This window comes from Capra hircus, chromosome 11, assembly GCF_001704415.2.
Source record: "Capra hircus breed San Clemente chromosome 11, ASM170441v1, whole genome shotgun sequence".
Taxonomy (NCBI): Eukaryota; Metazoa; Chordata; class Mammalia; order Artiodactyla; family Bovidae; genus Capra; species Capra hircus.
Window position 1 is genome coordinate 89,475,416 of NC_030818.1, and position 288,358 is coordinate 89,763,773.

A 288,358-nucleotide genomic window follows, 5' to 3' on the forward strand; every position below is an offset into this window, starting at 1 on the left:
CTGAGCCACTAGGGAAGCCCTATCATTTAAAGCACGTGAACACTAAGAAAGGTTTTCAAATGACCCAGGAGCTTATGAGTCACGATAAAGTTCTCTCTCATCCATCTTATTGCCTGTTTTCTCCTTTCACGAGGGAGCCCTCAGCCACTCGTCCCTAGTTCTTCATCAGTTTTCCAGAGTCACCCTGTGGATCTGGGGTGCTCCTGCCTGGGCAGGGCTGCACTGACCTGTGCTCCAGGGCGTGCACGGGGAGCAGGTGGCCTCAGACTTAGGGGGACGGCACCTCTGCCAGCCGGCCTTGCCTCTTCCCTCTCACTTTGGTCCATGTGGCCTCCTAGCCTGTATCCAGACTGCTCATGAGGTCATGAACCAAACCCCACCCCCCTTGCCGCCAAAACCCTGCACAGTGTCTGGGCTCCTGGTAAAAACCTGGCTTCACAATGTTTACCAGAGCTCACAGTTTCCCCAGGTGGGTTCTCTCACCTGCCCTTCATGCTTTCAACTCTCTTTAGCTCACCTAGCCTCCCACCCCAGTGGACTCTGATCCTTACAACTACAGACAGCCTGGACAGTCCATCTGCCCATCTGGTCTGGCTTCTCTGAACTCTGCCATCTTAGATCACTTCCCTTGACTAGACCATCAAAGCAGAGACCCAGCATCACCCACACAGACTCCAGCTCCCGTCTACGCTCCTCTGGCCTGGCCAGCAGTCAGGGAAGCCTGACTCTGTGAAAGACCATGGCTGTTCCAGAAACCAGCAGGCTTCTCATCCAAGCCAGCTCCAAGTACACAAACTGCTCACCCCTCATCTTCAGTATGATAGCCATTGCACTGTGCGTGTGCGTGTGTGTGTGTGTGTGTGTGCGTGCATGTGACTGTGTACACACACCTGTGCCAATGTCTATGTGAAATGAAAGCTGTTCAACTCTTGATCCTTCAAAATGCCAGTGCTCTGTCTGGTTCTTGTCAGCTCCAGGTTCATCATCTTTTCTCTGGTGCTCAATCCTTATCTCTCCTAACAGAACACCTAAGGGGAAATGGGAACATTTCCAAAACACCAAAAATGCAGGCCTATGGTCACTCCCTTTTTATAGCTGTGGACCTTGCAGGGTACAGACCGTGATCCTCACTGTAATCAGAACATTGCTTGAGTGTTTACTGTAAGCACGCGCTGTTTCAAACACCTTTGCCTGCCTGCCTGTTCTCTTTGAACAAACACCAGTGATGGACATTCAGAGAGGGCCTGAGGGTGCCAGGGCAGCTGGGTAGGAGGGATCCCACCGGGCCTGGAGGGCCTAACTTGTGCATAACATCACATCCCGCCACGGAAGGGCGCAGACTTGAGAACACTTCTATCCTGCTGCTTGGAAGGCCTGGGGAACTTTTAATTTTTTCATTATTTTTTAAAATTGAAGTTTAGTTGAATTACAATGTTGTGCCAATTTCTGCTGTATTGCAAAGTGACTCAGTTATACATGCATATATATACATTCTTTTATCTTCTTTTCATTAGGTTTATCACAAGATATTGAGTACAGTCCCCTGTGCTATAGAGTAAGACCTTGTTACTTCTCCATTCTATATATCACAGCTTGCATTCAGGAGGTTTTTTAAGCGCATCTTTCCCTGAGATGCAACAGGCTTGTCTGTGACCTCAGAACTTCCAGCCCCAGTGAAATCCCCACGGGATTCTTTCTTCCAGAAAACCCTCATCCTGCCGTGTGGGCTGCTCTCCTGGGAACCTCGACAGCAGCACTCTTCCTGGCCTCATTAGGAGATAATAAACCTTGAGACCTAAGCTAGATTATTATATCTACGGGCACATGCATTTAGTTTGGAAGGAGAAGAAACGCTGGAAATGTGAGTTTCTCCATCTAAAGGGCAAAGTGACACATTGTGTCCCCTGAGCATCTTCTTTCTCTCCAGGAACAGCATAGAATCGATGTGGTTCCAGAATCAACCTACGACTAAATGTGGAAACTGAAGCACTGGGCCCTGTGCTCTTACACACACGCACACACACACATACACACACACAACAAATACACACACACCACATACACACACAACACACAGATAACACATACAGACACACCACACACACACCACATACACACACAACACACACACATAACACCTACACACACAACACACACACAACACATACACACAAAACATACACAACACATACATACACCACATACACACACAATTCATACACATAACACATACACAACACACACACAACACATACACACACAGCACACACCACATACACACACAACTCACACGCATAACACATACACACACAACACACACACAACACATACACACACCACACACCACATACACACAACACACACACAACACATACACACACAGCACACACACAACACATACACACACAAAACACAGCACACACACAACACACACAACACATACACACACAACACGTACATTCACAATACATATGCACACCACATGGACACACACAACACATACACACACATGACACACACACACAGGGCTGAGTCTTTCTGGGACGAATGAAGACAGAAGCCAGGACTTCGGAAATTCCCAGGTAACCTCTCAGGGCTCAGCGTCTTTGCAGAGCATCGTCTCATCTGAATCTCAGGGTGACTCTCTGAGGGGACCTGGAACAAGGTGGCACCGCATCTGTCAGGTGGAGAACCCTACTCAGACGGTGAGCGAGCTGCTCCGGATCTGTGGCCAAACTAGAATCACGCCTTCACCTCTGGCTTCTAGTCCCGGAGGTTCTTTTACACTAAGATGCTCTGACATCGTTGAAATTCCCAAGCAGCGGTCGAGGTGGAAGAAACGGCGCAGCAGTAACTCCGGGAGAAGCAGCTGCACTGGCAGCGACGCACAGCGGAAGCAGCAGAGGGCGAATCAGCGAAACACCGAAATCCTGCAGCCTAGGTGTGAGCAGCGGCGCCAGGCGCGTAGGAGCTAGCAGTGCTGCGAGAGCAGCGGCGTGAGCGCAGTGTGAGTCACACTGACAGTCGCCTTTGTACGGAAGTGTTTACATGAACAACTTCCAAAGAACTGGAGAAAGCACTGGAAAACTGTGTCACCATCACACCTTCGTGAGTAAAGCTGCTCATTATGCTTGTTAAGCCCCTGAGGAGGCTTTACAAACAGCTGAGAAAGAAGAGAAGCGGAAGACAAGGGAGAAAGGGAAAGATACACGCAACTGGACGCAGAGTTCCAGAGAAGGGCAAGGAGAGAAAAGAAAGCCTTTTTAAGTGAACAACACCAAGAAATAGAAGAAAATAATATCATGGGAAAGACTAGAGATCTCTTCAAGAAAGTCAGAGCTATCAAGGGAATGTTTCATGAAAAGATGGGCATGATAAAGGACAAAAATGGCAAGGACCCAACAGAAGCAGAAGAGATTAAGAAGAGGTGGTAAGAATACACAAAAGAACTGTACAAAAAAAAGTCCTAATGACCTGGATAACTGCAATGGTGTGGTCACTCATCTAGAGCCGGACATCCTGGAGTGTGAAGTCAAGTGGGCCTTAGGAAACATCACTATGAACAAAGCTAGTGGAGGTAATGGAATTCCAGTTGAGCTATTTCATATCCTAAAAGAAGATGCTGTTAAAGTGCTGCACTCAATGTGCCAGCAAATTTGGAAAAATCAGCAGTGGCCACAGGACTGGAAAAAGTCAATTTTCATTCCAATCCCATAGAAAGGAAATGACAAAGAATGTTCGAACTACCATACAATTGCGCTCATTTCACATGCTAGCAGAGTAATGCTCAAAATCCTTCAAGCTACGCTTCAGCAGTATGTGAACTGAGAACTTCCAGCTGTACAAGCTGGATTTAGAAAATGCAGAGGAACCAGAAATCAAATGGCCAACATTTGTTGGATCATAGAGAAAGCAAGGCAATTTCAGAAAACGTCTACTTCTGCTTCATTGACTACGCTAAAGCCTTTTACTGTGTGGATCACAACTGTGGAAAATTCTTAAAGAGATGGGAATATTCAGAACACCTTATCTGTCTCCTGAGAAACCTGTATGTGAGTTAAGAAGCAACAGCTAGAACGAGACATACAATAACAGACTAGTTCCAAACTGGGAAAGGAGTATGACAAGGCTACATATTGTCACCTTGTTTATTAACTTATATACAGAGTACATTGTGCGAAATGCCTGGCTGGGTGACTCACAAACTGGAATTAAGATTGCTGGGAGAAATATCAACAACCTCAGATAAGCAGATGATACCACTCTAATGACAGAAAGTGAAGAGGAACTAAAGAGCCTCTTGATGGGGGTGAAAGAGGAAAGTGAAAATGCTGGCTTAAAGCTCAATATTCAAAGAACTAGGATTGTGGTAACTGGTCCCATCACTTTATGGCAAATAGATGGGGGAAAAGCAGAAACAGTGACATATTTTATTTTCTTGGGCTCCAAAGTCACTTTGGACAGTGACTGCAGTCAGGAAATTACAAGACTCTTGTTCCTTGGAAGGAAAGCTATGACAATCTTGACAATGTATTGTCTGGATGCCAACAAAGGTCCGTAGAGTCAAAGCTAAGGTTTTCCCAGTAGTCATGTACAGATGTGAGAGTTGGACAATAAAGAATGCTGAGCAGAAAATAATTGATGCTTTTAATCTGTGGTGCTGGAAAAGACTCTTAAGATTCCCCTGAACCTCAAGATCAAGCCAGTCAATCCTAAAGGAAGTCAACCTTGAATATTCATTGTAAAGACTGATGCTGAAATTCCAATACTTTGGCCACCTAATGCCAAGAGCTGACTCATTGGGAAAAACCCTGATGCTGGGAAAGTTTGAGGGTAGATGGGAAAGGGGTGACAGAGGATGAGATGGTTGGATGGCATCACCAACTCAATGGACATGAATTTGAGCAAACTCCGGGAGATAGTGAAGGACAGGGGAATCTGGCGTGCTGCAGTCCATGGGGTCACAAAGAGTCGGACACGACTGAGTGACTTAACAATAACAGCCATACAATCTTCCGTTTAAATAGACCAAAGGGAAAAAAAAAATGCTTATTATCTTTTCTATAAGTTTAGAAGAGCTTTTGATAAAATTAAAATTCCATTCTTGACTTAAAATTCCTAATGAAATAAGACTGCAAGAGTGTAAAACTTTTTTCCACTTACAAGCTTAAGACCTTTCTGAGACTGGATGAAAGTTATGTTCTAGGACAAAATTCCCTCCCCTCTGCTGGATGTTGCAGGTGTGGGTGTGGTGAGGTGCTCAGACTTGAAGTGCTTTATAAATGTATAACAAACCTCACTGGGCTTCATAAATGCAAGAAAGGTGAGTTTCCAAGGTAGTGATACAAAAACAGTCATAATTATGATGCGGGGGGAAGAAAAGGTAACTCAAAATGAAATTGGGAGAAAAATTGGCAAATTTGTGCATACAGATAGAAGGAAAACATAAATCGGGGATGATTCTTAAAAATGAAGAAGGGACAATACCTGTATTAAAGATGTCTTGAGACTTCCCTGGCAGTACATTGGTTAAGACTCTGGGCTTTCAATGCAGGAGGCATGGATTCAATCCCTGGTGGGGGAACTTAGATCCCACGTGTTTCATGGCATGGCAAAAGAGTAAAAACCAAACAAACAAACATGAAAGATACCTAGTCAGTGGACAACAACTAGGAAACATTAATAGCACTGACTTTATATATGTTCTAGCCTGCTGTATGTCAGAAGAGGGCCAGGAATGTTCCCAAAGTTGAAAAACCACAAATAATTTCATGGGTTCAGCACTCTTTCAAATCAGTACAACACTGAGTTAAAAATAGGGAAAACACTCACTTCATTAGCTAGAAAGAAGTTCACAGCAATACTCATTGAGATTTTCAAGGCAAATAAACCTACTTATTTAGAAAAACGAAGCCCAGAGAAGGTCATCAATAAGCTTTTTTTTTTTTTTTTTTTTTTAAGCTTTAAAATGAAATCACACTCCTGTTTGGTGGAATTACCTTTGGGAAATGGAACTTTAATCCTTGCCCAGTCATTTTTTTTTTAATAAATAAATAAATGGTCTTCAAATTTTTCAAGTTCAAGGGGCTCCACAGAAGTGGCTTGAGGGAGGAAAACACACCTTGTCCACTCCTAAGGCTCCATCTCAGGCTGTTTCCTGCCAGGCACACTGGCACACGACCAGGATACAAAGGTTCTCAACAGGCTGAACATTAAATGGCCCACTCTTAGCAGCTCCAGCTACAGAGCTCGCTGTAGTTTTAGATGTATTCTCAAAATCCCCCATCTCTGTTTGGTCTTCTCAACAGCCTTCAGAGGTGTTTTATGAAGGGATAGCCTTGATTCCAAGTGAGGAAATGGTGGCCAAAGTCATGAAGTGAGGTCCCAGACACAGTGGGTCAATGGTATCGACGCAGCAGCGGGACGTAGGGTCTTCTGACTTTCTCCTGCTAATATCCTGCTGGCAATAAGCCAACACACTGCGTCTGCACCCAGAGGCTTGACACAGCCCTTCAGAATGAGCGAGGGAGACCTGGAATCACTCTCCTGGCTACGCAAGGAGGTCTTTTAACTTGTGAAACAAAGAGCTTGTGCCACAACTCAAACATCATCCTTAAGACTGGTGAGCCAATGTTTCTGATGCCATATTAAGAGTAGGTTCTAGCAGTAGAATGAAAAATCTTAGGTCCCTTCATTAAAGTTTTAAATAGATCTCCTTGTCGCCCAGGCAGGTGAGTAATCAGGCGAGATCCCAAGACACAAGGCTGATCACTGCAATAACTAAACCCGGTTAATATTTACATGTTTATTTCAATGAATGGAACCCTTAGGGGGGTTGTACTCTTGTTCACACTTGGCTGATGAAGAACAGAGGTGGAACCTGAAGTTCAGAGACAGAACATAGGGTGTCCAAAGCATTAAGGGGCAGAGAAGATGGGCTGGCAAAGCCTACTTCGAAGGGTTAAATGTGGTTGAAAACCTTTTCAAAGGGAGACAGCAAAGCCTGTTGCATTTTGCTCTTATCCTCACGTCTTTGGGGGAGAGGGCACACTGAGGATGAGGGGGGTTGAGTGACTTGCCCAAGACGACTGGCCGACCAGGGGTGAGACCCCGCTGAGTGGCTGTGTCTTTGGGGTCCCTCTCAGTCTCTTAAGGAAGAAGGGGGGTCTATGGGGAGAAGTCATTGTCGGGGTTAAGAACAAACCTCTTGCCTGAAGATCTCAGAGAGAAAGTGACTGCCAGAGAACTCCCCAGGAGAAGGTTGATTTTTATATCGTCTTGAAAGGAGACCTCATCAAACAGGTGTGTCCACCTGGGATGCAGGATGAGGAAGGCCATGTGCATGGGGTAGGGGTACCTGTCCATCACCAGTCTCTGGACCCTGGGATTCCACCTACCTGAGGTCTCTCCTGCCAGCAGGATGACCCCCAGGGACCAGGCAGAGCAGTGGCCACAGACGCCAGGTCCCCATCAAGCATGGGTCTGATCAGCGGCTCCCAATACCACCCTGTCCTTCCTGAACCTATCACTTGCTTACTCTTTCCTTGCAGCCCTTCTTATTTTGATTAATTTCGGAGGAAAAAAAGAAAAGTATCCTAAAATAAGTTGAAAAGAAGGTAGGCGGGTACAGGTTGTTCAAGAACAGAAAGTGAAAATGAAAGTCGCTCAGTCGTGTCCGTGACTCTTTGCGACCCTTTGGACTAGACAGTCCATGGGATTCTCCAGGCAAGAATACTGGAGTGCAGACACAAAATCACACACACACATGGCAAACAAAACACCAAAATAAAACATAACAGAAGACCTCAAAACACAGACCTCGGCGGAACCTGGATAAATGAAGCGCTGCACCGCCACCTCCTGGCTGTCCCTTGGCACTGCATGCTGGTGGGCTTGGAAATCAGTGACTCAAACCCCAGTTCCAGCAGCTGTGAGCTCCACGCTCTCTGCCACATTTTCTTTCCCCTTACAAATTTCTGTCGTCCTCGGTGGTTCACGCTCTTCAGATTTATCTTGTGTTTCCCTCCATCCAGTCCAGACCCTGCACCAGGTAAGTCCCGCGAGTGTGTACATGCGTGCACACATTTCACTTTCTGCAAACACTTTGAGAAGTTAATTAATAGCCCAGAAATGAGCACATCGAGGAGATGCCCTGGGACCACGTCCTTGCTTCTCTCTGCTCTTTCTGCTTCCACGTCTCTGGCAAAAACTAGCCACTCTTCTCCAGGCCTCTGGGGTTGGGGACAGCCAAGTCTGATCTTCAGCTTCTACCTTAAATAGGTTCATCATAGACAATTTTTCTAAAAAAATGTAGCAATGCTCCACAGAGAAGGAGTCTCCTGAAAGTGTTTGATCCTTGTTATTCCACTTCATAACCAGAAAGGGCCTCAATGTCCCAGTGCAGGAAGCTCCCTAGGACCAGACTCCCCTGCAAATTTGGGTCTCATCCCTTCCATCTTCTCCTCTATTTTCCACGGGTTGGTCCTTCTATCCCATCTCCCCAGCCCTCTCTCTGCTTCTCAGGTGGGGATACCCAAGTCTATCTGGCCATGTGAGCATTAGTATGGCATGGGACTTCCTTGAGATTCTTAATGGCCTGCCATGGGTTCCTGCCCACTGCACGTATTTTTTAAGTGGACAGGAGGATGTGGAATGTCTTACTGATACAAGATGCTGGCCACGCTCTGCAGCCCTGGAGAGGCCCTTGGCCTCACGTAGATGCTTGGAAAGTCTTCTGCGCTATATCCTCACAGGGGCTCCTGTGGTCAGTCCCTCTTCCTCCCTCCCACTCACCCGTGCACTCAGAGCCAGGGAATAAGTAACCAACAAGTAAAGACAAGTTCCTGCCACTATCCCCAAATGCTCACACTGTTTGGAATCCAGTCTGAGAGCATGGACCACACACCTTCTAATCCAACTGGCCCTACTCGCTCTTTACAAACTCTGCAAACCAGAATAAAATACACTCATTCTAAGGCAGCTCTGCAAACCAGAATAAATACACTCATTTTAAGGCATGGTCATGTAAGCAAACAAAATGTTCATACTCAGGGCTGGGGCTATGATTTGAGAATCAGTTCAGTTCAGTTCAGTTGCTCAGTTATGTCCAACTCTTTGAGACCCCACGGACTGCAGCATGCCAGGCCTCCCTGTCCATCATCAACTCCCAGAGTTTACTCAGACTCATGTCCACTGAGTCGGATTTGAGAATAGATCTGGGAATTAGAGACATAAAGCTTTCTCTTGAAAAATCTCCACCCATATCTGTGTCTAAATCTTTCAAAAGCTGTGCTGGAGCAAAGCTCTTGGCAATAGTCATTAATATATATGTTGCTTTCTTCAAAAGGATTGCATCTTTGCCTCAGCTGACTTAATCATGAGGAGAAGTCTTTCTGTTAGGAGAAAGATGTGGTCAGTATGTTTAATTTTAGCTTTTCTAATGGGTATGTGATCATATTCCCTTGTGGGTTTAGTTTGCAATTTCCTGATGGCTAGAGATGCTGAACACCTTTTCATGAGATTGTTAACTAATCACGTATTTTCTTTGGCGACATGGCTATAGAGGTCTGTGTTCATCTTTTAAAACTGAGTTTTAAAACTGAAAACTGAGTCTTTCATTATTTTCCCCTTTCGTTATTGATTTAAAGGAGTTCTTTCTATAGTTTGGATTTAAGTTCTTTGTTAGATACTATATCACAATTATTTTCTCCCAACATGTGGCTTGTCTTTTCATTTTCTTCATAGCTTCCTCACCTGAGCTTTAGTTGCAATAAAAACCAATCTATCCATCTTATTCTCTTACAATGAAATTTTTGCGTCCTCTCGAAAAAAGAAAATGTATTTGCTTACCCCAAAGCCATTAAGATATGTGCCTCTGTTTTCTTCCAATAACTGTAATGTTAAATCTGTGATAAACTTCAAGTCATTTTTGTGCAGATTGTGGGGTAGGTACTGAGGCTCAGGGCTTCCATGTGGAGTCGGTCAGGAAACTCACCATCAAATTGCCTGGGCACTCTTAGTAAAAGCCAGTGTATTAACCTAGTTAGGGCTTCCCTGGTGGCTCAGTGGTGAAGAATCCACCTGCAATGCAGGAGACGCAGGTTTGATCCCTGGGTCAGGAAGATCCCTTGGAGGAGGAAATGGCAACCCACTCCAGTATTCTCGTCTGGAGAATTCCATGGGCAGAGTTGCCTGGCGGGTTACAGTCCATAGAGGTAGCAAAGAGTTTTATGTGACTTAGCAACTGAGCAACCACAACAGTCTGGAGGCTCTCTATTGCATTCTTCTGATCTCTTTGTCCAAAGACGAATAAATTTATCCTGTAAAGGGCCAGCCAGGGAATATTTTAGGTTTTGCTGGCCACGTGGTCTCGATTGCAAAGACTCACGTCCCTCCATGTGGTGTAGAGTATGGCTGTGTTCTGAAACTTCCGTAATGGACACAGAAAGGTGAATTTCATGTCGTTTCTGTGTGTCACAATATACCATTCTTCTTTTGATTTTGTCAAACTTTTAAAAATGTGAAAGTCTCTCTTGTAACTGTACAACAGCAGGCGGCAGGCTGTTTTTGGCTCACAGCTGTGGTTTGTCAGCCCATTTTGATCCGGCCTTATTCCCAAACCACAGGGTCTTGATTACTGTAGTTTTATAAGAAATTTTGAAATCATGATGTGAGTAGTCCAACTTTGCTTTTTCTTTTTCAAGATTGTTTTGGCTATTCTAGGTTCTTTGCATTCCAGTATAAATTTTTGAACCAACTTTCAATTTCTATATAAAACATCTGATGGGACTTTGAGAACACACTGAATCTATGGAGCAATTTGGGGAGAATTGACATCATAGCGCTGCTGAGTCCCCTAATTCACAAACACTGCACATCTCCATCTCATTCAAGTCTCCTTCCACTTCTCTTACCAATGAGTTAAGGTTTTCAGAGCCAAGTGTCTTATATAGATTTTGAGAAATATATTTCTAAGTATTTTGTATTTTTGCTGCTGTTAAAATGGATTTCTAAATTAATGTCTCAAGTGTTTTCTGTGAGCTTAATGAAATACAATAAAAACCCAGGTTTGTGTTCTCAAGTCCCCTATGAGTATTCACTCCAGATAGAAATGCCCTTCCTAAACTACAAAGCTTATCAGGCCTCTCTCCTGCTTACAACTTAATCATAGAATAAATGTCAAACATTTTCAGCTTTTCTATCTGCTTAGCACTTGAACTACAAATCATTCCAACTGAATTTTTTTCATTGTTATTTTTTTAATATTATTAGTATATTGGGCATCTCTGGTGACTCAGCTGGTAAAGAATCTGCCTGCAATGCCGGAGACCTCGGTTCGATCCTTGGGTTGGGGAGATTCCCCTGGAGAAGGGAACTGCAACCCACTCTAGTATTCTGGCCTGGAAAATTCCATGGACTGTATAGTCTATAGGATGGCAAACAGTCGGACACAACTGAGGCAACTTTCACTTTCCTTAGTATATATTTTTGCCAGCCCCCAAAGAAGAATTTCTAAACAAAGGAGGGGATTCATAACACACACAAGGACCTACCAGAAACTATCCCATCCCTATCACGACCTCTTTGATAGGTGGCGGGATCAGAAACACCATATCTGAGCTGATTTGGGATTGAGGAGGCTGTTGACAGGGTTTCACCATGATCAGTCCTTCGGCCAGAGGACAGGGTTTGCCTCCAGGTTAGTGGAGATCCAGACCAAGAAAGTGGGTGTGCGCCTCTCCTCCCTCCTCCGGTCCATCTCACTGCACACCATGCAGGCTGACATCATGGTGAGTATGACTTCGTCTTTCTTTGTTTATCTCACTCTTTGCCTGAGTTGTCTGTAATCAACTTGTTTGAACTTGAGACCATAATGTCCTTCCTACCACAGAGGCAATGCCTTTCGTGGCCTTTCTTCCTTAAAAGTGAAAGCACCTTGCTAATCTCTTTTTTTGTTGAGTTTCCCATGTCATCAACTAAGAACACATCTGTGGCTGATTACACAGGGGCTGCCCCCTGATCCCCCTCTGCAATGTGATTTTACAGCCACTGACATCAGGAAGCAGAAAGTATTTCCCTACTTTTTAACTCTGGAACATTTTTGAGATTTGCCCTGGCAAAAAAGAAAAAGGAAAAAAAAAAAAAACAATACCAAAAATATGTAGCAGAATTAAGGTGAAACTCTTTCAAGCCTAGACCTCCAGACACCCTGCCTGTTTCTTCTCTTTGCTCAACCTCTGTTCAGGTCGGCCTGAGGACAAGACTTGCCGAACTTGCCAGAAATGGGAAGATGGCATGAGGCACAGCCAAGCTGGTGGTCGACCAGCAGAACCTTGTACCAGAGTGACCCAAGCCAATCACGGTGCTTGACTGAGCTCTGGGGAGACAGGAAGAAGAGCCTCCTGCGTGACCACTAGACTCACAACAAAGATGAATGTTCCTTGTTTTAAACCACTGAATTCAGGAATGATTATCAATAGCAAACAGATACAGTATCTCTTTTTTATGTTACACAGTCAAATGGAGAAAAAGCCTATTGTTTAATATGTACTTGATAGGTTGTTCTCATTGTTCAGTCACTCAGTCGTGTCTGACTCTTTGTGACCCCATGGACTGCAGCACACCAGGCTTTCCTGTCCTACACCATCTCCTGGAGCTTGCTCAGACTCATGTCCATTGAGTCTGTGATGGCATCCAACCATCTCATCCTCTGCCATCCCCTTTTCCTTTTGCCTTCAATCTTCCCCAGCATCAGGATAATGCCTGTCAAATGCTCAAAAGCCTCTTGATGAAAGTGAAAGAGGAGAGTGAAAAAGTTGGCTTAAAGCTCAACATTCAGAAAACGAAGATCATGGCATCTGGTCCCATCACTTCATGGGAAATAGATGGGGAAACAGTGGAAACAGTGTCAGACTTTATTTTTGGGGGCTCCAAAATCACTGCAGATGGTGACTGCAGCCATGAAATTAAAAGACACTTACTCCTTGGAAGGAAAGCTATGATCAACCTAGATAGCATATTCAAAAGCAGAGACATTACTTTGCCGACTAAGGTTCATCTAGTCAAGGCTATGGTTTTTCCTGTGGTCATGTATGGATGTGAGAGTTGGACTGTGAAGAAGGCTGAGAGCCGAAGAATTGATGATTTTGAACTGTGGTGTTGGAGAAGACTCTTGAGAGTGCCTTGGACTGCAGGGAGATCCAACCAGTATATTCTGAAGGAGATCAACCCTGGGATTTCTTTGGAAAGAATGATGCTAAAGCTGAAACTCCAGTACTTTGGCCACCTCATGCAAAGAGTTGACTCATTTGAAAAGATTCTGATGCTTGGAGGGATTGGGGGCAGGAGAAGAAGGGGTCAACAGAGGATGAGATGCCTGGATGGCATCACTGACTCAATGGATGTGAGTCGTGCTGCAATTCATGGGGTCGCAAAGAGTCGGACACGACTGAGCGACTGAACTGAACTGAACTGAATGCACAAAGTGGGAACTCCCCCATATCAACCTTTGAAACTTTATAAACGGTTCTAATTTTGGGGTTGGGTGAGGTATGAAGAGCTATAACAGCCTTACCAGAAATAAGTGTGAGATACAAGTCTAGGATCAGCATTTGACCTAAATCATGAACTCCAAAGTGCTCAGTTTTATCTGACTCTTTGGGATCCCAGACTGTAGCCCACCAGGCTCCTCTGTCCATGGCATTCTCCAGCCAAGAATACTGGAGTGGGTTGCCATTTCCTCCTCCAGGGGATCTTCCTGACCCAGGGATCAAACCCAGGTCTCCTGCATCGCAGGCAGATTCTTTACCATCTGAGCCACGTGGGAAATCATAGGTGGCGCTCGTGGTAAAGAATCCTCCTGCCAATGCAGGAAACATGAGAGCCGGGTACGACCCCTGGGTTGAGAAGATCCCCTGGAGGAGGATATGGCAGCCCACTCTAGTATTCTTGCCTGGAGAATCCCATGGACAGAGGAACCTGGCGGGCTACAGTCCATGGGGTCAAAATATGTCACACACGACTGAAGTGACTTAGCACACACATGAACTCCAGAGAGCAGGCTCACAAAATCCACAGCAGAACACTCACACCTAAACTCCCTTCTTCAGCTGACTGAGTGGTCATGGATTCCCACCTTGGCCCACGGAAATGGGTGCAGATTCATACAGGAGATAAGCAACTTGGGGAGAAAACTTTGGCTGAGGTTATTACTTTGCTCATCTGGGGAGGAAAAGCCATCGTAAACCTCACCATGGAACTTGGCTCCTGCATTTTCCCTCAGAATATGATTAATTACTCTCTAAACAATAAAAGCCTTCCAGGAACAATAGAAGGCAGCTACTACAGAATAGTCATAAATATTCAACTGAAGCCTGGTGGGAATGTTATACTCCCACCAGGGCTCTGTGCTGACATTGGAAGTCAGACCCCCAACTCAGAGACATTAAACTGTGCAGAAAAATATTTACATAAGTGAACCTGGTATGACTTGTCAGAGTGCCATGCTCTGCTTTTGCCTGGACATTGGGAATTAATTTGGACCTGATGATGAAACTGAGGTCTGAAATGCTGGCAGCCTCTTTATTTCTGTGACCAGCTCACATGGATATCAAGGGTGAATAGAACAGGGCTACTCAGGCCACTATGTTAGTAGAGCCCAGGTCAACAAAATATTATTTTATTTGTCTTTGGGTTCTTTCTTTTGCAGCCACTCTTTTAAAAATCACTTGGTGCCCACATACTAGACATTAGGAAAAACAAAATGTAAACTCAGGCCCTGAGTTCTCCCGTGGAAACTACATCCCAGAAAGGAATCTTCATTCAGGCCAAACAGGCCATTGCAATGCATCTTAAGTGCCATCTTGAAATATAAGGGACGGGGACATGGAGGGGCTCCAGGTGCTGGTCAGGGGTGTGGGAATGGGCTGGTAGCTGGATTGACAGAAAGCCTTTATATAGCATGGGACATCTGAGTACGGTCACCAGAGGAGGTCAACAGTTCTTCCAGGTGAGAAGACAGAGCAGAAGATTCCTGGCATAGCCGGTGTGGCTTGAGAAACAGTGAAGGACAGTGAGGTTGTGGTTAGAGAGCGAGAGCTGGAAAAATCAGAGCTAAATCTGTAGCACTCATTTGGAGTCCCAGAAAAACGCTGTGAGCTTTCTCCCTCTGTCTCACTGTTGGTTTATTCTGGCTGAAGTTTCTGCACAAGGGAAAGGCTCTAGAGGGTCTTGGAGTATTTGTCTGGCCAAATCCTTTGTAATTTGTGGAGAACAAAAGAGTCATCCAGCACCCTTGGTTACCGTGGGCTTTGAGAATGACTGAAGGTCCTATAAAGAAAGCTAAGCACTGAAGAATTGATGCTTTTGAACTGAGGTGTTGGAGAAGACACTTGAGAGTCCCTTGGACTGCAAGGAGATCCAACCAATCCATCCTAAAGGAAATCAGTCCTGAATATTCATTGGAAGGACTGATGTTGAAGCAGAAACTCCAATACTTTGGCCACCTGATGCGAAGAACAGACTCATTTGAAAAGACCCTGATGCTGGGAAAGATTGAGGGCAGGAGGAGAAGGGGACAACAAAGGATGAGATTTTTGGATGGCATCACTGACTCAATGGACTTGAGTTTGAGTTAACTCCAGAAATTGGTGATGGACAAGGAAGCCTGGGATGCTGCAGTCCATGGGGTTGCAAAGACTCAGACAAGACTTAGCGACTGAACTGAAGGACCTACAGACCCTGCATCCACTGGGGACACCACCAAGCTTCCTTTGTGAAGCTCTTTCAGGGACAGACCTGTCTCTGGGAAAGCAGAATGGAGACTGCATGGACTGAGTGGTCACTGGTGACTTCAGCAAGAGATGTTTGGATGGAGCAGTGGGTGTTGGAAAAAAGCAGAAAAAAAATCAGAGACATTACTTTGCTGATAAAGGTCCATCTAGTCAAAGCTATGGTTTTTCCAGTAATCATGTATGGATATGAGAGTTGGACCATAAAGAAAGCTGAGTGCCAAAGAATTGATGCTTTTCAGCTGTGGTGTTGGAGAAGACTCTTGAGAGTCCCTTGGACATCAAGGAGATCAAACCAGTAAATCCTAAAGGAAATCAACCCTGAATATTCATTGGAAGGACTGATGCTGAAGCTGAAGCTCCAGTACTTTGGCCATCTAATGTGAAGAGCCAACTCCTTGGAAAAGACCCTGATGCTGGTAAAGACTGAAGGCAGGAGAAGAGGATAATAGAGGATGAGATGGTTGGATGATATCACTGATTCAATGGACATGAGTTTGAGCAAGCTCTGGGAGATGGTAATGGACAGGGAGGCCTGGTGTGCTGCGGTCCATGGGGTTGCAAAGAGTTGGACAGAACTAAGTGACTGAACAACAAGTGGGTGCAGAAGCTGGTGAGTGTGGTGTGAAAGCAGATGAGAGGATTGGAAACCCAGCTCTGTCACTTATGAAGCGCTTCAGGTGCCAAGCTTTAGGTCCTTGCATCTGTGAGAGTGTGGTCACAGATGAGATCTGATCATTGCTTCTCAAGTTTCTGTTTACGTGGAAGAAAGACCCTAGGGTCGTACTCATGCTCACACCCTGTATAATTCAACACCTGGAACTTGCTTCTAACCAAGGCAAGGACGTCACTCCTATGATTAATCTACACACTCACACACAGTCGCACACACATATACATATTTATACACATATACTGTTGTTTAGTCACTCAATCATGTCCAAATCTTCGCGACCCCATGGACTGTAGTCCATCAGGCTCCTCTGTCCATGGGATTTCCCAGGCGAGAATGCTGGGTGGATTGCCATTCCCTTCTCCAGGGGATCTTCCCAACTCAGAGATGGAACCTGCATCTCCTGCATTGCAGGTGGATTATTTACCTGCCTAAAGAGTCACCTAGAAATCGCCCTGAAATCTAGATCCTAACTCAGTAGATCTGGGGTGAGGCCTGAGATTTTGTTTCTAGCAGTTCTCAAGCACCTTTCATGCCTCTGGTCTGAAAAACCACCTTTTCAGTGTAAAGGAGATAGACATCTAGTGAGATTCCTTCCAACTCCAGGAATATACCAGCTGGAGGGAATCACATGGGCATCAAAGAAAAGAAGTTATCACCGTTTGCAAATATCTAAACTGACTTTTGCAATTTCACTAAACATTGAAAAAGTATGTTGAACAAGTTTAAAGGCATATGGAATTATTTCACAGAAGTCATTTTCAAGAAATTCTTAAGGCCCTACAGGAGAAATGAAAAGACTAATGAAATAAATGTTGGAAAGAGAAGATTACAGAAAAGTGCTAGCTCTAACTAGATATTCCATACACAATGGTACACGTGGGTCCTTATGCAGGACGTTACCTGTTTCAGCAGAAACCTGCTTCTGTGGCTCTGATCACCGTGGGGATGGGAGGATGCTCTTCTCTTCCTGTCTGTGCTGACCCCCCCTGTCCCCCCACAATCCCATCTCTTCCAGGAGTTTGCTCAAGCAGAAAGCTGCTCCTCTCTGCTCTCACTGAGCTTCGGGGCAGGTGTAACCTTCACATCTCTGCACCCTGTGGCTGCAATCCCTGAGGAGAGAAACCTGCTCATGTGCTCTGGTCTGTGTGCAGAATTCAGGTGCTGAGGAGAGAGAGAGATCTGCTGAGAAGATGCTGCAGGCTGGGAGTGTCTCCCCTGGCCACCCCCCACCCTAGGGATTCCCCCCATGAGGTCGGAGGAGTCAAGAATCTGTTAGTCCTTCAAAGGCAAGTTCTTCTGTCTCTTCCTAAAGCTACACCAGAGAACCCACACTCCTGGGAGATGATAATGTCTTACAATTTTAAAAGCATAAATAAGGAGCAGTGTGGGAGGGCTGGGGTCAAAATCTAACTCTTAAGAAATTAAAAATCCAAAAAAAAAGTAGAAAGGATAGTGTAATGAACACCCATGCACTTTTCAGCTATATTAAAAATAAAAATAAAACCTGAATGCTATAGAGCTCAGTTATATATCTAGTGTGTGAAATAAACATTACAGGTGGGGCTGAGGCATCTCCAAAGGGTGTCCCCTTCCTTCCCTCGCCCTGCCCTGCACTTTCCTAGAAAGTAACTGACTTTGTTTCTAACACTTTTACCACATATATTATAATAGACTATGCAGTGTGATTTATGGTAATATATTTGCATAATGTTACAATACACAACATATACATGATACTTTCGTTTAGAGTGGATCAAGAAAGGAAAGATACGAAAATGGTGTGATGGGCAACACATGAGTCCAGCAGGCCAGACCCGTCCCCCACCGGCTGCCATGTCCTACGGGATGGCCAGTTCTCCCAGAGCCCCTTTCTCACTGCGCTGTGGGGATCACAGTCCTGGCAGACTTGGGAGCACTCGAATCAACACCTGCATGGAGAGAGCAAACTGCCTGGCCTATTCATCACCCAAGGGGCCTGATTCCTAACACATCTAGGGTGAGACTTCCGCCTCTAGACGGTCTGTCCATCTCCAGTTCAAACTTAATGGCTGATTTAACTGAGTGACCCAAGCAACTGACACTCCTCCAATAAACACACACACACACACACAGGGCAATTTATTCCTCCATTTGACAAGCTCCTAACAGTCTCTACTACGTCAGACTTGATGCAAACAAGAAAAAAACCTGTATTTACAATATTAATGTCCTAAATCCCTGGATAAAAGTAACAATTGAGTCTACTTTTCTGAAACTTTAAAAACTGATTTCTTTTGTATAAAAATTTTGAATAAATAAATACTGAAAAAAGCAAGATAAAAATTCCTGGATAAAACAATTGAGTCTACTTTCCCGAAACTTCCCAAACTGATTTCTTTTGTATAAAAATCTTAAATAAAGACATATTTAAAAAAGCAAGATAAAAAAGTCCTGTGAAGGATTTTAACCCTCCCTTTCAAATGAAGAAAAGGATGCCCTGGTAAGACACAGGCCTAAGAATTCACCCACCGGAGACTGGAGCCCAGGGCGCCCTGCGGGCCGCGGCCACACTCCTGACCATGATGCTCAGCCTCCCACTGGACGTCGGCCTCACCCCTAAACACGCGGCTGCGTAATGCCAGAAAGGGAGTGGGTTGTGAAAGCTCCAGTAATGAGCGGGAATGGCCATTTTTAAATGACAGAGCATTTGACACTGTCTGGGGTCTGGCCACATCAACAGCTATGCTCTCCCCCAGGACCCGGGCACAGCAACCTTCCACACACACACACACACACACACACACACAAGCCTGCGGTCAGTACCCACACCTGCCCACTCCCCGTAATTTGAGTCCCCTAAGAGTCTGTGATGTGCGCGAGTGCAGGCACAGAGAAGAGCATTCTTTGTGGGGAGAACAAGTCCATGCACCAGCGTGCACACACACAGACACACACGCACACCATGTACACACACACACACGCAGATATATTTTGCTTAAAAGCAGTTGCTCCTCAGCAGAGTGTCCTCTGGGGCGATTCCCAACTTCCAGGTCAGCTTGAAGACCTGAGGTCCAACTGGAGTGGGGCAGGGCTGTTTTGGGGTTGGGGAAGCTTGGCAACCCCCTGCCTTTGACTCTTGTCTGCCTTCTCGGGTTGGCCTCTACTTGGGCAGGGTCGTCCCACCCACGGACCATGCTCCCTGTCACGGGCTGAGCAGTTGTGCCAAAACATGCTGGAATCCCCATCCCTAGTGCCCGTGACTGTGATCTCATCTGGAAACAGGGCCTTTGACGATGGTCAGCTTGAGGTCACCCTGGACTTGGGGAGGGGGCTAATCCAATGGCTGGGGTCTTCACAGAAGCAAATGTGGACACAGAGACGGAGAGGCACACAGGAGAAAGAGCATGAGAAGGTGAAACCAGGGGGTGGCCCGCACAAGCCTGGGGCTGCCCGAGATGCTGGCAAAGCCCAGCTGGGAGGGAGGCTGGCATGGGTCCACGCTCCGGGTTCTCAGGAGCCACCCTGCTTCCTGCGGACCATGGGCCCCTGGCCTCTAGAAGCAAGGGAGAAGACATTCCTGTTGTTTCAGCCCTGTTTGTGGGGCTCTGTCGTGGCAGCCCTAGAAAGCTGACGCGTCCCCCCCAACACACAGCTTTAGAATGAAGCCCTGGAGCTTTGCCAGCTGTGCCTCCCGAGCGGGGACCCCTGAGTGGCCATCCAGCCCCAGCGTGCCCATCAAAGTCCTTATACTTGCTGGACTGGGCCACTCCCTCATTTCTGCTTGGCCGATGCTTCCTCACCTGCTAGACCCAGTGCACACACCTCACCCTCCCCACAGCCCTCCCTGACCACCCATCCTGGCTGCAGTACCACGGGGCAGCCACCAGGGCCCTGGCCACACCTTGCCCCGATCTCTGACCCACAGATCGGCCTCCCTCCAGACGAGGAGCCCCCATAAGCAGGGACACCGTGTCTTCAATGCCAGCAACGGGTCACCCGCTCACAGAATACTCCTGCCTGCACCCGCATCTCCAGAGTCTAAGGATGGCTAATATTTACTTTTTAATTACTTAGTTTTGGTCATGCTGGGTCTTCGTTGCCGTGTGGGCTTTTATCTGGCAGCGGCAAGTGGGGAACACTGACTCGCTGCGGTGGAAGGGCTGCTCATCGTGGTGGCTTCTCTTGTTGTGGAACATGGGCTCCCGGGCGCCTGGGTTCATCCATTGTCTCTCCTCGGCTCAGAGTTCGGGCTCTGCAGTGGTGTCTCAGATGCTCCGCGACACGTGGATCTACTCGGACCAGGGGTCGAACCCGCATCTCCTGCATTGGCGGCGGATTCTTTATCACTGAGGCAACCAGGGAAGCCGAGATGGGTTTTAAACAGTAGCCACAGGACAGGTAACTAACTGCCCTTTCCTAGCCTTTCATTTTATGTTAATAAGTGAAGTATATATATTCTTCCAGGAAAATCAAGGTGGAATACTCAAGAGTTGCTAATTTTTTCTCCTATGAAACACAGCACCCACGTTTACTCTCTTTTTCTAGCAATGACAGGATGATCACTGATTCTTACGACACTCCCATAAACTTTGGTAGTTTTCTAAGTACTTGTCTCCATGGATGGAGGCCGAGAACCGAGGCTGAAGCGCTTTCTAATGTCATTTTCCTGGAGAAGGCACAAGTGTGGGGCTTACTTACCCAGCACCCCACATGATTTTGGCTTCGAGAGAGTTGAGGACCTTCCCAAGACAGAAAACCTTGGCGTATACAGATGTGCCTGAAGGGTATCACGCTAAGTGAAATGAGTCATAGACATTGAGACCCAAAGACTGTGTGATTTCACTTACTCGTGAAATCTACAAAACAAAGGCAATGGGCAAAGGAGACAAAGCAGAAATAGACTCATAGTTACATACAACAATTGTGGTTGCCAGAGGGAGGGGGCTGGGGGGTAGATAAAACATGTGAAGGAGATGAAGAGGCACACACTTCCAGCTGTAAGGCAAGTTCTGGGATGTAATGTAACATAGAGAATATAGTCAGTAAGACTGAAACACCTTTATACAGTCACAGGTACCATGTGACAAATGGTTGCTGGTGTTACTGTTGGTGATCATTTCATAATGTATAAAAATACTGAACCACAATGCAGTACACCCATAACATTATCCTACTGCATGTTAATTATAACTCAATTTTTTTTAAAGCTGTGTTCCCAGTGGCATAAGGACCCTCTCCCGTCCACCTCCAATCCTCACAATATTTTCAATCTTCAAGCCAGCAGTCAACCAAGAGTGTTAAGAAAGATGGAGCCAGACAGGATTTACAAAAGTAACCTGTATTCCAGCCAAAATATCTTTAAAAAGAAATCCCTTCTAAAGGGGTGGGGGACAAACTACATAAGACACAATACACTTAAAATATGTATTGAAATTACAAATCAAACTTGTCTACACGATTCCAAAGTACAAAACACGACATTAAAAGGCGTTCAAACAGCTCTTTTATACATCACAGTGTGAGTGGCAGAAAATGTATGGACATTTCGAAAACACAAACCAAACTTGTTTTGGTTTTTTTTGTTGTTTGTTTGTCTTTACCACCACTTGTCAAATACACAGCGTATACATGTGCATGACCCATTCATGCATGCTTTTACACAAGAGGAGAACACACCCACGGCAAAATGAGTGCGAGATGAGGGAAAGGTCGGGTACCTACCCCTCCCTGAAGGCTGCTGGAATCTCGGAAGACAGGACTGTGCAAACTAAAGAGGGGTGAGCATGGGCTTGGTGCCCCCAAACAGCAGGCTCTCTGGGTCGGGACGCATCAGTCATTCTGCTTTCATGCACCCCCTTCTTTCCAGCTGGCATTTTTGACAACACCAGTCACAGCTCTTCATTTTGTTTACTTTCATAAGGGCTTGGGTTAATGATAAGGAATAAACAAGCTTTGGTATTTTTGAGAGACCTTCAGGAAGCTTTATACATGCAAAATGTTTTCCCTTGATGATTTCACTGCGATTTATATATACATAGACAGGTATTTATTAATCAATGAGAAGGTGAGAAATAGACCAAAAACAAAACAAAACAAACAAAAAAACCCACCCTGGTTCTTTCCAGAACTCTCATTTTTAAAGACAACCAAGGGAAAACACTCTCTTCTAATTTGCAAAACAACTTGTAACTTTTGGAACACAGGTGAAAAAGATAAAATCATCTTGGAGTAATTTCTGCATATCTGATAAGCCCCTTTCCCTGGGTCCTATGTGCTAATCAGGAATTGGTCTGGTTCTTAAACTGGTTTTAAGAAACAGTATGTTGTAAAGAGAATCTGTTCCCCTTTAAAAAGATGCCAGAGGGAGCAGACGTTGTTTCTTAGCTCCTCCCGGGGGGTGGAGGAAACACTGATGGGCCAGCATTCGGGCCTTAAAAGGTTCTCTTTATGCTCAGGTCCTGGGTTGGTCTCTGCTGAGTGACCATCTACAACGATGCCCCTGAAGGCACTGGTCCCCGGTGCTGATGGTGAAGCTGGGCTGGCCAGGCTACAGGACGCAGGGTGGAGCCTCGCTCAGAGCCCAGGCATGGCCAGTGAAACCTCACTGCGCCGTCCGTTCCCAAAGGACTCAGATCACCACACCCTCCGTCGCCCCCACCTGGCCAGGGGCACTCAGCCACGGTCCATCTCCATGTTCTTCTTCCCCTCCCCACCCCCTTCAGAATTAAAGGCCTCTAAATGCATCAACGGATGTGTGCTTGCAGAGGGCCAGTGTGAACACCACCTGTCAAAGGTCATCTTCAATTAAAGCCACATCCACACTGTCAAACACCCAGGCTTTCCTGGGAGTGACGGCAAGGTCAGAACCCACAACGCGGGCCATCTTCCCACGTCCCGTGTACACCTGACGTCAGGCCCGGGCCGTCCTGCGTCCCCACGAACAACAGGGACGGCATTCCTCACTCAGAGGAGAGGAGTCGGATGGTGATGCTGCACATCTCCGAACGGATCTCAAGGCGACCCTGCCAGTGTCTTTCTAGGGAACGGACAGCTTTATTCTTTCTTTTCCTAAATCACACCGAGCACTCTCAGGCAGGCTTGATGTAAAAACTCAGAGCAAGCAGATGTGACTCAGACCCCGGGTGACCCCAGAATCCCGGTGTGTCCTACCTGGGTCGCACCATGTGTGGCGAAGTGTCAGAGCTAAAGGCTCAGGGCTGGCAGGGGCTCTGCATGTGCAGGGTCTACCCATGGACTCCCCCAGGAGAACAGGCGGCCCAGCCTGCTCGGAACAAAAGGACCTGAGCTCTGGCCCAGGGAAGGCAGTGTTTCCAACAGCTCTGGTCCCCACCTTGAAGGAAGGGGCACTACTGCCTGGACCCCTGGGCGCGACGGGCAGCAGCAAGTACAGACAGGATGATCTGGGATGGGAAGCTCTGCCCCGTGGACCACTGGACACAGGCCGCGAGCCTGCTGTCTTCCATGAGGACTTTAAAGGGCATTCGCAAATCGCAGTAAGCTCTCAAGCCTGGGCCACCCAGCTCATCTTCAGGCCCCAGGGCGCTGTCACTCTCTCCAGAAAAGCCATTCCCCACCCCCAGGCCTGACCCTGATGGCAGCACCTCCAGCTACAGAGACTCAGTGCCCAGGCTTCATCCAGGCAGATGGCCCTGGGCATGTTTTTATTGTTAGTGAGTTTTCAAACTGCAATTATATGGAGGCTGTTCTGCACATAATTTTGACACAGACTGGCTCCCTAAAATGGCTTCAGTTTTAAAAAGAAAATAAATCCTAGAGGGAAAGAGTGATCCTATTTCTCCTAAGCTGATTAAATGTTAAGAAATAAAAGTCATTGCTCTACGAGAAGGTAATCGAGGACCTGAGATGGATACACAAACGCAGAAGTCAAGGATACAAACCACCACGCTGTACAAATATGCCTGACATAAGCAAACAGCAGAGATAAAAGACTTCATTTTCATTTTACTCTTTCGTGGAATGCTTAATAAGTTTTAAAAAGTTCCACCGTGATAAATCCACAACAATCGCCCACTATGTTTAGAAGTCCTAAGCTGGATGAAATCAGTGTGCTCTTTAAAAGCCACAGTAAAGTCAACAGTCTGTAAAGCACACATAACCCAAAGTTAACCTGTGGAGCCCGGTATGTGTTATTGATCCGGGCATCCGCCTGCCCTGGTCACGGTCACACGCAGCTGTAAAAGTCCAAGTGGGAATGCCGCCTCAATCAGAGCAACTAAGTGAAGCAGAAGATTTTTTTTCAGCAGGGGCAAAAGGGTAAGCAGCGGGACTTGGAACTGTGTAAGAGAGATGATTTCTCCAGAATAACTCAGTCATTTCAAAAACTGAACATCCAGAAGCTTGTCCCCCCAGCCCCCTGCCAGGAAGCTCTTCCCCCAGAATTCAGGGTCACTATTTGATTGGTTTTGTCTGCTTGAGGGCACTGACGCTGCAGCCAAACCACAGGGATTCTCGACAAAACTATTACCAAGTAAAACATTTGGTTTCTGAAGACATGAAAAAATATTTGCTGATCCTTGGGTGAACAGAGAGGAGCCCTGTGAGCGGACCTGAATCACCAGAGAGAGGAAAACAAAAGGCGAACCTAGGGTGGAGATGTTCCTTTAAATGCATCAGTATGTTTAAAGAAACGCAACTGTTTAAAGATACAGGAAACGCGCTGATAACAGTACACAGCGTACAGCAATCCAAAAAGTCTCCACGAGCGTCAAGAAAAGACAAAAAGAGCACGCAAGGCTTCCTAAATCTCCTGCAAAGTGGCCAAGCCAGAAAGGCCATTTAACCATAAATTCTTAAAACTGCACATCTCAAGAGAAGGCATACAATGGTTTCGATGCACCGTGTTGATTTTTCACTACTCGGTTGTGGGTGGGGTGGGGGGGGTGGGAAACGCCTTCTAAAAAGGATTTTACTAAATGTCATTAGTAATAAAAAGAGTTGTCATAAACAGAGTGCTTTTCTCAAGTCAGAACACTCGGATTCTGTCTGAAGTGGAGCACGATCCTCAAAGGACTTCTCTCAGCCACGAGGAGGCGCCAGCTCGAAGCCAGGGAGGAGACAGACTGCACTCTGCATGAGGAAGTCCCCTCAGCAACATGGAGGGTCCCGGTCCAGCGGGACAGGGAGAACGTCGCCGGGGTGGGGGGCGCTCTGCACAGCACCTCCCTCGGCGAGTCTGCAGAGACCCACCCTGTGCGACACGCCCCACCCACGCCGGCCTTGCCTCCCATGCCGGGGGTGACTGCACCTGGGGCCTCAGCCGACGACCTGACATCAGTCCCTGGAATCACGGCGTCCTGGTGTGACACTGTGAAGCTCAATGGGGCACATAAGGCAAGAGAGATGTTTAGTGAGAGGGGGACAGCGGGGTGGGGTGGGGGAACCACGCTTCCCGCAGGCGGGGGTCCTGCTCCAGCATTGCGCCGCTCTCTAGGTGGGCAGAGGGTCATCGTCACCTTTACTGCACTTGCACTTGCAGCAAAGCACAAACGGAGTGGCCAGGAGCAGGAAAGGGGAGGCCACCAGGAGCAGGAGCCCGAAGCCAGCGAAGATGCCCACGACCTGCAAGGCGGAGACAGGAGCAGAGGGTGAGGGGGCTGGCCCGCAGGCTGCACAGGCATGAGCCACACAGCCACCCACTCAGCCACCATCCACCCACCCAGCCCTCCATCCACCTGCCCACCTATATCCACCTATATCCATTCATCTATCTGCCCATCCATCCACCCGCCTCCATCCACCCATCCACCTATATCCATTCGTCTATCCACCCATCCATCCACCCGCCTCTATCCACCCATCCACCCATATCCATTCGTCTATCCACCCATCCACCCATCCACCTCTATCCACCCATATCCATTCATCTATCCGTCCATCCATCCACCCACCTCTATCCATCCATCCACCCATATCCATTCATCTATCCGTCTATCCATCCACCCATCCATCCATACATGCATACATTCACCTATACCCACCCATCTAACTATCATCCACCCACGTATATCCACCATCTATCCAGCCATCCATCCACCCGCCTCTATCCACCCATCCACCCATATCCATTCATCTATCCGCCCATCCACCCATCCACCTCTATCCACCTATATCCATTCATCTATCCGTCCATCCATCCACCCATCCATCCACACATGCATACATTCACCTATACCCACCCATCTATCCATCATCCACCCACGTATATCCACCATCTATCCAGCCATCCATCCATGCACCCACTCATCTGCCCATCCAACCAGCCATCCATTATACACACAACATCCATCCATCTTTCCATACGTCCATCATCTCTCCTTCCACTTGTCCATCCATCTATCCATCTATCTACAACCTGTATCATCCATTCATTCATCCATCAACCCATTTATTCACCCACTCATCATCCACCCACCATCCATCTATCCATCATTCACTCACCCATCCATCCATCTGCCCATAGTTCTTTCCCTTCACTTCCTTCCTTTCATTCTCCCTCTCTTTCCCCCTTTCTTCTTCCTTTCCCTTTCCCTCCTTTCATCAAAGTAACCAAACATCCATTCAATTACAGATTCAGTTAGCCATCAAGCATCCTCTGAGCCCAACACTGTATTAGATGCTGAAAACACAGAGGCACATAAGACCTTGGCTCTCGGCTACCACCCAGTCTGGTAGAAAGACAGCATGATTACAGCTGATAATAATACAGTTTACAAAAACTGTTATCAGGTTCCAGGCGTAAAGGAAACCCGCAGCCGGACACATACATGAGCCATGGGCAGAAGAGTGTGCAACAGGAAACGGCTGAGATTATAAGGCTTACGAGGAGACAGGTGGTAAACTGGAACGACTGGGAGAAGGCACTCCATGTGGGAGAGCAGAAAGGTATACCCCAGTGCATTAGGGAGTGACCAGAAATGATGTGGCATGAGTTTGAGCAAACTCCAGGAGATAGTGAAGGACAGGGGAGCCTGGCATGCGGCAGTCCATGGGGTCACCAAGAGTCAAACATGACTGAGTGACTGAACAATAAGACCTGTGTTATTCCTGGAGTTTAAAGTCTAATATGTACTGTTACAAATGCTGATTTGGTTTAAAACATGCGTTTACCCCTAGGGATGAGTACGTACCAAAGGAAATAAGCCTCAAGTGTACACAGGCTGTCATTCAAATCAGGGAGGGAAGCTGGACAGAGAAGCTGGGAGGTTGCCCTTTACCTGGCTCCCTCCATCAGCTGCTACAGCAGAAATCTGAACTGAAGATGGAGTTCATCTGCCACCTAGTGTTCAGAGCGGTAAATACGCAAACCCAGGGGCTCATGGTTCCAATTCTGACTCAGTGTGTTCACCTCTCTGGGCTTCGTGCTAAGTCACTTCAGTCATGTCGGACTCTTTGCGACCCCATGGACTGGAGCCCGCGAGACTCCTCTGTCCATGGAGATTCTCCAGGCAAGAATACTGGAGTGGGCTGCCATTTCCTTCTTCCGGGGGATCTTCCCTAGCCAGGAATTGAACCCGTGTCTCTTCTGTCTCCGGCCTTGGCAGGCAGGTTCTATACCACTAGCGCCACCTAGGAAGCAGTTTTCTCAATGATAAACAAATGAAGTAAAACATCTCTGAGGGTTAGTATTAGCTCTGAAATATGATAATATGCTACAGTGCTACAGCATCACAGCGAGGTGAACGAAAGTGTCCCTTGACTTCTGATTTTACCTGAAAACTATCACAGGCACATGCACACACCTGCACACACACACGTGCACGCACACACACACATACACACATCACATGGTGTTTATAAATTAGACTGTGCTCATGATAACGGTCCATGCTTTCTGAAGAGCTAGCTAAGTCCATTTGTCTGAATTTAACGTCAGTAGTGCAATTGTGATGTCTGAATTCAGATCACACTCTGATAAAATCACACACATGTCTATTTCAGAATACGTAAAACACACAAGAAGGCATCGCTGATCTGCAGGGCACTTTGAACCACCTCAGCCACTGGGAACACACACTCTCATTCTCCAGGGAGCCAGGGACTCTTGCATCAAAAACAGACCAAAACCCTTGACCAGATGCTCACATCCTTGGTCAATAAGACACCCCTGCTTTCACTCCGTCTACCTTGCCTCTTTCTCGGGGTGCTATCGAACCAGCTAGGTTACCCAGTCATTCCCAATTGGTCACAGTGAAACAAAGCAGGACCCTGAAGGTCCTCGCCCCAGCCCTACATCCTCTGTCTGCCTTTTGTTTGTGGAAATATGTTAGCCAAAGAACACGTTTGATCAGAGAAGTGAGACTACGCAGAAACAAAGGGAAACAATCAAAGAAAACCAAACAACAACAGTTTAAGGCATTAAGCAAAGTCAAGGACCTTCAGTTCCTCCTCAAGGGCTAGAGATAATATTCGGAGCCGTGTCCTGTGAGCTGTCTTGTAGATACTGAACCCCCCACCTGGTGGAGGAGTTAATTACATGATGACTGGACTGCAGTCATGACCTGAGCTGCCACAGTTCTGACAACTGTCCTCAAGGAGATGGGAACCAACCAACCTTGGAACTAAAGATTAACTGTACTTAGAACAATCAAGATGACGCTGGTCAGACCACCGATGACCAACGTGAAGGTGACAGATAGAGCTGACTGTGCTGTTTCTGCCCCCTCCTTCTGTGTATAAAAGCTCGTGTCCCCTGATTGCTGAGGGTGGGGGGAAAGCCAGCTTTTGGACAGGTGTCCACCCTTCGCCCTCCCACCCCACCCTATTGCCAACTTCCAAAATAAAGCAAACTTTATTTCCAATCAACCTGGCCTCTTTATCGGCTTTTGAGTGGCGAACAGCCAGGACCCACTTCCATTATAAAAGGAGGAAACAGGTATAGTCAGAAGGAAGTCAGCCAACAGAAAAGAATCGGACAGGAAGCAAATATCTCACAACAAAAATCATCACTTAGCATTTTATAAACATGTCAGACAGAAATGATACACTGTGGGGACAGAGGATAAAGAGGGAATCACGTGAAACAAGGACCCTTCACCCCGGGCAAACCCTGATTTAAAGGAGTGGTTAATCAGACTGTTTCTCAAGGCACCCACTCATCAGGGCAGAGCCTGATCTGTGTGACCATCACCAGCCCCCAAGCAGAGCCCAGAGTCTCTGCCTTCACAAATGTCCAATGTGTGAGTATGGGACGAACCGGTCCAGTGGAGTCCGGGAGGTTCTGAGTCCTCTCCCCTAGAGAGAGTTCTTCAACGCAGCTCCAGGGCTTGGTAGCGGTAAGCCAAGTCAAAGCGAGGGTAGAACAATCAGAACACATTACGTTCATTGAAACTGGGCCCTGAACGCGGCGTGAGTGTCGGCCGCACCATGGCCCGATGCTCGGAGGCCAGGTCAGAGAGGCTGTGTCTGGGGATACAGGGGGCTGCTCCCATGCCTCTTCCCAGCTCTCCATGCAATGGCATCACCCTGGCAGCTTGAAACGGCTATCCCAGGAGAGTTGACACCGCAAAAGAGACCAAAACTACAATGGAGCCTGCCCCCAGCCCCCGCCCCACGGCCCGCTGATAATTCTCAGAACACTGGCCGCGCGTGTGTGTGTTTCAAGGCAGGGGGTGGATGAGTTCAGAGGGCTGGCAGCCTGCCTGCTTTACACTGAAGGTGCCTCTGCTCAATTTCACCAGCCCTGAGAGGAGCCTGAGATCAGGGGCGTGTCCCTCATCCACGTGGCTCCAGGGGTTGCTCAGAGCTGGCGCTGAGTATTTGCCCCTAGAAGGTGCTGACCGATGAGGTCAAGAGGAGCTGGTGGGAGGTGTCCACAGGCTTCTTCCTCAATAATGATGGAGGCCGGGAAGCCCTGTCCATGTTTCTGCATTTCTTCAGGGCCTGTTCTCCAAGTGCCTATTTTCAGCTCCGCTCACAACCCCAGAAACACGAGACTCATTCCTGAGAATTAACAGGCATGAGGGCTGAGGTGTTACCACACAGCCCAGCCTTGTAATCAGACAGGGTGACAATCTCCACCGGCACTCAGGCACTCCTGGGAAGCTCGCTGTGGCTCCAGCCATGGGGAGAGACGGGAAGGAGAGAAAACAGCTCCTGGTTCGGAAACAGGGTCTTTACGGAGATTGCTGTTGTTCAGTCTGACTCTTTGTGACCCTGAACTGCAGTACACTAGGCTTTCCTGTCCATCACCAACACCTGGAGCTTGCTCAAACTCATGTCTGTAGAGTCAGTGATGCCATCCAACCATCTCATCCTCTGTCGTCCCCTTCTCCTCCTCCCTGCAATCTTTCCTAGCATCAGGGTCTTTTAAAATGAGTCAGCTCTTCACATCAGGTGGCCAAAGTATTGGGGCTTCAGCATCAGTCCTTCCAATGAATATTCAGGGTTGATTAGGATTGACTGGCTGGATCTCCTTTCTGTCCAAGAGTCTCTAAAGTGATTTTGGAGCCCAAGAAAATAAAATCTATCACTGTTTCCACTTTCTCCCCATCTATTTGCCATGAAGAGAGGGGACCGGATGCCATGATCTTAGTTTTTTGACTGTTGAATTTTAAGCCAGCTTTTTCACTCCCCTCTTCCACTTGCATCAAGAGGCTCTTCAATTCTTTACAGAGGGAATCAGGTTAAGATGACATTCCCAGGACGGACCCTAATCCATTACAACTGGTGTCTTCACCAAGAGGGACGTCTGGACACAGAGACAAGGTGAAGTGCCGGAGGGACACACCTGGGATCGCAGGGCCCCACCTGGAGCTGGAAGAGGCAGGGGGACCCTCCTACAGGTTCCAAGGGAGAGAGGCCCTGCCCACACCTCGATTTCAGCCTCCTGGCCTCTAGAACTGCGTGAGAGTCTATTTCTGTTGTTCGGTGTCTTATTCCAGTGTAGAGAGGGCGGGGGAGCCCTGGAGCTGGCCGTGCTGGCCCGGAAGGCAAAATACAATGCAGCTCAAATCCACTCTCACACTGAGGTCAACAGACTGGCCCTCGGGCCAGATGGAGTTCACAGTCCATTGTGCTTTGTTTTGTTCTTACAACTTTATGGAGCTATAACTTACATACCTTACAACTCAGCCACTTAATGCCCAGTTTATGGGTTTTAGTGCACTCAGAACTGCCCAGCTTGCATCCCAGTCAACGCCAGCCCCTGCTTTTTAAAAGCGATTTCCTGGAATGCAGCCACGGGCCTTTATTGACACACTGTCTGCAGCACCCGCCTCTCTACCAGGCGGAGAGGACAGGTACAAAGCCGGACTGTCTACCATCGGCCGGCCAAAGACCCGTTGGCCCTGCCAGGGGGTCTACAGTGGAGATCACGGGAGAAGCACAGTTACAGGCAGCCCGTCTCTGTTTCTAGGAAACCGCCTGAGACTCGGTTTCTGCGACTCCCAGATGGCCTGCCTCGGGGCTGTGCTGAGACTTGCCGGGAACAAGGCTGGAGCCCAACTGAAGCTCTTCCCTACCCCAGGAGCTGGCCTGCACTGACACCTGCCTGCTGGTCCCCTCAGGGGCTTCCCTCCACGCCTGCAGCATACCTGAACATCATACCGTGGCCTGCAATGCCCATGGGGTCCACCCTGATCATCTCTGACCACTGCTACCTCCTCCTGCTCTGTCCGCACGGACCTCCATGCCACACTTCCGCCCTTCAGCCCAACTCTATCCCCTCTGCCTAGACTGTCCCCCTGTATGAACTGTCCCTCCTCTGGCTGGACAGTCCCCTCTGCCCTGTCCCACCTACTCCCACCACCAGCTCCCCATCACTCAGTCCCTGGCCATAGGCACCACCTCCAAGAAGCCTTCCGGGCCGCACCATCTAAAGACCCCTCCCAATCGCCCCTTCCCTACATCTGAATTCACACCATATGCTGCTCCTGGCTCACTGTCCCTACAGAAGATGTGCGGCCATAAGGGAAAGCTCCACTGATCTCCTTCACTAGAGTTTCCAACTCTTAGAACAGCGCCAGGCACACAGGAGGAAGTAAACATCTGCTGAAAGTATGAGTAACCCCACCGACCAGCTGCACAGACATCACGGTGCGGGGACCTTTCCATCCCTTCCCTCTCATCCTTCCCTGTGACTAACGTGCTCACCCGGGGCCTCTATGGGAAGCTCTACAGTAAGAGCCAGCAAGGACGGACCATGCACAGTAGGTCATGAGCAAGGCCAGGAGTAGGCACAAGCAATCGGATGGCTGATGTTGAAGACCCACCGCGTGCTAAAACATGGGGCGTATTCATGTTAGGTAAAGAATCTGCCTGCAATGCAGGAGACCTGGATTCGATTCCTTGGTCAGCAACATCCCCTAGAGAAGGAAATGGCAACCCACTCCGGTATTCCTGCCTGGAGAATCCTATGAACAGAAGAGCCTGGAAGGCTATAGTCCATAGATCGCAAGAGGTGGACATGACTTAGCGACTAAACCACCACCACCACCATTCATGTTAGAAAGGCCTACCAAAAGCATAATCTCGGTCCAGGAAAAACTCTGGCAGCTACTGCATTTACTAGCTGTTTTTCTATATGGGAGATCTTTGTCCAGCTGGCAAGTCTTCTGGAAATGACACACACAAGTCCTGTTTCTCTCTCTCTCTCTCTCTCTCTCTCTGTGTCTCTGTCCCCGAGATCAAAACCCCAGGCGTGCCGCCTCCTACCTGTGTCCGATGCCAGATGACAGACGCCCTGGAGTGGCCCAGCTTGTTCCTGCAGGGCCCTTTATCATAATGGATCAGGAGGAAGTCGTCCTGCAGAGGGAGAGAAAGAACAGAGGTGGATGGGATGGCACGTTCCACTCAGCGCGTCCTGCCTGCTCCTGAAGTTTGCAGCAGGCTGTCATATTCCCTCTCTTTCCTAATATTTAGAACTAGAGTTCCTATCTCACGTATCTGATTGAGAGGAAAGAAAACTGACTGACTGATTCTGGCTGGCCATTCCAGACTCCTCTCTACTGAGTACTCCAGAGTCTGAGTTCAAGTGCGGTGAGAATTCTTTACAGGAAAGAAGCTGCTTATCTTTTTGAATTAATACAAAGACTAATTAATACAATAATGAATACAAAAAATTACTTAATACAAAAATGAATACAAAAAACTAATTAATACAAAAATACAAAAAATAATTAATACAAAGATTACACGTTTTCAATAAATGGTAAAGAACATTTTGTTTATACCTGTGCATTCCCCAGAATAAAAATATAGAATTATTAAAACAAAGAACTAATTAATACAAAAACTAATACAAAAAACTAATTAATACAAAAATTACTACAAAGACTACACCTTTTCAATAAATGGTGAAGACCGTGTTGTCTATACCTGTGCATTCCCCAGAATAAAAATGTAGAATTATTAAAGAAAGTTATTTCAAATAATGAAGGAGGAAATGGCAACCCACTCCAGTATTCTTGCCTGGAGAATCCCAGGGACAGAGCATCCTGGTGGGCTGCGGTCTATGGGGTTGCACAGAGTCGGACATGACTGAAGTGACTTAGCAGCAGCAGCAGCATTCCAAATAAACCTTATTTTGAAATGAAAAAAAAGAAAAGAAAAGAAAAAAAACACTGGAAACAAAGGAACACAGACAACAGCATAGGAAGCGAGTTCTCGGGAAAGGGCTGCGGTCAACCCAGCCTCCTGGGCCCCCTCCCTCCTCCATGACCGAATGCTCACAGGCCACGAGAGGGAGCCCTGCTCCCACTTCGGCCCCCATCCAAGCCTGGCTCCGGCTCCAGGAATCCGCGCTGATGCAGGGCTTCTGAAGAAGTAGGTCAGAGGCTGGCCACTCTGGGAGCCGTTAGCAGCCCTGGGGCTGAGCTTTCTTCCCCGGAGTCCCTGCCTTCCCGGCTTCCTGCCACCCTGTCAGAATTACTCCCAGATGAGATGATTTCCGGTGTGTGTACGGTCCATCCTCGGCCTCTAGCACCAGCCTTCTTGCCCGAAAAGTGCTTCTTCTCTGCTCAGACCAGAAAACATTCTCACGGCTCAAGAGCTGGCTGGAGACCAGTCTTCCGTCCACAGTTCACCCCACTGTCTAGAACTGAGAGGCGACTCCCTTCCGATTTGGCGGAAACGTCCTGCCCACCCACCACACCCCCCCCCACCACACCCCCACCTCCACCTCCACCTCCAATCACCTGGGAGTCTTCACCTGACCGGCAGGGGCTCCTGGAGTCGGGCCCCTGAAGCAATGTCAGCCTCCTTAACTACATCGCCAAGCAAGCAGGAACCGAGGTGCAGGAGGGCATCTTCTGTACAAACAGGTCTGCTCCTCCATTAACAGGAGCACCAGCAAAGAGCACAGAAGGGAGGCCCATGCTGCTTCCTCATGTAACCGAGAGCGTGAGCAGAGCCTCTTTCTGAGAGAAGAGCAATAAGCCCGGCCCAGCGTGTCTGAGACAGGAGGGCATTCCTCTTGGAGTTGGGCAGAGCTGGTCACAGTGGTGTCCCTTAGCATCCCCGTGGGTGATTTGCCCAGGAGCCCTCCTCTGGTCCTGGGAACCGTCGGCCTCCAGTCTGATGACCTCACAGGTGAGCCTCCTGGAGCCTGAATGGGTCCTGGAGCAGTAGGAAATTCTGGTTTTGGGGGGTGGTAGTGAGATGCCTTCCAGGGAGGTGGGCCACCTCCCACCTCACCCCCGGGTCCCAGCCCCTCAGCTGTCCAGGAGAACATGGGCAGAGATGAACACACAGCTCGGCCGGCTGGGTATGTCTTCTCAAAGCCGTTTCTGATGACTTGTGTCCACTGGGCACTCTCTCTTCCTTGAACTCCTCATTCTCTTTTCTTTCACTCACATACCATGGAAGTTAACTTTTCATCTGCTCTTCTCATTTTGCCAGTCTTGCTCCGGAGGCTCTCGGATATTCTCTAGATTTGTCTTCTGAAACACAAGGCGAACTGTGCTGTCTCGCCCAGCTGTGAAGTCTGCAGGGATCTCCTCTGGAAAAGCTGCACAAACCCTGTTACTTGTTACAGTCACTGGGAGCCTTTGGGGACTGCAGCTCCTGACTCGGGGTCCAGACGCCCCGCGTGACCTTCATCAACCTGCCGTGGACCAGTGCTTGGGGGCCATGAGCCCCTGTGATGGAGGTCAACCTCCATCTCGGCCCAGAGACCCCGGTCACGGCCCCCACCTCGGCCAGGCCCAGGCCATGTACAGCTCACGTTCTTCCTCACCACATCCTGTTCTCTGGAGGCAGCCCGCCTCCCACACTCTGCCCTCTGCCTGGTAGGTGAACTCTCCATCAGCTATGCCTACACCCTTGATGCCCCTGGACCCAGGGACCAGCCTCCCACCCCTGGAGGGGCTGCCGGAGGCCCCACACGCACCGGCTTGTGGCACCGCCCACAGGGACCTAGTGCTACCGGGGGCTTCTCGATTGGGGGGTCACCAGCTCCTCGGGGTCACAGACTCTGCCGGCCTCAACTTGGCAGTCCCCCCCACCCCCTTCATGCAGAGCGGAGCTGTTGACACTCATGGCACGTTTCCTGAACAAAACGAAAGCTTTCCCCCTGACAAAAGTGCTGGAAGATGCTTTCACAATGTAACAGTGATTTCATTGTGACCTTAAGTTCCTGAATGAAGGCCTGGGGAATAACCACCGCAGGGCCTGCCAGGAACCCAGGTGGACGGTGAGGGTGAACATTTCCTTCACATTGTTCAGAGGAGCCACATCAAGCCCCTGGGTGGATGCAGAAACAATGGAGCTGGCCACAGAGCTCAGGCAGCCAGATGCTCAGAGATGGATGAATGAACTCAGAGCAGCCCCACCACGGAAGGCCTGAGACTTCCTGTCCCACTCTGAGTCGGGTCTGCCTGACAGAGGCTGGTCTAACCCACGTGGTGGGGTTTGGAGTCTGAAAGACCCGAGAATGGATGCTGGGTCTGTTCCTCACTCCTTTGGGGCTTTGGGAAAAGATCCCTAACCTCGTGGGCTTCTTAAAAATGAAATAATCATTCTACCTGTCATGCCAGAATCTGATGCCTGATGATCTAAGGGGGAGCTGATGCAATAATCATAAAATGCATGATAAATGTAATGCCCTTGAATCATCCCCAAACCATCCACCCTCCCACCACAGTGCACGGAAAAACTATCTTCTATGAAACTGGTCCCTGGAGCCAAAAAGGTTGGGGATGGCTGGATGAAGTAACAGATGTGGAGAGCAAAGCACAGAGGCTGCATATGACCATCACTTCATACACAGTAACTATTCACTCACCCCAAAAGAAAGAGAGTGAGTGCCCCCCCCTCGACTGTAAGCAGTGACTGTGGGGCCAGCGGTGCAGCAGATGAGCGAGCGGGTGTGGTCCAGGGCCTCCCCTGTGAGGACTGGGGGCCGGGCCCAGCTGGGTGGGCGGTTGAGGACCAAGATGCAAGGCAGCGCCAGAAGATGAGGGGTAACTCCATGAGGCACAGGGGTGCTCAGGAGCTGGTTCAGGGAAGGAAAACTCCCCAGGAGAGATGGGAGACCTACCAGCTCCGTCTCCGCTCTGGACGTGCTGTTGCTTCCAGACCTGGTTCACACACTTACTTTCATGGCTACAGTAGTCACGGCTACTGTCCTTGACTGACCTTCCCAGAGCAGATTCCCTGTCCTTCAGGGTCTGCTTTCTGCGGCCACAGGGTCACTAGGCAGCAGCTGCTCATCTACAGAGAAAAACAGGACACTCCTGGCCCCAAGGATGCCGGCTTTCAAGGAGGAAATTGCTGCCTTGGTCCCTGGGAGCCTGGAAACAATGGGGTCTCTTGCTGGCAGGAAGTGTGCTTTAGAACTGAGTCAGACGGACACACGGACGGACAGACAGGGTGTCTCTCCAGAGACCAGAGCAGAGAGCAAACAGCCTTGGGCTCAAAGAAGACAGGTCGATGGGATGTCAAGGTCGCAGGAGAGGTCACAGCAAAGCTATGGTCTCTCTGCAAGTCAGGCTCTGTGTGTCCACATCAAATACTTCCCCCCAGAATCCACTGGAAGGTTTGATAACATGTAGTTAAAACTGGTGTTTCACTTCATTTCCCTTTTAGGAAAAGTTGATAAGGAATGGGAAATTGCAGGACAGAAAGTAGATGATATAAATTAATGATCAGTTTAAAAAAAATACAGTTAAGTGTAAAATTATATATCATATATTTATATAATATAGAGAGACTATGTATGATATATAGAATTATATAATATAGGAGACTATGTGCTAAGTCACTTCAGTCGTGTCTGACTCTTTGCAATGCTGCGGACTGTAGCCTGCCAGGCTCCTTTGTCCACAAGATTCTCCAGGCCAGAATACTGGAGTCAGTTGCCATGTTTTCCTCCAGGGGATCTTCCCGATATACAGAGAGACTATGTATAGACTGAAAAGTGTTAGTCACTAAGTCATGTCTGGCTCTTTGCAGCCCCATGGACTGTAAGCCTTTCAGGCTCCTCTGTCCATGGAATTCTCCAGGGAAGAATACTGGAGTGTGTATCCATTCCCTTCTCCAGGGGATCTTCCTGACCCAGGGATGGAACCCAGTTCTGCATTGCAGGCAGATTCCCCACCACTGAGCCATTAGGGAAGCCCCATATACGTATACATATACATATATACATATATATATATATACATATATATATATATATATACATGATACATAGAGAAACCATCTACATATAGACTTTGAAGACCATAAGGACTTGGTAATGCTTCAGATATCATTCTAAATATCCCCTTCCCATTGCACAAAGTCAGTGAACAAACCTATTATTGGTTTTAAGTTAAAGAAAATTAACCTTTCCAAGTGATTTATTAAACTTGCTTAGGAAAGGAAAAGGAAACCTCCAGGACAGAAAGACGGCAATATACTCCCCAGATTTGTTCCGTTACACAATGATCTCCTATACATTTAGTGATTTTAAGTTAACGAAGGGACAACAGGCTTTTTGAAAGAAAAAAACCAGAAAGAAGCAATCTGTGTAATATTTTTATAGGTGGCCTTTGAATTACAGACCTGTTAGGTTATTCAAGCGTCCATCTCAAACAGACATTAATTTTCTTCTTGACAGTCTCTAGACCTGTGCATCTTGGGACAGGCAAACTTTCAAAGTTCTGCCACTTTGCACACTGTTAAGAATTCTTTCTCCTTCAACTCTGTGGCCTGAGTTGACCGTTCTCTGCAAGGATGTATAAAGCTGAATCACCTGCAATAACCTCTCAATAGGAGACTCACCCAGACATGGTGCTCTGACTGCAGATGGTCAAGATGAGAAGGAGCAACTGTCAGACAAGTGAGCTCCCATTAAGGTAAATATGGGGCCGTTCTGGCCTCCTTTTATTCTAATTAAATCTTAATACTATTATGGGGTGGGCTGGATCCATCCAGGACACACCTTTGCTGTAAAGGACTGCTGCTGCTAAGTCGCGTCAGTCGTGTCCAACTCTGTGCGACCCCATAAAGGGCACAGCCCTACAGGCTCCTCTGTCCCTGGGATTCTCCAGATAAGAACATTGGAGTGGGTTGCCATTTCCTTCTCCAATGCATGAAAGTTAAAAGTGAAAGGAAGTCGCTCAGTCGTGTCCGACTCTTAGTGACCCCATGGACTGTAGCCTACCAGGCTCCTCCATCCATGGGATTCTCCAGGCAAGAGTACTGGAGTGGGGTGCCATTGCCTTCTCTGGCTGTAAAGGACAGATAAATATAAAGCCATCCCTTTATGATATATGATTCAATAGGCTTTGACTGTCACCAACTACAGTGATTTTAATAGATGATTAGTTCTATTTGATCATGGGTGGCTCAGACGGTAAAGGATCTGCCTGCAATGCAGGAGACCCAGGTTCGATCCCTGGGTCAGGAAGATCCCCTGGAGAAGGCAATGGAAACCCACTCCAGTATTCTGGCGTGGAGAATCCCATTCTCCAGAAGCCATAGTCCATGCGGTCACAAAGAGTCGGACATGACTAAGCCACTAATACTGTAGGAACAGATGTACAAACAAACTCTTATAAAATTGGAGTCATAATGTCATCATGTTGGCAAGATGCCCACTCCTGATACAGATGAGAAAGTGAACAGGAAGCTGGAAAAAAGTATGGTCTGCCTTAGGCCTGGGAGCTCCAGAAAAGGCAGGGACTTGAGATGGAGCGAGCCTAGCACCCCTGGCAGGATCTCCCTGTGAAACAGACAGCACAAGGTACATCTGGGAGAAGGTGGCCACATGAGGCCAGACAGCAGAGGGTCCTGTGTTCCTCGGCCCTGCAGGCGACAACTGTCACTGAAGCAACTGCTCTGTCCCTGGCATCCATGGCCCTCTCATCCTTGCTCTTCCAGGAATGGTCCCTGCGATGGACTGCTTGTGTTTCCCCCTGCCCAAAACTCCTATGGGGAAGCCCTAATGCCCAGTGTGATGGGATTTGGAAGCGGGGCCTCTGGGAGGTAACCAGGTTCAGATGAGGTCACGAGGCTGCAGCCCCCATGATGGAATTCGTATCCTTGGAGGAACAGGAAAGGGTCCAGAGGGTCCTCTCTGCAAGGTGAGGCCGTGGCAAGAAGGCGGCCACCTGCACACCAGGAAGACGGTCCCAAACCCAAGCCTGCCGGCACTCAGACATCCAGCCCCCACATCCAAGAGATCAGCAACCAGTTTCAGCTCCCTGGTGGCGGGGATGATTCTGGTTCAAGCCTGAACTAAGACAGCCCCACAGTCAGAAACCTAAGATGCTGAGATCTACCCACTCCTTGAAAACCCAGGCTGAAGCCCGCCCTGTGCTCTCGGAGCTCCTGCACCAATTCCCGTCTTCTGACACCACCGCATCTCAGGAACTCGTATTTTCACAGGCACAGAATAAGCACCTGACGGCGTGACTTCCATGGCCCAGGAGCGCCCCCTGGCGGCATGACTTCCACGGCCCAGGAGCGCCCCCTGACGGCGTGACTTCCATGGCCCAGCAGCGCCCCCTTGGTCGCCGTGCAGCGGCTGGGCCACGCCTCCTGCTCAGCCTGCCCGGTGAAGCGCCCCGCCACCCAACTGGTACTCACATCCAGGGACTCGAGGCAGTACCAGCAGAAGGCGTGTTTGCAGTTCTTACACATCATCTGGGCACAGCCTTCGTCCCGCTCGATGTAGACCTTGCACTTGGGGCAGCGCTTGATGGGCGCGTCGTCCTCGTCCAGCTTGAAAGCAGAGCTGAAGCAGGAGAGACCCTGTCAGGCTGTGCTCGGAGGCTGCAGGGTGACCTGCCAGCAGGGGCCACCCCAGAATCACGAGCTCAATAGCTAGGGGCTGAGGTTGGGTGTGCTCAGTCGTGTCCGACCCTCTAAGACCTCAGGGACTGTCAACCACCAGGCCCCTCTGTCCACGGGATTTCCCAAACAAGAATACTGGAGTGGGCTGTTATGAGGTCACTTGCTAGTAAGTGAAATAAGTCAAAGCCAAAGAATCTCAAACTCTGGAAAATAATCACCAAAAAAAAAGAGAGAGAAAAAACTGAATCAGCAACTATGGGGGAAAAAATGAGCAATGTCAGCACAGATCTAAATTTAGATGTGTACAGACAAACCAAAGAAACAGGGCAGAGGCTTAGAAGGGAGGTCTAATTTTATGTCCTTATTCATATATTCATATACTTTCCAAAAGGTTAATAATACATAGTATGCTCTTTGTTATTATCAAGGAAAAAAAATGTTAAAAACACACACATGCTAATCATTTACTTAGATCTACTTGGTATCTGTACAAAATCGTTTTCCTGAAAGGTCTGGGCAGGCCACAGAGGTGAGCATGGACGGACTGAAGCCTGAGTTCAAGTGCAGCTCTTCTGCACACAGGCTGGGTGGCAACCTCTCTGAGCCCCAGCCTCTGGTTGGTGTGAGTTTGGCAGACGGGATTATGCATGAAGGGCACTGGGCAGGGCAAGCCTGTGTGAAGTGCCCAGTAAGTGGCAGCGAGGGTTCTATGCTGCTCACAAAATGACAACCTAGGTATCTTTCTAGGTTTAACTGTATAAGGATACCCAGCCCATGCTGTTAAATTTTATGTCAGCTGAAAATGCAGTCATCTGAAGAAGTGGTTCAGATTCACCGATTATGGGGTGAATTTGCTATATCATTATGAACTCATGGCATTTACCAAGGGGAACGTGATTCTCCACAGAACTGAGCAGATTGTGCAGAACCTAAAGCATTTATGAGCAGAGATTCACTGAAATTGAGAGCAAATTCTGGCATTCTGAATGCATTCTGAGTGTCATAGTCACTGTAAGGGTTAAATATGTCATCACTTTACATGGTTATTTGAGGACCAGTGAGCTTCCAAACAATTACCCAGGTTTCCCTGGTGGCGTAGCAGTAAAGCATCCGCCTGCAACACAGGAGACCACCTGCAATGCAGGAGACGCAGGTTTGATCCCTAGGTCGGGAAGATCCCCTGAAAAAGGAAATGGCAACCCACTCCGGGATTCTTGCCTGGGAAACCCCATGGACAGAGGAGCCTGGCAGAATACAGTCACGGGGTCGCAGGAGTCAGACACAGTGACTAAACCACCACCAACAACGAACGATTATACCCTTGGGGTCTTCCTAAGCTTGAGACTCTTGCACTGCAAGGCGTGCACCAGTTTAACAGGTTCTGTTTCATTCATTAGTACAAGGTGACCAGAAAAGACACGCTGGAAGGTACCTGGTCTCCCCGGGAAGGAAGGTGATGGGCATGGTCTCCGGGCAACCCTGGCCGGGGTGCCAGCTGGCTTTGCAGGCAGAGCAGAACTCTGTGTCACAGGCTTTGCACTGGACCAGCTGGGGGGTGTGCAGCCCCATCTCCTGGAGCTGGCACACCGCCTGGCACGTAGACGCCGGGCACCAAGTCCGACAGGGGTCCAGGAGCACCTCTGACACAAAGAGAAAAAATGGGCGAGTCAGAGTCTGCAGGACCAGGAAACTGGCGGGGCTTAGGACAGACGGACACGTCAGCACACAGCTTCTCATATTTAAGGGAGAAAAGAAAATCAAGGTCAGACATAACATGAACTTTAGGATCTGGGACCCACCTGGGGGCCCCTTGGCCCTTCCTCCCTCCAGCCACTTCTCACTCCCGAGCCCACTCACATGGGGGAAGAACAAACCCCCAAGTACCCCCAGAGTCCTCAAGGCTCCAGAGCCCCATCCTGGGAACCCCATGGTCCAGCCAGTGCCTCCTGCCCCCACCTGCCTGCCCTGAGACACCGTGTTGCCACGGCAATCCATCTGAAGTCTCACAGCCTTGGACGGGATGTGCTGTGGGCACCCCAAAATGTTGGGTAAGGATGGAAGCATAAGATGAAAAGGAGATGGCTGGCTCTTCTCATCAAAGGGCCCATCCGCCTACAACGGTTTCCATCCCAAATTCACATCAAAGCCCTGAGCTAAGGACTGTGTGAAATACATTCTTCGACAGCCAGTTTTCCCTCTGAAGTGGAGCCTGATTTAATGAAATTAGTGAGAAAGCTGATTTTGAAAAACAAGACCCTGTGACACTCACATGCCTTCACATCTGTGTCCACATCTCACGTTTCTTTAAATAAAGGGTCCTGAGCTGCCCCCACCACCACAGTGAGCCTGATGATGGGTCCCCTGGGCCCTCTGTCCAGTGTGACTGGACTCTCAGTGCTGGGCGGCGGGAGGGAGCACCCAACCGGAACCCACACGGATGCTGATGCCAGGCCAAAAGGCGAGGAGGCCAAAGGATTACAGGGTGTTTGCAAAGGCCTCCAAGTCGGCCACTGATTTGCAAGCTGTTCCCAGGGTCACTCTTGAGAAGGAACGGACTGTATTTCGCTGTGAACCTAGAAGCAATGAAAGGCTCTTCTCGGCCATGTGACTGGCCAGTGCCAGAGTGGGCCGGTTCACCCACATCAGAGACGGAATGTGTAGACATTGGGACCCCAAGCAGGCTGCGGCTGTCATGGGCTGCAGGTGGGCTGGGCTGCCCCTCAACAGGCATGTGTTTGCCACGTTCCCTGAACTGGAAGCCAGATTCAGCCCTCAAGTTCCTGTCGGGCACCAACAGACTGAAAACCACCTTATCATCTAATTCTGACGGTGAGTATTTCAGTCTTTAAAGGCCACGAGGTCTCCATCCAACTACTCAGCTCTACTTCGGAAGTACAAAAGCAGCTGTGTTGATCTATAAAGGAGTGTTTCAATAAAACTTTATTTACAATGCCAAGCCAGGGGCCAGGCAGATTTGGTTCACCAGCCATGGTTGGCTGACTCCTACCCTATTTTAAAAAGGTGAATGGCTGACTCCTACCCTATTTTAAAAAGGTGAATTAATCAATAGCACCTAGGGGCTTCCCAGGTGGCTTAGTGGGTAAAGAATCTGCCTGCAATGCAGGAGATACAGGCAGATGCAAGTTTGATCCCTGAGTCAGGAAGAGCGCCCAGAGGAGGGCATGGCAACCCACTCCAATATTCTTGACTGAAGAATCCCATGGATAGAGGAGCCTGATGGAGTATGGTCCCTAGGGTCGCAAAGAGTTGGATACGACTAAAGCAACTGAACACAATCAATAGTACAAAAACGATCAAACCAGTAGGTCCAGCAGAAGGTTTAGAAGACTTGCTGATACAAAGGAACTCTGGCATCCAGGACAATGTGGTACTTTCTCATTGATGTTCATGTTAATAAGGTAAAATCCTCCTGAGGCCTCAGTGGTGAGTAAATGTGTAAAACGAAGCCTTGTCATGAGCTGAGAGTGTTTGCTTTTGTAAGACTGTTTCTGGCTGCCAGATCCGAGGAGGTGGTTTTGTGGGGAAAATGCACGCGTGTGGGGACAGCGGTCTGCGGGTTCCTGGGCTGAGAGGGCAGGAGAAAGAAGGACAGAGGGATGAACGGTGCCCTGGGGCACAGGGGGTAGGGGGGAGAAAATGCTAAATGCTGCTCCCCCAGAGCGCTGTGCCTTTTACCTGGCGGCCCTCCCCTGCCCCTATCTGGATTCCTCTACCACCAGTTCTGGCTCCGGGCTGGGTGAACCCAGACCTGCCTCACCTACATCACAGGGCCCCCACAGGCACGGCCCCCGCAAGGACGGCATTGCAGGATGTGGGTGTTCAGTCTGCAAAGACGGCGGGATGCGTGCAGATAAGCTACATCCTCCGCTGGGTCGGCTTCCTGGCTGACTTGACAGAGGGTTCAATGCGGGTCCACCCGAGCCCCTAAGGGGACTGCCCAGTTCAGGTCCTTCCAGTCTCCATGGTGCCCCCTTCCTGCTCTCAGCAGCCTGTGCCAAGAGGAGGCAGCCAGCTTTTCCAAGGTCTCCTCCTGCCTGTCACCGTTGGGCAGCATCTCTCGGTCACTCCTCTCAGCGCCGCACATGTAGCCCTGATTATAGGATGCGGTGTGCAGCAGAGGAGACCTAGTTAGTGTTTCCATGGTAACTACTTGCATCGTGTGACTTGTGTCCTCTTGGAGCTGTGAGAGGACACTGCCCATCCCCACGGGAGAGACTCCCTGCGGCAGGCGGAAGGCAAACACCCTGCCCCACTGAGCTGCCAGCTCAGAGCCCCCCTCTCTCAGTGCTGCTGGCACCCCCCACCCCAAGAGCACAGCCCGGCTCTGCTCTCGGACGTCTATTAAAATTCTACAAGATCCCTCTGCTGCTGGAGTCTGCCTGCTGGGTGTGCCAGATGAGACACAACCAATAGGAAGAGCCACACTGGCCACCAGCACAGCTTTTCTTTCCAGGATGTGTTTATGCATACATATTGATGTCTGTGTGCCTATCTACCAATTTATCTATCCATCACATCTATATATTTATATATACTATATATACCATATATATACTATCACATCGATATACTATACATTAGATACATTATAGCCAATATGTTATAAATATTATCCACATTGTATCTAGTATGTATACATGCACATATTTGTACCTAACATATTTTCAAACAAAGCAAGAAGTATATTTTCTGGCACAAGATGAAGAAACAAATCTTAGCTCCCCTCTCCCCAAGATAGATACATAAATAAAAATAAAGTAAGTCCCTAACAGTCATACTCATCAAAAAGCCCAAGACTCTTGTAAAAGGTGTTCTTTCTTAAACACGCTGTGCAGGGCAGTGGGTCCTCCGTTCCTTCTCATGCTGCTCCAGCTCCCACTGACCCGGAAATGTAAGCAAACAGTGCACCATGGCCCGGCCAGTGTCCCGGCCAGTGTCCAAAAAGGAACTCGTGTGTAACGCCATGGGGCATGACCTTCCCGGGGAGCCTGTAGCTCCCAGCTTTGGAGATCTTACAGCTGGCAGACAGAGTGTACACAACAGACCTCCTCCCAGAACCTCCCTCTTAGTGTCCTGCTCCCCAAGGACCCTGGCTGGAAGAGTAGGGACACTCAGGTTAAAATAAGGCTCTGATACGAGATGTACAAATGGAGGGAGTATTGGAACTGTGACCATAGCACTTTTTAGTAACTAAACATTGTCAGAAGATGATATAGACTGTCACTTTTCCACCAGTCACCATCCTCATTTGAAGGTGACTTCAAAGGGCTTCCCCGGTGGCTCAGAGGTTAAAGCATCTGCCTGGAATGTGGGAAACCCGAGTTTGATCCCTGGGTCGGGAAGATCCCCTGGAGAAGGAAATGGCAACCCACTCCAGTACTCTTGCCTGGAGAATCCCATGGAGGGAGGAGCCTGGTAGGCTACAGTCCGTGGGATCCCAAAGAGCTGGACATGACTGAGCGACTTCACTTTCACTTTTCGAAGGGAGAGAGCAAATTGAAAACTGCTTCACTGATCCTATCTAGAATTTTCTCAGTTCAGTTCAATTTAGTCACTCAGTCCAGTCCAACTCTTTGTGACCTCATGGACTGTAGCACGCCAGGCCTCCCTGTCCATCACTAACTCCCAGAGTTTACTCAAACTCATGTCCGATGAGTTGCTGATGCCATCCAACCATCTCATCCTCTGTCATCCCCTTCTCCTACCTTCAGTCTTTTCCAGTATCAGGCTCTTTTCAAATGAGTCAGTTCTTTGCATCAGGTGGCCAAAGTATTGCAGTTTCAGCTTCAGCATCAGTCCTTCCAATGAATATTCAGGATTGATCTCCTTTAGAATGGACTGGTTGGACCTCCTTGCAGTCCAAGGGACTCTCAAGAATCTTCTCCAACACCACAGTTCAAAAGCATCAATTCTTCTGCCCTTAGCTTTCTTTATAGTCCAACTCTCACATCCATACATGACTACTGGAAAAACCATAGCTTTGACTAAAAGGACCTTTGTTGGCAAAGTGATATCTCTGCTTTTTAATATGCTGTATAGTTTGGTCATAACTTTTCTTCCAAGGATCAAGCATCTTTTAATTTCATGGCTGCAGTCACCATCTACAGTGATTTGGGGGCCCCCAAAAATAAAGTCTCTCACTGTTTCCCCATCTACTTCCCATGAAGTGATGGGACCAGATGCCATGATTGTAGTTTTCTGAATGTTGAGTTTTAAGCCGACTTTTTCACTCTCTTCTTTCACTTTCATCAAAAGGCTCTTAAGTTCTTCTTTGCTTTCTACCATAAGTGTGGTGTCATCTTCATATCTGAGGTTATTGATATTTCTCCCAGAAATCCTGATTCCAGTTTGTGCTTCATCCAGTCCAGCATTTCACATGATGGACTCTGCATATAAGTTAAATAAGCACGGTGACAATATGCAGCCTCGATGTACTCCTTTTCCTATTTGGAACCAGTTTGTTGTTCCATGTCCAGTTCTAACTGTTGCTTCCTGACCTGCATACAGATTTCTCAAGAGGTAGGTCAGGTGGTCTGGTATTTCCATCTCTTTCAGAATTTTTTGAAGTTTGTTGTGATCCACACAGTCAAAGGCTTTGGCATAGTCAATAAAGCAGAAATAGATGCTTTTCTGGAAGTCTCTCACTTTTTCGATGACCCAACGGATGTTGGCAATTTGATCTCTGCATCTTTTGCCTTTTCTAAATCCAGCATGAACATCTGGAAGTTCATGGTTCACACAGTGCTGAAGCCTAGCTTGGATATTTATGAGCATTACGTTGCTAGTGTGTGAGATGTGCAATTGTGCTGTAGTTTGAGCATTCCTTGGCATTGCCTTTCTTTGGGATTGGAATGGAAAGTGATCTTTTCCAGTCCTGTGGCCACTGCTGAGTTTTCCAAATTTGCTGGCATATTGAGTGTAGCACTTTCACAGCAGCATCTTTTAGGATCTGAAATAGCTCAATAGACCACTAGCTTTGTTCATAGTGATGCTTTCTAAGGCCCACTTGACTTCACATTCCAAGATGTCTGGCTCTAGGTGAGTGATCACACCATCATGATTATCTGGGTCATGAAGATCTTTTTTGTATAGTTCTTCTGTGTATTCTTGCCACCTCTTCTTAATATCTTCTGCTTCTGTTAGGTCCATACCATTTCTGTCCTTTATTGTGCCCATCTTTGTATGAAATTTTCCCTTGCTATCTCTAATTTTCTTGAAGAGATCTCTAGTCTTTCCCATTCTATTGCTTTCCTCTATTTCTTTGCGTTGATCACTGAGGAAGGCTTTCTTATCTCTCCTTGCTATTCTTTGGAACTCTGCATTCAAATGGGTATCTCTTTCCTTTTCTCCTATGTCTTTCGCTTCTCTTCTTTTCACAACTATTTGTAAGGCCTCCTCAGACAACCATTTTGCCTTTTTGCATTTCTTTTTCTTGGGGATGGTCTTGATTACAGCCTCCTGTACAATGTCACAAGCCTCCATCCATAGATCTTCAGGCACTCTATCAGAGCTAATCCCTTGAATCTATTTCCCACTTCCACTGTATAATCATAAGGGATTTGATTTAGGTCATACCTGAATGGTCTAGCAGTTTTCCCTACTTTCTTCAATTTAAGTTGAATTTGGCAATAAGGAGTTCATGATCTGAGCCACAGTTAGCTCCCGGTCTTGTTTTTGCTGACTGTATAGAGCTTCTCCATCTTTGGCTGCAAAAGTACAATCAGTCTGATTTCAGTGTTGACCATCTGGTGATGTCCATGTGTAGAGTGTTCTCTTGTGTTGTTGGAAGAGGGTGTTTGCTGTGACCAGTCCATTTGCTCAGTGACTGGCTATAATTAATAGCCATGTTTCAGGTCTAACATTTTCATATTCCATTCAGACAGCTCTCTGGTCCTATTAAGTCTGAGTCCCTTTTTTTATCTTTTTGGTGCTTTGAACACAAAGCTAGCAAAATATTCTAAAATGATCGTTTTGAGAGATATTTTTTTAACCTAAGTCAAGTTGGGTTCATTACTATGCAAAAGAAAAAAAAAATCTTCTTTGACTAAGCCAAAGTACAGAAGAAATAACAACAGTTAAAATTATTAGGTAGGAACATTTACCCAGCTGCATTTTAAAATTCAATGTCATAGAAAGTTCATTTTCTTCTAACCCAAATAACTGCCAGTTTCTGTCAAGATTCCCTCTGGAAAATGTTTTCAGAAGAGGCTCACAGCCTCAGAAATCGAAATTAATCAAATTTATAGCTCTACATACCAACGTTTGTGTCATATGGCCATATATTTGAGCTATAAACTGCCCCAAACCAAAGAATATATGGCATTTCAATAAATAAGCTCTTGAAAACAAGTTTCAACGTTATCAGAACTCCTGTATGATATTTTTTAGGTTGGCCACACATTACCTTTTTTTTTTTTTTTCTTTTTGCCTTGAAAAGTGAGTCTCAAGAGGAAATGCAGCTATCTTTAGCATTTCTTAAAAAAAAAAAAAAGGAGAAAAAAACTTTCCACATTCAGCTAAACAGGCATCTCTGGACACACTGCTCTGGTCTATTCCGCATTCCATTCCCATCCTGACAGTGTTTTCCTGTAAACACGCAGCCCGGGGGTGTGCTCATCTCTCATGAACGCCCGATTCAGGAGATCACTAAGAACCCATCCAGGAAGAGTGGGGAGCAGACAGCAGTTGCTCAATAACCCATCCGGAAATTACAGAATCCAGATACAGCGTCTCCACGATAAAGTCTTACATACAGAACATTGTCTACACACATCTGTTATTCTGCTTCTTTTCAGACGAGCCCAAGATCCAGAAGAGATATGAAAACAAGATCGAACAAAATCCACAGAATAATACCATCTTATGAATCCGGCATGGGGCTTCCCTGGTGGCTCAGACAAGTAAAGAATCTGCCTGCAGTGTGGAAGATCTGGGTTCAATGCCTAGGCCGGGAAGATCCCCTGGAGAAGGGAATGGCGACCCACTCCAGTATTCTTGCCTGGAGAATCCCATGGACAGAGGAGCCTGGAGGGCTACAGTCCATGGGGTCGTAAAGAGTCGGACATAACTGAGCGACTAACACACACACACACACACACACACACACACGGACATGGCGCATTTCAGACAGCAATGACAAAGATCCACCAGACAATCAATGTGTCTTAACACTGAAGCAGCCTGGCTGCAGCCAGGAGGAGAGAGTGGGACCCTGCAGGGGCGAGGGGGGGACCTGGTCCATGCCTTTCCACCCACCAGAGACGGAAACCAGGGCGCATTAGTTAGCCTCTGCGGGTGTCAGCTAACAGGCAACTCTGTTGGACTGCTGTAAGGCTTAGTGAGACAAGACCCCAGCACCTACTGGCCCCATCGGCGTGCAGTAGACAGTGTGGGCAACAGACCTGTGGTCAGGGTGGTGACCATCACCATTCCACCCTGTCCGACCTCGGGACTTCCTTCCAAGGATTCCTATCTTTTAAATTCTGTAACGGCCTAAGAATTACTCCTCAGACTGTTAAGCCTTAACCTGGCTGGAGAATAACGCTCCATGAGGGTTTCTTTAAACCACCCCCATAATCCCAGATCCCTAGAAGCAAGCTGTTCCATGGATCTTTCCTGCTACCAACTAGACCCCCCCCCCCCCCCGCCCAATAGAGGCCATTCAACTGTGAGCTCTGCAGAAAACTCAAATGACAGCCAAGCTTCAGAAGGGTAATTTACATCAATGTTTTCATGTGTACTGCATCCAATGATGCAGAGTGGCACCCACCCGAAGCACTCCCCCCAGTTTATACACCGGATTCAGTCACAGGAGTTGTAAGCGTCTGCGACACCGGGGCACCTACCTCTTTCGAACTGTAGCTTTTTGTATCTTTGCATAATTTCAGCCGCCACCATGCACTCAATCTAAGGGAAGAAACAGAAGAAAAAGGAGTCTAACCATTTGAGGGCTAGCACACAATGCCAGGTCATCCTGGACAGAGCCTGGGACCCCCGACTCACTGGGGAGCCCCCGCACGTGCACCCCGATTTCCCCAGCCATACGTGCCTCGTTCTCCTGCAGGTGGCCCTGTTTGGGGCAGGCAGCATCTGGACAGCTAATCGCAGTTTCTAATCCTTCTTTGATCAAGAGCTCCACATACTGTTTCAGGCACTGAAAAAAACAAAACACAGAGAAGTATCTGTAAACATCTTCCTTAAGGCTGAAGGAGCAGTGATGCATTTAAAAAAAAAAAAAAAGACAAATCAAGCACATTGTTCCAGTAGAGTTTTTTTGTATTTTTGCCCTGTAGTCCATGGCAACGACCAAATTAGAGGTTATATTCACTCGACAAATATTTGTGGGGTACCTCTGCTGCACCAGGGCTGAGGATGCGGTTGGGTCCCTGTGCCCGACCTCGGCAAACACCACGCCAGTATGCTCGGTGGGAGGAGTGGGGAGGCAAGGGAGGCTGGGGACCCATACTCCTCAAACACACACCAGACATCAGGGTTCTGCTCAGTCCCCTGTATGCCACTGTTTCACGTGACACTTAGAATGTTATCTAAGGAAAGATATGACCACACCGTCAATTGGGTGTGAAAACTGAGACTCAAACAAGGAACTGCCAGCTTCCCAAGACAGCAAGGGCAGAGCCCAGACTCCAGCACAGCCTCACCTGCCTCTTGGCCGCCTCTGCGCCCCCACCGAGAACCCAGGTCGAGCTGCCCACCCTCCTTCAGTGACCTCTCACGCAACAGGCAATGACTGGCTGCCACTCCCCACCCCTTGACTTGGCCATCTGGCTGAACATCTGAAGTAAGTCAGAAAAGTAAGTAGGAGACACAAACCAGAGTTCATGCCAAAGTGAAGCGGCCTTTCCCAGGGCCGGTCCACTCCTGCATTACTGTCTGCTGGTCTTGAAAATCCAATGCTCCCTGAAAAGCACTTTTTAAACAAAAAGTAGAAGAAAAGTGATGGTCTTCTCTAGGCAAGGTCACTGCCCGATGTGACTGAGACAGACATTAAAGCACTTACATCAGATGACATCAGAACTCAAAGAGGATAAGAAACCAGACCTCTCAGTGATGGGAACACAAAGTGAAATGTCTCAGCAGCATCTCCAAGTCCACTTCCTGTCATAGCCCAGGCTGCAGAGCTACAGAGACACCTGCAACCCGGGTCCCTCCAGGCAGAGCTGAGGATCGGTCTCACGATGGGCTCGGGCCACAGCTCTCTGGACAAGAGACCAGAGATACCCATCCTGCTGGGCTTCTGAGATGGTAAGAAAGAAAGTGTGGAAAGTCACCTGGCGTGATTCCTGATACACAGACCAGCTAAGTAAGAGTGGTGGCTGTTATCTGATGCATATGTATCTTAGTAATTGGTGTCTTACAGTCATAGGTGTAAAATATCACAACCTTAGCAGTAAGATCATTCTTTTACTTTTTTATAATTAAGTCTGTCTAAATCGAGTCTCTGGGGGACACTAGAATGCCATAAAGTGATAAAAGCTGAAAACTCTCACAATATTGTGCAAAGAAGTACAATGTGCAGAGAAGGCAATGGTATCCCACTCTGGTACTCTTGCCTGAAAAATCCCATGGACGGAGGTGCCTGGTAGGCTGCAGTCCATGAGGTTGCTAAGAGTCAGACACGACTGAGCGACTTCCCTTTCACTTTTCACTTTCATGCATTGGAGAAGGCAATGGCAATCCACTCCAGTGTTCTTGCCTGGAGAATCCCAGGGACGAGGGGAGCCTGGTGGGCTGCCGTCTATGGGGTCACACAGAGTCAGACATGACTGAAGTGACTTAGCAGTAGCAGCAAAGCGAGTCTCTGGGGGACACTAGAATGCCATAAAGTGATAAAACTCTCACAATATTGTGCAGAGAAGTACACAATGAGAGGAAGCTGACAAAATGCAACAGTTAAAGCTGGTGTGATAGGTACACTCAGGGGACATTTCTGTGCAAGGACATCACTGTGCAAGGACTTGCATGTATTAACAAGCAGTGTGTCACACCTGCGGAGGGCTGCCTGGTGGGTGAACATTCTATGCCACCAGCAGGCTCTGCACAATCTGCAAAATAACTGTTTCTGGAAGCATCTATTTGCATACTATATAAAAGGGATGGCGACTTCCCTGGCAGCTCAGTGGAGAAGAACCCGACGACCTATGCAGGAGACACCAGTCCGATTCCTGATCCGGGAAGACCCCACGTGCCACGGAGCAGCTAAGCCAGCAAGCCACACTCCTGAGCTTGTGCTCTAGAGGCCAAAGCCCACGCGCCCTATGGCCATGCTCCACGACAACAGAAGCGACCACAACAAGAAGCTGGGACACCACAACTAGAGAAAAGCTTGCGCAGCAACAAAGACTCAGCACAGCTAAAAATCAATTAATTAGTTATGTTGAAAAAAAAACCACAAAGACTAGCAGAGCATGAAAGCCCCTTTAAAGGAGAGAGCAGTGAGGATCTGTATCTGACCAAGCATTCATGGAAAATAAGACCAGTCTTCTTCCAGATAGAAACCGGGCCATGACTCACAAGCTGTGTTTTTCAATCTAATAGCAAAAAGATGTCTTGAAATGAGCACCCGAAAATGCCACAGAAACCTCGGTGAAAATAAATATACAGGACAGAGGCAGACACTGATGTATTCCCGACTATTGTATTAATTACAGCTCTTCTTAACCGAAGGCCTCAAGACTCCAAGTTAATCACCACCTGTGTTAGCCAACTAAACAAACAAGACTCTTAGGAGGTGTTAATCGCTCCCCTTAGACAGAGGAGAGAACAAAGCTCAGGGAAGTCAGAAACAGGACAAAGTTGGGGTCTGTAAGTGGAGGAGCTTGGCTCAAACCCATGTGTGCCTGACTCCGAAGAGGTGGCGGTTTTGTTTTTTAAATTCTGGCCTCCTTCCTCCCCAGTCAAGAATTCTTCCATAAGCAATCATTTCTTACTTATTTTCTGTTACCTCGTGTAAGTTTTCTAATGAGTACAAAGAATCGTATGCATTTCAGACCCACAAAGTCTGAGTCACCCCAGAGTGTGTCTCTATGCATCCCTGATGCTTGGGTGCTGGGACCCTCCAGGACATCAAGACCCCCAGTTTAGTTCAGTCGCTCAGTCATGTCCAACTCTTTGCAACCCCATGGACTGCAGCTCGCCAGCTTCCCTGTCCATCAAGAACCCCAAGCCTCCTGGCAAAGACGCACCATGCTGAGGTTTCAGGGTGTGGGGGGGTTCCCACCCACCCTGGGGAGGGGGGTCAGGAAGGTAGCAGAGATAGAAAGCTGGCCAGAGGGACAAGGCCTCTCAGGAAAGGGCCGTCCACTGCACAAAGCACAGGAGGGTCCAGGAGCAGTGAGGCAGAGTATGGAGAGCTGCAGAAAGTTCCAGACTGTTCATTCTCCACTTTCTCAGCCAACCCTTTGAAACCCGGGTCCAAAGATGCAGAGTGGGGGCTACCGATCTGCTGGGACCCCCGTTGCCTCAGAATCCTTCACAAAGAGAAGGGGCTGCAGAGAGACGGCTGCCTGGTGCGGAGTCTGCAACAAGCCTGAACTTGGTCCGCTTTCTCCCTAGGAGGCCCGTCGGCTACTGATGATGCTAACAGCTGGGAGAAACCCCCAGAAGCAGTGCTCAAAGGTGCCTGAGTGGCTTCTGCTTATCAGGGATCCGTGTTTACAAATGGCCCACACAGGCAGATCTGAACGGCAGCCGTGGGACTCCCGTGGACCGGGTTCAGGCAAGACCCTGGGACCGCTGCCCTGTGGGAACGCCAGTGAACCGTCGTGCCAGATGTGAGCCTGCACCCCTCTGAGGCCCCCGGCCCCCCATAGTGTGGAAGGAAACAAATCCCGAGGCCAGAAATGATGCTTCAGCGGCTAGGTGCCTGGCACGTGCACCACAAGCTCTGCCCAGCCCCCACGGCCTCACTCAGGAAGGGTCTGCTTACCCCCTCCTCTGCTAGGAGGCAGGCTCTTTGAAACCCAGGCTGTTGATCCTCCCAGGCCCTGGGCCTGATGGAGTGCTGCTGAAAAGTAGGGCCTTAACAACTCGGCAGGAGAGACAGAGGCCGACAGCGAGGGGAGTGAGTGGTCCGCACACAGACCAAGCCAACACCTGCACAGATGTGAACACGGACACGCATCCCTGCAGAGGAGGGGAGACCTGGGGTACGGACCTCAGGTCACTGTCAGAGAGCTAGCTGGACGGGCACCCCGGGCCCCTTGGCGGGCGAGGAGGGCAGACACTTCCTACAGGGCTGTCCTCAGGCGGCTGGAGCCACCACCCAGCACGGCGGGCGAGACGAGGATGCTTCATGCAAACCCCTCGTCCAACTGCTGCCAGGGGCTGGAAACTGGAGCAGACCACCCAGCAAGCCCCGCCGTGTATGTTCTGGCAGCAACGCCACTCCAGGCTGCAGGGATTGACTTCACCCAAACCAGGGACTCCAAGAGATGAAGGCTGCTTTTGTATTAATAAAATTTTTAGAGGGAAAAAAAAATCAAATTTACTTTCTACTGGGAAAAAAAAAAAACCTCTCATCTACGTGTACTCTCAGTCCAGTGGTCTTGCCAAACCACCAGCCAGCTGTCTCCTGGACTCACCTCCTCTGAGTTCTCTGACCCCTTGGGTGCTGAAGCCCAGGTAGGCCCCACAGTTGGGGGGCACTGGGTAATGTCAATGCTCAGCCCGCCATATGTCCCCTGGGCCTTTCCCTCAGGGTCTCTCAGGGTTTCTAAGAGTCAAAACCCAGTCAACCACTGGACCAGGAAAATGGCTTTCCATGCAGGCAGTGTCCATGGTGGAAGGACACACAGAGAAGTAATACCAGTTCCTGCCACTCTGACCCTGTTAGCCTGCACCCACCAGCCTCTCTCTGTCCACATGGAGGTCTTCCCACTAAAACCCTGCCAGTCTACCAGTCCAGACTGGGGTGCCCATCCTTTCCACGGGCCCCCCAACCTGCAGCCTGGTGTCCCTGCACAGCTGACCCCACAGGCAGCTGGGGCAGACGCGACCCCTTCTGAGGCCCTGTCACCCCAGAATGCCCCCACCCTTGTGGGAGAGTGTGTGACCACAGGTGCAGAGAAAGACACAGGCTGAGCCTGGCTGATGGGCAACGCTCTCCTTCAAGAGCACGGAGTCGACAGTTCTTAGCCGTGAGTCTGTCACTTGCTGGGATTTTCCAGGTCAATTAAACCAGCAGGCACTGAGCATCTGCTTCTCCGGAGGGTGGCATGGGGAGCTGTGATGGTGGCCGTCCCCGCCTCACCACAACAAGCGCAAAGAGGCAGACCGGCCGGCCCGAGGTGTGGATACTGCTCACTCAATATCGCTGCCCAGAGAGGAAGTTGTCCATCCCAGGGCTGGGTCCGTCCACGGCACAGAAGCTCCAGGAGACGGTGCACAGGTGTGACAGCACGTGGAGTCGAGAAACAGGGCAGGTGGTCCAGGGGGACTACGAAGACTGGGGGCAGGGGAGACGCGAAAGCGCCCCAGAGCTGAGCCGAGTGGCAGGTGTCATCTATGGAGGCCGTGGGCTCCAGGGTGCCCAGAGTCGATCCATATCACCAAAAGATGTTGTATAAGAACCTGGTCTCCAAGTGTGAAGATGAACCTGACGGGGCAGGATGACCAGTCCCAATCAGGGCACTGGGACGGCCCTGGCTGTGGGTAGGGAAGTGGACCCAGCCTCCGCCCAGCCTGCAGCTACACGAGGATCTGAAAAGCCAGCCATCAAACGTGGACCTGCCTTGGGAAGCCCTGCTGGTGCGGTCACACGCCTGCTGATAAAAACGCAGGAGGATGCCCTTTGTTCTGGAAAGAACTGCCCTGTTCTGAGAACTGGGCCATGGCCACAAGGACCCAGAGGACGGGTGATGCCTGACCCCGGGGGCCGGTCTCAGGGTGACACTGGGAGGTGACCAGGAGGCAATAGTGGGGATGTTCTATGGACGACTCAGGCCAGCTCTGATGACCCGGGAGCACTCTGGGGCCGAGCCAGGCCTTCCCCTTGCTCCCCCAGCCTCACAGAAGAACATGAAGCTGAAGCTACTCCTTCTGCTCATCTGCAGAGACCAAAGCCCGTCCGATGCTGCCCATGCCCAGTGTGCTGGCCGAGAGGTGGAGCTCCTAGTGGGCAGGCGCCATCTGCCCCCCTGCCTCCGCAAGGAGGGTGCTCTCCTCGGGCTCCTGACAAAGCTGCAGGAGAAGCCCTACGTGCAGGACACGGTCTGTCTGCTCCAGAGTCATGAGGATCAAGAATGAGCATGTTATCCGACTACATCTTCATCATGAAGACCTCCCGGGGGAAGGGAAGACAGGAGGGGCTGTGAGGAAGTGAAGCTGCTCGGTCGGGTCTGACTCTTTGAGATCCTTTGGACTGTAGCCCACCAGGCTCCTCTCCCCATGAAATTTCCCAGGCAAGAGTATTGGAGCGGGTTGCCATTTCCGCCTCCAGGGGATCTTCCTGACCCAGGGATCAAACCCAGATCTCCCACATGGCGGACAGATGCTTTGCCATCTGAGCCACAAGTAGGAGGGGCTAACCTACAATAATTCAGGGAGCTGCAAGTTAAATCGACAGTCATCCCTCCTGTGGATTTCTGGGGCTTCCTCTGTGTTCTCGGGCACCCAGAGTGTCCCAGGGTGGGTACAGAGAGGGAGCCGGCACATGGTGCTCAGCAAATCCACCAAACCGTGATGGTCATCTGAGTGCATCTTTTAGGACAGATGTTCCCCGGGACGCATGGCTGGGGAAAGCTGCTCTTTTGGATTCTTGCAGTTCTAATCCTGAACTCAGAAATGAGCTGAAGGGGTTAAGGGCCTGCAGACGGCCTGCCACGGAGCAGCTCCTCCACACATGTGCCCTGAGCCTCGGGGAGAACTCCGTTCATCTCCATTACACGGGTGAGGCCCACAAGGACGGCGGAGTCGGAAACAGCCTGCATTTTAGGGCGCTGATGCCCGAGCACAGTTCCAGGCTTTCTCTGGACCCTCTTCCTCCTCGAGGTCAATCTTCTTCTTCTAACCCAAAGCCTGTAATTTTCTGATCATTTTTTTATCTTAAGAGAGCCTTCTCTTCATTCTTCTCTTCTCAGGTCTGTCCCCAAGAAAAAGACACAGGCACTTCTGCTGGTGGGGGCCCTGGGGCCTCCACGAGGGGATGGGGCCTTCCCCTGCCCCCCAGGCTGTGGGCACACAGGTGTTTCCTGTGCTTCAAGCCACACAGAGCTGCAAACCCAAGCAGGCCTGGTCTCAACATCTTAATTTCTAATAAACGGTTGTGAAAAAAAAAAAAAAAAATCACAACCATCCCCTGTTTCTTAATGCTCCCAGCAAGCCCCCTGTGAGAAAACAGTGCTCTTTTCCTCTGTTCACAAGCTCTGACTTAAATTAAGTATCTGATCTGAATTAGAGCTGCTATCCGGTAGAAATAGGAAACTAAAACGACAAGGACAACAAATGAAAGGCGGGGTGAAACCACGGCCGGGTGAACGAGCGACCTTACAGAGGAGGAGAGCTGTGGTCTCGGGAGGCCCTCCCCGCGATGCCATACTGGGGGTGACAGGGAGGGGCTGGGAGCTTGCTCCCAGGCACAGCTGCACAGGGAAGCCAGCCAGTTAGCTGAGGCTGGAAAACTTCCCTTCAGGCAAGAAAAGAGGTGATTTTGCATAAAGGGGATTCTTTAATCCAGCCAGACACGGCTGGACCATTCCAGTTCACCCTTCAGAAATGAAAACGCTCTGTGTTCTTCTTGGGCTGGAGGTCTGTCTGTCCATCCATCTCCCCCCGGGCCCTCTGCCTCCCATCCTTCCCCAGCTCAGAAAATGCCCCCAAACAGCTTCCTGTGCTCCAGGTTGAATTTCCTTTCCTGGGGCGTCAGTGAGGCAACACTGCTTGGCCACCAAGCACGTATCTGAGGCCGACTCTCCGCAGTTCAATTCATCTATCACGATGATTAGATAGCATCATCGACTCAATGGACATGAATCTGAGCAAACTCTGGGAGATGCTAAGAGGACAGAAGAGCCTGGCATGCTGAGGTCTGTGAGGTTGCAGAGAGTGGGACACGACTGGGCGCCTGAACAACAGCAGTCACGGGTCCTGCTGTAAACCAGGTATTTGGGGGCAGAATTGTGCCCTCAAGAAGCCAGGGTCTAGCATAAAAGGAAGTTGGACACACAGACTTAAATGACTGCAACCTCCATCTCCTTATCCGTAAAATGTAGATGATGCTACCAAATGAGCCTACATTTCAAGAGATCTTGATCTTGACCTTGATCTTGTCTTTCAAGATCAAGAGACAAACAGAGCAAGGGGCAGGAAGGGAGAAGCCTCTGGGGAGGCAGCTGTGAGGGCACAGAAACTAACCAGGACATCTGAGCGACACACAGGCAGGCCGTCTGGAGAGTTTACTTGTAACACTAACTTTTTTAGTTGTTCACAGTGTAAAGAAAAATATTTTTTCTGGACTTTTTTAAATTTTGGAATTCCTTGAATGGGAAAAAAATAAAATGCAATGAGACAAACTGAAAATAAATCCTACACCCTCACTTTCCTTTTCTGATGAGTAAAATGCTGGGTCTGAGTGAGGCCTGATGGGAACAGAAGGCCTGCAGCCCTTAAATCCCGTACAGCCTTTGGCTCAAAATGATGCTGGCGGCATCTTCAGGAGATCCAGGTGTGATTTCAACACTCTCACGGGAGGGGAGTTTGGGGGAGAATGGATGCACGTGCGGTGCACTGAAACTATTCACAGAGGATCCCCTGATGGCTCAGCAGGGAAAGAATCCACCGACAATGCAGGAGACATGGATTCGATCTCTGGGTCAGGAAGATCCCCTGGAGAAGAAAATGGCAACCCACTCCAGTGTTCCTGTCTGAAAAATCCCATGCACAGAGGGGCTACATTCCAAAGAGTCGCAAAGAGTCAGACACGACTGAGTGACTAAGCATACTGACATGTCTAACTATCACAACATTGTTAAGACTACACATCAATATAAAACCAATTTTAAAAAAATACATCCTCTTCAGTTTAGCGCTAAGGCAGTGCCAGGGGACACACAGAGCCAACTCTGCTGTGGGCACACTCGCCAGGACGGCACCCCGACCATCTCAGGCACACCATTGTTTAATTAAATCGGACGCAAAAGCTACGGTGAAGGTTTCTTTTCCAGAAAGGAGCGTGCACACCACGGCAGGGTTTCTCAGCTGCGTTCCCAGCACCCAGGCCTCTGTGTAACTGGCCACTTCTGCACCGCGAGCACCTGCAAAGGAACCTGCCTAGGGAGCCCGATGGACTCAGAAGAGAACCCTTCCAATAAAACTGCGTAATGGTGGGTGACGCTGCATGCTGTCTCTAAAACAAAAGCAGAAGGCTTATCCCGAAATCCTTTTAAGCCGGTGTTCCCGGCGAGACCAACCAGGGTGCAGAAGACGCACTGGCACTGGGCGATGGTCGTCATCTGCTCCACGGGGTACTCCCCCAGGCACAGCTTGCAGGACACCAGCGGGTCCAGGGCCAGGTCCCAGGACGGCCGGCACGCGCGCGCGGCACTCATGGCAGAGCAGTCTGAAACGAGAGAAGCACAGGCCGTCAGATCCGCGTGGCCTCCACGGAACGCGGGCAGGGCCACTCCTGGCTGAACCTGGGGCCCCGGGGCTGGCCGAGTGACCGCTGAGGGGCCAGAGTTTCATAGGCCTCATCGGGTCCTCCGAGAAGTTTTAGCCAAAGGCCCCTGACCTGGTCTGTGGGTGATGCTCCTCTCCTGTATTGATGGTAATATGCCTTTCCCATATTGATGGTAATATACCTTCCCCTATTGATAGTAATATTCCTTTCCCGTATCGATGGTAATATACCTTCCCCTATTGATAATAATATTCCTTTCCCGTATTGATGGTAATATACCTTCCCCGTATTGATAGTAATATTCCTTCCCCATATTGATGGTAATATTCCTTTCCCATATTGATAGTAATATTCCTTCCCTGTATTGATGGTAATACTCCATTCCCGTATTGATGGTAATATACCTTCCCCTATTGATAGTAATATTCCTTCCCCATATTGATGGTAATATACCTTCCCCATATTGATGGTAATATACCTTCCCTGTATTGATGGTAATATACCTTCCCCGTATTGATGGTAATATTCCTTCCCTGTATTGATGGTAATACTCCTTTCCCGTATTGATGGTAATATTCCTTTCCCGTATTGATGGTAATATACCTTCCCCGTATTGATAATAATATTCCTTCCCTGTATTGATGGTAGTATTCCTTTCTCGTATTGATAGTAATATTCCTTTCCCGTATTGATAGCAATATTTCTTCCCCTTATTGATGGGTAATGAGGGATCCACCCCCCCCCCACCATCCTTCCTTCCATCCCTCCGATGGGTCTTGAGGAAGACACAACCCCACCAATCAAGCACCCAGCCCAGGAGGGCAGGACCTCAGCAAGTAAGCGAGAGAAGCTTTTGTTGATCAGGTCAAGCTGTTGACCTGATCAGGTCAAAATAGCTGTTGATCAGGTCACGCTGTTTTCTGCTGTAGGGACACCACGGGGAAGCCAGTGTGTGAAGCTCTGGCCTCAGTGCTCTGTGTCCTCCAGGTGGAATGGTCTTCCCACACGGTCTCTGTCCTCACTGCCCAGGTGTCAACTGACCTTCCAGAAACATGCACCACTGCCTCCTAAGAAAATCCTGGAAGACTGTCTAAACTGTGAGCTTCAGGGAGGCGGGACCTTGGGCAGGCTTGTTCACTTCTGTGGGTCAAGTGCATCCCACAGTGTCTTGGGTGAAGTGGACATTACACAGAGCCATGGATAAACAGCCCTCACCTCCCCAGCCTCCCCGACATTCCCCGGCCACGTCCCCCCTGGTCTGTGCTCCCCTGACAGTATGCGTCTTCCTATTACTATGTTCACACACTGATCTCCACTGTCTGTGGCTCGAGGGGGCAGAGAAAGGGTCAGCCTCCAGCTCTCAGCTTAGCTCTGACCCACGTGGCCTCCATAACTGTCTGCTGATGAATCAGATGCTTGCATCCAGGGATGTGGCTTCTTCCATCCTGCCCCTGGCACTGGATTTAAGCCTTAAAGACATTTATTTTGCACCTGCGTTGGTTAAGTATGTGCTTTATTCTACCAGCACCCCTTGCTCCCCAAATTCAGAACTGAGAAAGAGTCATATAAAATTTCACATAAAATTCCTGGCCATCTGAACTCTTACCATTTGCTATCCTAATCTCAGGACCTAAATTGATTTAGACAGCGGGCATCCTTTCCTACAGAACCTCACTGTCTGAAGTGAGGAATGAAAAGGTTTGAAGAGCAAGCTACATCTGCATTGCCCCCAGCCTGTGAGGTCGTGAAAAGAGGGTTTGTCTCATTCAACTCCACACATATGGCAGAAGACTGTTTACATATGTGCGTGGTAAGTTGCATCAGTCGTGTCTGACTCTTTGCAACCCCATAGACTGTAGCCCACCAAACTCCTCTCTTCATGGGATTCTCCAGGCAAGAATACTGGAGTGGGCTGTCATTTCCCTTCTGCAGAGGATCTCCCTGATCCAGGGATCGAACCCGCATCTCTTGTGTCTCCTGCATTGGCAGCTGAGTTCTTTACCACTAGGGCCACCTGGGAAGCCCAGAAGACTGTGTACATAGTGACAAAGATACAACACATCAAGGGGAAGAAAAGAAGACAGAACAGCACCAACCCATGACCAGAATGTACACAAGACGGCTCTCGGATCTTAGAAAGTCTCAAAGATACATGAGAGAGTTCTGCACCTTGGGGTATTCAGTTTCGACTCAAGAACATTCTCTGCCAAATAAAAAGCTAACTGATAACACAAGGGAGAGTTTAGGATTACGTGTGAAATCAGTGCTCAGGAACTTCGGAAAAACTAGCAACCAGCCTGGGTTAGAATTCTCAGAAGAGGAGAAGTTTGCAGGGGAGAGGTTTGAGTTTTAAGGGGAAGTTGCATTTCCTATAGTTGCGAAAAGGGGGTGGATATCAAAATAGGAGAGAGAAGCGTCTGAGCATCTTTCACCAGACAACAGAGATGACCCCACAGGGACTCTATGCTTCCAGGGTCAACAGAACACCCATAGCTATAGGGTGCTGGGTTACCTGACCTCAGTCTGCCCATCTGTGTGATGGCGCCATAATCTCCATCTCCCAGGGCTGGTGCAGCATTAGGAGAGACCATATGAAAGGCCTGGCACATCTGGCAAGGCTCAGTAAACCCCCTCTGCCTTCCCCTGCGATGCCTCATGTAGTCACAGCTCATCCGCCTGTGAGAAACACTGATGACACCGGTCCTTCCTACAGGGGCCTGGATGTGGCCACCACCCGTGTGAGTCATTCTCAAGGTCACGGTGTGTGCACGTGTGTGCATGTTCAGTCGCTCAGCCACGTCTGACTTTTGCAATCCGATAAACTGTGGCCCACCAGACTCCTCTGTCCATGGGAGTTTCAACGGAAGAATAGTGGAGTGGGTTGCCATTTCCCCCTCCATGAGACTGATAGCTTATGGTGAACGAGGTCAGATTTGTGATCTCCGAAGAAGAAGATTTAGATTCAGGACCAGGGACCAGGCTTGATCACTCAAGAGCTTTTATGTAGCAGAGTTTTATTAAAGTGAAAGATGACAGAGAAAGCTTCTGACAGAGACATCAGAAGGGGGACGGAGAGAGCCCCACTAGCTAGTCTTTTCAAGGCCTTATATACTTTTATCAGACCCATTCCCACAACATGCATCTTAAAATAACCAGATTAGAACTAATAGTAGAAAGGTCTCACCAGACTCACTCCACAACCTACATCCTAACGGGACTACAACTAACAATAGAAAGGTCTTACTAGACCCACTCCCATAATATACATTTTAAGACAACAGGATTAGTCAGAAGGTTAAGCAGAAACATGTCCTTGAGCAAGATACATTGTTATATTGACTAAGGCAAAGCAATGTAGGGAAAAAAAAAAAACCCACACATTTGTAGTTTTCTCCTCCTCGGGAGCTTCAGATAGCTTTCTCCTCCTTGGGGACCCTGGACTTCTTATCAAACTGCCTAGGAACTGACTCTCTCCGGATCTTCCTGACCCAGGGACCAAATCCACGTCTCTTGCATCTCGTGCATCGGCAGTCGGATTCTTTACCACTGCGCCACGTGGTAAGTACAAGGGTTATGATACTTCTCTTGAAAAAAAAAAAAAAATCCTCTTCTTGTATTTTGACAGTCATAGTTCACTGGGTATCACTAAGCAAATATTTAGTTAGGATGAAGCACTGTGGATTCCAGGCAGGGCACTGGTGGAGTGAAGGCACTGGGACTCAGGGGAAGAGACCATAGGATGATCGTGGAAACTCAGAGGAGATAAGACACAAGGACACAAGACCCAGGGTGTGAGTGACGCCAGGCTGATGGAGCAGCAGAGGGGACCCTGACCTGTGAGAGCTCAGACAAGCAAGGGGAATTACCGAATCCCAGCTGGAATGGGCTTTGGCGGAGAGGACAGAAATCAGAATTCAGAGCAGTGGCCTCTTCCCAGGTCAGTTAATATCCGAGACCAACTTAGTCTGAAGTAAGTGTAACTTCCATTGTTAGAAGAGAACTCTGAGGTGGTCTGTGGCTAAGAATCTGCCTGCCAATCCAGGGGACACGGGTTTGGTCCCTGATCAGGGAAGATCCCACATGCCAAGGAGCCTAAGCCCGTGTACCACAGCTACTGAGCCGGTGCTCTAGAGCCCGGGAGCTGCAACTGCTGAGTCCACGTGCCATACAATCCCCTGCTGCGCAACAAGAGAAGCCACCGCAACTCCAGAGCAGTGCCCGTCCCGGGTAACGAGAGAAAATCCGAATGCAGCTGTGAAGACCCAGTGCAGCCAAATATAAATAAATAAAATTGTAGAAGAAAACATCAAAAAGAAGAAGAAGAGAACTCTGATACAAATTCATGTAGCTTTCAGAATGGTTGGAGTCTTCCAGATAATTAAAACAGACATGATAATTTGAACTTAAGTCAAAGGGGCCAGAGCAACTTAGTTGATTTGAGGGGTCATTCAGCAATCTGGAGGGTGCAGAGGGTACCAGAGTCAAGACTCCCCCACTCCCTGAGTCTATTTTCTTCTGTAACATTTCCCTGTACCTTGAATCTACGATTATTATTATTTTAAATGTCCACTGTTGTTTGGATCCCGGGATCATGGGCCAAGATTTTTTTGTTTTTATTTCCCAGTACCTTCTTCTGTTTTAATCCTTAATGTCTCTTAAAGCTCACAGGACGGAGCACCAACTATATTTTGATTAAGTTGTTGTTCAGTAGCTCAGTCGCTCAGTCGTGTCGATTCTTTGTGACCGCATGGACTGCAGCATGCCAGGCCTCCCTGTCCTTCACCATCTCCCAAGGCTTGCTCAGTGTCCATTGAATCAATGATGCCATCAAACCATCTCATCCTCTGTTGTCCCCTTCTCCTCCTGTCTTCAGTCTTTCTCAGCATCAGGGTCTTTTTCAATGAGTCAGCTCTTCGCATCAGATGGCCAAAGTATTGGAGCTTCAGCTTCAGCATCAGTCCTTCCAATGAATATTCAGGATTAATTTCCTTTAGGATTGATGGGTTTGATCATCTTGCTGCCCAAGGGACTCTCAAGAGTCTTCTCCATCACCACAGTTCAAAGGCATCAATTATTTGGTGTAAGAATGTTAGCTAGGCCCTAACAGCGATCACAAAACTTTATTAGAAGCACTGAGAAATCACTTGAGACTGGAAGTGTCCCCATGGAGGCAGAGATTGCTCAATTGGCTTTTCTGTCCTGGAGAGCTGCGGACAGGCGGCAGTGGACACTGTCCCCAAGGTCTGGGGCCCAGATTCTGTAGAGATGTCACCTGCCAAGCATCGGATGACACGGTATGTCACCCTGAGACCTGGGTTCAAATTCCTGTCCTGACACTTGGTCATGTGATTTTGGACAAATTACTCAACCTCCATGAACTTTAAGTAAGTTTTTTTTTTTTTTTTCTCTCTGTTAAACCTATACATCATCACCTCCCATGTACAGTTGTGAAGAGTGAGTGAGAAATAATATATTTAAAATTCCTGGGACATAGTGCCTGCTTGGTAAGCAGAGGTCATCGTGCTAGACTGAAGAGCCTGAACATTAACCGATCAGAATGAGAGTGAGGAGAGAAGCTGAACCCAAAAATAAGATCGGCTCAGGGTCAGGAAGTTCACGCTGATGGGCCCAGATTACTTTGGAAGAAGGAAACCAACCCAAACCTCAGAAGCCTCCAGTTGCGCAGGCTGCGGTAAGGCTGGACATCACCCCAGCTGGCAGAAATCGGGAGCTTTACCCTTGTACACTGTCTTGAAGCTCACAGCCCCACCCCACACACTGCCTCTCACCCTGGGCCGCAGGTCATCCCTGGCTAGTCCCTTCCTAGACGCCTCATTCTCCTGCAGCTTGGTGCCTTTCCTGTTTACAGTCTGGCCAAAGACATGACTTTCAGTCCAGCGCAGAGGCCTTGACCTCTTGCTTCCTTTCTTCCTGGACCACGGTTTCCACTTCACCTGAGACAGTGCGGCCTTCCACTGCCCTGGGCACAGGTCAGCCGTGGCCCCTCACCTCCATGTCTTCCAATTTAGCCTTGGAGCAGGTCAGACATGATTTCCTGGCACCTGGTCAGTATTCTTTCCTCCAGAGTAGACCCTCTCTGAGGTGAGCTTATCATCATGATTAAGAGGGAACAATAATTGGGCATATTTTACCAAAAAAAAAAAAAGAAGAAGTTACATTGTCTAAGCCCATCACGACCTTCCCGACACACAGGATGGGCTGAATATGACCTTGCAAACATTGAGCAGCTGCAAACTTGAAATAGGAGTTGGCAAAGAAACTCACAATGCACAATGCAAGAAAAAAACAGTCTTTGCTTTCCTAACGCGAATGTCAAGACGAATGAAACAACAAACTATTTTAAGAACATCTGGTCGATTATAAGTATTATTCAATCTAAGCAACTCAAAATGTTTATAAGGCAAGTCACTCATTAAGCACCAGGGGGTTATGCAAAGAGGGTGCATGGTGAAGAGAGGTCTACAAGGATGAGAAACAGCCAGGAGGGAAAAGAACCCACTGAGGGAGACAGTCGTAAAGGTATGATGTGGTTATTTGACCAGAACCATCCTAGCCCTGGGGCATTCCAGGTGACTCAGTGGTTAAGAATCTGCCTGCCAATGCAGGAGATGAAAGAGACTGGGGTTCGATCCCTGGGTTGGGAAGATCCCCTGGAGGAGGAAATGGCAACCCACTGCAGTATTCTTGCCTGGAGAATCCCATGGACAGAGGAGCCTGGGAGGCTACAGTCCAAGGGGTCCCAAAGAGTCTGACATGACTGAGCGACTAACACACATCCCAGCCTCGGGCTTTGGGGCTATGGATCCTGCACGTCCCTCTTTACCCTCAGTCACCCCTTCAAAGCACAGCAGTGAAAGGGAAACCAAACCAGGTGGCCAGCCAGTCACACCCACCCTTTACCCTCAGGACCCCCTTCAACAAGCCCTGCTGCCCTAAAGCCAACCGAGGTGTGTCCATGTTCTTCCCCGGCAGAGGGAGCAGGAGAAGACATAGCAACCTCAGTCTTCCAGGGAGTTCCCATCGCAGTATATCTGAGAAGCACTGGTCTGTGATTCCACAGGATTGCATTGCCCCAGGCACCTCCCAGCCAGAAGTCCATGGCGGTAGCTCAACACACGATCAACTCTGAAAACCGCGGCACTTGGCAGTCTGTGTCTGCCAGGCACTAGGTTAGACTCCATGTACGGATCTTCCTTTATTCTTTGCCATCACTCTCTCTGGGGGAGCAAGCGAGGATCAGGGGGAGGCAGCCCCCTCTGCCAGCCCCAAAGATGATGCGTCAGCGCCCAGGTGTAACACATGTGCCTCTGGTGGGGGCCGGAAGTCAGCACTGGTGGGGGCTGTGTGCTGGGGGAGGAGGGGAGGGCGAGGGCTATGCAGGAACTCTGTATCTTTATCTCGATTTTGCTGTGAACCTAAAACTCTTCTGTATGGTAAGTCCCTAGAGCTTTGCATCAGTTATATAAATCTAAAAAGTCAAATCTGTTCATCTAAATCTAAAAACCGAATCTGATCATCTGAGTTGCCCTAAAATAAAACATTTATTTTAAAATTTTGTTTTTATTTAAACCCAAATAAGCCTATTAAAGGGTTTCCCTGGTGGCACAGTTGGTAAAGAATCTGCCTGCCAATGCCAGAGATGAGAGAGATGTAGGTTCGATCCCCGGTTCGGGAAGATCATCCCCTGGGGGAGGAAATGGCAACCCAGTCCAGTAAAATTCTTGCCGGGGAAATCCATGCACAGAAGAGACTGGAGGGCTACAGTCCATGGGGTTGCAAGAGTCAGACACGACAGCCCTATTATTAATAAAATGCAGAGTCAACTGGGAATATTTTAAGAGTCTAAAATTTTAATCTGTTTTAAGATTGTATTTTCCCCAAGCAGCAATATTTTTGTTTTTAACTTTTTTTTTTAATTGGAATACAGTTGATCTACAATGTTGTGTAGGTTTTGGGTCTGCAGCAAAGTGATTCATATATATGGATATATATTCTTTTTTCAAATTCTTTTCCTTTACAGGTTATTATAAGATATTGAGTCTAGTAACCTGTGCTATGCAGTAGCTCCTTGCTGGTTATCTATTATGACATGTGTGTATATGTTAATCCCAAACTCCTAACTTATCCTTCTCCACACCCTTTCCTCTTTGGTAACCATAGTTTGTTTTCTATGTCTGTGAGCCTATTTCTGTTTTCTAAATAAATTCATTTGTATCTTTTTCTTTTAAGATTCTACCTCAAACAGTACTATTAATTGTGATACTAAAAATCAGAGGCCATGGGATTAACTATAAGTGGGCAGATTAGTGTATATATTTTTAACCATCCAACCCCATGTGGGTCTTGAGGTGCTAGTGAACGCAGTAACACTCCAAGAAGCTGTACTACAGGCTGTCTCCACTGGACAAAAAAAAAAAAAAAAATCATGTTTTGTTTTGTCCACACATCATCAAGCACATAAGCACAACCACACAGCATCAGGTTAAAAAGAAAATAAAAACAACTTTTAAATCATTTCACTGTCACAGGCTCCCCAGTATTCAGACAAAAGACAAGGGGCCCACGGAGCAGGGAGCGTGCTGGCCTGTCCAAGTGCACTCGGCACAAAACGAGGTCTTAGATTCATTGAAGAAACAGCTGCAGACTGTCCTGCGCAGGGAAGGGTGTCCAGGCTGCACGGTGCTGGGGGGATACTCCGTGGTCCACGGGTCCCACACTGCACTCAGGGTAAGGACACTTGCCTTCATCTACCCTGGGATCTTCTGTCTAGCTCCCTCCTGCCTCTGAGAGATTCTGACCGTTTTACGAGCGCTATGAATTCACCTCTGTTAACAGTGGCTCAGAAGCTTCTTTGTGCTAAAGCGTGGATGGCTGAAGGGAGCCAGTCATTCCCCGGGAAGTAGAGCCCCTCCCACTTCATTTGCGGCCCCGACCCTGTCCTGAAGACTCCCCCTGCAGGGCTACTCCCTTGCCAGGCTGCTCCATCACCCATGTCCCTGCAAGACCCTGTGTTTGAGGAAGGTAAGGTTGGAGAAGACTCTTGAGAGTCCCTGGGACTGCAAGGAGATCCAACCAGTCCATCCTAAAGGAAATCAATCCTGAATATTCATTGGAAGGACTGATGCTGAAGTTGAAACTCCAATATTTTGGCCACCTGATGCGAAGAGCTGACTCACTGGAAAAGACCCTGATGCTGGGAAAGATTGAAGGCAGAAGAAGGGGACAACAGAGGATGAGATGGTTGGATGGCCTCACTGACATGATGGAGATAAGTTTGAGTAAACTCTGGGAGTTGGTGATGGACAGGGAAGCCTGGTGTGCTGTAGTCCATGGGGTTGCAAAGAGTCGGACAGGACTGAGCGACCGAACTGAACTATATTTTTAAAATATCTGTATTACTTACAATTAGTCAATAAAAGTGACAAAAGTGGGTTTAAAAAGCCAACCCAGGAATGGGAGCTCTGTCCCTTTCAAAGGTCCCTGCATAGGTGATGGGGAGAGGAGTCCCTTCGTGAAGCATCTATTACTGGGCACCAAAGTTCATGGCGTGGGGTGGGGTCGGGCAGGGGAAGGGTAGAGGCTCGGGGGTGAGCGGAAGGGGGACTTGAAGGAGCCACTTCCTTCCACAGAGCAGCCTGCCCCTCCTCCAGCCCCATCTCAGGGCCCTGAGTCTGCACTTCCCCTGCCAGAAAAAGTCTGGGCTGGTCCGAAGCCAAAAGAGCGCACCTTCCTGCCGCCGCCGGGGCTGTGACAGAGAGGGAGCCCCTCACAGACACGACAGAAATCCTGCTGAAGAAGGCCTCAGGGACATTCCAACACCGGCCAGGCTCAGGCCTGGACACCCTCCCTCCAGACCTGCGGACTTGCTTCCGGGAGCTGTATCTCTCTCACCGGAGGCTCCTCTTCAGAAATAAGTGGCCAGGAGCGCACTCTTTCCCTTCTAAGTCAGACAAACACTCTGCAGGAGCGCGCAAAGGGTCCCCGTGGCTTCCTGCTCACAGTCCGCTTCCCGCAGACACGCTGCCCTTCTGATCTCCATCCCGGAACGGGGTGCAGCGGGACATTCAAAGAAACAATCACTCCCACTGCGGATGGCACACTCCGGCCAGCAGCAAGCAACCCTTTCAAAGCCAGACACAAAGTCACCATGTTTCAAGGCTGATGGGGGTAAGCATTATGTGTCCTTTTAGGGATGACTTCCTTACTCCCTGCTGCTTAGGGGCCTGCTCAGAGGTTGAGTGGCCATCCCACCCCGCCCCACCCTACCCAGAACTTCCTAAGTGGTCACATACCACCCCGAGTGCACCATCACCACATTTTGCCAGGGACACAGTGACCTCTGGTCTCCACTCCTGTTTTTCAGACAAGGACACACAGACAAGAGCAGCAGCACATGTCAATACACGTATGATAGAGCATGACCAGCATGGGCCAGCCCCTGCTCTCATCCATCCCGATCACCCTCTGCCAATCAAAGGGCAGTCTTCAGGGCACAGGCGTGTCACCTGCGTCCTCCGGCCCCTTTAGTCAGTCCTGGGTGATGGCAGGTGGTCGGGGAGCAGCTCTGGCCAGTTCAGATGGGAGCAGGATAGACTCAGGGCTGTTTCCTTGCAGGCAACCAAGCGGAGTTCTTGTTGCTATGACAAAGAGCCTGGGAAAGTCCTGGGTATGGAGCTTGTCAATCCTTTGGGTTAACAGAGTAGGACATCACGGAGTAGGGACTGTGCAGGGGCATGGACACAGGTCTCTGTGAAGATTCTAGAAGCCAGGGTTCTGGTGTCAGCACCGCTGCCCACTGGACCCCCTCCACACATCGCCCCTGCCCTCCCAGGACCTGTTCTGGACCTTCCCGGGCCAGCAATCCTCATCTGAGCTCTGGCTGGGACCTGGCCCCAGGATTCCCCAAGCTTTTAATCCTCCCTTCTCCACCCTCCCGGGAAGGTGTCACCCAGCTCTCAGTGAGAAGCCTGGCTTCTGTGTCTACAGCAGCAGAGAGGAGCTTCAGGGCAGTGAGGATACATCTCAGAGAGCGAGCTAGAGGAGAAAATAATCTCCTGAAGGATCAGCCCTGAAGCCACAGATCCACCTGGGAGCTCAGGCATGCCTGCGGCTGGGAGCCCTGTCTGTCCATGAAACCATCTAAACATTCTCCGCCCTCCCTTTCTAAGAACTCCCCGAAATTCCACCCCCAGTCCTTCCCATGGCCACGCCTATGTTTACACTCGAATCCCTCCACCTACTCAGGAGCAGCAGTGAGCCAGCTGGCATTAGGTTTCCTTAAGGATCTAAACACAGCTCTAGACTCCGGATTACAAGAGTCAGAGGCACTACCCACACAGCGCGTCGGAAAACAACCAGAGCCTTTTCTCTGGGCAAGCACCTGCCTTTGAGGATCTCATCATGAAGGGAAAAGGATCCAATAAAGGTGGTGCTAGTGGTGAAGAACCCACCTGTCAGTGCAGGAGACATAAGAGACATGGGTTTGATCCCTGGGTCGGGAAGATCCCCTGAAGGAGGGCATGGCTACCCACTCTAGTATTCCTGCCTGAAGAATCCCATGGACAGAGGAAGCTGGCGGGCTACACTCCATGGGGTTGCAAAGAGTTGGACACAACTGAAGCGACTTAGCACAGCATGCACGCAAAAGGTATAAAATGACAGGGAATCAGTTTAAAGGCAAGTGGATTCGCCCTTTTATCAATACTGAGTTGCAGATGGTTTTAGCTTCCCTGACATACTTTAGTCAGATAATTAAGCAAAATCTGGGACTTCCAAATACATAGAGCAGATTTCTTACTGCACCACTCCAAGATCTAAGTTTCTTCTAACAGGTTTATTTGCTTTTTAAGGTCTTTGCTTTTTAAGACCAGATGAGAGAAGGGAGTATTTCTAAAAACACAGAAGTAAGTGGATACAATAAACTCCACACAGGTGGTAAGAGTTGATGACGGTGAGGACAAATATCTGCCAGGTTCTCTAAAGACAAAACCAGGATGACTGGCGACATGCCAGCGAGGACTCCTGGGTGAGGCTCAGAAACAGGAACCCCCGCCAGTATCATCCAGGAGAGGGGGTTCAAGGTCAGGACCAAGGCCAGGGCCCAACAACCACATCCTGGAAATGTTGCTTCAAACATACGTAACCACGAGCAGCCCTCCAAAACCTCCTGAGATTGGAAGATAGGAAGAGACAGAACTAGAGGTTTGGGCCCATATAATGGCCAGAGGATGGGCGCTGCCTGGACAAGTCAGCTCTGAGTGCCCCGTCCTTGGTGCTCCAGCTTATGGACACCCACGGGCTTCTAGGGATTTCTTCTAGAAAGATGGTAGCAGGTGCAAATGAGGGGGCCCAGCAACACACCCTCAGCGTCCAGGAGACTTCTCGTGGGAAAGTAAACAGGAAGCTTTAAATTCCGCTTCTCCTGTTAGCAGCATGCCAAGGAAGTAGCTCACACAAGGACCAGACACACACAAGTGCAAGCAGCTCATGGTCTGAGCCTCTGTGTCCTTAGATCTGGAAGAAGCGACCTCTGACATCTAGCAGCACAGACAGGGGAGAGACACACACCTCCCATGGGAAGAGAGCTAGAGTGGTCCTCATTGCAGGGGACATTGTAACACCTTAATGACAAGTATCCTCCCTAGGCTGTCTCACAGTCTCACTTATACCTTTGGGTATACTCAGGGTTCACTCTTAATCACCAGGAAATTATAACCCGCTGCGCCCCGAGACAGGCAGAATCCACGGGCTCAGCTATACTCTCAGTGTAATAACTGAGTAACGTAAAACTGATGTTTCAACCTAAGAATGCTGAAAGTGTCATTTTTTTGCACCCAAAAGCATCTTTTTTCATCACTGGGAGCTAGTAAAGGTCTGGGAACTCTTAAAGGACACCTGTGTTTAGAAAACAAGAACTTGTAACAAGCCTAAAGAATCCCACGTCAATTCATCTGTATGACATTTATGACACTAATATCACAAATCTTTGTTTTCCAGAACCCATGACCTATAGATCAATACATCGCTCACCATCTTTCAGTCATCTGATCACCTACATAAAACTGCCTGCATCCTATCCCCGCTGGTCCCCTGCCCCTCCTGATGTTACCCCAGGAATTGTCTACAAGCACTTTTTCCCCCTAGAACATAAGTTGCATGAGAACAGTGGGTACTATCAAGCTAGAGTTTAAAATACCTACCCAAAGAAATACATGGCTGCATTTTGTTCTTTCCTTTACTGCCAACTTAACTAGGTAGAAAAACAAAACAAAACAAAAATACTAGCTTCAGTGGGGCATTATCTATTTCATTGGGGTGAAGAGGACAGATCTATTTTCTGATCAAACAAGGCCGACTAGCATCTCCAGATAACCTTGTGATTAGCTGTGATGTTTCTGAATACCTGTTCAAAACCGCTTTCTATTGTGTAGCTGCTGCTGTTGCTGCTAAGTCACTTCAGTCGTGTCCGACTCTGTGACCCCAGAGACGGTAGCCCACTAGGCTCCTCTGTCCCTGGGATTCTCCAGGCAAGAATACTGGAGTGGGTTGCCATTTCCTTCTCCAATGCATGAAAGTGAAACGTGAAAGTGAAGTCACTCAGTCGTGCCTGACTCTTAGTGACCCCATGGACTGCAGCCTACCAGGCTCCTCTGTCCAGGGGATTTTCCAGGCAAGAGTACTGGAGTGGGTTGCCATTGCCTTCTCCGATTGTGTAGCTGGTAACCAACATATCAGAGACAGGAAGTCAGCTCAATTATCTTCACGTAACAGATGAAGAGAAGAGGCCCAAGAAGGGTAAGACCATTTGTCCAAAGTCTCAAATGGTAAATCCAGGCTTCACACCCAGTCTCCTGACTTCCCAAGCCACGTTCTCTTCCTGCACCAACATCCACACTGCCCTTGGGTCCACCGAAGGCTCTAACACACCCATGGCTCGGACAGTTGATGGGCTGGTGGGGGCTCCCAAGAGCCTGTAGAAACCCCTCTGCCTCTGTCTGCTGCACAGAAACGCCAAATGCCAGGGGCTTCCCCGGTGGTCCAGTGGTTAAGAGTCCACCTGCTAATGCAGGGGACACAGGTTTGCTCCCCGGTTCAGGAAGATCCCATGTGCTGTGGGCAACTAAGCCCGTGCTTCGCAACTACTGAAGACCACAGTCTAGAGCCCTGCAGTCTGCAACAAGAGAAGCCTCCACAATGAGAAAGAAGCCCGCGCACCACAACAAAGTGTGTGTCCACTCACCGCAACTGGAGAGTTTGTGCGTGCAGCAATGAAGACAAGTGCAGCCAAAAATGAATAAACAAACAAAAATAAAGTGTTTTTTAAAAAGCCAATTGCTAACCTGGCTCTTCCACCTTCTTATGACAAAAGAGGCCAGCCACCCTCTGGGGGGCGGGAGGGAAGCCACTGACGTTTTAACCTAAGAATGTTAAAAATGTCATATTTTTTACCTAAAAACATGTTTTCATCAATGAGAGCCCTCTGGTTACAAGATGAGGTGTCTGGCCCCCACGACAGGAAGGATAGTCTATCGAGTTGGCCGAGACACCGAAATCAATCCAGAGCTCAACTGCCTTGATGAGACAACGAGTCACAATCTCACAACCTTCTCTGTCCTCCCCGGGCTCAGTGCCGTGGCACTGCACTTTCTAATAATTGGGAAAAAAAAAAATCTATCATTCTCCTGGTCTCTGTGAGGAAGGCTGGGTCGTCTGTGTGTCCTTGGACTTGGACAAGACTGAAAACTCGGGGTCCAGAGGGTCCAGGGGTGTGGCCAAGATTAGGAGATCAGGAAGGGTCGTGCTCCATCCCACCCAGCCCTGAGCCCCTCCTCACTCCCGCACATCAAGCTGCCTTCTCAGCCCTCGCCCACCAGTCTAGAGCTCACATTCCAGCAGGGACTCAGAGCACACCACGACTACTCTAGTCTCACTTTTCTGATGCTGGCTATAAGGAGACCCCAAGCGCCGATGGGCTTACTTGATGAAGAGAGAGAAACCCAAGTCACAACAGAGAGACAAGGCAATGCCACAAACCCCGTCTCGTCCCCTTGTGCCAACAGTTTGCCCATCCCCTCTCTCCATCCCATAGCAAGACACCACTGAGGGCTCTGATAGAAAAGCCACAAAACTTACTCAATATTAGTTCTGACATGGCAACAAAGATCTCCCACAGGTGTAGACACAGGAGTTTTCATTTAGAGAAGATGCATGCAGAAAGAAGGCCCCGGACCAAAGGGCCAGGGCTCCGCCTGCAGACCTAGCTCACTGTCTACCAAACACGCAGCTTTGTTGGAAGCCCACCCGTGAGGGAATAGGAGGTAATCAATAAACTGACGCAAGCTCCCCTGCAGGGAAACAGAGATGCAAACTTCCAATTATTCCCAAGAAAACACCAGCTTCCAAGGTGGGGAGCATTCCTGCTGGGAATACCCATAATAGAGCAAGTCTAAACAGTGTATTTATTTCCAGCCTTGGGTGGAAGCTTGAGTTGGACTCCCAGGACAGGCTCCTGGTGTCCCTGTGCGTGGAGCCTTCCTTCACGGAGAACAGACGTGGAGGAGTCTGTTTCAGGGAAGGACCAAGTTGTTGACATGATAATGGGTCTAAAGGGACTATGTTCTCTCAAGGATGTAAAGCTCTGGCCACTTGAGAATCGTTAGTATAGAATTACAGCACCAACAATAACAAGACCCACCAGGTCCAGCCAATGTTTTCCTCCTTCTTAGGTTATCACAGGACTCCAGGGCCTGGCATTCAGGGCCATCTGCCAGCTTCCTAACAATCCAAGAATGAGCAGGTCCAGGTGCCCCCGGGCCATGGAAGACCACTGACACCCTCACCCGCAGGCGCCCAGGTCTCCTTTCCAGATCTGCTCGCCACTTATCCAGAGATGCTGAGGGATGAGGGGCTGGGGTGGGGGGCGCTGTTTCTCTGGGCTCCGCAGCAACCTTGTGTCTGCAAGACGCTGCTTCATCGGGTCTCACTCTCCTGCTTATAAACTTCTGATCACCCCCCAGCGGTGCAGGAGACATACGAGACCCTCAAGCCCACGTGCACACACATGCTTCCATCTTCTCTTCCTGCCAGCGCCCATCAGTGTCTGCAGCGTAATTTGCTTATCTCGTTTATTCTGTCGCCCTGTCGGGAAAACACATCCCTCAAGGAAATTGATTGTCACTGGCTTTGCTCTCTCTCAGGTCCCACAGCCCTGGCATAGAGGAGGTGCTCCATAAAAATGGGTAGGCACAATCTATCTAATGAACTCATATCTGGGAGAAAGCCAGGGAGGAGGGGGCTTGGTGGGGGGGGCGGGACATGTGGGAAGGATCACTGCTCTACCAGAGATGTCACCAGGACAGGAAGGATGCTCTGTCCATGTCGTATCACTACCTGGTATTACAGGCTGTATGTGAAAAGGAAATACTTACTGAGTGGATGTCTCAGTAACTACTAAATTAGCAATTAGGTGTGATTTTCTCTGCTGGGAAATAAAATTTCTCATTTTGGCCCAATTCAATGTATGTGAAAACTGTCCAAAGAACCAATTCCAGTCCCCTGTGCTTCGGTGTGAATTCATGTAGAAACGTGCCAGCTTTCTCTTTCTTCCTGGGGACCAGGACACTGGCTGTAGCCAGCTCTGCGACCCTGACACATCTGCTAAGCTCTCTGCAGCTTGAGTTACTTACATGGAAAATGATAACGGTGGATTTTCCACCTATGAAATCAGCTGCATTGTTTTTAACTATAATAATCTGAGCACAGTCATGGTTGTTGTTGAGTTGCTCATTCGTGTCTGACTCTTTTGAGACCTCAGGGACTGTAAGCCCCCAAGGCTCCTCTGTCCATGGGATTTCCCAAGTTGGGAGTACTGGAGTGGGTTGCCATTTCCTTCTCCAGAGGATCTTCCCAACCCGGGGATCGAACCCACGTCTCCTACACTGGCAGGTGTATTCTTTACCACTGAGCCACCTGGGAAGCCCAAACTCTGCAGTCGTGGAGCCAACAGGAAAACACACATGACTAACGGTAACACACAATGACAGTATGCTATTGAGAGGCAGCAGGCAATATTTATCAAGGACCTTAAAAACATTCAGCTCCTCTGATCAAGTAATCCCATTTCTGGGAATCCATCCATAAAGCATGAAAAAAACTATGGGCATGAAAATATCTGTCACAGCATTTCCCATAATAGATGAAAGGCTTTCAGACCATACATGTAATTTTTAAAAAGAAATATCAAACCAGTAAAAGCAGAAGAGTGGAAAACCATGAGTCACAGGAGGATATTCTGCAGTCTTAACCAATGCCTTAGTGCAATTTTGGTGAGTGGAAAAGGAGTATAAAAATCATAAGCTATGTTAGCCTCTAGAGACAAAGAAAGGATACACACTCACACACGTGGAGTCACTGCCTCCTTACAATGAGGAGACATTCTGCTCTTCCTGAAACGGTGCCACCAGGCTCCTCTGTCCATGTGATTCTCCAGGCAAGAACACTGTAGCGGGCTGCCATTTCCTTCTCCAGGGGATCTTTCTGATGCAAGGATCAAACCCCTTATCTCCTGCGTCTCGTGCACTGGCCGACTGATTCTTTACCACTGAGCCACCGAAGCGAAGATGAAGTGAAGTGTGAAGAGTTAGTCACTCAGTCGTGTCTGACGTTTTGTGACCCCATGGACCATAGCCCGCCGGGTTTCTCTGTCCATGGGATTCTCCAGGCAAGAATACTGGAGTGGGTTGCCATGCACGCCCTCCTCCAGGGGATCTTCCAGACACAGGGATCGATCCCACATCTCCTGCGGTTCCTGCATTGCAGGTGGATTCTTTACCAATGAGGCTCTGAGGAAACCCTTATGACCCCATGGTCTGCAGCCCTCCAGGCTCCTCTGTCCGTGGGATTCTCCAGGCAAGTATACTGGAGTGGGCTGCCATTTCCTCCTCCAGGGGATCTTCCTGACCCAGGGATCAAATCCGTTTCTGCTGCCTTGTCAGGTAGATTCTTAAGTGTTGAGCCGCCCGGAAAGTCATACATATAATTATAAGACCTCAAAAACTTCTACAAACCCAAGGCAAGTCAAAATAAATAGTTTCAGGGAACAGTTGCAAAACTTATCCCAAACAGTTAATCTCCTTTATACAGTTTTAGAAACTGAGAGATGAAAGAACAGTAATAGAAAATGATCAAAGAACAAGAGACAGTTCACAGGGAAGAAAGACAAGTATCCCCCAGAGGGACACAGTCCTAAAACATGCAAATTCACAACATAAAATGCTATTTCTCGATTTTCTACCCAGCAAACATTCAAACGTTTTGCAAAACACTCATCCACGAGGCTGTAGGTCAATAACTGCTCTCCTGACCCACTGGAGTTCAAAATGATACAACACATCAAAAGGTACTCTGTTTTGTTTTGTTTTTAAAATTTACCAACACTTTATCTATATTTGCCCATTGATCCAGAAATCCTACTTCTAGGGCACGTGACCAGAGTATGAAATTTGTCACTGTGGTGTTGTTTGAAATACCAAAAGATGGAAAAGAATCCAAATAGGAGACAGGTTAAATAAACCAAGGAAAACAACCCTGGAATGCAGTACTAGGTGATGGCAGAAAGGAGGAGAAACATCCTACAAGTTAAAAAGGGAAGATCTGTATGATGCAGTAAATTAAAAACGCGAAGTATAGAACATGTATATTATATGCTGAATTTTGTGTATATTTGCACTTATTTATATTTGCAAAAGAAACACTAGATGTACAGGTGTAGCCACCATGGAGAACAGTATAAAGGTCCCTTAAAAAAATTAAAATAGAGCTACCATATCCCACTCCTGGGTATATACAGAGAAAAATTTATAATTTGAAAGGATACAAGCACCCCAGTGTTCTCCACAGCACTCTTCAAAATTAACCAAGACATGGAAGCAACTTAAATGTCCATCAGCAGATGACTGGATAAAGAAAATGCCTTATAAGTATACAATGGAATATTGCTCAGCCATAAAAAATGAAGTAATGCCATTTGCAGCGTCATGGATAGACCTAAATTATGTCATAATAAGTGAAGTTAAGCCAGATTAAGAGGGACAGCTCTTACAAGATATCGATTATATGTGCAATCTAAAAAAAAATTATACAAATGAACTTACTTACAAAACATATAGACTCACAGACATAGAAAACGAACTTATGGTTATCAAAGGGGAAAAAGGGAAAACTAGGAGTTTGGGATTAACACATATACACTATGCTATGCTATGCTATGCTAAGTCACTTCAGTCGTGTCCCACTCTGTGCGACCCCATGGACGGCAGCCCACCAGGCTCCCCCCGTCCCTGGGATTCTCCAGGCAAGAACACTGGAGTGGGTTGCCATTCCCTTCCCCAATGCATGAAAGTGAAAAGTGAAAGTGAAGTCGCTCAGTCGTGTCCGACCCTCAGCGACCCCATGGACTGCAGCCTACCAGGCTCCTCCGTCCATGGGATTTTCCAGGCAAGCGTACTGGAGTGGGGGGCCATTGCCTTCTCCGCACATATACACTACTATATATAAAATATTAATAGATAATCAACAAGGAACTATTGTATAGCGCTCGGAACTATACTCAATTTCTTATAATAACCTATAATGGGAAAAGAATCTGATAAAGAATGTGTGTGTGTGTGTGTATGTGTAACTGAATCACTTTGCTATACACCTGAAACTAACATAACATTGTAACTCAACTATACTTCAATTAAAAAAAAAAAAAAAAGAACACCTTAGGAATACCCAAATCCTAACTAAAACAGTTACTGAACAGGTTGGACTGGGCGGGGGTGGAGAGACTGAAAAGGCCCAGCTGGCAAACAGGACTCCTCAATTATTACCTTTAAATAAAACTGACTGTGAACTACATGCATAAGCTTACAGAGACTTTAATAAAACAGACTGTACTATCATAGTCATTTAGCATAAACAGAGGATTTCTTGCTCGGTGTTAATTCAATCAAGGGATAAAGCCTGTTCATTCTACACATTGCCTAGGGATGTCAAGGTCAGGGGATGCATTTTAAAATTATGTAAGAGAAAAGTTTCAAATGGTTTTAAGAGTGTTTTTCTTCTCTGAGCTAGCTCAGAGTTCCCAAAATGTCAGTGTATATCTGCTCTACTCCAAATTTAAAATCTGCCACTTATTGTCAACATTCTCTGATCCTCTGCCTGTCAGAGCTAAGGTTTTAGACAGAGACCTGTCAGCCCACAGAGGAACAGGACTTTCACAGTGTTCACAGTGTCAGCCTCTGGGGAAGGGTCTTATTTTTCTCACAAAGAAAACAAAGCAACATCAATTCAAACAAAGATTGTGCGTGTGCCTGTTCAGTTGTGTTGGACTCTTTGGGACTGTAGCCCACCAGGCTCCTCTGTCCATGGGATTTCCCAAGCAAGAATCCTGGAGTGGGTTGCCATTTCCTCCTCCAGGGGATCTCCCAGACCCAGGGATCAAATGTGTGTCTCCTGCATTGGCAGGTAGATTCTTTACCACTGTGTCACCTGGGAAGTCCCAAACAAAGATTAAGAAATGCCAATAACAGCTAACATCGACTGAGAACTTCCAAGGTGTACATATTCATGAGCCACTTAATCATACAGCAGCTCCAAGAAACACTGCCCCTCCCTTGCAGGAGGGCTGGGGGTCCAGGAGGCTGAGTGATGGAGGCAGGGGTGGACTCAATCCTGCTAACTATAAGGGTCTACTTCCTTATTTTCTGAACAGAACTGGACTGGGTGTAGCTCAGGTTGTCCTGAAGCAGCAATAACCTCAGCGGCATGAAGGCCCACACTCCAACCGCCGTTCTTGCTTCTTACGAACCCTGTGTGTTCAGTTAAGACACTCCTGGTGAACAGGGGTGAGTGAACTGCGCCAGGCCATCCCACAGAGTGTCAATGAGATGGAGCTGATAAATGAGCAGACTCCAGGCTGCTCTCAACACACAAGCACGACAGTGGCCTGGAAGCTGTGGGATCCAGGGTTACCACACAGCTAAGTCCTGCCTCCTCCCTTCCACTAGCGAATGACATGCTACAAAAGCCCAGCGAAGACGTAGACCAGATGCCGGAAGATGCTCCCCACAGGGGATCAGACAGTTCCTGCTCTGAGTTTTGTTTCAAGGGTCTCCACAGCAAAGGCTAGCCTCTACCGCCACATCCCCCAATCAGACAGAAGCAGCTCCTCACCCATGGGCAGGCAGGGCATCAGGGAGACCAAGGGTCACATCCTGGCCCTGGTGCAGGCACCTATGGGAGCATCCTGTCCCCACCTCCCCCATTTCTGACCCCCGGCCTTCTCTAAACATGGTTGAAGACGGTAACAAAGCTGTCACTGTTTTACCTTGCTTTTTTCATTTTTACAATGTTGTGTTGGTCTCTGTCATACCACTCTAATCAGCCATAATTATGCCTATAACCCCTCCCTCTTTTATTAACATACCGTTTTTTATCATTTTATTTATTTACTTACTTTTGGCTGTGCTTGGTCCCGTACACCTGTGATGAGCTAAGGAAGTGCAGCCCGAAGACCCGGCAGTCTGTGGTTGAACAGCTAGCGGCACTTCTGAGAAAAGATCCCAAGTCTCTTTATCCAAGGGGCCCAAGGCACCATGGGGACCTCGTATGCCAGACAGCAGCCTTTCCTGGAAAGCAGACAGTGTCTAGGACCCGAGGCCATCAGGTTTGAATCCCAGTTCAGCCCCTCAACCACGGGATAGCGGCAAATCAGTGAAGCTGAACATCAGTTCACAGTTCCCAGGGCACGATCTTAGGCTACATAATATGTGTATTGCTTCACTCAGTACTTCCACCAACTGTGAAGTACACGCACTCTTCTTCCCAATTTACAGAAAAGGAAACTGAGGCACTGAAGCTCCACAACCGATTCAGTCTTAAGTGTCAGAGCCTAGGTATCCCGGCTCCAGAATCCCACTCTTCCACCCTATAAACTCTAGGGTCCTGTAAGCACTGCCCGCAATGGTGTCTGCGGCCACTGGCTACTCAGCATACGCTGCTTTGTGCTGATGCATGGCAGAAACCAACACAATATTGTAAAGCAGCTATCCTCCAATTAAAAATAAGTAGATTGAATAGTAAGTATAGCCCTCAACTCCAATACTTTGGCCACCTCATGCGAAGAGTTGACTCATTGGAAAAGACCCTGATGCTGGGAGGGATTGGGGGCAGAAGGAGAAGGGGATGACAGAGGATGAGATGGCTGGATGGCATCACCGACTCGATGGAAATGAGTCTGGGTAAACTCCGGGAGTCGGTGATGCCAGGGAGGCCTGGCATGCTGCGATTCATGGGGTCACAAAGAGTCAGACACGCCTGAGTGACTGAACTGAACTGAACTGATAACCCTCAAAAAAAAAAAAAAAAGATGCTGTTATGATTGTTCTCTCTGGACTGGTTCAGGAGGCACATCACTCTAGCCAAGGGCAGTTGGAGAACCGACCCCACCATCTCTTTTCTGCCCTATCATCTGCACTGCCAGCCACAAGCATCTACGAGAGGTCTTCCTCTGGGAGTCTGGGCCTGGACACAGCCCAGGGATGAGTCCCCTTCAGCCCGGGGAGATGTGGACAGCACCCCCACAGAGGGTTGGACATGCCCAGAGACACAGCTGGCTGCCTTTTCAACCAAGGGCACAGCAACATAATAAGATGGTGGGTAAGCTAGAAAGGCCAGCAAGTGGCAGGAGGGAGCACAGAGCAGGAAAGAGTTGCCAAGGAGCCTGATCCCAGCTTCTCGTCCCAAAAAAGAGCAATCAGCCCACAGAAGAAACCACCTGGGGCTGCGTCCGCTCAGCCCGACCCACTCGGAACTTGTCTAAAGGGAAAAATCAGCTACACACATAGGAGCTTGTCTAAAAGGGAAAAATCAGCTACACACATAGGAGCTTGTCTAAAAGGGAAAAATCAGCTACACATATAGGAGCTTGTCTAAAAAGGAAAAGTCAGTTACACACATAGGAGCTTGTCTAAAAGAGAAAAGTCAGTTACACATAGGAAGACGTGCAGCTGAAGGTGGTGAAGGGTGGGGTGAATGCCAGAAGTTACGTAACATCACTTCTGTAGGCTGGGGGAAAGCTGTCTCCCAGAGTTTGACAAGTGAACAAAGAGACATGGCAGCATTAAGGACTGCCACCCAGTCTCGCTGCGGAGCTGACGTGCCCACAAGCAAGCTCAGCCCAAACCCGGCCTTGGGATGAAGAGGAGGGGGAGGTGGGGTGGAGGAGGCAGACCAGTAACTTTAGCATCCTCTCAGCGATGTGCCATGCTGGGCCTTCCAGGAGAGTGGGCGGGTTCAGCGGCTCCAGCCTGATTTGCGGTTATTGCATAAGGCTGTGGGCTGGGGGTGGGAGCTATTCCTCCCCAGGGGCCCGGACACAAAGAAATGAGACTCCTCCTCCAGGGCCCAGGGCTCATGAACCAGGCTGCAGTCTCTCTTGGGCACAAACAAGTAAGAACAGACCAGAAAGAAAACTGCATTAAGTTCAAAAGAAGCAAATGAGGAATCTAGAAACATACTTTCTGTACTTTTTTTTTCATATATATATATATATATATTTTTTTTTTTAATTAAAGTAGTGGATAAAGAATCTGCCTGCAATGCAGGAGATGCAAGAGACACAGGTTCAATCCCTGGGTGGGGAAGATCCCCTGGAGGAGGAAATGACAACCCACTCCAATATTCTTGCATGAAAAGTTCCATGGAAAGAGGAGCCTGGCAGGCTACAGTCCATGGGGTGACAAAGAGTCAGACACGGTTGAAGGGACTAAGCACACACATACGCATAGTTGACTTACAGTGTTGTGCCAATCGCTGCTGTATTCAGCAATGTGACTCAGTTATACATTTATCCACACACACACATATATATATTCTTCGCTTAAATTCTTTTCTATCATGGTTTATCACAGGCTACTGTGTATAGTTCCCTGTGCTATACAGTAAGACCTCCTTGTCTATCCATTCTAAATGTCATAGCTTGCATCACTTACACGTGGAATCTAAAATATGACATAAACGAAACTGTACACAAAACAGAAATACACTCACAGACATAGACAACAGACTTGTGGTTGCCAGAGGGGAGGGGAGAAGGAGAGGGACTGGGAGTTTGGGGTTGGGTGGATGCGAATCATTCTGAACTTTCTCAACCTACAGAGAACATGCCAGGCCTCATGCAAAAGCAAAGCTGCAGTTCAGTAGAGCAGAGGCCATGCTGTGAACACAGTAAAAGGACAAGGAGAGCTCTGGGAATCCCAGTGCCCAAGCCCTTTTCAGGGACAAGTGACCTCCAAGGCCACAGAGTGGCAGAATCTAATCAGAAGACCAGACTCACTCCTAATCCCCAGGTCAGCGTAGGTGCCAGGACAGAGACTGGAGGGCTGTCGCCGCTTACAGTGAGCTCTCCGCACGGCTGCAGTGAGGAGTTGAAGGCTTGGGATCTGCCAGAGAAGGGTCAGGGAAACCCTCAGTAACCCTGACGCTGTACCTTGTCTTAGCCAGAGCCACCCAAGATCTCTGTCTGTTTCCCAGTCTTCAGCATCACATCTCAGAGGTGGTTTAATTTGCAACATTCACCATCTTCCTGGCATTTATATGGAACGAGATAAGAATTACCATGTGTACCGGATGCCAGTCAGTGGGACCTGCTTTCCGGCCACCCCCACCACCCACCCGTCCCAGGCTCACAGAACCAAAGAAATGAGGCCAACTGGGGAAACCAGAAAACTGGAGGAATATTCAGACCAGTTTACAAACTGAAATCGGGGAGTTGAGAGAACACAGCCCTCCCAGGGGCCCCCGGATACTCCTGGGTCACCGTGAACCTCAAACGAGCTGCAGCTTCTGTGGCCAGGACGACGGACAAGGATGGTGGGAAATCGAGTGGCACCAGCAACAAAGTTGAATGAGGTGCGAATCAGCGATCCTTTGTCTAGGCCTGCCAGATACTTCACAAAGTGTGTGTCACGTCATGTGGGAAGAAAGACAAGAAACGCGGCAAAGACAAAAATGTTCAGGAGTGCACACAGAATTCACGGCCTCAAAGCTTCTGCTTGTCATTCTGGTTTTTTGTTTATTTTTCATAAATGTTGCTGTGCAATAGGTTTTTTGCAGGCCATGCTTTAGGGGCAATACATTTGGCTCAAAAATTCAAACAGGGACAAGATCTTGGGAGGAAGGCAGAGAGCACAGGGCCACTTGAGAAGTCACTGCAGCCTGACAAAACTCAGCCCCTGAGGTTACATGGAGAAGGTCACATCACCTGTCCCCGGAACCTGCAGGCTGAGAACATAGGCTGGGACCAGATGACCTTGGGTCACACCCACCTGCAGCCCCTGCTCTCCGGGGACCATGACCAAGCTACTCAATCCACCCAGCCTCAGTTTTCCCATCTTCAGAAGGAGGATAATGAGATTTGCATTAGTTAGCTAAGGCTGCCTTAACACTGCACCACAGACTGCAGCTTGAAAAGTGTTAGCAGCTCAGTCATGTCTGACTCTGTGTGACCCCATCGACTGTAGCCCACCAGGCATCTCTGTCCATGGAATTTCCCAGGCAAGAATACTGGAGGAAGTTGCCATTCCCTTCTCCAGGGGACTTTCCCAACTCAGGGATCGAACCCGCATCTCCTGCCTTGCAGGCACGTTCTTTACCACTAAGCCACCTGGGAAGCCCAACAAAAGCAATTTTTTGTGTCACAGTCTGGGGGCTGGAAGTCAAGGATGAGGTGGTGCCAGGCTGGTTCCTCTGCAGCCTCCGTCCTCAGCCTGTGACAGTTGCCTTCTCCCTGTGTCTCTTCCCTTTTGAGGTGTTTCTCATTGGAGGAACTATCTCCATTTCCCTTTTGGCTGAGGAAATTCATGATACTGGGTTAAGGTCCACCATAAGGACCTCCTTTCAACCTAATTCCATCTGTAGAGACTCAAATCCAAACAGGTGCAATTCTGATGTCCTGGCTCTGGGGACACACTTCAGCCCCCACAATACTTATGTCAGAGCTTTGCTATTGTTGTTAAAGGTCTGGCAACTCTTAAAGAATCCTCACATTTAGAAAACAAGAGCTTGTAACAAGCCTAAAGAATCACATCAATTCATCAGTATGACGATCATTGTTGTTGTTGTTCAGTTGCTAAGAGTTGTGTCCAACTCTTTGCAATCCCATGGACTGCGGCACGCTAGGCTCCCGTCTTTCACTATCTCCTGGAGCTTGCTCAAACTCATGTCCATCGAGTCAGTGATGCCATCCAACCATCTTATCCTCTGTCATCCCCTTCTCCTCCTGTCCTTAATCTTTCCCAGAATCAGGGAAAGTAGCCAAAGCACTGGAGCTTCAGCTTCAGCATCAGTTCTTTCAGTGAATATTCAGGATTGGTTTCTCTTAAGATTGACTGGTTTGATCTCGTTGCAGTCCAAGGGACTCTCAAAAGAGCTTTCTCCAACACCACAGTTCAAAAGCATCAGTTCTTCGGGGCTCAGCTTTCTTTATAGTCAAGTCTCACATCTGTACTTGACTACTGGAAGAACCACAGCTTTGACTGCATGGACCTTTGTCAGCAGAGTGATGTCTCTGCTTTTTCATACACTGTCAAGGTTTGTCACAGCTTGATTCTGCTGAGGGGCCTGAACTTAGCCAGGGTTCTACATAGAATGATTGTCATTGTCATCATCATGCCCAGAGCTCCATCCCTGGTGACAGGCTGTCACCACGGCCACGCCCACGCCCACCCCCTGGACCAGAGGCAGGAGGTGGATGACCCCATCTGCCCGACAGGGTGAGTCATGCTCTGCCAGCCTCACACTTTCTCTGCAGGGGACAGGCTGGCCTGGAAGGGCCAGGCTCAGAGACACAGCATGGCCACCATCACCCCTTCTGATGCTGGAAGGAGGCAGACTTGTGGAGGCGTTGCCTATGGCCCCCCAAGTTCAAAGTGCCTCCTTACTCTTAAAGAAGTGCGAATTAATTTTTCTAGACATTACAGCTCAGTTGACTTGTAATGAACAAACGTGCAAGGAATTCTAGATGTTATTTTGCATGGTGGGAGAGAATGACCTTTTTTGTCAAGTGTGTTTGTTTCTGGTGATGAGAGCAGGCTAAACTGGAGAACTTGAGACGGGTCTTCAAGGCCAGGAGGCCCCCATTCCAGCCGCTGCCATAGGACACGTTTGAATTACTGGCTGGGCTGGTGTGTTCCCAGAATAAACCACTGTGTGCCCAAGCGAGAAGGGAATAGCAACTGGCGCAGCAGGTCCTGCCAGCCAGGAGCAAGTCTTAATTCCAACCTGGCTTCCTTCAGTGCCCCGAAAGTTCCCCCACACTCCTCCTTCAACCAAAATAAAATGAAAATGCACTCTGCCAACATATTTCAACTTGTGAATCATCCTGGAGGATTTTGTGATCCTGTATTTTCTCCTGCAAATAAGGAAAGCGGGAGGGCCCCAGAGTGTCTCTGTGCCAGCCTTCAGGACAGTGGCCCAGAGAGCGGAAGGGACCACACAAAGCACACCCTGGGGGTTGGCAGGGCCATGCTGCCGGCCGACTGCAAGTCCAGCGCATCTGCCCCGCCTGCTGTCTGTCTGTGCACCACCCCGTCCCAGGCTGTAACATCCTGTCTTCATACAGAAGTTCCCTTTGATCCCTGTCACAGCTGCAATACCCAGGGAACAGCAGGGCGGTGCGGGAGGGGTCACAATTTAACAGCAATTAGCAGGGGCTTGCCCTGGTGGCTGAGTGGTAAAGAACCCACCTGCCAATGCACGAGACACAGGTTCCATTGCTGGTCCGGGAAGATCCCACATGCCTCGGAGCAGCTAAGTCACAACTGCGGTGCTAAGAACCTGTGCTCTAGAGCCCGGGAGCCACAACTACTGAGCCCCCACGTGCCTAGAGTCTGGGCTTTGCAGCAAGAGAAGTCACCGCAATGAGAAGCCCAGGTACCGCAACCAGAGTAGCCCACCCACCTCCTGCTCACCACAACTAGAAAAAAGCCCACAGGCAGCAACAAAGGTCCAGCACAGCCAAAAATAAATAAACAAATTGGAAAAAAAAAAAGAAAAGAAAAGCTAACAACAAATCCCACAGAACTCAGACTCTTTTCAAGAGGAATCGTTTCTCGGACCCCACATGACTGTCTGCAGACATGACCCGACTCTGCAAAGCATCAGGGTTCCCCTGAAATGCTCACAGGAGGTCCACCAACACACAGGCCAAAGTTAAAAAGGTTAGAGCTTTGAGTTTAAAAGTACGTCCCTGGCTTTTAATCTATCTGATTCTCCCAGCTCGCAGGGAAACCGCCTCTGGGAGCAATTTAGCTTGGCCTCCCTGAGAGGCAGTCTATTGGGGTAGTGATCCCGGGGACACAGTTGCAAAGGAGCAGAGGGAGGCGGGAAGCGAGGGATTAATCACCGAGCAGCTGCCACTGGGGTTCATGGGAGCCCTATCCCTCGTGGAAAGTGGCGGGGCCGCTGTCACACCCACTCAGTGTCCCCCCATCCTGGAGGCAGGCGCTAGGACAGCTGCCCTCCTTAGGTCACTCGCTGGCCAGGGAGGCTCCCACCCAGAAGAAGAGAGGGCTCATCTCTACACCTGCAGGCTCCTCCGAGGAAGGTCTCAGGTGGGGAGAAGCAGGCACCCGTGGGTGGGCACTTCAGATGGGGGCAGGCACAGACCATAGGAGGCATCACTCCCCGGGGGTATCTGTCTCACCCCCTCGTTGTGACAGCCCGGCTCTGCACTTCAGGAAGATTTCCCGGGGCAGATGAAAAACGGCTGTGTCTTCCTGGACATGAGGAATTCCATGTTTCATATAACATTTTCAAAGCTTGATTTGCAATGAGCTGTCAGGTAAATGAAACTCTAAATGGGGGCGGAACAACCTAAATGCACAGAGATGGGCTGGAATTTATTAGACCATGTGTATGAGCTGATGAAAGCTGATGGCAAAATGAAGGAGCAGAGGGTGGACGGGACAGTCGCTGAGAGAAGATGCTACAGGAATGGTGGAAGGGTGGGGGGCAGGGGCGGAGGCAGACAGTGTCCTCCTACGGCCCCCTAGAAGGTCCTGAGGAAACTCATGACGCAGTAACAGAAGTTAAGAAACCAGGGTTGATTTGAGAACATGAGCCTGTGCAGGGCAGAAGCATGGACATTTCAAGGACAGAAGAACTTCTAAGTGGACACAAACCCCGGGAGAGGCAACTGAGGTCTATCAATAGGGAACTGGGGAGCTCACATACACCTCTTGGCACCCACAGTCCAAGGACCCCCTGCCATGCTGCAAGCTGCTCAGCGGCCTCACCACTCACCTCCCAACTATCCTGTTCACAGAACAAGCTCCTCAGTTGTTATTCTACAAGACAACCTTGAGGTTCTTCAGACCACCCCAAAATAGCCTCCGATCACTCACCCTTTCAGACCAATATTGACTGTACCTCCCAAATGCAAGGGAAGAGGCCTGTTATGGGAAAGGAATTTAGCTACTATTAGCCTCTCTCTGAAAAAAATCTTTTCATAATAGACTCTTTGGGATATTTTGGGAATTGGGGATTTCTCCAGTGGCAATTTACCCTTCTCCCAAAACAAACCTCAAAGCACAGCCCCTCCAGGCTCTGGGAAGACGGGGCGGGGCGAGGAGGAGGGATGTTGACTGGAGACCTTGCAATCTGACCACTGTGCTTGCTGGCTGGATCCTGTACCCCGGCAAGGAGAGAAAACACACACTGTTGAGAAGATGCCCCTAAGATTAAAATATTCCAGAACGCTTCTGGCCAATTTGTCACCATGAGACTCACACCGTCAGTTATAATAAATCCCCTCTTTTCTTACTATACATGAAATAAAAACAAGGTAAACTCATGGCCACGTGAGACTAGGTACAGCAAGTGCTTGGTGACAGAGACTCTCCTAATTCTGATCTTGGAGTTTGGGTTTGGGGGAAATTTTCTATTTTCTTCCCTTTTCTTTTTTTTTCCTTTTTATAGTTAACATTAAAGTTTCAATTCTCTTAAAGCTAAAATGCAAATCCTATTTAAAAACTGGAAATGTAATAAATGAAAACTCTAATAAACATATACCTGGTAGTTCAAATATTCTCTTCTACAATTACAGAATTACTTGCATAAAAAGAAAAAGGCTATGTCTATTTCACTGTTGATCTGGAAAGCACAAGGAAAAGGCTTCATACAGGAAACTCTAATGATAGAATTCTAACGTATTTTCCAAAAAGCAGGGCCACTGGCCTGTCAGACCTGCACATCCAAGGAAGTCAGGCATATGGATCAGCCACCTGTGCTTACATCTCACATCCTTGTCCAAGACTTTGGGGGAGTCTCTCTCTTACAAGACGCTGGACCTCAAAACTTTATCAAGGCCCTAAATGTACAGAAAGTGAAAGTCCCTCTGTCGTGTCTGACTCTTTGTGACCCCATGGACTGCAGCCCACCAGGCTCCACGTCCATGGGATTCTCCAGGCAAGAATACTGGAGTGGGTTGCCACTTGCTTCTCCAGGGGATCTTCCCGACCCAGGGACTGAACCCAGGTCTCCTGCATTGGAGGCAGATTCTTTACCTACTGAGCTGTGATGTACAGACCTTTCTATAATCTAGAGAAACCTAGCTTGCCCATGGAAGGGGGCCTGGTGCTGCCCACCCATGGACCCCAGGGCTCCTGTCACCCTTGGCAGTCATGGTGCGAGGGGCAGGGGGCGGTGGGGAGGGCCAGCAGGGAACCTGCAGACCCCTCTGAGAGCCTCAGCCTCCCCAAGAGGGTCAGAAACCTGTCCCGTGTCACTGCCTCAGACAACCGTCTCCAACAACCACGGACACATCCCGTTCCCCCAACGGCCCCATCACAACCCATCTGTCTGCAGAGTAGGTACGCTTCTTGTATTAATAACATCCTCACGGCAGCCTCATCAGCCAAGGTGAAGGAACCATCTCCCACCTGAGCCCACGTGTCTACATGCAACTCTAAAGGAGTGCCTTGCAGAAACATGCACGCAGGACTCCTTCCTATGCAGAAATATAGCTTTTCTACCTAATCTCTCCTCGCTGCCTCCTTGATCTCAAACTGTGAGCCTGGCTCCAACGAAGGAGAATTCAGACCAGAACTAATATGTTCTTTGTCCCAGTTTTTGTTTGTGGTGGCGGTGTTCTTCCTTTCCACCTCCGCTCCTCTCTCAAAGGTTCTTCTTTAACATTATTCCTTTTTTTCTGGGCCACTTCACTGATTCTTCTACTGTACTACTGGAGCTGGTGGGCCAGTCGGTGAACAAGGACAGTTCTAGACTAGACCAACCACGTGTTAGCACAGCTACCCGAGAGATCCTGCTCCAGGGACAAGCCCCCTCATTGGATGTGAACAGTGTACCCCACGCCCTCATCCAGGTGAGGACCAGGGCCTGGATCAAATGCATCCCAGTGACCCCACTTCTTCACTCAGGAACTAGAACTTATTGTGGTATGAGGGCATGAGCCAAAAACCCTGAGTCTCACCCTTGATGGGTCAAGAACCAGCTGGAAGACTTTTACCCATCAAAAGAAGGGAAGGAAGGAAGGGAGGGAGGGGAGGAGGGGGAAAAGAAGGGAAAATGGAAGAAAGAAGAGAAGGGGAGGAAGAAAAGGAAGGACGAGAGGGAGTTGTTGAAACCACATGGTTTATCTGGTCCTCTTCTAATGTTTGGAGAAGGCAATGGCAACCCACTCCAGTGTTCTTCCCTGGAGAATCCCAGGGACGGGGGAGCCTGGCGGGCTGCCGTCTATGGGGTCGCACAGAGTTGGACACAACTGAAGCGACTTAGCAGCAGCAGCAGCTTCTAACGTTCTTTCATTCTGTCATTTTCTCTTCGGACATGGGGTTCAGGCAGTTGACATCTAAGTGGACATCACATGCTTAACTCTACAGATTCTGAGAAGGAAAGGACACAAAACAAAAGGCTTAACTTAGGAGAACAAGGCGCTGAGGAGCCGTGTAACATGGGAGGAGGAAGGTGGGGTGTGGAGGGTGCTGAGCTCAGTCAACGCCTCCGGGAACAGGACAAAACCAAAGGGGCGATGCATCTGATCAGAATGTGCTGCATGCTAACTCGGGAGAAATTCTTTCTTCTGTAAAATGCATGGACATATTTCGACCCAAAGACCCCTTGCTTGGCCAGTGAAGGTGAAAAATACACTTACGCAATTAGTCAGGCTCGCCTTGTCAGATATTTAGAGTCTGTGTCATCGGAGAACCGTAGTGCCCTTTGACCCCGCTTCTCCAAGCATCAGGGACGCTCTGTGGAAGGGACGGCTCAGGAGAAACATCCTTGCAGACCTCAGACACAGAAAGCTTAGTTGCTGCTGTTCATTGCTGTTCAGCCACTCAGCCGACTCTTGGCGACCCCACGGACTGCAGCACACCAGGCTCATCTGTGCTTCACTATCTCCTGGAATTTGCTCAAACTCATATCCATTGAGTCAGTGATGCCATCCAACCATCTCATCCTCTGTTGTTCCCTTCTCCTCCTGCCTTCAATCTTTCCCAGCATCAGGGTCTTTTCCAGTGAGTCAGCTCTTTGCATCAGGTGGCCAAAGTATTGGAGCTTCAGCTTCAGCATCAGTCCTTCCAATGAATATTCAGGACTGATTTCCTTTAGGATTGACTGATTTGATCACTTTGCAGTCTAAGGGACTCTTGAGAGTCTTCTCCAGCACCACAACAAGAAAGCATCAATTCATCGGTTCAACCTTCTTTATGGTCCTGGATCTCCCTAATCAACCTGCTGCTCTCAAACCTGCTGCCTGATTCCAGACCACATGTACCTGTTCCCCCATCCTCTGCGACTCTGTATTGGAGATGGCCTCCTTATTCATCCATCTATCAAAATCACCATTATGATCAGGAGGTCTTCCAAGGCCAAGACCAACCAAAGACCCCCAAAGGTCCAGCATTGGCCTCATAATGGCACAGACCAAGATGAGCACAGAGGGCCAACCAGGCTGTGTGAGAGGGTCTGTGCCAGGCCCAGGGGGGTTCACCCTCTGGAGGTTTGCAATGCAGGTGATCAATGCAGACATATGCACAAATAACTACACAGCACAGAAAGGAAAAGACGTGAGGTTTTACAGGCTGCCCAGTAAGTGTTCAGAGTTTTATCTGTTTACGTGGATTTAGCCATGACTGCAGTCCAATGGGATATTTTTATCCTAACATTACATATGAGGAAACCGATTGTTAGTGGGTTAAAGAGTTCTCACAAAATCTTGTGCGTATTTGGTGACCGATGGGAGATTTCCAAATGCCAACCAGATGCCAGAGTTAATGCCGTCCACTACTCGCAGTTCCCAGAAGAAACCCAAATTTCCTGGTGAACTCATCAATCATGCTTCACAACAGAGGAGCTGTTTGTGTGGCTCTGAGAGACTGGTGGGATGCTAGGCAATGAGGTGAGGTGCTAGGCAGAGGGACCAGGGAGTGATGGGAGGTCACAAACCAGGTGCTGGAAAGGAAAGCCCGACCTCACTAGGTTGTGAGAAGGAGCCACCTCACCTGGAAGACCACCACCCTAGTTGGAACTCCCATTTCTTAGTGACATGTGTCTTTTGAAACAAAGTATTAACCAGCTTCTTATCATGCACACCTCATCTCTCCAAATGTGCTGATGTCTCCGTGAAGGCTGGATCTCTGCCTAACATCTTCGGATCCCCAGAAGCTCTACTCACAGAGCCGCCAGTGTGGTCGACGCTTACGGCAGCGTGGTAAGTGCTCAGCAGCGTGTAACGTCGGCGCTTACGTGAACAGATAGCATCCTGAGACCCACAGTGTACTTTTACAGGAATTCAATCGCAAAAATAACATACCCCCACCCCTTAGAAATACTTCGCGTATTTTTCCTGGTCTGATCTGTGCTGCCCATTATCATTTGAACATCTGAGTACAATGACAGAAATAAAACGTAATCTAAATATATATCAAATACCTATGAAGCAACCAACCTCTCTGTAACACAATAAGAGGCAGTAAGAAACCCACAGACTGTTTTAACATCAGACATAGAGAGAGAAATGCATTTATTACTTTTTTTTTCCAATTACGAAAGAATAGCTGAACATTTTAAAGAGAAAAATACAAGAAAAGGCATAAAGAAGACAAGTGGTACATCGACAAACAAAGGAAAAAATGAAGGGGGACAAGTTTATTCCAAACATCTAGGCAGGCTCTTTTAAAGCTCTCTCCAAAAGCCCTCCTCCCCACCACACACATGCACACACACGCATGCGTGTGCACACACACACCCCAAAGTGGCATTATACTGACCAATGGCTTCACACAATCCCATTACTGCCAAGTTCAAAAGCAAAGGCAGACAGTACTTTCCTCTGTTTTTCCCTTCATGCTGAAGGAAGTAAACAAACCACTTGTGAGTGTGAACACAGCAGAGATCCCGACACCCTGCGTGCAGCTCCTCGTCCGTCCAGGCCAAGGACACAGACACAGGGTGGGTGATCAGCAGGCATGACTGCCAACCCCTCTGCCTCTTACAGACGAGGAGGCGGAGGGCAGGGGAGATGAAAAACACCCAGCAGAGAGCACGCCTGTGGCGCCTCTGATTTCAGGAGTTCTCTCCCTGCACACAACAGGTCTGAGCTATGAACACTTTGTCTTCATATTCAAGACTGGGTTAAATGTCTGGTTATGGTCTGGTCACCCCTCTCCGTCACGCGCGCCTGGCCACTCCCCTCGAGGAGTGGTCACCACAGAATGCAGGGATCCGGGTGGACTCGCCCCCACGTGACCCACTAACAACACAGAAGCAAAGGCTCCCTCTTCCCACTGTCTTCCGAGCATTGGAGCAGACTCTCGATAGACTAAGCTTCAAAAAATAAGAACACAGGCCAGCGTTTATCTGGAAACCTCAGAGGCTTTGGCTCTGCTATAAAGACTCTATTCCAAAGACACAAACGTCACCATCTACGCTGAACATCTTCCCAAGCCCATCCCAGGGGAGAAACAGAAAAAAAAAAAATTTTTTTTTAATTAAATTAAAAGGTTTCAATGAGCAAGAAACCAAAACAACACACCGTTAACTTTTCCTCCTCCCATGTTTCCACATAGTTTTCCAAAGGCCTTCACTGTCATAAAGCATCCTCTCAAGTAGGAGAGGCAGTCTGTATGTTTCCAAAGAAAAACTAATTATTAGAATCACTGAATGTGAGGGCCGGGGACAGGGGTGCTGTGAGAAGCCAAGAGAGGAAGTGGCTGAGAACAGAAACCTGTGTCTCAGCACCTGCAGGAAGGTGAGATCAAAGTCCTATTTGGTGCCACACACGTCTCAGGGGACCCACGGGCTTGGGGCTCCATGGGCTGTTGCGGCTGCAATTCTCCTGCCAGCTTCCGAGCGTTCAAAGAAACCCAGGCCTCATAATTAACCATCAGACTGTGCAGAGGTTCTGTGCTTACCAGCTCTCAACTCTTCCCCTCACCTTTCCCGACTCCTGGCAACCCCAGCCCTCTCACGAGGAGAGCATGTTGGGAATACCTCAGGGTGTCCTAAGATGTAGACTTATTCCAGGCATGTGGACTTTGAGCATCCCCCAGGTTCCAGCCTGGGGTACCTGTGCTGTATAAATGGCCAACCTGGCCCCAGGCTATGACTCAAAGGCGACAGCACCTTTTACAGGGATAGGGTGGGGAGGAAGAGGTGTGTAGTCTAGGAAGTCTGTAGTCTGTGTGTAGGAAGAGGTGATGTCTCTGGGGACTCCCACATCCCTGCTCTAAGGGGAGGAGAGAGCGATCAGAGGAGAAGCCAGCCCAGCCCCATGGGGACTGGGAGCCCTGCTCTGGCTCATCTAAAGTAGAATTTAGGAGGACTTCCCTGGTGGTCCAGTAGTTAAGCCTTTGCCTTCCACTGCAGGGGTCGCAGGTTCGATCCCCACTCGGGTATCTAAGATTGCACATGCCTCATGGTCAAAAAAAAAAAAACCAGCACATAAACAACAGAAGCAGTATCTTAACAAATTCAGTGAAGAGTTTTTAAATGGCCCACATCAAAAAATATACATAGATTAAAAAATAAATTTTAGTAGAATTTAGGGAGACTGCACACTGGGTAAAGTAGAACTCTTAGTGTAGTGTTCAAGGGCCTCTGAGATGCCCCCCGGCCCCACCCCAGACCTTGATCTTTGCACAACTCACCCCAGTGTCACCCTGAACCCTGGACACTCAACCCATGTCATGACCCCTGTCCTCCCCTCCACTTCTCTTGTAAAGGTTTTGGGAGACATATGGCAGTTTCTACATAGTGTTTTCATCCTTTAGGTCTTATAATATTTGCCTTCCCCCAAGTACAGTCTTGAGATGTGTATGCTGAATTGAACTGGCCTCAAGAGAATAGGCACAGGTGTACAAAAATATACAGAAATAAAAGACAAAGTGCCCAGACAGCAGAATGAGTGGAGTGCTGTGGGCAAGGCAAAGAGGGCAGCCGTGGAGGCAGGCAAAGCCAGCCACTGCGGTGGGGTCAGCACTGGAGGCCTGGAGCACAGCCTGGAGGGTGGCCTGACCTCCCTGGGTCTCTGTTTCATCAGGATCAGAGTGATAAGGCCGATCTCGTGAGGTTTCCGCGAGGGGGGAACCAGGCTCTTTGTGCACAAGCCCATCGGGGCCTGGACAGAGGAAACCTGCAAACAACCACTGCCTGGATTGGGTGCTTCATGACACGGTCAACACCAAACTGAGGGCAACCCGGCTTTGAAGTGATTCTTAGAGAAAATAAAACAAAATCCTAAGCTCCCTGATGTTTAATATAAATGTACCACAAGGCAAGTGTTTTTAAGAACTGGTCAGGGGGAGGGGGTGGCCACGTGCTGCACTGTCCCCAGTGCTGACCAAGTGAGTCCTCCTCGGCCCCCACAGCGGCCGCAGTCCAGAAGGACAAAGGTGAAGCCACAGCCCCCGGACAGCCCGCCCCTGCCACCTCCGCCGCCTGAGCCGAGCTTGGTAAGAGGCGTGGGGGTGCTGAGTGCTCACAGTGAAGCTGAGCGCCAGCATCAGGGCAGGGAGACAGCACCCTGGCCTTCCTCCACACTCTGCCGGACAGCCATCTGTGCCTGGACAGCCAGCCAGGCCCCTTAAACCCCACTGTCTATGCGTCTGTGCATCTGTGCACCTGTAAACCTGTGTGTCTGTGCATCCATGTGTCTGTGCATCTGTGTGTCTGCCTGCCTCTGTGTCTGTCCACCTGTGTGTCTCTGCATCTGTGAGGCAGGTGGACTGGCCTAGAACCAAGAAGGGCCTCCCCAGGAAGGAGGAAAGGGTCTGCATGGGGGCGGTTGGCAGGGAAGGGGTTGTGTGCTCTCCACCCCAGCACAGATCACACAGGACAGCTGATTCAGAGGAAAGTCTCACTGCCAGAACAAAAGCATGTGGCCTGTACTCCCTGCCAAGGGCCCGCAGGTGTGAGACCCTCAGACTGAAACCCCAGCTGTGGACAGGCTTTAGGCCTGAGAACATCACCTTCCCGATGACCAAAAGCAAAGACTGAAAGGCCCCGTTTTCCTTTGACTCCCACGTTGTCAGGCACTACCACAGGGAATCCAGGGTCAAGGACACCTGTGCCCGCGTGCGGGCCAAGCCCGTGCCACCCTCTGCCGAGACTCAGGAACATCTATCGGCCAGCCTGGGACCTTCTGGGAAGTCCACTGTGGTCACACGGATGATCCCAGAAGAGTGGATGTGGAAGCCTTGGCCTGGCCCTGAAAGCCACATCACAGGCCTGGGAACTCACCACTGACCGAGGAGAGACTGCCACGCCATCAGCTGAAGGTGTGGGTCTCGGCCCACCTGTGAGACACCCAAAGGGGCTGGGGGCTCCCTCAGCACCTCCAACGGGTCCCCCGGCCACCTTCTCAAGGTCTGTGCTGAGCAGTCTGCAGGGAACTCAGGACCTTCCTTCTCAGCAGGCTGCTCTACCTGAGACAGGACTTTCTATTTTTTATTTTTCTTTCTCCCTATTTCCTCCCACTGAGTGATGGAAGGAGAACAAGCAGGGCTTGTCCATTTGTGTCCGTCTGTCTGTGTGCACTGTGTTCGTCACAGCAGCGAGTAAGCTGGCTTGGCTTCAACTTTCCATCCTGCCTTTTGTGCTTTCTGGGCCTTTCCTGGCTCCATGGGAGCAGCCATCCAGGGCAGGGGGCCTGCACAGGGCGGAGCTGACGGGACCAGCTGCGCGTCCTGGGAACCAGGGCCCAAGAGCCGCGCTGCAGCCAGGCCACAGACTGCGGACCGGCCCTCCGCAGGCGTCCATCACGGGCACCGCGTCCACCACGGGCGCAGTGGCCCCTGCAGCCCCACCAGTGTGTCCGTGCCTGGCAGGCACATCCGAGATTACGTGGCTTCAGTCCAGGAGAAAAGCTGAGAAGCCAGAGTAGGCAACTCAAAACAGACAAGTCGGGGCTAGATGCTGAGAAGGCAGGGGGTGCCAGATCCCCAGGGTCCTCCAGGGTGACACACGCGGTGGTGACACCTGGGGTGACACACAGTGCCCCCGGTGATACACAGGGCAACACCCAGGGGGGTGACATCCTGGGTGCCTACGGGGTGACACATGGGGAGCCTACAGGGTAATACACAGGGCAACACGGCTCAAACAGTGGCAAGGGTGGGAGAAGGCACTCTGCTTTCAAGGGAAGCGTTTGCAGAATCAGCTCTCTGAGCACCCCTCTAAGTGTTCTCTGGGATCTATGGAGGCCCAGAACTGAAAAAGGTTCAAAAAGCCTAAGCATTAAGAGGAGTTATACTGCTGCTCGATCCCATAAACATGCTGAGAGCCAGCACCGTGCAGAGCCACCTGGGAGCGCACAGAGACCCCTACCCCCGGGAACTGGGGGACCCTCCCAGCAGAGGTCACAGTGATTTCCGTACATCAGACTCTGGGAGCTCAGGACCAAGGCCAAGCTGGACATCGGGTCGAGACGGGTCCCTCTGAAGGATCCCACGGCCAGCTCCCTCCCAACCATCACATCCTCTAAACACCCACAGAGCATGTACACACGTCAAGGAATTCAAAAGGGAATTTTTGTAAATGCAGCTCCTTCATTGACTGACTAAGGACACGGCCCTCCAGGGGATGTCAGAGTCCAGGAGATCCACAGCCCTCCCTGCCAAGCTCACTGTCAACTCAGCTGGGTAAACCCCAGTAATCACGGGGAGGAGGGATGCGGTCTCTGAAGGGGGCAGTGTGGGGATGGGGAGGGGGCATCTCCACGGACCTGGATCTTAGGAACAGCTTCCTGCAGACACCTGACCAAGGGGAGGGAACAACCACGGAGAACTCACTCCTCGGACACGAGTCAGGCATGCAGGGGGGACCTCAGAGTGCACCAGGCTGAAGGGAGGCCGGAAGCTGGCCTTGCAGGTTCAGATAAAGACTCAGAACTTGGTCCTTGAAGCTCCAGTGATGGAGCTTTGATCAGAGCATGTTTATCACTTTAGAACTATCACTCTGTTGCAGAGATCCAGTTAGGTTAGAGAAACCAGTGGGAGCTTTGTTAAGATAGCTAGGGAACCAGTGAGAACGTTGCTGAAGACCACTAACGATTTGGAAGTGGCCTCCCTGTTTTCCATAGTGTATGTCCGCAGCGAAAGGCTATTTATCGGTTGTGAGGGCATGGACCCTAAACCAGCAAGTCTTCCAGAACGTGGTGCTAAGGCTGTGCAGTGAGCCCACGTGCCATCAGATTAAAACACAGCATCTTTGAATACACACCAGTAGTGAAACAGAAAGAACACTTCTCTCAATTTCAGGAGACCTAGACTTAAGACTTGATTGCACCTTAAATTCACGAGCTCTTAGACACTTCCATAACCCCTTGGAAGCCTCAGCACCATCATCTATAATTTGAGGTAAATAGAAAATGCCCTGCTTCTCGAGGGGTGGTCATGGAGATGGCATAAAGGAAACAGGAAAGGATCAGGGGTGTCCATACAGGAGCATGAAGACAGGGAGCTGACGGCCCTTTCTGCTCTCGGCACCTCTGACTCTCTAGTTCAGCCACTTCACAACTATTTCAGGTACACCCATATGCCAGACACCAAAGTTACCAAAGCAATTAAGGAAAGCGCCATCCTCAAAGAGTATAAGGAAATAAACGGCCAAGACTGGGCATCTTGTCCTAGGAAAACATAAACAAGAAAGGAGTTTGCCAATCCACAGCCAATATGCAACCCTCTATGAATCAGACCCCCTTACCATGTAATCTGGACTATTTTGGAACAGCCTTAAGAAGGTTCAGAGGGACCACCTCACTGTCAAGGTCTTAGAGTGCTCGTGGCCATGGGATATTTTTATAGTCTCTCTTGGAGTCAAGAGCAGTGCAGATTTTGTACTCATTCTGAATTTAACTAGTATTTAAGTGTGCTGATTATAGCTGCAAATACACTTTTTATTCCAGTTTGTGGTTGGAGAGGTGGCCAGGGAAGAAGCCTTGGAAATTTACAGCACAGAAATAGCATGTGGTCTGTCTGCTTGAAGGAACCAATCCTTCCATGAGCACCAGCGAGAAGGCCAGCAAAGGGCCTGAAGCAAAGACAAGACAATGAAACGAGGTTTTTTGTCACCACATCCGGGCTTTTTGTCACCACATCCCTGTTACCAGGGGTTTCCCAGGTGGCGCTAGCGGTAAAGAAGCCGCCTGCCGAAGCAGGAGACCTAAGAGATGTAGGTTCAATCCCTGGGTTGGGAAGATCCCCTGGAGGAGGAACTGGCAACCCACTCCAGTATTCTTGCCTGGAAAATCCCATGGACAGAGGAGCCTGGTGAGCTACAGTCAATGGGGTCTCAAAGAGTCAGACACAACTGAAGTGACTTAGTACACAGCACACCCTGTTACTATAGTCTGGGAGAGACCCCCGAAGAAGCAGGCAGCAGCCCCAGGGCCGGGGTTTAAGAAGATCCAGGACACAGCAAGTCTAGCTGGTGAACTGGGGTCACCCAAGCAACACATCTAGACATGATCTGAATACGAAGAAAATGATGAAAGTGGAAACGTGGAAATCGCTTTCTAATGGGCGCTGCCTCAAGGAGCAGCTCTCCTGCTTGTGGAGATGAACTCCTGGTGGCAGAAGGGCCTAGAAAAGACTGCAAAACCTGAACTCGGGTACAGCCGCCAGCATCCTGGGGACCCTCTGAGGTCACCAGATTCTCCTCTGCTGAACTAGGGGTTCAAAGGAAGGGACTTTAACCTTGGGGTTCCTGCACATCCCCTGTTTTCTCCCAGGGCTCAAGAATGGGGAGATTTTAGCTGGTGTGGGCCACAAGTAGCCCAAGTTTATTCCAGTCTGAGCCTATTTATTTTTAAGACATCAGGCTTCCAGAAGACTTCTTTGAAGAACTGGTAACTCAACTACCTCCCCAATGTAAGCCTGGAAATCCGTGTGATGTTCGCAACACGACTTCCTTTAAGCAGAACACTGCAGTTCCACATCGAGACTCATGGGTGCTGCCTGGCAGGGATGTGTGCAGGAGAAGAGGGCATGGAGATCTTGCCCCATAGGGTCTGGCATGGCACCGGCCACCTAATACACGCTTTTGACAATGAAACCCTCAAACGTCCCAGAATTTCAAGTCATTGAGAAAAACTTGGGACAGACAGGTTTCTTTTCAAACAAATACACTCCTGCCTGGCCTTTTTTTTTTCTTTTTTTTTTTTTGAGAGAAGATGGTGTGAGTTTCTTTATAAATACATTAGAAAGTAAGGGCAAAATGAAATTATAGGATAAGAAAATCTAGAACATCATGTTGATAACTAATGTTAATGCTGTTATGTTCTTTCTCCATGGATGAAGGAAGCCTCTGTGTTACACACAGATTAAATCTGGACCAGTCATCTAATCCAAACTGATCAACAAATATTTCTTTACACTAACACTTGTTGCTCCCATTTCATTGCCCATCTATGCAGGAGTCAGTTGGTAAAGAATCTGCCTGCAATGCAGGAGACCCTGGTTCAATTACTGGGAGGGAAAGATCCCCTGGAGAAGGAAATGGCAACCCACCCCAGTGTTCTTGCCTAGGAAATCACATGGACAGAGGAGCTGACAGCTACAGAGAAATTTGTCATCTTAAATGCATTTACTTAAAAAGAAATCTGAAAATCACTGAGCTGTCTCTAGTCTAAGAAGTTAAAAAGTAACTGCAGAATAAACACACAGTAAGTAGGAGGAAAGATCTATTAACAGATAAAAACAAAAATAAAATACAGAATTAAAGATGGTCATGGAGTCAAAAGTATTTTTCTTTGAAAATAATAATAAAACATACAGTGTCTGGCAGGTTGGTCAAGAAAAAAATGAAAGATACAGCCCAATTAACATTTTCATAATGAAAACAAGATAGCAGGGATTTCAAGCAAAATGAATAATTTTATGCTAATTTTAACCTGAAAAACAGGTAACTATGAATATACTCCTAGAAAAATATAATTTAAGAAAACTGAAAGAAGTCCAGTTTAAAAAGAAACAGGAGTTCAGATCATTTTAAACAGCTTGAAAAAATTAGATAAAAATCTGGCAACAAGGAAACCACGAGTTCTTGTTTTTAGCTGAGTACTACCAAAATTTCACGAGCAGATTAATTCAAATCATACACAAATTCTTGCAAGAAATAGGGGAAATAAAGGAAAAATAGGAAATAAAAACCTCTCTCTAAATCAGACAAAAGCAGTTAAGGAAAGGAAAAATATAGGCCAAAGTTACTCATGAGTAAAGAAACAAAAATTTTAAAAAAAATAAAAGCAAATAGAATCCAGATGTGCACCAGGCACGTATTTAGGGGGGAAAGTAAAGTCAAACAAGCTAGATTTATTGTAGGCATAGAAGAGAGTTTACCATTGAAATAAGTCATATGTGTCAGATAACATAGTAAGAAGAAAATGGTGGAAATCATACCTTCATCCTAATAGATACAGAGCAGTCTTTGATAAAACTCAACATACACTTATGATTAAAGCAGAAAACAAAACTCTGCAAAACAGAACCATAAGGGAACCTCCTTAACCTAATAAAGGGTATTTGGGAAAAAGTGATAGCAGACATCAGTCTTAATCAAGTAAGAACATTTCTTATAAAGATGAGGAACAATGAAGGGCTATCTTTTATTGCTTCAGTTCACTATTATATTAGAGTTCTAACTCAAGCAAAGGAGACAGGAAAAAGAAAATGCCAGAAATGAAAAGAAATAAACCATATTTCAATTATTCACAAATGACTTTACTTCTAGGAGGATCTATAGACAAAAATATTAGAATTACTAAAAGTATAATTAAGTGTCTGGATGCAAGATATGTATAAATATCAATTAGACTTCTATCCTTTGCAAAAATGACATCTCCTAAGGCATCCCGAAACTAAAGTGGCTGGAAACAAACATGTCACATGTACCTGGAGCATTCAGAAAATGAGTAAGACCTATTCACAAAAGTATACAACTTTCCCCAAATATATGGAGAGAACACAAATATATGAATAGTGATACAATGTTCATGGACAGGAGAACCCAACATAAGAAATAAAGTGAGTTCTTTCTCAACTGACCTATAGATTGAAAGCAATCCTAGCAAATCCCCCACTGGTTTTGTTGTTGTCTTTGTCATTGTTATTCCCGTTTCATAAATTAACTCTAAAATTTCTATAGAATGGCAAAAGTCCAAGGACAGCCAAATATCACCCCATAAGAGGAAAAAGGTGAAAGAACCAAATATGAAGGTGTCGCAGAGAATAACAATAATTAAGAGCAGGCAACACTGATACAGAAGTGGGCAAACTAAGCAAGACACAGATAAAAAAGTCACAGAAACAAACCCATGTACCTGGGGAAACAAGACATCACAGGCTGCGTGTCTCAGATACATGGGAAAAACGGATTATTCAATAAACGGAACTAGGAGAATTACTATTCATTATGGATAAAACCAACACTGGATTCCTAAATCACACACAAAAATTAACCCCAGGTAATTTTAAAATAGGTAAAAGAAGATAAGGGAGTAACTTTTAACCTTGGGGCACGGAAGAAAATCTTAAGGGAAAGGCTCTAACCTTAAATGGGCAAAGTTGTCTATATAAAATACACTAAAATCAAGAAAAGCACCTTGTGAAAACATACAGCACAAACGAGGAGGTGATCTTTTTTAACACATGAAACCACCATTGTGAGTCTCCTGAATATGTAAAGAATGCTTTCAAGTCGATGAAAAAACACAACCCAGTGAGAAGCGACATCAAGGAGATGAGCAGTCTTTTTACAGTAAATGAAACAGATGATAACTAAACATGTGAAAGAAGCTCAAAACTGCTGGTACATTAAGTTCACTCTACTATTAATTTGTCAAAAATTAAGAAGGCCAATGACACCAAGTGTTGGGATAAGACAAGCGTGAATCTTAAAGGACACTTATTCACTGCTGATAACAAGGTGCATTGCAATAACCACTGTGTAAATGAGCAGGGCGTTTTCTTGTAAAGTTGGTCATAAATTAGCCTTTCCTCTCCCAAACTCTCCTCCCTGGTATATAACCAAAAGAAAAAGAAATGGCATATGTGCAGCAGAGATATGTGCAAGAATATAAATAGCAGGGTATTTTGTGACAGCCGAAGACTGAAAATAACTCAAACACCCACTGACAGGAGGAAGCATGCATGTTAACCTTATCAGATATTATGTAAGTGAGATGAGTAAATATAGCGGCACAGAACAAGGCTGTTAAATCCTAGAAACAAAACACTGAACAACATCATGACACAACTTTTAACGAGTAGTATTATATATATTTTTAGGGATACAGACTACCAAAAACAGCAAGGAAAGATGAAAGGATAGTGCAGGGAAGGGCAGACAGATGGATGAAAATGTCCACATCGGGCTCACAGTGTTGGCGATAATTTTGTTTGAGGCAGGTTCATTAATTATACTTCATAACTCACATATATAAAGTGTTATATATATCAGATCCCACCTATCAGATGTTTTTTAAAACATATGATTAGAATGGTATTGTCGAATCTGGTTCAGATTTAAAATGGGTATCTCTCCAGTGAAATGGTATCTCACCATCTTTAGACGGTGAAACTAAAAAACAAACAAAAAATTATTAGTGTTATTTTTCTGGGGAGGACAAAGAGATGAAGCATTTACACGTGTGTTTAATAATTTTTCTGTATTTTAATAATTTTTCTACATTCATGTGAACTGAAATTTAAAGTTGCTCAGTTGTGTCTGACTCTGCGACCCCATGGATTTTAGTCCATGGAATTCTCCAGGCCAGAATGCTGGAGTGGGTAGCCTTTTCCTTCTCCAGGGGATCTTCCCAACCCAGGGATTGAACCCAGGTCTCCCGCATTGCAAGCAGATTCTTTACCAGCTGAGCCACAAGGGAAGCCCACTTCATGCGTATATGTATTAAAAATATTAAGTAACCAGCTTAAAGTGGTGAACTTCAGAAACTCAGAGGCTGAGAGCAACAAGAGCTTCTCAGTGGATTCCAATGGACCACTGTTGATTTACTGTCAACAGATTTAAAGAAAACAGGGATGTCTGGGCTGAGCTGGTGGCCAGATCTCTGAATGGATGTCTTAGACCATGTCTACATGCCACCCCAACGCAAAGCTTCCATCCATCTCCCTGGCCAGGGAGACAGCTCTGGGTTCAAGAAGTCAAGAAGTTCAAGGAATCAAGAAGTCAGATTCAACTCCAACACCAGGTCTTAAGGTCTATGGATTTCATGATCCTTTTTAATTATACAGGACCTTTAAGTCCTATCCTATAAAAGAACAGGGTCATGTACTTATAATTTCTTCTCTATTCTAATGGAAACTTTTCAATTCTCTTGAAAAGAAAAGAAAAGAAAAAAAAAAAGGACTATGAAATGCTTTCCCTTGGCTACGCCCCTCTTCAAAGATTGTGAAAGATGATTTTTTACCCCCAGCTTGGAATAATTTATACATGAAACATCCTGCTTCTTGTTAAGTCCTCACATTCACTTCACTCACTCACATAGAATGCTCTTCATTCTGAGGTTTCAAAACCCCACAGTGCATCTGATTTTCTTTCTAGTGATAAGATTACACTCTGATGTCCACTTCAGCTTGCACCACAATGTTGAACTTGAACTGGGCAGAGAGGATCTAGAACTAAATTACAAAGTACCTCGCAAAGTATCTGGTAGGGCCGACACATCCTAACACATCTAGGGATGGCTGCCCCAGAGCCCGCTGGCCTCATGTCAGCCTCATCCCTCCCCACACTAATCCTGCCCACTAATGGATTTAAAGTGATGGTCCTGAACTCTGCAAATAATTCATCAAGTTCAATATATATGGCCCTTCCCTCAGCTGGATAGTGATATCTTTAGACTTCCATAAAGAACAGGCCAACCATTCTTTGTTAAAGAGGCTCTTAAAACTCCAACACCCAGAGAGGACACCATCCCACTGCCTCCAACTTCTTGCTTGTAGATGTCTCGCAAAACTAAATAATGTCCATTTTTAACCAAGCTCTTTTCCAAGACTTCCTATTCCTCCCATCCAAAACCTTCTTTCCAGGCAGAAAGGTCAAGTGAGATGTGGAAGCTGGGTGTGCTGGGTTAGCTGGGCTCCACCATTTCCGAGCTGCATCATCCTGAAGTCGCTTTTGGTCTTAGTTTTCTCAGCTGGACCGCGGGAACAACAGCAGCTATCATCACGGGAGAGTTATGTAAGTGATCAGTGCACAGTGCACGTGGAGGTTCAAGTATAAACTCCAAGGCCTACACCAACGACAGCTGTGAGCAGACATCCTTTGCTATTTCATCTCTCCCTAGGCACGTGGACAGTGGTTTCAGGAGCCCGAGAATAAATCAAGGTTATGGCTTCTTTCTGCTGTGCTGGAAGGCATCCCTCAGTCCCATCCTCCAAATTCCTACAGCCCTCCCTAGTAACCGGACCATCCCTCCCCTGAGCACAGAAGGCACATGACCATGGAACGCTTGGCCCTCCTCACAGCTGTGCGCAGGGTGCTTCCTGTCATCTTGTTTGCATCTTCTGTGCTCCCGCCCTCTCCACACCCCACCTTAGGTCCCAGAGGAGGCTGCAGGTGGTCATTCCATTTGCATTTGGTTTCTGATCAGTAACAAATAGCTGAATGTTGTTTACACATGATGAGAATCGTGCCCACCCTTCTGGCACAGCTGGGACTTCCGGGTAGGTAGGGAGGCACTGCTGTCATTCCCATTTTAACAAAGAAGAAATCCAGGCTCTGAGATGCCAGTGACTTTCCCCAGCTCCAGTTTCCTGGTGGCTCGGATGGTAAAGCATCTGCCTGCAATGCAGGAGACCCGGGTTCAATCCCTGGGTCGGGAGGATCCCCTGGCAACCCACTCCAGTACTCTTGCCTGGAAAATTCCGTGGATGGAGAAGCCTGGTGGGCTACAGTCTATGGGATCACAAAGAGTAGGACAGGATTGAGCGACTTCACCTTCACTTTCCCCAGCTCCTAGGCAGGAAGGGGTGAAGCTGGGCCTGGACCTGCCTTCTGACTCCCTGTGTCCACCTCTTCCCACCACAACACAGAGCTTTGAATCTACTCTATGTGCCCCAAAGGAGAGATTTTCTGGTTTTCATAGGGAGGAACTGAGCTACAGCCAACAATAACTTTTTACAAGTACACAGGACTTTAACACATTCCTCAGTTGTCATAAAATTATAGAAGAATTTTAAATAGTTGCAGAAGATACAACTTCTGGCATACTGAAAACATTGTCTTTTTAAAATAAAGTAGCAACAGTTGAAAGAAGTGTAATTTCTAGTGTATCATTTTTTCTTTTAAATATCCATGAATAGCTAAAGCAATCCTGAGAAAGAAGAATGAAGCTGAACACGTCCTGATTTCAAACTATATGATGAAGCTACAATAGTCAAAACAGTATAGTATTGGCATAAAACAGACACACAATTCAATAGAACATAGTAAAAATCCTAAAAGTTTCTGCATGGCGGAGAAATCATCAACAAAATGAAAAGGCAACTTGTAGTATGGGAAAAAAAAATATTTGTAACCCCCCTATCTGATAAGGGGTTAACATTCAAAATATAGAAAGAACTCATATCACTCAATAGTAAAAGTACAAATAATCCAATTTTTAAACGGGCAAAGAACTTAAACAGATATTTTTCCAAAGGAGATGTACAAATGGCCGACAGGTAAATGAAGATATATGCTCAATAGCACTACGTATCATGGAAAGACAAATCAAATCACAAGATGTCACCTCACACCTGTTAGAACGTCTGTTATCAAAGAGACAAGAGATAAATGCTGACAAGGGGGTAGAGAAGAGGGTACCGTTGGACACTGATGATGGAAAGTGTGAACTGGAGCAGGCCCTGTGGAAAACAGTATGGAGGGTCCTCAGATTATTAAAAATATAGCAACATGATCCAGCAGTCCCATTTCTGAAGGAAACATCTGAAGGAAACAAAATCATTAACTCAAAGAGATAACTGAAGTCTCATGTTCAGTGTAGTTCTACCCTCCGGAGGCAAGATGTTAGAAACAACCTCAGTGTCTGTTGACAGAAGAATGGATAAATATATATATATGTGGCATATATATGGTATAAACACAATGGATTATTATTCAGCCTTAAAAAGAGAGGAAGTCCTGACATTTGCAACATGGATGAACTGGTGGCATTATGCAGGTGAAATAAACCGGACCACATGGTATCACTTATATTAAAATCTAAAAAAAAAAAAAAAAAGGAAAACTCATAGAAACAGAGAGAAGAAAGGTGGCTGTCAAGTGCAGGGCGGGTGGGGGAAATAGGGAGCGGTTGGTAAAAGTGTGAAAGCTTTCAGTTATAAGATGAATAAGATCTAAGGGTCTAACATATAAATGGTGACTATACAGGCCTCTGGTTTAAACCAACACATTCAGGAAAAAATTTCAGAAAAAATATATTCACTTCAATGCACCTCTCCTCAGAAAATACCTTAACACATCATTTTGTCATAACCGTGTTTCAATTATATGTTTGTCCATATTATTTGCATATTTATCTCCTTCCAATAGTTTAACAGATGAGAACAGTTTTCACTGTTAAGCCAATGAACCGATAAGAATTCCTTTCTATCAGGAAGATTTTACCTTATTTTAAATTCAGATAAGTGTGTTTATACATAGTTGATACATAGAATAAATTATGGAATTCGCTCATAAAATTAGCCACTAAAATAAGTAAATTCAGGACTAAAATGAGATTGAGGTAAGTCAATTATGTTATGTAGCTTTCAATAAATGATAATGACCAGATACTAAAGATTTCCTCACTGACATTAATCAAGCATGTTAACTCTAGCAGAAACCATAAAGTATCATAAAGGATGGTATTTCTTTGGTAAAAGGGCTTGCATGTGTTTGTGAAGCTCTGTTGTTAAGCTTTGGGTAATTAAAAAAAGAAAGAAAAAAAAGTACTGTATGCAGGAAGAAATGGCAACCCACTCCACTATCCTTGCCTGGAAAATCCCATGGACCAGGGAGCCTGGCAGGCTGCTGTCCACGGGGTCACAAAGAGCTGGACACAACTGAACGACTGTGCACACACTCACTGTGCATTTTTTGAATTGAGGAGGGGAAAAAATTCCATTATTCCCTGTTTTCCATCTTTTCTTTGCAACAGTGGCCAATGAATCTGTCCAAATTACTTCAAAAAAATTCTATCACTACGCTAACAGCAGAGAAGGCAATGGCAACCCACTTCAATATTCTTGCCTGGAGCGATCCATGGGGTCGCTAAGGGTCGGACACAACTGAGCGACTTCTCTTTCACTTTTCACTTTCATGTATTGGAGAAGGAAACGGCAACCCACTCCAGTGTTCTTGCCTGGAGAATCTCAGGGACAGAGGAGCCTAGTGGGCTGCTGTCTATGGGGTCGCACAGAGTCGAACACGACTGAAGTGACTTAGCAAGATGCTAACAAATCCTGATGGTTCCAGACCAGCCACAGCAGGGGGTCTAATCCAGCCGTGCAGGGTCCACCCGAGGGGCCCTAATTACTGCCTTCCTCTGTCCTCTGTCCCTCCCTTCTCTCCACTCAAGACACATCCCTTCAGCCGTGAAGGGACCTAGTACTCAGCACCTCTTTCTCACAGTCTCAGTTCTGCTCCATCCTGCACTGAAGTTTTGGGAACTGGCATCCCACACCTGCTGTCTAGCCTGCATCAAAGGAAAACGTCAGAGCAGAAAACCCACCCACGGCTCCTCCTCCATCCCTCTGGGACCTTGCACACAATAGATGCTCATCAGCTGTCTGCTGCCCGGATGTCCAGAGAAACTCACAGCATCCTGGCACTGAGGTCCTCGCTGCCGCTGGGCCCTGGGACATGCAGACAGTGAGGATGCTTAGCAGACTTACCAGCAAATGCTGACTTGACAGCACAGCCTTGACAACAGCACGTGTAGCTCTCAAAACAAAGAGAACAAGAACAATGACAGCAAAAGCCCAAGAAACTGCAATGGAGACAAACGTCGAAAATGTGACACCGTTACGATTTCTTTTACCGAGACCCACAGCCACGGGATCTCAGAGGAGCATCTTTACGTGTTTCTATTTCTAAAAATACTGCTGGCCTAACCGCCTCAGCCACTCTGAAACCATGAGAACTAAAGCCGGGTATTGATATTTTCGATTCTAGTTAGTGTTTTAGCGACCTTTGCCTTAAAGCTTCACCAGCCAAGACTGAGCCCCGTGTCCCAGCTGCAGCTCTCGGAATGCCGGCCGTTCCCAAGGCTGCGTTAAGGCCAAGGCTCAGCTAAATTTTCTTTACAGAAGATTTCTTTTCTTATTGATGACATTCTCCAATTGGGGGTGGGGAGAGGGGGATAGGAAAAGGAAAAAAAAACTCTTGTTTCAGATTTAGCTACTTCAATCACAGAAGCGAGACCTGGGGGTGGTTTATATCCTCTGAAGGCTGTTTCTCTTTATAAGTCCTAAACATTTAAAATAGCTTTGCCTGTGCTGGAATGTCATTATCTGGTATTTGGGCTTCTTCCACACGAATCTTTTTGTGACTATGAAGCCATTTCAGTTCTTGGAATTTGCTGGAGACTGATTCCCAAACATAGCGTCCTGGGAGGTGGGAGTGGGCCGATGCAGGGAGAAAGCACAAGTCCACTCTGCTTCACAATGCGTTCTTTCCCAGGGTGCGTTCACGTTCCCCTCATACCTGGGGAGACTGTGTCTGAACCAGTCAGGGTACTGCAGAGAAAGCTGCAATAACCTTAAACCATTGTAGCTGAGGTCAAAACGCACACACACACTCACACACACACTCACACACACACTCATTCAGTACCCAAGGCCTGTGAAGAAGTGGGGGGCTGTGCTTGAAATGTCACTCATCACACTTCCTGTTTCTTTGCAGTGCTTATGAGCCGGCTGGAGACCTCCCTCAGCCTCAGCAAAAAAAAAATGTGTCAGTGAGAAATTAGCAACAGATTCCCAGGATTACTGGAGAAACGCTGGTAATGTCAGTACGTGGTACACGGTCAGGGATTCAACAGGGATTTTCAAGCGGGCCCTTTGAGAGTGCAGGCGACAAGGCTGGCCTAATGGTTAGGACTCCACACTCTCACTGAGGCTTCAATCCCTGGGCGGGGAACAAACATGCTGCTTGCCAAAAAAATTTAGAAATGAAGTGCAGGAGGTGAAAAGGCAAGGCAAGCTGATGAGGACTTGAGGCTGTCGGGGAGGAATGCTGGAATTTAGCTTCCCTAAACTGCCCCAACAACGCAAGAGATGGACATACACATGGACGTCACCAGATTGCCAAATTCAGACTGATGATATTCTTTGCAGCCGAAGATGGAGAAGTTCTATACAGTCAGCAAAAACAAGACTGGGAGTTGACTGTGGTTCAGATTATGAACTCCTTACTGCAAAATTTAGACTTTAAATGAAGAACGTAGGGAAAACCAATAGATCAATCAGGAGTGTGAGTGAAAAGTCGCTCAGTCGTGTCTGACTCTCTGCGACCCCATGGACTACACAGTCCATGGAATTCTCCAGGTCAGAAGAGTAGAGTAGGTAGCCTTTCCCTTCTTCAGGGGATCTTCCCAACTCAGGGATCAAACCCAGGTCTCCCGCATTGCAGGTGGATTTCTTTACCAGCTGAGCCACAAGGGAAGCCCATGATATGACCTAAATCAAATCCCTTATGATTATACAATGGAAGTGACAATAGGTTCAAGGAATTAGATATGATAGACAGAGTGCCTGAAGAACTAGGGACACAGGTACATAACATTGTACAGGAGGTGGTGATCAAAACCATCCCCATGAAAAAGAGATGCAAAAATGCAAAACGGTTGTCTGAGGAGACCTCAAAAATAGCTGAGAAAAGAAGAGAAGCAAAAGGCAAAGGAGAAAAGGAAAGCTGTATCCATCTCCATGCAGAGTTCCAAAGAATAGCAAGGAGATATAAGAAAACTTTTGTAAGTGATCGATGCAAAGAAACAGAGGAAAACAATAAAAAGGGAAAGACTCTTGAGATCTCTTCAAGAAAATCAGATATCAAAGGAACATTTCATGCAAAGATGGGCACAACAAAAGACAGAAATGATATGGACCTAACAGAAGCAGAAGATATTAAGAAGAGGTGGCAAGGATACACAGAAGAACTGTACAAAAAAGATCTTCATGACCCAGATAATCACAATGGTGTGATCACTCACCTAGAGCCAGACATTCTGGATGAGAAATCAAGTGGGCCTTAGGAAGCATCACTATGAACAAAGCTAGTGGAGGTGATGGAATTCCAACCGAGCTATTTCAAATCCTAAAAGAAGATGCTGCAAAAGTGCTGCATTCAATATGTCAGCAAATTTGGAAAACTCAATAGTGGCCACAGGACTGGAAAAGGTCAGTTTTCATTCCAATCCCAAAGAAAAGCAATGCCAAAGAATGCTCAAACTACCGCACAGTTGCACTCATCTCACATGCTAGCAAAGTAATGCTCAAAATTTTCCCAGACAGGCTTCAGCAGTACATGAACTGAGAATTTCTAGATTTTCAAGCTGGATTTAGAAAAGGCAGAGGAACCAGAGATCAAATTGCCAACATCTGTTGGGTTATAGAAAAACCAAGAGAGTTCCAGAAAATCATCTACTTCTGCTTTATTGACTATGTTAAAGGCTTTGACTGTGTGGATTACAACAAACTGGAAAAATCTTAAAGAGATGGGAATACCAGGTATTCCTGAGAAATCTGTATGCAGGTCAAGAAGCAACAGCTAGAACTGGACATGGAACAACAGACTAGTTCCAAATTGGGAAAGAAGTACATCAAGGCTGGATATGCCACCCTGCTCATTTAACATATATATAGAGTACATCATGGGAAATGCTGGGCTGGATAAAGTACAAGCTGGAATCAAGATTGCTGGGAGAAATATCAATAACCTCAGATATGCAAATGACACCACCTTTATGGCAGAATTAAAGGGCCTCTTGATGAAAGTGAAAGAGGAGAGTAAAAAAGCTGGCTTAAAACTCAACATTCAAAAAACGAAGATCATGACATGCAGTCCCATCACTTCATGGCAAATAGATGGAAAAAGAATGGAAACAGTGAGAGACTTTATTTTCTTGGTCTCCAAAATCACTTTAGATGGTGACTGCAGCCATGAAATTAAAAGACACTTGCTCTCTGGAAGAAAAGTTATGACCAACCTAGACAGCATATTAAAAAGCAGAGGCATTACTTTGCTGACAAAGGTTTGTCTAGTCAAAGCTATGGTTTTCCTAGTAGTCATATATGGACGTGAGAGTTGGACCGTAAAGAAAGCTAAGCGCTGGAGAATTGATGCTTTTGAACTGTGGTGTTGGAAAAGACTCTTGAGAGTCCCTTGGACTGCAAAGAGATCCAACCAGGCCATCCTAAAGGAAATCAGTCCTGAATGTTCACTGGAAGGACTAATGCTGAAACTGAAGCTCCAATACTTTGGCCACCTGATGCGAAGAACTGACTCATTGGAAAAGACCTTGATGCTGAGAAAGACTGAGGGCAGGAGGAGAAGGGGATGACAGAGGATGAGATGGTTGGATGGCATCACTGACTTGATGGACAAGAGTTTGAGCAACTCAGGGAGTTGGAGATGGACAGGGAAGCCTGGAGTATTGCAGTCCATGAGGTCACAGAATCAGACACGATTGAGCGACTGAATGGAACTGAAAGTGCCCCATATCCCCAGGTCCAGGCACACTGACAGCCCAGTGCTCCTGTCTTCCCAGCCAAGCCCTCCAGTGTCCCAGTACAGACAGCACTGGTCCTTCCCCTGCCCCTCCAGCCATCCATCACCCAGCCTGACCTCCTCCTCACGACCTACGTGCTTTCTCAAGGAGGCTACATGGTAACCTCCCAGTGACCTGGGTCATCTCTCTCCTGCAGACACTGTTGTTCAGGCGGTCCTTTCTTTCATTTTGCCCCTCTGCTCAGCCAAACAATATTCTTTTTTCTAAATTTTTATTGGACTATCGTTAATTTACAGTGTTGTATTAGTTTCAGGTGCACAGTAAAATGAATCAGTTATATATATATATATATATATCTCCATTCTCTTTCAGTCTTTTCCCATATAGCTTATTAGAATACACTGAGTAGAGTTCCCTTTGCTGTACTGTAGGCCTTTGTCCATTATCTGTTTTATATATACTAGTGCGTATGAACCTAAAAATTATCATACTAAGTGAAGTGAGTCACACAAAGACAAATAACACATGATACCACTTATATGTGGGATCTAATTTTAAAATGATACAAATACCTTTTTACAAAAGAGAAACAGACTCACAGATCTTGAGATTTCAAGTCTTGAGCTACTGTGTGCTTAGTGGCTCAGTCGTGTCTGACTCTTTGCAACCCCATGGACCGTAGCCTGCCAGGCTTCTCTGTCCATGGGATTCTCCAGGCAAGAAGACTGGACTCAGCTGCCATAAGCTCCTCCAGGGGATCTTCCCAAACCAGGGATCTAACCCAGGTCTTCCTCATTGCAGGAGGATTCTTTACCATCTGAGCCACAGGGAAGCTCAAGAATACTGGAGCGGGTAGCCTATCCCTTCTCCAGAGGATCTTCCCAACCCAGGAATCAAACCGGGGTCTCCTGCATTGCAGGTAGATTCTTTACCAACTCAGCTACCAGGGAAGCTACTGTGCATGCTTTCAAGTCCCCAGCTGAACTGTCTAGATAAACACACAATCACACGGATGGGGGTCTTTCCATCTGTGGCCATGAGCTCCAGGTGGATTCATACCAGGGGATCACGCCGCATCTGCCTCTCCCTGGAGGTCTCCTCACTCTTTCTCTTTTCCTCCAAACTAACAAGACCTCTTGCACCATGGAAGTCTCAACTGAAGACTTCACTTCCAATTTCACAAAGAAAATAGAAGCAATCACAAGAAAATGCCTCTTCTGAGCGCCACACGTGTCTGTCACGTAGTCCATTCCCACCAGTAACTATCTGTGTTCCTCTCTAAACAACCCCACCTGTACACAAACACACCTCCTTCACCTACTCAAGACACAGTGCCAGCAACCCTCTGTCCTGTATTAACATTTTTTCCTCTCTACTAGACCATCCCCACGGATGTATAAATAAAGCTAATGCATCTTAACTAAAAACAATTCTCTCAGCCTGACTTGCCCCACCAGATACCACCCCATATTCTGCTCCCCTTGGCAGCAAACCTCCTCCAAACTGTTGCCAACAATCTCTGTCTCAGATTCTTCCCTCCATCTTTCCCTTCAAGCCCACTCTCCTTGGCCTGGGTTGCCATAGCCACCAGACCCACATGACATTTTGCGGTTTTTACTGAAGCCATCAATGGCCCACATGGCACTGGTTCAAGAGTCAGTTCTCCGTCTCCACCTCACTTGGCCTGTCCACACACTGGGCACAGCTCATCATTCCCTCCTTCTGAAATGATTGCATGTGGCTTTCGGGAAGACTCACCCCTGGATTTCCCCCATCTGCCTGGGGGTTGCTTCTTGGTGCTCCAAAAGCTGGAAAGTCCCAGGACCAATCTTGAAAACTCTTCTATCCCCAGGATCTCATCTGACCTTATTCCTTTAATAACCACAGACCAAAGACCTCCATTTTATCTCCAGCTCAGACCACTGTCTTCAACTACCAGATCTGGATATACCTGTCACTCAGCCTCTCCATTTGGGGGTCTTATAATCTCAAACGCAATCTGTTCAAAATCGAACCCCTTGTGGCATCACACCCTTGCCACCACCCTGGCGGAGTTTCCCATCTCAGTTGGTGACAACTCTCCAGTTATGCAAGCTAAAATTTTTGCTATCATGATGGACTTTCCCTTCTTCTCAAGCCTTACATCCATTCTGCCAAGATACCTTAAGGGCTCTTTCTCCAAAATATATCCAGAATGCGACCACTTCCTGCTTCTCACAGCTACCAATGGAGCAGGCCACTGAATTATCTCTTGCTGGAATTACTACAATGGATTTCTCTAATGACCTCTAAGTGGTCTCCTGGTCTTCCCCCATCCTTTATCAGTGCCAGAATGAGCCGATTAAAACAGATCCTGTCCCTTCTCTGCTTAAACCCCTGGACTGATTTTCAAACCTGGAATTCCTCTAACGGTCCACGATGCTAGAACATGGTCAGTGCTCCACTGTCTCCTGACCACAGCACTCACAGCTCTAGGCTGGTTTCCCGCCAGCCCCCCTGCCTCAGTGTTCCTGGACTCTGGGCCTTCACACACACGTCTTCTTCTAACTCCAATTCTCTTGTCCCAGACGCTAACTGGCTAATTCCCAGTTCAGTTCAGTTCAGTTGCTCAGTCATGTCTGACTCTGCGACCCCATGGACTACGCCACGCCAAGTCTCCCTGTCCATCACCAATTTCCCGAGTTTACTCAAACTCATGCCCATTGAGCCATCCAACCATCTCATCCTCTGTCATCTCCTTCTCCTCTCACCTTCAATCTTTCCCAACATCAGGGTCTTTTCAAATGAGTCAGTTCTTCGCATCAGGTGGCCAAAGTATTGGAGTTTCAGCTTCAACATCAGTCCTTCCAATGAACATTCAGAACTGATCTCCTGTAGGATGGACTGGTTGGATCTCCTTGCAGTCCAAGGGACTCTCAAGAGTCTTTTCCAACACCACAGTTCAAAAGGATCAATTCTTTGGCACTCAGCTTTCTTGATGTCCAACTCTCACATCCATACATGACTATTGGAAAAACCATAGCCTTGACTAGACGGACCTTTGTTGGCAAAATCCCATAGTTCCTTAAATCCCTGTTCAAATGTCAGCTGTTTAACAAGGCCTCCCAGAGCACTCCATTTAAAACTCCACCCCTCTAGAGCTGGAAGCTTTTTATTTTCTCCACGACACTTACGCCTGGGAATGAGACATAAAATTCGCTCCCTCACACAGTGGAGCAGACACGGTCTGTCTCTCGGTGCCTGTCCCTACCCTCGCCTTCCACTCATATCCTGCCATCCTGGAATTCCCAAGAAACAGAAGGGTCGGAGCAGCACCAGGCACAACGCGAGTGGCTCAGTCCATCTCTTCTAGGCAAATCCATAAATCATGGAAACCCTGGAGACACCACGTTGATCTTCTAAACCTGTTTCCCAGTCTACAAAACCAGCCTGGCAATATCAACCTCATGAGGTTGTTACAAGCAGTAAACGAGGACTTGGGTGGAAATCTTCGTAAAATATTAATTACTATAATCTCTAACATAATATGCTAAGGACCATCCTCAAAATTCATTAAGGGGAAGCAAACTAGGCAACAGCTTACATGGTATGGTTTAAGTTTAAAAAAACTCATTTGGGGTCTTTCCCAACAACTGCCTGAGATTTCACCTTAAAGACAAAAATGAAGGTTTTCAAGCTTTCCTTTTCCAAATTCAAAGTTACCTCTGAAACGTCCTGATGGGAGGAGAGGAACGGTCTTCTGGCCAAATTCCAGGGTCCCCAGAGGCTCAGCTGGCTCACCCTTTCATGGCAGGATGCCCTCCTGGAGAAGGGGGAGGAGGCCTCTGGCACTGGGGTCCCTGTAGACCTGGGGGAAGGGGAGAACACCAGACTCCGCCAAATGCCGACCACCTGGGGACAGGAGAAGGGTGCAGGAGCTTAGGGAGCAGGTCTGCGCCGGGGCGGCAAACATCAGCATGCCCACTCAGCACCCTCCCGGCATCAGCCTTTCCAGTCTCCAATCCAAGAGGGAAAGCCTGTGAAATAACCACTAAAGTCTAGGCAGATTAATCTATGAAAGTATTACAGTTCACTGGAAGAGGGGCTGAGGCTTATGGGGTAAGTAACCAAACTCCACCAGGAGGCTAACAGATACGTTTACCACCACAGACAATTTTCAGATAACAAAGTGTCCCTGGTCTTCCTTTCCGCCCCCTCCTTTCCCAATCACACCCATATAGGTTTGCCCCAACTGGACTCCTACAGGGAGAGGTTTAGGTCCATAGAATAGCAACATAAAGCAAGATTACACGAACTGCAGTTCCCAATGAAACTACTAAGGAGATAACTGAAAAATGAATCAAGAATGGACTACAGAATTAAAAAGGCAGATTAGAAACTAACACTAAAGGAGGCAAAACAGAGGAATAAAGAAACACAGATGACACAGATCCATAGGGAAAAACAGCAGAACGGCAGGCATAAATTCTATCTCATCAGTAACTACACTAAATAGTCTAAACACTCCAATCAAATGGCAGAAATGGGTGCAATGGATACAGAACATACGCTGTCGAAGCAGACCCATTCAGAACAGCATCAAAGAGCAAAACACTTATAAATTCCACAAGCTATACAATATTTATGTGTTGAAAATTACCAAAACATCATTACAAGAAATGAAAAACTAAGTAAATAGACATCCTGTGCTCAAGGATTAAAGACAATATCGTTAAGACAGCAATACTTCCCAAATTGATCTTCAGGTTCAATGCAATCTCTGTTAAAAATCTCAGCTTTCTTTTCTACAAAAATTGACAAGTTGTTCCTAAAATTCATATTGAAATCCAAGACACATAAAGACAAAACAACCTTAAAAAGGAAAAGCAATGTTGGAGAATTCACATTTACTGATGTCAAAAATTAAAAAAAAAAAAAAAGCTACCATAATCAAGATAGTGCAATAGTTGTATAAGGACACACAGAAAAGGAAAATGGCTTAGAACTGACATTCAGAAATATACCCACATATTTATGTTTAACTGATTTTTGACAAGAGTGCCATGACAATCCAGAGAATAAATGATAGCTTCTCAAAAGATAGTACTGACATTCAAAAAATGAGTCTCTACACAGACCTCATACCTTCCACAAAAATTAACTCAAAATGGATCATAGACCTAAATGCAAGAACAGAAAATTACAAAACTCCTGGAAGAAATCATAGCAGTAAATCTTTGTAATCTTTACACGCTAGTTTCTAAGATATATCTCCAAAAGTACACACAACAAAAGAAAAAGAGGTAAGTTGGAACGCAATCAAAATTTAAAAATTTTGTGTACTACTGACAACCATCAATAAAGTAAAATCAACCCACAGAAGGGGGAGAAAATATACACAAATCCATCTATCTGATATAGACGTTATACATATCTGATAAAGATGTTGTATCCAAAGTATATAATGAACACATTCAAATCAACAATAAAAAGAGAAATAACCCAAATAAATAATGGGCAAAAGGTGTAAATAGACATTTCTCCAAAAAAAGTTATCCAAATGCCCAACAAGCACATTTAAAAAATGCTCAACATGATTATTCAGCTTAGGAAAAGCAAATCAAATGAGATATCACGTCATATCCACTAGGATGACTAGAATCAAAGACAGAAGACAACAAGTGTAGGCACAGTTGTGGAGAATTCTGAACCCTTACATTACACGTTGCTACTGGGAAAGTAGTGGTACAGCTACTTTGAGAAATTAGCAGTTCCTCAAAGTGTGAAACACAGAGTCACGTATAACCCAGCAATTTCACACCTAGGTATGCACCCAAGAGGATGGAAAACAAACGTCCGCACAAACACCTGTATGTGAATGTTCGCAGCAGCATCACTAAAAGTCACTAAGTGGAAACCAGCCAAATGTCCATCCACTGGGGAATGTGGTTTGCCCACATATGGAGTTGTGCTACAATAAGGAGGAACTATGAGCACCTCCCAGGTGGCTCAGCGGTAAAGAATCTGCCTACAATGCGGGAGAGCTGGGTTCGATCGATCTCTGGGTCAGGAAGGTCTCCTAGAGAAGGAAATGGTAACCCACTCCAGTGTTCTTGCCCGGGAAATCCCACAGATGGAGGAGCCTGGCAGACTACAGTCCACAGGGTTGCAAAGAGTTGGACACGACTTAGCAACTAAACACACATGAAAGCATCACGCTAAGTAAAAAGAAAAGAAAGTCAAGCAAAAAGGCTACAAAATGCAAGAAAATGTATATATGAAATGTCCAGAATGGGCAAATCCAGAGAGGCAGAAAGTAGACTGATGGTATCCAGGGGGCCTGGGGCACGCAAGAGTAAGCAGAGACGGCTGCTGGACTGGGGTTTGGGAGGGAACTGAAGCTTCTAGCAGGAATGGGCGTGACACTTGTACAACTCTGGGAGTATCCTGAAAATTGTACACTTCAAAATGGTGAATTTTATACTACATGAATTACATCTCCAGGAAACCTCTGTTTAAAAAGAGTAGTAGTGGGCTACAGTCCAAGGGGTCACAAGAGTCAGACACAACTTAGCGACTAAACCGCCAGCAGACCTGAGATACATCCCAATGGACAGACCCACATCTCCTTGGGAGCCAGCCCTCCCTCCCTGCGCTTTTCCTAAGATAACAAGTTTGGCCCACGTGAGGCTGGAGCAAGTGAGTTCTCCCCCAACGCTCCAGACCAGCTCCCGAAGGCTATAGCCTTCGACATGGAGGCTGAGAGTTCTGAGTGACCCTTGCCCCTGGCCTGGTCCCTGCACAGAGCAAGCCCCTTCCCCTGCAGGAAGCTCCTCCTACACCCCAAAGCATCAAGGTACCAACTCCAGAAAACATGTCCTGTGTTTTGCACCTCCTTTCTCTGCCTTTTAGTTCAGATAAGTTCAGTCGCTCAGTCGTGTCTGACTCTTTGCGACCCCATGAATCTGAACCCTTCAAACAAAAGGTACTACAAAACAGTCTGCTCTACTACCAGTTTCGGCCATTTTTCCCATGTACAAAGAGCCAGTAAATAAAATTATAATCTTCAGCAAGAAAGAACGGCTCGGGCTAAGCTGGTACAGAGACAACAGGCAACCAAGGAGGAGGTTTATGAAGAGAGGCTGCACGCAGGGCTGTCTGCCCAGAGGCTGTGCTGGGGGCCCGGGTGTTTTCAGACTGCCAGCAGGTTGGAGGGACACCTGCCAACTTTCCAGAGCCCCGCTCAGGGGGCAGCTTTGTGCTGGCATCATCTGGCCCCCACAAACAGGCGTGAGCACCACGGGGTTTCCCATTTCCTGTGGTAGCTCCTCTTTCACACGGGTCACGGAAGTGGCGGCCGCCTCCAGCCTCAGCTCAGTTGCCCAGGTATGAACCACAGGCCTCCGCAGAGCTCAGCTTACAAAGCTGCACAGGTTGTGATGGGTTCCCACGAGCCCTGTGAGTTTTCGTGTGCTATGCTGTATGTACAGAAAGAAAAATGAAAGTGAAGTTGCTCAGTCATGTCCAACTCTTTGCAACCCCATGGACTGTAGCCTACCAGGCTCCGCCATCCATCCATGGGATTTTCCAGGTAAGAGTACTGGAGTAGGTTGCCATTTCCTTCTCCAGGGGTATCTTCCCAACCCAGGGATCGAACCCAGGTCTCCCACATTGTAGGCAGACGATTTTACTGTCTGAGCCAGGGAAGAACTAGGAATATATGCACTAAGTTGTTAGTAAAAACATGTCTAGTAAATATTCATCAGCTATTAACCTTGTTTTGCAGCAGTCCTACCTTGTGCTGAGATGATGGGTAGGAATGATCCAAAAAATGCTGATAAGATCCTGATCTCAAGGAGATCAGACTTAGTAGGAACCCTGATGCCCCCGTGTGACTCTCTGGACTCATTAAATGTAAAACGCACTACTGTTTGTCACTGGAAGCAAAGACGACAAACTACAGCTTAAGATGAGGCTTCTGGTTTCCTCAGTCTGTGCTCCTCTGGAATCTCAATGCCATTCCAATATAAATTTAATCAATTCATTCCTTTACAGGAACAAAGATGCTACATCAAACAATGAAGGTCTCAACCTGAGGAAGTCAACCTGGCACAGAGATATGCATTGAAGAAATTATTTCACCAACTGTATCATACGTGCATACATGCGAGCTCAGTCCCTCAGTCGTGTCTGACTCTTTGCGACCTCATGGGCTGTAGCCCTCCAGGCTTCTCTGTGCATGGGATTCTCCAGGCAAGAATACTAGAGTGGGTCGCCATGCCCTCCTCCAGGGGATCTTCCTGACTCAGGGAATCGAACCCACATCTCCCACATCACAGGCAGATTCTTTACCCACTGAACCACGTGGGAAGACCCAACTGTGTGTACATCAATATATAAATGAGTCCTAGTGCTGAGTTATATAGACTTCCCTGGTGACTCAGACTGTAAAGAATCTGCCTGCAATGCAAGAGATCCCAGTTCAACCGCTGGGTCAGGAAGATCTCCTGGAGAAGGGAACGTATTCTTGCCTAGAGAATTCCATGGACAGACCACGGGGTTGCAAAGAGTCAGACACGACTGAGCGACTTTCCCTCACTCAGTGAATTATTATAAGATTATTCCCTGTTAAATTAACTCACCAAACAAAAGACAGCTGGAATCACTAAAATATAAGAAAAAAACTGGTGGTAGGGATATCCACTCAAAACCTTCAGAACTTTGTACACACACACACACACGCACACACACAAACACATCACACATATATGTGTTCAATATTTATATATGGGCTTTCCAGGTGGCTCAGTGGCAAAGAATCCACTTGCCAGTGCAGGACGTGCAGGTGGGGCTGATCTCTCAGTCAGGAAGATGCCCTGGAGAAGGAAATAGCAACCCAGTCCAGTATTCTTGCCTGGGAAATCCCATAGAGAGAGGAGCCTAGCAAGCTACAGTCCATGGGGTGACAAAGAGTCAGACAGTACCTAGCGACTAAACAGCAATATATATGTATCTATGTACGTGTGTAGATACATACATACACACACACACATACACAAATATGTACTCAGACACATACTGCAGAACTGGGCGCCCTGCTAAAGGAGCACTGTGGTCAGAACCAGAGCAGCAGGGGCCAGACGGAGCACCTGCCCAGCCGCACACCGCACCTCAAGGGCAAGCGCACAGCAGCAGGAAACTGGACTTGGCCGAAGCTGGGTTTTACCAGGTGACTACGAAAGCGGGAGAAAGGGCCACGCTTTAGAAAGAAGAGGACTGACAACATAAGGGTGACGGGGAACACTGGAAAGGGAGTGGGGCTGAGGATCCCGGGAGGACGGGGCATCTCTGAAGCCCAGGAGCAGGAGGACTAGGACTAGCTGCAGCGAAGGACGACAGTGATCAGAGAGGGTGCTGGACGTCAGGGTCAGAATGATCAGGCACCACTCCGGGAATGCGCAGGCGACAGAAGGCCTCGCGGCACTCCTTGCGAGACAAAGACTGCAAAATCCATCAACAGGAACAAGCTGAATAAGATGATATCCTCCACACAAGAGAACAAGGAGCTGGACCTGAAGATCCTGGTATGAAGAGATGTCAGAGACATAACGAAGGGGGAAACAGACAGAACAGGCTCCGTCTTGAAAGCAGGACTCCATCTTGGGCCGGACAGTGGACTTTGAGCTATATGCCCAGTATCTATGGAAACGAAAAACCCACTGGAAAACCAGGCCCCGGAAGGAAGAGCCCCAGGGCTCACACCTAGACTCTCTGCCACCTAAAAGAATACCCTAATTATCTGTGTAACAGAATAGAATCACACATTTTATTATGCTTATTGGGGTATGACCACAGGCCTATTGATAACTGTCCACTGTTACCTACCTAGGCTTAAGGCATATGAATCACAGGTTAACTTTGATTGTATCTTGCTTTTCCTTTGTTCAGACTAGTTTCAGGGAATTTGGGGAGGTGGGTTTGGGCATGTATACTTAGGGTATATAAGGTTTTCACAAAAACTGGTCAGGGTCCTTGGCTAAGAGGAGACTCTGCCTTGGGCCTGCTGGTGTGATAAACTGCACTCCACTATCCGCATTGTCCTTCTCAGTGAGTTTGTTTCCCGGAATGCGTGGCTAACAACAATAAGAACAAGGAGAAACGCATAATACAAAACAACATATATAATAATCCCATTCACAGACATAGTTTAAGTTACACACACACAAAATTTTTCTAGAACGTAGAAAAAAACCTGTTAATAATCACTTTTATACTATAGGGAATTTTACCCTTCATTTTATTCCTAATTTTTTTTTTTGCTTTCTGCATTTGTAACTCAAGTTTTTAGAACCACAGATTTTTTTTTGTTTGTTTTTTATGTAGTCTATTAACCATGAGATGCTACACATGAATGCTATACATTCTTTGGCCTCTCCAAGGATCTTATTTTGCAAACTCTGAATTAAAATCCCACAAAAAGGCCCATTGCTTTGCATTCCAGGCTCCCTGAAGCAAATCCTTAGAGAGCAACAGGCTACCCGAATTGGGCACAGGGATTAGTTAGTGGGAGGTCTTCCTTTTTCCTGTCTCTCTGTCTCCCTAATGAATGGGCTTTAAGACTCAACTAGACATCAGTGCAGAACCCAGCTCACAGAGAGAAAGCCTCCCACTTACCTACAGTTCCACATACCCAAGTACACACAAGAGATTCAAAAACAATCCCTCTACCTTTTCCCAGTGTTTCAATTTCCAAATCAAGAATTGTCTTTGGGCTGCTGCTGGGCTTGCAAGTTCCTAATTCAAGAATCCGTGAGGCTACACGAAGCTCAGCTTCTGCAGTCCCAGCAAGCGGAGGCTTTCCTATGTGTGATGTGTTTGACTGTGATATGAATAGAGGTCTTGTCCCGCGTCTATAAAGCGAGCTCTGTCTCCGGACATTGTATACTAATAGTCTTGCACACTGAGAGACAGAGGGCCCCACAGTCAGCCCTCTAGAGCTGTCCTGCACTTACTTCTTACTTCACATTGATCTTCTTGGGAAAATAAAACTCATTCTTCAGCAATGGAGATATTTGTCAAATTATAGCTATGGAACAGATTCATGGGCTCATTAACTATCAATTAATTAAATGAGCTTTCTTTTCAATTCTCTTGTTGTGATAAAAGGCACTGGGCTGATAGCATCATCTTTCCTGATTCTAAGAAATGACTCATAAAAATGAAGCTAATCCTTAGGCTTAAACCTGCGCACAAAGAACAGATTGCTTTCCCCAATCTGATACCGAATTAGGCACAAATTAAGCGGCTTATTATAGTAGAGGCATTACAACAGCAAAGAACAGTTTATTTAGATTGTGACATGAGACGTGTACCTTTTAAGAACTTAGAAAATAATTCCTTTGACTATGTAGCTCTGAAAAGGAGAAAGGTAGATTTTTCATGTGCCGATAGGGAAAAGTTCCAATTTGAGTGGAAGAAAAGCTGCGTGCAGCATCTACCATGTAAAGAGGGAGATGGGGGCTGCTGTCGAAGTGCTGGCTCAGAAGACTAAGGGCCTGGGGCAGAAGGAAGAATCGCTTTGCATGCTAAAAGGTTTTGCACTGTCTGACTGTTGAATGGCTAATGTACTCTGTGTAACTTTTACTAAGGTGAAATTCACATAACATAAATTCAACCATTTTAAAGTTAACAATTCAGTGTGTTCCATGCATCACAGTGGGGTGGTTCAGATGGTAAAGAATCTGCTTGCAATGCAAGAGACTTGGGTTCAGTCCCTGGGTCAGGAAGATCCCCTGGAGGAGGGCATGGCTACCCACTCCAGTATTCCGCCCTGGAGAATTCCACAGACAGAGGAGCCTGGGCTACAGTCCATGAGGTTGCTAAGAGTCAGACGGGACTAAACACGCACGCACACAATGCTGCACAAGCAGAACCTCAGTCAAGTTGCAAGACATCCTCATCACCCCAAAACAGAACCAATTAGAGCAGTTAATCTCCTCTCTCACTCCACCCAGACCCTGGTAACCAGAAATTAGCTGTCCCTACAGTTTTACTATTCCAGACACTTTACACAAATGGAATATACAATATGTGATCTCTTGTGTCTGGGTTCTTGTGCACTTCAATTTAAAAGCCAAAATTTAAATAAAATATTTCCTGGAAAAATTCTATTCAAGTCATTCATTATATTTTTCAAAAATATATAAATGCCTAATGTCTGTAAATCCATGATAGCATGTCCCATAAATGACAGAATGATGAAATTAGACAAGAAAAGATTACCCAGATAATTATATCCTGCTTCAAAGGGCAAAAAGTCATGAGGCTAATGAAGAAAAGTTTGAACACCCACCCTATGCAAAATATCCTGCAAAATACCATGAATAATTCAGAAGAAAGAGATGGTTAGATTTACAGCTGGAAGGGAACAGAAATTTCCTTTACTTATGGGCTTCCCTGGTGGCTCAGACAGTAAAGAATCTGTGTGCAATGCGGGAGACCTGGGTTCGATCCCTGGGTGGGGAAGATCCCCTGGAGGCAGGCATGGCAACCCACTCCAGTATTTTTGCCTGGAGAATTCCCGGGACAGAGGAGCCTGGCAGGCTACAGTCCAGGGGGTCACGAAGAGTCGGACACGACTGAGTGACTAAGCACACAGGTTATAAAGTCAAGGCCCAGACCAACAAAATTCCCCAGGCTCATGCCGCAGTTGAGTGCCCTGGTCTCCACTGGTGTCCTCTACATTAGCACGGCTGACACTCTCAGGAGGTTTGTTATTGAGTGAACGAGAGTGAGGCAGAACAGCACCCGTGGGCAGAAAACTGTGAGGGTGGAGATCTGAGGTCTCATCGCTGACACAGAACAAGCTGTCACTCCCATTCTTGCATAAAGGTCTGAACAAACCCACAATCTGCTATTTTTTGGACTCATCAGAAAACTGAGAGTACAGGGCAAAGGGGGCAAATTTCCCCCCTGAAATCTGGAGAGGTCAGCAAGTCAGAGCCAAGATCTGCTCACGGGAAGGAGACGCCGCCAGGGTCAGGACAGACAGGATCGCCCACGTGTTCATTTTCATAAACTGCTGGGTTGAGGATGTGCTAGCCTGAGTGAGAAAGGAAACTCCCAGGGACCACCATCTTAGGGGGCCCCACACTTTGGTGGGTCTGACCTCCAGGAAGTCCATCAGGCTGTCACAGCGAGGAGCCAAGAAAATTCATTCTGGGCTCTGGCTAGGAGAGGGGAAGAAAAACCAACTGAGATACGCCCAGGACTGTCTACATAACAAAGGCCCGGTCTTCAGGCCTCAGTGAACCTGAGGAGCCGTAATGATCCCACTCCAGTCCAGCTCACCCAAGGAGGAGCAGGATACCCAAGGGACTCTTGTGAAGAACTCAGACCAAGTACCCTGCCTGCGAAGTCAGGTATGGGACTTTACCTGGTGCTCTCTGGTGGGCTAGTTAAGAATCCACCTTGCAATGCACAAGACACGGGTTCAAACCTTGGTTGGGGAACTAAAATCCCACATGCTAGGGATCAACTAGGCCCACCTAGTGAGAACAGTGTGTGTACGCTCAGTCATGTCCGACTCTTTGCAACCCCCATGGACTGCAGCTCACCAGGCTCCACTGTCCATGGAATTTTCCAGGCAAGAATACTCGAGTGGGTTGCCATTTCCTCCTCCAGGGGATCCTCCTGACCCAGGGATCAAACCCATGTCTCCTGTGTCTCCGGCGCTGGCGGGTAGATCCTTTACCACCGAGCCACCTGGGAAACCCCAGCTAAGCCCGCCAACCTCAACTATTGGGCTCACATTACAGCTAGAGTCTGCACCCCACAGTGCAGCGACCAGCGAAGATCCCACAGGCCTCAACTAAGTCCTGATGCAGCCAAATAAATTAGAGAACAGTTTTTTAAAAGACTGAGGTTTAATGTTCAGCATACACAATGTTCCCCTGCCCCTCAGCTAACAGCTAATAAGGTGAGAGAGAGAGAGAGAGAGAGAGAGAGAGAGAGAGAGAGAGAGAGAGAGAGTGTGTGTGTGTGTGTGTGTGTGTGTGTCTGTCTGTCTGTCTGTCTGTCTGTCTGTCTGTCGACAGTGAATCACAGCTCAGAGAGCCGCCGGAAACAGACACTCTCTAACGAAGAGTTCTCAGGAAACCCCAAAGGCATCAGGGAAGACAAAAAAGGTCACGAGAGACTCTGAGGCCTCTGGCACCTACAGCTACCACACACATTAAACACAGCTCAGCTCCTATGACGTTAACACAAAACCTCACCCTCCAGGCCTTTTACCTCAGTTCCTACTAACAAACACATCATTCTCCGCTATCAACAAAAAACCCACAAAGCATACCGCCGGCAAGAGAAATTGCAATCTGAAGAGACAGAGCAAGCCCAAACTCAGACATGACACAGATATTGGAATTATCACACGGGATTAAAATAGCTATGGTTAATACATTAAGGGCTCTTTGTGGGAACGCAGACAAAATATAAGAGCCAATGGGATATGTTAAGGGACAAAAATGCACAGCCCAGAAGTTGAGAATTACATTTGATTTGGCAGATTTTCTGAGGACTTCAGCCCAGAAGACAGCTTCTCAGATAGCTGTGAGGGACTGCTCTGAAGAGGTACGAGAGGAGCCAGAATATACAGAAGTTTAGCAAAAAAAAAAAAAAAAAAAAAAAACAGGTCAGTTCAGCTCAGTAACAGATTCAGTTCAGTTCAGTCGCTTAGTAGTGTCTGACTCTGTGACGCCATGAACCTCGGCACAGCAGGCCTCCCTGTCCATCACCAACTCCCAGAGTTCACCCAAACTCATGTCCATTGACTTGGTGATGCTATCTAACCATCTCCTCCTCTGTCGTCCCCTTTTCCTCCTGCCTTCAATCTTTCCCAACATCAGGGTCTTTTCAAATGAGTCAGCTCTTCGCATCAGGTGGCCAAAATATTGGAGCTTCAGCTTCAATATCAGTCCTTCCAATGAACATTCAGGACTGATTTCCTTTAGGATGGACTGGTTGGATCTCCTTGCTGTCCAAGGGACTCTCAAGAGTCTTCTCCAACACCACAATTCAAAAGCATCAATCCTTTGGCTCTCAGCTTTCTTTATAGTTCAACTCTCACATCCATACGTGACTACCGGAAAAACCATAGCCTTGACTAGAAGGACCTTTGTGGACAAAGTAATGTCTCTGCTTTTTAATATGCCCTCTAGGCTGGTCTTAACTTTCCTTCCAAGGGGAAAGTGTCTTTTAATTTCATGGCTGCAATCACCATCTGCAGTGATTTTTGGAGCCCCCCAAAAATAAAGTCTGCCACTGTTTCCACTGTTTCCCCATCTATTTGCCATGAAGTGATGGGACCAGATGCCCTGATCTTAGTTTTCTAAATGTTGAGTTTTAAGCCAGATTATAGTTAATTAAAACAAACAATCAAACATCACATGTTAATTAATTTAGCACTTTTCTATGTATGGGAAGATGAAATGCAAAAGCCTGGGCTCGTTGAAATCACTCTTTTGATGAGCACCTGGCTATCTGGGGCCAGGGTCCTACTTTCTCCATCCTAAATTCCCTCAGGGTGTGCAGTTGGGGTCAGCTTCTGTAGATGCTGGCTTGATGGCACAACATCCTTCATTTACTGGCAGGCGATATTTTCCATCCACAGTTATATAAGCAGAAAGATGCATTGTTTTTTTAAAGAACCAAAGGAAATGCTAGAAAACAAAAACATTGTAAAGAATGAAAAATGTCTAAGTCAGGCTCATCAACAGAATAAGTACAGCCAAGACAAAAGTCAGTAAGTTTGAAGAGAGGTCAATAGAAAGTTGCCAAACTAAAATGCAAACAGAAAAAATAATAATAATTTAAAAAAAAAAACAGAACATCCAAGAATGGTAGGAAAATTTCAGAAAGTATGGCCTATGCATAATTAGAATGTCAGAAAAAGAAAAAAGAGAAAACAGAGGAGGAAAATATTTGAAGCAAGAATGGCTGAGAATTTTCCATAATCAATTACAGACACCAAACCACAGGTTCAGTAAGCTCAAGGCACATCAAGCAGGATAAATAGCAAAATATGCACTCCTTAGCACATCATATTCAATTGCAGAAATCAAAGACTGAACTAAAATCATGAAAGAAAGCTGAAATGAAGGAGAAAAAAACACTTTACCTGTAGAGGAGCAGGAATAAGAAATCAGATCTAATTTCTGAAAAAGAGAAGTCTCTCCACATGCAAAAAGTGGAGTGAAATATTTAAAATGTTGAAAGAAAAACATCACCACACTAAAATTCTACTTCCAAGAAAAATATCCCTCAAAAGTGAAGGAAAAATAAATATTGGGTTGGCCAAAAGGTTCGTTCAGGTTCCTGAATGAACTTTTTTGGCCAACCCAATATTTCTTTAGACAAGCCAAAATTGAAGGAATCTATCACCAGGTGTCCTGCCTCACAAAAAGTGTCAAGTTCTTCAGAGAGAAAGAAAATGATACATCAGAAACTCAGATCAACATAAACACAGGAAAAGAGTCAGAGAAGGAATGAATGCAAATATCCATTTTCCCTTTTCTTAACTGATCTAAAAGAAATTATTTAAAGCAGAAATAGCAACTTCAGAATATGGATAAATGAAACAATGTCAATAAAATCATAAAGGCAGGTAGAGAAGAATCATAAATACTCTAAGAATCTTTACTACGTACACATCAAGTGGAACAGAATTATCTGAAAGTGGAGTTAGTTTAGTATTAAATATATATATATATATATATATATATATATATATGCTGCTGTTAAGTCGCTTCAGTCGTGTCCGACTCTGTGCAACCGCATAGACGACAGCTCATCAGGCTCCCCCATCCCTGGGATTCTCCAGGCAAGAACACTGGAGTGGGTTGCCAGCCTCCTTGGTGGCTCAGATGGTAAAGTGTCTGCCTACAATGCGAGAGACCCAGGTTCAATCCCTGGGTGGGAAAGATCCCCTGGAGGAGGAAATGGCAACCCACTCCAGTACTCTTGCCTAGAAAATCCCATGGATGGAGGAGGCTGGTAGGCTACAGTCCACAGGGTCGCAAAGAGTCAGACATGACTGAGCAACTTCACTTTCTCCAACGCATGAAAGTGAAGAGTGAAAGTGAAGTCGCTCAGTCATGTCCGACTCTTAGCAACCCCATGGACTGCAGCCTATCAGGTTCCTCCATCCATGGGAATTTCCAGGCAAGAGTACTGAAGTGGGGTGCCATTGCCTTCTCCATATATATATATAGCCCAAACTCTATGGCAACCACAGAAAGATATTAAAAAGAAGTTTAACTGATATGCTAATAGAGGAGATAAAATAGAATGATACAAAATACTCAAAACCAGAGAAGTCAGAAAAATGGGGGAGGAAAAAAAAATCAAAGAACAGATGTCATGAATAGAAAACAATTTCAAATATGGTGGATACTAATCCAACTATATCAGTAGTCACTTTAAATGTGAAAAGTCTAACTGTACCAGTTAAAAGTCGGAGATTTCCAGGGTCGATAAAAAAGTAAGATTCAATGATATATTGTTTAAAGAAACCAATTTTAAATAAAAAGACTCAGGTTAAAAATAAAGGAATGGAGAAAGACCCGTATGTCAATGCTAAAGAAAAGAAAGCTGGAGCAACTATGTTAATTTCAAACAAAGCCGACTTCAGACCAAGGAAAACCATCAAGGGAAAGGGACACTGTGTGAGATACAGGAGTCAATTCTCTAAGAAGACATAAGAGAACTAAATACATATGCATGAGCAGCATAGTGTCAACATATAGAAGCAAAAATTAACAGACTTGCAAGGAGAAACGGTGGCTGAGATGGTAAAGAATCTGCCTGCAATATGGAAGACCTAGGTTCAATCCTGGTTTGGAAAGATCCCCTGCAGGAGGGCGTGGCAACCACTCTAGTATTCTTGCCTGGAGAATTCCAAGGACAGAAGAGTCTGGTGGGCTATAGCCCTTGGGGTTGCAAAGAGTGGGACACGACTGAGTGACTAAGCACACAAGCACTATTATAGTTAGAGAATTTCCACTCCTTAAAGTAATGGACATGGAGAATGCAATGGCACCCCACTCCAATACTCTTGCCATGGAAAATCCCATGGATGGAGGAGCCTCGTAGGCTGCAGTCCATGGGGTCGCACAGAGTCGGACACAACTGAAGCGACTTAGCAGCAGCAGCAGCAGCAGTAATGGACAAGATTCAACAAGAAATACAGCTAAGGACATGGCTGACCTGAATAGCATTAAGCAATCAACTTGATCTATTTCACACACAGAATAGTCCATCCAATAGCAGCAGAATACACATTCTTCTAGTTCACATGGAACATTCAAGGCTATAAAACAGTTTATCAAATTAACAAAAGCAGCAGGAATCATACCAAGTATGCTTTACATTACGATGGAATGAAACTGGAAAATTTCCAACGATCTGGAGATTAAGCAGCACACTTCTAAACAACATGCTGGTCAAAGAAGTCTCAAGAGAAACGGAAAAGTATTTTGAACTGAATGAAAATAAAAACATAACTTATCAAGATGAGCAGACTGGAGCAAATACACTGCATACATTCCAAAAGAAGAAAGATCTGAAATCAATAACCAAAACTTGTGTTTAGAAAATGAAAGAGGGTAACTTAGGCCAAAAACAAGCAGAGGACAAGACACTGTAAAAACTAGAGCAAAAATCAATGAAATCATAAACAGAAAAGCAACAGAATCAAGAGCTGATGCTCTGAAAGATCAATGAATTTGATAAATATTTAGTTAGGCTAAAATGGTATTGGTTAAGATGGATACATGAAACACAAGGGTTGTAAACTTTGGACATAAAAATGCATGAATGACTAACCTCAGTCCACAGCTATAGTCTCTACTGTATCTATTAGCAATGCAGTACTTTGGGGCATTTTCACCAAAAAATTAAAGCAAAACAACAATCAAAAGAGAAAACTTTTGTAATGGAAGAAATATGGCACTATTTCATTTAGGCTGTGCCAAACAGAAAGAACCTCCGTCCACAGTTCATCAGGCACTCTATCCATCAGATCTAGGCCCTTAAATCTATTTCTCACTTCCACTGTATAATCATAGGGGATTTGATTGAGGTCATACCTGAATGGTCTAGTGGTTTTCCCTACTTTCTTCAATTTAAGTCTGAATTTGGCAATAAGGAGTTCATGATCTGAGCCCCAGTCAGCTCCTGGTCTTCTTTTTGTTGATGGTATAGAGCTTCTCCATCTTTGGCTTCAAAGAATATAATCAATCTGATTTCAGTGTCGACCATCTGGTGATGTCCATGTGTAGAGTCTTCTCTTGTGTTGTTGGAAGAGGGTGTTTGCTATGACCAGTGCATTTTCTTGGCAAAACTCTATTAGTTTTTGCCCTCCTTCATTCCGTATTCCAAGGCCAATTTTGCCTGTTACTCCAGGTGTTTCTTGACTTCCTACTTTTGCATTCAAGTCCCCTTCAATGAAAAGGACATCTTTTTTGGGTGTTAGTTCTAAAAGGTCTTGTAGGTCTTCATAGAACCGTTCAACTTCAGCTTCCTCAGCATTACTGGTTGGGGCATAGACTTGGATTACCTTAATATTGAATGGTTTCCTTGGAAAGGGACAGAGATCATTCTGTCATTTTTGAGATTGCATCCAAGTACTGTATTTCGGACTCTTTTGTTGACCATGATGGCTACTCCATTTCTTCTAAGGGATTCCTGCTTGCAGTAGTAGACATAATGGTCATCTGAGTTAAATTCACCCATTCCAGTCCATTTTAGTTCATTGATTCCTAGAAAGTCGACGTTCACTCTTGCCATCTCCTGTTTGACCACTTCCAATTTGCCTTGACTCATGGACCTGACATTCCAGGTTCCTATGCAATATTGCTCTTTACAGTATCAGACCTTGCTTCTATCACCAGTCACATCTACAACTGGGTATTGTTTTTGCTTTGGCTCCATCCCTTCATTCTTTCTGGAGTTATTTCTCCATTGATCTCCAGGGGCATATTGGGCACCTACTGACCTGGGGAGTTCCTCTTTCAGAATCCAATCATTTTGACTTTTCATGGAGGTTCGTGACATTGTACAGGAGACAGGGATCAAGACCACCCCCATGGAAAAGAAATGCAAAAAAGCAAAATGGCTGTCTGAGGAGGCCTTACAAATAGCTGTGAAAAGAAGAGAAGTGAAAAGCAAAGAAGAAAAGGAAAGATACAAGCATCTGAATGCAGAGTTCCAAAGAATAGCAAGGAGAGATAAGAAAGCCTTCCTCAGGTATCAATGCACAGACATAGAGGAAAACAACAGAATGGGAAAGACTAGAGATCTCTTCAAGAAAATTAGAGATACCAAGGGAACATTTCATGCAAAGATGGACTCGATTAAGGACAGAAATGGCATGGAGCTAACAGAAGCAGAAGATATTAAGAAGAGGTGGCAAGAATACACAGAAGAACTATACAAAAAAGATCTTCACGACCAAGATAATCATGATGGTGTGATCACTCACCTAGAGCCAGACATCCTGGAATGTGAAGTCAAGTGGGCTTTAGAAAACATCACTATGAACAAAGCTAGTGGAGGTGATGGAATTCCAGTTGAGCTGTTTCAAATCCTGAAAGATGTTGCTGTGAAAGTGCTACACTCAATATGCCAGCAAATTTGGAAAACTCAGCAGCGGCCACAGGACTGGAAAAGGTCAGTTTTCATTCCAATCCCAAAGAAAGGCAATGCCAAAGAATGTTCAAACGACTGCACAATTGCACTCATCTCACACACTAGTAAAGTAATGCTCAAAATTCTCCAAGCCAGGCTTCAGCAATAAGTGAACTATGAACTTCCAGATGGTTTTAGAAAAGGCAGAGGAACCAGAGATCAAACTGCCAACATCCATCCGCTGGATCATGGAAAAAGCAAGAGAGTTCCAGAAAAACATCTATTTCTGCTTCATTGACTATGCCAAACCCTTTGACTGTGTGGATCACAATCAACTGTGGAAAATTCTGAAAGAGATGGGAATACCAGACCACCTAACCTGCCTCTTGAGAAACCTATATGCAGGTCAGGAAGCAACAGTTAGAACTGGACATGGAACAACAGACTGGTTCCAAATAGGAAAAGGAGTACATCAAGGCTGTATATTGTCACCCTGCTTATTTAACTTCTATGCAGAGTATATCATGAGAAATGCTGGGCTGGAAGAAGCACAAGCTGGAATCAAAATTGCCAGGAGAAATATCAATAACCTCAGATATGCAGATGACACCACCCTTATGGCAGAAAGTGAAGAGGAACTAAAAAGCCTCTTGATGAAAGTGAAAGAGGAGAGCGAAAAAGTTGGCTTAAAGCTCAACATTCAGAAAACTAAGATCATGGCACCTGGTCCCATTACTTCATGGGAAACAGTGGAAACAGTGTCAGACTTTATTTTTGGGGGCTCCAAAATCACTGCAGATGGTGATTGCAGCCATGAAATTAAAAGACGCTTGCTCCTTGGAAGAAAAGTTATGACCAACCTAGATAGCATATTCAAAAGCAGAGACATTACTTTGCCAACAAAGGTCCATCTAGTCAAAGCTATGGTTTTTCCAGTGGTCATGTATGGCTATGAGAGTTGGACTGTGAAGAAAGCTAAGCACCCAAGAATTGACACTTCTGAAACTGTGGTGTTGGAGAAGACTCTTGAGAGTCCCTTGGACTGCAAGGAGATCCAACCAGTCCATTCTGAAGGAGATCAGCCCTGGGATTTCTTTGGAAGGAATGGTGCTGAAGCTGAAAGTCCAGTACTTTGGCCACCTCATGGGAAGAGTTGACTCATTGGAAAAGACCCTGATGCTGGGAGGGATTGGGGGCAGGAGGAGAAGGGGACGACAGAGGATGAGATAGCTGGATGGCATCACTGACTCGATGGATGTGAGTTTGAGTGAACTCCGGGAGTTGGTGATGGACAGGGAGGCCTGGCGTGCTGCGATTCATGTGGTTGCAAAGAGTCGGATACGACTGAGCTACTGAACTGAACTGAAGTGAACTGAAACAGAAAGAGCAGAAAAGCTAAAGAAAATAACAAGCTTAATGGGTCCAATACTTTCCATTTTTGTAGACCAGATGGCAATATTTTATTCAACCAGGAGGAGCTTTCAAGATGGGAGACGAGTGCATTAGGCAGTGTCTGTCCGAGTTCCCAGATGCCTCACCACTGCCTCGCATCTTACATCTGACTGCCTCCCTCGGAACTCAGAAGGGTTATTTGTGCATCTGCCTTCTGATGGATGTTGAATGTTTTCCTACAGAGTTTCTCACTGGCAATGCATGCAATCCTCAGAGGAGCCTGTAAAAGAAGCAGCCCTAGTACTAGCCTCAGTTTTCGTGAATAAACTGGGACCATTTACAGAGAGGCTAAGGGTCTTTCCAGAAGTTTCCAATGGGACGTGAAGTCTGGAGAAGGATTCCAAGGCACTGTCCTTGTGGTCCTGCTCTGCTCTGCTCAGCAGCGACAACAGCCACAGATGCCTGGACTTCATGCGGACAGTGTCACGGTCCTGACTTTGACCGTCACTGCTCAGGTGCAAGCACGTGAGCTAAAAGCAAGCCTTAAAGAGTCCCCTTTCAGGGAAAATGTCAGTGTTTACATTGCTTTATCTCTTTAACTGACTGGACAGGTGTCTACTAATGCGCCCTCATTTCTCTTTAAGCCCCGGCAGCAAAATATCCACTTGACATACAAGGTTATTTGCTGAAATATATTTGCTGCGTATGAAACAATAAAATGCTGGGGCAGGGTGTGCAGAATTTAAGGCTTCCCTGGTAGCTCAGCTGGTAAAGAATGCAGGAGACCCCGACTCGATTTCTGGGTCGGGAAGATCCTCTGAAGAAGGCAACGACTACCCACTCCAGTATTCTGGCCTGGAGAATTCCATGGACAGAGGAGCCTGGCACATGGGGTCGAAAAGAGTCTGCACATTGTAAATTGGGCAGAATTTACAAGTAAGACCACTTTTAAACTGAAATAATTTCACTATAAAATTAAATTAGAACCACAATTTTAAAAATCAAAAATAGGAAAAAGTCACAACCAATAGGAGAAGCCTGGACTCCCATCTTCAGTATATTTTCCATACCTGTACACATATTGTACATACAATTCAGTTTCATAACTGTTTTCACTTAGTGATATATTACAAACATTTTCCTATGCCCACCATCTCCAAAAATCTTATCAAATTAGAGCAGGATATTTGCTTGTCCAAATTTAGATGTTCTCCATTTGGGGCTATTATTTAAAATGAACAAACAAATGAAGAGCATTTGGGCCTACAGCATTTCTTTTTCTCCACATTTAGTATCATTTTCCCAAGCAAAATTCTCCAAAGTATGACCGTTTGAAGTAATTATGCAGCTGCAAACAAAAGTCATGCCTTTATCCTTCAGTCATCCCTTCCCCCAGCCTAGACCTAGAAATTCCTTCCCTCTGCTGAGGCAACACAATTTATATTTCAAAGCTTCCTGCTCTGCAGAAGGGCCCACTTCATCGTATTAGCAAACGTTCCCTGTAGCTAGTTTATCTTTGAATTGTTTTTCAATTTAAAAAAATTTTAACCCAGAAATATCCTTCATCTTAACCACCAAGATACATAGTTGCTATCATACAATGTTAGGTGCTAGAGAAGACTCTTGAGAGACCCTTGGACTGCAAGGAGATCAAACCTGTCAATCCTAAAGGAAATCAACCCTGAATATTCATTGGAAGGACCCATGCTGAAGCTGAAGCTCCAGTACTTTGGCCACCTGATGCAAAGAACTGACTCACTGGAAAAGAGCCTGATGCTGGGAAAGATTAAAGGCAAAAGGAGAAGGGGACAACAGAGGATGAGAGGGTTAGATAGCACCACTGACTCAAGGACATGAACTTGAGCAAACTCCAGGAGATACTGGAGGATAGAGGAGTCTGGTGTGTTACAGTCTATGGCGTTGCAAGAATCAGGCACGACTTAGTGACTGAACAACAAAACAGTAGTGACATTGTCTAGACCTCCCTGGTGGCTCGGTGGCAAAGAGTCTGCCTGTAAATGCAGGAGACACAAGAGATGCCCATTCAATCCCTGAGTCGGGAAGGACCCCTGGAGAAGGAAGTGGCAACCCACTCCAGTATTCTTGCCCGGGAAATGCCACGGACAGAGAATCCTGGCAGGCTATAGTCCATAGGGTCACAAAAGAGATGGACACGATTTAGCAGCTAAACAACAGCAATATCGATGTCTAAGCAAACAGTGTGGTGCAGATTAAGCACATAGGGTCCAAGGAAGGAAAACTCCACAAACAACTTAAGCTAAAATCATACAAACTGCATTTTCAGCTTCTGAATGATTATTTTTATTAGCAGCTCATCTAAGGGTTTTTGTCATGTGGAATCAGTTTATAAATGTCAGTGGTTTTAAAAACTACCATATGGGCAGTGTTTCAGAAAAAAAGAAAATGCAAACCTTCAAGCAGGATCTTAATGGCCTGTATTTATCTATGTTTTCAATGTACTGAGATGAGTTAAAAGTTTAGTACAGTGAAGCAGAGTGTACCAGGCCCTGGGCTGGGAATTCAAAACGGAGTGACAGGCCAGGGTTACCAAGCCAGGAGGGTGACAGGCAAGTGTGGAAGTCTGCGTCTCATTTCTGGTGCCAGGCAGAGGTGGGAAAGCAAGAAGTGTGGAGGGCAGTGCTTAACCTGGGGAGGTTTCATTCCCAGAGGCCTCAGTGTTTAGCCAAACACTAAAAAGCATGCTCATTTCAGGGTAAACACAATTTTCTACAAAACTGTGCCTTAACTTTCGGTTTACTACATGACGGTTTTATCTTGTCAACATAACACAACACAGGTGTTACCATCAATTCTCTTTGGCGAAGACTTTTGGTTTTTGTCTTGATTTTTTTTTTTTTAATACTTTGAAGCTAATGCTTATTTCCAGGATTTTTAAAATATTCAATATTGCAAAGCTCGCAGGCCCTAGGCACCATGCCTGCTGTGTCTGGGAGTATAAGCTGACTCAACTCCACGTCACCATGAATGCCAGGGCAGATCAGGAACATGATGGGGTCTGAAGGAGCCATGCTGTGCTCCCAGGAACAGGCAGGAAGAGGAGCAGGGGGATGAGCCAGGAGGATCTCAGGAGCAGGCACAGTGCCAAGGCGGGGGAGCTGAGACAAGCCTGGGATGCAGAGGAAAGCAGGTGATGCGGGGGCGGGGGAGCCTGCAATGCACTGGACCACCACTGCTGCCCAGCGACAGCAGCCAGCCAAGGACAGCAGGCCAGAGAAGGGACAGGTGGGTGAGAAGACACGGCTCAAGGATGCAGGAGCAAAGAGCAGGTGGCTCTGAAGCAGGGATGCAAACAGGGCCAGCACCGCTGCCAGGAATGAGGGCAGCAGCTTTAAGAGGTCAGCTACAGCCGGCCACCTGGGTGAGCGGCTGATCAGCTGCAGGCAACACCCTCCCGCATCCCTGGGCAAGATGTGTGGCCCTGGGCCGGGAGCAGGGAGCAGGATTCACCACGATGGCACGGGTATGGGAGAGGATTCTCTCAATCAGCCTCCAATGGGGATTCAGGGGTGGGTGCGGCTGGACTGGACCCTGGACAGTGGGTGGCCAGAGCTGAGGTTCAAAGGCCAGCATCCACAGTGTGGATGCTGTGAGACACGTGGGACTTGGGAGGGAAAATCAGGAGGGCTCGTGACAATTAACCTGAGGCCAAAGTTCAAAGTCAATGGGCATGAGTTTGAGCAAACTCCAGGAGATAGTGAAGGACAGGGAAGCCTGGCGTGCTGCAGTCCGTGGGGTCACAAAGAGTAGGACACGACCTAGAGACTGGACCACAAAAAGGTCAGGGTCAAGGCAGATTTCAAGAACTAAGGAGTTTGGTAAAGAAAAACATTAAGTTCCTCAAAGGCATGTCCTTCATTTTACACATTAGACATCAAAGTCCACAGACTCTTGCATCTGTGTTGGGACTGAATGGAGCCAGCAGAATGGTTGAATCTGAGTAACACAGGCTGCTGAGAAGAGGATGGGCCCCACTGGGCAGGAATGTCAAGCATCTGGGACTAAACTCAAGAGAGAACAGTCCCGGTGACAATGAACTCTGCACAGGTCAGGCCTGGACCCGCTGCTGGCTGGCCCACCAGGGCTGGCTGCATCGAGTCCCCAGGCGGCCAGCCTCAAGAACAGGCAGGGCTGGCCACAGGGTCTGTGAACCACAAAAGAAAACACCTCCCCAAGTCCGTTCTTTAGATCGTCAGTCTACGAAACTTAAAGAGAGCCACTTCTGTAATTTTAAATGTCCTGGTGAAGTGAAGTGAAGTGAAGTCACTCAGTCATGTCTGACTCTTTGCGACCCCGTGGACTGTAGCCCACCAGGCTCCTCTGACCATGGGTTTCTCCAGGCAAAAATACTGGAGTGGGTTGCCATCTCCTTCTCCAGGGGATCTTCCCAATCCAGGGATTGAACCCGGGTCTCCCACATTGCAGGCAGACGCTTTAACCTGAGCCACATTTCAAAAAAAAGGAAAAGGAAGCAAAGGAAATTCATTTTAGTAATATATTTAACTCAATGTAGCCAACTAAAATCATTTCAACATGTGATCAACTTCAACGTTATTAATGAGATACTCTGCATTCTGTTTTTCACACTAGATTTTGGAAACCAGACACTTTCCACACTCGGGGCACAGTTCACATGGGACTGGCTGCAGAGCAAGGGCTCAACAGCCCTGCCCTCTGCCCACTCTCCCCTCTACCCAGCCCCCCTTTGGTTTGCTCCTACTGCACCAGCAAGAGAGCCTGCCCCCCAGGGAGAAGGCTTATCTGCAAGGCCCCGGGACACAGCCCAAGGCCTCCCACCAGCACTCCACAGTGGGCAAGGTCCTTCTGGATAAAGTCTGGGCCAGCTGCATGTGGCTGGAGAGGGGAAGAAAACAAGGTCACCAGCAAGGAAGCATGGCTGCAGGCCCAAGGAAAGGAACCCTAGGAGCGATTAAAGTATTAACAGATAAGACCGTTCCCAGCCACTCTGCTGAAGGAAGGACACGTTCATTTCAGGATAAACACTCCCGCTTGCACATTCCATAGCACAGGACCCAGAGAAGGAAGGGGGCTGGATAAATATTTATTGAGCATATTAAAAAGCATGCCCCTTAAGCTGGAGTTATTTCACAGAGAGGAGAAATGGAGAGTGAGCAATGTCGCTGGATGGAAATTCCTAGCTGTCCCAACTGGTTGTTTTCACTAGAGTGAAATTGACATTTCTTGTTATTGTTCAGTCACTAAGCCGTGTTCCACTCTTTGCGACCTCATGGACTGCAGCACGCCAGGCTTCCCTGTCCTTCACCATCTCCTGGAGTTTGTTCAAATTCATGTCCACTGAGTCAGAGATGCCATCCAACCATCTCATCCTTTGTCACCCCCTTCTCCTCCTGCCCTCAATCTTTCCCAGCATCAGGGTCTTCTCCAATGAGTTGGCTCTTGGCATCAAGTGGCCAAAGTATTGGAGCATCAGCTTTAGCATCAGTCCTTCCAGTGAATATTCAGGACTGATTTCCTTTAGGATGGACTGGTTGGATCCCCTTGCTGTTCTTCTCCAACACCACAGTTCAAAAGCATCAATTCTTTAGCACTCAGCCATCTTTATGGTACAACTCTCACATCTGTACAGGACTACTGAAAAAACCATAGCTTTGATTATATGGACCTTTGTCGGTAAAGTGATGTCTCTGCTTTTTAATACACTGTCTAGGTTTCTCATAGCTTTTTTCTTCCAAGGAGCAAGCATATTCTAATTTCATGGCTGCAGTCTCTGTCCACAGTGATTTTGGAGCCCAAGAAGATAAAAATCTGTCACTGTTTCCACCTTCCCCCCATCTAATTGCCATGAAGTGATAGAACCAGATACCATGACCTTAGTTTTTTGAATGTTCAGTTTTAAAGCAGCCTTTTCACTCTCCTCTTCTACCCTCACCAAGAAGCTCTTTAGTTCCTCTTCACTTTCTGCCATTGGAGTATTATCATCTGCCTATCTGAGGTTGTTGATATTTCTTCTAGCAATCTTGATCCCAGCCTGTGAGGTCATCCAGCCTGTTATTTCACACGACGTAGTCTACATATAAGTTACTGAAATTTACAAGACTGCAAAAGTGTAAGAGATTGATACCTGTCTTGCTAATCACTGATCTTGTTTGTCAACTTAAGTGTTAGTTGCTCAGTCGTGTCTGACTCTTTGGGACCCCAGGGCCTCTAGCCCACCAGACTCCTCTGTTTATGGAATTCTCCAGGCAAGAATACTGCCATTTAAGAAGCCATTCCCTTCTCCAAGGGATCTTCCCAACCCAGGGATCGAACCTGGATCTCCTGCATTACAGACAGATTCTTTATCATCTGAGCCACCAGCGAAGCTCTCACAACCTAAGAGTTGAGAGTCATGTTTTATTCAATGTGAATTATTAGGACTTTAAGCCAGAGAGACAGCATCTCAAGTGACCCTGAGAGAACCACTCTGAGGAGGCAAGGGGAGGAGCCAGGTTACACAGAAATTTTGCAACAAAGGGCAGGTAGTCGAAACATCAAAAGATTATTGTTCATTAAAGAAAACCACACATCACAAGTTAAGGGTTTTAGTGTTTTTCTAATGCGGGACACACAGGTTCAATCCCTGGTTTGGGAAGATGCCCTGAAGGAAGAAATGGCAACCCACTCCAGTATTCTTACCTGAGAAATCCCATGGACAGAGATGCCCGGTAGCCTGCAGTTCATGGGGTCACAAACAGTCGGACACGGCTGAGCATGCAGACACACAGGGCGCTCGTGCACGTCTGGGAAGATGCAAGAGTCTGGGCTCACCGCAATCATTCCTTTCATTTGCATCTCAGCTACTGGGGCCAGCATCTTGTGTTTTCCCATCCTGGTTCCCTGGGGAGCTCCCTGTGTTGAGTGGCTACGGTCTGATGGCTGTTAGATTGCATGTATTCTTCTCCTTCCTGAGCACCCTTAGGGCTCACCAGCTCACACTGGAGGGCTGCAATCGCTGATGACTGTGGCATCCTTGTTCACTGATAAGGCAAGAAATATTCCATTTCTCACGTTCTAGAAAAGCCTCATCAGCCCCCTAACCTGCCCTCTCCCCATGCCCTCACCTTCAGTCTACTCCTTAATCTGCCTTTGAACCCCCAGGACCAAAAAGGTTTTGGCAAATGAATGAATGAAATGAACACAAAGAATGAATGGATGGATGAGATTGTTTCTGGACCTGAATGTCTCTGAAGGGAACAGATGCCTACTAAGTTCACCAAACATTCACTGCGCACCTGCTGTGTAGCAGGTACCACGTGCCAGGAGTTAGAGGGAATCAGAAATGAACAGGACAGGCCCACGCTTTTCTGGCCCCTCAGTTCAGTTCAGTTCAGTTCAGTCGCTCAGTCGTGTCTGACTCTTTGCGACCCCATGGGCTGCAGCACGCCAGGCTTCCCTGCCCATCACCAACTTTCCAGAGCTTGCTTAAATTCATGTCCATCGAGTCAGTGATGCCATCTGGCCCTCACCACACCCCAAACCAGAAATACCCACGGAGGTTCGGGTGTGCTGGCACCGCACTGGAGAGACACCAAGAACATTTAAACCCCATGCACCATAGGCTGGATGTCACTCCATTTGGATTCCTGTCTTTCAAATAAGATCAGGTAAGAGCAGCAAAGACGATTATTAGATAGCAGTCCAGCCACGCAACATGCCAGGAGCTCAGTCCTGTCCTGTCCCACCTGCCTGAGACCACCCTCCCTGCTCCTGCGACCTCTTGCTTCCTCGGCTTCTCTCACTCCCACCAGGAGCCACCCAGCCCAGAGCAATGAGACAGTAACAGAGGCAGCCACACACTTTCAGAGAAGGTGGCTTCCACGATTAAAACACAGACACATGGATCCGACACCAACTGCCCCTCTCCGGCGACCTGAACATGGATGAGAGTGCAGCCTGGGGAGCTATCTGGCACCAGAGCCTGGCACAGAATGGGGCTGCCTCAAGAAGACCCTAGTCCTCGGGGCAGCTGACCCAAGGCCAGCAACTGGCCCCTTCTGGGGCTTGTCACCAAACACAGGGAGCACCCTGTTGCTGGCCAAACACACAGTAATGTACAAGGCCATACGCACATGTACTCCGTGGTACTGGGAGATGCATGCTATGGGCTGAACCGTGTCTCCAAAACACACACTGGACTCCGAGGCCCTGGCATCTGGGAACGTGACCTTACCTGGGTCTCAGAGGATGATCAGCAGTGGGGGGGTCTCACCCCCAACATGACTGGTGATGAAACATTTTTGCCTATCTTAGTCCATCTGGACTTCCTTAATAAAAAAAATCCCACAGATGGAGCGGCTTGTAAACACAGACACCCATCTCTCACAGATGAGGAGCCTGGGCTTCCAAGATCAAGGTGCCAGTGGATTCAGTGTCTGGTGACAGCCACTTTCCAGCCCAAGACAGTTGTTCTGTCGCCGTGTCCTCCCAAGGAGAAGGGGCTAGAGAGCTCCCTGGGGTCTATTTTATAAGGCCACTAACCCTGTTCGTGACTACTGGAAAACAGCTTTGACTATACCCACCCTTGTCAGCAAAGCGATGTCTCTGCTTTTTAATAAGCTGTCTAGGTTGGTCATAGCTTTCCTTCCAAGGAGCAAGTGTCTTTTAATTTAGTGGCTGCAGTCACTGTCCACAGTGATTTTTGAGACAAAGGAAATAAAATCTCTCACTGCCTCCTGCTTCCAGTGTTCTCCCTTCTATTTACTACGAAGTGATGGGTGCTAATAAGTTCCAGTCCTGTGCCATCTGATAGGAAGAGCCGACCCACTGGAAAAGATTCTGATGCTGGGAAAGATTGAGGGCAGAAGGACAATGGGATAGCAGAGGATGAGATGGTTAAACAGCATCACCAACTCGATGGACATGAGTTTGAGCAAGCTCCAGGAGATAGTGGAGGGCAGAGGAGCCTGGCGTGCTGCAGTCCATGGGGTCGCAAAGAGTCAGACGTGACTTTGCGACTGAACAACAACCCTATTCATGAAGTCCCCGCCCTCATCACCTCCCAAAGTCCCCACCTCCCAGCAACATCCCACTGGGGATTACGTTTCAATACACGAATTTGGGGGCACACAAACCCTGGGTCTATAGCATCACACCCTGCTTGGGGACAAGAGAGAAGTTAGGAAGGAAGCAGTAAGACTGAGATGTTAGAGGGAAAATAAACTTGGAAAGAGAGGTAATTTCTTAGGGTCCCAGGAGCTGATGGAATAAAGATCCTATTTTTCTTCCTTCTAATACATCTGGCCCACCCAATACTCTGTCTTCCACAACCAGCCCGTCTCAGTTCTCAAGGCCCCCAGCTAAGGCTCCGTGGAGACATAAAGAAGAAAGAAGAGCCTGAGCTCCCAGCAGGGACAGCCAGCTCTGTCTGGTCCACAGCAGCCCTGGGACCGCCTCACCCTGCCAAGCGATTAGGAAGAAATACACAGTTCCCGCCAACAAATTTAAATTATCCCAAGGCACCCAGCTCTGAAAGTCTGCAGGGAGCTCTTTTGTTCCATTTCTTAGGACTGTTCTGAGCAGTGCATGTGCTACCAAGAAGCGCTGTGTGGCAATCGGGGTGTCAGGAAAAATTAATTTATGGGACTGTTTGTTTCTTTATGTTCTCAATGGCATAACAAACAGCCGCCCCCTCGCCCAGGGTCTCTGCAGACCTTCAAAACTTGCCAGAGCAAAGCTGCTCCTGGAACACACAGCCTACCACCAGCTTCTGGATGCAAACTGGCCCCGTGCACAGAAGGAGAGGGGAAGACATCCAAGAAACAGACTCCCCGGGGACAGAGAACAGGATCACTGCCCTGGGTCATCTCACACACCCTGGATTCACCGACCCTCTGACCGTTCCGCACATCCAGGTGAAGTGAGGGTCCCTACCACGTTTGCCTGAAAAACACTCTTTCCAGAAAATCTAGCCACCTCTTTACCTAGAGCACCTCTCCCTCCCATTAGAAAGATCCAGACTCATAAGGCCGATGGAAACTCACCCCCAGCCCGGGGTCCCTGACATCCTCAAGAACGCATCCTCTCTGCCCCCTCCCACACCAGCACAGGGCGCCCCCTTATCCAGTGACCCTTCTTCAAGGTCTACCCACCTTCACCCCACTTCCCAGCAGTCATTTCTTCACTGGAGTTCCCATAACACCTGCCTGGGTGGGCCCTGGGGGGGGTCACCGTCCCCCCATCAAGTCTCCCGGGCTGGGCCTTGTACAACCCCTTCCCTGTCTCGACCTCCCTGTGCCATGGAGCTCAGGGCACCTGGCCCCCTCCAACCGGTCCATGCAAGGCTTGCCACCTAACTCTGGAACTGGGGTGCCTGCTGCCTCCACGTCCAGGCAACCCGGGACTGTCCAGCCCGACCCCCAACGTCCCAAAGGCCCACCCGTGGGCTGGGTCTTGTGGTGCACCCCTTCACCACAAGCCAACATCCCACCCACCTCGGCCCCACACAGTCCTGCGGTGTCCTTCTCTGTGGCTGGACCTCCCCAAAGACAGAGCACATCTCTATTTGTTCAGATCCTGCTGGAGAACAGAACACGAGCCCGGATCCCATCTCCTCATCGATAACCTACTCCACGTTCCCTTCTGGACCAGGTTTCTTTCCCTTGGATTCAATCACGGAGCAAAAATGCACTTAGAGACACCATGACGGGCACTGAGGGAATGTTAAAATGAATAGGTCCCTACATTTGTAGGGCTTGCAATTTAGTAAAGGAAGGATAAAGTTACAGAAAATTAGATTAGAGAGCTTAAGTGCAATTCCAGGTTCTGAAAAAAGTCACCGTAGAAACACCTGGTAGAGAAGTGGCTCCCAGCTCACAGCAGGAGGAAGATAGATGCTCGAGCTGGAAAGGGAAGGGGTCTGATGGGCCTGCATTCTTCCCTCTCTGCTCCACGCCTGCATTTCCTCCTCGGTAAGGCGCCACTGCTGGAGGAGTCGGCCTCCACGGCCCCCACATCAGTGATTCCACAGCTTTAAGAAAAAGGCAACATGCCTGTGGAGCCTGGAAGGATCATTAGGAATTTGACACCTGGAGGCGGAGGGAGAATGTTTCAGGGTCTAAGTGTGGAGGCTGAGAAGGGATCAGCGTGGAAAGACGGGCTGGAACCCAGGAGAAACTTACAGAGCCTCGATCCAGAGGCACAGCTGTGACTTCATGAGCAGCAGTGTCTCAGCCAGAAAGTTGTCAACTTTCTGGGTCAGTGGTGAGCCTGAAGCGGGTTGGGGAGTCGGGGAGAGACCCCACAGAGAAGGAACAAAGATTGTCCCGGGATGGACACACGCCTGAATAATTCTGGCTTCAGGACACCCACCGAAGAGATGATTTACCTTCAGGTGAAAGAGGCCCCTAACACAGAGGTCTGCACACTTTCCACCCACGAGCTGGGGGAGCAAAGAGCCTCTCTGTCCTGCAGGCTACCCCTCCTGCAGGCAGTGTGGACAAGCCTCACCAGGGAGGGGGGCTGCAGGGGATGGCTGGCAGGGCTACTCTGGAATGACGGAGCAGCTGCAGAGAGGCCAACCATGGAGGGTGGGGAGCAGGACACACACATCACCTGCCGCCATCCGGGAACCACTTCCCGGACGCAGAGACAGAGCATCAGGAAACGGCTCCCTGCCTGCCTGTGAGGCTAGCAGGTCAGCGGGAATCCGAGAGGCAGTCTCTGCTGCTCCTTGGGTGCAGCGGGCACAGTCCCACCTCCCTCCAGATCACCCAGACGCTGGCACCCCAACATCAAACATGCCCTGTTTCAAAGGACTGCTTGAATATTTACTGACCCTCTGGAAACTAAAATATGTCCCAGGTCAACCGCTGTGCGGGAGGCGTTCCAAGGACACACGTGAAGCCCTTTTTAACCAATCACCTAGCCTGAGAGACAAGAGTCAGTATTTTGGTTTGGAATCCTCTGCCCCAGCAGCTCTGCTGTGTCCTGGCCTGCAGGGCGGAGCTGGCAGGAACAGGGGTGGCCCCAGCTGCACTGGCATCCTTCAGAGGCCTCACTTCCAGCTCGGTGCTCACCCACCAGGTCGGGCTGCCACCCCCTGGGGAATCACGGCAGCCTTGCTCAGGTGACCCTGCAGACAGAGCAAGCAGACCCTGGGCTGCGGCTGGGCTTCCTCTCATCTTCCCAGGACACCCTCTCCTCTGCAAGCAAACTGGCCGGATGGGGGCGGGGGCGGGAGAGAGAGAAAAGAAACCAAAGAACTCGTGCTGGTGGCAGCTGGGGGTCTTGCTTTGAACAGGGTTCAGAGACAGGGTCACCCCCCAGGACAAATCCAGCACAGCTCCACTACATCAGCCGGAAGTTCCCTGCACCCCCAGGCAGCTTCTTGCTGCTCTCGGGCCCAACGTATGACCCTGACCTTCTCATCTGCCTGACAACAGGGACTCGTCCTCAAGACCCAGCCTGCCGCACCAGCTCCAGAGGGCAAACTCCTCACCATGCTCCCCTGCACTGTGCGTACCGACCCCAGCGCTAGAACAATCTGTGACTGTCTGCTTCCCAACCCCTAGACCGTAGCCTCCTCAAGGACAAGGAATATACCTTTTTCCCAAGGGTCTCTGAGTTCCACGCCTGCTTTAGCATGTACCAAGTGCCTGGTATTGGACTCCATAAGGTCTCCTTAAGCCTCTCCCCTCCCCTGTAGATCGGGGAAGGTAGTGATGCCTGTCCTTCCTACGGGCCACCTGAGAATTGGGTCCACAGCACTCAGAGCCCTTCCCATCGGCACCTGGTGATGGAAAGGCTAAATGAACGTCCACTGCTTCCTGGTTTTCCAAAGTCAGACCCCAAGAGACTGCATATCAACTAGTTGGCAAGGTTCATCACGACATCCAGGAACTTACTTTTCTCCTAACCCTGCATCCAGCTCATCAGTTTGCTCTTAGAGAAAGCCCTGCTCTCTCTGTACCTGCAGGCTAACCAGGAAACACCATCAGATCCAGGCTTTAGACTCCAGGAAAGAAAGAAGATACAGACTCTCATCATCAAGGAACGACCCTCTTCAAAGCCCCATCTCTCAACTTATCATCTCTGAGGAAAACCATTGTTCTGAAACTGATACATATATATATATATAATTTTTTATCTTGCAAAATTTCTTAAAAATGGTTGCATTGTAAAGACTGATGCTCCTGGAAGAGACCTTTAAAGCAGCACATTCTTATATCCGGATTTTGACGATCATTTAGACCAACATCTTAATTTCACAGTGGGAGGAAACTGGGGCCACACAAAGTAGTTAAGACACTTGCTCAAGGTCACAGAGCTGGGTTAGAAAGTTGTACAAGCTCTGTCCTTCAGGCGAACTCCCCAGCAGGTATATGAACAGTTGCTTCCATTTAATTTCTTCATCTAATTAAGAAAAGGTATCCATGTGCGTCAGTGATGCAGAAACAAAGGAGAGAGGAGACCGCTTCCAGAAATGACGACCTTGGATGACTTTTTCATCTCAAAGGAAAGAACCTTCAACTCAGTCCTTGGACCTCAAAGGTAGGAAACTTCCCCAAGTGAGTGTGGACAGGGTCCATCTTCCATCGAAGCATCTCATTCTACTCACAGCCTCCTGGCTGCCCCTGACGGTCCACACCCCAGGGACCCAGGGCAGGTCCTCACTTGGCCAGATCCCCTGGAAGAGTCACCTGGAGTGGCTCCAGACCGGCAGACCCCAAGGGCAGCGGACACGTCTCCATCCTCCCAGTTTAAGCATGGAGCCAGAGAGAGAACAGCAGACCATCAGGAGGGCTGGTGCGGGGCCCAAGCCGGCCACGGCTCTCTTTGTGGCAGCGCCCCTGACCTCCCCCTCCAGTCTGCAGTGTCCTCAGTCACAATGGGCGGCTGGGCTGGGGATCTGTGATGACCAGTGAGCTCTGTGATGCTCACTCTCCGTGTGGACAGACTTTCCCTGTTTCCATATCAGAGAGAGAGAGGCTCCTAAGAGGGAGATGAAATTTGCACAAAAGAAGGCAGTGGGGCCAAACCATGAACCACAGTGGAAAACACAGGCGACGTGGCTCCCGGCGTCTGGCCGAATGGCACGTTCACCCCGCTGAATGCCAGCAGCTTCCACTGAAGTGTGGGAGGTCCCTTCCAAGTCCCAAACCACATGGAGTCCGCAGGCCAAGCCCTGTACTCGGGCAAGGATCTGGGTGCGATGAGCACACTTGATTAAAGCCAGGGCACTGGACAAGCTTATAAAACACGGGAGTTTGAAAGTGCTCATGCAAGTCTCAACACCCCCATCTTTCAGGCCCCTGGGAGCCCACATCATCACCCACTGGCCACAGCTCTACCCCCAGCATCTGACTGGTCCATCCGTTTCTCTTCCAAGGATCCTGACATTTGAACCAGAGCTTCTTTTTACACAAACTTCCAGACTCCAATGGTGCTGGATCTGGAAAACTCCCCTCCCATTAAAATTAGGTTGTTTGCATCTTGCTTTTTCCTGAGGTTCTCAAGCCTTGCCTGACATTTCTTGAGAAGTACCAGGGGGACTAAAAGCCACACCTTCCGCAACAGACAGCAAGGTTCGCTCCCCACCCCTCAAGCCGCCTTCCCCACTCTCAGTGGGGGCCCAGCCCACTCTCTGAACCATCCAGAACCATCGATGGCTCCCACTGCAACAGGATCAAGGCCATAAGTTGGCCTGGAATTCAACATTTCACCACCTGCCCTCATCTGACCACAACAGTCATAACTCCTTTGCACTCTCTAGAAAATAATAAAAGTAAGATTTGAAAAGGCACTAGAAACCCTTCGAAGACCAGGAAAGGGGGATCTCGGGTCCCTTTCCTGAAAACCTGCTTTCGGCACCAGCCCAAAGGGACCACATCCAAGGAGCACACGGGCTGCAGGTCCGAGGAAAAGGTCAAGGCTCACACCTGTGTCCCTTCTCCCTTCCTCTGCTGGCCAGTTCCCTCTGGCCACCCAGAACCTGTCCCACCGACTCAATTCCGTCTTCACTAGCCGTCCAGACCCTCCCTCCCCAACCTCTCCCTCCTGTGAAATCCCAGGGTTCTCAGGCAGGAGGTCCTCACCTTGCTCTCTGGGTCTCACACTTTCTTTATCCACAGGGCTAATCTGCCCTGCCCCTGGCCAGATTGCCTGGAATGCGTCTTTATCAGATCCCTAGGCCCCACTCCTGGGGAAAGGGCTTCCTTCCCACCATCAAAGCAAGAAGTGAGTCTGTTTCCAGTTCGGAGGCCAGATTCCCCTCATCCCACGGAGGGCAGGACCCCCTGGGGATAGTCCCCTGGGTTCCCTCACTCAGCCTTAAGGCCCGGCAGGAGGCCAGCACAGGCTATTTGTTGACTGGGCTTTTTATGATGATTGTGCCTGTTCGCTGGGAAGAGGGCAGGGAGAGAGAACTTTTGGAGCTGGACATCCACGAGATCATGAGGGCGCACTGAGTAACCCCTTCCTCCTCGGGACCTGATCGTCCAGATTCGCAGGAGACCCAGAGCTGGGTGCCCAGGACAGTGCAGGGGAGCTGGGGAGCCTGCCGGAGGGTAGGATGGGGGGTGGGAGGTGGCGGAGAACTTTCCGCGTGCCCCTGGGGAGGGGAAGGTTTGGAGGGACCCGGGCGGCCGCGGTCCTGGGAGCTGGGATGTGCACCGAGTAGGACGCGGCGCTGGCCCACCGCGGCCGGGCTGACCTGCCCGCCGCCCGCCCCCGCCCCGCCGGATCGCCTCGGCCAGACCCCATTGGCCGCCCCCGCCGCCCCCGGGGCCCGCCGGAGCGCCGGGACGCGGCGGCACACGGGCCACCCAAGGGCAGGGCCGGGGAGGCGCCCCTGGCGGGGATGGATTGGCCGTCGCCGCCGCCGGATCCGCTCGGCACGGCCACCTCCCCCGGGGCCCTGGGCCGCGCCCGCCCCAGCGAGGCCGACACAAAGGGGCCGCGCGTCACCCACCTGATCCCGCGCGTCCGGGGTCCGGGGGGTGGGGGGCGCCGCTCCTGCTCGGCCGCGGGCGGGGCTCCAAGCGCCGAGGTCCGCGGTCCGAGGCCGGCTGTCCGCGCCGCCCCGCGCGGAGCCGCCCTTTATTCCCGCCCGCCCTCCAGCCGGGGCGCGCGGCCCGCGGGGGGAGACTGGGCGGCGGCGCCGCGCGGCACAAAGACGCGGGGCGCACGGGCTCGGCCCCCGCCCCGCCCGGCGCGCAGCGCCCCCTGCCGCCCGCGCGAGGCCCGCGGGGACCCAGGCTCCCCCAGGACCGCCCGGACCCCAGGCTGCCCGGAGGAACGCCGCGGCCTCGGTTAGGTGACGGCCAGAAGACGGGGGCCCTGATGCCGACGCTCGGGGACACAAAGATCCGCAAGCTGGGAGAGGAACGGGGGACCCAAAACACTCTTAGCGAGGCGATAGAAAGAGAACCGGGCCGCCGCCTCGGACCAGATCCGGGCTCCCGGAACCTGGGCTCCATGCCCTGGCGGGGACCGTGAGTAAAGGCTGAGGCCCTTTTTAAGCTAGCATCTCATCAGCGCGCCAAAGGTCTTTGGCTCCCGGTACCTGACCTGCTGGACGGATGGAGCACCGGGCTCGTCCGGTCCTTCGGCTCCGTGGATTCCCGAGTTCCAGTCTGGGCTGTTGACTTCCTCTGCCTTAGCGTTTAGAGCTTGTTAGAGCCAAAGGTATTTGAAGGTAGAATTTTCCTGTAAGATTTCTCCTTGCCACTCCCCCTAGTAACTAGAAGTTACACAGGTATTTAATTCTGTCTCCAGCACGCGTACCTGAACAAAACCTACTGATGTGTATGAAAGAATGCCTCTTTCAATACATAGATTCATCTCCCGAAGTATGGGAAAACCCACCCTCACTGCTTTCGTCCTTAACACCACACCCTCCAATGTTGACTCTGCAGCCTAGTACCATCACCTAATGGGCCCAATGACCTTAACTGAGCAAGTTAGTTAACTTCTTTGTGTTTTGATTTTCTTATCTGAAAACTACTAATGGTCATAGAAGTCATAGAGATCTTGGCAGGGATTAAATAAGGAAAATAAGCAAAGAGCAGTCTCAACATAACTGGAAAACTGTAAGGATTCCATAATCCTTAGCTGTACTTTGTCTCATTTCCCCCCAAACTACAATATTCTTAGCTATCTTGACACTGCATAATTTATCTTCCTCTACTACATACACATCTTTAAAAAAAAATAATAATAATAAATCTGTCTCATCTACACTGAGAAGTTATTCTGGTAACTTCTCAAATATGAATCCCTCCCCAAATATGAATGAGAGCTTCTGATGTCTCTGTCAAATTCTTTGCATAATGTCATCATTCAAGAAAGAAGGCACAATGGGAAGAATTCTAACAACACTTGGTTACCCCAGCCTCTCACCAGAAGATGAAAATGGTTCTGCATAAACGCCTGAGCTTCACAGAAAATATATTCGGCCCTTCTGTACAGGGGTTGTGGATTCAGGAAAGCACTGGTGCGATACTGCTTATGAATGGAGGGATGGATGGATGAGAGCAAGTATCCGGGGAAGTGATGAATGTGTCCACACTGATGCAGATGCTTCTGTAGTTACCAGGGGCTTGGGAATCAAGCCTGGGGGAGGGGGGAGGAGGGAGGTTGGCAAGGAGAGGGTTGATGTACAAAACCAACCTCTCATTCAATTGTGTCATTGAGCCTTTGTGTCTCTTGCAAGTGCTTAAGCAGTGATGTGTATGTGTGTGACTGTGTGTGTGAGGTCATTCCCGTGTTTGTTTGTCTTTGTTAACCTGCTTGTGGTTGGGGAGACGGGGAAAGACAGCATCATCATTGATAACACAGTTTGCAGCAGGCCGTGCCCTGAATTTCAAGTTTCAGGACTTTCCTCTATGAAGTCTTCCTAACCCATCACTGCTTTCCCCATCTCCAGATGTCTGGAGTTGTGTAATAGTTCATTTGTTTCCATGGCATCTGTTAGACTTCATGTTTTGGATATTTACTGTCTGATTTTTAGGTCATAAGAGTCTGTAGATGAGAAATGAAGTAAATTTTCTATTGAATTTCCCAGAGGGCCTTGGGCATAGTAAGTGCTCAGTAAATGTAGATGAGTCCCCTGCCCTGAGCCTTGTCCTTCCTAGTTCTCTCCAACGAGCTGCCTGTATCTCTCGAGGTCACATTCACCCATCACTGATTGATTTTCAGTCCATTCCTCCCATGGCTTTCAACCGTCTCACCCAGACGTTTGTTGTGTCAAGCTCATTTTTAAAAATACCCACTGTTGCTAAGCGCTTGTGCCTGTAGGCAGCATGACTCATGGTTCTGAAGAAGCCCCTTGTTGATTACCTACTGAGGGCAAGATTTTGTGCTAGGTTGTTGCCAGGAAGTCAATGCCCCAGCAAATGGTCCAGAGGCTGGAGAAATGGAAGTCCATTAGGAAGTTCCTTCTCTAGCTACAAAACTGAGTGAAGATCAGGATTCATTCAGTGGCTTAAATTTAAACCTTTTCAGGCGGTAGAGTTTGCATGGGTTCATAATCACACATTCTGAAAGTCCAGAACATTCACATTTCTTTAATTTTAAAAATTGCCTTAAATTCAATTCCTTATTTCTGGAGGGTAGCAGGCAATTAAATGTCAGCTGTTGCTCTGATTGTCTCTCCCTGGAGGCCCACGGGTCCCTGGCGGGTTTTATGGTGCTGGGATCCAGGGTGTAACCCTTCATGCTCAGCCCATCTCCCTGTCTATCTAGAAGGCTCCTTCCCTGAGTCCTGGGTCCCTTCCAAGCAGGCTACGCTCAGTTTCTCTACCAGGGGTCCAGCTTCCCAGGTGGGCCAGAAAGCTGCAAGTTTCCTCACCTCCCAGGGCAATGCAAAGTCTCTGCTGCTCTCAAGGACTCTTAGGAAAGCTTTTCTTGTCCAACCCCTGCCTCCATTCCCACAACACCTCCCCTCTTTCTTTCCCAGCCTTGTTGTTCAGTCGCTAAGTCGAGTCTGACTCTTAGTGATTCTATGGACTGCAGCATGCCAGGTTTCCCTGTCCTTCACTATCTCCCAAAGTCTGCTGTAACATACACCCATGGGGTCAGTGATGCCATCCAACAATCTCATCCTCTACTGCCCCCTTCTCCTCCTGCCCTCAGTCTTTCAGAGGACTTCCCTGGTGGGCTCAGATGGTAAAGAATCTACCCACAATTCTCCAGGAAGAAAAAATAAAATTTAGGAAAGATAACACATGGAAAGGGGGAAATTCATCCTTGTAATCACATAGAAAGAGCACTGCTAGGGGTGAATTGGGCTTCCCTCATAGCTCATTCAGTAAAGAATCCACCTGCAATGCATGGGACCCTGGTTCCATTCCTGGGTTGGGAAGATCCGCTGGAGAAGGGATAGGCTACCCACCCCGGTATTCTTGGGCTTCCCTGGTGGCTCAGCTGGTAAAGAATCTGCCTGCAATGCAGGAGACCTGGGTTCGAGCCCTGGGTTGGGAAGATCCCCTGGAGAAGGGAAGGACTATCCACTCCAGTATTCGAGCGTGGAGAATTCCATGGACTGTATAGTTCATGGGGTTGCAAAGAGTCAGACACGACTGAGCGACTTTCACTTTCAGCGGTGAATTGTGTCTCCAGATTCACAGGTTGAAGTGTTAGCCTACCCCACCTCCTGACATGAACTCGTATGGTAATAGGGTCATTGCAGATGGAATTAGTCCAGATGAGGACATACTAACTCAGTGAGGACATAGACTCAATGAACATCAGTTTGATTAACCTCCGGGAGTTGGTGATGAACAGGGAGGCCTGGCGTGCTGCAGTCCATGGAGTCGCAAAGAGTCGGACACGACTGAGCGACTGAACTGAACTGAACTGAGGACGTACTGGAGAAGAGTGGGCCCTAATCCACTATGACTGGTGTCTTCATACAAAGGGTAAATTTCAAGGGACCTCCCTGGGGGTCCAGTGGCTAAGACTCCATGCCCCAATGCAGGGAGCCTGGGTTCCACCTCTGGTTAGGGAACTAGGTACCACAAGCCACAGCTAAGAGTTTTTGTGCCACAACTAAAGATCCTGAGTTCTGCAACTAAGAGCTGGCATAGCTGAATAAATAAGTAGAAACAAATATTAAAAAACAAAGGGCAAATTTCAAAACAGGTACATAAATGGGGCACTCTGGGAACATGAAGGGATGGATATAAATTAATTTATGGAGATAAATTAAGCATCACTGAGGATTCCACCTGACCCCTGGAAGCTAGGAGAAGACCTGGAACAGCTTTCAGGTTCCTCTCAGCCCTCAGGAGGAACAAACCTTGCTGGCCCCTTAATCTCAGACTTCTAGCCTCCATAACTGTGAGACAGTAAACTTCCATCATTTAAGCCACTGGGCCAATAGTATTTTGTTTCAGCACCCCCCAGCTCACTAAACAAACAGCTAGACAGTGCCCATGTGTGACTACAATTTAGAGAATAATTTCATAACAAAAATAAAAACATCATCAAAGGTCGTAGCTGCTGCTGCTGCTAAAGTCGCGTCAGTCGTGTCCAACTCTTTACGACCCCATAGACGGCAACCCAACAGGCTCCTCTGTCCTTGGGATTCTCCAGGAAAGAGTACTGGAGTGGGTTGCCATTGCCTTCTCCAAAGGTCGTAGATTAGGTGCTAATAAGAAGATTTCCATACTAGTAAAAGAGTGAAAATATTTTTCTGGCACCTCTCAGAAAATAGAGACACTTTCTCTCTTATTCACTAAGTCCAGCACAGTAAGAACAGGACACTTAATACATATTTGTTGAATAAAATAGATGCATCTTGTCTTCCAGTCTTCTCTGCTAACTTGTCCTTCTACGTGGCTCAGATGCAAAGGCCACAGATGCTGCATAAACATCTGGACCAGAGAGAAAGTTTCATCTCATCTCTTCATGTCACACATAGAAACACTGAGGTTGAAAGTGGTCCTTGAAGTTCCCAAGTTTACTGCCAACTAATGACTTACATGGTGCTGTTACTTGCTGTTACTCAAGGTTCTTGGCCAATTCAGTTTTACTATCTTACTTTTCTGGAATAATCAATAAGATATGACTCTTGTGGCTTGACAGAATTTTAAAAGGTTTTCCAAACTCTCAAGGAGTGATTAAGTTATATTCAACATTAGATGGACTTAACTATGGGCAGAAAGTTGATGCTCACTGAACACCCATGTGCTACTGCACAGGTCCCAGCCCCTTCCAGTTAGGAAGGGGTGTGTGACTCGTTTTGTTCACTAGACAATCAGCAAGACTGTCACTTCTGAGCTGAGACAGAGAGGAATTTCAAGACCTCTAACTGGCCTGGCTACTCCCCATTATAGTAACCACACAGCCACCCACTGCGATGGTTGGACTCTAAAGCGAGCTCAGCCTGAGTCCATGGATTGTCTCCTGTCAGGACAATTCCCAGGAGACATACAAGCCTGTGTTAAGCTATGAGAGTCTAATCTATACTTACTCATGCATTTGCTCCATACTGCTTTTGTTGTTGTTGTTTACTCGCTAGTGACGTGTAGAGAAAGTCACTCAGTTGTGTCTGACTTTTGCAACCCCATGGACTGTAGCCTGCCAGGCTTCTCTGTCCATGGAGATTCTCCACGAAAGAATACTTGAGTGGGTTGCCATTTCCTTCTCCAGGGGATCTTCCCGACCCAGGAATCAAACCCAATTCTCCTGCATTGTAGGCAGGTTCTTTACCAACTCAGCTATGAGGGAAGCCCTAAGTCATGTTCGACTCTTTACGACCCTATGGACTGTAGCCCACCAGGCTCCTCTGTCCATGGGATATCCTAGGCAAGAATACTGGAGTGGGTTGCCATTTCCTCCTCCAGGGGATCTTCCCAACCCAGGGATCAAATCTGTGTCTCCTGTGTTGGCAGGCAGCTTCTATACCCACTGAGCTGTTGAGTCAAGTCACTCTCGTGGGTCTTAGGGAAAGTCAAAGCGCAGTGCCAGGGAAGGAAAGTAAGTCATCAAGTCTTAGACGATCCCCTGTTTGAGGCAGGTGGCCAGCTGTTGGAGAACATGAAAACCTGAAAGGAACTGAGGATCAGAGAGGCAGAAGGCAACACCATGAGGAGCTCCTTTACTGGGGGCATGACCATGTGCTGTAATGTCTATTTTGTTGTGAGAGTCCCTCAGTTGTGTCCACATGTCCATTCTGTTTGTGACCCCATGGACTAGACAGTCCATGGAATTATCCAGGCCAGAATACTGGAGTGGGTAGCCTTTCCCTTCTCCAGGGGATCTTCCCAACCCAGGGATTGAACCCAGGTCTCCCGCATGTCAGGCAGATTCTTTGCCAGCTGAACCACCAGGGAAGCCATCTGTAAAGTCTTATAGGTCATTAAAATACAGGCTGAGGGTGCATGGAATGTCTGCTGCGTCCTCTGCACAGGGCTTGGGTGAGGTTCGGCAGGTTGATGCTGTGGTGTCTTGACCAGACCTGCCTATGGAACCAGAGTGCTCACCCCAGGCTCCTGACATGCCAGGTATCAACAGCTCACTTCCTGGGAATCATCTTTTGCCAGAGGAGGCTGCCTTAGCCAGATTTCTGGAGGTTGCACTTCTAATAATTGGTCCACTGGGAATTAAAGGCCTGTCCCGCCGCCTTAACTCCAGACAGTCCTGAAGAGTTCTAGCAGCTGCAGGTCTCTTCAGCCTCATCCCAGGCCCTCTACTCCCCACTCTCCCTGGGAGCACCTCGGAGAGCATCCTGCCAGCAAACACCGGGTGTCAGACCTGCTTCCCTAGGGGGCTGACACCCAGACACAGGGCCACGTGGGAAGAGCCCACCACATCCACACAGAGGGAGCCAGGAGTCATCAGGAGGTTCATCTGGTTTGGTGAGGACTGAGAATGAGGGTGGGGGTGGGTCCCGGGAGCCAGGATCCACGGGGCCTTGGGTACCACCTGGGGATGGACAGTTCTGGGGAACCTGGGAGTAAGAATAGAACTGGTGGGAGGTGTGAAGGCCCCTGAACAGAGCTGGAGAGACCTTTGGAGACTTGTTTCTGTTTGCCTCTAAGAACCATTTGATTTCTTTGTGTGTGCATGCTCAGTCGCTCAGTTGCGCCTGACTCTTTGTGACCCTATGGACTCTTTGTAGCCCGCCAGGCTCCTCTGTCCATGGGATTCTCCAGGCAAGGATACTGGAGTGGGTTGCCTTGCCCTCCTCTCCAGGGGATCTTCCCGACCCAAGATCAAACCCATGTTTCCTTCATTGGCAGGTACCTGGGTTCTTTACCACTGTGCATCCTGGAAAGCCCTGACTTCCTTGTATTTAACTCTTACTCGGCTATGATTTTTAAAGCTACTTTATTTTAAGGACATTATTCAACCCCCTGAAGTACTCTATCCCCGGACAGTCTGAATTCCTCGTCTAATATTTTGGAACTCGGTTCCCAGCTGTTGCTTTGGTGTCTCCTCCATGACTCTGTCTGGATCAGGGTGGGTGCCTGATCTGAGCTCTCAAACTCCTCGCACTCTCTCTGTGCCTGTGGCTCCAGCACCAGGCAGGACTGATCACCGAGTTAGGATGGAAGAACTCAGCTTCCTCCTCCCCCCTCCGCCCTCTGCATGTGTATGAAGATCTGTATCAATTCTCTATCTCCCCTTTTCCTTCCTCCCCCATGTCATATGTGTGTATGAATGTTAGATATCAGGCTGTATTTCTGAGAATCTCGTGTTATCACAGGATCTCAGGGTAAGGCCTTGTCTCATTTCTCCGAAAGAAGACACACAATCACAACATCTTATCATCAAGAGAAGGTGCCACAGACTCCAGCCAACAAGCACATACCAACCGAGCAAAACCCAAAGGTGCAGAGTCGGGGTCTCCTGGAAGTGGAGAGGCGTGGGAAGCAGCCCCTCTCAGAGCCTGGAGCCCTGGGCACTCTCCCCAGTGTTAGTGACTAGCAGTCCCTCTGCCATGTGAGGACAGGCCAGCAGGAACTCGTTACCTGGAGCCGGATCAGCTGTCACCTTGATCTTGGGCTCCCAGCCTTCAGAAATGAATATTTGTTGTTCGTGAGACCCCCAGTCAGTGGTGAATTAATAAGGCCACCAGAGCTGAGATGCCACAGGTCAGGGTGGTGCAGACAAGACTGCAGTCAAGTGACATCTGAGTTATGCTGGAAGGAGCGACAAGGTGTCCCTTGTGAAAATACACAGTTCCCCCTTCATGCGCACACACACACACATATATATCTTGTAACAGCTTATGGGGAGGAGTTCTAGCAAAGTTCACTACAAAGCAAATCCCAAGAGAGAACTGACCAGTAGAGGCCAGTCTACTCAGACACAGAACCAAGGGGGATTCAAGGTGAGATTATGCTTTATCAGTTCAGTTCAGTCTTTTAGTCGTGTCCTACTCTTTGTGACCCCGTGGACCGCAGCACGCCAGGCCTCCCTATCCATCAGCAACTCCTGGAGCTTGCTCAGACTCATGTTCATCAAGTCAGTGATGCCATCCATCCATCTCATTCTCTGTCATCCCTGTCTCCTGCCTTCAATCTTTCCCAGCATCAGGGTCTTTTCTAATGAGTCAGCTCTTCACATCAGGTGGCCAAAGTGTTGGAGTTTCAGCTTCAGCATCAGTCCTTCCAATGAATATTCAGGACTGATTCCCTTTAGGATGGACCAGTTGGATCTCCTTGCTGTCCAAGGGACTCTCAAGAGTCTTCTCCAACACCACAGTTCAAAAGCATCAATTCTTTGGCACTGTTATAAGAAATGAATATTCGTTCTTCACCCTCATTCCTAGTGCAGAGCTCCTAAAACCTATGGAATTTCCTAAGTGATGATGGTACTGACCTGGGTTCCTAGACTCTAGTCAATAGACATTGCTGAGAGGCCAGATGAGGAATTCAGGTGGGGCTTTACTGGGACTCATGCTGCAGCAGGAGGGAGTGAAGACAAGTAACAAGTTCTCTTGTTCACTCCCCAAAGGGGGCGAGCTGGTCCCTTACATAGGATGATGATGGGGGCAGACGGGTGGGTCAGGAAGGAGGGGGTGGCTTGGATGGTCAGTGCACCTCTTGGGGGTGCTGTCTGCAGGGGTCACGCGCAGGACACTCCTTTTTTTCTCCCAGCTACGGAAGCAGCTGGATTTTGTCCTTTGTGTATTGTGTGCGTTTGTTTGCCCCAGTTGTGCAAGTCACAGTTGCTTTTAGCCCCTTCTAGTTTCTTCACATCCTGTTGCCCTAGGAGACATTGGTCCAAGCGCAAGCTCTCCAGGAGGGGGACAAAGGGTTCCTGGTCCCAGGTCCCAGCCTCTCTCAGTGACATGAATACAGAAGTCTTTGCTATGATACAAAACAGACTTTGGGCAGGCCCTAGGCCACCTATGGTGGAGGATGATTGCCAGGGCACCCAGTCATGTGATTGGAGCGTTAGAACTTTCAGTCCCAACCTCAGACCTCCAGAAGGGGGAGTGCAATCACCAGTGACCAGTGATGTCATGCTACAGAATGAGTCCTCCATGAAACCCAAAGGGACCAGGTTCAAAGAGCCTCTGAGTTGGTGAACAGGTGCAGATTCAGAGTGGCTGGTGCCCCTCCAGAGGGCATGCATGGTTTGTGCCCTTCCCCCACACCTCGCCCTGTGCAATCCTTTCTTCAGCAGCTATTGCTCAAGTGCATCCTTTCGTAATAAACTAGTAACCTAGTAAGTGCAGTGTTTCTCTGAGTTCTGTGAGGTCGTCTAGCAGATTAATCCCACCCTAGGAGGGAGTTCTTGGACCCTTCGATATAGCTGGTCAGTCAGTAAGAAGCACAGGTGATAACCTGCCGTTGTGACGGGCATCTGTGTTGGCTATTGGGGAGCAAGGTGCCCTCTGGTGGGACTGGGCCCCTAGCCCACGGGATCTGATGCTGTGTGTGTGCTGAGCTATCATATCCAACTCTTCACTACCCCGCGGACTGTAGCCCGCCAGGCTACTCTGTCCGTTGGATTCTCCAGGCAGAAATACTGGAGTGGGTTGCAATGCCTTCCTCCAGGGGATCTTCCCGACCCAGGGACTGAACCTGAGTCTCTTATGTTGCTTGTATTGGCAGGCAAGTTCTTTACCACTAGTGCCACCGGGGTCTGATGCTACCTCCAGGTAAAGAGTGTCAGAATTGAGCTGAAGTAGGACATCACGCTGATATGGGAAAATTGCTTGCTGGGGTGGAAAAAACTCACACATGGGAATTGAGGGTAGAATCAGACAAGGACAAGCCGAGATGGCCCGAGTTAAAATAATAAACCACTTTTGGGCATTTTCCCAGATCCTCCAGGAATGAGTTTGCACAGAGAAGTTTTATTTTTATTATTATATGTATATTTTCTAGATAAAGTGGATTCCCAGGACACGAGTTGCACTCACATTCGTAATCAAATTTGTAAACAATTCAAAACCCAGATCTGGGGTGTGTGTGTGTGTGTGTGTGTCTGTGTGTGTGTGTGTCTGTGTGTGTGTGTGTCTGTGTGTGTGTGTTTTCAAATTAACTGCGGTTTTTAGGATACCATTGAATCTCTTCTCATCTTTTCGTGTGAATTGTTAAGAACTGGCTGTTCTCATTAAAGTATAAGAATGCTCGTTGGTTTTAAAACCTTTCAGAAGCTATGTGGAAAATAAAATTGAGTAAGAACTCAATTCTATTAAAAATATGCACTACTGGAAATATGCATGAAATGAACTAGCAGTTGCCTCTGGGCCACTGTAATTATGGATAATTTTTATTTTCTTCATTTTGCTGTGTTCTGTTTCTCAAATATTCTCCAAATGCTTATTCGTCTTAGAATCATGCGGGAACATGTGGTTAAAAAGCCTTTCTCATCTTTCATACCCAACTTAATGGCATCTGAGTTGAACTTGCTATGTGGGCTTTCTGTGGAATTTCCCATTCTTTGCCACTGACTGGAACAGCAGACGCCAGCAGAGACTTGAGGCTGGGTTGTGCACCCGAGACACGGCTGCCCGTGTCCCGGCCACAAGGCTGGACGACCTGGGCTGCCTCTTGAGTCTCCTTCACTGTCCTCAAGCCCCTGGATCTGATCCCTGTCCTGGGGGCTAGAGCCCAGGGTTGGCCCGACAAGTCCAGGGTGGGCAAAGATAATGAGGCCATATCCTTCCTGAAGAAGTGAGTAAAGTGAAAGTTAAGTCACTCAGTCGTGTCCAGCTCTTTGCAACCCCATGGACTGTAGCCTACGAGGCTCCTCTGTCCATAGAATTTTCTAGGCAAGAGTACTGGAGTGGGTTGCCATTTCCTTCTCCAGGGGATCTTCCCTACCCAGGGATCAAACCCGGGTCTCCCACATTGCAAGAAGACACCTTTACCATCTGAGCCACCAGAGAAGCTCAAGAAGTGAGTACTTATAACTGAAGATTAAATGCGATGACATGTCTGAGAAAATGCCCCATGTCCAAGAAGGGCCAGTCTGAGTCTGGAGGGTGTGGGGTGGGCATTGGAGCTGGGGGTGTAGAACCCTTGGCTCCAAGGGCTGGGAAGACACAGGAAGGGGAAATCAGAGGATCAAAGGGGAGATCAAAGAGGATCAAAGGGGAGAAACAAAGTCAGGCCTGGTCTGAGGCATCTGAGGGGCAGGGACTGCATGAGCTCCGAACCAGGTGCTCCGAATGGTTCCATGCCATCAGGGACTCTGGGTGCCGGGTGCCCGCTCTGCGGACTGCAGACCCTGTGATATTCAGAACAGCAGCTCTGCAACCACGTAAATCCTGGGCTGCTGCTATTCCTGCTGCCTGTCTACAGGAATTCATTCCTTCCAAAGGGATCAAGTTCAGGACACCAGGCCCCCATTTAAAACACGAGGAGTACTAGCTTTCATTTAAAACACAAGGAGTACTTTCCCCAGTGGCTCTTCTCTGCTCCATCTTGTTGCCGGTGGGGCTGTCTGAAATGTGCTCATTAATTGTTGGTAACTTTGCTGATTTTTAAAGCATACTTGCCTTTAGCACTGGTGGTTTGTAAAAGCCCACAATTACTTAAACACACACCAAGGAGAGACTTCATTACATTGACCCACTGAGAATGAAGATAGTGTACAAAAATTACTTTATTACAACATCTTACAAAACAACAAACCAGCAGTCAAGAGCATCCCACATATAGAAAAAAATAAACATATATACATATATTTCCCTAAAACTGAGATGTCCAAAACACACTCAAGACAAAGTCTTAAAAGCTTATGGTATGAGTAGCCTTCATCTAATCATGAGGAATGAATTAGTCCTTTCAACAAGAGAGCGGCCTGTGCAATGAATTACTTTCTGATAGAACCTCATGGAAAATTTGTCCACCTGTTTTTTATCATGATTCTCTTTATTGATCGAAGAACTAGACTCCAAACTCCAAATTGTCATAGAAGAGGAGCTGACATATCAGATGTTTCAGATTCATACTTTGTGTCTTTCCAGGTTTCCTAAGACAAAATTCAATCCCTATTGTCACAACCTAACAAGCAGTAATTGAAAGCACCACAAAAATACTTGCCTTTAAGACTTAAATGGACATTCCTCACTGAAATTACGTCTCACAAAATGGACACAAATGTTTAAAAACTGAAAATATAAATGTTATATGATCCAAACTTGAAATTACTGTAATGCTACTTCTCCAGCTAAAGAAAAATGAACACTTGAATATTTTAAACATTAAAGGTTTGAAAATTCTGTCAGTGCATAAGGAAGTGGGTGGTGGTATAAAAACAGCTGGAAAATGTATTTAAAATAGCTTATTTTTCTGTTTTTTTTTCATTTTTTAATTTTTATTTTATTGTTTTTCTCTTATATACATTTTTTTTCCCATTTTTCTCAAGTGCAGTGTTTTACTTTACATTATTTCTCTTTGGGGAAAGAGAAATGCAGTTTCCCTCCGGTTGAGAGAAATTCACTTCATATTTCATTTGAATCACAGTGACTTAACATTTGAAGTAGGGATATCTTTTCTGAGGAAAAAAAAGTCACTTAAACCAAACTTTCAAAATCTGCAAGTCTTAAAAAAAAGATTCTGAAGTAGAATTTCTACATGGGGGCTTAACAGAATCAGGCAACATTTAGATGCCATCTAGTGGCCAAAACGGCAGCTGGCTTATTAATAAAAGAATTCTTTGAGCAAAAAAATTGTCCATGATTTTGCTGTTTTAGAGCAATGATAGGAAATTATTACTTCCCAGGCAATGGGATAGTGTCTAGGTTACATGAATAAAGTTCAGGTGGTATTTCCACCAGAAGAGGGTTTTGTTCCTTGACCCAATTCAAATAACGTTTTTCCTCGAGCTCTTTCTTAGCAGTAAGAGAAGGCTCTGGAACTTTTTCACGTTGCCCTAGAGTACATTCTTATTTCAAGTGGTTCAGAGTTCAATGGGAAATGGTAGCTTTGTGCCACAGCTTTATGCACAGAAAAGCCAGGTCCAGCCTCAAACCCCTGCTCCACCGTCACCAGGTGCTTTTGCCAACAGGATCATGCCCATCCAGGAAACTCTCTTTCCAGTGATGTGCAGACAGCCAAGCAAATAAACAATGCCGTTGCCTGCAGGCTCAGAGGATCCCCACGGCAACCCAAGCCCTGACCCTGCCTCAACTCCATCACAAAGTGTAAAGCACACCTCGGTTTTGTTAAGAATCTTGGAAAACTAAAGGCAGATGGCTCACATCCCTGGCATAGTCAGTATGGGCTACAGATTATCTCTTTCTGGGTCTCACCAAAGCCTGATAAGATGAGCATTTTTTATTTTTTTGAAATACGTATGGACTATTTCTCAACTTCTAGTTAAATATCCAAGGTTGCAATGACATAAAGGCTGAGAAATAAAGAGCCTCCCCACAGGTGGAGAGACTTCCTAATTTTTCCAGATGGGAAAATAACTGTCAATTGAAAGGACTAGGAAAACAACTCCAAAACAGAAACACAGGAGTCACAGTAAATACTATTCGAACATTAAATGCAAAATAAGCTGATTAACTAAGGTTAATTGTCTTGTATGAGCTACAGATTTCAATTATCTAAGTTATTTGTGTGGGTTCAGTTACCACAGACAAGCAGATTCCACGTGCAATGAAAATGGGATTTGGGGCCCCTGAGAAGTGCCCATCAGAAGGGGGGCAGCCACACACAGAGTCCCAAGGTGGTCCCCACAGGTGGGCAGAGGGTGGTCCAGCTTCCAGCTTCACCAGCTCAGCTTCACCAGTCTAACTTCAGATCTGCTTTGCTCCACACATATTTCCCTCCTCGCTTTAGAAACATCTTCTCATCAAAGCCACTGAATTTTATAGCCTCTTCTACACCCACGTCCAAGATGGACTTGGAAGGATCCTTCCGCCCATTTCTACAGTTCAGGAAGCGCATCTAGGAAATTCAGGACAAAAGTTAGAATATTTCCATATAATTTTCCTATAAAACTCAACTAGAGGGATCAGCTCAAAATGATTCTGGATATTCCGATCATTCCAACAAATGTTTGTGGAGACCTATAAGCGAGATGCTCCCCTGGGGATGCTGAGCCCATTGGACAGCATCTCTGCTCTCAACCAGCTCCCATCACCCATCTGAACATGTTAGACCAGGTAAGTGCAGGATAACCAGAAGTGCATACATGTACGTATCCCTCCATTGGAGGGTAGGGTAATCTGGAAAGGCTTCCAAAAGATGCTGAACATTTGAGTTGTGTTTTGAAATTGTAAGCCGGAGAGAGTCGTATTGTTAAAGCCCAGAAAAAACACAGTGAGTTTGGGAAATTTCAGGTAGATGATATTGCTGGTGTGAAAACTGTGTGTGCACAAATAAGTGAAGAATAATAAAGTGTTCTTTTAAGAAAGGGAGAGAAAGTTGTACGAAAAGGCACTACAGAGCCAGGCAGGTCCCATATCAAGAAGTGTCATGTGCCCTGTTAAGGGTCTTGGTGTTGTTGCTCACTCACTCAGCCTGTCCGACTCTGCTATCCCCATGGACTGCAGCCTGCCAAGCTCCTCTGTCTGTGGGATTTCCCAGGCAGGAACACTGGAGTGGGTTGCCATTTCCTCCTCCAGGGGATCTTCCCGGATCAGGGATTGAACCCGCATCTCGTGCATAGGCAGTCGGGTTCTTTGCCGCTGAGCCACCAGGGAAGTCCAGGGGTCTTGGTTTTTATCCTAAGTTAAGCATCTTGGAGCGAGGAATCAGATCTTCATACCTTATGACCTACCATGGCACAGAGCATTTTATAGTAATTCTTACCTAATAAAAATGCTCTTAAATTGCCAAAAGTAAATTTTGCTCCCACTCTGTTTATTCCAACTATGCAGATACCAGAGAATTTTGAAGGAACATTGGTAAAAATCCCAAGGCAGTAAGGATACTCCAAAAATAAATTCCGTTTGACTTTTCTTCTCTACCTTGAACCCATAAACTAAACACTTGTGTTACCACCCTTACCCCTCTGCTCTGTAAAGAAAGCTCATATTGACAAAAAAGTGAATGACTGTGAAGCGTCACTGATTAACTTGAAAGTAATAAAGTGTCAAAAGTCACAGGAAGCATTTCTTGAAACACCAAATCCAACTTAAATATGGAAAAGCCACTGTTCTTCTTGGAACTCATTTCTTAAAAACAGGTCTTTGAATGGAAGTACTTGTCCTGTGCTAGAAATGTTGGCAAATGTTTCTGAATTGGGACAAAAACAGAAGAGACAGAGGGAAAGGGAAAGTGATTTTTCAGTTTTGAGAATGCCGGGCTATCTTTTCCCTCAGAAGGCAGTGGTATAGGAATGTATCGGTGGCTTTAGGGGACTCCGCAACCTCTTCAGCCCAAAGCCAACGGCTATCTGTTAGAGATAAGTCAGCAGCATCCGAGGAATTAAAGGCAATAATGTGACTTGTGACATGTCCTTCTTGCAAAGAACCCCTGGTGACCAAAGAAGCCAGCCAAAGATGGCATAACAGAGGTGGTCTGCCTTGGGTGATGTCAGCTCCACACAACTTCCATGGACCCGTGGCCACAGGGAAGACACCGTTTAGTGGCGGAGGAGGGAGGGTGGTCATGCAAACGTGGGCACTGGGTTCAAGCCAAGACCTGCCCAACGCCTTAGCTTCAAGATGGACACAGTGGATGAAGTCAGGGCTCTATAATATTGACGCTAATCAGTGACAATAAGAATAAGAAATGCTGGCTAAAAAGAACGAATATGGGTTAAACGGTTATGCTGATTGTAACTCAACTCTGGCCTTGCTGCTTAGCTAACTTTTAAGGGATCATTTTATGATGCACAAGAAATACTCACATATTCATCCAGAATAAGGTAGGAATCTCTCATCTGCAAAGGAGAAATTACAGACAAATTTAGTTTCAGGCATATTTTTCAGTACGTACGCTCAGCTGTCTGCCTTACAATGTTCGTGTGTTTGTTTAGCCTTCTCTCTGGAGTCACCATTTCTCAAAACTCCTGAGCGTCTTTGGATTCATCTCCACAAGGTAAGCCACCTGCCAGGGCCCCGCCCCCACCCAAAATGCCCCCTACCCGGGCCATCTGTCTGTGTCTTCAGATTCCAACATATTCCAGCAAGCTGGCCTCTGTGTCTGCTGGAAGGGTCACAGGGCTCTCTGAAAGCACCTCTGACAAGGAAGCCCCCAGGTTAACTCTCCATGCCCTCCAGATCTTGGAGGGCCCCGTCCTTCACCGTTCAATGTTCCTTGTGTGTGTGACATGCAACCCCTTTTCAGTGAATAAAGCAGAACCTCTTTAATGCTACTGCCTGTGTTCTAAGTTGCTTCAGCCGTGTCTGACTCTTTGCCACCCCGTGGACTGTAGTCCCCCAGGCTCCTCTGTTTATGGGATTCTCTGGGCATGAATACTGGAGTGGGTTGCCACTTCTTTCTCCGGGGGATCTTCCCAACCCAGGGATCGAACCTGTGTCTCTTATGTCTCCTGGATTGGCAGGCGGGTTCTTTACCACTAGCGCCACCTGGGAAGCCCTTTAATGCTATTACCTGGGAGCTTACTGAGGACTTGAACATTGCTTTCATGCCTCGTAACTAGGGACGCCTTTCAGAGGTATGTGGAGGGTGTATCTGTACTTCTGTAGGAAGCTGTACCCTCCATACATGCCCACAGAGGTTCGGGTCTGCACATGTGTTTGTATAAAGGCCAGATTGTAAATATTTTTCAGTCTTGTAGGCTGTTTGGTCTCTACGGCAACTTTAGTTCACCTCACTTTATACCTCTGACATAGGTAAAGTCAGCCCAGCCTTGCCTCTCACACAGCAGAGGTCAGCTAACTTTACCTCTGACGTGGGTGAGGTCAGTTAACCCTTTCACTGATGTAGGTGAGGTCCGTTAATCCTGCCTCTGACATGGTGAGGTCAGTTAACTCTATGACTCAGGCCCCTGTGTTTGTGAAATGGGGGAGTGATGGCTCATGGTCCCTCTGTGAAGAACTCACCAAGTATTAATAGTAATGCTTACTATAACTTATATTTTCTTTGATCTTACATTAACTGCATAATTAAGACAATTTCTAAAAAGTCAAATGCAACAGTGTGGACATATGAGTCTTCTCCTCTGTTCTCTGTCTTCTTTTTGAAAGCTGCTCTGACCCCATCTGGGGATTTTCTTATTCATGCTCTGGCCAACATGACTTAGGAGTCTAAAGCATAAGAAATGAGCCCTTGTTCTGGAATTTCCAATATGATATAAGCATGTGAGGGAGAGATTTTGCTGCATGTTTATTCTTCGGGGGAAGATGGGGAAAGCTTTTGACTGTTAAATAGTTGAAAAATAACAAAACTACCTATTTTAGAAAAATTTAAAGTTATCAAAGTAAACAAAAATGATTGATAATCCATTACCCCAAAACGACCACGGGATGTGTACACACATACCCGTGCACACTAGGATTAAAGGTCGAATGGATTTGGCTGTTGTTCTTTATCTGCACCCAATATCATACCATGCAAATTTATCCTGGCTCCCTAATGTCCTCTGAACTATGCTATTTAGTCAGTATAGCATTCCATACTGACAACATGAGTTTACCTGTTCTCTGTATGTTAAGTACCTTCAAGGTTTTTTTACTCTTCTCCTTAACACTGCAGGAACATAGCTTTGAACAAGGAGTTCTTTTTTCCTTTGGCTTCAGAGAACACTCTGATTATTTCCTCTGTGGAAGCTCCGCAGGGTAGACATGCTTTGGCTGGCATGGTTTAATCTACAGGACGTATGCACTTGTGCTAACAAGACATACCCACTGTTCTCACTGGAAACCGAAAGATTTAGTACAGCTTCTATATCTACCATGAGACTCCTCCCCTCTCTCCACGAAACCCTCCCACATCCCCGCATGGGCAGCCCTTGATGGAGACGCTTTTCTCTTTGGAGCTACGTGTGTGATGGGAAACAAAATGATGTTCACTTTCTATTAATACACTTTAATGCGCTTAGAAAGTTCACTTTCTAACCTTCTGGTTAGACTCGGGCACCAAGCAGGACACGTCCTTGTGGCGATCTAAGAACGCTTCAAACTCCTCATCACTGATCACGAACCGTTCTGCTTCTCTCAGAGCATCTTCTCCAGAATTCTCACCCTCAATTATGAGACACTGGAAGACCTGGAACACAAGGGTAGAGTTGGCCTCCTAAAGAGCTTTTCACCACCTTTTATCCCAGATTGCATTTCCCTCTGAACCCAGCTTCATCCCTCCTGAGCAGAGAAAGTGAAACTGATAGTTGCTCAGTTGTGTCCGACTCTTGGCGACCCCGTGGACTGTGGACTGCAGCCCATCATGCTCCTCTGTCCATGGGATTTCCCAGGCAAGCATACTGGAGTGAGCACACATTTCCTTCTCTAGGAGATCTTCTTGACCCAGGGATCGAACCCAAGTCTCCCGCATTGCAGGCGGATTCTTTACCATCTGAGTCACCAGGGAAGCCCAGCAGAGAAGACTTGTTCTAGAGTAAGGAACACTCTAGAAAGACACTGCTCTGGCAACATGAATATGTGCCCTGAAATTTGGGACTATGGTACTAAAAGCCCAAATATTCCCAAAATATAAATTTTTTAAAAATTGATCTAGGTTATATTTGATCTTTTTTTTTTTTTCATAATATGAGTGAAATGAGGTGAACTTGCTCAGTCGTGTCCAACTCTTTGTGACCTCATGGACTGTAGTCTGCTAGGCTCCTCCATCCATGGAATTTTCCAGGCAAGGATACTGGAGTGGGTTGCCATTTCCTTCTCCAGGGGATCAACACTGGGTAATTCAGCATCTTTTACAAAATTAGAAACTTCAGCTGAAATCAATGTAAATTTATAAGAATATTTTATATATCTAGAAATCTCTCTTAGTGTTCTGAAAATAATCATGAGATGAACAGAATTTGAATTGGAAAGTGTAGGAGAGGAACTCCTTAACTATTACTTTTGGGGGCATCTCTAGCCTTTGGGTTTGGAACATTAGCTAGTTATACCTATTGAGACGAACAGGTTTTGGTGACTTGAGGAATAGAAGCGATTTTTATGTACTATCTATGTAGTAGTTCTTTGATACAACATAATCAGGTTTATAATATGCGTGCTCAGTCACTCAGTTGTGTCCAACTCTTTGCGACTCCGTGGACTGTAGCCCACCAGGCTCCTCTGTCCATGGGTTTCTCCAGATAAGAATACTGGAGTGGGTCTCCATGCCCTCTTAATGAGGGAATCTTCCTGACCCAGGAATCTTCCTGAGATGCACATCTCTTGCATCTCCTGCATTGGCAGGCACATTCTTTATAACTAGTACCACCTGGGAAGCCATTTATAATATATCTGCCTATAAATTTTCAATTTTTTAGATCAGAATTTTATTGTTAGTATATAGACTATGGTATTTTTAAAAGTAGTTTTTAAACCTTTATGTAGAAATACATATTGTTTCTTACTACATTTTAGATTTAAATGATGAAATATACCAGGTGAAATAGGCTTCCTAAAATATTTAACACTTTAATTTTGAGGTTTTCCCTTTAGATTTTAAGCCATTACGTGCATGCATGCCTGCTAAGTCGCTTCAGTCATGTCCGACTCTTTGAGACCCCATGAACCATAGACCTCGAGGCTCTTCTGTCCATGGGATTCTCTAGGCAAGAATACTGGAGTGGGTTGTCATTCCTCCTCCAGAGGATCTTCCAGACCTAGGGATTAAATCCAGGTGGCCTGCAGTGCAGGTGGATTTTTTACCATCTGAGTCAAGGAAGACTCATCTGCTAGAGAGGGAGTCAAATACCACCTCCTACATGAAGTCTTTCTAGTTTTTTGACAGAATTAAACCTTTTCCATTTCGCCTTCCCACTTTATCCCAGCAGACAAAGCTTCATATTACATGAGTTTTCTTCCTCTCTTTTCCTTGCTAGAATTGAATTCTACATCCTATCTTCAGTTGCATTAGTCTGGAGTCCAGTCACAGACTTTCATGGATCCCTGCATGAAAATGACCAGGGCAGATTGTTAAGAACACATATTCAGGGGCTTCCTTGGTGGTCCAGTGATTAAGAAACCTCCTTGCCATGCAAAGGACGCAAGTTCAATCCCTGACCCGGGAAGATCCCACTTGCCTCGGAGCCACTGAACCCATGCACCACAACTACTGGGCCCAGGAGCTGCAAATCCTGAGTCCACATGTTGCCAACTACTGAAGTCTAAAGCCTGTGCTCTGCAGCAAGAGAAGCCACTGTAATGAGAAGCTCACGCACTGCTCCTAGAGAGCAGCCCCTCATCGCAGCAATTAGAAAAAAGTTCCTGCCGCAGTGAAGACCCAGCACAGTCAAAAATAAAGAAATCTTTACCAAAAAAAAAAAAAAACAAACAAACCCGACATATTCACACAAGTCCTCCTGCTAAGCTATTTCAGGACAGTGCATATGGGATGAGTCCTCAGAAGCAGATTTTAAGGCTAGCAGAAAGAAGGACCAAACCCAACTAGCTCTCTGAGTCCAGAGTTTTCTGTATCCTTATCATTTTGGGTGTCCCTGAAGCAAATCTCTGCTGAATGTTCACTTCATTACAACCACAAAAGCAGTGCAGTTGGTACCTTCCAGCGGACGGGGTTCAGCGCGTTGATCTGTTCCTTCATATCCTCGTCCACGTTGAATCGATTGATGACTGAGTTTATCTTGAAGGCCACTCTGTATTCCTTACACCATGTCCTCAGTTTCTGGAGATTTTCCACGTGGTTCTTCTTTCCTTGACCACGGCCGATAAGGACGTTGACCTGCTCGTCAAAGCTGTCACAGGAGATGGCGAGAATGTCCAAATATTCACCTGAGGGATAAGGATCACTGTTAGGCTTTTCTGTCCAAGGATGAACACTTATGTTAAGCTTTTCCATCCAAGGATGAAAGCATAGGCTTTTGGGCTTCCCTGGTGGCTGACTGGGAAAGAATCGGCCTGCCAACGCAGGAGACATGGGTTCACTCCCTGATCTAGGAAGATGCCCACATGCCTCTTCCAAGCAACCAAGAGCAACCAAGCCCGAGTACCACTACTCAGCTTGGGCTCCAAGCCCAGAGGCCACAGCGACAGAAGCCTAGGCGCCCCTGAGCCTGTGCTTCGCACCACGAGAAGCCGCTGTGATGAGAAGCCTGTGCACTACAAGGAAGAGTAGCCTCTGGTGCCCAAAACTAGAGAAAGCCCGCACAGCAGGGAAGTCAGCACAGCCAAAAACAGAGAAATAAAATTATATATATAAAAAAAGAGCACAGGCTTTCTAGCCAGAGGTGGAGAACTGGAGCCTTAGGGACCACAGAAGTAGGCAAAAACGTTGTTTGTTCCTCCAGACATTTAAAAATGTTACAAGAGCTAAATCTGACTACAGGTCAGCTCTTTGTCTTTTACTTTAACATTTGCTTCCGTTTGCTATTGTTCACTAAAAGAATCCTGTCCATACACAATGGCCTGCCTCGGAGAACCCTGCCCCTCTGCCTGAATGTTAAACCAAAATGCTTTTGTTCAAAGAAACACCCTGAACTTGTCCACCTGCAAGAGAAAAGAAACATATACACCCCCTTCCTGAGGGCCCTTGTGGGAATAATTGCAAAATCTGGGGCCTTTTTACTTTATTCCTCATCTCCTCCAGACCCCAATGAGATGGTTATTTTGAGACAATCTGCGATCTGGTCCTTCTGTCAGCTTTTGGAGTCAAGTCCTTATTTCTTGTCTCAACACCTCCTCTCCCGATTTTAAAGCCTGTCGTGTGGTGAGCAGAGCGAGCTTGGACTTGGTAACAAAAATATTTCATTTTTAAATATTTTTATTTGGGAGATTGAACATAGTCATTAAAAAGAATGAAATAATGCCACAGCAGCGACATGGATGGACCTGGAAATTGTCATACTGAGTGAAGTCGGGCAGAAAAAGAGAAACATGGAATGACAGGGCTTGTATTGCAGAATCTTAAAAATGATACAGGTGAACTTATTCACAAAATGGAAACAGACTCACTGACTTAGCGAATGAATGCATGATCACCAGGAGGGAGCAGGGCAGTGACAGCCTCGGATCTGCGATTGACAAGGTGAAAGCACTTGGGACTGACCTGGACACATGCTATGTTCAAAACAGACAACCAACAAGGACCTACTATGCAGCACAGGAAACTCTGCTCAGTACTCTTTAATAACCTAAATGGGAAAAAGAATTGGAGAAAGAATAGATTTATGTATAACTAAACTGGAGGAGGAAATGGCAACCCACTCCAGTATTCTTGCCTGGGAAATTCCATGGACAGAGGGGCTTGGCCCGCTATATAGTCCACGGGGTTGCAGAGTCTGACATGACTGAGCGACTGAGCACATGGAACATACTCTAATACAAAATAAAAGGTGGAAAAAAATAGACTATAGATTTCGGATGTATCTTGAATAGTCTGAGCGTATGGCAACACTAATCCTGATCTCTGAATAGGATAAAAATCAATGGTTGTTCACAATTGGCTGTCAAAGGGTCTGCTATGAATAGTCCTTGCGCTTTCTTGTTTTCTCCCTACCCCAGTGATCTTTTTGATTTGCTGTTTTTCAGTCACTAAGTCATTCATGTCTGACTCTTTGTGACCCCACAGACAGCAGCATGCCAGGCTCTCCTGCACTCCACTAACTCCAGTTTGGTCAAATTTATGTCCATTGAGTTGGTGATGCTATCTAACCATCTCATCCTCTGCCTCCCACTTCTCCTGCCTTCAGTCTTTCCCAGCATCAGGGTCTTCTCCAAAGAGTCAGCTCTTCGCATCAGGTGGTCAAAGTGCTGGAGCTTCAGCTTCATCCTTTCTCTTGCTGTTGCTGCTAAGTCACTTCATTCGTGTCTGACTCTGCGACCCCATAGACGGCAGCCCACCAGGCTCTGCCGCACCTGGGATTCTCCAGGCAAGAACACTGGAGTGGGTTGCCATTTCCTTCTCCAACGTGTGAAAGTGAAGTCGCTCAGTTGTGTCTGACTCTTTGGGACCCCATGGACTGCAGCCTACCAGGCTCCTCTGCCCATGGGATTTTCCAGGCAAGAGTACTGGAGTGGGGTGCCATTCTTGGCCACTTCCAAATTTGCTACTCTGCACTGCCTCTCCAGACCAGTTTCTGAGCTTTTGCCCTAAGGTGCAACACTGCTCGTGATCCTTACTCCTCACACCACTGTCTTGGAGGGAACGCACTGCCCAGGACACAGCCAGCAAACCCAACTCAGTCTTCTCTGCTTACATGGCTCCATAACCCTGTCTTATCTCTCTATATTCAGTTCCCAAAGCTTACTTTTGAATTTCTGACGCTCAACTTTGATTGAGTGACTCCCTTCACGGGGGTTTTGTTGCTGACTTGTGGCCCTGTGCTCCTCCTGTTTACCTTTCCCAGATGGGAAGTACAACCCTCCCCCACACCCTGCCCTCCCCTCCCCCACACCCATATTTCTTCATCGTTTAGGAAAGAGGGTTTCATCAGAGATCCCCGTGAGCATCCTCAACAAGTCGTACATGCAACTACCCTTTGAGTGATTTCAAGATTCAAACAACTCACAGAAAGCAAACACAGAACATTTTACCCAAAGAGTCCAATCAGAACTGTTTACTAAAATGATAGTAGGTCTCTGTGCTGACTTAAATGGGATGGAAATCCAAAAAAAGAGGGGATATATGTAAACAAACAGCTAATTCACTCTGCTGTACAGCAGAAACTGACACAATATTGCAAAGCAGCTATACTCCAATAAGAATTAACATTAAAAAAAACTGTTAAAAAAAACAAAATAAATAGAATAGACTAAATAAATAAATTAAATTAAATGTAATAAAAGCTAACATTTTTCAAATGCTTCCTAAATTTCAGGTACTGCTCTAAGAATATTAATAAGTGTAAGTGTTAGTTGCTCAGTCATGCCCGACTATGTGCAACCCCATGGACTGCAGCCCACCAGGCTCCTGTGTCCATGAGATTTTCTAGGCAAGGATACTGGAGTGGGTTGCCATTTCCTTCTCCAAGAATATTAATATCTATGTGAAAATTAGCATTAAGGGACCTCCAGAGTCTCAGGCTTCTCTGGTGGCTTAGTGGTAAAGAATCCACCTGCCAATGCAGGAGACACAGGTTTGATCCCCGAGTCAGGAAGAGCCCCTGGAGAAGGAAATGGCAACCCACTCCAGTATTTTTGCCTGGAGAATCCCATGGACAGAGGAGCCTGGCAGGTTACTATCCATGAGGTCACAAAAGAGTAGGACACGACTTAGTGACAAAATAGCAACAGTCTTAAGACCAGGGGTTCATAACCCTGATTGCAGAGTGGAATCCCTTTGGAGTACCCCAAGCTGGAATGTCCACACACCACAGGACTCTGAAATAAATAGTCTGGAGGCCAGTTCCAGCGGAGATGTCTTATTTAAAGTTCCTCAGTAGCCAAATACATAGCCAGAGGGGAGAATGACTGTTTCAGTCCAATCCCTCAATTTATACAGGAGACTATTAAAATGAAGTCATTTCCATAAACACTCTAAATATTAAACATGAATAGGAAACAATAAGGTCAGGGCTTGCAAAACTGTCCACTGTGGTCATCTTCCCCCTCAACTAAAGCTACTTTGATAATGGACGGGAGCATCTGCTGGTGGGTCCTGCTATCTGCTTTGCCATACTTGTTTATGAGAGCCCTACCGAAACTTGGCGAGCAGCCTGAAGAGAGATTACAACTAGCATACTTGCTTTTTCCCTCCCTTTGGATCCCCAGCAGCCAGGCCGGAGGCCCAGGATGGAAGGAAATGCAGTGAGCGACAGTGCCAGGGGCCAGAGTCACATGCCCCGGGGGCTGCTCACCGTACTTCTGGAACCAGCTCTCGCGGATCAGGCTCCCGTTGCTGACGATGCTGACGCTGGGCAGCTGCAGCTCCTGCTTGCAGAATTTCACCAGCCTGCCCAGGTACTCGCCCCGGTCCTGGAGGAACGGCTCCCCGCCTGAGAAGTTGATCTTCTCCATACCTGGGACAGAAGGCACATGGATTTTCCTTCTACTTTAGCACTTCATCAACATCCATTATCATTTTAATGGCAAGAGTAGTGTTTTCTCAAGGTAATAGAATGAGACTGGAGAGAAATGGCAAATAGATAGGGAAACAGTGACAGACTTTATGTTAGGGGGCTCCAAAATCACCGCAGATGGTGACTGCAGCCATGAAATTAAAAGATGCTTGCTCCTTTGAAGAAAAACTATGACCAACCTAGACAGCATGTTAAAAAGCAGAGACATTACTTTGCCAACAAAGGTCGGTCTAGTCAAGGCTATGGTTTTTCCAATAGTCATATATGGATGTGAGAATTGGACTATAAAGAAAGCTGAGCACCAAAGAATTGATGCTTTTGAACTGTGGTGTTGGAGAAGACTCTTGAGAGTCCCTTGGACTGCAAGGAGATCCAACCAGTCCATTCTAAAGGAAATCAGTCCTGAATATTCATTGGAAGGACTGATGCTGAAGCTGAAACTCCAATACTTTGGCCACCTGATGCAAAGGACAAACTCATTTGAAAAGACCCTGATGCTGGGAAAGATTGAGGGCAGGAGGAGAAGGGGACAACAGAGGGTGAGATGGTTTGATGGTATCACTGACTCAATGGACATGAGTTTGAATAAACTCCGGGAGTTGGTGATGGACACGGAAGCCTGGTGTGCTGCAGTCCATGGGGTCACAGAGAGTCAGACATGACTGAGCAACTGAACTGAACTAACAGAGAGAAATGGAGCTAGGACATAGGTCCAAGCTCCAAAGCCTTTGATCTTTCTAAAGTGAGTGTGCCCTCCATCCTGGGTTTCCCAGGACAGTCGTGGTTTACGGAGACCACATCTCATCAGTTGCTTTTCCCAGCACCCTGTTTTGCTCTCAAATGTTTCTGCAGTGGGACAGGAGATAAATTATATCATCTCACTCTTCATAAGCTTGTATGATGAGCATTATTATTCAATAAAATATTGTTCCCCAAAGTGTGATTAAACAGGGACAGATAACTGCAGAAAGTGAAACAGGGTGTTGGCCAGCGGTGTAGCCCGTGATGAGTTTGAGGAGCAGGACAGAGGGGATGAATGAACAAGAAGACTGAAGGAAAGGGATGTAGAGATGCGGCTAAGAGCTTAGAAAAGGAGCCATTCATTCATAGTGGTGGCAACACCCATCCATCCTGTCACAGCTCAGGTCAAGAGCTGTGACGATGCTCATAATGGCTGCATTCTATTCAATCTGCTGTGTAAAAGTCAGAGGAGTAGATGATATATATTTTGGAAGCATCTTCATCCAGAGTGGTGGTGGTTTTATTGTTTTAGTCATGTCCCACTCTTGCGACGTCATGGACTGTAGCCTGCCAGGCTCCTCCATCCATGGGATTCTCTAAGAAGAACGCTGGAGTGGGTTGCTGTTTGCTTCTCCAGGGAATTCCTTCCTGACCTAGGAGTCAAACCCAGGTCTCCTGCGTCGCAGGCAGATTCTTTACCAACTGAGCTACAAGAGAAGCCTCTTCATCCAGAGTAGCAATTTTAATTTTAAATGTAATGTATATTTACATTTATTTTCTTAATTTAAATGTAAAAGTAAATTTAAATTTTAATAGTCACCAAAATAGATTTTCCTTCATTTACTAGAAATTTCACTTACAGGACATGCCACCCATACTATACCCTAACCATCTTAACTAACTTTGGTTTTATTTGCTTAAAACTGAGAGGTCGCAATATGTATTACTTATAACTATAATAGTTTATGCTCTATTAAAAAAAACAAGAACATTCATTTATTTGTGCCTTGTAGAAGCTTTGTAAGATTGATATATGAGCTATCATTTTGCTCTATATTTTAAAGAATATTAAACTTATAGTCAGAAAGTCAAATTTCTTGGCACATCTAATGAGTGCTGGAGCAGCAACTCAAATACTGGCCTTATGAATCAAGAGTCTAAGTTCTTTCCACCACCTCAGCCCTCTCATTTGTTCATTCATGCATTAAATCATCTATTCAAAAAATTCATTAGATTCCTATTACCTGCTAGATATTTTGCTAGACAAAAAGATAAACAGAATGTCAAGTTTCAGTCTTAGAACTCAAACTCTTTGGGGACCCACGTATTAAAAACAAAACAGTAAAATAAAAGAGCACGATTTTAAACATGCTGTCACAGGCAGTTAGGTTGCTTGCATACCTTGGCAATGTAAGTAGTGTGCCATGAACATTGGGGCGCATGCTTCCTTTTAATTAATGTTTTCACTTCTTTCTAATATATTCACAGAAGTGATATTGTTGTGTCAACAGGCTTCCCTGGTGACTCAGATGGTAAAGAATTCGCCTGCAATACAGGAGACCTGAGTTCTACCCCTGGATTGGGAAGATCCCCTGGAGAAGAGAACGACAATCCACTCCAGTATTCTTGCCTGGAGAATCCCCTGGAAAGAGGAGCCTAGAGGAGCCTGGCGGGCTACAGTCCATAGGGTCAAGGAAAGATGGACATGACCGAGTGACTAACATGTTCACTTTTTTTTTCATGGTAATTCTATTTTCAGTTTCTTAAGGAACCACCATACTGCTCTGAATGGTGTCTGCCCAAATCTACATTCCCACCCACAGTGTACCAGGGTTCTCTTGTCTCCACATCCTCCCCAGCGTTTGCTATCTGTGGTCTCTTCAATGGTAGCCATTCTGACTGGCATGAGGAGGTATGATCCCTCATTGTGGTTCTGATTTGCATTTCCCTGATAATTCGTGGTGTTGAGCATCCTTTCATGGACACAGACAGTTGGCTATCTGCATTTCCTCTTTGGAAAATGTCTATTTAGTTCTTCCGCCCATTTTTTAACTGAGTTGTTTGTTCATTGATGTTCAGTTGTCTGAGCTGTTTGTATATGTTGGCTATTAATTCCTTATCAGTCATCTCATTTGCAAGTATCTTTTCTCATTCATGTTGTCTTTTCCTTCTCTCAGTGGTTTCCTTTGCTGTGCCAAAAGCTTTTCCATTTTTCAAAAGTGTCTACCAGAGGTGGAATGGATAAAGAGGTGGTATATATAAACCCAGTGGAATACTACTCAGCAGTAAAAAAGAATGAAAATGTTGCCGTTTGCAGCCTCATGGGTGGGTTTGGAGGGCACTGTGCTATGCACTTAGTTGTTCAGTCATGTCTGACTCTGCGACCTCATGGATTTTGGCCCGCCAGGTTCCTCTGTCCATGGGATTCTCCAGGCACGAATACTGGAGTGGGTTGCCATTCCCTTCTCCAGGGGATCTTCCTGACCCAAGGATCAAACCCCAGCCTCCTGGGTTTCCTGAACTGGCAGGTGGGTTTTTTACCACTACTTGCCACCTGGGAAGGTATCTTGCATGAAGAGGACCAGGAATAGCTTTGAAAGTTCACTAACAGAGCCTGGGGTGACTGGCATTCCAGAAAGAGAGAGCAGTGCGATCAGGGTCTGTGAGGAAGGTGTTGGGGGAGAAATGTGTCCCGTGATGTGCTCATAACATGGGGTCCTTCGGGAAATGGGGTGAGGATGGCAACATGGTGCTGCAAGCCTGTGCTCACAAGTTTGGGCTTGGAAGCCAGGCAAGGAAGTTCAGTAGGGGGAGTTATGCATCCAACATATATTTCGGTATGATCACGTACTTTCCATGGGGACACAGGGACAATGAGATGAACTGCAACCGTCCTGGTGAGAAATACCAAGATGCTGAGCTAGACGCCACTGGGAACGGCGGTGAGGTGGGTCAGGCTCTGGATGAGCTGCAGATGACCGGGCAGACATATGGGGAGTGAAATACGTCAGATCCAGTAAAAGTCACTGCACGTTCTCAGCATATAAAGTACCAAATCCGGCAAGGCTGGTGTCAGAATAGGAGCTAGTGGTTACCCTGGGCAGGAAGGGCTGGGGCTGAAGGCGGCAGGAGCTATGGGCACTCTGCTGTTCTCTGCAGATTTACCTGCTCTTTATCAGGATGTGGTCACTGTGATGTTCAGTATGTGTGCAAGCCAGGGCAAATACGTATTATATGTCTGCAGCAGAGTTAAGCAGGTTGAGAAAGAAGCTGGTGATGTGGCTGAGGTTGCTGGCTTAGGAGGTGCTCTAGGGAAGACAGGTGGATGGGAGAGGAGGAGGACAGGTCACCTTAGACCTGGACTGGCTGGGCTCTCTCTAAGATGCCTGCCTGGTACTGATGTGGTGACACTCAGTGAGCAAGTCTCCAGAGCAAAAGCACTGCCTTGCTTGAATAGTACACAGCTTCTCTAAATATTCATGATAAGAACACGCAAATAATCCCAAACAACAAACCCAAACATTGCATTTCTTAAGTCAAAAGTTCTTGTATTTGTCAGCAGCTCTCATCAGCTGTTTCTGGGGAACTCAGTCCATAAACTCAGAGAGTGGCACAACTTCCCAACCTGCATCCTTCCCCACGCTGCTCACTTAGAAGCGGTGATGCTTTGCTCCCCCATGCCAGCCCACTCTGCAGGTTGGGAAGATCTTGGCATCCATCCACAGCTCGCCCTCACCTCCTCTGGCCACAGTGCATCCAGCTGTGTCTTGGGAAGGACTGAGTTCCTGGGAAACCTCTCTGGCCGGGACTGCCCCCCCCCACCCCCCGCCCACCCCAGCCTCTTTGCCCTTCTCGAAGTGGCTGAGCACCTGAGGGCTTTCCTGGGTCTGGGGACTCACCTGCTTCCTTCAGCATCAGCAGACCTCTCTTGGCCTCCTCCAGCGGCAGCACGAAGGACGTTTTGGCTGTGTGGAAGCAGAAGCCACACTTGTAGTTGCACTGGCGCGTGAAGTGGTAATTGACGCTGGTGGGAGTGGTGGGCAGGTCGCCGCCGCCCTCTCCCTCCGCCCTGCTGGGCTCCCCTGCTTCCCTCCTGCCCTGGAGCAGCCGGTTCCTCTCGCCCCCTGCCAGCCAAGATACTGCCCGGAGCTGGAGGAACAGGGGCCCCAAGCTGCTCCACACGGAGCCCAGGGGCTGCAGGAAGACGCTCAGCATCTTGAGAGCGAACGCAACGGGTACCAGCATCCACATGATGGCAGGTGCCCTGTGGCTGCGTTGCAACTGCAGGCTGGCTTTTATACATGCCTGGCACCCTGTCACACGGGAGGAGGGACACACCTTTCTTGACTAATGCTCAGCTGAGGGTTAAGTTTCGATTTCCTTCTTTGCGAAAATGAAAGTTGGAACAGGGCCAAGACTGAAGTCTCAGGACTAGGACCGACATCTGTTTTTATCTGCCCCGTCTCCTGAAATCAGCAATAGTTCAGACTGGATGTGGATGGACATACTGCTCTCGAATCTCTATTTGGATCCAGCAAGTGGTGATAGAGCTAGGCAGAGACATCGCCACCTCTGCAGCTGCTGCATTGCTAGTGCAGGACATAACCTGTAGAAGCATCTGCCCCAGTGCCCTTTACTTGCGAGGGCTCAGCGAGAGTTTGTCCGGAGAGCCAAATAGTGAAGAGTGATTGCATGGTAGACGATTAGAGCAGACTCTATCAGCTCAGGACCCCTTTCAGATCTCAGTTGAAATGCATAGGCACATGAAGGCATTAATGCCTGAATCTTCCTTTAGTGACTCATCTTAATGCATGCATTTTCACATGGTAAAAAGTTTCAAATGTTGAAATTCAGCCATTTATCTATCTTTCCCTGCAGGTTTATGCTTGTCTACACCATTTTTAAAAGACAAGAGAAAAATCAGATGCTTTTATAAGATCCTTCTTTTTTAAAAAAAAATGAAGTATAGTTAATTTACAAGGTTGTATTAGTTTCAGGTGTACAAAAAAGTGATTCACTTATCTGTTCAGTTCAGTCACTCAGTCATGTCTGACTCTTTGCAACCGCATGGACTGCAGCACACCAGGCTTCCGTGTCCATCACCAACTCCTGGAATTTACCCAAACTCATGTCCTTTGAGTAGGTGATGCCATCCAACCATCTCATCTTCTGTTGTCCCCTTCTCTTCCCTCCTTCAATCTTTCCCAGCATCAGGGTCTTTTCTAATGACTCATTTCTTCGAATAGAGTACCCAAAGTATTGGAGTCTCAGCTTCAGCATCAGTCCTTCCAATGAATATTCAGGACTGATTTTCTTTAGGATGGACTGGTTGGATTTCCTTGCAGTCCAAGGGACTCTCAAGAGTCTTCTCCAACACCACAGTTCAAAAGCATCAATTCTTTGGTACTCAGCTTTCTTTATGGTCCAACTGTCGTACCCATACATGACTACTAGAAAAACCATAACTTTGACTAGACTGACCTTTGTTGGCAAAGTAACATCTCTGCTTTTTAATATGCTGTCAAGGTTGGTCATAACTTTTCTTCCAAGGAGCAAGCGTCCTTTAATTTCATGGCTGCAGTCACCATCTGCACTGATTTTAGGGCCCCCCAAAATAAAGTCTCTCACTGTTTCCCCATCTATTTGCCATGAAGTGATGGGATCAGATACCATAATCTTAGCTTTCTGGATGTTGAGTTTTAAACTAACTTTTTCATTCTCCCTTTTCACTTTCATCAAGAGGCTCTTTAGTTCTTCTTTGCTTTCTGCCATAAGGGTCATGTCATCTGCGTATCTGAGGTTACTGATATTTCTCCTGGCAATCTTGATTCCAGCTTATGCTTCCTCCAGCCCAGTGTTTCTCATGATGTTCTCTGCATATAAGTTAAATAAGCAGGGTGACAGTATACAGCCTTGATGTACTCCTTTTCCTATTTGGAACCAGTCTGTTGTTCCATGTCTGGTTCTAACTGTTTCTTCTTGACCTGCATACAGATTTCTAAAGAAGCAGGTGAGGTGGTCTGGTATTCCCATCTCTTTCAAAATTTTCCACATTTTATTGTGATCCACACAGCCAAAGGCTTTGGCATAGTCAACAAAGCAGAAGTAGATGTTTCTCTGGAACTCTCTTGCTTTTTGATGATCCAGTGGATGTTGGCAATTTGATCTCTGGTTCCTCTGTCTTTTCTGAAACCAGCTTGAACATCTGAAAGTTCACAGTTCACGTACTATTGAAGCCTGGCTTGGAGAATTTTGAGCATTACTTTACTAGCGTGTGAGATGAGTGCGATTGTGCGATAGTTTGAGCATTTCTTGGCATTGCCTTTCTTTGAGATTGGAATGAAAACTGACCTTTTCTAGTCCTGGGGCCACTTCTGAGTTTTCCAAATGTGCTGGCATATTGAGTGCAGCACTTTCACAGCATCTTCTTTTAGGATTTGAAACAGCTCAACTGGAATTCCATCACCTCCACTAGCTTTGTTCATAGTGATGCTTCCTAAGGCCCACTCGACTTCACATTCCAAGATGTCTGGCTCTAGGTGAGTGATCACACCATCATGATTATCTGGGAAGATCTTTTTTGTATAGTTCTTCTGTGTATTCTTGCCACCTCTTCTTAATATCTTCTTCTGTTAGGTCCATACCATTTCTGTCCTTTATTGCACCTATCTTTGCATGAAGTATTCCCTTGGAATCTCTAATTTTCTTGAAGAGATCTTTAGTCTTTCCCATTCTATTGTTTTCCTCTATTTCTTTGCATTAATCACTGAGGAAGGCTTTCTTATCTCTCCTTACTATTCTTTGGAACTCTGCATTCAAATGGGGATCTCCTTCCTTTTCTCCTATGCCTTTCACCTCTCTTCTTTTCACAGCTATTTGTAAGGCCTCCTCAGACAATCATTTTTCCTTTTTGCATTTCTTTTTTCTTGGGGATGGTCTTTATCACTGCCTCCTGTACAATGTCATGAACTTCCATCCATAGTGCTTCAGACACCCAAGAAGGATGGGTCATGGTGCAGAGTTCTGACAAAACATGGTCCACTGGAGAAGGGAATGGCAAGCCACTTCAGTATTCTTGCCTTGAGAACCCCATGAACCGTATGAAAAGGCAAAAAAGATAGGACACTGAATGACAAACTCCCCAGGTCAATAGGTCCCCAATATGCTACTGGAGATCAGAGGAGAAATAACTCCAGAAAGAATGAATTGACGGAACCAAAGGGAAAACAACACCCAGTTGTGAATGTGACTAGTGATGGAAGTAAAGTCTGATGCTGTAAAGAGCAATATTGCATAGGAACCTGGAATGTTAGTTCCATGAATCAAAGCAAACTGCTGCTGCTGCTGCTAAGTCACTTCAGTAGTGTCTGACTCTGTGACCCCACGGATGACAGTCCACCAGTCTCCTCAGTCCCTGGGATTCTCCAGGCAAGAACCCTGGAGTGGGTTGCCATTTCCTTCTCCAGTGCATGAAAATGAAAAGTGAAAGTGAAGTCGCTCAGTCATGTCTGACTCTTCGTGACCCCATGGACTGTAGCCTACCAGGCTCCTTCATCCATGGGATTTTCCAGGCAAGAGTACTGGAGTGGGTTGCCATTTCCTTCTCCCAAACTGGAAGTGGTCAAACAGGAGATGGCAAGAGTGAACATGAATATTTTAGGAATCAGTGAACTAAAATGGACTGGAATGGGTGAGTTTAACTCAGATGACCATTATATCTACCAATGTGGGCAAGAATCCCTTAGAAGAAATGGAGTAGCTCTGACGGTCAACAAGAGTCTGAAATGCATTACTTGGATGCAATCTTAAAAATGACAGAATGACCTTTGTTTGTTTCCAAGGCAAACCATTCAATATCACAGTAATGTAAGTCTATGGCCCTAACAGTAATGCTGAAGAAGCTGAACGGTTCTGTGAAGACTACAAGACTTTCTAGAATTAACACCTCAAAAAGATGTTTTCATTATAGGGGACTGGAATGCAAAAGTAGGAAGCCAAGAAATACCTGGAGTAACAGGCAAGTTTGGCCTTGGAGTACAGAATGAAACAGGGAAAAATCTAACAGAGTTTTGCCAAGAGAACGCACTGGTCATAGCAAACACCCTTTTCCAACAACACAAGAGAAGACTCTACACATGGACATCACCAGACGGTCAATACCAAAATCAGATTGATTAAATTCTTTGCAGCCAAAGATGGAGAAGCTCTATACAGTCAGCTAAAACAAGACCGGAAACTGACCGTGGCTCAGATCATGAACTCCTTATTACCAAATTCAGACTTAAATTGAAGAAAGTAGGGAAAACCACTAGACCGTTCAGGTATGACCTAAATCAAATCCTTTATGTTATACAGTGGAAGTGACAAATAGATTCACTTATATGTATATATCTACTCTCTTTCAAATTCTTTTCCTTTATAAGTAATTGCAAGATATTGAATACAGTTCTTTGTGCTATTCAGTAAGTCCCTGTTGATTATCTGTTTTATACATAGTAGTGTGTATTGAAGGCAGAAGGAGAAGTTAACAGAGGATGAGGTGGTTGGATGGCATCACTGACTTGATGGACATGAGTTTGAACAAGCTCTGAGAGTTGGTAATGGACAGGGAAGCCTGGTGTGCTGCAGTCCATGGGGTTGCAAAGAGTCAGACACGACTGCTTGACTGAAATGAACTGGACACCATTGATTGACTGAACTGAATTGGGCACCACATCTTTTTTATCCATGCATCTGTCAAGGATATTTAGGCTCTTCCTACGTCTTGTTTACTATGAACAATGCTGCTATGAACATCGGAGTGTGTATTTCTTTACAAATTATAGTTTTCTTTGGATATACGCTCAGGAGTGGGATTGCTGGACCATAGTAGTTCTATTTTTATTTTTCTAAGGAAACTCCATAAATGTTTTTAGTTTTCTAAGGAACCAAATACATGTTCTCTATAGTGCCTGCGCCAACCTACATTCCCAGCAATGGTGTTTTCTCCACATTCTCTCCAGCCTTTATTATTTGCAGACTTTTTAATGATGGCCATTAAAAAGTGACCAGTGTGACTGGTGTGAGGTGGTACCTCACTATAGTCCTGAAATGCATTTTTCTAATAACTAACATGCCTCTTAGTTGTCAAGAATTACTGTGGCTTTTCATTTTCACATTTTTCCTAGAAAATGTTGTTCAACTCTGTATTGGGATTTTTTTCTCCTTGAACCCTCTTTGGTCGGAATAGCGTTTGATTGATCATGTGTGGTCTGGCTTTCAAGAGACTTGCAGGAAGTTGGGATAGTCCTCGCAGTTAAGTTTGTGAAACCACACGCCTAGCTCATCTCTTACTAGCTGAGCTGACTGGGTTACTTTATCTCTCTGGATCTTGAATTCCTCATCTGCAAGACCAGATCTCTCAAGGGATGTTTGAGGAGACCGAAAAGTCTATTTTATGTGAATCACTTAGAACATTCAGTTAGGGTTAGCTTTTGTTATTGTACTCCTGTTGTACTTTGAGTGGAAACAAAGTTGACTTTCATTTCATTGGGAAAGAAACTGAAACTAAATTCAGTAGGACTGAAACTGAAAGTAAATTACCAAGCCTGTCACGTGTGCATGAAGAAATAAAAGCCAAATCTGTTTCCATTTCAAATCAAATATTGAGTAATGTAATAGAAGTTAACAGTACAGGCTTTTGAAGCCAAGCATTTAGAGGTCTGAATCTCAGTTCGATCAGTATTGTTTAGTTCAGGGTAACTTTCTTTACCTGCCTGATATAGCTAATGCATCTGGGAAATGTGGGTGTTAATGTCTGTCTCACCCAGAGCATTTTAAGGATTAAATGACATGATGTTTATTAAGCACAGAAGAAAGAGCTAGAGAGAATCAATTAGAAATATCTAGCACATTTAACACGACTGAGCGACTTCACTTTCACTTTTCACTTTCATGCATTGGAGAAGGAAATGGCAACCCACTCCAGTGTTCTTGCCTGGAGAATCCCAGGGACAGCAGAGCCTGTTGGGCTGCCGTCTATGGGGTCGCACAGAGTCGGACACGACTGAAGCGACTTAGCAGCAGCAGCAGCAGCAGCAGCAGCAGCAGCAGCAGCAGCAGCACATTTAACATTGTGTACCAAGGACTGGGTTATATTTTGAAGGCACTAACTTACCTTGCTGTTTCATTGTAAAGTCATATTTGACTCTTGCAACCCCGTGGACTACAGCCCACCAGGCTCCACTGTCCATGGGATCTTCCAGGCAGGAATACTGTAGTGGGGAGCCATTTCCTCCTCCAAGGATCTTCCCAGCCCAGGGATTGAACCCACTTCTCCTACACTGGCAGGCAGATTCTTTACCTCTGAGCCAACTTATCTTACAGCTGGTAAAACCTATGTCACCTAGGGAGTGAGGGTTTGAACAGGGACTTAAACAGTTACAATACTGCTCAATAATTGATAATTACTATCAAATTATTTTATGGTTTCTTCTTTAGTCTGTCCTATTCGAGGCAGTTTCTTTTATTCATTCATCTGCTCGTTCAATCATTCATTCAGGGATTCATAATTCATTCAAGAATCGTTCAGGGATTCTTTACTTCCTTTCTTCTTTTTAATTTCATCTATGTTATTTTTGGCTGTACTGGGTCTTCGTTGCTGCATGCAGGCTTTTTCTAGTTGTGGCGAGTGGGGCGGTGGCTACTCTCTAGTTGCTGTGTGTGGGCTTTTCATTGCAGTGGCTTCTTCTGTTGCAGAGCACGGATTCTCGGCGCACGGGCTTAGTTGCTCCACAGCATGTGTGATGTTCGCAGACATCAAACCTGAGAGATCAAACCCGAGAGATCAAACCCGTGTCCCCTGCATCGGCAGGCGGATTCTAAACGCCTCTGAGTAACAGCCAAATGCCACCGCCGTTTTTCTTTAGCCAGGCATTTTTCCTTTGAACACCTGCACATCCCAAAGGTACCCCCTGCTCCTGGATGTGGATCATCACTGAAGCAACATCAAACAGCGACTGCCACATATTAGACTATGGAATCCATCTAGCTACTTGCCGTCTTCATATTATTTCTCTGGTAAATCTTGTGTTAAGCATCTTCTGGATAAAGAAAAGTGCACAATTCACATATGTGCAGCTGAACAAATTTTGGGTGCTATGAACACATGTGTGTAACAACCATCTTGATCAAGAGATAGAACTTTTCCCAGACTTTCAGATGCCCAGGACCTTCCCTCCAGGGTCCTAAACCCTACCTCTGCCCTGAAGATAACCGTGTCCTATTTTCTAAGACCACACCCTAGGTTTGCCTGCTTTTGAAGTTGTTATGAATGGAATCACACCATGTGTACTTTTTTCTGTATAGTTTCTTTCACTTGAGGTTATCTTTGTAGATTTATCCCTTTAGTTGTGTCTAGAGTACTCTGTTCATTTTCATTGCCTTCTAGGATTCCATCGCTCAGATTTACCACAATCCATTTAATATATCACAAGCCACATCATCATTATGAGGAGTGTTTGGACTGTTTTTTTAATTATGCTATGAATTTTCTTGTACTTGTCTTTCGGTCGACATCAGTAAGCGTGTGTGTTGGGTAAACACCCAGGAGTGGGATCATTGGTTCAGGCAATATGAACATGTTTCCCTTTAGTACCTACTGCCATAGAGTTTTCCAGAGTGCTGGACCTATTTACACTCCAACCAGAATAATAGAAGGTTCCCATTGTTCCTCATCTTCCTTCTCAGTTGGTATTGTCATTATAAAAGTTTTGTTTTGTCTGGTTTAATGTTAGCCATCAGTGGGTGTGGGGTGGTGTCTCATTGTGGTTTTACTCTCCAGTTTCCCGATGACTAATGATGTTAAGCATTTTTTAATATGTTTATTTGGAGAAAGAAATGGCAACTCACTTCAGTATTCTTGCCTGGGAAATCCCATGGTCAGAGGAGCCTGGTGGGCTCTAGTCCATGGGGTCACAAAAGAGTCGGATATGACTTCGCAACTAAATAACAACAACAACATGTTTGTTAGCTGTTTGGTTATTCTCTTTTGTGAGGTGCCTGTTCAAATTCCTAGCCCTTTTTTTGTGTTAGATTTTCTGCATTTTTATTATTGATTTGTAGGAAGTCATTGTGTACCATGTGCTTTCTTGATTATATGCATTGAAATCTTATTTAACTCTTTGTTGTTCCTGTTCACTGATTTACTGGTTGTAATTTAGTTCATCTGATGAGTGTCATTTCACTAATTTTCAGAGCCATATTTATGCATGTGAGTATTTCAGTAAATAAAATGGAACATGAAAGTGCTTCAGAATAAGAATTCTTGAACTTTTAAGTCCTGTGTGTGTGCGTGTGTGTTGGATTGTGTTTTAGGAGTCTTAGGACCCCCCCATGTTTGCTAATTGGCTATAAGGACTTGCAGGTCTTTGGAGCAGGTCACACTCACAGCTGAGGTTTATTCCAGGGAAGAGGTGTGGAGCAAGGACAACAAAGCAAAGAGGGACATTGGAGGAGTTTGGAGAGGTGGGCGCAGCTTCTGAGTCTTTCCCTTCTGGGCTGCACAGTTAGACGTCCTTTTCCTCCACCCCCGAGACAAGTGTGAGAAAGCAGGTCAGGGATGCCTGAGGAGTCTCAGGTCTGCCGTTATGTTGCTGAGCCCAGTTCAAGCTCGCTCTGCTCACTGCACAACAGGCCAGCAAGTTGAGAGATGAGGGGGCATATTGAAAAAAATAATGTCTCAAAACAACCACCTTTTCAGGGACTGGATGCCACTTTCTTTTATAGAACAGAGAGCAGGAGGAGAGGAGGAAGGCAAGTAAGAAGGCCACTAATCTTACAAATATCCCTAGAATGCCAGCCTCAGAGAAAATGTGTATATTTCTCTTTTCTTACAGCCATCCACAGATGGACAGGGTCAGGGTGTTTCCCTGAACAAAGGCACTTCGGTTTAACATTCAGGCAGAGGGGCAGAGTTCTCCGAGGGAGGCCATTATGGATGGACAGGGTCGTTTTAGTGAACAAAAGCAACAGGAAGGATCTGACATGTAGTCAGATTTTTTACAGTTACGCGGTGCTGGGCTGGACCTGTAGACACATTCTTCTGTGTTCATCCTTAGCCACCTAATCTCAGGACCCCACCTGTGAATGAGGCGCCAGTCTTGACGGTTGTGCAAAGACACTCAGACAAGCTGGTGTGGCATGTTCTTTGTTTCAGGCACACACACAGAGCCATCAGTGATTGATAACAGAAGCAAGAAACTTTTTTAAAGTTTCTAAGTTAATTTGTATTTTATCCATCATAGAAGCATAAAATACCATTTTAAAAAATCCTTAATTTTATATTGGACTATAGTTGATTAACGATGCTGTGTTAGTTTCAGGTGTACAACAAAGTGATGCAGTCATACACACACGTGGATTAATATCTATTCTTTTTCAAATTCTTTTCCCATTTAGGTTATTACAGAATACTGAGAAGAGTTGAGGGCATATTTCTAGGATTTGGGTAGTATCAATCATAGTTCTAGACTTCCCTGGAAAGATGCCAGGAGTAAGTATCTGCCTTCACTGTGTTAACTTTCTTCTCACAGAGAGCTATCTAAACTGTTCTTCTTAGTGGGAAAATCAACTCCACAATATAATAGCATGCTCTTTGAGGCCAGAAGCCCACAGATGTGCCCCAAAGCACTTTTATGAACCAGAAACTGATGGCTTATGTAGTAGAGGGTTTACCTGTTTCTTGACAAAGCAAGAAACCTGGCCCTATAAACCTGGCCCAGTGTTTCTCAGAATCTTTAGCTACTTTTCTGGGATTGGGCTTATAGAAGCACCACTCTTTCTTGGATTTATTTTGATATATTTTATTTTCCCAGTTCATTATTTATTTTGTGACATTTGGATTTATTGATGCAGGATTGTATGCGTCTTTTTTGTGTCCTTTATAGTCTGTAGATCTTTCCTCTCTTGTGTTACTATTAATATTATGCTGATTTCATTTTCTTTTTATGCACTTTACCTAAAAGCAAATCTGTTTAAAGAGGTTTTCAAGAACCAATTTGTTCTTCAAAATAAAAGCTATTTTTTCATTTATTAATTATTATTAATAATTACTGCATTTATGTTAGTTAATTCTCTCTGCTTTTCCCCCTATTAACAGAATGACTAGAATATTTCATATTTAATGTTTTCCTGATTGATGCTGTGTTGAAGACTCTGGCTTTTTATTTTTTTCTGATTTATACATCTCATAAAATTTTATTTCTTATTCATTATTCTTTTTTGTTTTTTAAATTATGAAAGTATAACACATTTACAAGAGGCTTGGAAAATACAGAACAAAGGTACATTTAGTTCCATTATATATTACAATCATTAACTGGATAAATTAAGATTTGTAGTTGGAGTTTCAATATCAAACTGTCAAAAATTAACAACAGAATGATATACAGAAATGTAGGATATAGTAGACCTGAAAAACACCATGAACCAATTCAACATGATTAAGATTTATACAATTTTCACACAACAGTAAGATACAAATTCTATTCCGGTTCCCATAAACTGCTGCTGCTGCTGCTAAGTCGCTTCAGTCGTGTCCGACTCTGTGCGACCCCATAGACGGCAGTCCACCAGGCTTCCCTGTCCCTGGGATTCTCCAGGCAAGAACACTGGAGTGGGGTGCCATTTCCTTCTCCATAAACTAGGAGACACTAAAACCTATCTAGGAACATAAAACAAGGTGCAAAAAATTCATGGTCTAAAGATCTTGAAATCACAGAAAAAGCCATAAAATCATCTGACTAAATGAATAAGGCCACGCTATTCGTTTATTCTGGAGTAGGAAATGGCAACCCACTCCAGTATTCCCACCCAGAGAATCCCATGGACAGAGAGATTGAGAGAGAGAGAATCCCATGGACAGAGCCTGGTGGGCTACGGTGCATAGGGCCGCAGAATCCAACAGGACTGAAGTGACTGAGCATATTGGTTTATTCAAAGCCCTCTGAGGTGTCTTCCCAGCTCCCAGCTTCTCTCCCCCACAGTCACAGGATAGGTCACTGCAGGAAAGTTTATTCAAATATCCACCCAAGCTGGAGCCATCATTCTCTGTCCTAGGCACTTGAAATTGAGCTAAACAATACGACAGATTGTTTTCCCCTTTATCAATGAAGACTTTTTGTCTCCAGTCTTCAACACAAGGTTACCGCTGACTGACCCCAGATCCTACAGGGTCACCGAGGTCACGGTCTCCTGGTAGGCAAGTGGAGAGGAAAACCTGAGTGAAGAGCAGATATGATGGGGGTGGTCATGGAAAAGAGGTAGAAGAGAGGTTCTCTGGAGGATTCACTACAGTCCTGAAGAACAGAAAGAACTTTGTACTCCACACTCTTGACAACCTGTTCCATCGATGTCCAAACGTCAGATTGTTCATACAGAACTAAAAACATCTTAATCTCAGAATTATTCCTTCCCTATTAGGCATACTTCACATGAAATAGCTCATACTTATTAAAAAGCGGTTTGAGCTTAGAATTAGACCTAATCCCACTCTAAATGCACACGGATTAAATCGTAATTATTTGTTTTCTGTTTATCTACCGTTTTCCATCTTTGTTTCTAATTCTGGCGTCTGCTTAGCAATTATTTTAAAAGATACGAGAGAAGGAGTACAAACAAACGAAAACATCCAAATAATCTTGTAATTGCTGCTTTTCTGTGGAAAGCCAGTGCTGGCTGATGAAGGCGCTGTCAGGCCACCTCACTGCTGTCTCATTGGAGCTGCGTGCAAGACTTGGGCGTCTGTAAGGCCACTTGGAGGGGCCAACCTGGGGACACTTCTCAGTCTGAGAGGCAACTAAAGGAGAGAGATAATCCTAAAACAGGGAAAAGCATCTGTAAAGCGGACGGAAAGCGCTCAGCGGCTCCCAGCACCGGAGTCTCGGCGCGGCCGCGGGGAAGGCGGTCGGAGCGCCGCGCCGGGTCTGCGGGGCGAGCCCCGGGGAGGCGTCGGCGCTGCAGCCGGGCGGGGAAGAGCCGGTGAGGGTGGTGGCGCGGGGCGCGGAGCGCAGGGTGGACCCCAATGAAAAGACACACGCGCGCGCAACCACGCGCGCTCCGTACCCGGGCATAAGCAACACAGGAGGAATTATTCAACCGGGGGCCTGGGGCCACGGGCCAGCCTCCCATCGTGGGTCCCCATCGGAGGCGGCCCGGGGCCCCGGCCTCTGCGGTTGCCCCTCCGGCCCCTCCTGGAGACGGCCTACTCGCGGCGCGACCTCGCGGTCGGGCGGAGGCGGAGGCGAAGCCGGGGAGGTCGCCCCAACCCAGGCCCCGCCCACTTCCCGCCGCCGCCGCCGCTTAGTTTTCGCTTCCCGCGGGGTGCCGCCCGCCGGTTCCCAGCTTTCGTTTCCCCGGCGTGCGGGGCGGCACCGGGAGGCGCCCATGACCTTCGGCCGCCACCCGCGCGCGCGGCGGCTGCTCGCGCGCCTCTCGGGCCGGCGCCGCGGGGCCTGCGCTCGGGCCATGGAGCCGCCGCGCTGCTTCGCGCTGGAGCTGCCGGGTTGCACTCTGGCGCACTTTGCGGTGGGCGAGCAGGCCCCGGGCGCGCGCCCCGACCCCCGCGTGGCCGCGCTCCTGGGTCCCCCGGGCCGCAGCTACTCGCTGAGCGTGCCGGGGACCGGGGGCGTGGGGGCCCGGGTGCGCGCGGCCCGGCTTCATCAGCACCTGCGGCAGCAGCTGCGGCGCGGCCCCTTCCAGAGGTGCGAGCTGCGCCGGCTGCTGGGCTACTGCCCGGACGGCGGCGCCGGGGCCCTGCAGCACGGCTTCCTGCTCCGTGACCCCCGCGACAGCCCCGACACCCGGCAAGCGCTGCTGGCGCTGCTGGACGCCTGCCCCGAGGCCCCGCGCCCGCTCTTGGCCGAGTTCTCCCGGGACCCGCTCTGCCATCTGTGGCAGCGCCCCTGGGAGCGGTGGGACGGCCGGGGCTGGCAGCAGCTGGGCGGCGAGCGCGTGGGGCCTGCACCGGAGCCCGCCCTGCACCCGGTGGTGCCCGACCTGCCCAGCTCCGGGGTCTTCCCGCACCGGGAGGCCGCCCGCGCCGTCTTGGAGGCGGTAAGAAGTCAGGTCCTTTCCCAGCGCTCAGGGACCCCCCGAAGCAGGGACGTGGAGGCAGTGGGCTCTCCCGGGGCGGGGGGCTGGCCTGTCCCGACGTCTTTTGCCTCTTTACTCCTGTTAGCAAGTCGGGTGGTGAAGGCGGCTTCTGTGCCAGCAGCTGTTTAGACTCCGGGTTCTTTCCGGATTCTTGCCCGCCAGGACCCCCAACCCCACATGGGAGGCTGACATCCCAGCAGGAGCGGTGGGGTGCCCCTGGAGGGCGGGGGGAGGGCCCGCTGGGTGTGTGCAAGAGCTGGGCCATCTCAGAAGCAGTTATCCAGTTCTGGGAGGTTCTGGGAGATCGGAGCATAGAGAAGAGGGCTTGAGTTTGGGGGATGGAGAAACTAAGGCTTAAGTGGTGCCTGCCTGCTTACTGGCTGCTACTTATTTCGTGTGTAACACACCTGCCTTGCGGTGTTAGGACAAGGAATCAGGTGACACACAGAGGTGCTTGGTGCGGGATGGCTGACATTCTGACCGCAGCCTATAGGTCCTGAGGCTGGACTCTTGTATCTTAGATACATTTTAGGAACTTGGGCTTATTTCTGAGTGCTTACAGTTGCAGAACCTGGGTTTGGATGCAGATTTTGGTATTTATTGAGCTTCCCAGGTGGTGCTGCTGGTAAAGAACTCACCTGCCAATGCAGGAGACTTGAGAGACTTGGATTGTATCCCTGGGCTGGGAAGATTCCCTGGAGGAGGGCTTGGTAACCCACTCCAGTATTCTTGCCTGGAGAATCCCATGGACAGAGGAGCCTGACCGGCTACAGTCCACAGGGTCGCAGAGTCGGACATGACTGAAGCAACTTAGCAGGCCTGTGTCCCTTTCAGTAAATTTCTTAAGCATTTCTTTGCCTTGGTTTCTGTAATTCGTAGATGGGGTTAATAACAACATTCTCGTAGCTATCTTGAAGAGAGGCCAAATTGATACTCCCAAGGGCACTTAGAATATTGCCTTGCTCAGAGAAAGCACATAAGAAAAGAATACATTTGGGCCTCTGTAGAGATTCTGTGAGTGCACATCGAGGTCAGGAACAGTTCAGAACCTTTCTGAGGTTCAAAATGCTTTGCACTTCGGTCTGGTGCCAAACACAGCTCTGCCTTATCAGCTCCATGCAGTCTTCCCAGCAGTTAGACATAGCTCCTGCCCTGGCCCTGTGGCTCCGCTGCTGATGTGCCGATGTTGCTTTCCAGTGCACGTCCTTCATTCCTGAAGCCCGAGATGTGCTCGATCTGGTGGACCAGTGCCCAGAGCAGGTCCAGAAGGGAAGGTTCCCTGTCATTGTCATTGAGGGCTTGGATGCCACAGGTAAGAAAATGTCACCTGCTGGTTCTAGGCAGTGAGAGTAACATCAATTGCAGAAATAGACAGGTCTTGGCAAGCAAAACGAATTGAGGGTTCAACTCATAAACTTCCTGTGTGCCAGGGACGAAGTGAAGCTGGCTTGGGATGAAAAATGGATAACTTCCAGGGGAGCTGAGCCTCGGGTTCCCCCATGAACACCGGGGAATGCAGCCCCCTTGGTGTGAGAGGAGGGGTAGGTCATGGTCTGGCAGAGCTTGGAGGGGTGGATCCCTGGATTGGATTTTCAGTGGGACAGGCGCTGGTCGAGTGAAGAAAGTGGGAAAGATCCTCCAGACAGAAGAAATGGCAGCATGCAGGCAGTTGGAGACTTGAAGCGGCCCGGTGCAGCCAGGAACCGCAGGAGCAAAGTTTGGGAAAACTAGGGAGTGGAGGACAGAAGCCTTCAAAGTTGCCACAAGGTGTCAGAATGCAAGAGATGTGCCCACACTTGGCCCAAAACGCAGCAGCAGGAGGAGGGTGGCCCAAGGGCAGGGCAGACCCGGGACAGCCACAGTATGAGGTTCCATGGGAGGCTGTCTCCTTCTGTGTCAGCTGACTGAGGAGGGGAATAAGGGCCTGGGAGGTGATGCCAGAGGTTATCCTTAGTTGTAAACCAACGAGGTGACCATTTTGTTTTGGCTCAGACTGTAAAGGATTTGCCTGCAAAGCGGGAGACCTGGGTTCCATCCCTGGGTCGGGAAGATGCCCTGGAGGAGGGAAAGGCTACCCACTCCAGTATTCTGGCCTGGAGAATCCCCATGGTCAGAGGAGCCTGGCGGGCTACAGTCCATGGGGTTGAAAAGAGTCGGACAGGACTGAGCAACTGAATACAACATACATTCTATTAATAGCGCTTCCCAGGTGGCGCTAGTGGTAAAGGACCCACTTGGCAGCCCAGGAGACATGAGAGATATGGGTTCAATCCATGGGGCAGTAAGATCCCCTAAATCGAACCCACCCAGTATTCTTGCCTGGAGAATGCCATGGACAGAGGAGCCTGGTGGGCTACTGTCTTTGAGGTCTCTAGAGCCAGACACGACTGAAGTGACTTAGGACAGAGGTCGGAGAGGTACTATTAATAACACCAATAGAGGAATCCCAAGTTCCTAAGGGTCAGCAACTTTTTAAAAATAAAGAATCATATTATTTATTCAACTCATAAGTTTTATAGGCAGAAAAATTGTCTTTGCTCTTTCTGAGTTACTGTTAACTTTGGGGAGAGATACCGTGGCCTTGGTTAAGATCTGCTGTATTTTGTGTGTGACCTGCAGGTAAAACCACCGTGACCCAGTCAGTTTCAGATTCACTGAAGGCTGTTCTCTTGAAGTCACCACCCTCTTGCATCAGCCAGTGGAGGAAAATCTTTGATGATGAACCAACTATCATTAGAAGAGCTTTTTACTCTTTGGGCAATTATATCGTGGCTTCTGAAATAGCTAAAGAATCTACCAAATCGCCTGTGATTGTCGACAGGTAGGTGTAATATTGCCTTGAATTTGGCATTTTCTTCCTAACGTATGAGTGTGTGTGTGTGTGTCCATGTAGCGTACATATGTATATGCAATTATACAATTGTGTTTAAGCCAAACTGTATTATGATAATAATGGGAATAATGTCTATGATTTATTAGCCCATACCATTGGCTGGCATTTTGCCAAGAACGTTCCACAGACTATCCTAACCTCTGGAACAATCACTACTACTTGGATCCTGAAATTGCTAATGAGAAACACAGGTCTTAGAAAAGTTAAGTAGCTTGCCAAAGTGAGAAAGCTAGAAATACCATGTTGGGAATATTAACAAAAGTCCCTACTTCACAAATTGAGCTTTCAGTGACTCATTTGTTTATTGGTTTGTTCACCAAACATATATTGGGCATTTACCGTTTGCCAGTGACTTCTTGATTTAGGGGACTCGGAGGGGAATGAGCTAGAAAATGCCTAGCTTTCATGGAGCAAGTGTGCTGAAGGAGAGGATGGTAGTCGAGCACATGGATACGCAAGGTGATAATCAGAGAATGGTCAGGACTGTGAGAAGGAGAGTGCAAGGCCGTGTGGTTGAGGATGGCTGACCCCCCACTAGATGTGGTTTAGTAAGGCCTGTGCGAGGAGGTGCCATTGGCCTGAGCTGTCAATGACCCTGGAAGGACAGACATGGAAAGTTGTGGAGTGAAAGCTTTGCTGGAGGGGGATGCAAGAGCAAAGGGAACATGTTCCAGGGCTGGAAACAGGCCAGGAAAACTTCTGGACGAGTGTCTGCTATCTGGATGGATAAAAAGACAGAGAGAGATCAGCAGTGTCTGTATCTGTGATAGAGTGCAGATTTTATTCTGAGTACAGAGGGGAGCCTTGGGAAGGTTTCAGATAATAGAGTGGCATAAGGTGAGTTATATTTTAAATTTCCATAAATTTAAAAAAATGGCTTTAAAGTGCCACAAAAATAGACAACAGGTACGACAAGCAAGTCATGCTAGGGTTAAAGTCACCAGGAATCGGTGAAATGAAAATTGAAACGACGATGAGGTCCCAATTTCCTCTCATCAGGGTAGTAAGCCCTGATTGAAAAGGTCTGAGTGGAGATGTTATGGATCAGTAGAAACCCTTGTGGTGCTGGTGAGAGTGAGTACCTGCCTGGTGACTTGGGGAGCAATTTGAGAAGCAAAGTGGAAGATTTGAGCAGATTCTTGTATCTCCTGGAGAAACACCAAGAGAGTCTATCTCAGCTTTGTTCATAATACTGAAAACCTTGAAAAACCAATAGGCCTCAGCAGAAGAAAGTAAATAAATACCGGTGTGTTTATAGAATGGAGTGTCCTATAGCTGTGTGCATGAGTACACTTGTGTCAGTGTGCATAAGTTACAAAACCGTCATTTCAAATGAAAGAAATCAAGTTACAGAAAGATGTTCAGTAGACTACATGCAAAATAATAGAAAAAAAATACCATAAAAAGGGCTGGAGGGTAGAGGGTGGGAGGAAAGTTCAAGAGGGAGGGGACATACGTATGCATGCATGCTAAGTTGCTTCAGTAGTGTCTGACTCTGCGACTGTATGGATTGTAGCCCACCAGGCTCCTCTGTCCATGGGATTCTTCAGGCAAGAATACTGGAGTGAGTTGCCATGCCTTCCTCCAGTGTGATCTTCCTGACCCAGGGATGGGACCCGCATCTCTTATGTCTCCTAAATTGGCAAGAGGTTTCTTTACCACTACTGCCACCTGGGAAGTTCTGGATATATGAATGCTTACGGCTGATTCACACTGTTGTATGGCAGAAACCAACACAACATGGTGAAGCAATTATCCTGCAGTTAAAAGTTAAAAAAGGGCTGGAAAGGTGTTGACCATTCAATTTAGGAGAGTGCTGTCCTCTGCGAAGGAGAGAGATACAGTTAACAGGGAGGGCCACAAGACTTCCATTGCAGCTGAATTCATCCTAAGCTTTTCTCCCATGTACATCTTACTGTCTTGCTGCAGTTTTTCTTATTTTTGGAAAGATGAGTGATTGCATTAAAGTCTGACAAGTGTTAAGGGAAGAGAAGTAATTACAAATGGAAGTCTCAAGGAATTTCAAAAAGTGAACACATTCAAGGACAACCTGCACCCACATCGTGACTTAGAACCTTGCTTAATCCTGTAAGTCCTTCCCTTTCAGTCATGACCCATCCCTCCCCTGGTGGGAACCACAGCCTTGATTATGCATTCCTGGATCATATTTGTTCTGCTTGTTCTTGAACAGTCTACATAGGCAGATAGACTTCGAGTGCCATTTGCGTCTGACTTCCTGCGACCTGTGAGCTTTGTCGCTGTTGCCACAGCCATTCTTTCATACAGCTTTGTTTGCCCACGTGTGTTACCAATCCTGGTTGGTTTGCCCAGAGTTCCCCAAGCCAAACCCTGAGCCTCTGTTTGCAGCAAAGAAAGGCTGTATTCACAAAGTCACCAAGCTAGGAGATGGGAGTAAATCTCAGGTCCACCTTCTCCAAAGCGAGGGGCTTGGATATTTATGGGATAAGGACACATGGTAGTCTGAGGTGTGGTGAGTGAAGTGATGTGAAAGTCACTCAGTTGTGTCCGACTCTTTGCGACCCCATGGACTGTATAGTCCATGGAATTCTCCAGGCCAGAATACTGGAGTGGGTAGCCTTTCCCTTCTCCTGGGGATCTTCCCAACCCAGGGTTCGAACCCAGGTCTCCTGCATTGCAGGCAGATTCTTTACTAGCTGAGCTACCAAGGAAGCCCTTGTGGTCTTGAGGTGTGGGGAGCCTGGGAAAAGGTGATAGTAAGTAGGAGAAAGGTAACGTGATCATAGGGTGCAGGTGTAGCCAAGCATGTCTGGAGAATGGCTACATAGTTGACCTTTTTGGCCCTCTGACACCAAAAGGTAGCTGACCAGTCGCTACCTTGGGAGGGTCAGTGATCCCAACCAGTCCTAAGCCTGGAGCTTGAAACGCACACCACTGACTCCAAGTTCCTGAAAGAACTCCAACTTAGGCAAACATCTTAAGACTCCTAGGACCCAGATACTATCGATGGGGGTGGAGAAGGATCTTGCTACTTACTGTTTAGGCTATGTGACGCTTGTAGAACATGCAGGGGTTTATGAAAACAGTTAAATCAGGCGTGATGAGTCAAGGCAGGTTACAGTTTATTATTTATTAAGCAAGTTACAGTTGAAGGGACCTAGCTGATGCCGGCCCTCAGTTTCCCGTGTATGTCTCTGTTGCCTAGAATCCCAGGAGTGGGATTGCAAGGGTGCAGGGGGCTCACGTGTACTCACCTGGAGGAGGCGCCACAAAAAAGTGCTGAAGTGGTTGAAACTTCACAGCACCCTCCCCACCCTCCCTCCACAGTGGTGTCTGAGAATTCCCTTTGACCCACATCCTGGTCAACATTTAGCACTGCTGGTCTTCCACTATAACTAGTCCAACTTTTCCGCCATTCTTGGTGGGAACGTTAGTCATTTAAAAGCTATAGCCAGAACATGGAAGCGACCCAAATGTCCATCAACAGAGGAATGAATAAAGAAGTTCCGTCCAGTTCAGTTGCATAGCCATGTCCAACTCTGCGACCCCATGGACTGCAGCATGCCAGGCTTCCCTGTCCATCACCAACTCCTGGAGCTTGCCCAAACTCATGTCTGTTGAGTCAGTGATGCCATAAAGATAAAGAAAATGAGCACATATATACAATAGAGTATTACTTAGCCATAAAAAGGAACAGAATTGGGTCCTTTGTAGCGACGTGGGTGGACCTAAAGAGTGAAGTAAGTCAGAAAGAGAAAAACAAATATTGTATATTAATGCATCTAGAAAAATGGTACAGACGGCCCAGTTTGCAGGGCCTGCAGATTTAGAGAATGGATGTGTGGACAAAAAGTGGGGGAAGAAGGGTGGACGGAATTGGGAAATTGCGATTGACATGTACATGTAAACATGACCATGTGTAAAATGGATGCTTAGTGGGAAGCTGCTTTATAGCTCAGGGAGCTCAGCTCGGTGCTCTGTGATGACCTAGAGGGGTGAGACGGGCGAGAGGTCCAAAAGGGAGGGGATATATGTGTGTGTGTGTGTATATATATATATATATATATGTGTATATATAGTTGATTCACACTGAGAAGGCAATGGCACCCCACTCCAGTACTCTTGCCTGGAAAATCCCATGGACGGAGGAGCCTGGTAGGCTGCAGTCCATGGGGTCGCTAAGAGTCGGGCACGACTGAGCGACTTCACTTTCACTTTTCACTTTCATGCATTGGAGAAGGAAATGGCAACCCACTCCAGTGTTCTTGCCTGGAGAGTCCCAGGGACGGGGGAGCCTAGTGGGCTGCCGTCTGTGGGGTCGCACAGAGTCGGACACGACTGAAGCGACTTAGCAGCAGCAGCAGCGGTTGATTCACATCCTTGTGCAGCAGAAACTAGTATCGTGTTTTGAAGCAACTGTACTGCAATTTTAAATAAAAGCTAACTGCCACACCCAGAAATGGAACTTCTACCTCTTCACATGTCTTTCTCTGTGCAAAAGAGACAGATACCTGCATATCTGATATTTCATAAAGAGATCACTCTGTACATTGAGAATGAAGTGTGAGGCGGTGATTGAGGGGGAGAGATGAAAACAGTAGAAATTAGTTAGAAGGCCTTCACTGTCAGCTCTAGTACCGGTGGGTACTTTTGACTGTGAGGATGGCAAGATAGTTATTTCAGAGTTGGCAAGTCACAAAGGATCCTAGAGGAAGGGTAAGATTTTGCTTTCTATTGTGGGACTCCGTCACCTGTGGGATGTTTTCAGCATATTGTTGAAGTGTCCGGATTTACCGCACTGTTATCTTTTTTGTGATACAGTCCCCTTTATCTTGTGGAGAAAGACTAGGCTTTTCCTAGTGAAGTGTGACTCCACGAGATGTATTATTTCCTGAGATGTCCCCAAATCAGCAGCCCTGGCTCTCCTTGCATGGAGGCAGACGCTTATTCATGACACCCTAATTCCTTATCCGTTCCCTGCTGACCAGAATCTGAGAAAGAATAGGTACATGTAACTGAATCACCTTGCTGTACTCCTGAAACTAACATAGCATAGTTAACTAACTCTACTCCAAGATAAAATAAAAATGAAAAAAAAAAAAAAAAGACTCGTGATGAATATCCAATGAGTTGATGTAGGCGGACATGCATTGCAAACAACAAATTGCTATTAAAATATAAAGCATTATTATATAAGCAATGTATAAGACATTAGCAAATTACATTTGATTTGAACTAATGTGGTTTCCCTGATGGCAGGAATGGAGAAAACGAAATAATAAAGAGTCTGAAATTGATGGCCAGAAGCTGTGATTATTTAAAATGAGCTGCAGTGTTGTCAGTGAGAGGACTCTGGCTTTGCAAAACAGGGCCCCCATTCTCCCCTGATTTTTCTTCTTTGTGTCTGTGAACTGTCTGCAATTTCGGTCTTTAAAGAGATAATGCTAGATCACCTTGTCAGATGAGAAGAAAAGAGCAGTTATTTGTTGTCTGAGTGGGTTTTGTTCATGTTTAAAGATTTTAACGAAATCCATTTTAGACAACACCATCATCTAGCTGAAAAAATAAGGGAGACAGAGTAATTTTTGATGGTGACTGTGGTTAAGGTTGGCAACTTAATCACCCTTATTACCTTTAAAAATCTATTCTTGCTGATGCTTTTGCTAGAATAAAGAAGGCTTTTTACATTTAGATCGTATCAGCCTCTATATTCAGAGCTGAGTATTTAATTTGGTGAACGGGGAGAACGTGCAAAATGCAGTGCAGATTGTAGTTCTGTTGCCAAGAAGGAGAAAACCTCGACCTGCGTGGATTTATTCAGCTGGGGAGACGAGCTGTATCCGATAGAAAAAGTGAGAATACAAGTTTGTAAGTGATTAGGAGTCTGGTAAGTGATACACAGGGCTTCACTGGTGTCTCACAGGTAAAGAATCCTCCTGCCAATGGAGGAGACAGAAGATACATGGGTCCTATTCCTGGGTTGAGATCCCCTGGAGGAGGAAATGGCAACTCACTCCAGTATTCTTGCCTGGGAAATCCCACGGACAGAGGAACCTGGCGAGCTACTGTCAGTGGGGTTGCAATGAGTCAGACGTGACTTAGCAACTAAACGACAACAACAAAAATGAGACACGCGAGTGGCCCCAGGCAGAATTCAAGCCTGCAGCAGCTACAGTGGTCATGCTTTTGGAGGTGGAAAGGGACTCTGCAGGATGAATGACATTAGAATTGATCAACTCCCAAATTAACTTTTTTTACATTTATTCTTTCAGTACTCTTGGTATTGTCATGATTTGAAATGATGCAGCTTTTGTTTTAACTGGTGCCCAGTGAGAATTAAATATTTTGTTATAATGATAGTGTGATACACTTTTTATAAGCACTTGACTATTTTTGTAAAAACTATGGGGGAAAACACCAAAGCTTTCATGACTTTCATTTTCCAGACAAGGAATTTAAGACTCACCTACATCCACAAACTGAGTAGGTGGCAGAGAGTAAACTAACACACAGCTTTTATAGCACTGTGGATGATTTTGTAGATAAAGGACAAGCATGTCCTTTGCACTGTGAAATGTAGTTCAGATCTAAAGTGATTAACAATCTGGGATTTTAAAACATCGCATACAGTGAGTGGACAGCCCAGATAAGGATGGGGCCGTGGGGCCTCTGTACAGTGGGATGTGTATTAACTGTTTCATAAATATTTGTGAAGGTTTAAATGTTTTTGTAGTCCTTTGATACTGGATTTGGAGTTTTGCATCTTGTCACTTAAAACTGGAATATGACAAAAACAGGGCAAGAGTGTAATAAAGGATGCCAATTAATAAAATGATTCTAATTGTTGTTTTTCAGCCTGTAAGTTGTGTTTGACTCTTTGCGACCCCATGGACTGCAGCAGGCCGGACTTACCTGTCCTTCACTATCTCCCAGTGGCTTCCCTGGTGTCTTAGACCGTAAAGGATCTGCCTACAATGCAGGATACCTGGGTTCAGTCCCTGGGTTGGGAAGATCCCCTGGAGGAGGGCATGGCTACCTATTCCAGTATTCTTGCCTGGAGAATTCCATGGACAGAGGAGACTGGTGGGCTACAGTTCATGGGTTCTCAAAGAGTTGGACATGACTGAGTGACTTAACACTTTCACTGTCTCCCAGAGTTTGCTCAGATTCATGTCCATTGAGTTGATGATGCTATCTAACGATCTCATCCTCTGCCGACCCCTTCTCCTCCTGCCTTCAGTCTTTATTAGCATCAAGGTCTTCTTCCAGTGAGTCAGCTCTTCAGATCAGGTGGCCAAAGTACTGGAGCTTCAGCTTCAGCATCAGCTTCAGCCCTTCCAGTGAATATTCAGGGGTGGTTTTCTTTAGCATTGATTGGTTTAATCCTAATGCAGTCTATCACACATCCAATAAACCATTATTCATTGCATACTTATTATGTGCCAGACACTTGTTTCAGGCTTTAAGATGTAGCGATGACTAAAAAATGAATTCTGTAATGGAGGAGACAAAAAAGAGCTTGTAAACGGCTAGGTCTGACTTACAGTGAATCCTTCAACAGAGTCAAGTAGGAAAGGGTTGAGAGCCCGAAGGGAGGAACAGTGGATTTTGTTCAGGGTCTCCTCTGAGTGAGATTCCCTTTCCTGTAGGTTTATCGCAGGGTGTTGAGTAGAGTTCCCTGTGCTATATAATAGCAGGACCTTGTTTATCCATTCTATATATAATAGCTTACATCTGTTAACCTCCCACTCCATTCATCCCTCAGCTCCCCTCCCCCTTGGCAGACACTAGTCTGTTTTCTGTGTTTGTTTCAGTATCTTCGATTCATTTGTGTCATATTTTAGATGCTACATAATAAGTGACATCATACGCATTTGTCTAGCTGTGACTTGTCACTTAGTATAATAATCTCTAGGTCATCCATGTTGCTACAAATGACATTATTTCATTCTTTTTCGTGGCTGAGTAATATTCCATCATGTATATGGACCCCCATCTTCTTTATGCATTTCTCTGTTTATGGACACTTAGGTTGCTTCTGTGTCTTCTCAACAAGTTCTGTTTTAAAACACCATAGGAACCAAATGGGCGTGTGTATTTTTATTTGACCAACACACAATATTAAATACCAACAGACTACCAAATAAATCTACTGAAACAATAGAAACAGTGACAGACTTTATTTTCTTGGGCTCCCAAATCACTGCAGATGGTGACTGCAGCCATGACATTAAAAGACACTTGCTCCTTGGAAGAAAAGTTATGACCAACCTTGACAGCATATTAAAAAGCAGAGACATTACCTTACTGACAAAGGTCCATCTAGTCAAAGCTATGGTTTTACCAATAGTCACGTATGGATGTGAGAGTTGGACTATAAAGAGAGCTGAGCCCTGAAGAACTGATGCTTTTGAACTGTGGTGTTGGAGAAGACTCTTGAAAGTCCCTTGGACTGCAAGGAGATTCAACCAGTCCATCCTAAAGGAAATCAGTCCTGAGTGCTCATTGGAAGGACTGATGCTGAAGCTAAAGCTCCAATACTTTGGCCACCTGATGTGAAGAACTGACTCACTTGAAAAGACCCTGATGCTGGGAAAGATTGAAGGCAGGAGGAGAAGGGGATGACAGAGGATGAGATGGTTGGATGGCATCACCAACTCAATGGACTTGAGTTTGAGCAAGCTCTGGGAGTTGGTGATGGACAGGGAAGCCTGACATGCTGTAGTCCATGGGGTTGCAAACAGTCAGACATGACTGAGCGACTGAACTGAACTGAACCAAATAAATCTACATCCTCTGCCATTATGCCTTCAAAAAAGAAAGCGTCCTGCAGGGCCAAAGCAATAGAGTAGTCTTGCCACACATACAATTTCAACTGAGAAAATGGAGCTCTGAGAAGAGTGCACCAGATTCTTATTGTGGTTACTGATTCTAACTAATTTTTATCTGTTATAAATTTGTTAAAAAATAAGATTTTGTTTTATCTCTTTAATGTGTACAGTACTAGGACAAGTTCAGCAGAGCCATCCCTGGTTTTGTCATCCTCAGTGGCTGATTTTTATGTACTGCCTTGATTTCCTCTGCAGATGGAGAACTCACTACCTCTTTCCTTCTCAGGTACTGGCACAGCACGGCCACCTATGCCATAGCCACCGAGGTGAGTGGGGGCCTCCAGCACCTGCCCCCCGTCCATCACCCTATATACCAGTGGCCCAGGGACCTGCTCAAACCCGACCTGGTCCTGCTGCTCACTGTGAGCCCTGAGGAGAGGATGCAGAGGATTGAGGGCCGAGGCATGGAGAAGACCAGAGAGGAGGCTGAGCTGGAGACCAACAGCATATTTCGTCAAAAGTAGGTGTCCTGATGTGATGTGAGGGGCAGGGGTTTCTGGCTGTGGTGATGACCCAGAAACAGCACTGACTCCAGGAGAATGGAGGAGATGACATGGCTCCCATTTTCCAAACCAGCGAGGCAGTGTCCTCTTAGTTAGTCACCCCTTCCCCTGGGTCGATTCCCTGTGGCTCCAGTGAGGTTGTTCTGTAGCCAGGGGATACCTTCCTCCTAGTCCTGGCTGTGTCAGCGGCAGGGTGAATCTGAGTGAGACCACACGCCTTTCTGGGCCATTGTAACGGGACACACATGAGCACTGTCTGATGACCACACTGTGAGTCTTACCTGCTAGGGGCTCCCTGTGTGTCAGGCTTTTACTTCTGATGCTCTGTAACCCTTGCAAGGACAATATTAGCCATGTTTTACAGCTTCCAAAACTGATGCTCAAAAGGTTAAGTGATTTGTCTAGCATGGGAGACACAAGAGACATGGGTTCAGTCCCTGGGTGGTGAAGATCCCCTGGAGGAGGGCATGGCAACCCACTCCAGTATTCTTGCCTGGAGAATCCCCAGGATGGAGGAGCCTGGCAGGCAGGCTGCAGTCTGTGAGGTCGCAAAGAGTCAGACACAACTGAGTGACTAACAGTTACTCCCTTACTTAACCATACGTTTGTTTTCCACGTCTCTGATTCTTTCTGTTTTGTAAATAGGTTCCTTTGAACTGTTTTTTTTTTTTTTTTTAGATCCGACATATAAGTGATATATGATATTTGTCTTTCCCTGTCTGACTTGCTTCGCTCAGTGTGACAGTCTCTAGGTCCACCCGTCCATGTCACTGCAGGTGGCATTGCTTCATTCCTTTTTATGACTGAGTCTGGGTACTCGTTTTAACCAGAAAGCGCTAGAGTTTTGGTCACATGATCGTCCCTGGGCATTCCGCACATGCAAAGGCTGGTTAACACCAGAAAAGGAGGTGGAATTCTGTGCAATCGCAGAAGAGTCCTAAGTGAAAACAGTGCTCATGCCAAGGACCTCTGGCTTGTGTAGAATCCTTCAGGGTGCGGACTCGAGAAAATTGCCACTGGGAAACTTAAGCTCTCTGAGCGTCTGCCCCTTTCTTTGCCAAATGGGGATAAATGACAATGGTTCTACTCAAGAGTAAAAGTTACTCTTGAGTATAAAATGAGAAGAATATGCAGAATGCTAAGGCTTGGCAGTACTAGGCGTTCAATAAAGGCTAGCTATAAAATATTATTAATTTTTCATTTATTAAACTAGATGTGTTAAATGTTTCCTGGGCACAGCAAGTTGCCCGGGGTAGGGGGAGTGAGCTCAACCAGATGGGGACCTGGCTTCAAGCTGTTTGTATTACTGTAGGAAAACAACATTTGCACGAAGGGCTGTGTTAACACATGGGCTGACTCTTTCATTCTGCCTGTCTCCAGGGTAGAAGTGTGCTACCAGCGGATGGAGAACCCCGGCTGCCACGTGGTGGATGCCAGCCCATCACGAGAAAAGGTCCTCCAGATGGTGTTAAGTGTAATCCAAAATAATTGCAATTAATTGTAGTTACTCCAGGCCAGGCAACACATTTTACTAACCTGATGCTGTTTGATCCATCTAAGCCCACAACTGGTTGTGCGGTTTTCCCAGATTTCAGTTGTGTAAAGCGTGTTGTGTGTCAGAAGAGTGGACATTTCAGTTTTACCTAAACTGTTGTTCTGACCAAAGGACTCATGTGGCTGCCATCTGCCAAGTATAATGAACGTTTGCTTGGAACGGGTTCTTAAACTGCACCCCCACTGAGTCCTTCCAAGGTGTGTCTCCTCTAGAAAGCGCAAGGTGGGCAGAAGCGACCGAGAAGGTCATCCAGATCCGTGGAACCCCCCCGCATGGCGCTCCCTGTGGATGTGCAGGCTTGCGTCCCAAAGAACGTGTCTGTGTGTCCCAGCTGTCAGAACCCATCTTGGGGTGGTGAACTCTGAGCAAGAAACGTCTGGCTTGTGTCTACGGCTTCTGGCCCCTAAACGGGTCCTCTTGGTTAGCATTACAAAGTCAAACGCAGAGGAGGCCACCCCGAGAGGCTCTGAATACAAACACACCAAGAGTCCTTGGATTCTGTTCTGCTGATTTACGTTCCTCTCCTTTCCTCCGAAAACATGGCTTTGGATGGAAGGAGTAGTCTGCATGGAGCTAGATGCTCTAAGGGCTTCCCTGGTGGTGCTAGTGGTAAAGAACCCACCTGCCAATGCAGGAGACTTAAAAGATGCTGGTTCCGTCCCTGGGTCTGGAAGATCCCCTGGAGGAGAGCATGGCAACCCACTCCTGTATTCTTGCCTGGAGAATCCCATGGACAGAGGAGCCTGGCGGCTACAGTCCATGGGGTTGCAAGAGTCGGACACGACTGAAGCAACTGATGCGTTAAACGGAGCCAAGCCAGTCATGCATTTGTACTGAAGTTTACATCTTGTTTGTCCTCCGTGTAGGGGGTGCGTTTTACTAATCAGAACCGAAGCCAAGAAGCTGAATGTAACGCTTGCTATGTGTTTTTATTAGACAGATGCAATTTATCCTACTGAGTAAGCAGTAGGATATGGGATCCTGGAATGGGATTTCTCAATGAATTATCTTGCACTTCAATGTCTTATGAGTGCACATGCAATTGGTATTGAGATTTGTTTGGCTAGAAGAAAAGAAAAATAGTTGAGAAAACAGAAACTTAATAGTCTTGAGGCCTTGGGTGAGTTATTTCACATCATGTAACTTGATCTAAAAAGTGACAGTAATTCTTTATTTTTCTTAAGGCATTGGGTGAACTAGGTGATTACTTAAAATTCCTTCCAGTTCTAAGATAGATTGAATCTGTGAACTACTTCAGGGAAATGGCTCAAGAAGACATCTCCTCAGAAAAATTTAAGGCATCATCAGGTTTATCACATGGACTCTTAAATTTTAATAAAGTTTATATTGGCTATATCATTATTTTTCAAAAGAACTGTAGGTAATTTATGCATAGTATATGTACATATATGGGCTTCCCTAGTGGCTCAGCGGTAAAGATTCCATCTGCAATGCAGGAGCCACAGAAGATGCAAGTTCAGTCCCTGGGTCAGAAAGATCCCCTGGAGGAGAAAATGACAACCCACTCCAGTCTTCTTGCCTGGAGAATCCTCTGGACAGAGGAGCCTGGTGGGCTCTAGTCCATGGGGTCAAGAAGAATTGGGCAGGACTAAAGTCACTGAGCATGCACATATGTACGTATATAAATATTTAACTTTAGGTAAATATTTTTTAAAGCTGATAAATCACGCTTGGGTGAAGATGGGTATCTAATTAGGCTGTTGGTGTTATTGACTTCAAACATTTTCAAAAGCATATGCTGGCACCTAAAAACAAACGTTTAATGCTTTCTGTATGTACCTTGCCAATGAATAAACTTGCTGTGGTTTTCTAAGCTACTCTGTTGGCCAGAATGTGTGGGTTTTCTTGACGGTGATCCCCCAGTATGCCTCTTGTAAGGGAGGGGATTTGGGGTTAAAGAAGTGAAAAGATGTGAATTTGTGGTCAAAATGCTTTCAGAGGAAGAGGAAGGCATTTTTGTTTCATTTTAAACATCATTTCAAGAAAGTGCAATCCCTTCCTCATTGCAGATTGTAAAGAGATTTAGTCCTCTAATCTAATAATTCTTCATCCACTTGTCTTTATATACTGAAAGGGATAAGATCACTGAGTATGAGATAGCACCTCCTGCCTGGAAGACGATAACAAGGAATCACCTGTTTGGCTTTGTTTTGTTATCACTTTTGTTTCTGTTCCTGAAATAGACCTTGAGTGTCCCAAATATTTATTCTTCATCTCTGCCACAGTGATAGAACTTTGAGTTTGACATGTCACTGCCAGGAATTTCCAAGTCTTTCTTACCCCTGGAGTGGCCAAGTGACCACTCCGTGACAGGTCCTTTCCATGAGCAGAAGGGGATTAGGAATGTCAGGGGGAGGGTGGCCCCCCTCCCCTTTTAACCCTGCACACCGCTTGCTATTCAGGATGGTGGTAAGGCATTTGGGAGTCAGTGAGGACAGTGATCCTACACAGCTGGGGAAGCAGAATGAGGGGGCGGCCGTCACTTATGAGAACGGGTAAGCTCTGGGCATGGGTGAGTGTCTGGGGCTCCAACCTGGAGGGTGCATCCATCTGGGGACACGGCTTCTGCACGCAACCTCAGTGCTCACCTTCTCTGTTTGCTTCCCTTCGTAGAGGCAGGTGTCTGGATTTCTTGCTTGTTTTGTTGTTTTCTACACTAGAATCCTCGATTTTTGCTGACGCTTCTCTCTGTGAAATGTCTCTCTCCTCTAGCAACAGTTGTGAAGCATTTTTTAAATGTTTAGACCCTGGTATCTTTTTGGAATATATGCCAAGGAAATGATCAGTAACTCACATAAAAATTTTTCATCGTATCTGCATAATGTGCTTCAAGGAAGTGGAATGTATTTACTTAACGGGCAATGTTTTATTGCCCTCTGCTTTATTGTGCTTCCCAGATACTGTGTTACTTACAAGTTGAAAGATGGAGGCAACCCTATGTCGAGCAAGTCTATCAGTGCTGCTCATTGACAAATGAGCTGGCACGCAGGATCTTAGTTCCCTCACCAGGGATAACCCACATAAACCTGCTTATCTGAGAGCCTGATGGAGATGTACAATGAGATGAATCCTGTTGTCACGCCTGCTAACACAGCACCCGTACTGTAGCCCATGGATCAAGAAGACTTTCAAGTCATTATTTAAGGAATGCATTTCATAAAGCTTTATTCTAGATTCCATTAAGAACATTCATGGAAATTCCCTGGTGGTTGAGTGGTTGAGAGTCCACCTTGCAGTTTTGGGGACACAGGTTTGATCCCTGGTTAGGGAACTAAGACCCTACCTGCCACAATAGCTAGGCCCGAGTGCCGCTAGCACTGGGCCCTAGCATCTCAACTAGAGAGTCCTAGTTGTTCAGTTGCTAAGTTGTATCTGACTCTTTGCGACCCCATGGGCTGCAGCACGCCAGGCTTCCCTGTCCTTCACAGTCTCGCAAAGCTTGCTCACCACTGAGTCGGTGATGCCATCCCACCATCTCATCCTCTGTCGTTCCTGAGAGCCACAGTGAAAGAGCCTGCATGGTGCAGTGAAGATCCTGAGTGCCACAGCTAAGACCAGATGCACCCAAATAAATAAATGAATATGTTTTAAAAAGAACATTCATGAGGAGGAAGGAACTGCAGTGTGGTGGAAACAGAAAAAGAATTATAATCAGAAGTGAAGCTTGAAGATGTGGCTGAATGACTGCAATCTTACGATAAAACTTTAATGGATTAAGAGCTGCTTCTAATGGGTGAGCAAAGGAAGTGGTTTTTTGAGATGGACTCTACTGGTGAAGATGCTGTAAAGATTATTGAAATGACAACCAAGAATTTAGAATATTACATAAACTTAGCTGATAAAACAGTGGCAGGGTTTGAGAGGCTCGATTACAATTTTGAGAGAAGTTCTACTGTGGGTGGGTGGAATGCTCTCAAACATTTGTGTGTCTGTACCCATAACATGTGCTTAGGTATAATGTGCACTGATTAAATAATTGTTTAGTCGCTCAGTCATGTCTGACTGCAGCCCACCAGGCTCCTCTGTCCATGGGATTTCCCAGGCAAGAACACTGGGAAACACTGTTGCCATTTCCTTCTCCAGGGGATCTTCCCAACCCAGGGACTGAACCCAGGTCTCCTGCATTGGGAGGCAGATTCTTTACCTCTGAGCCACCTGGGAAGTCCTGGTATTGATTAAGTACACTAGGGTTAATCCTTTACTGAAATGCTAAGCAGGGTGCACCAAGGGACTTCTCTGGTGATCCAGTGTTAAGACTCTGCCCTCCGATGCAGGAGGTGTGGGTTTGATCCCTGCTTGGTAAGCTAAGATCCCGCATACCTCCGGCCAAAAAACCAAAATGTAAATTAGAGGCAACATTGTAACAAATTTAGTAAAGACTTTAAAAATGGTCCACATTAAAAAAAAAAATCTTAAAAAAGTTTTCTTGCACCTAAGATGTAAATATCAAAAATACTTCCCCTCCCCCCCCCCAGACAGCCCAGGATTTAAATTTCAGCAAAAATGAAGGTATGGCTAAAACCCTTTTAATTATAAGTAAGGTTGGCTGATTCAGAATGGAAATTCCATGCTGAGCAGCAGTATGGCTTCATGGGTGCTAGGAGATAAGGGTCTTTATGTCTTTGGTTTGCTTCCCATTCAGACTTGTTTTTCTTTAAATTTTGAACCCAGGAGTCAGACACTAAGCTGTGCCTCACACGGACATATATATCCCCAAGCGAATTTATTTAATCTTCAGGGCTCTGTAAACGCATGCTCAGTCACTCAGTTGTGTCCGACTCTGTGTGACCCTACGGACTGTAGCCCACCAGGCTCTTCTGTTCATGGGATTCTCCAGGCAAGAATACTGGAGTAGTGTGGCCATTTCCTTCTCCAGGGGATCTTCCCAATCCAGGGATCGAACCTGGGTTTCCTGCATTGGCAGGCAGATTCTTTACCACTGAGCCACCTGAGAAGCCCTCTGCAAATGCAGTGTTTTTCATATACTTATTTTCTCAGAATGAACAGGGAAAGGAGAAATGGTGGTTGGCCTCCCACCACCCCCACCCCCTGCCCCAGGAAAGCTTTTTTTTTTTTTCCCTCTCACTTTAAAAGCATAGTAACTTTATGAAATTCATTCAGTCTGCCTCTGAGATCTATAACTAGGAGGAGATATTGTTTCTTTATGATACCTAAAAATAATCTGGTCTTTTCCACCAGCAACATAACTGGTTACTAGACATAAAAGTCTTTAGTCCTATCGAGTTTCAACCTCCCTAGCATTTGATCTCCTAACATCCCCTTTAAGTAACGTGGACTCTTTTAGAGAGAAGCTGAGGGGCTCCAATTTCTGTCTTCAAAGATCCACGCTGGCCTCTCCCCAGGATGGCATCTGGGTGCCTGGGGCCAGAAGTGTCATTTCAGCAAAGCTGGGGCAGGGGAAGGGTGGGTGAGAGTTACCGTGTATTCTCTCTAGTTGGAAGAGGGTTGCCCTGCCCATGTGGGCGATTGAGATTTGTTTTTTTTTGTGGCTGTTTCTAAGGAACCTGGCCTCGGTGTAGGTTTCCTTGGTGCTCAGGTCTCTGGAGTGTTTGTCTCCCATCCAGCCCCACAGTCCTCTTCCAGCTCTGGGTTCAAGGCCTTGGAGCTCCCTCCCCAGGGCACATAGACTCTCAGGGTGTCTTCAGAGTCACGATTGAATGGGAGTGCCTGAGAGCAGCCAAGAATTCAGCGCTCTCCTGGGAAGATGGGAGAGTATGGATTCACTGCAATCATTTCTTTTATTTGCATCTCAGCTGTCAGGGGCCAGTATTCCTTCCTCGATCTCGATTTTCACATTTTGTCTCCCTTGGGACTCCCCGGGGGGAGTGGCTGAAGTCTGAGGGTCCTTTCTGAGTGCCCTTAGGGCTCACCAGCTCACATTGGGGGGCTGCAGTCACTGATGGCTCTGACATCCTTGACACTGATAGGGCAGGAAACTGTCCATCTCTCAGATATATTTATTTTATATGTGTGTGGGGACTATAAAGAAAGCTGAGCACCAGAGAATTGATGCTTTTGAACTGTGGTGTTGCAGAAGACTCTTGAGAGTCCAAGGGACTGCAAGGAGATCCAACCAGTCCATCCTAAAGGGGATCAGTCCTGGGTGTTCATTGGAAGGACTGATGCTAAAGCTGAAACTCCAGTACTTTGGCCACCTGATGTGAAGAGCTGACTCGTTTGAAAAGACCCTGATGCTGGGAAAGATTGAGGGCAGGAGGAGAAGGGGATGACAGAGGATGAGATGGATAGATGGCATCACCGACTCAATGGACATGAGTTTGAGTAGACTCTGGGAGTCGGTGGTGGACAGGGAGGCCTGGCGTGCTGTGGTTCATGGAGTCACAAAGAGTCAGACATGACTGAGTGATTGAACTGGACTGAACTGAACTGATATATATATGGCTTCCCTCATAGCTCAGTTGGTAAAGCATCCGCCTGCAATGCAGGAGACCCAGGTTCAAACCATGGGTCGGAAAGATGCCCTGGAGAAGGGAATGGCAACCCACTCCGGTATTCTTGTCTGTAACAATCCCCATGGACAGAAGAGCCTGGTAGGCTACCATCCGTGGAATCAGAGTCCGACGTGACTTAGCAACTAAACTACTACTATACATATATATATATATATATATATATATATATTTCAGATTCTTATCCATTATCGGTTGTTAGAAGATACTGAAAATAGTTCCCTGTGCTTACAGTAGATCCTTGTTGGTTATCTATTTTATATACAGTAGTATGTATCTGTTAACCCCAAATTCCTAGTTTATCCCTTCCCCACCCTTTCCCGCTTTGGTAAGCTTACCTTGGTGTTCAGTGTCTTTGAGTCTGTTTTTGTTCTGTAAAGAAATTCATTTGTGTCATTTTTTAAGATTCCGCACGTAAGCGATGTCACGTGGTGTTTCTCCTTCTCTGTCTTTCTTCCCGCAGTGTGGTCCTCCGCAAGGCTGTCCGTGTTGCTGTAAATTGCCTCATTTCCTTCTTTTCTGTGCCTGAGTGGTGTCCCCCTATCCGTATAGACCACATCCTCATCTGTTCATCTGTCGATGCGCACTGAAGTTGCCTTGTTTGTTTCATTTGCCCTTTCCAGGTAAGAGGCTCCCCTCAGGTTCTGGTAATGCCTGGCAGTGCTCAAGACTGATGTGAAAGGTGAGCAACTGTGTGCAGCTTTTGGTCTCATTGAGTGAAGCTTCTGTCTTCTGAGTTATTGCTTTAGATCCTCAACCTAATTCCTGAGTGATCGGCCTTCACTTTGTACACTCTTTAATGTGCAGACCTTATTACAACTCTTCCCTGGAGAAAGAGGACCAACCAGGGCTCTGGTCAGACTGACTCAGGCTGAATTCAGCAACTGAATTCAGTTGTGGGCTTCCCTCATAGCTCAGTTGGTAAAGAATGTGCCTGCAATGCAGGAGACCCTGGGTCAGTTCCTGGGTTGGGAAGATCCTCTGGAGAAGGAATAGGCTACCCACTCCAGTATTCTTGGGCTTCTCTGGTGGCTCAGCTGGCAAAGAATCCGTCTGCAATGTGGGAGACCTGGGTTTGATTCCCGGATTGGAAAGATCCCCTGGAGAAGGGAAAGGCTACCCCCTCCAGTATTCTGGCCTGGAGAATTCCATGGACTATATAGTCCATGGGGTCGCAAAGAGTCAGACATGACTGGGCGACTTTCACTTTCACTTTCTGAAGTCGTAGTCTCTCCAGCTATGTCACTTGATGTCACTCTCCAGCCATGAGAAGGAGGCACATAAGGAGTGCATTGTCCAGGTGGAAATTTGAATGTGCCCACAAACCACTGTTGACATACTTCCTGTGGCTGCAGGAGGTGCTTACAAGTAAGGGGACAGTTTACTTTGCCTGGGGAGTCAAGAAAGGTTTCAGAAAGATAGAAGATACATAGAATAAGTACCTATGCATTAAACTGAGTTGAAATGGACAATTCTTGCCCAAACACTGTCTTTTAACTCTCCTTCCTAAGGGCTTGTCCCATTCAGTGACTGCTTTGACTCAGTAATTTTCATAAGTGAACTGATTTTTGCATTTTTGAGGGTATAAATTAAATCATTGTTGTTCAGTTGCTCAGCTGTGTCTGACTCTTTGCGACCCCATGGACTGACTGCAGCACTCCAGGCTCCCCTGTCCATCACCATCTCCCTGAGTTTGCGTAAACTCATGTCCATTGAGTCAGCGATGCCATCCAGCCATCTCATTCTCTGTTGCCCCCTTCTCTTAGCTTCAATCTTTCCCAGCATCAAGGTCTTTCCCATGAGTCAGCTCTTTGTCTCAGGTGGCCAAAGTATTTAGCATCAGTCCTTCCAATGAATATTCAGGGTTGATTGGCTGGTTTGATCTCCTTGCTGTCCAAAGTACTCTCAAGAGTCTTCTCCAGCACTACAGTTCAAAGGCATCAATTCTTTGGTGCTCATCTTCTTTATGGTCCAACTCTCACATCCATACATGCCTACCAGAAAATTAAATACAAAGTATAAATTAAGTACAAAACATCTAATTTAGACTTGCTTATTTCATTTGCAGATTGTGTGTCCAAATCTGTTTTGCAGGTTTTCATTTTTAATCTTGAAGTTTTTAAACAAGTAGAATATTTAAGATATTGGTGTACGAAAACATTGTAACAAATTGAGTTTGGTTTGATCCCGTATTAGGACTCATTCATGCTAACTCTTCTTCTCTATTTTGTTTGACGAACACTTAACTTTTCAGTTCAGTTTAGTCGCTGAGTTGTGTCCAGGCTCTCTGCGACCCCATGGACTGCAGCATGCCACGCTTCCCTGTCCATCACCAACTCCAAGGACGTCCATTTGGTTTACAGCAAGTGCATCACATTTCCACTAGAGGGAGGAGAAGTGCTAATTTTAAAAACTGAGGAATGAGCTGTTCTTTTTGCCCAGATAACCACTCCCCTCATTACACACTGTGCTTAGAAAAACAGTGGCAGTTCCTTTCATTTTTATTTAAATGTCTGCTCCAAAGGGAGAACAGAGGACAAACCATGGAACGTTTCTAGGTCAGAGTAGCAATTCTTTAAAAGTGGCTGATTTCTTGCTTCATGAGTTCTAAACACAGCCCTGGGGTCAAAAACATTTTCAAAGGAAGATCTTAGTGATCAGAGAAAGCTGTCTCTTTCTTTAATGGTTGTGGAAAATGGGGCCCAGAGAGAGGGTTGCCCTCCTGAGATCGGAGAATTTTCTAATAGCAGATGCAAGAATAGAAATGCTGCCCAGTTCTTTTTCTACTGCTCTTTAGAATGCAATCGATGGGGTCAGCATATCTAATCTAATGCTGTAGCTATTTTAGACACACACCTATGTAAATGCTTTTGTACACGTATATGAATGCATGTATTTTCCACCCTATGACTTTTGGGCTCTGGCATTAAGAAACATTCTGGGGCTTTTATGCATCCTTGTTTATTTCCTCTTAATCCTCCCCCCATCCCAACTCCCCTCTCCATATTACTCTAGATGCAAAAGACAGTGCTTATGTAGGACATGGCTGATGAATTCAGCAAGGTCCAAGATCTTGTAATTACTGACCAATCAGCAAAATACCCTAGTTTAAAGAACACACCATAAACTTTCCTGTGAACTCTCCAAAATTTTTATTAACATGCATGACATTAGAGGTTGTGCTTATTTTGCCATAATTGAGTGTGTCTCGTTTCTACAGAACATAACAAAGCATTTGAGGAAGCTCTCAAATTTCACTTCTGGCTAAACTCGGTCTGTAAGGCATGCTGTGCTCATCTTTGAAGTAAGAAAGATGATTTTCTGAGTTCTAACTGAAAAGTGAACAAACCCCCAAATACTCAAATCTTCTAGTCTGAAGTTGTTAAAAAAAAATCAACAACAAAAAAGCAAGAACAGAGCAAGACCAAAGTAAACTACCAGGGTGTGCTTTTGGAAGTCATTAAAGAAGATTTATTTCTACATTTTCTGTAGTCAGACCGTCCGATAAGGAGTTTTCCCTCTGCCTCTGGACACTCTGACTAGCCGCTCTAGTCTGTGTCTACCCGAGAGGAACTTCATCAAAAGTGGGTGGTAAAGGATTTGCCTAATGGTCCAGTGGTTAGGACTCTCTTTTGCTGTAAGGGGCAGGGGTTTGATCCCTGGTCAGAGAACTAAGATCTCACGTTTTGTAGGGAGAAAAAAAAAGTTAGGCTTAATGTTAGGGAAGGTGGAGATACATGTTTAAGCACTGTAAGGTAAGGTAAAGTTGCTCAGTCGTGTCCGATTCTTTGCGACCCCATGAGCTGTAGCCTACCAGGCTCCTCTGTCCGTGGGATTTTCCAGGCAATAGTACTGGGGTGGATTGCCATTTCCTTCTCCAGGGGATCTTCACGACCCAGGGATCAAACCCGGGTCCCCCACATTGTAGACAGGTGCTTAACCGTCTGAGCCACCAGGGAAGTCTTAAGCACTGTGGTCATCTATTTTTCTCCCTTCCATTTTTATTGAGATATAATGGATATAGTTCCCAGGTGGCCCAGTGGTAAAGAATTCACTTGCTGATGCAGGAGACAAAGGAGATGTACATTCAATCCCTGAGTCAGGAAGATCCCCTGGAATAGGAAATGTCAACCCACTTTAGTATCCTTGCCTAGAGAGCCCCATGGACAGAGGAGCCTGGCGGGCTACAGTCCACGGGGTCACAGAGAGTCAGACATAACTGAGCACACATACAACAGTGGGCACACCACAGTGTACATTTAAGGCGAACAGCATAATAACCGGACTCACACACAACAGGAAATGATTATCACAAGGAGTTTAGCCACCATCCATTATCTTGCTGCTGCTGCTAAGTCACTTCAGTCATGTCCGACTCTGTGCGACCCCATAGACAGCAGCCCACCAGGCTCCCCCATCCCTGGGATTCTCCAGGCAAGAATACTGGAGTGGGTTGCCATTTCCTTCTCCAATGCATGAAAGTGAAAAGTGAAAGTGAAGTTGCTCAGTCATATCCGACTCTTAGCGACCCCATGGACTGCAGCCTACCAGGCTCCTCCATCCATAGGATCCATCATCTTACGTAGATCTAAAATTTAAGAAATAGAGTTTTTTCCTTGTGATGAGAACTCTTAGGATTTACCCTTTTAACAACTTTCACCCATAACATATAGCAGTGTTAATTATATTTATCATGTTGTACATCACATACTCTGTCTGTATTTATCTTATAACTAGGAGTTTGTGCCTTTTTACCACTTTTATCTTACCCTCCCCTCCCCGTCCCCGAAACCACAAAGCTGATTGTGGCCATTCTTTCAACGAAGAGATAAATCATCTTCCGCTTTTATGTGCATAAATATGAAATAACAAATGAAAGCACTTCTGACTGTAAGTGGGTGTGGGTGTCATTCCCAGCTGGATGGCTCAGTGATCCTGGGTAAGATCCTCTCTGCAAAACAGGATGACCACCAGGCTTGGAGAGGAAAAAGGGCCTGCACTTTCAGTGGCCACGCTGTCATAATTGCATAATGAATGCAATTCGCCTGAGACCCTTAGATGCCTTATAATTTTTGAGTGGATTGTAAGACAGGATCTGTTGTGTTTATACCATTTTATCACTGTTGTGATAACTTGGGAAAGCCATGTGTTGGCTTACATTCTATGTTGTTGTCTACAAACCCTTTAGATCAATGAATCTTCTGTAAAAGAACTGCCTTTAAGTTCCTTAGGGGATTCTGGTGTGACTTTTAGTGTGACTAATGAGGGGCCACTTCTTGCTGCTGGTGTGACTCCCACTCATGGGACCTGCTCTCCTCCTGCGACCCAGGCAGTAACCTCCACACTGCTGGCACTACCGCCCCCTACAGTCCGCTACAGTCCCCCCTACCGTCCCCTACAGCCTGATTCTTAACAGTCACCCTTGTTCATCACACTCAGGGGTCTCCTGAAAGGCCTTCCCCATTACACAGTCTGAAACACATTTCATCATTCTCTTCCCCTGAGCGCTAACTCATGACCGCCTGTTTCTCTCCATGTCTCTCTCCAGGGCATATTTATATCCAAAGTGAAAGTGTTAGTCACTCAGTCATTCATGTCTGATTCTTTGCGATCCCATGGACTATAGCCCACCACGCTCCTCTGTCCCTGGGATTCTCCAGGCAAGAGTACCGGAGTGGATAGCCATTCCCTTCTGCTAGGGAGCCTTCCCGACTCAGGGACTGAACCCTGGTCTCCTGCATTGCGGGTGGGCTTTTTACTGTTGGAGCCACCAGGGAAGCCCTGTTTATGTCCATGCTGCTGCTGCTGCTGCTGCGTCGCTTCAGTCGTGTCTGACTCTGTGCAACCCCATAGACGGCAGCCCACCAGGCTCCCCCATCCCTGGGATTCTCTAGGCAAGAACACTGGAGTGGGTTGCCATTTCCTTCTCCAACGCGTGAAAGTGAAGTGGCTCAGTCGTGTCCGACTCTGTGCGACCCCATGGACTGCAGCCTACCAGGCTCCTCCGTCCATGGGATTTTCCAGGCAAGAGTACTGGAGTGGGGTGCCATTGCCTTCTCCGATTTATGTCCATACACACAGCTATATGCCTGTACCATAACCAGGTATCTATCTAGGTCCATGTCGACACCTAGAGCTACACCTCTGTCTACAGTATGTAGGTGTGTTTATCTGTGCTTCTGCACTAGAATACAGCTTCCATAAAGGCAAATGCTGTGTTTTCTTGTTGCTTTAATCCCACTGTCTAGAACAGTGCCTGGTGTATGATGGATACAAAATAGGTGTTTGTCAAATGGATGAGCCAGTCTCCCATTTCTCAGGATTTGGGTTCTGGCTTTTACTAGCTCTGGCTGTGGACCACTTACTTAACTTTACCATGACTTTATTTTCTCATTTCTCCATCAAGGATGGCGTCGTTTCTTTCAAAGATCTGGTGTGAGAATGAGATTAGTTGCTGTAATGAAGAGAAGCTGCCAGGCCTGGCCCAGAAAAGGCATAAAGCTAAGGTTAATTCGCTTCTTCCTCCCTCTGTCTTGTTGAGCACCTCTTGACGTTCACCAGTCTCTGAGCTCAAAGAGAAACATGTTGATTAGTATTCACTGTTGAGTCATGTCTAGAGTTGGCAAAATGAGAGCTGCCAGCTCAAGAAGATTATAAACATAAACACTATAACACTATATTCCACAGGAGAGATTACAAAACACTGAGCTGATGTGCCCATAAGTTCAAGCAAGGCGATGGTAAATGTATATACATATATAAAGTCAAGAGCAATGGTAGTTTATTTTTTAATTTTATTAAAAGACAAAAATTGAGTTAAGAGCTATACTTTTGCTATTAGTATCTTGTAACATGAACTTAAGCATTTACCCCATCACCCAACACAAGAGATCATGTTTCAAAAATGCAAAACACTTTCAAGAAGGCCTCTTTCCATTTGTATTTAAAAATAAAAACGGTTTCCAACAGAGAAATACCTCCCTTAGAAAGAGAAACCACTTTAGTCAATAAAAATATTAACCCTAAACATCTGTTAAGAGTTTCACGTGCATTATTGCACACATTGTCCACATTAAACCTATGAATCAGCTGCTATTATTATCTTCGATCTGTTTTAAAGCGAGTTAACCAGCCCAAGGTCACAGGGCTAGTTAACCGTGCAGCCTGGAATCGTCTTATATTTGTCTGACCCTGGAGCCAGTGAGGGTCCCTGGCCGTTACACTTGGAGATAACAGCAAAGCAGTCCCAGTGACAGTTTCATCTAATGAAAAATAAATCAGCTCCAAAGAATGAAAGCTAAGAAAAACAAATACATCAAGTTTTTATTTGCTGTTTACAAATGGTCTGTTTACCAGTTGGGCTTCCTGGGTGGCTCAGTGGTTAGGAATCCGCTGGCCAGTGTAGGAGGTGCAGGAGATGCTGGTTCGATCTCTGGGTCGGGAAGATCCCCTGGAGAAGGAAATGGCAACCCACTCCAGTACTCTTGCCTGGAAAATCCCATGGACAGAGGAGCCTGGCAGGCTACAGTCAATGGGGTTGCAAAGAGTCAGACAGGACTGAGCAACTGAGCACGCACGCATCCTCTGTAGGTCATCACAATCCATCCTATGTAGGATGGGGTGAGATCTTATATCACTTTATAGATGAAAGAGGAGAAGTTATAGAATTTCACTGATGCCCCCAGGTAATAAGGAGTAGAGCCTAGACTCCACCTTCTGATTGCAGATCTTTGTTCTTTCCCCTGCTCTCCTTGACTTCCCAGGAGAAAATTCCTCTTCTACAGTTAGAGCCTTAGTCATTGACAGAGTATCTTCCAAGTGTCAGTGACTCTAGCAGCTGCCACGAGCACACAGGGCTCAGATAAACACAGACACAATCCTTCCTCTTTGGAGGAGAGACGGATAATAAACATATAAATACAGACGATGTGAGGTCCATGGTGGTGTTTGTGCCACAGACAAAATTAAAGTATGTGAAGGGGATTGGGAGAACCAGGTTGGGGAAAGGACTGAGATTTTAACTTGGGTTGTGTGGGGAGGCTGCTCTGCGAAAGAGATATTTTAGTACCTGAAAGAGGTGGGAGAGCCAGCACATGGTTATCTGGAGGGATAGGCAGACGCCACTGCACGTGCAAAGGTCCTGAGGTGATGGGAGGACTCTTGATGTGTGCAAGGAACAAGTCTACAATCCTGAGGGTCATGTCTTCTGCCATGGAGGGCAAGGACCTGTAGGTTCAGCATCTGAGGGTTTGGTGCCAACAGGCCTGTGGAGGGAACCACCCATCGCAGGCAAAGAAGAGCCCTAAGGTAGCGAGAAATCAGAGGACAACCTAGGCAGAACACTCTGACATAAATCACAACGATATCATTTTCTGTCTCCTACAGACATGGAAATGAAAAATAAACAAATGGGACTTAATTAAACTCAAAAGCTTCTGCACAGCAAAGGAAATCATAAACAAAACAAAAAGACAACCCACAGAACGGGAGAAAATATTTGTAAACACAACCAAAAAGGGATTAACCTCCAAAATGCACAAACAGCTCATGCCCCTCAATGTCAAAAAAGCAAGGAACCCAGTCAAAAAATGAGAAGAAGACCTAAATAGACATCTCTCCAAAGAAGGCATACAGGTGGCCAACAGGCACATGAGAAGGTAGTCAACATCAATAATTATTAGAGAAATGCTGACCCAAACTACAATGAGACGTCACCTCACACGATCAGAATGGCCATCATCAAAAAGCCTACAGACAATAAATGCTGGAGAGTGTGGAGAAAAGGGAACCCTCCTACACTGTTGGTGGGAATGTAAATTGGTGCAGAACTATGGAGATCAGTATGGAGGTCCCCTCAAAAACTAAAAAGAGAGCCATCAATGACCCAGTAATCCACTCCTGGGCACATATCAGGAGAAAACCATGGTTTAAAAGGATACATGCGCCTGAGATTCACTGCAGCACTATTCACAATAGCTGAAACGTGCATGCTTGCTCAGTCCCTTCAGTTGTGTTTGACTCTTTGTGACCCTGTGGACTATAGCCCGCCAGTCTCCTCTGTCCATGGTATTCTCCAAGCAAGGATACTGGAGAGGGTTGCCATGCCCTCCTCCAGGGGGATCTTCCCAACCCAGGGCTGAACATGGGCCTCCTGCATCTCCTGCATTGCAGGCAGATTCTTTAGCCACTGAGCCATCTGAGAAGCCCCAGCCAAGACATGGAAACAACCTAAATGTCCATTGAGAGAGGAATGGATAAAGACATGTGGTAAATATATACAATGGAATATTACTCAGCCACGGAGAAGAGTGAAATAATGCCACCTGCAGCAACACAGATAGACCTAGAGATTACCACACCAAGTGAAGCAAGTCACACAGAGAAAGACAAATACCACGTGACATCGCTTAGATGAAGAGTCTAAGCTAAATAATACAAATGAACGTATTTACAAAGTAGAAGTGGGCTCACAGACTTAGAAAACAAACTTATCATTACCAAAGGGAAAAAGGTGGTGGGAAGGGGATAAATTGAGACTTTGGTATTGACATATTTAAAATAGATAATTAATAAGGACCTACTGTATAGCACAGGGAACTCTGCTCAATATTCTGTAATAACCTAAATGAGAAAAGAATTTGAAAAAGAATAGATAGATGTATTTACATACCTGGATCACTTTGCAGTACACCTGAAATGAATACAACATTGTTAATCAACTATAGTCCAATGAAAATTTTAAAAAAGACTTAGCAGCTGGAAGATACAATGAATATATTTAAATCAGTCAATAAAAATGAAGCAAATTTAAAAAGAAAAAGTGATTCAGGCACAGCTTATTTACAGCCTTAGAAGGAGCCAATTCTGTTTCGTAAACATGAGCAGCGTCCCCTGAGGATGGTGAAGACCTGTCAGAAGCGCATCCCTGCTGAGCTTTGGAGGAAAAGCCCTCAGCAGGACATGACCAGCTCTCTCCACGGACTGAAACCTTCCCGGCAGAGACCGCACATTTTTCTGTTACATTTCCCAGAAGAACTCAGGCTTCTGGGTCCGCACGTATGAATGATCTAGCATGCAGTCAAATGTGGCGGAGTCACACAACACAAGCCTGTTTAATTAACAGGGTGCCTAAGTGCTTGCTGGAAAGGCAGCGCTCAAGCCCATTTTTTCCCTCCTCGACATTTCTGTACCCCTCTTTTCTGCACAAAGTATAATTTTTTATTGTCACAGCAAAACTGTGATGCAGTTGGGTGGAAGAGTATCATGTCTTTCTCTGTCTCTTTCTCTCTCTGTCCCTCCCTTCTGTCCTTTCTTCCTTGATGAGATGGTAAGTCACACAGTCTTTGTTGTGATAGAAAGTGCTGGAGCTCCAGAGACCTCGGCAGATTCTTCTGTGTGGTCTGGTCAGACCTCACCAGAAAGAGACAGGTTGCCAAGTCAGGCTGTGATGGCATGGGGTGGGACGACTTCCTGAATCTGCAGGACCCTCTGAAGGTTGGCTCCCAGGATGCGTGGGTAAGGGGGTGAAGAATCTGGAGTCCTGGATCAGGACTGGGAGGGTCACTGGCTAGCTGAACAAACCATGGGGAAATCACTCATCTCTCCAGCCTGTCCTTCTCGCATCTGTAAAGAATAGGAGTGAACGTTTCATTTATCCAAGTAGCATCTCTGTATAGCTCTTATTTCCTGCCAGGCCTGTTGCTGAGCACTTTAGAGACATTGACTCTAATTCTGCAGGCTGGTCCTCTGAGGTCGGCCCTACTCTTATCCCCGATTTACTGATTGGGGAAGGAAGCCGCAGGAAGGTGAAGTGGCTGCTCAGGGCCACCAGCGAGTGTCTGGCATAGCTGGGATTCAAACCCGTGCAGGCAGAATCTGTCGTCGGCTTTCAGCTCTCCAGCCCCCTGCCTCTTGGTACAGGGTTTGTACATTCGCTCCCAGCCCGCACATCTGATGAGTGTAATTGTATGAGGCAAGATTTCAGCCCACATGGGGAGCTCTTGCGCTAATCTGTTAAATTGCAGCGCATGCTCTGGTCTCTTATTCTGCCTTCACTTGGGGGACACTGCCCTGGGGAGCATCCACCATGGGAATTGGCCTGGATGCCGCTTCCACAGAGTCGAGAACTCAGGGCCTTGGTGTCCACTGACACCACCAATGATCTCTCTTCTTAAATTGGAAAACTAGATGCTGATGTAGGCAGGGTGGCTGGCTGGGGGCCCTCTCCCTTCTCCTGAGGTCACGTGCTCCCCTGAGGGTTCCTGTGACCTCTGCTGAGATGACCCTAAACTGTCCTTAGCCACTCCCCTCAAGGTTAAGTGGCTCAGTGGGTGAAGAATCCACCTGCAATGCAGGAGATGAGGGTCTGATCCCTGGGTTGGGAAGATCCGCTGGAGGAGGGCATGGCAACCCACTCCAGTATTCTTGCCTGGAGAATCCATGGACAGAGGAGCCTGAGTGGGCAGCAGTCCACGGGGTTGCAAAGAATTGGACATGACTGATTATGCAAGAAAAAAATAAAGTAGGTTAAGGAGGAGCCACAATCACACCTCCTCCCCTCCCCCCTCACTGGGCCTCTCACATCCCCTGGAAGTTGGAAACTTCCCACAGCCCCCCCCCCACAAAGAAGTGGGGGCCCCTGTACAGAAGCCTGGGCCCCACCAGGAGGCAGGAGCTAGCTTGGGCTCCTCTCCACCCCTTGTTTCAGTTCACCTCTCAAGGGTTCAAGGGAGACTCTGACCCTTCTCTGGGCCACCTCTGGAGGCCGTGCTTGGGGTTCTAAGATTCTTTTTTTTTTTTTTTTTCAGATGAAAATGCATCTTATTCCTAAGCAGCTGGTGTGGGTTTGTGTTTCCTGTGTACTGCCGGCCTCTTTCACTCCCAGATCTGACATGAGAAATTCACATCCCCGCCTCCTCTCATGTCAACTGGGGTCCATGCGGTCAATGGCTCCCCTGTCCTCGGACATGGGGTGCTCTGCCCATGTGGTCCTGGATCTCCGTGACCCTGGTGCCCGATGTCCCTCCTTGGAAGTGACCTGGGCGGTGTCTGTCCCTGTCTGTCCCCTTTGCAGTCCTGTCAGTGACGCTGGTCTTCGAAGCTGCTGCAGCCTCATCAGTTATTGGAGTAAATCTCTCCAAAGAAACCTCACTAGTTTAGAGCTCTCAGCGAATCGCTTTCCTTTTTCTGGGCTTAAGTAACGTAGATTTGTATTCTGTTTTCTGTTTGTGTTTTCATTTTTGCTAAAATGCAAGGCAGTTTACAACGCGTATTTTTTAACCTTGCTTTTCACTTAAAATTACATCTGGTAATTTTTTCGCGTGAAAGCACAGGTATCTACTTGCTTCTTTTTCATGTCTGTATTGTGTTGTATTTCATATATATATATATATATATATATATATATATATATATATATGAAAAGAAAGTGAGGCCGCTCAGTCATGTCCAACTCTTTGCGACCCCATGGACTGTAGCCTACCAGGCTCCTCTGTCCATGGGATTTTCCAGGCAAGAGTACTGGAGTGGGTTGCCATTTCCTTCTCCAGGGGATCTTCCCGACCCAGAGATCGAACCAGCATCTCCTGCACCTCCTACACTGGCCAGCGGATTCCTAACCACTGAGCCACCCAGGAAGCCCAACTGGTAAACAGACCATTTGTAAACAGCAAATAAAAACTTGATGTATTTGTTTTTCTTAGCTTTCATTCTTTGGAGCTGATTTATTTTTCATTAGATGAAACTGTCACTGGGACTGCTTTGCTGTCATCTCCAAGTGTAATGGCCAGGGACCCTCACTGGCTCCAGGGTCAGACAAATATAAGACGATTCCAGGCTGCACGGTTAACTAGCCCTGTGACCTTGGGCTGGTTAACTCGCTGGTCTCCTGGGTCTCCCGCATTGTAGGCAGACACTTTACCATCTGAGCCACCGTATATACACACAATGCATATATATATGTATATACACATCATAGTTTATTTAATGAATTGTTGAGTTGTGGACAGATGTTCCCAGTTATTAGCCATACTAACTGATGATTCAAATGAACACCAGTGGGTGTATAAGTGGGTGTGTTTTCATATGTATGTATATGTAAGTGTGTATATGCGTGTATGTATGTGTGTGAATATATGTGAATACCTACATGTATTTGTGCATATGAGTATATCTGTGGAATAAATGCATAACAAGTAGTCACTGAGTCAAAGAATGCATTCATTTAATTCATTTTTAATTTGCTCAAAATCAGTTAATTTGCTATCCAAAAATATTGCATCAATTTAGCCACACCAACGTTTAATATTCCCTCATTTTAATGTTCTCAGGTTGCATAGCTAGACAATCCTATCACATTGTTTTAATTTGTATTTTTAAAATATCAGTGAGTCTGAGGATCACTTTGTATTTCTAAGTCTTTTCTATCTTTTCCTGCCTGTTCACATACAATGCTGCATACTTTACTGGGTCTTTGTCTTTTTAGAATATTGATTTATAAGATTTCTTTATATATTTAGGCAAGTGGCTTATGTTATATGTTTTGTCTTATGCTATTTTTCCCCTGAAACTGTTAACATTTTAGTGTATTGAAATCTGTTCCTTACTGGCTTCTGTTTTTTGTTTGTTTGTTTTAAGATGTTATATTTTCAGGGAATTTTTTGGTTCACAGCAAAATTGAGAGGTAAGTACAGAGATTTCTCATAGAATCCTCTTGTCCCCAGACATGCACAGCCTCTCCCTGACCAACATCCCTCAACCAGAGTGGTCCATGGATGACAATCAGTGGAGCTACATCAACACATCTTAATCACCTAAAGTCCACAGTTCATATTCAGCTCCATTCTTGGAGATACATTCTGTGGGTTTGGATGAATGTATAATGACACATATAAACCATCATAGTATCGATCAGAATAGTTTCAGTTTCATAAAAATCCTCTGTGTTCTGCCATTCATTACCTCCACCCAGCTTCCACCTCAACCCCTGACAACTACTGCTCAATTTTTTCCTGTCTTCATGGTTTTGCCTTTTCCAGAATGTCATCTAGTTGGAATCAAACAGTGTGTAGTCTGTTCATATTGGCTTCTTTCACTTGGTAAAATGCATTTAAGTTTCCTTCATGTATTTTCCTGGCTTGATAGATTATATCTTTTTAGTGCTGAAGAAAATTTCACTGTCTGGATATACCGCAGTTTATTTATCTACTTACTTGCTGAAGGACATCTTGCTTGCTTCCAAGTTTTTGCAATTATGAATAAAGTTGCTATAAACATCTGTGTGCTTCTGCCTTTCTTGTTTTGCTTTGAAAGTTTTATTTATTTCCAAGATAAGTTACCAAAATTTAATATTGCAATATTCTTCTAGTTTGGGATTTTAGTTTTTACTTCTGTTTTATAACCCATTTGAAATTATTTTAGTGGTAGAATGTATAGTGATGTTTTTCTCCACCTGTCTATTGAGTGATTTTTTAAGGGCAAGTGTTATATTTTGCCCTCCTTTGAACTCTGCCTAAGATGTAGCAAAGGGTTTGGCATGCGCATGACAGCATGTACTTACTGTCATACTTATTTGCTTAAAAAAATGTTAAGCAGTACCACTAACATGTTGGGAGTGCTAACAGTAATAATAGCTACCATTTATGGGCTGGGTTGGAGAAGGCAATGGCACCCCACTCCAGTACTCTTGCCTGGAAAATCCCATGGACGGAGGAGCCTGGTGGGCTGCAGTCCATGGGGTCGCACAGAGTTGGACACGACTGAGCAACTTCACTTTCACTTTCACTTTCACTTTCATGCATTGGAGAAGGAAATGGCAACCCACTCCAGTGTTTTTGCCTGGAGATTCCCAAGGACAGGAGAGCCTGGTGGGTTGCCATCTCTGGGTTCGCACAGAGTCGGACACAACTGAAGCACCTTAGCAGCAGCAGCAGCAGCATGGGCTGGGTCAATCTATAAAGTTTGTTGTTTTGTTTTCTAGTTGCTCAGTCCTGTCCAACTCTTTTGCAACATCATGGAGTGTAGCCTGCCTGGCTCCTCTGTCCCTGAGATTTCCCAGGCAAGAATACTGAAGTGGGTTGCCATTTCCTACTTCAGGGGATTTTCCTGACCCAGGGATCAAACTCAAATCTCCTGCTTGGCAAGTAGATCTTTACCACTGAGCCAGCGGGGAAGCCCCTCACATTTAAAATGCAACAATCCTGCAAGGTATGTACTATTGTCTCTATTTTATACACAAGAGAACGGATGATTTTGAGATCACACAGCTTAAAAGTGGCAAAGCTGTGACCTGAACACAAGTCAGCATATCTTCAGAATGCCAAGAGTCTCCTGCTGCCAGTGCTGTCGGTAACAGTGGAGAGGGGAGGCTACTGATGCTTGGAAGGATGGAGGAACCTCCTTCTGGCCCACTAGCTAGAATTTATAGTTCCAAAGCTTCCGTCTCAGCATCAAATATTTTATTGAATTGGATTTAGACCTCTTCACTGTCGACTGAGCCCGATGAGGTAAGAGTTGGTGAATGCTACACGTTGGCTTCTGTCCCAGCGCAGGGAATGCACTTTACAGGGGTAATTTCCTGCTAATTGGTTGTAACTAATGCACCACCATTCTGGAATTTGTCACTTACAGAAATGTACCTTAGCAAATGGACCATGGTCTCCACCTAAATGCACATTTACTCATGCTAGAAACAGCCTGGTGAGAGGCAGGTGGGGTGAAGGATGTGACTGAGTGGGCAGTAGGTGGCCTGTGGGCCCCCGCCTTCCGCGAAGTCTTTTTTGGATGAGGAAGGATGGCTGGGAAAACAGGCGTCGGGAATCAGAGGCCGACAGAAGAGGCAAGGTTGGGGCCAAAGTCAGTGTGTGTCTCCTGGGCTAGTCTTCCGTCTCCAGAGGCAAAAATTTTCTTATAAGTAAAACAGAGAAGCTTGGTTACACCTGCCATTTCAAACTGTGCTCTGCAGAGGTTACCTGGGGTCTCAGAGCTAAAATGGATGAATCCTCTGCTCCTCTCAACCCTGCGTCTCTCTGCTTCACCCTTTTTACATCTTAGGTTTCCAAGGCGAGCAACATTCCAAACATGGGAAGCGAGACTGCCCTGGGAAGGCTCCGGCACTGACAATCTGAGATCTTATTTTTTCCCTCCTGCCTCCAACAGCCCCACTCTGATCCAGTGTTCGTGCTCTGATGCAGGCTGGCGTGGCAGGCACAGAGCCCACTACACTGCCTGTGTGGTTTCCTAGGAACCCCCGCACCAGGCAGGGCCAAAGAGAGGGCAGGGAGGGTGGCAACAAAGAGAAGCCGATGGAAGCAACCAGGGTCAGTCTCGGCCCCCAGGGGAGCAGGGGGACAGATGCCTGCCGCCGCCAGCTCATCCCTGTGAGAGGAGCTGGTGCAGCAGAGGGCAGCTTGTGGCATCTGTGTCCCCATGAGGCGCTCCCAGGGCTGGCAGGGGCTGAGGACATGTGGAGCGCCCGCCTGCCTGTCCCAGCTGGCCGGCTTCAGGCCATGCCAATTGCAGTCAGGGGCATCTGTCCTGGGCTGGGGGACATCTGATCCCTGGTAGGGTGGGCCAGGAGCCTCAAGGGAAAGGAATACAAGACAGTCCAGAAACAGAGGTGAAATGAAATTTTCAGAAGGACTGGCACCTTGAGCCTTTGCTTTCTTAAAATGTTAATGAATTCATCTCTCTGTGTGTCTCAGTCTCCCCCCACCCCACTTTCTCTCTCTCTCTCATCTCTGTTCTACTGAGATGTGATTTTCATTACCCCAGGGATCTTAAGATTTCCACACCAATCATAGTAAAATTGCATAAGAAGTCTTGATATTACTTCTGTGAATTTTACTGCCTTGGGGCCAGGCTGAAATCCATAAGATTGAAAGAGCTGGACTTTATAGGAGAGGCAGACCAGGGAGAGGAAGAGAGACAGAGAAAGGGAGGCAGGGAGAGGAAGACCGAGAGGGAGAGAGGACTGACGAACTCAAAAAAAATCCATGGGAATCTCATTTCTGTCTTTTATGAGCTAGTGGGAAATCAGCAAACGACTTAGCCTGTCTGAATATCATGTTCCACATCTGTTAAACAGGGATTTAGATTAATCTTAGATTCCTAAAGCTAATAGTAGTCTCTACTTTGCAGATTTATTTTGAGAATTATTAGAAAAGAACCTGCTTAGTCTAACATTTCCAAAACATGCTCCTAGATGGTGGCTGTAATGGTGCATAGGTTAACACAGATGCTGACATTGTCTTCACCTGTGTGGCCCTGTGATCATGATTTTATTGTGTTCTGTTCCTCCCAGGCAGACAGAACTCACCACAGACATGTGGTGTCATGTCAGCTTGTCATTTTCCTGGGATGCCTAAAAAAGGTCAAAGAAAACAAATATGGAGAAAAAGTTAATAGAGGGGTTTGTCTGAAAAGGCAGTCATCTACCTTCAAATTCTCATCCTTTCTCACTGTCTTTTTCCCACCCAAATTCCAGCCTTCCCATAAAACCTTTCCAAATCGAGCAGAAGTCAGACATTGACATCCCCAGAATGTGAGCTCCAGAACCATCATTCATGTCTCCCCTGGTTTTGGATACCAATTCTGGTCCGGACTGGTGTTTCTTGTCCTGCAAAGCCAGTCTGTTGGACTTCCTGGTTCTGAAATCCATTCCATCCCAGGTAAGCTCTGAGACTCTCTCCTTCCATTCTGAGACCATGGTTTCTACACTAAAATTCAGAGACCTGGTCTGATAACTGAAGGAGAAATGAAGAGACCTTTCGAGTTGAAATGGTTTGTGGCGGCCCATCCTCAGATTCTTTCTGATGATATTTGGATATGTAGATCTAATATTTTTTCAAAAATGAATATTTTCTTTTCTTTCTTTCTTTCTTTCTTTTTTTTTTTTTTTTTTTTTTGTTGGAAGCCCTTTGGCTCTGAGTACTGGAGGAAATGAGGATATGTGAAGTTGTTACCTGGATGGACTGCATGAAGCTCTCATTAATTGAGAACACAAGGGACCAGACAAAACAGATTTTGAATTAATTAGTTTGCAGAGTCTGAAAGCATTGCTGAGAAATACAGGACATCTTTTTGGCTAAGAAGTCCCCATTCATTATGTCACCTGATGCAGTGTTAAGTCAATTGGTAAATGGCAGTGATATTTCCTATATTTGGGGGCAAATGATAGGTGATTTGGGAAATACATTATTTGGTTCTCGGCCATCTGGACAAAATTTATCAGATTCTTGCCTATTGTATCCTGACAGCTCTCAAGTTCAGTTCTTTAATAACTTTTTTCCTTTCCATGTCAATCCTTAGTTATCTAGTGGTTAACCAGACATCCCATGTTTTGTTTTAAATTCCTAAACACTCAATGGGCTTTCCCAGTGGCTCAGTGGTAAAGAGTCTCCCTACCAGTGCAGGAGACGCAGATTTGATCCCTGAATCGGGAAGATCCCCGGAAGAGAAAATGGCATTCCACGCCAGTATTCTCACCTGGGAAATCTCATGGACAGAGGAGCCTGGCAAGCTGCAGTCTCTAGGGTCACAGAAGAGTTGGACACAGCCAACCGATTGAGAGAGAGCGCCAGGATTCAATACTACTTTTTCACTTGGAGATCTTTCTTTTTGCTTCAAACATGGCTTGTGTTCATCAGTGAGGAGTGTGGCTTCTTCATTGTGCATGGTGGCCCTTCTGCGTTGCCCTCCATTTTCAGCTCCCAGGCTCCCAGACACTGGCTGCCTCTGACCTGTGCTCCGGCTGGCCCAGCAGCGTAGCTCAGGGTGCGTTCTGGTCTCCCTGCTCCTAGCACATGCGCTGAGATCCACAAGGAGTTTTTATGTCCGTGCTTTTTAGCCTTTCCTCTTTTGGTTAGAGTCATCTTAACACAGGGCCTCAAGCAGGTTAGGCTGTAATGAAATACTCAGTATATATAACAGGGGTGAGGGGAGGGCAGTGTGATGGGATGCTGGGGGTCAGCTGGCCCCGTGTCCCCCCAGCTTCCATAAAACGCTCCTCCTCCCTCTTGGTTGGGGCCTCCTCTCTCCCCTGCTCCACTGCCTTGCAGCTTAGTCTCCATGTGGTCCAGGGCTAGGCTGAGGCCTGAGTCAGGCTGTTCCCCCTCGTGCTCCCTCCAGGATGGAGCTTGGCTTGTTGGAAGGACGTCTCTCTGTCCCCTTGCGGGAACGGTGGGTCCTCCAACATCAGCCCCTGCCTCCCATTTCCACACCCCCTGCCCCTGGATCCTGGAGCAATAGGATGCCATGAAGACAGGCTCAAACATAGTCTGTGTAGGATGAAGAGTACAATGGCAGAGCCCGTGACTAATGGGTGGACAGGATGCTCCGTCTGTAACACTGTGCTCCCTGTGCTCTGCGTCACCAACCCTCCTCCTCCTCTGTCTCCTTCCCGTCTCTGCCATCTGCCTCTCCAGCAGCCTGTGGCTGCAGCCACCTCTCCCCATGTGGCCACGGGACCACTGAGCCAACCGCTCGGGCTGCTGGAGGACCAAGTGCCTGGTCCCTCTAGCCCGCTTGCCTCACACAGGCAATACCTGCCGCCGTGGAGCAGTCTGGAGGAGCCCTGTTGCTGCCTTAAGTATCAAGTCCCCATGGAGGGGAGTCTGGAGCCTGGGCTCATGTGCAGTGGTCCCAAAGCCCACCAGATGGAGGACCTTGAACAGCCCAAAGCTAAAGAATGACCCCCGCCCCTGCTGAGCGCTAACCTTGGTTAACTGGTACTGGGCTGGCTTTTGTTTGTGTCTAGACTCGTGGAGTGTCGAGCACAGATCTCTATTTTTCCCTGGCTCTTCCCCTGACCACGACGGGGAGCAGACTTGTGACTATCTCTCTCTGCTATGGCTTCACGCCCGGCCCTCAGCTCAGCTGAGATGCCTCTCTGTCCTCCGCATCACTGCCCAGGGTCTCCCCTCTGCCTCAGCACCTGCAGACAAGTCCCCGGGGTGCTGTGTTGTCTACACTACGGCATCTGGGAGGCTCTGAAGATCCCAGCGGTCCAGAGTCCTCTGGGTTCCTTGAAGATGAACAAGTTGTTTTCTGAACAAACCATGAGGAAACCTGGATAGATGAATTTACCAATGGGACAAAGGGACAGGCTGTTTGTGATTAGGGGTCTCCCGAGAAATCCTGAAATCTGGGTTGACGCAGCTGAGAACTCTGCCCTCGGGAGGGAAGTGGGTTAAAACACACTCAGGAAACAGGCTAAGTCTGGGCACCGGGAGCTCTCAGACAATGCCAATGACACGGACAAGATGCAAGCATCTCACTCCACGCCAGATGGTACTTGCATACGGAGGGGCTCGTGTATGTTACCTGATCTTCATTGCCCAAGGGTGATCGTCTTCAGATGGAACTGATAGCAGCGCTCTGACTGGTTGAGAGGGTTACGGAGCCGGCCTTCGTCACACCACTACCGAGCGGGGAGACTTCCAGTCATTCTGGTTCCATTCCTGGTCCAGGTCATCCCTTCTAAGGACCGCGTGGTCCGTATCCAACAAGAACCAGCTCCAGATATACACACAGCAGGGTTGCTGACTGATCTCACCTTTTTAAGTTGGGATCTCATCTTGAGTTTCCAGGTTTTCCCAGCTTTGAATGTATGTTTATCCTCTCCATCAGATCTCTCCCTGGAGGACACGTTTGTCTACTTCGATCCGGTGCTGTCTGATTCACCTCCACGAGTGGCTGAGCTGCCCCTGGTGATGTCTGGCTCCTGTGAGTATACAGGGCTGTTTGTTAACTGTGCCTGGAGGTTCTCCTCTTGAAATTTCAAGTGGTAAGACAATCATCTTTACCTACGGAGTCCCTGCCTCCATACACCCATTGTGGTAATTAGTGTAGTAAAATCAGTGTAGTGGAAATGGAAGGATGGCCTGATAAGACAGAAGGACGCTATGGCTGGGCTTTGAATCAACCCTGGCATGTGCTGGACTGGGGCCTCTGAGATAGTGTGGTGGAGGTATTTTAAGAGCAGTTTGCAATGAGCTGATAGATTATTATTTTAAGAAAAATACAAGGGATGCTCATGTTCTTTGTGGCTCTAAAGGGAAGAACCTAACCTTTGTTTTGCACTGCGGAGAGTACAACCTTCAGCTCAGTATACGTTTCATCCAACACCGGGGAATTCTGTTTTGAAGTGAGTTACCCATCACTGGACTATCACGTCCTAAGTACATTGTGGGTGGTTGTCTTTGGATAAGATGACCTCAGATGTTTCTTTGAACTCTGAGATCCCATGACTATTTTCTAGAAGCATTCAGTGGAAGAGAAGCAGTCAAAGGGCAAGGTGTCAGGAGATTTATTTCATTTTCTATTAATTTTTATCAAGGAAAACAGAGCAACTCTGAGTTAGGGAGAAACACAATTTAAAATATTATGTATACAGCTAATAATTCATTCTGTGTGTTGTTCAGTCGCTAAGTGCTGTCTGACTCTGTGACCCCACGGACTGCAACACTCTAGGCTTGCCTGTCTTTCACTGTCTCCCAGATATTGCTCAAACTCATGTCCATTGAGTTGGTGGTATAATAAATCATACCCTGAGTAAAGATTTTAAAATCCCCTATAACCTCATCGTCTTCCTATAGTAACTATTTTCATTGCTTTATAGTCACAGAAATCATATAATTTTCAGGGTTCATGATGTTTGTGCAGTTGTTATCATGGAACATAGAGGATCAGGTAAAAATCAAGTTTTTATGGGGAGAGGAGAGGAGAGGGTGAGATTAAAAAAAAAATCAAGTTTTTCTGACCTTCCTTTCAGAGGATTAGGAATAGAATTCTTCCTTAGTTTCATTTTATGTGGGAACTAATAATATTTAAAATCGTGTGTGTGTGCGTGCGTGTGTGTGTGTGTGTGTGTGTACTAAGTTGTGTCTGACTCTCTGAGACCCCATGGACTTTAGGCCACCAGTCTCCTCTGTCCATGGGATTTCCCAGGCAAGAACACTGGAGTGGGTTGCCATTTCCTTTTCCAGGGTATCTTCCCAACCCAGGGATTGAACCCATGTCTCCAGCATCTCCTGCATTGGGAGGCAGATTCTTTATTCCTGAGTCACGGGGAAAGCCCACTTAAAATCATAACAGGTATTAGGTGGGGGCTGGAGCACTAAGCGCAGGTGGCGGCGGAGGCGGCGGCGGCGGCAGCGGCCCTGCGCACTAAGCGCGGCCGAGAGCTACCCCATGTCCGAAGTCAGGGACAGCGGCCCAGAGTGCCAGGCTGCAACGGCGCAGGAAAGGCCGGGAGGAGACATCCCTCGTCCAAGGTCAGGGGCAGCCGGGAGAAGCCACCTCGCGCCCGAGGCCAGGGCCGGTGACCCTGAGGAGCCATCCCGAACCCGAGGCCAGGGCCGGCGGCGGGGAGGAGCAACCAGAGGAGCAGTGGCTGCGCAGGCGCAGGAGGGCCTAGAGGAGCCATCCCACATTCAAGGTCAGGAAGGGCGGCGGTGAGGAGATACCCCTCGTCCAAGGTAAGGAGCAGCGGCTGTGCTTTGCTGGAGCAGCCGTGAAGAGATACCCCACGCCCAAGGTGAGAGAAACCCAAGTAAGATGGTAGGTATTGCAAGAGGGCATCAGAGGGCAGACACACTGAAACCATACTCACAGAAAACTAGTCAATCTAATCACACTAGGACCACAACCCTGTTCAACTCAATGAAACCAAGCCATGCCTGTGGGGCAACCCAAGACAGGTGGGTCGTGGTGGAGGGGTTGACAGAATGTGGTCCACTGGAGAAGGGAATGGCAAGCCACTTCAGTATTCTTGCCTTGAGAACCCCATGAACAGTATGAAAAGGCAAAATGATAGGATACCAAAAGAGGGACTCCCCAGGTCAGTAGGTGCCCAATATGCTACTGGAGATCAGTGGAGAAATAACTCCAGAAGGAATGAAGGGATGGAGCCAAAGCAAAAACAATACCCTGTTGTGGATGTGACTGGTGATAGAAGCAATATCCAATGCTGTAAACAGCAATATGGCATAGGAACCTGGAATGTCAGGTTCATGAATCAAGGCAAATTGGAAGTGGTCAAACCCAAACAAGAGATGGCAAGGGTGAACGTAGACATTCTAGGAATCAGCAAACTAAAATGGACTGGAATGGGTGAATTTAACTCAGATGATCATTATATCTATTACTGCAGGAAGGAATCCCTCAGAAGAAATGGAGTACATCATGGTCAACAAAAGAGTCCAATTCAGTACTTGGATGCAATCTCAAAAATGACAGAATGATCTCTGTTCATTTCCAAGGCAAACCATTCAATATCACAGTAATCCAAGTCTATGCCCCAACCGGTAATGCTGAAGAAGCTGAAGTTGAACAGTTCTGTGAAGACCTACAAGACCTTTTAGAACTAACACCCAAAAAAGATGTCCTTTTCATTATAGGGGACTGGAATGCAAAAGTAGGAAGTCAAGAAACACCTGGAGTAACAGGCAAATTTGGCCGTGGAATGCAGAATGAAGCAGGGCAAAGACTAATAGCGTTTTGCCAAGAGAATGCACTGGTCATAGCAAACACCCTCTTCCAACAACACAAGAAAAGACTCTACACATGGACATCACCAGATGGTCAACACCAAAATCAGATTGATTATATTCTTTGCAGCCAAAGATGGAGAAGCTCTATACAGTCAACAAAAACAATACCGGGAGCTGACTGGGGCTCAGATCATGAACTCCTTATTGCCAAATTCAGATTCAAATTGAAGAAAGTAGGGAAAACTGCTAGACCATTCAGGTATGACCTAAATCAAATCCCTTATGATTATACAGTGGAAGTGAGAAATAGATTTAAGGGCCTAGATCTGATAGATAGAGTGCCTGATGAACTATGGAATGAGGTTCGTGACATTGTACAGGAGACAGGGATCAAGACCATCCCCATGGAAAAGTAATGCAAAAAAGCAAAATGGCTGTCTGGGGAGGCCTTACAAATAGCTGTGAGAAGAGAGGTGAAAAGCAAAGGAGAAAAGGAAAGATATAAGCATCTGAATGCAGAGTCCCAAAGAACAGCAAGAAGAGATAAGAAAGCCTTCTTCAGCAATCAATGCAAAGAAATAGAGGAAAACAACAGAATGGGAAAGACTAGAGATCTCTTCAAGAAAATTAGAGATACCAAGAGAACATTTCATGCAAAGATGGGCTCGATAAAGGACAGAAATGGTATGGACCTAACAGAAGCAGAAGATATTAAGAAGAGGTGGCAAGAATACACAGAAGAACTGTACAAAAAAGATCTTCACGACCCAGATAATCATGATGATGTGATCACTAATCTAGAGCCAGACATCTTGGAATGTGAAGTCAAGTGGGCCTTAGAAAGCATCACTATGAACAAAGGTAGTGGAGGTGATGGAATTCCAGTTGAGCTGTTTCAAATCCTGAAAGATGCTGCTGTGAAAGTGCTGCACTCAATATGCCAGCAAATTTGGAAAACTCAGCAGTGGCCACAAGACTCGAAAAGGTCACTTTTCATTCCAATCTCAAAGAAAGGCAATGCCAAAGAATGCTCAAACTACCACACAATTGCACTCATCTCACACACTAGTAAAGTAATGCTCAAAATTCTCCAAGCCAGGCTTCAGCAATACGTGAACCGTGAACTCCCTGATGTTCAAGCTGGTTTTAGAAAAGGCAGAGGAACCAGAGATCAAATTGCCAACATCCGCTGGATCATGGAAAAAGCAAGAGAGTTCCACAAAAACATCTATTTCTGCTTTATTGACTATGCCAAAGCCTTTGACTGTGTGGATCACAATAAACTGTGGAAAATTCTGAAAGAGATGGGAATACCAGACCATCTGACCTGCCTCTCGAGAAATCTGTATGCAGGTCAGGAAGCAACAGTTAGAACTGGACATGGAACAACAGACTGGTTCCAAATAGGAAAAGGAGTATGTCAAGGCTGTATATTGTCACCCTGCTTATTTAACTTATATGCAGAGTACATCATGAGAAATGCTGGGCTGGAAGAAGCACAAGCTGGAATCAAGATTGCTGGGAGAAATATCAATAACCTCAGATACGCAGATGACACCACCCTTGTGGCAGAAAGTGAAGGGGAGCTAAAAATCCTCTTGGTGAAAGTGAAAGAGGAGAGCGAAAAAGTTGGCTTAAAGCTCAACATTGAGAAAACGAAGATCATGGCATCCGGTCCCATCACTTCATGGGAAATAGATGGGGAAACAGTGTCAGACTTTATTTTTGGGGGCTCCAAAATCACTGCAGATGGTGATTGCAGCCATGAAATTAAGAGACGCTTACTCCTTGGAAGAAAAGTTATGACCAACCTAGATAGCATATTCAAAAGCAGAGACCTTATTTGCCGACTAAGATCCGTCTAGTCAAGGCTATGGTTTTTCCAGTAGTCATGTATGGATGTAAGAGCTGGACTGTGAAGAAGGCTAAGCGCCGAAGAATTGATGTGTTTGAACTGTGGTGTTGTAGAAGACTCTTGAGAGTCCCTTGGACTGCAAGGAGATCCAACCAGTCCATTCTGAAGGAGATCAACCCTGGGATTTCTTTAGAAGGAATGATTGTAAAGCTGAAAGTCCAGTACTTTGGCCACCTCATGCGAAGAGTTGACTCATTGGAAAAGACTCTGATGCTGGGAGGGATTGGGGGCAGGAGGAGAAGGGGACGACCGAGGATGAGATGGCTGGATGGCATTACCGACTCGATGGACGTGAGTCTGAGTGAACTCCGGGAGATGGTGATGGACAGGGAGGCCTGGCGTGCTGCGATTCATGGGGTCGCAAAGAGTCGGACACGGCTGAGCGACTGAATTGACCTGAACTGAACTGATTAATAAATGTATATCAATAATGGGATTCTGTTCACACACTTATGAATAAATGCTGTTCCTCTTTAGATGTGTCTGTTTCCTGCTCACAGTCCTTTTTGGTCTTATGTTATCTACTGCATATTTTTATGGATGAGGGGTCCATGGCTGGGCCTCAGAGGGACTGCAAACCACTTGAAATTATAAAGAAGATTTGACAAGAGTGTCCGTGCTATTGTTTTTCCTGGAGGAGACTTTGGAGTGTTTCCATTAGTGTTCCCCTTAAGCGCCACTGCATCCAGACTGGAGTCCAAGCTTCTCAGAGCCTTTCGGGAAGGACACACCACACACCCTCCACTCACTGAGCTGGGCTTTCAGTCTCCCCACTCTTCTCTGCGATGGAGGAGGAAGCAGAGTGGCACCATCTGTGGGCACTCGTGGAGACTTGCATCAGTCTGTCCAGCTGCCACGACTGCTCCTTCGAGGCTGGTATCATGATTCTCAGCACCTGACCAGGAGAAAACGAAGACTCAGAAACTTGACTGGTGCAGAGACACAGATCAGGAGGTGGGAGAGACATTTAAAAGCTGTGCTTCATTCATCACACAGCAAAGCCCTTCCACAGGCTGTGAAACTCTGCTGGTTGGCTCACAAGCAAGCGAATGCTAATAATAGATAATATTTATTGAGTTTTCATCCTGTACACTCTCTGTGTATACTTCAGTCCCTTGATAATCTCACAAGGGAGGGTTTCTAAACCGCTAATGCGATGCCTATTTACCGATAATGGAACGATGCCCGTTGCGGAGTTAAGTAACTTGCTTGAGACAGCAGCTCAGCAGTGGGGGAGTCAGCATTTGAAACAGGGAATGGGTTCATCTTTTTAACTGTGATGCTATGGAGTCCTTGATTTTTCTTTGATTTTTTTTTCTTTTCAAATTAATTTCTTTGGAGTATAGGGCTTCCCTGATGTCTCAGATGGTAAAGCATCTGCCTGCAATGCGGGAGACCCAGGTGTGATCCCTGGGTTGGGAAAATCCCCTGGAGAAGGAAATAGCAACCCACTCCAGTATTCTTGCCTGGAAAATTCCATGGACAGAGGAGCCTGGTGGGCTACAGTCCAAGGGGGTCGCAAACAGTCAGACATGACTGAGCAACTTCACTTTACTATAGTTGCTTTACAACGTCGTGCTGCTTTCTACTGTACAGCAAAGTGAACCAGCTGTACATGTCCACATGTCCCCTCTTTTCTGGATTTCTTTCCCATTCAGGTCACCACAGAGCATTAAGTACAGTTTCTATACTCTGCAGTAGGTTCCCTTTAGTTACCTGTTTTATACATAGTATCAATAGTCTCAAATCTTCTTGGTCTCCTAATACATTTGCCACATGAAAAGTAAATTAGAAGCCCATTCACTTCAAATATGAGCTCTAAAGAGCCATGCCAAAGCCTTTCTAGCACTAATCTCTGTAGGACTTGACACAGAGGAGACTATTTATAAACCTTGCTCATAGCTGCTTATGGCTCATACCTATGGTATCCCAGGTTGATGACAATTCCCAGATGGACGTGACTACTTTGTTCCCACCATTTCTCAAGGCAGACAGTGGCAACAGCAATTGGAAAGATCCTCAGCTCACGTAATTTAGAAGCAGAGACCGTCTGAAGGGCTCGCGGATTTAATTACAGGATGCAAAGTGGGTGATGCACAGCACTTGACTGACAGCTGATGGAAACCTCAACTGGGTATCCTGTTTTCATCTCCTGAAATCACACTGACAAACCTCAGGGGGGATTTTGATAGGATGATCATAAAACAGACACTTTTCTCTAACTGCCAGGGTAAATTACCAGGTAATTTTCGTGGAAGCTTGTGTCAATGTAACACAATCTCTTTTCCCATCTTTCTTGCTTTCTTTTTTCCCCTTCTATCCTTTCAAGGTGGTCGGTCTGCTAGCAGGATGGTGAGAGGAACAGATGATTGCTCTTTGATCAGGTGTTTTCTGAGGATGCAGTTTCTCGTTTGCAGCCTGCAGCGTTCTGAGTAGGCTGGTGATGAGTCTGTGCTTCCCAAACCCGCAGACCTGCCCTGTGTGGGTAGTGATTGCCAAGCCAAAAAGGGGAAACATGTCCTGGGCTTGCAGAGATGTCCCCAGTCAAGTTTTTAGTTGGCTAGCTGATCATCCAGAAGATTTGATCCATGAAAGAAACTTAAGGTAACTGTATTCTCTGTCTTTTATTTTGGCCTTTCAGATCATTGAAACACAAAAGAATAAGACTTCATTCCACCCTGGAAACCACAGAAACCCCTTGTTCCATGAATACCACTCCCTTGACCCCACACATCACCCCTGGACCCCATACACAGGCTCTACCAGGGGCCGCCAGCCAGTTCCTCTTCACCATGCTTGCTTTGGTCTTGACTTTGGTTGGGAGGTTGACTCAGCAGCTACATGACTTTGTTCTTCAGTTGGAGCCTTTGATCTGCCAGGAGGACTTAGGTCTATGGATAACCTAAGGGTCAATGACTTCATGGGCAAAGGTAGTCATTGATGACCCTCTCACCAAGGTCACCAAGAGGAGAGGTGGAGCAGAAGAGGAGCTGTGACAGCCACTGGGAGAGTTGTTCTCATCTCACTCTGCATTTTCTTTGCAGAACCTCAAGGAGAGCTGACTGCCTTGCTTTTCTTCCTCCAGCGGCCTTTCTTGGTCAGCTCACACCTCAGCATGTGGCTGGCACAGGGGTCCATGTAGACCGCCACCTGTAGGTCAAGTCCTCTTCCATCTGGCCACATCTCCTTGCTCCTGCCAAGCTGCTCTGATGACATCATCATTCGCCCCACCCTGTTGACCCCCCGGGCCCTGCACTCTCTCTGTCTTCAGGTGATGGCATCACATGGATGCATCCAAGGTCCTCTCTGATGCTTTCTCTCCTGTAGGACCTCATTACCCTGCTCATTCTTCAGGATGAGAATCGAATCTTCCATCCACCAGAAGCTCGCCTGGACCTCTTGACCAACAGTGGTAACAACAGCAACAGCCATCACCATTTTCCATCCTCAGAGTAATGCTGTGATACAGGCATTGTTATTACTTCTACTCTGTGGATAAGAAGACTGAACTCAAAATAGTTAGGAATTGCCTACATTTATAACCTGGTAATAATAAAAATTTCTTTTCCATGGGAAAGGTCTTGATCCCAGTCCAATGTCATGAACCTCCATCCATAGTTCATCAGGCACTCTATCTATCAGATCTAGGCCCTTAAATCTATTTCTCACTTCCACTGTATAATCATAAGGGATTTGATTTAGGTCATACATGAATGGTCTAGTGGGTTTCCCTACTTTCTTCAATTTAAGTCTGAATTTGGCAATAAGGAGTTCATGATCTGAGCCCCAGTCAGCTCCCGGTATTGTGTTTGCTGACTGTATAGAGCTTCTCCATCTTTGACTGCAAAGAATATAATCAATCTGATTTCGGTGTTGACCATCTGGTGATGTCCATGTGTAGAGTCTTCCCTTGTGTTGTTGGAAGAGGGTGTTTGCTATGACCAGTGCATTCTCTTGGCAAAACTCTATTAGTCTTTACCCTGCTTCATTCTGTATTCCAAGGCCAATTTTGCCTGTTACTCCAGGTGTTTCTTGACTTCCTACTTTTGCATTCCAGTCCCCTATAATGAAAAGGACATCTTTTTTGGGTGTTCTAAGAGTCTTGTAGGTCTTCATAGAACCGTTCAACTTCAGCTTCCTCAGCATTACTGGTGGGGCATAGACTTGGATTACCTTGATATTGAATGGTTTGCCTTGGAAATGAACAGAGATCATTCTGTCGTTTTTGAGACTGCATCCAAGTACTGCATTTCAGACTCTTCTGTTGACCATGATGGCTACTCCATTTCTTCTAAGGGATTCCTGCCCACAGTCATCTGAGTTAAATTCACCCATTCCAGTCCATTTTAGTTCGCTGATTCCTAGAATGTTGACGTTCACTCTTGCCATCTCCTGTTTGACCACTTCCAATTTGCCTTGATTCTTGGACCTAACATTCCAGGTTCCTATGCAATATTGATCATTACAGCATTGAACCTCGCTTCTATCACCAGTCACATCCACAACTGGGTATTGTTTTTGCTTTAGCTCCATCCCTTCATTCTTTCTGGAGTTATTTCTCCACTGATCTCCAGTAGCATATTGGACACCTAATGACCTGGGGAGTTCCTCTTTCGGTATCCTACCATTTTGCCTTTTCCTACTGTTCATGGGGTTCTCAAGGCAAGAATACTGAAGTGGTTTGCCATTCCCTTCTCCAGTGGACCATGCTCTGTCAGACCTCTCCACCATGACCCGCCCATCTTGGGTGGCCCCCCACAGTATGGCTTAGTTTCATTGAGTTAGACAGGCTGTGGTCCCTGTGATTAGATTGACTAGTTTCCTGTGATTATGGTTTGTGAGTCTGCCCTCTGATGCCTCTCGCAACACCTACCATCTTACCTGGGTTTCTCTTAACTCGGACGTGGGGTATGTCTTCACGGCTGCTCCAGCAAAGCACAGCCACTGCTCCTTACCTTGCACGAGGGGTATCTCTTCACAGCCGCCCCTCCTGACCTTGAACATGGAGTAGCTCCTCCCATGGAAAAGAAATGCAAAAAAACCACAAAATGGCTGTATGGGGAGACCTTACAAACAGCTGTGAGAAGAAGAGAAGCAAAAAGCAAAGGAGAAAAGGAAAGATATAAGCATCTGAATGCAGAGTTCCAAAGAATAGCAAGGAGAGATAAGAAAGCCTTCCTCAGCGATCAATGCAAAGAAATAGAGGAAAACAACAGAATGGGAAAGACTAGAGATCCCTTCAAGAAAATTAGAGATACTAAGGGAGCGTTTCGTGCAAAGATGAGCTCAATAAAGGACAGAAATGGTATGGACCTAACAGAAGCAGAAGATGTTAAGAAGAGGTGGCAAGAATACACGGAAGAACTGTACAAAAAAGAGCGTCATGACCCAGATAATCATGATGGTGTGATCACTAATCTAGAGCCAGACATCTTGGAATGTGAAGTCAAGTGGGCCTTAGAAAGCATCACTATGAACAAAGCTAGTGGAGGTGATGGAATTCCAGTTGAGCTATTTCAAATCCTGGAAGATGATGCTGTGAAAGTGCTGCACTCAATATGCCAGCATATTTGGAAGACTCAGCAGTGACTACAGGAATGGAAAAGGTCAGTTTTCATTCCAATTCCAAAGAAAGGCAATGCCAAAGAATGCTTAAACTACCACACAATTGCACTCATCTTACACACTAGTAAAGCAAAGTTCAAAATTCTTCAAGCCAGGCTTCAGCAATACGTGAACCATGAACTTCCAGATGTTCAAGCTGGTTTTAGAAAAGGCAGAGTAATCAGAGATCAAATTGCCAACATCTGCTGGATCATGGAAAAAGCAAGAGAGTTCCACAAAAACATCTATTTCTGCTTTATTGACTATGCCCAAGTCTTTGACTGTGTGGATCACAATAAACTGTGGAAAATTCTGAAAGAGATGGGAATACCAGACCATCTGACCTGCCTCTTAGGAAATCTGTATGCAGGTCAGGAAGCAACAGTTAGAACTGGACATGGAACAACAGACTGGTTCCAAATAGGAAAAGGAGTACATCAAGGCTGTATATTGTCACCCTGCTTATTTAACTTATATGCAGAGTACATCATGAGAAATGCTGGGCTGGAAGAAGCACAAGCTGGAATCAAGATTGCCGGGAGAAATATCAATAACCTCAGATATGCAGATGATACCACCCTTAGGGCAGAAAGTGAAGAGGAACTAAAAAGCCTCTTGATGAAAGTAAAAGATGAGAGTGAAAAATTTGGCTTAAAGCTCAATATTCAGGAAACGAGGATCATGGCATCTGGTCCCATCACTTCATGGGAAATAGATGGGGAAACAATGGAAACAGTGTCAGACTTTATTTTTTGGGGCTCCCAAATCACTGCAGATGGTGGTTGCAGCCATGAAATTAAAAGATGCTCACTCCTTGGAAGGAAAGTTATGACCATCCTAGATAGTATATTGAAAAGCAGAGACATTACTTTGCCAACAAAGATCCATCTAGTCAAGGCTATTGTTTTTCCTGTGGTCATGTATGGACATGAGATTTGGAGTGTGAAGAAAGGTGAGCGCCGAAGAATTGATGCTTTTGAACTGTTGTGTTGGAGAAGACTCTTGAGAATCCCTTGGACTTCAAGGAGATCCAACCAGTCCATTCTGAAGGAGATCAGTCCTGGGTGTTCTTTGGAAGGAATGTTGCTGAAGCTGAAGCTCCAGTACTTTGGCCACCTCATGCGAAGTGTTCACTTATTGGAAAAGACTCTGAGACTAGGAGGGATTGGGGGCAGTAGGAGAAGGGGACGACAGAGGATGCGATGGCTGGATGGCATCACTGACTCGATGGACATGAGTTTGGGTGAACTCCGGGAGTTGGTGATGGACAGGGAGGCCTGGCATGCTGCGATTCATGGGGTCGCAAAGAGTCGGACACCAGTGAGTGACTGAACTGAACTGAAGTGAATAATAAAAAATAGCAAGCATTTATCAAATGTTTACTATCCATCCTGCATGTATGCTAAGTTACTTCAGTCGCATCTGACTCTTTGGGACCCCATGTACTGTAGCCCGCCAGGCTCCTCTGTTCATGAGATTCTCCAGGCAAGAATACTAGAGTGAGTTGCCATGCCCTCCTCCAGGGGACCTTCCCGACCCCAGGGATCAAGCTCAAGTCTCTATGTCTCCTGTATCGGCAGGCAAGCAGGTTCTCTTCCACTAATGCCACAAGGAAGCCCACTATATACGCTACACTGAGCTAAGTCTTATGCATTTTATCTCAGTTAATTCTTGAGAAAATCCATGCAATAGGAACAATTTTAGCCCCATTTTTCAGATGAGAAAGGTGAGGCCAAAAGAGAAGAGCCAATGACCCTGCAATGGAGTCAGGATCTGAACATTTGTGACAACCGTCCAGCTGCTCACCTCACTGCATCGTCCATATTCCTAGACATTCTACTGAAACAATTCAGTATAACTGGCAGTTGTCCTCATTTAAAAAAGGGGGATTCTGAGTATTGGGAAAAACTCCACTCCTCCCCCTAATCTGGCCCCAAGGCTTGTATCTTTCTTGCAAGGAAATCTACGTAGACACGGATTAGAAGAGGCAGAGTCATGTTTAGAGCACTTCTCAGATATGGGACCACTGTGACACACTTTTTTGGTACAGATGAGTTCAGATCCAGAATTGACTGGAAAAATAGTGAAAGTGGGAATAAATACAACGATCTGTCTTGGTTTATGTTTAATTGCTCCCATCGACATGTGAATGTGTTGCTAAAACTATAGCCGCTATGGCCTGATGTTTTGCGTCTTTCTTCCCTGATTCAGCCTTTTCTGCCCCTAAGTAATTCTTACATACTTCAGTGCTTTAGAAATAGCTTTATCCGAGCTAATGACATGAAAATAAGGAGTAATGTATACTCAATTGTACATAATAGGGTTGTAATTCCATGGAGAGATGCCTGAGTGCTCTGCTAATGTCATGAGAAATGCAACATGGAATTCCAGGCTCCAGTTAACGTGCAGGATGGTTTGATGGGTTTGTCTGCGTTGACTTCCCTGCAGGATGCTCTCAATGGGATCCCTCTAAAAATAGAAGCCAGTGGAGAAACAGAGGGGGCTGTGGGGTCTGCCAGCTTCTCAGATGTTATTAGAATGTTCTGCTCCCTGACAGCACCACTTACTGCTGGACTCCCATCCTGCCTGTGAAGACCACCACTCCAAGGGCCTTCCTGGGATGAAGTTGTTCAGTCGAGATCGACATTCCCCAGTCATCATTCCATGGCGTCATTTTCAAAATGGGTTTTTATTAGCGATGAGATTTATATTAATGATAAGAAACCATGAGCCAGGCATTCACACTTCAGCAGAACTCCTGATCTAATCTAATTCATTATTAAGAGCTCCCCTCCGCCCCCCCCCCTTTTTTTGCCACAATGTTGTTCAGTCGCTAAGTCATGTCCAACTCTTTGCAACTCCATGGACTGCAGCACGCCAGGACCATGTTGCTTTATAACAGGTCCAAGATCATTGTCAGGAGGAGGAGGCAAGGTACAAGCTAGAAGCTCCTGTGAAGGCTGGCAGTAAGTCAGGAGTGGGGCTGAAGGAACACAGAGCATGGATGGGGGAGGAAAGGTTGGAGAAAGGAGGCAGCAAGATGCCTTTTTGCCAGGTGGCACTAGTGGTAAGGAACCCGCCTGCGATTGCGCAAGACATAAGAGACGCGGGTTCAAGCCCTGGGTTGGGAAGATCACCTGGAGAAGGGCATGACAGTCCACTCCAGTATTCTTGCTTGGAGAATCCCATGGATAGAGGAGCCTGGCAGGCTATAGTTCATGGGGTTGCAAAGAGTAGGACATGACCGAAGTCACTTAGAGGCAGCACAAGATGCCTTACCCGCCAGGGAGAGTGGTTCAAGGCCAAGAGTGAAGATAGTGAATGAGCCTCTGGGGAACACTTGGTACGAAGGTGCTGCATGAGGGCCTGGCAGTAGGAAAAAAGCTATGATGGAGGACAGTAATAATTTTCAACCTGTTTCTGCATGCAAGATTTCATATAGCTCTCGAAACCCAGTGCATTCACGGAATAGTATCTTAGGTCACATAATCTAGAACAACATTTCTTAATAGGGGGTCAAAAATCCCTTGGAACTCCAAGTGGGCTTTGGGGTAGCATAATGTGTGTGTTAAGAGCCTGACCTGTGAGGTGGAACAGCTATGCCCTTCCTGGCTCTGTCTCTTCATGGCCACGTGATTCTGGACAACTCACTTAACCTCCTGACTCAGGATCCTCATCTTCAAATCAGAGTCTAAACAATCCTTTTCTCACTGTGAATAAGTTGATAAGATGGTACCCAGTAATCAATACATATGTTGGTTATCATTGGATCCATTTTTCTGGAGACAGTGTGTTGCTTTCATCAGATTCTTTTTCTTTTTTAAAAATATTTTTTACTTACTAGGTCTTAGTTGAGGACACAGGATCTTCCATCTTCATTGTGGCACGTGAGATCTTTAGTTGCAGCATGTGGGAGAGTCCTTTGGACTGCAAGGAGATCAAACCAGTCCATCCTAAAGGAAATCAACCCTGAATATTCATTGGAAGGACTGATGCTGAAGCTCCAAAAGTTTGGCCACCCGATGCGAAGAGGCAACTCACTGGAAAAGACCCTGATGCTGGGAAAGATTGAAGGCAGGAGGAGAAGAGGACGACAGAGGATGAGATGGTTGGATGGATATGAGTTTCAGCAAACTCCGTGAAACGGTAAAGGACAGGGAAGCCTGGCGTGCTGCAGTCCATGGGGTCGCAGAGAGCTGGACATGACTGAGCAACTGAACAATAGATGTGGGCTCTGGTTTCTCAACCAGGCCACCGGAAATGGGACCATGGCATCTCAGCCAGCAGACCACCAGGGAAGTCCCCATGAGATTCTTGAAGCAGTATAAATGCCTACCCCCTCAAAAAATCCAGATGGTACTTGATTTGGAGAAAGAGATGGACATATATGTGGTTAGCTAAGCTGCCCCTACCACCCTTGAAGGCAGCAGGAGATATGTGGGTGCCAGGGAAGAGGGGGCAGGGTGGCGAGGGAGGTCTGCACCTAGTCTGCCACAGGAGAGGGAGGACAGGCCGATGGTCCTTCTCATGACAAAGATCAGGGACCAGCACGTATGAGGGATCCCCCCCTGCTGGGCACAGGTCTCCTTCACTCCTCAACCTTGGAGGGGGCATTCTACATGTCCCCTCAGTCTTACTGCTGCACAGGAGAAGCCAATTCTGACTCCAAGTTGGAAATGTTTCTTTGACTTGCTTTCGTTATTATAATCATACAGAATAGCCTGCCTCAGAGAATCCTCTCCCTCCACTTGACTGTTAAACTAATACTTTGTTCAGAACCCTGTCCACCTGGGGATGGCAGGAAGGAAGAAATGAACATATCCCCTGCCTGAGTCTTGTCATTCTAGGAGATGTTTGCAAGACTAATGGCCTTTGGCTTCCTCACCTCCCCCTGTCTGGGATCTCTAAAAGAAGCTGGCATCCAGACTCCGACAAGATGGTTATTTTGAGGTGTTAGCCTTCTGTCTTCTTGGTCAGCTAGCTTCCCAAATAAAGTCTCTTCGTTGCCTCAACCCCTTGTCTTTTGGATTCATCGACGAGTCCTGTGGAGAACAGGGCAAGCTTGCACTCTGCAGCACTATGGAGGAGGAGCTGACCTTGGAGAGCTCAGGGAGCAGATGGGAAGTGCCCACACCCCGAGGGAGTCAAAGCCCACACCCTCTTTCCTTTTGGGAAAGGCTGCAGCTTTGAGGTAGAGGCAGCGTTTGAATCTGGCCTTGCAGCCCCCTTAGTGTCTGGTCGAGCAGGGAGGTGGGTAGAGAGAGGGAACTGGGCCCTGTTGGGGGCAGTTGCGGCAAAACTCAGAGGAAGGTGGGGGCCTGCAGACACCTGGGGGTCAGTTGAGGGGGTTGGGGTCCCAAGAGGTGGTGGTGGGTGGCGTTGGCCTCTCCTTTCTCCCATTTTCCGCTTTGCTTCACCCTCAGCATCTTTTGAAAACACAGCCTTCTCTGAAGGAGGGTCTTTGGGCTTTTGGACATGCAGCAGGTGTGGGGTGTGTAGGGGGTGGGTGTGGGGGCATCCTGGCTTCAGAGCCCCTCGGGGCGTGGCCTGTGTTCCCAGGGCTGGTCCCTGGGGAAGAAAGACCCTGGAGGGGTGGCACCGTCCAGGCGGTGCTGGCTGAGGGGACCCCGGGCAGCGCCTGTGGAAGAGCAGATGCCCTCGCCTTGCACCCCAAGACTTGGGCCCCCCTTTTCCTCTCCACCTTGCCCCACCTCCAGGATCACCCTTTCTGACAGTCTGGGCTCAGCCAGCACGAACCCTTGTAACCACCAGGCATCTGTTCGGGTCTCTGCATTTGCCAAAGTTCAAGGACCACGACTTCTGAACTGCCTTCCTCATTTTTCACCTCAGTGCCTCACAGGGTGGTTTCACAAGCTTTTCTGTTACAGGAGGTTTCTTCAGAGGAAACATTCGCAACCTCGCTGGCTTCATTTTCTTCTCCAAAGGTGACCGTTCCCCTTGTGGTTTAGGCCATTTCTGTGAGTCCTTGTCGATATTTTAGAGTTGAGTTCCCGTGGGGAGGTGATTCCTTGCCCCTCTTTTGGGCCTCCTCTGGTCCTACTGGTACTGCAGCCTGGGAGGAAGGACTCCACAGCATCCGTGTGTGTCAGTGCATCAGAATTCTCCCTGGGCAGCGGGATGTGGAGGTGGATGGAGGTGGACACAGAATTGGGGGGGGGGCTTTGTGAAGGGGGCGGGGAGAGCCTTGTGGTGGGGGGCTCTATTTGCTTCTCTGTCTGTGTGAATTTGCAGGCATGATTGGGTTTCACCTTCCTCCTATGTCAAATTGCATGCAGGCTAAGTCGCTTTAGTCATGTCCAACTCTTTGCAACGCTATGGACTGTAGCCCTCCAGGCTGCCCTGTCTAAGGGATTCTCCAGGCAAGAATACTGGAGTGGGTTGCCATGCCCTTCTCCAGGGGATCTTCCTGACCCAGGGACTGAACTCACGTCTTTTATGTCTCCTGCCCTGGCAGGCGGGTTCTGTACCACTGAGCCACCTGGGAAGCCCCTTGTAACTTCTCTTGGGCTTTAATGTTTAGCATCTCAGTTGAGATGGCGGTTACAGTCGAGAGCAGTAGAACTGTATAAAATTAAAATAAGACTGTTCTGCCGCCCTCATCTGTAGTCACTATCTCAGCTGAGATGCTAAACATCAAACCCCAAGTGAAGAGCTGAAGACCTATCAACTCATTCAGGCACCCCTCCATCCATGAACCTGCTGACCTCCTATTTCTCACGTGAGTTCAGCAGATTTTCTCACTCTCTTTTCTCTCTGCACTTTGTACTAGCTTGCTTCTGTATATCCGAGGAATAATGGTAGTATGGGCTACCATTCCATCCAAATGTAAAGACAGAAAAATCAGTTCTTACGGTAGTGTGGCCTACTGTTTCATCCAAACATAAAGACAGAAAATCAGTTCTTACTGACTTCTTCCATTTGTTAAATATCATACCATTTGGAAATACCTTTCCTGTTGGTTATTATTAGTTCACTGCTCATCCAACAGATATTTCATGTCTGGCTCTCCTGTTCTGATTTGATCTGGCGACATCTTCTAAAGTGTCACCCTGAGGACTTTTCCTCTGCAAGGGAGGAGGCCAGAACCCAGAGTCTTACTCAAGGTCACGGCTGGGGTCTCTGGCTTTCTGTGCGGTGCTCACTGGTGCCCAGGAGGCTGAATGAAGCTGGTTAGAAGGCAGAGATGGCCTTGGTCAGGAAACGAGGGGAAGTGAAGTGCTCTATAAAGTTCCTCCTAAGGAGACTTCTCACTAGGATGACTTACAGTGTGATTTTCATTCTAAAAAGCTGCCTGCTACCGAGTGATATTTATGAAATGCTTAACCTTATGGAGATTCCTTTGGATATGCAGACAAAAGTACCATAAATCCTTGTGTCTTCTTTTTTAAATGGAAAGATGTGAATTACATCCTCATGAAGTGTGCAAAATTAAATGTACAGGAAGATGCAATTTTATTAAAAATTTTGACCAAAGAATGCAGCAGACTCTCTGCCCTCTTACTGATCCTCTCTGCCCACAGTTTCCTGGAGAGGGAAGACCTGGCTGGGCCATTGGCAGAGGAGACTAATTTCAGGTGGCTTCTGAGTGGGGAGTGCAGGGGCCTGTGGCTGGTGGGGAGTGTGCTGGCCGCGTAGACATCCAGTGATGCACAGCACATTCCTGCCATCAGATCAGTGCGTCCACGTGTTTATCCACCAAGGAACAAGCAAAGAGAAGAAAGCATAGCAAATGGTGTGGGACCTGCTGCAACAGGCAGCAGCAAGGAAGAAGCAGAGACCAGCCTCAGGCGCCTGCCCTGGTGAGTGGCCTTCCCTACACACGGTCCGTCCAGGGGTCGTGGTGGAAGGTGCTGGCATCACGGGTGCACGGGATCTGGGCAGTCTGACCTCTGAGATGGGGCTCAGACCACCCCGCCACCTGCTCCCCTGCCCCATCCTGTGGGGCCCTGAGCTCAGGGCGGCTGCTCCCGCTCATGCACCAGGTCAGGTCAGCCCGCTGCCGGGCAGCCAGAGCCCCCAGAGCTGCCATCAGGCCCTCCGGCCAGTCCCTCGTCATGGGCTGCAAGGATGCTGAGGTTGCTGTCACCCGGCTGGGAGGCGGCAGAGGGGCACCTCTGATCAGGTTGAGAGGATTCCAGACTGTGTTTTTGTCTCTGCCCTGGTGCAGAAAGCGAGGGCCTGGTTTGGGCAAGTGGCTCCCTGGTTCTGATTTTTCTTCCTGTTTCTGATTTTTCCTCTTGTCTCTGTATTTCCCTTCTGTCACAGCCCATGATCCTCAGTTCTGAAAAGGGCTTCTAGTCTATGACCTGCAGCGGACCAGAGCAACACCACTGGGGACCTCCAATGTCTGTGCCGGAGAGGGGAGAGCACAGGCACACACGTGCTGCACACAGGACGTGCAGCACACACACAGGTTAAGCATCACACACACCATACACCATGCATACACCATACACACATCACACATGCAACATGCCACACACCATGCATACAACACACACACATCACACACGCACACACCATACATGTCACACACCATGCATACAACAGACACATACAACACACACCACAAACACACCACACATACACCCTGCACACACACATGATACACCCACAACATACACCACACACACTCATACTCACATACCACACACCATACACACACACCATGCATATACCATGCATACACACACACCATACACACACCCTGCACACACACGATACACCCACACCATAGATACATATACCATACACACACACCACATACACACACCCCCACAACCACACACACCACACACCATGCATACACCATACATACAACACACACCACACACATACCACATGCCACACACCATGCATACACCATACACACACACCACACACACACCATACACACATCCTGCACACACACGATACACCCACACCATACATATATATACTACACATTCAACACACACCACACACACACCATACACACACCCTGCACACACACATGATACACCCACACCATAGATACATATACCATACACACACCACACACCCTGCACACACACATGATACACCCACACCATAGATACATATACCATACACACACCACACACCCTGCACACACACAACACACACACCCACACCCACAACCACACACCACACATGCAACACACCATGCATACACCATACACACACACCATGCACCATACACACACCCTACACACACCCTGCGTACACACAGGATACACTCACAACATGCATACATATACCATACAGACACCCTACACACACGGGCACACACACAACACACAACACACACATGCATACATTACACACACCATACACATCATGCATACACACACCATACACCCATACCAGGCATACACACAACACACACACCCACAACCACACTCCACAATTCATAGCACACGCACACTCATACCCACACACCACACACCATACGTACACACATACCATGCATACACCATGCATACACACACAACACACACCATACACCCACACCATGCATACATATACCATACACACACCACACATACACCATATGCACTCAACACACACCACACACACACACCATACACACACACCACACACAGTGTGCACATGCACAACACACACTCATACCCACAACCACACACCACACACATACACACACCACACACACCATACACACATCATGCCAACACACACCATAAATCCAAACCATGCATATACACAACACACACACCCACAACCACACACCACACATTCATAGCACACATACGCATACCCATGCACCACACACCATACATACACAAACACCATGCATGCACCATGCATACACACACAACACACACACACCATACACATACCAAGCGTATACACACCACACACCCATAGCATGCATACACCATACACACACACTGCATAGCATGCATACACACAACACACACACCCACAAGTGCACACCACACACCATCCATAACACACCACATACACATGCTGTACACACAGCACACACACTGATATCCATGCCACACCCTGTAAGAAGACACACACTATGCACACTCAAGCGTGAAAGGAGAAGGACGTGACGTGGCTACATCCTTTATGTATCTTATCTTAATTCATTTTCACAACCATGTCGAGAGGCTTTGAGTTCATTTTATGCAAGAGGAAACCAAAACTGAGAAAGTGTAAGTGCCTTCCTCAAATGCACAAGCCAGTGCCTGCCTCCTAGTGGGAGGATGACCCCAAGCTGGCTGGCAGTCAGAGACAGACATCTGCTTCAGACAAGTGCCAGGTGCTGGAGGGTCCTCGTCAGGGCCAGGTCTCGGAAACAGCTGTTTCCAGGTGTCGCTGCCTCTCTTGAGCATCCTCAGGAGCTGCTTCTGATGGAAGCTACTCTGATAGTGGCCATCAGGCAGCCACATCAGGAAGAGCGGCTGCCAGGAGCTGTTGCCTGTGAAACACAAGGGCCTCCACCAGGAGCTTCCCCACTGTGAGGGCACAAGCTCCTTGCAGTCACCACCGGCCACAGTGAGGAGAGCAGGGTGGGTAGACCAGATGGCTCACATGTTTTCATCTCATCACTTTCCTTGACTTTACTGGTGGATCTTTCTCTCCCTGGAGGAGGTGACAGCTCACTGGTCCCTCAATGTGCTTTTCTCTGAGGAGCCAGGACTCTGGATTTCCATTAGGACATCTGGTGAATTGGAGTTAGGACCAGGACACTCAGAGGGGAACTGTGCCACTCAAGCATGATGGAAAAGGTTGAAGGGTATTGGTATCCACCAGCTGCAAAAGATGCACAACCTTCAGTAGACCTTTGATAACACAAGGCTCCTCTCCCTGTGTCTAAAATGGGAAAATGAATATCGGCTCACAGGACTGTTGTGAGGACTAATTGAAATGATGCACATAAAGTGCCTGAGACCATCAATACAGTTTCTGTTCACTTGGCCTGGTGTCTTCTTACTACCAATCCTGCCTTCCACTTGGATGACACTAAGCTCTCCTAGCTCCTTACATCCAGGTTAGGTGCCTGGATGTGTTAGGGATATTTTTGGCTGCAAGGGATGGAAGAGACAAGAAAGAAGGAAGCTAAGTTATTCAATCAGTTCTGCTGTAAGAGGATGCAGCGATTTAGTTCAGTCGCTCAGTTGTGTCTGACTCTTTGTGATCCCATGGACTGCAGCACACCAGGCCTCCCTGTCCATCACCAGCTCCGGGAGTCCACCCAAACCCATGTCCATGGAGCCATCCAACCATCTCATCCTCTGTTGTGCCCTTCTCCTCCTGCCCTCAATCTTCCCCAGCATCAGGGTCTTTTCAAATGAGTCAGCTCTTTGCATCAGGTGGCCAAAGTATTGGAGTTTCAGCTTCAGCATCAGTCCTTCCAATGAATACTCAGGACTGATCTCCTTTAGGATGGACTGGTTGTAATTCCTGGCAGTCCAAGGGACTCTCAGCAGTCTTCTCCAACACCACAGTTCAAAAGCATCAATTCTTTGGCGCTCAGCTTTCTTTATAGTCCAACTCTCACATCCATATATGACTACTGGAAAAACTATAGCTTTGACTAGACGGACCTTTGTTGGTAAAATAATGTCTCTGCTTTTTAATATGCTGTCTAGGTTAGTCATAACTTTCCTTCCAAGGAGTAAGCGTCTTTTAATTTCATGGCTGCAGTCACCATCTGCAGTGATTTTGGAGCCCCTCAAAATAAAGTCTGACACTGTTTCCACTGTGTTTCCCCATCTATTTGCCATGAAGTGATGGGACTGGATGCCATGATCCTAGTTTTCTGAATGTTGAGCATAGCTCCCTAAAAAATCACTGAACTGTACAAAATTGGGCAATCAATCAATTACGGGGAAAATGGACCTAAGGGCAAAACACTCAAACAAAATCTTCGTCTGTGACATATAAAAGGATAAGAACCTCACAAAAACAGTGATACAGTTTTACACTTGTTAAATGATGAAGACAGACACCAGTACTGCAGGAAATACGGCACTTAGCCTCGAGAAGAGCCTGAAGCTTGCTTGAGGATGTGGGTGCTAAGGGGTCCTCTTGTGAGCTCTGGTGACTTGGAATAAGGAGCAAGAAGTGGAAGTGGAAGGAAAGCTCTAACAAACGGTGGGTGTGGTTCATGACACACTTGGTGATGTGTGGTACCTGGGAGGTGATGGAGGGAGGTGTGTATGCCTGTGTGTGTGTGTGTGTGTGTGTGTGTGTGTGTGTGTGCGTGCGTGTTTCCAGGCTTGCACCAGCTGGATGCAGCTTACTGCCCTCACCTAGAGTTTTTTGCAGATGAAATCACGCGTCTGCAAACACACCATCTGCTAGATTCTCAGATTGTTTCCTAACATATCAACCTCATTGAAACAAATGTGTGTGTCAAAACAAGCATTGAAGTGACTGTGCCCACATCCATGATTGCACAGGGACCCTAGGACTCTGGCTCTGTGGGCATCAGGCAGTCTGCTCAATGGAGGAGGGGCTGGTGTCCAGGGCAGAAGGTCAAAGACAACACCACACCAACCCCTACATTTTAGAGGGTGACTACAGTTTACTTGAGAGTGAGTGAAAGTCACTCAGTCGTGTCCGACTCTTTGCAACCCCGTGGACTATACAGTCCATGGAATTCTCCAGGCCAGAATACTGGAATGGGTAGCCTTTCCCTTCCCTTCTTCAGGTTATCTTCTCAACCCAGGGATTGAACTCAGGTCTCCCACATTACAGGCGGATCCTTTACCAGCTGAGCCACAAGGGAAGCCCAAGAATACTGGAGTGGGTAGCCTACCCCTTCTCTAGCAGATCTTCCCCACTCAGGAATCAAACCAGGGTCTCCTGCATTGCAGGCAGATTCTTTACCAACTGAGCTACCAGAGAATTATCTCTGATCAAAGGCATTTATTTCAGATTATTTTGTCTAGTGTAAACTTTGCAAGACCTTCAAAGTGGATAACTGCCTTAAAAGTATCTCTATAGAACCCATGGATTGAGATTAATGTTGATATTGGAAGTACAGGTGAACAGAAAGGCGGTAGCAGCTGCTATATGTCCCATTCAGGATTTGAGTTCTTTCTTTGTCATAATCAGATTGAAAGGGTGATAACCTAACAAAATCTGACAAGAGTAAGCATAAATTTCAACATTATAAAAATTATTGGAAATAGAGATTGAAGTCCACTATCATTATTGGTGACCCTCACTCTTGGTAAGCAGGGAGTTGGCATATTAACTAAGCAAAGTGCAAATGCATCAGAATTAGACTCTGAAAACTAAGAATCCAAACATGAAGACAAGCATGTGCAACTTTTTTGGCACTGCTACAGGTTTTACATTCTTTAATCCTGAACTTTGCAAAATTCCACTAAACTCAGTGATAATTATTCAGAAGTCCCTTTTGAATTTTTTCCCTTAGTGGAAAAGGATGAAAAGCTGTATCAATGAAGAAAATATTGAGACTTCCCTGGCAGTGCAGCGGTTAAGACTTCACCTCCCAGTGTAGGGAGTATAGATTTGATTCCTAATCAAGGAGCTAAGATCCAGCAAGCCTCTTGGACAGACAACCAGAACAGAAACAATAGCAGCAATATTGTAACAAACTCAATAGACTTTTAAAATGGTTCACATTAAAAAAAAAAACACTAAAAAAAAGAAAATATTGTTTCTTCCTCCTTTGGTGAAAGTGACTGGAATGGCAGAGAACACAATGTGTCACATGAGATTGTAGTCTTGTCTTCAAGCACTTTTGGGAAGATAAATAACAACATTATACAAGATTCAAAGAAACCAATTTGTGATTAAATTTGTATGGGAGGTGTCCTCTACAACTGGGTAAAATACAGATGTTTATCATATATCCAACTTTCTGGTACTTCTTAAATTCAGTTTCAATAATGAAATACAGTAAGAACAATTCTGTGATCTGGACAGTACAGGATTCCATTAATAAAATGATAGTTCACAGGAAAAAAATGATATAAGGGTAACCATGGATTCTCTGCTGGCTCGCACCAATCTCTCTCAACCTTACTCCTAGTAAGGGGTCCTTTAAAATGTTGCAACACTTGTTAAAGATATGGAAACTTGTGTGGCTGTGTGCTCAGTCGTGTCTGGCTCTGTTCGACCCTATAGTCCGCCAGGCTCCTCTGTCCATGGGATTCTCTAGGCCAGAACACTGGAGGGGGTAGCCATTCCCTTCTCCAGTGAATCTTCCAGACCCAGGAACTGAACCTGGGTCTCCTGCATTGCAGGCAGATTCTTTACCATCTGAACCATGAGGGAAGCCTGAAGATATGGCAGGTAAATATAAAAATCTTTAGTCCACACATGTTTAATGTTTCTTACATTGCAAAGTTCTTAAGAGGTGTCAAGTATGAAACAGAGTTACGAAAATTATTTGTTCAAAAGTTATGCTTTGAAGGTGTATGTGATGAGAAATAGCTGTCATCATTGCTACCAACCAGATACTTTTAATGAATAAATTGAAAATACATAATTAAATGAATAATCTTAAATATTTACTTCAACCCATAGGTCATTTTTAAACAGTGATGAGAAAGTAACTGCTTTCTGAGGGAAATTTATACTGCAGACAGAGAGGAACTTGTAAATAGATATTTGGAAGTCATGCTACCACCCTCGTGTGATTTTTTTGTTATATTATGTGTTAACAATGAAAATAAAAATCCTAAATATATACCTATAAAAACTTAACAAAAATACATTAAAATGTTTTCTAAAAGGAGGTATATTGCTTTGAACCCCTTGGATAAAAATATAAAAATGACAAAATGAAAGCTTGAAAGAACAACTGACTGACATTCAGGAAAGTGGAAATTTAGTACCTGGATTCTAAGGACGGCTACAAATCCCATATGATTGGTGAATGGAATTGAAACATGGTACCCACATTTAGAAAGCACAGCTCATGTTTCATTTCTATTTGGATTTATGTACTTCTGTGAAATAGATTTTTCAACTATGACAGTAATTTAATATAAAAGGTAAATTGAACATAGAGCTTTATCATAAAGTATCAAACCAACATAAAAAATCCTATTTAATCATATTTCTTTCCCTAAAATATTATTAATAAAACAATTCTCATGGTGGTACAAAATTTTCTGTTTATTTTTAAATGAAAATTTAAAATTAACCCAAAATATTATTCATTATATGCAGGTCAGGAAGCAACAGTTAGAACTGGACATGGAACAACAGACTGGTTCCAAATTGGAAAAGGAGCACATCAAGGCTGTATATTGTCACCCTGCTTATTTAACTTATATGCAGAGTACATCATGAGAAATGCTGGGCTGGAAGAAGGCTGGAATCAAGATTGCTGGGAGAAATATCAATAACCTCAGATATGCAGATGACACCACCCTTACGGGAGAAAGTGAAGAGGAACTAAAAAGCCTCTTAATGAAAGTGAAAGAGGAGAGTGAAAAGTTGGCTTAAAGCTCAACATTCAGAAAAGGAAGATCATGGCATCTGGTCCCATCACTTCATGGGAAATAGATGGGGAAACAGTGGAAACAGTGTCAGACTTAATTTTTTTGGGCTCCAAAATCACTGCAGATGGTGATTGCAGCCATGAAATTAAAAGACGCTTACTCCTTGGAAGAAAAGTTATGACCAACCTAGATAGTATATTGAAAAGCAGAGACATTATTTTGCCAACAAAGATCCGTCTAGTCAAGGCTATGGTTTTTCCAGTGGTCATGTATGGATGTGAGAGTTGGAGTGTGAAGAAAGCTGAGTGCTGAAGAATTGATGCTTTTGAACTGTGGTGTTGGAGAAGACTCTTGAGAGTCCCTTGGACTGCAAGGAGATCCAACCAATCCATTCTGAAGGAGATCAGCCCTGGATTTTCTTCGGAAGGAATGATGCTAAAGCTGAAAGTCCAGTACTTTGGCCACCTCATGCGAAGAGTTGACTCATTGGAAAAGACCCTGATGCTGGGAGGGATTGGGGGCAGGAGGAAAAGGGGACGACAGAGGATGAGATGGTTGGATGGCATCACTGACTTGATGGACATGAGTCTGAGTGAACTCCAGGAGTTGGTGATGGACAGGGAGGCCTGGCGTGCTGGGATTCATGGAGTCTCAAGGAGTCAGACATGCCTGAGCGACTGAAATGAACTGAACTGAACCCTGTACTACACACATCTTCTTAGAAGTATGTGAATATAATGAATGAGTACATAAATATACACAATGTTTTTTAGTTTCTCAAACTGATTTACTACATTTTGGGTTGACTGAAAAGATCATTTGAATTTTTCACTACAGATTGTGGAAAAACCTGAATGAAATTTTTTGCCCACCCCACAGATGCATGATCAGAGAAAATAAAATTGCACAATGCTGCTCTAGATAAGAGGGCCTACAGGTGGCGCTAGTGGTGAAGAACCTTGTCAAGTGTTCAAGAACCTTGTCTCCTGCTTGTCAATGCAGGAGACATAAGAGATGCTGGTTCCATCTTTGTGTTGGGAAGATCCACTGGAGGAGGGCATGGCAACCCATTCCAGTATTCTTGCCTGGAGAATCCCATGGACAGAGGAGCCTGGTAGGCTACAGTCCACAGCGTTGCCAAGTATGAGGGCTTGCACCATACCTCTGAACACAGCAGGAGACTGAGAGGAAAATGAGCCAGTGAAGAGGGAGGACAGTGAAGGACACGAGATGCTCTCCACAATGACGAATACAATTTTCTGAACATACAAGCCCCCATGAAATAATCAGGAAGATGCTTCTAAGAAAGCTTTGAGGTGTGTACTTAGAGAGGAAGATTAAATTTGCACTGCCTCAAATTCTGACCCCCAGCATTTGTTAAAATTTTGCCGAACATTATTACCTTTCTATTCTCAATGCATTTTAAAATTAAAACAGTTTCACATTCCTGGCAAATACTAAGATGATGTTGTTCAATCTTCAGAGACCCTGATAATCCAAGAAATTAGACTATGGAAGGCTGTTTTCTCGATTGCCTTGGTACAAAGTGTGGAAATGCAGTGTGATCTAACACTCTGGGAGGACATTTTATGTATATCTTAAAAAATTTCCCACATTTGATGGTTTTAGCCCATTAAAATTGCAACTTTACATGATTTATTCTAGCTATTCCTGGCAATCATTACGTCCTGAAACAACTCAGCACGGGTAAATAATTGTCAGTAAGTAATTAGTTGAAAGGTTTTCTCTGGTGGCTCAGATGGTAAATAATCTTCCTGAAACTCAGGACACCCAGGTTGGAACCCTGGGTTGGGAAGATTCCCCTGGAGATGGAAATAACAACCCACTCCTGTGTTCGTGCCTGGGAAATCCCATGAACAAAGGAGCCTGGCGGGTTACAGTTTGTGGAACCTCAGAACAGTAGGACACAACTTAGCGACTAAACCACCACCACCAATTGGTTGAAAACTTCCAAAAGTTAATACTATAATTTTTTTTTTTAGTGCAACCTTTTCTTCTGTAGATGGAAAAACATGCTCAGAAGTTGTGATTCCTCACTGATACAAAGAGATAAAACCAACCATGGAGTTAGATTCTGGATCTAAAGATTTTGTCATTGTGCCTTCTTTCTCAAAATTAAGGCGCTTCTAACTTGTGAACCAATCTGTCCACCAATAAGGATTTTTAAGCATCCATGGTGTGGTTGAGGAGCTAAGAGATGGAAAACAAAGAAAACATTAGAGGAGACACGACCCAAGCACATAGGTGGTCAGAAATGAACTGAATTGTGAACACTCGTGGGATGAGCCGGAAAGGGCTTCCTGGCAGGAGGGCAGGATGGAGGGGAGACTTCAGGTGAAGAGGAGAAAGGACGAGGTGGGAGGAGAGGCGGAGCAGGAAGAAGGACGTCAGGAACACAGCAGGGACTCCAAAGGAAGCTTGCAGACCTCCCCGGTGGCCCAGTGGTTAGGAATCTGCCTTGCAATGCAAGGGATGCAGGTTCAATCCCTGGTCAGGGAACCAGGATCCAACATGGGGCAGGGCAACTAAGCCTGTGGGTCACAGTTAGAGGATCTGCTCGCCCAAAGGAAGGATCCGGCATGACGCGACAAAGACCCAATACAACCAAGTAAATAAATATGGAAAAAAAATACCGGCAATGATTAAAACCCCCCAACACAAAAGGAAGCTTCATCATAACAATAACCCCCATTTGTACTGAGGGCATCATTTAGACTGTTTTAACCATTTCATTTCACAGACGAGAAAACCAAGATACGAACAGTAGAGGGGCAAACTGAAAGTCATCAGCATGTACCATCCACATTAGGGCAGGAATTGCATCTCCACCTGTCCAACTCCCAATCCGCTGACATTTCTGTCTGCATTTCCTGCTTCGGGCTGAAGGAGGTCCCCCCACCTCCACCCACTGAAGATTCCATTGTTTAGACCTTCGAATTGGATCATGCTGAAAGTGAAAGTGGTTCAGTCGTGTCTGACTCTTTGCGACCCCATGGACTATACAGTCCATGGAATTCTCCAGGCCAGAATACTGGAGTGGGTAGGCTTTCCCTGCTCCAGTGGATCTTCCCAACTCAGGGATCAAACCCAGGTCTCCTGCATTGCAGGCAGATTCTTTGCCAGCTGAGTCACCAGGGAAGCCCTAGATTGGATCATGCTAGATATCCACAAATTAATTAAGCAAATAAGTAAATGTATTTAATTTTCTGGTGGGATATGTAATCACCAGGATAGCTACTTGGAGCGAAAAAATGCAAAACAAAAGAAAACAGCTGCAGTCCCACTGCTGGGTATATACACTGAGGAAACCAGAATTTAAAGAGACATGTGTATCCCAATGTTCATCTCAGCACTGTTTATAATAGCTAGGATATGGAAGCGACCTCGATGTCCATCAGCAGAATAATGGATAAGACAGTGGCGGTACGTATGCACAATGGAATATTACTCCGCTATTAAAAAAAGAATGCATTTGAATCAGTTCTAATGAGGTAATGAAACTAGAGCCTATTATACAGAGCGAAGTAAGTCAGGAAGAAAAACACCAATATTATATTAACGCATATATTAACCAATATTATATTAACGCACATAATCACCAATATTATATTAATGTGTATATTAACGCGTATATATGGAATTTAGAAAGATGGTAACGACCCTATATGTGAAACAGCAAAAAAGACACAGATGTAAAGTACAGACTTTTGAAAGACTCTGTGGGAGAAGGCGAGGGTGGGATGATTTGAGAGAATAGCATTGACACGTATATATTACCATATGTGAAATAGACCACCAGTCCAAGTCTGATGCATGAGACAGGGCACTCAAAGCCGGTGCACTGGGATGACCCTGAGGGATGGGATGGGGAGGGAAGTGGGAGGGGGTTCAGGATGGTTCATGGATACCCAACCATCACAATGTTGTACAGTAATTAACCTCCAATTAAATTAATTTAAAAAATCCTCCAGTTCTGTGAGTACTGCTTTTTATGAGCATTCTCATATTTTCCCATCAAGGTGGCTTTGGACACCCCCAAGCCTTCTTTCATGTGGGTAACTATTTAAAGTTGCGATGCTCAGGGGCGCAGTTTCCATAACCCCTTCTCTCTCTGTCGGCTCCGGGTTGGCGGGGACCGGAGCGAAGGGCGGGAATGGCGAGGGGCGGGCGCTGGGGGGCACTGTCGCTCCACGGAGGGGCCGCCCGGCCCCCGGCGGTCTGGCCCAGCGCCTCCCCGCACAAAAGGTAGCCTTTCCAAGGCGTGCGCGGGCTCTGCATCAGTCTCCTCTTCCCAGCCCCCCACCCCGGGTGCTGGGGGTCGATTTCCGACCGTGGCCGCGGTGACGCACACGGGTCCAGCTGCTGGTCCAAACCGCCTGCCCAGCTCCGCAGCCCGCGAGAACCGACTTCACATGTCACCGGGGCGGCGGCCCTGACGACATCACTTAGAAGATTAAAAATAGACTGAAGCACATGCCACTTCAAAGGGAGCCCAGAAAGGACATCGGCGTGATTTGATGCGTTAATGAGCAAGAGCCGCTGGCTTCCTGACTTGAACGGTCTGGACTGAGAGAGGATTTAGAAGCTTGGAGCTGCTGGTTACTTCCAAAAACAATGGTTAGATGCCTTTTATGGCTTAAATAAGGAAGCACCTCCCTCCCCCTCTCCTCCCTACTCTTCAGTTCTTCCTGGTGTGATCTGGCCGATAGGAACACCGGGGCTCAGGGAATCTCCCTGTCCACCCAGTCCCCAGAGGGTGCCCCAAGAAGGGCAAGGAAGGTGGGAGTAAGGACCCAGTTCCCCAGGCCCAGATAGGTGGGGTCCACAGGACCCCCTGTGCCCCGAGGCCACCTACTCGCTGACGCTGATGAGCAGCGGCCTTGACCTGTCCACTCACCTTAGAATCATCCATCGCCCATTGATCTTTTGTTTCAAAGACCTCTTTCCAGCAGCCTGGGCCCCTCCAGAGAGACTGAAATCCCAGGCTCCCACAGCCACTTCCTGGCTGGGGGGGTGGAGGGGGTTTAGTGGGAGACGGAGCCCAGTCCTTGTTTTTCGTACCTTGTCAGGAGGTCTGAACGCAGAGGAGGGCGCGGATGGGGAGTGCAGCCCCAGAGGAGTGGAGGATCAGCAGATGTACTCATGAAAAATTCACAAGGAATCAGCAGAGGTTCCTGTCCTTCCCGCCGCCCCCCCCCCCCGCCCCCCGGGCAAAGCCTCCCCTCAGCTTGTCGCCCAGGCCTCCGCAAGAATACCCGGGAGTGCCCCACTCTGTTCCGAAGGAAATCTGGCCCTGGGGGGCTAATGCATGGTAGTTGATGCACTTGGCCATCCTCCTGAGAACCGGCTGCAAATGCAGTTCAGGCAAAATTGATGAAGTATCGGTTAATCTGAGGCTGACAGCTTAGAGAGGTCACAGCTGAGAGGGGCTGCCAGGGGCTCACGGAGAATGGCTGGAGAAGAGTTTAAGAGACAGCCAGAGCCCGCGGGCACAGCTGCCCGTCTTCGCCACGTGGGCACCGCCCAACCTCGCCAGGTCTCTCATCCTCCTCCAGGGGTAAGCAGTTTGAATGTGGACACCACCCCGCCCCCTCCCAAAAAAATTCAGGCCCACACCCCTGAGGCTCCTCTCTCCTTAGGAAGGAAGGAGAAGAGAGTTGCTGGTCCCAGTTGGAACAGGCAGTTAGAGCGTCTAATGCAAATTTCCTCTTTTAATTGGAGCTCTGAGTCATGTCTTGCCCGGCCCTGCATTTCCTGCTACAGGAAGGTTTGTCTAGGTAGATGGCAGATCTGCAGATGGTGGGTTAGGCACTGCTCAGGAGGAGTTTTCTGGGAGTGATGTCAGCTCCCTGAAAGGAGATATGAATGGATACAAATCCATGTTCAGCCTGAGTTGTTTTGCGTGTGAAAATCTAGGACTCCAGGACTCCAAAATTCATCACTCAGAGGTGTTGCCACATGGTCTTGGCATCTGTGTGTCTTCTAAATTCCGGGGTGGCCTTGAAGATTAGATTCACCAACACTCAGATTTTTATGGGTGTGAAGCAGCAGGGGTTGTGGGGTCCAGTAGGCTTGGGTTGGGACCCTGGCTTTCCGATGCTTGGGCTTCCCTGGTGGCGCTAGTGGTAAAGAACCTGCCTGGCAAATGCAGGTGATGCAAGAGCTGAGGGTTCCATCCCAGGGATGGAAAGATCCCCTGGAGTAAGAAACGGCAACCCACTCCAGTCTTCTTGTCTGGAAAGTCCTATGGAAGAGGAGCCTGGGGGGCTGCAGTCCATAGCATCACAAAGAGTCAGACACCACTGAGCACGCATAAGCATGCAACCCTGATGCTTAGAGAGCGAGTTCATCATTGTCTCCATCTGCTACGGGAAAAGAGGACTGGAGGTGATCTTTCACTTTTTGTGATTAAATGGCTGAGGAGATCTCAGAGTTGGAATTCAAACCCAGGTTTCCACCCTTCTCCGTGTAATCCCTTTCTTCTTATAACAAGAGTGAAAGTAGGAAGAGTAAGAATAATACTGGAGTAGCCAGAGTCTCAGCCTTTACAACAAGCAGACTGTGCTCAGCATCACACATGGGAGAACTCATTTATCCCTCCCTGCGGACTTGGGAGGAAGATGGTATTATGATCAAATTAGCATTCTTAAAAGAAGATTGTCTTTACTTATTTTTGGCTGTGGTGGGTCTTCATTGCTGTGCAGACTTTTCCCTAATTGCCGTGAGCAGGGGCTGCTCTCTAACTGCGGCGAGCCGTCTTCTCATTTGGATGACTTCTCTTGGTGTGGAGCGCGGGCTCTAGAGTGCAGGCTCAGAGTTGGGACCCTGGGGCTCTAGAGCGCAGGCTCATGAGTTGTGGTGATTGGGCTTCATTGCTCCACAGCACGCATGTGGGATCTTCCCAGATGCGTGATCCAGCAGATTCTTTACCACTGAGCCTCCAGGGAAGCCCTCACATTAAGATTCTTATTACCACACCATCTCTTTTAAAAGAAAGGGGAATTGAGGTTGGACAGTTAGGGAGCACAATCTATTCTCTATTTCTATTTTTCTGGGAACCTTTTCTTTCCCTGGGGTGGAGTTGGGGGGGGGGGTTGAAGGTGTCCAGCACTAAATCTGCTGATCTACACGTCAGAGGATATATGAACACAAGTGATTATAGCCAGACTGCAAATACCACTATCGTCAATCAGTAAGAAAAAGTCTATTTATTAACAATAATGCAGGCGTTTCCCCCATCAGGGATGAAATGTGTGTCCCTGTACTGCAAGGGAGATTCTTAACCCTTGGACCACCAATTTGAATAGATGTTTGAAAACTGACTCTGGTAAAATAGGCTTTGTAACTTTTCAACAGGAAGTCTGAAGCCACTGGGTTCTATTAGATCCTGACTTTGGGGGAGGTGATTTAGAAACAGGAAAGGCAGGCATCCTTGATGGGCAGAGGCCATGAACCTTCAGGCATTTTACAGAGAGCTTAGGTGCTGCTCTGCCTGCCCAAGGCTTAGCCCTGAAAGGAAAAATGGTCCACGCCTTCTTGGGACAGACCTTTATGAAGTGACAGGAGTTGTGATGGGCACAGCCTTACTGCCATCATGGAACAGAACTTGTCATCATAACGGGTCTACTGTATAAGCCATGAAACACAGATCTTCACGTCAGTCATATGAGCAGTGAACAGTGATATTTGAGTGTCTGGGAATGAACGGGCTACCGGGGAAGCTTGTCTGCAGGTGTTCACGTTGGCTTGATGGATTCTGCTCCTTGACACACAGCTGGACCATTGAATGCAGAAATCAGAGGCTCTGGACTCCAAATATGTCTTTGGGGAGTGACTTTAAGGGAGTGACTTCTTTTTTTTAAGGAAAGATATATAACTTCAAAATTTACTTTGCATGTGAATAAACTTGTGAAGTACATTAGCCTATATTGCTAAGTTGGATTTGAGCATGCCTGTTTTGGAGAGTAAAATTTTAACATGTGTTCAGGGTTGATAAGACTTGTGCCTTTTCTGTACATCAATTACAGAATAGTCCAATATTGACATATGGATCAGGGATGAAGTCAACCCAGTTCCATCGCTGGCTCATTTACGTGTCAATGCCAGGCCAAGGCTCTTTGATCACTTTGCTCTTGTCTGAACTCCCAAACAAATAAAAACAGAGAGTCATGTTCAGTTCGGTTCAGTCGCTCAGTCATGCCCGACTCTTTGCGACCCCATGAATCACAGCACACAAGGCCTCTCTGTCCATCACCAACCCCGGAGTTCACTCAAACTCATGTCCATCAAGTCGGTAATGCTATCCAGCCATCTCATCCTCTGTCGTCCTCTTCTCCTCCTGCCCCCAATCCCTCCCAGTGTCAGGGTCTGTTCCAATGAGCCAACTCTTCCCATCAGGTGGCCAAAGTATTGGAGTTTCAGCTTTAGCATCAGTCCTTCCAATGAACACCAGGACTGATCTCCTTTAGGATGGACTGGTTGGATTTCCCTGCAGTTCAAGGGACTCTCAAGAGTCTTCTCCAACACCACAGTTCAAAAGCATCAATTTATCCACTCTCAGCTTTCTTTACAGTCCAACTCTCACATCCATACATGACTACTGGAAAAACCATAGCCTTGATTAGACGGATCTTTGTTGGCAAAGTAATATCTCTGCTTTTCAATATACTATCTAGGTTGGTCATAACTTTCCTTCCAAGGAGTAAGTGTCTTTCAATTTCATGGCTGCAGTCACCATCTGCAGTGATTTTGGAGCCCCCCAAAATAAAGTCTGACACTGTTTCCACTGTTTCCCCATCTATTTCCCATGAAGCGATAGGACCAGATGCCATGATCTTCCTTTTCTGAATGTTGAGCTTTAAGCCAACTTTTTCACTCTCCTCTTTTACTTTCATCAAGAGGCTCTTTAGTTCCTCTTCACTTTCTGCAATAAGGGTGGTGTCATCTGCATATCTGAGGTTATTGATATTTCTCCTGGCAATCTTGATTCCAGCTTGTGCTTCTTCCAGCCCGGCGTTTCTCATGATGTACTCTGCATATAAGTTAAATAAGCAGGGTGACAATATACAGCCTTGATGTACTCCTTTTCCTATTTGGAACCAGTCTGCTGTTCCATGTCTAGTTTTAACTGTTGCTTCCTGACCTGCATACAGGTTTCTCAAGAGGCATGTCAGGTGGTCTGGTATCCCCATCTCTTTCAGAATTTTCCACAGTTGATTGTGATCCACACAGTCAAAGGCTTTGGCATAGTCAATACAGCAGAAATAGATGTTTTTCTGGAACTCTCTTGCCTTTTCCATGATCCAGTGGATGTTGGCAATTTGATCTCTGGTTCCTCTGCCTTTTCTAAAACCAGCTTGAACATCTGGAAGTTCACGGTTCACGTATTGCTGAAGCCTGGCTTGGAGAATTTTGAGCATTATTTTACTAGCGTGTGAGATGAGTGCAATTGTGCAGTAGTTTGAGCATTCTTTGGCATTGCCTTTCTTTGGGGTTGGAATGAAAACTGATCTTTTCCAGTCCTGTGGCCACTGCTGAGTTTTCCAGATGTGCTGGCATATTGAGTGTAGCACTTTCACAGCATCATCTTTTAGAATTTGAAATAGCTCAACTGAAATTCCATCACCTCCACTAGCTTTGTTCATAGTGAGGTTTTCTAAGGCCCACTTGACTTCACATTTCAGGATGTCTTGCTCTAGATGAGTGATCACACCATCGTGATTATCTGGGTTGTGAAGCTCTTTTTTGTACAGTTCTTCCGTGTATTCTTGCCACCTCTTCTTAACATCTTCTGCTTCTGTTAGGTCCATACCATTTCTGTCCTTTACCAAGCCCATCTTTGCATGACATGTTCCCTTGGTATCTCTAATTTTCTTGAAGAGATCTCTAGTCTTTCCCATTCTGTTGTTTTCCTCGATTTCTTTGCATTGATCGCTGAGGAAGGCTTTCTTATCTCTCCTTGCTATTCTTTGGAACTCTGCATTCAGATGCTTATATCTTTCCCTTTCTCCTTTGCTTTTCACTTCTCTTCTTTACACAGCTATTTGTAAGGCCTCCCCATACAGCCATTGTGCTTTTTCGCATTTCTTTTCCATGGGGATGGTCGTGATCCCTGTCTCCTGTACAATGTCACGAACCTCTGTCCATAGTTCATCAGGCACTCTGTCTATCAGATCTAGTCCCTTAAATCTATTTCTCACTTCCACTGTATAATCATAAGGGATTTGATTTAGGTCATACCTGAATGGTCTAGTGGTTTTCCCCACTTTTTTCAAAGATCTGGAATCTCTTTTGTTCACTTGTGTATGTAGATGTATTTATGTGCTACGTAATAATATGACATTCTGGAATTCTTATTTTATCATGCACTTTATGCAGTAGTAACTGTAATAATAGTTTCCCATTTGGATAGCAATGTGAACTAATCAACAAAATTGTCCATGAAGCCTCTGGTAGAATGTCTTAAATTGTATTTATCAGTTCTGAAGGAAAATATCAAAACTACTTCGGCAGCCTTGATACTTTTTAAGTAAAATCTTATCTCTTACTGCCTCCATCTAACAAAGTGAACTCACGAACAGCCTCTGTCAGATGCTGTCTTCGCATATTAATGCCCCAGGAGAAGAGAACCTATTTTTTAGCTGGAATAATTGTCACTATTAAACTTTACTTGGTAGCAAGTGAGAAAACTGAACTGTCCTTTAATTGGACATGCATTTGTTGACAGAATAATGTATGTACTGGCAGTCTACTGTGGAGAGCTTGTGCTTTCCTCTGCTCACCATCCCTCCCATCTTTTCCCGGAAAGAAGGCCTCCTTCCTATGAGAAGTATATGAAAAGCTATGGCAAACCTGTACACCTTATTATAAAGCAGAGACACCATTTTGCCAACAAAGGCCTGTATAGTCAAAGCTATGGTTTTTCCAGTAGTCATCTGAGAGTTGAACCATAAAGAAAGCTGAGCACCGAAGAATTGATGCTTTCAAATTGTGGTGCTGGAGAAGATTCTAGGGCATCTCTCATACTGCAAAGAGATCAAACCAGTCAATCTTAAAGGAAATCAACCCTGAATATTCATTGGAAGGACTGATGCTGAAGCTGAAGCTCCAATACTTTGGCCACCTCATGCAAAGAGCCGACTCATTGGAAAAGACCCTGATGCTAGGAAAGGCATCAGGCAAAAGGAGTAGGGGACAACAGAGGACGAGTTGGTTGGATGGCATCACCGACTCAACGGACATGAGTTTGAGCCAACTCCGGGAGATGGTGAAGGACAGGGAAGCCTGGCATGCTGCAGTGCATGGGGTTGCAGAGAGTTGGACACAACTGAGTGACTGAACAACAACGGTGATCTCCTCCTTTCTGTAGGAGTCCAAGATGGGTCACTCCTTGTTCTCCTTTCTGTGATCAACACAGAGATGGCATAGGTCCTGGGGAGATAATCCAATGATTCCTATGTGGGCTCCAGGAGAAAGATTCTGTCCCTGTTCTGGACTCCCAAGGCTGAGATATTGGAAACCTGCCTCTTATTGGGGTAGTACGTCACTGAACCCTGCCACAGGGAGGAGAGAGGATGACAATGTACATTACTAGGGAATTATATTGACCGATGGAAGGACTAATGCTGAGAGACAAAGGGAGAGAATTCAGAATTCTGACTGCATCTGAACTTGAGTCGCTGGGATTCTGGACTCAGCACCAAACTTCTCACTGAAAGTGAGTGAACAAATTCCAGGTTTTGCTTAAGTGACTTTGAAATGTGCCAGGCACTTGTTACTGAAATAGTGTGGAACAGTCATCTACTTTACAGTGGCAATTATCTTTGTGAATATAGTGTTTATGATCCTAATGATTGCTAAATCCTATTTAGTTCTGAAACATTATGGAAATTCCTGGAAACCTTTAAAAGCAATCCTTAGCAGTGTTCCCCCACACTGTTGCTCCTGAAGGAAGCCCCACAGCTGAATGTCTGTCCCAGACCTTTCAAAACTTCACTTCTTTACTTTCACGGCATTATTTCCTTTCTCCCTGGGCCCTAATTCTTTATTTTTACAGCATTAAGATTTTCTAGACAGCCCTTTCCTTTCCATGGAAGGTCTTCTTCATCTCCTTTGCTATTTTGTCTTCCTTCCTTCTCTCCTTCTTAAAGGATGAAGAAGTCACTCATTATCAAAAAGGAAACAATGTACAAAGCTCTGGAGAAAAGGGAACCCTCTTACACTGTTGGTGGGAATATAAATTGGTGCGGCTATCATGGAAAACAGTCTGCAAGTTCCTCAAAAAACTAAACAGAGCTACTGTACCATCTAGCAAGTACTTTTATGGGTATTTATATGAAGAAAACAAAAACACTAATTTAAATAAGCGATAGTTTAAAAACTCAAAAAGAAATATGTTTTCCTATGTTCATTACAGCATTATTCACAATAGCTAAGGTATGGAAACCACCAATGTGTTCTTAGGTGGATGAATGGAAACAAGATGTGATATATATATATATATATATATGTATATATATATATATATATATATACATACATACACACGCACATACACACAGTGAAAGAATACTCAACCATAAAAAGAATGACATCTTGACATTTGTAACAATGCAGATGGACCCTGAAAGTATTATACTAAGTGAAATAAATCAGATACAAACAAATACCATATGATTTCACTTAATATGTTGAATCTAAGAAGCAAAACAAACAACAAGCAAAATAAAATAAATCCAAACTTATATATACAGAGAACAAATTGGTAGTTGCCAGAGGGGAGGGACAGTAGTTGTGAGTGAAGGGGCTCGAGAGGTAGAAACTTCCAGTCATAAAATATAGAAGTCATGGAGATGTAACATAAAGCAAGTAACAACATACAGTCAGTAATATTGCCTTGCATCCTTTGAAACTTTGTATGGCCAAGAAAGATAACTTGGACTTTGTGGTGGTGATCATTTTTCAGTGTAAACAAATATCAAATCTTTATGTTGTACACCTGAACCTAATATTATATGTCGGTTGCTGCTGCTAAGTCGCTTCAGTCGTGTCCGACTCTGTGCGACCCCGTAGACGGCAGCCCAGCAAGCTCCCCTGTCCCTGGGATTCTCCAGGCAAGAACACTGGAGTGGGTTGCCATTTCCTTCAAAAAAGAAACTTCTCCAAGTAGGAAAAAAAAAAAGGATGAAGTCACTCAGATTGGCCCTGCAGCCTCCTCCCCATGCTTTCTGTTTGGTGATTCACATGCAAGACTGAACCTTTAAGTGGGCTGAAATGATGACTCCCACACTCCCGTCTCCAGACCTCACTTTGAACTCCAGGCACCCGTCTCCAGCTGCCTTCTTGACACCTCTTCCTCCCCTAGGGCCTCTAAGGTCAGCTCGCTGTCGTTTCCCAGGCCCCAGACTTGGCAGTTACCTTCCTTGGAATTTCTCTTTTGTCATTATCTTCTCCAGTTCAGAACCAAGTTCTGCTGGTTCCACCATTGAAATGAATCTCAGATCATAAACACATCTCTACGTCTGCTGCAGGCATCCCAGTCAAAGGCACTGTCATTTCCTGCCTGGTGACCACAATCACACGTAACTGGAGATGGTAGTTTAGCCGCTCAGTCTGTAGCCCACCAGGCTCCTCTGCCCATGGGGTTTCCCAGGCAAGAATGCTGGAGAGCTTTGCCATTTCCTCCTCCAGGGGATCTTCCCAACCCAGGGGTCGAACCTGAGTCTCCTGAATTGGCAGGCAGATTCCTTACTGCTGAGCCACGTGGGAAGCCCACAGTTTTCCCTATTTTTACTTTGTTTCTACTCTTTCTCACTCCCAACCTCTGGACCTCACTGTCCTGGATAGATGAGATGAAATAATCTCTTTTCAATGGAAAGAATCATCTGACACCACTTCCGTCCAAGCCCTCTTGTGGCTTCCACTGCAATCTGACTGAAAGCTGAATGCTTGGCCATGGTCCAGGGACACTCTGCCTTCTGCCTTCTTGGCCACCCTCTGCCTCCTTCCTGCTCTCCTGCATGCCTCCAGGACCCTTTTATAGGGCAAAGTGTGAAAGTGTCAGTGGCTTAGTCATGTCCTACTCTGCGATCTCATGGACTGTAGCCCACCAGGCTCCACTGTCCATGGAATTCTCCAGGCAAGAATCCTGAAGTGGGTTGCATCTCCTCCTCCAGGGGATCTTCCTGACACCGGGATCGAACCCACATCTCCTGTATTGCAGAAAGATTCTTTACTGTCTGAGTCATCAGGGAAGCCCTTATCGGCCAAGCTTGTTAGCATCTCAGGCCTTTCGAGGAGACGTTCTCCTGGCCCAACAAACTCCACACCAACTTTTTTTTTTTTTTTCAGTTCTCAGGTAAAGAATCCACTGCCAAGAGGATTCCCTTGTTCTTTATGCCCCATCCCCATTTCTAATTCAATCTAGTGCTATCTTCTCCACCCCGACTTGTTATCCTTTCATTTGTCAATATAAGAAATAACCTTCTTGATTTATTTCTGTCTGAGTTCATTTCCTGTTCTCTCACAGAAATATAAGGTCTGTCAACACAGAACCCATGTCTGTCTTGTTCAGTGCTGTATCTCGGAACCCCACCTGAGACAAGGTTGGCTTTCACACGCACAGGTGAATGGGCGAATGGATGGATGAGTGGTAGGAATGCAGTGGTGGAGTTGGATGATCTCTAAAAACCGACACGTCACACACACGTGTGTGTACACACACACACTCACACGGATCTGTCATTTCTCCATCAGAATGAGAAGTTGTGTCTTTAGCACCATTTTCCTGCCCCACTGCTGGTGTGATACATCTAGCTAGGGGCTTCTCGGCACCACAAACTCTGTTGACAGGTTGGAGGGGGCTTAAGGAAGGACACAGGATGAAGGGACCAAGGAGATTGATTTATGAGCCAAATTGCACATCCTAAATGCATCCAGCTTGCCTAGAGCACCAGGAAGCACAGGCAGGAGATACTGTGTGAGATTTGAAAAATGAACAGTTAGAGATGAATTATCTAGCTTTGTGCTTGGATTTGTCATTAGATGAGAGGTTGAACAGAACCTTGCTTGTGGGCTGGGGAATCGTCCTCCCGGGCCTGGCATAGTGGTCCCTGTATCACTGGACCAGAGATGCTCCCAGAGAAAACATGAGAATTAGGGCTGTCATCAGCTGGTATGTTCCATTCCTTAACAATCATCCAGCTCAAACTCAAATTTATATGAAGCTCAAAGTCAGCGTAAATGATCCCAAGTTCAGATGAAATAAAGCTTTTCAGGGGATGAAGTGTGAATATGTAGTTTCTCCATTTTCATATATATATAGTTTTATATCTATACACATATGTGATATTATATATTGTTTGTGTCTGTGTATACAAGGTATATGGGCTTCCCTGGTGGCTCAGCAGTGAAGAATTTGCCTGAAATGCAGGAAACATGGATTCAATCCTTGGATCAGGAAGATCCCCTAGAGAAGGGAATGGCAACCCGCTCTAGTATTCTTACCTGGAGAATCCCGTGGACAGAGGAGCTGTGGGCTATAGTCCGTAGGGTTGCAGAGTCAGACACAACTTAAGTGACTGAGCATGCATGCATGTAAAAGGAATACACACACACACACACACACACACACATACATATATATATATGTGTGTGTGTGTATATATATGCATTGTATATACATTGTGTATACAATATATACACATACATATTGTACATAGCATACATACATATGTATATACATACATAGCATACGCTGTTGCTACTGTAACAGATTACCCCAAATTTAGAAGCCTAACAACACAACTTTATTATCTTCAAGTCTGTAGGTAGAAATATGGCACCAGTCTCACTGGGCTGAGTATTGGGTGGGCAGGGCAGCATTCCTTTCTGAAGCTCTAGAGGTGGGAACCCTTTTTCTTGACTTTTCCTGATGCTCCAGGCTGCGCACATCCCTTGTCTCATGGGACAGCCTCAGCAACAACAAGGTTGCTCTCTCCTGCCTTTCTTCAGGGGCCTCAACTCCCTCTAATTCCTCTCCTCTGTCTCCCTCTTCCACTCTTAAGGGCCTTTGTGATGACAATGGAGTCGTTTAGACGATCCACGTGAGATCCCCTGATTTTCAGGTCAGCTGATGAGCACCCCTGATCCCAGCTGCAGCAGTGTTTCTGCTTTGCCATGTGATCACAGCTTGATGACAAGTTCTGGGAGTCTGGACGTGGGGTCTTTGGTTGGCTTTCTGGTGACCACATACGATGCTGGTCTATGGAGATGGGGAGGAGGCGGGGAAGCAGAAGCTGAAGGGCGTCCTTCCCAAGCTCCACACTGGCTTTCCAGTGACTGGTTCTTCCAGTGACTGGTTCCACTTTAGACCAACTGGGGTGCATTTGAGTCTATATGCCAGCCACAGTTCTCAAGAATTTGCATACATTTTATTACTTTATTTCAGACACACATTCACACACACAAAACCAAACAAAAACAAACAAAACACACAAAAACACAAACTATGGGGCAGTTGTTATCTGTCAGGGTCCCAGAGGAAACAAGGAGATGCTAAAATTAGGAGAATTTACAGCAGCTCTCACTTCTTTGTGCTTAACTTTATTGCATTTTTGGCTCTTTTCAGATTGAAGGTATGTGGCAACCCTGTGTGGAGCAAGACTGTTGGTGTCATTTTTCCAACAGCATGTCTGTCTTTGTATCACATTTTAATAATTCTTGCAATATTTCAAACTTTTCCATTAACATCGTATTTGTTAGGGTGATCTGTGATCAGTGATCTTTGCTGCTACTATTAACATTTCAAGAAGACTATAACTCACTGAAGGCTCAGAGGATGATTAGCATTTGTCAGCAATAAAGTATTTTAAAATAGAGGTATGCACGTTGTCTTTTTAGACACAATGCTATTGCACACTTACTAGAGACTGCTTATGTATATAGTGCAGACAAACTTTTATATGCACTGGGAAACCAAAATATTTGTGTGCATATCTTTATTGTGTTGTTTACTTTATTGCAGTGATCTGGAACTGAGACACAGAACCAGAGATATCTCTGAGGTGAGTTTATGTTTACAAAGGGAATGATCATACATTTGCTGTTGCGTGGAAGTTTGCAGGTCTACAAGCAGCTAGGCTGAAGTACCACCTGAAAGGGTGACATATACATACTCCTGTATATAAACTAGATAACTAAAAGGACCTAGTGTACAGCACAGGGAACTCTTCTCAATACTCTAGAATGACCTATGTGGGAAAAGAATCTAAAAGAGAATGGATATATATATATATATGATTCACTTGGCTATACAGCAGAAATTAACAAACATTGTAAACAAACTGTGTTTCACTATTTTTTTTTTTTCAAAAATGGTGGGGCTCAGGACAGACTACTGAATGTTGTAAGGACAGAAAGTCTTACTACACACAGGGGTTGAGTCCAACAAGGACTTTCTGGGGGGAGACGACCTAACCCAAAGAGACCTGAGTTTCTCCTGGAAGGAGCTAGAGAAACAAATACCCAGACATCTTTCTCCCTCTCTCTCTCTGATCTGCCAAGTCCTACCGGGGGCCAGGGGCACGGAGGTCTGGGAGGGACCACGGAGGGACACAGGTGGGGACCTGGAGGACATCCTGTGCTCACGGGTGAGGGACCGAGCAGCTGTTCATGCTCATTAACTAAGGAGCTCTGGAGCTGCGGTTGGAACCCAGGCAGCTGAATTCCAGGGCTTTATTCAGGTTGTATCTTAGTAGCCATGGCACGTGTGTCCTGTTGGCCAACTATGCTAACACAGAGAAGGAGACTGCCAGCACTAGACCTAGTGCCCTGAGGCAGACGGACGGATGCTGAGTGATGGCCAGAACAAGACGGGGGATGAGACGGTCAGGGTGTGGGAAAGGTCCCTTCTTGTGCAGTTAGAGTATTTGGAGTGTGATAGAGGCAAAGGAAGAGGGCTTCCCTGGTGGCTCAGAGGTTAAAGCGTCTGCCTGCAAGGCAGGAGACCCGGGTTCAATTCCTGGGTCGGGAAGATCCCCTGGAGAAGGAAATGGCAACCCACTCCAGTACTCTTGCCTGGAGAATCCCATGGACGGAGGAGCCTGGTAGGTTATAGTCCACGGGGTTGCAAAGAGTCAGACATGACTGAGCAACTTCACTTTCACTTTCAGAGGCATAGGAAGGATGTAATGCTCCCATTTCCAATGCAGTGGCAGTGGCCAAGGGGAAAAATGGTGAGAAGGGGAACCAGTTCTGTGGCTCTGTGGGGCAACCACCAGCCCAGGCATCACTGGGGGCAGTTTGCGGCTCTGAGCCAGTGTTCATGGCTCAGGACGGTTCTCTGCAGCCCCACGGACTGTAGCCTGCCAGGCTCCTCTGTCCATGGGGTTCTCCAGGCAAGAATACTGGGGTGGGTTGCCATGTCTTCCTCCAGGGGATCTTCCTCACCCAAGGATCTGATCTACATTTCTTGTCTCCTGCCTTGACAGGTGGTTTCTTTACCATTAGCACCACCTGGGAAGCCCGGTAGCAACGTAGGAATCGCTTATGATGATTTGGGGATATTCCAATGTTTCTTTAAATGGATTTAAAGTTCCCAACCAACCTCCTCCAACCATACACTATGTTAATAAAATTGCATCCTGCTTACCAATTAAAGATGAGTTTTGGCTAAAGAGCTCTGAATAATTCTTCAACATGGCCTGATTCGTTGTGAAATTACCAGCTGTGATTTGTCTGGGTAAATATCACCTCCAGCTCCTGCGTCTTCACTTCCATCTTTATACAATCAGAACTTAATTATTTAAAATCTTGTACTTCTGTCATGGATGTCAAATTAAAAATCTCAACATTGCAGATCTGCAAGGTAACATTTTAAAACTGTGGAGTACTTTCTTCTTCCACCTCACGGTATGAATGTACATTCCATAATGAAAAGAAAATGCCATGCTCCCATAACAACATTATTTTTCTGCATATTTTATTTCCTTCTTAAGCCTGTTTGTTTTGATGGAAGGTGTTTCTATTAAGTCATGAATTTGATATGAATATTTGATATGAATATTGGAAAGGATCAAACCAACTTACCTTCTGCATTAAAGTTCTATTAATTCATGCCTGCTCTCTCTCCTACTGTAGAAAGCAATTTAGGTATTTTCCCAGCGTAATCGATAAAATGAAGTCTCTAAAACTAAGAGAAATGAATTATGAAGATCTCTTTGTTCAGCTGCTATAGGCAGATGACTTTTCTTATGTAAAGAGAACATTCCTGGAAACAGATTTCATTCATTTCAAACAACAAATGCAGTATTTTTTTAAAGAAAAAAAAATAACATTACCCACCCAAGCCAACAACGCTACAGCACTAGGTTATTCATAAGATAGTAAATCTAGTTATTCCACTGAGCATCACGAAATCTAATATAAAGTGTTATTGCTACTTAAGTTATAAAAGGGTGCATGGGCCATCATGCATGGGGATTGCCTGAAACTATGAGATGCATGACATCTGTTTTCTTAAAAAAAAGAAAAAAACACTTCCAATATATCTGAAGATTTCAAAAGAATAAAATGCAAAAATGGCTCGTATTTCAAGGTGAAAGTCCTCTGTTGAATACAGATGCTCCCATTTTATTGCAGTGGAAGTTCTTGCCTTTTTTTTCCTTTCTTTTATTTTTGGTAAACTTTTTTCCATCACAAGCTAATGCACGGATATATTTATAGTTCAGTTTCATTTTACTAGGTTCATTTGTACTGTTCTGTGACAGATTTATATGATCATAGATCTTTGGTGTCACTGTTGTATTATTTATATTTCTATAAATTAAGGCCATTATTATCCAAGATGGCCCCTGACAATAGGATGCGGTAGTTGGAAAAAGCATTTAATATTTCCTCAGTCCTGATGAATTCTCTGTGGATTGAATCCTGACACAGCCTCAGAAATCATTGTCTTTGCTGGAAAAAGGGAGGTCTTGAGTAATAATAATAATAAGTCACTAATGAAAGACAAAAATTTCAGGACTATTTGTAGACACTGGTGTTTAATCTTCCTAATGATAGCCCTGACGATAAATAGATGAGAGAGATAATACAGAGCTGATAACACCAACAGACCAGGCTTCTCTCCCTCCCACTGCAAGCGATTAGCCCCTAGCACAGATTCATGTCATGCATGTTAAATCTTTCTTTTATCTCTGTATTGGAGGAAGACATCTCCACCAAGCAGTTTTTAAGCAAGGGTTTTATGACAGATGGGGTAGCTGAGGACCTTTCTCTCCCTGGCACCAATAAAACAATCAAGCTTAATTGGTGACTTCAACATGAAACAGTTTATTTCTGGCTTTAGGATACAGTAAATTAATAATCAGGGATAGAGGATGGGCAGAGAAAAGATGATGGGGAAAGCGTTGCCTCCAACTGGTTTTGAACATCCCTTTATAGAACCAACCTGGTTGTAGAAGCTACTTTTCTGTCTGTGAAGCTGAGCTGTTTATGTCACAGAGCGTGGGGCTTAAATATAAGTTAAATTAATACAGGTGCAGTTGAGATTGCTAAAATATGTAAATTTTCCAGTAGTCTGTTTAGCACATAGTAACCTAATCAGCATTTATTATGTGAAAGTTAGGATACGGAACTTAGAGCATGTTTGCTTTTGGTCATTAACGCGATCATACCCTGAAAAGGGAATCTCTCTATTTTATTTATTTTCTTTTTTAATTTGCCTTCCTCTACGGAGTAGTGACAATGAACATCTTTTCATGTGTTTATTGACCATTTGTAGATCTTCTTTGTTTTTTTTTTTTTTTTTCTTAAAATAATACAACAGAATCTTTATTCTCTCCAGTTATATTTTAGGAAAGGCAAAGCAAAATGTAGGAATCTGAAGTTTCATTCCAGTTACCACCTGAGTATGCTTTTACCTCATTTAAGTTATTGTATATATATGTTTCAGAAACACAATGATTGTGTAGTTACCTCAATTTTTTTTAATCCGAAGAACAAAAATATAACTGATACAAATTTATTTTAATAAGCCTTAGAATCAGAATGATAAATGAAGTCACCCACTGAAAAAGTGTTAAATCTATTTTGGCTACTATATTCCTTTACTTCAAACTTAAAGCGTATTGTTTATTGATGCTTTTAAAAACTATACCCATATACAAATTAGTCTGGAACTTCTTGAAAATTAATGAACAAGCACTTTTCCACTACTTCATCATTATAGAACTATAACAACCTTTGAAGAAACCTTTGAAGAAATGTTTATCCAAGTCCTCTGTCCATTTTCAAGCTGGGTTGTTTGTTTTTTATTTTTGTCCATTGCAGGAATTAAAAAATATATATATTCTGGCTGTTAATCAATCTCTTCTTAGATATATTGTGGTTTGCCATATTTTTTTTCCCATTCTCCAGGTTGCCTTTCCACTCTTTTTTGAATAATTGAAGTATAATTAATTTACAATGCTGTATTAGTTTCTGGCGTACAGCAAAGCGATTCAGTTACATATATATGTGTATGTATGTGTGTGTGTATTCTTTTTCAGATTCTTTCCCATTATGGTTTATCACGGGATATTGAGTATATTTCCCTGCACTCTACAGTAGGACTCTGTTGTTTGTCTCTTATCTGTGTTTTTCTTTTCCCCCTTTTCAGGTTAAACTACTTGAGCAACAGTTAATTAACAGTTGACAACACTCTCTGGTTTAAAGGTTGACAACATCTCACCTCCATAAATAAGGAAAATGTCCTAATTTTATGCATTTTGTGTTTATTAAAGTACCACAAACCATTAAGTGAATTGCAAATGCCAGAGGCATGGATCAAGTGGTCAAACTGCTCTGAGCTGACAAAGTAAAGATAGGGGACAGTTGCAGGTGCTTGTGGCTGAGGGGTCAGTGAGGGGACAGGAGACGGGAGGGGAGGGCTGCTGGGATCAGACATGACTGGGTCGCATCCCCGTTCTACCTTCCCGAGCTCTACGCCCCTGGGGATGTTATTTAGGTTTTTCAAGCCTCGGTCTCTGAATTAATGGAACACGAGCAGCTAGAGCTGCTTAGAGGGTTAATGGGGCACGTGTATGAGACCCTTTGTTCAGGGCTAGCCCTGCAGAGGGTCCTGCTCTCCGGGGATCACCTCCCCACCCCGTGACAACGCACCTCAAGGAGGCTCTCAGAGTCCTGGAAGATCAGGAAGGACGTACTCACTCACTGCGAAGGGGAAGAGCCAAGAGGTAAGAGAGATGCCAGCCCCACCTGTGCCTCATCCTTACCGGGTCACAGACGTGATCCCAGACTTTGTCATCTCAGGGGTGTCATTCCAGGGGTGCCCCCAGTTCAGAATGGAAAGCCTGATATAAGTGGATGGGCAGTCCAAGTGACGTCTGTCTCTAAAGGGGTTTAACTTCTCATTTGAGCATTAAGACAAGAAATGGAATGTGTGTGGAAAGGATCTTATCATGCAGATCTGGACCCACCCAGGATGCTGGGGATGCACTGTTTGAAGCAATACTGGCAGGTGTGCAGAACCTTTCTGGGGCAACTCGTGCATTCCTCAGCAACTTCTCTTCTTAACTGCAGGAAATTGCCTGCCTGCCCTCAGCTACCGCTGAACTGCAAACATGGCGACTTCATTCAAATGAAGCATGTTTGAAGAAGTGTCTTGGGAAACAGTCCCTATAATTATTTTTCATCTTTAAGTATCAAGTTGATTTTTGCCTTATATTCTTCACCATTTAAGACTTCCCTCCTTGCTTGGTGGTGGGTCATGACCTGTTGAGGTTTAACCCTCTGGGGAACACGTTAGAATTTAAAGGCAGAGGTTAGTAGCAAAAGTGTAAAGAGGCTGGAAACTTGCCTTTCAGAGTTAGCTTCAGAAAAGAGGATAAATCCAAACTTAAAAGGTAAGTCGTGTATTTTATTTCAGTAATGCTTGGACTGCAAGGAGATCCAAGCAGTCCATCCTAAAGGAAATCAGTCCTGAATATTCATTGGAAGGACTGAGGCTGAAGCTGAAACTCCAATACTTTGGGTATGTGATGTGAAGAACTGACTCATTTGAAAGACCCTGTTGCTGTGAAAGATTGAAGGTAGGAGGAGAAGGGGACGACAGAGGACGAGATGGTTGGATGGCATCACTGACTCAGTGGACATGAGTTTGAGTAGGTCCAGGAGTTGGTGATGGACAGGGAGGCCTGGTTTGCTGCAGTCCATGGAGTTGCAAAGAGTCAGACACGACTGAGTTATTGAACTGAACTGAATCCTGTTCTGCTATAGAGGCTGACCACTGTACAGTGTTTCTGCCTTAGACTTTACCCGTAAAAGCTGATGTGGAATTTGCATTGTAATTCTATTCAGGGCGTCATGGATCCTTTGGGTTAACTGGAAATGCAAAGACATCAAGTTACTGAGGGCTTGAGGGCAAACCATCTGGCTTGCACCTATCTTGATTGAAAGTATGATCTTCCAGAAAAAATGTTCAAGAGATTCTGTATGAGGACACAGGGAAGGTAACCTGAGATCCAGCATGGGGTGCCAGAAGGATCTGGTGAAATCAAATCTGAATGCCCTTCCCCACTCCCACCCCCACTGTACAGCCTCGATTCTCTATTTTTGACAGCATCCAATCTCCTCCTGACCAGGCGTCCTGAGCTTTCAGAGGCAGGCTTCAGACTTCCTCCTGGGCACCCGAGGAGCCTCTCACCCTTGTCCTGCTCTCGCCCCCCTTCCTGTCTCCTTCTGATTCAGGGTGCTGGTCCTGCAGCTCCTTCTCTGACCACTGTAACTGTCAGCACTTCATTTTTCCAGGATTTGAAATTCAGCCTGACCAACCAGGCTCCGGCTCGTTTTACGCTCCTGATGAACAGATATCCTTTGAAGCCACAATACTCATCTCTTGATTCTTGGCAGGGACCTTGCTGGCCCCAAGAGGACAAGCAGAAGGTGGAAAGTGTACGAGGAGGTGAAACAGGAAGTGATGTAATCTCTCCCTTCACCGCAACGTCCTTCAGTCAGGTGGATGCCATCACCTCTTTGAAGATGTTGACTCTTGGATAACACCTTTCACAAGCTAAGCTTATGTGAACTCTCCAGCTATGCTTCCCTTTGAGATTGGGGTCCATTTCCTTCAAGTAAGTTATTCAGGAAGACGGAAAGCAAAATCAACTGAAGACTGAGCCTTAAATTCTCATCTCTGTTTTAATAAGCTCTTTCGCAAGGCTTAGCTCTATTGGGCTGGCCAAACAGTTCAGAAAAACATGAAAAAACTTTTTGGCCACCCCAGTATTATTTTTTGTGGCTTGGGGGCTAGATTGGGGCTTAGAGATTGAACGGGGATAAACTGAAAAAATTTTGAACTTCAATCAATGCATGTGGAAACATCTATTGTACATTTTTGCACATTTTACTACTTCATTTTTGCTTTATGTCTTTTTATCTAACCATCAGTTTTCCTAACAGTGAAGAGTTAAATAAGATATAGGCACTTCTCCCATAGGAGAGAAATACTGCCTAGGACCCTGAGATGTTAAGTGTGAGAACAGCCTTAGAACAACCATGCCAAGGGCCAAGCTCCAGGGTGGACCCCTCACCAGAGGTTCATGGGAAGCAGTGATGCTCTGATGTTATGTGTTGTATGAGTGAGACCCCTCCTGCAACCCCCACCCGCATCAGGTGTCAAATCTGCAAATTTCACTGGCATTTCAGAGCAACCTGTGACCCACAAAGTTAAAAAGTACGCTGATGTAAAACTGCGCCCTGGCAGACAAGGTCTCTGGGGACACAGAAGCTGTAAAGTGGAGATAGGACTGGGGTCTCTGGCTGGGCTTGTCAATATGCGATCGACCTAGGGACCTGCGTTCCACTGGCAAAACTACAGCATCAGGAGGCAGAGCCATTTGTGCATAGTCTTCCCATTTCAGGTGCACAGTGTCGGGCAGATTCATTCAAAAGCCTTAGCCCAAGTCTCTTTACTTTGTAAATGAGGGTATAATGATAACACCCCTTTTAAAGAGCCATCCTGAAAATAAAAAAGATACTGTCTGTGAAAACCAACACGGAGCTTCAAACTCTCAAAGGAAGAATCACCTTATGGATCGTCTTGGTTTTCAAATCCCATTTAGATCTGAGAAAACTGGGGTCAGAGGCTGTGTCACCAAGCCCTATGCCCTCTACCTCTAGAAGCCTTGGTCCTGGCAGGCAACCCCCAGCCTCCCCTGCTTATTGGATTCGTCTTTGTTTCCCTGGGAACTTCTGCTCACTTCATTAGAGATCGGAGGACAAATGCTGGCACCTGAGCATGCTTTAACATGTGTTTTTTGTCCTTATCTTATTGACTCAACCTGCAGATATATCCGCCAGAAACGTCCAGTGGCTCCTTTGTCTA

At 46.7% G+C, this 288,358-nt stretch overlaps 3 protein-coding genes across 7 annotated transcripts; 1 reads left to right on the forward strand and 2 right to left on the reverse strand.

Moving 5' to 3' along the window:
• On the reverse strand, positions 21,766-152,847 carry RNF144A (ring finger protein 144A). 5 transcript variants are annotated; one of them, XM_018055697.1, is made up of 10 exons: positions 152,698-152,847; positions 118,377-118,565; positions 81,876-82,047; positions 60,147-60,295; positions 50,771-50,875; positions 50,568-50,628; positions 42,134-42,341; positions 40,495-40,642; positions 33,136-33,225; positions 21,766-26,043 (listed from the first exon to the last, which is right to left on the reverse strand). In XM_018055697.1, exons 4-10 carry the CDS (start codon positions 60,282-60,284, stop codon positions 25,912-25,914), a joined length of 882 nt encoding a protein of 293 aa, XP_017911186.1. In that variant the 5' UTR covers positions 60,285-60,295; positions 81,876-82,047; positions 118,377-118,565; positions 152,698-152,847; the 3' UTR covers positions 21,766-25,911. The 5 variants fall into 5 exon arrangements, with proteins under 5 accessions (XP_017911186.1, XP_017911188.1, XP_017911187.1 ...); XM_018055699.1 differs by lacking the exon at positions 118,377-118,565; XM_018055698.1 differs by lacking the exon at positions 81,876-82,047.
• Positions 164,784-183,342, reverse strand: RSAD2 (radical S-adenosyl methionine domain containing 2). Its single transcript, XM_018055702.1, has 6 exons — positions 182,903-183,342; positions 178,041-178,202; positions 173,789-174,018; positions 171,179-171,328; positions 169,005-169,037; positions 164,784-167,095 (listed from the first exon to the last, which is right to left on the reverse strand). Exons 1-6 carry the CDS (start codon positions 183,252-183,254, stop codon positions 166,931-166,933), a joined length of 1,092 nt encoding a protein of 363 aa, XP_017911191.1. The 5' UTR covers positions 183,255-183,342; the 3' UTR covers positions 164,784-166,930.
• On the forward strand, positions 195,317-211,792 carry CMPK2 (cytidine/uridine monophosphate kinase 2). Its single transcript, XM_018055703.1, has 5 exons — positions 195,317-196,094; positions 197,331-197,445; positions 198,753-198,954; positions 208,123-208,356; positions 209,780-211,792. The coding sequence occupies exons 1-5, from the start codon at positions 195,426-195,428 to the stop codon at positions 209,895-209,897; spliced, it is 1,338 nt and encodes a 445-aa protein (XP_017911192.1). The 5' UTR covers positions 195,317-195,425; the 3' UTR covers positions 209,898-211,792.

Coding starts and splice junctions, on each gene's coding strand:
- RNF144A (XM_018055701.1), bottom strand. CDS start 60,284: ATGAGTGCCGCGCGCGCGTGCCGGCCGTCCTGGGACCTGGCCCTGGAC. Junction 50,629..50,770: donor GCCACCTGCAGGAGAACGAG/GCACGTATGGCT, acceptor TTCTTCCCTTAG/ATTGAGTGCATGGTGGCGGC. Junction 42,342..50,567: donor AAAGCTACAGTTCGAAAGAG/GTAGGTGCCCCG, acceptor TCTTTGTGTCAG/AGGTGCTCCTGGACCCCTGT.
- CMPK2 (XM_018055703.1), top strand. CDS start 195,426: ATGACCTTCGGCCGCCACCCGCGCGCGCGGCGGCTGCTCGCGCGCCTC. Junction 197,446..198,752: donor TGAGGGCTTGGATGCCACAG/GTAAGAAAATGT, acceptor TGTGACCTGCAG/GTAAAACCACCGTGACCCAG. Junction 198,955..208,122: donor TCGCCTGTGATTGTCGACAG/GTAGGTGTAATA, acceptor TTTCCTTCTCAG/GTACTGGCACAGCACGGCCA.
- RSAD2 (XM_018055702.1), bottom strand. CDS start 183,254: ATGTGGATGCTGGTACCCGTTGCGTTCGCTCTCAAGATGCTGAGCGTC. Junction 178,203..182,902: donor GCTGATGCTGAAGGAAGCAG/GTGAGTCCCCAG, acceptor CTTCTGTCCCAG/GTATGGAGAAGATCAACTTC. Junction 171,329..173,788: donor TGAACCCCGTCCGCTGGAAG/GTACCAACTGCA, acceptor CTTGTGTTCCAG/GTCTTCCAGTGTCTCATAAT.